Genomic DNA, 288,358 nt, shown 5'->3' with positions numbered 1-288,358 from the left:
ACATACCATGTGTGGCCAAAAATGAATGACCACAAAATATCGAAAATGAATTTATCGTTGTGAGAGTTTATTCAAGGAGGTATGTATTGTAATATATAAGACGAGGAGTTCGATATTTTCAGTTTCCTTTGTTCTTTTCACTTTCCTACAACTTTCTGAGACCATTTTAAACATGACTTGGTTTTGGCTATTTACAGCAAAGCTGTTAATTACAACCATGCAGGGAAAAGGCCTCTGGGATACCATCATGAAAGCTAGAGGTTTCAAACTCCAAACACTGAACCAGCACAATTTATTATGCTCTATAAAATATATAGACAATGTTATTGTTGACATAATAGACCTTTATGCAAAGCTCTCTGAGATAATGTCACTCTTAGGCTTGTGGTTGCATCAAAATAGTCTGAAACAGAATGCAAACAGCTGTAAATCTGCTTATGTGGGTGCTTGTGCAACAAGGAGATTCCAAAAAAAAGCATCAGTTTGGGTTTTATTGATATCCAACCACAATTCAAATATTCCATATTGCTCTATTTATGGAAAAAAACAAAGCGTCATGCTGCTGATATCATTAACAGGGGCTAAAAATCCTGTGAAACTGAGATATACACCTTCATTAGTGAGCAGTGTTAAGATAAGTTATTTAGCATAACTTTCAAGACTAAATAAAAATACAGATTGAGCTTTGAAAATTCACTTTTATTCATTTCAGATACAGCTTATTTTTGCATTACATAGAGCCTCTGCAGGTCTTGAATGAAACATTATCACAAAAACAACACCTTAACAGCCTACTCGTGTTTATTTCATTTTTATCTTTGCCCCGATGCAGATAGAGAAACACATCCCTTGGGCATCGCAACATCGATTCCTGAATACAGTGGCTTTAAGAGAGTGCAGTGACATCCATGTAGCTTTGTAAAAGTTACTGTAAACAAACATGTCTATGCAAATTTGCTGCACATGTGTTTCATTGTACTGGGGAGACATGCATTTGGCATGGGTAGTGCTGGAGTGCTTGTACAGTAAAAAGTTAAATCTGGGTCCATGAAGTTTGTGAAGTTCATTCTCCACTGCAGCATCACTTCTTCATCCTTTGAAAAAGGGATGTTCGCTTCTTGATGAAAGACTCCGGCTCGGCTGCCCAGCTTCATAAACATGCCATTTTTGTCTCCTTTGATCAACACACTCTGTTTATTTTGTTCTTTCTGTGAGTACAGTAGATAGTCAAACAGCTTAAATTTAAATTCCTGAAAAAACAAAATTATATATACATATATATATATAAACATTTTTATGTGACTTTGTGTGGCAATGGTTAAATACATCTATTTTACATATTACAAGTTACAACAATAAGTCAGCTAGTGACTTGATGACATTCACAAGCATTCAATACAGTTATAATAGTTTAAACTGACTTTGAAAGGTTTAGCTAATTTTTCCACTCACATGCTTAATAGGCATAAGACAAACGCACGGCCCAGAAATATGTACAAAAATGATCAAGTATAGTGTGAAACAAACATCTATTACCTTTACACTGTATCACAAGAGTCCACAAGCATGCTTTTTGACCTTTTGCAGCTAACGATACATCTTTAAAATCATGTCCTCAGCCCTGCACTGACAATAATTCAAATACAGAACATGTTACAATATGAATTAAATATCACTGTTAAATATGATAATCATACAACCATACTATTTAGTGCAGGTATATGGATAGCCTACTCTCATCTAAATGTCACAGGTGGGAAAGTATTTGCTGGAGTCTCAGTATTTGGGGGCAAGCTGTTCATGCTGGGGAAACTAAGCCAAGCAGCTTTCCTCTCAGCTTGGTGCTGACACGGAATGGAAGGGGCTTCAGTGCGAGCCCATAAGAGCAGTCGAGAGTGACGGGCTCAGAGGGGTTGCTCTCAAAACTGCACTGGTGTAGCAGGACTGCTGTAAATATAAATACCTCTACCTTTGCGATCTGGTTACCGATGCAGCGTCTTTTTCCTGTTGAAAAAATCATCACGCTGTTGGCTTTGTCTTTGTCGAGGGCCCCGCTTTCGTCGAGGAAGCGTGAGGGGTCGAACATGTGATGGTCCTTCCACTTCAGAGGGTCGTGGTTGACGGACCACTGATTGACGAACACCACCGTGTCTTTGGGGATGTGGAGCCCTTCGATGGTGACGTCTGAGGTTGTGGAGTGTGGGATGGTGAGGGGGACGAAGCTGATGAAGCGCATGGTCTCATAGATGAAGGCGTCCAGGTACGCCAGGCTGCTTCTGTCTTCAATCGATGGGAGTCTGTCTCGGCCGACTACTTTGTCTATGAGCTCCTGCAGTTTGGCTTGTATGTCTGGGTATTTGACCAGGAGAAGGACAATCCACTGCATGAAAGTTGAAACTGTGTCTTGACCTGCTCCAATCAGATCTGTGACTGTTGCCTCAACAAACTCTTTGGTCAGCCTGCTGTCTTCTCCGTGCTCAATCACACTGATGATGGCATCGCTCATGTCCCTCGTCACCTGAGGATTGAAGGACTCTCTGTGTTGCATCACTTTGTCTTTCACAAAACCAAAAAACTCTTCATTGATGTTCTTGAAGTTTTCATAGACACTACGGACTGGGTTAGGGAAGGACTGAAGCCAGGGCATGACATCTACCAAGCTACCAGCACCCACTGTCTCCCCAAACTTGTCCATTCTTTTTAGCAAGGTCCTGAACTCTAGGTCATCGTGTCCATACCTCCTCCCAAAGCAGAGAGCACACATGATGTTAGCAGAAGCTACTGTAAATTCATGAACAAGATCAGAATACCGTCCATCAGTGCTCTGACGCAATAATGCCTGCACCAGCTCCATGGCCTCGGCTGTAACGTGCTGCTCAAAGGCTTTTTTGGTCTGACTGTTTGCAGAGGAAAATGCTCTGAGGCTGGACTGTGCAACTTTCTTGTGTGCTTTCCACTGTTTGCTGTAATTAGTAAATGTCAAACTCCTGCCTCCCGAGATCATCTGGAAAGAGAGAAAGTTCGGTCTGCCTGCAAACTCGGTGCTGTGCTGTATCAGAGCCTGGCGGATTGCTCTCTCTCCATTCAAAACCACAACATCACTGCAGCCCAGCCGGATCTGGTACACGTTGCCATATTTTTTGGCCAGCCTGGCGAAGGTGATGTGAGGCATCTGGCCCAGCTGCATTGCATTGCCGACCACGGGCCAGGCGAAAGGTCCCGGCAGTCTTCTCTTCAGCCTGAGGTTCCTGACCCAGAGGCAGGCTTCCACACAGAAGAGGAAAACAAAGGTGGCAACCAGAGCAGGATGGACCTGTCCGCTCCATTCTCTGATGATGCTGCTGCTCTTCACACCAAACTCAGGGTCCAGTGCCATTGTGACAAGCTTCCTGCACACTTGCTTCTCAAAAATGATTTAAAAAATAGTTTCAAAGTTAGTAGAGCTGCTGACTATGTGGGGAAAATATAAATCACTTATATATCCATAGCATCTAAAAAAAATAATATTTTAGATGTTACTGAAATGACAGTGAGGTCATTTTGATAATGAACAAAGTTTTTTTTCTCCCTCAGAGTCTTTTCATCAAGATCAGGCTTAAGTGCCTGATTTTTTGCTTCACTCCAGTGTCTTATATGTTTTGCAGTTGGTGGGCAGGGCTCGGGATAACTTTCATACTCCTCCCATTGTGGTAGCCCCGCAGACCCCGCTATATTTTCTCTCCGCTTGCCGGTCGCTGTTGGAGGCGCGCACTTGAGAGAGCCGAGGGACACCGTGAGCGAGCAGCGTGAACGACCGCCTACGGAGGAGAGGGGAAAAAAAGACGTAGCAACTGGTGACCGATTAACTAGGACAGTTTGTTTAACTGTCCTAGTTAGTGGGAGAACTTGCATAGTTTGCACATTTTGAAGTGCGTCTTTTGTGTGTGTGCGCTTTTTTCTTTCTTTCTTTTCTTCTTTTTTTTTTTTTACATTATTTCTTTTTTTAAGGCTCAGCGGGGAAAATTTGGCTTTTAAAAAGGTGTTTGCATTCGGTTTACGAATTATGCAAAAATATATTCGGGGGAAAATGATTTTCATACTTTCACGTGTATCTATTTTCATGCTTGAGAATTTGCGAGAAACAAGCGCAGCTTTTTGGGAAAGTTGCAGCTGCTGAGTTCAACCTGATGTAATCTCTGTGCACTAACTTGTATTTAATGTAAGGCTCAGCCTAACTGTAAGAACCAATGTTGTGACTTTAATAGTTTATTCTTTTTTCCGGGAAGTCCTTTGAGTTTTTTGTATAACAAAGAAACGTTGTGCACCACTCTGAAGCGCATCTTTCACAGCTTCTTTTTTTTCAAGTCTTTATACAGCTTTATTGCAGAAATGTGTGTCTGTTTTTTTTACAGTGACTCTTAACATTATAAAAACTTGCATTAAAATACTCATCATATATGTCATTTGCATTGTGTTAATTAGTGAGAAAGAAAGAAATATCACACAGGATATTAGATAAAACATTACAAGGTTTCTTATTTCTTCCATTATTCGTCTTAGCACCGCAAAGAGGTAGATTAGTTAGACTGAATCTTTACACAACAATCTTGCACAATAATTCAGCGTGGACAAAGCCATGAAATATTCATACTTGGGTTTCCTACAACAGCTTGTTTTCTCCAACACACAAACTGCGCTTCTGCATGAGACAGCGGGTTACATCATAGCACAGGAAACTTCAGGTGCCCCCCCCCCCCCAGTGATTGCAAAAGCAAATGCGAGGCTACTTCATTGTCGCAGTCCACCTTTATTCTCTTCTCTCCCTTTTAAGTAGGAAAGAGAAGCTCCGCACTTTCCCGTGGGTTTTCTCTTTAGATCGAGTTGCATTATTGGACAATCATATTCCCGTTAATTATTTTATTATAGCATCATGTGGTTATTTCCCAAAGCAAAACATTTTCCTCAAGCTGTGTGGAAGATAAAAAAAAAAAGTGTTTCTTGTTTTCCCACCAGCTGTTAAGTTTATTTTTGCAGGAGGTAATGACCCTCATTAAAGGTACTAAAACATTTCCAAAGTAAGTCACTAAGTGAGAGGGACAGAAACTTTGCTACCCCACAGGCGCACTCTGTCTTTATCAACAGGACAGGAGCAGAGGAGTGTGGGTGGTAGAGAATGACAGCAGATGCTGAAAATATTTTTTAAGAGGGAAAAGATAATATGTTACTCTACAGATAGATCATACAAGAAACATTTCTTATTGGTCAAATTTATTATTATTATTATTATTAAAAACATTTTTTAAAAAGTTCATTTCACCACAAAGTTTATCTCACAGATTATGTGACAGCACCTACAAAGTAAACCAGTCACTGCTCTGACCCATACACATTATTTTTATTGTCACCCATTTCCATACTAACCATATCTCCACAGACTGTAGTGCATAACACTCTGATTACATAAACACATAAAAACAGAAGTTCTTATGTGCACAGCATATTTAAATTATGAGTGCAAACACAAAGGTAACAATAAAAGTCAGTGAAGTGTTTCATGCGTCGTTCTTTCATGATAATGGACCTTTGAGAGCCTTTTGCAGATGTCGAGCGTTTTTGGAGCTCTGCCTGAGAGCTGTTTGTCTTGAGAAATGTGGTGTGGCTGAGCACCAAATCCTCTAGAATGATTTCTTGGTTAACCAGAGACATTGCAATGTCTTCAAAATACTGCCTGCATTGGGGGATGACTGTTTCTTCTCTGTTCCTATAAGGGCGGAATCCCCCCTCACCTCCACCAACACCACCGACACCCCTACCTCCTCCTCCTCCTCCACCTCCCTGAGCCTGGTCCTCATATGTGGCCACTCGCATCCCCATAATGCTAATTAGAGCCAGGTTTGTGGCTGACGAAGGGGAGGGGGTGCTTGGGTGGCAGGATGGTGGAGGGGGGGTCTAGTTTGCGTGCATGTGTACGGGAGGTGCAGATGACTGGGTCTGCGGGAGAGGGGTGTCATGTGTGCATTTTGCGTGTGGTTGCCGTGTTTGCTTGTGATTGCTCCTTGTAACCTGGCTGTGAAAGGTTGGCCCTGACCCTGTGTTGACTCTGGCTGAGGGGGTGGATTAGTCGGAGGGAGGTTTGGGGTGGAGGCAGGGATGGGGTCTATGTGCCGCTGCATGTCATGTGCTGGCGGGTGGGTGCTTTCTGTGTGGAGACAGGACCAATGGTAGGCCAGGCTGCCTCGTCTCTGGAGCTAATCATTGTTTACTAGTCTCATTTCCACTTTTCAGTGAGCTACTGTCACGCACAGCACCGACAGGGAGGAAGGAAGAGGGAAGGGGGTAGGGGGCTTGGTGAGGTGGTGAGGCAGGGAGGAGAGGAAAGTCAGCGGTCCAACAGGCAGTTGGGGAGCTGGTGGAACTTAGGAAAAGGGAAGGGGAGAGTGAATACAGCACTTGAGAGAACAAAAGTGAGCCAAGACTAAAAAAAAAAAGTGGTTAGAAGCAACCAAGACAAATCAGCAAACAAACCAACAAAAACATCTTCTGGGCTAGCTCCATCTCCGGGAGCCGCGAGGTAACCACCGGACGTTGCTAGTTGGGATGGTGAAGTTTGAAATGACAGTGTTTTCTGCTGCCAGACCACAATATGAGGAAAGAGACACTGGGAAAAATTGTCACTGTCTGACCCAATTGCTGTCTTAGTGAAAAGACCTGACGAATGACAAGCACCCCTTTTTTGTCCATACCAGACAAACAGAGATAGCCTGTTTCAGACTCATTTTCTCTTCTGGAAAGACTGTTTGGATCAGATGAAGGTGCTGTTTGTTCAGAGTGTCTAGGGAGCAGGAGACAATTACCTGTGGTATTCTCGCATGGGTAAAAAATATCATTATTTGAACTCTGTTCCAGACAGCTGACGGGGTAAAGACTGTTTAATGGCTTATTGTGTTGTCACATATCTCCACTGGGTAGTGTGTATTTATTGATTCTCAGTGCTACCCAATTCTTGTTCATGTATACCAGTCAGGCATAATATTATGACCACCTGCCTAACATTATGTTGGTCCCTCTTTTGTTGCCAGTCCTGACTCACTGAGGCATGGACTCCACTAGACCCCTGAAGGTGTGCTGTGGTATCTGGCACCAAGATGTTTGCAAAAGATCCTTTAAATCCTGTAATGTGCAAGGTGGAGCCACTGTGGATTGGATTTGTTTTTACACCACATCCCACAGATGCTCAATTGTATTGAGATCTGGGGATTTGGTGGTCAAATCAACACCTCAAACTTGTTGTGCCCTTCAAACCTTTCCTGAACCCGTTTTGTTTTGTGGCGGGGTGCATTATCCCGCCGAAAGAGGCCACAGCCATCAGGAAATATCATTTCCATCAAAGAGTGTTCATGGTCTGCAATAATGCTTAGCAACAAAGCATCACACTGCCACCACTGGCTGGCCTTCTTCCTATAGTACATCCTGGTGCCAGGTGTTCCACAGGTAAGCGATGCACGTCCATCCGGACATCCACATGATGTGAAAGAAAAGGAGAATCATCCGACCAGGTCACCTGCTTCCATTACCCCATGGTTCAGTTCTGATGGTCACATGCACATTGTTGGCACCTTTGGCAGTGAACAGGGCATGGGCACCCTGACTAGTCTTTGCCTATGCAGCCCCATAAGAAAATAAATTGCGATGCAATGTGTATTCTAAAAATGTTCTGTTGGGACCAGCATCAACTTTTCCATTAACTTTTTCTGAGCTACAGTAGCTGGTCAGTTTGATTAGACCAGCCTTCACTCCCTATGTGTCTCTGGTTCACAACAATCCCTTCCTTGGATCCTTTTGATAGATGCTCGTCTAGCCATCTCAGTTTGGTCCTTGCCAAACTCGCTCAGATCCTCACACTTACCCATTTCTTCTGCTTCTAACACTTCCTGCTTCTTTGAGAACAAAATGTTCACTTGCTCCCTAATCTATCCCACCCACCACACTGATTTGCACTTTCACTTCATGTATATTGTACATTACTAATTTATGTTTCTTATGTAAAAAATAATTGTCTTTTTTACTTTTCACATTTCTGAAACAATGAATGAAACAAAGGTGTTGTCACCAGAAGCCCCGCCCCCTGGGAAGGGATGCTGGAGGGATGCTATTTTTTCCCTCTGGAAAGTTTCTGTGGTCTGGAGTTCTACACTTTACATGTGTAGATGTTTTTTGTTTGTATTTTTATATAGGATGGTTGTCCAGCTGGTTATGTAAGGCAAATGTAAGGCTTCAGTTAGCTAACATTAACTGTCTGCAAATGATAAGACAACAAAATCAGCAGTAATGAAGTATAGTGTGAGCTAAGTTTGATTTAATGTTTTATTTTTCTGTGTACATTAGCAAGGTAACAAAGTTGTATCACTGTCTGTAGTAAGCGGAGTAGTAAGATTTAGTTCACATGTTTTTTTGTTGCAAATCTTTACTGTTGGTTTGGCTGCTCTGTTAGAAGTGTGTGACCAGTTACATTACCAGCACAAAGCCATAGCCACTGTAAAAGTGCATACTAACACATTGATGTAGCTACTATAATATGCCATGCACGCACTGAGCTGCAGTGATTAAGAAAGTCATCGTGGTTTGGTGCATGGATTTAACCTTCCTTTTATTTTGTGGGCTTGTAAAAGACACATAACAAAAACATTTGGAAAGCTGTTATACTAAAATTTTGACCTGTTCAAATGGCAGGCAGTTCACAGGGGCTGTGGCTATGTGCTGGAAACGTTACTTCTCTCACAAGAGAAAGTCACTCACTTCTTACAAAAATGTGATAGTAACTATGCTGTAAGTCAGTTTCACAAATACAAATATGTAACATATGCATGTGTTTAATTGAAAATTTAGTTAACCATTATTTTAAGAGAAATCTGTGTAAATATAAGTACCATTAAAAGGTCAAAGGTTTGATGAGTGCTTTCCTTTGACTGATCTGCGTAGGATCTTCGTATTTGGTGAGTATACCTCAGACGTCTTCACACTTTTCTTTAAAGTCATTGCATTTACATTAAAACATTTTGATGAGCTGCCTGAATAAAAGAATTTTGGTCAAAAACTGAATTTTATGCAAACGCTTAATCTATTAATTCATAACTATCTGTAGTTCTAGTATCTGTATTAGTTCCCTTTGCTGATGCTTTTTTTTTTTAATGTAATAGCATCTATACACGTGCATAAGTGTGCACGTGAGCCTGAAAGTCACATCCAAGTATGCCAGTGTATTTAATTCTAATGAAGAATTCAGCTCTAAACTACACCAATAAGCATTTTCGACTCCACCCCCCCCCCCCCCCCCCTAAATATAATACAAGAAAAAGGAAAATAATGCGTCAAAGGAAAGTTCAAGAAAGTTTTCTAGCGTGTTGCCAAAAGTCCCAGAGTTGATCTATTATTAATAAAATAACTTATTAGGATAACGGGCATGTTGTAATTCACCTTACCTCTAATTTTTTTGTTCTATAAATCTCCTCTCTTAACTGTGAGCAGGCTGCGTGATAGATTTTCTCCTAATGTGGCACCCACCGACAGGAGCCATGTATTATGTACAGTATAAGGATTTTTGTTTCTAATCCTGTTGAGTTTTTGCGTGCTAGGAGAGCGGAGCGGGGATGAGCTTGCGTGCCATGCCGACCTGGCATGCGCGGAGCTAGTTCACTGAACTACGGCTTCCCCGGGGAGCGGGGAGAGGAGGGGAGGGTGATGCGAGGCTGCGCTGGGGGATTAAAATGAGACGAGGGAGAAAGCACCGGTAGAAATGGCTTCCAGATGACCCCGACTCGGCGTAGATAGCCAGCAGACAGTTTGTTATGCAAGTCTTAAAGAAAGGGGCATGCCACTGTCCAGAAATAATTTTTTTCGAATAGTATAGACTACAGAAAGATTAAATGGAACAAGAAAATTGGAATGTGGCAAGGTAGGGATATTAGTCCAATTTGGCCTATACAGCTTAAAATAATTGCCAGTCGGAAGCTGTGGTACTGTCTTTTGCACCTTTGTCTCAGTCATCAGTTTAGCTTTGTACAGTGAAAATTAAGGGAGACATAATTGTTAAGCTCAAGAAAACTTTTGCAAAATCTTGCTCAACTACAATTTAATTTTATACTAAGATCCCATCCCTTAGGCCAGCGGTCCCCAACCTTTTTTGCGCCACGGACCGGTTTTGTGTCCGACAATATTTTCACGGACCGGCCTTTTACGGTGTCGCGGATTAATATAACAAAACAAAACCAGTACCAAAAAAGAAGATTTATTGATAACACACAGGAAAAGACCAACGGGAACCGAGTTAATGATAAAAACGATAAAAAACCCCGAAAAATAATTTTCACACCCGAGCCTCAACTGTCTCGGCCCGCGGTACCAAACGACTCACGGCAAGGGTGTTTAGGACGCTGCCTTAGGCTATGTGCTGACTTTATAATTATGGTATTTATCACAGGATTTAAATTTAAATCTAAAATGAAGGATTTCCATGTATTTTAAAAAATGACTTTAATCATAAGATAAGATAACCGGGTTTTATCTGTCATCCAGGAAACATTAAAATTAATCTCAACATGAATAAAAGATGGGCAGCATTACTATTAATACAAAAATCTGACATTTTATTCACTGGGACTGTACCAGTGAAACACCCCCTCCCCTTCTCCCCTTTATATTTTATATATTTTTAATATAAAATCTAAGATTTTATATACACTTAAGATTATTTATCATGTTTTAAGTGCTGGGATAATACCCAAAGCATTAGTATAACACATAACAGAACTGCCTTTACCACAGCTTCAGTGAAATACTGCTCATTGAATGACAATCATTACTTGCCAGAATTTTATTTTATTTTTTTCACATTTTTGTTCTTTTTACTGACTCTGCAGCACATGGAAGGCTTTAAAATATCATCTTTGGGGTCCTTCCAAAGACAGTCTGAGCAGAAATCCACCTTGAAAAATAAATTACTTGCACATGGAGAAATTCCTTGAAACGCTTGAAAACTACAAGACAACACCTGCTGATTGTTTTCTAAAGATGGCTCAGGGATGTGAGGAGAATCCTGCTGAAGTTAATTTGGCAGAGTAAATATTTATTTTAAAAAAAAGAATCAGAAGTATGTTTTCCTTTTTTATTTCGTAATTAGGCGGAAAACAAAAGAAGATGTTCTTAACAAAGACGGACAGATTTTGGCATTCCTCGGACGTATATAGAACTTACCAGAGGTTTGGACAAATTGGCTGATGGGTTAAAAGTAGCAGGAGACAGACTGAGACCTCAAGCTTCAGCTCGTGTAGGTGTGATTATGTTTTCCCAGGTTGAAAATCCAAGCCAACATATTTGGAAGCTACTGGGTTTATTTTTCCAGATCTTTTACAGTCTCCTAAAGACAAAGAACTCCAATTGATTTTCCAGAGTTTTGGTTAGCTTCACTCTCCTTTCACATTGTTCTAGCTGACATTCCTCATTCAGAATTGTTTGAACTTCAGTAATGATCATGCAACTTTTACCAACTGGATTATTACAGCATTTTACTAACAAAACCCAGTGTATATTGTATCTATGTTATACTGTATATTCTCTGTACAAAGTACTTATTGTTGTTTGTCTAGAGAGGTTCTTATGAAAATTATTGGCATGTTCTCTTCTTTCACCGTTAGATGCCAAAACATTTCACCATGACAGCATTTTGTCTTTTGAAATAATCTCTGCTCTGTTTTGCAGTTTAATAAAAAAAGTAACTTTTTTCTCTTAGGATATGAAACAGAATGTTCCTGGGTTTTTTCTCTATTCTTTTTACTGGCTCACATATTTATGAGCTGCTTTGTCTCTGGCTCTCTTTGAGACAGCCTGTCCCAGGCTGGGATCACTGCAGGTGGGGAGGTTGAACTGGTCAGATTGCGGCTGAGGCAGCCAATGGCTCATCCACAGGCTCACTGAACATTATGTGCAGTATGGATCTTACCAGTGAGTTGCTCTTCTCATTGTGTAATTGGGCGGATAATGTTCCGTGATTCCCTCTTTTTTGCACCTCATATGTTCCGCCTGAGTAGCTCGGTTCATTTTAGTATCCTGAAAATGGAGCCGGGTCAGCAAGCGGTCAGGTTACCCCCTTCAGTGCTCCAGTTCTGCTGATGAGCCGGTCGGTATTACTGCAGCAGTGGGACAGATTCCTCTGAGGTTATTATTCATCAACTGTTTTAGACCCAGAAGAGCCCGGCTCTAGTGACGCTGGTGCACATGCAACTTACTCTCTGTCAAATTTTGCTTATACTCCAATTGTTTAGCATTAGGAGAGTGAGAATGTAACTATGAAACTAATCTTTGCAATGAAATCAGATATATATTAGAAGCAAATCAAGTCTTTTTATTGTGCTGAAGTGGGAACAAATGCAGCTCTGGTAGAACAAAATAGGTTTGTGTGGATGGGCTTTTGTGCTTTATGTACCACATGCCCACTTGCATGCCATTGCTTTGTGTTTCTGGAGCTGTAAACTGTGACGCAATTACCATGGAGAAACTTTACTATGACTTTACTTGACTTAATTTTAATTATGTTCCACTTTGGTCACTTACCTGTGAAAACCTCTCTCTCTTCACTGTTGGGGTGCATGGTGTATTAACGTTTTGTATGAAGCCTTAAAAAGCTTCTTTTTTGGGTATTTTTTCATATTTTTGAATACTGGTTGGGATGGGTTTAGTAAGGAAAGTCGTTTTGACTTTTAATGCGTATCTTTAAATTATTAGCAACTCAATGATAAGAGGTCAGGGACAATAGTTTGGGATTTTTTTTGCCCACTTACTGAAAAGAATAGGGAAAACAGGGAACTTGTGTGGCTGAATTGTTTATAATAGTGTTGATGAGCACAGACAGAGTGATTACAGCTCTTAGTGCAAACTGATCAAAAGCAAAACTGTGATAATTGGAGATGATAAAACTCCAGCTGGCTCTTACCCTGTGGTGTCCCTCAGAAAGGAGAGTCGTCATATTGGGTGACAGATGGCTCATGGCTGCGTTTCATTTCTAGGGGCTTAGCTCTAGTCTGTGTCAGAGAATGTCTTTATGCTTCAGAGAAAATAATAGTGCGGTTACCAGATGAATGAATGACATTTATCAGCAGTTTAAACCCTCTGTTCTGACAACATCCTCTAATTTACACGTAGCAAATTAATCCCAGATATTTAATGTGTTCTGACTTTTCTGTGTGATGTCGTTAATGTTGTTACTTCTCTCTCTTGACTTCTCTGCCTTTTCTCTACTTGAGAAAAATAACCCAGAATTAAAGCTGACATCGCAGCTTCAGTCTCAATGACCCAGCACAGACATTTTTATACCTCTTAGTCTGATAATATTTTGGAATTCATGCAAATTTGAGATACTCGAAGAGTGAGCCAGCAGCTCCATTTACTTACTAAATGCAGTGCTGCTAACAGGTGGATCCTGTAGCATAGTTTCATGTAAATCACCTCACAGCTTCTCGGATTTAGCTCATTCTGGCACGTTCGGCAGTCCCAGCTGCAATCGTCCTCTCTGTCAAGACTGCAGCACGCTGGAACTGCTGACCTGCTCAGCTGTTTGACTGAAACAAGCTGCACAGACATGCATGTTCACTGTTTTTGCAATCTGTTTGCATAAGGAACATTTACCAGATTCACCTATGTGTTTGTGTAGCAAGATCTGCTGTCATGATCAAGCACATTTTGAATTTTATAATTCCGTTCTGCGCATATATATATATATGTATATATATATATATATATATATATATATATATATATATATATATATATATATATATATATATATATATATATATATATATATATATATATATATATATATATATATATATATATATATATATATATGCACTGCTTTTATCTTGGTGGTATTTAGGATTGAGACAACATCAAATGGATTTTGTCTATATAGGGCATGATCTTTTCAGTGCTGCAGTCATTTGTGGGGGAATGTAAACACATAGCTGTCAGCAGGGTAATGACCATTAGCAGTGATATCGTTCAGAGAGAGTGTTTAAATGGTGTCCATCGTTGGGTTTGATAGAGTAATGCTGATTTTTGCACCAGATGAATAGAAGCACTGTTGGTTTATTCTCATATTTGGTCTACAGGTAAAAAAAAATAAAAGCCAATTTATCATTTTACTCTTTTTTTATTGGAGTAGTCAAGCTTAGAGTGTTTTTTAGCCTTTTAAAACTGTTGTTGTGAGAAGCTTTTGCAGCCATGCACAGCGACACTGACCTCGTGTTTTATGTTGGATGATATGTCTTTTCCTCCCATTCGACATGCTTCGTCAATTCATTATTATGTAGAGCTCAGTGAGAAACAATGCTTGAGTCAGATGTGAGGATATCACATGTCACATTATTCTTGAGCAATGCAGTTCCTTTAGCTCTTGGCTACACGCAAGATACGTTTTCTTTCTTTAAGTAGCACTCCTCACATGACTTTATGAATGGTGTAATTTGAGACACGAGCTCTACCAGGCTTCCCATGGTGGCTGACTTAGACACAAACAGTGGCACGTTTCTCAATCACGCAGTTTCTGCAGGGGGGAAAAAAGCTAAGGTTGCCTCACAAACTAATGAGCTCAAGAGAGAACAGTGTCAAAGTAGTCCCTTATGGACGATATATTCCATATGCTTACTCGGAGGCCAAGAGGCACCCTATACCTCACATCTGGCACAGACCACCAATAGCTGACATATTCTTCCTCTGACCATCGAACCTCTAAGACAGAGGCTGCTCCTTTCTTTTTTTCCCTTAATGTTTCTAATCTTGTTCTGCACTATCTATAATCTGGGACACGGATGTGATTATTTTATTACCAAAGCCATTAGCTCGATCATTTAATATAAATACATGGAAATTGTGGATTTCTTGTTCCTGCCAAATATGAGTATCACGGTCTTTGACTACCTGCAATTCTGTGTAGGGCAGGCTGTATTTAACAGCGTTTTAAACTTGAACCTTTATCTGACAACATAGAAAGACAGCTTTTAGTATTTTTTTGTGTTTGGGCAAACCTGAATATTAGAATCAGAGCTGCTAAAATTCTTCCTTTCCGCAGTAACTTTTGGTAAAATCAATGGGAAGAGATGCTGCCATATTTCTCAATATGTCTTTCATGGAAGGTTAACTGAGGACATGTGTGTGTGGCTGACTGCAGACAGCCTTTCCACTGTGGGGTGTAGTGAGGCTACCAGAGTTGTTTTGTAAGACTTTTCTAAAAGGTGAGCAACATATCCTCCCTCTCACTTTTATACACTCTGAGGACAAGGAGGGGATTGCTTCGCTCCTCTCATTCTCCTTCTCTGCTCCTTCGCTTTATTACTTCCGTCAGCCCTAATTTGGGTTGATGGGGTGGCTGTTGCATGACAAGACACATGTCTGGGCCCCTGCGTGAGAAGGCTGGCTGGCTCTTGCTGAGCTTGTTTTCTTTGCGTGACCATGTCCCTCCCTCTGTCACTCCTGGAACCTCCCAGCAAGGCCCCCCCTGACCCTGTTCATGCCCTCGTTAGCTGGCATGTGGCTGGTTTATTTGCTTTGGCCAGCTGCCCGTGTGAAAGGCAAATTTTGACTATGCTCCGGGAGGGGCTATCTTTAGAGCGGAGCAATGGTAGAGGTGTTTGGTGGAGGTGGTGTGTGTATGTGTGTGCAGATAATGCAGGTGGGGTGTCAGGATGAGCAGCAGGAAGAACTCAGCGCTTTGTTTGTGCATAGCAATGTGCAGTTGGTATATTTTAATGTGTGACCTGCGTGCCTGGTCAAAGAGAAATTTGCCCCACTGTAACTGCTTTTGAAGAATGACATGCAAAGACAGGTCACCCAGAGTTTACCGTCCCAGTTGCAGTCCACAGAGGGTGCTGGAGAAAAAAGGAGCATGAGGATCAGGGCAGTGTATGCAAAGTTCACTTGTTCCCACTGATGTAATGTATCGAAATGCTCACGCTAACATGCATGTTTCTGCATATACTCTCTCCTGCCAAACTTCCCCTATAGTTTTCTAACTGGGTGTACAGATTTACATATTGAGCCAGAGAGACAGAAGGATGCAATGAAACCCTTTCAAAGGGTTTCCAAAGCACCGTGTGATCATACAGCTGGGAGTAAAACTTGTGTGAACACTAAAAACAACTTTAACTTTGAGGTCACTTCATCACACTGCAAACACCTGCAAAAGTGGGTCATTTTGGGTATGCTGCTATGAGCAGAACAGCAGCTTTACTTTGAACATCAGCCAGATACAAAACTTTTGTTTTAGAAAGTCTTGTATCATGCAGTCTTTTTGTTGTTTCCTTCTTCCACTTTCAACACGAGGGTAGTGAAATTAATCAAACAAAGCTGAATAATTTGAAATAGTTGGTGTCCGATCTATTTGGAAGTGAGAGAAAAATGACACTGAACCAACCAGTTTTTTGGCTTCTACTAATCTATCTTATTGTGGATTAATTAAATTAGGTTAATTTTATCTTTAGTCATATAGTGCCAAATTACAACAACAGTTGTGTCAAAACACTTGTAGGGTAAAAACCCCTATAAGAATACAGAGGAAACCCCAACAAAGCAAAGTAAAAGTACATCAAAAATTTGACTTCAACCACTTGTTACGCTACCAAAACCCACCCAGCCTCCAAATGCAAGCTTCCACACCTCCGAATTTAAGCAGTTAAGCTACAGTAGCCAAAGAATGACTAGTGTGTACCTTTGTGACCTTTGAATTTTGCACTATCTATAGATAAAGATAAGATCCTCGCTGCCTGAATGCATTTCCACTGGTTGTGTTGATTGTACCATTTGTCTATTATAATTTGACAGAGGTTACAGGTTAAAGCACATGTACCCCTATGCAGCTGACATCACTTCCTCCTAATCCTGTAATTCAGTGAAGTGATAGAGTGAACAGCAGCAAGATGACGGACCGTAAATCAGAATACAATGTCAGAAAAGCAGGATAGTACAACCCCACAGAGTCACAAGTATGTTCCAGATTAACCTCTGCCGCCCCGTCACTCAATACCTCTGCTGGGATGGAATCACTTGAAGCCGTCTAGGTCTGCACGCTGGAAGTTATGCTTTGGCTGTAAACACAATACAATAGGAAGGAGACATCACAGCTCCCTATAACTTGCAGAGAGTTGTGAAATTTTCATTTGAAGATTTTTAAACATGTTATTAGTAATTACTGCATCAAATATATTTAATAGACAAAATCAAAGTGGTGTGGGAAGAAAATTTATTTGCTCCAAATGAACGTTCATCAAGCCTACATTTTGTGGTTTGTCCAATACCATTTTGTGCAAGAGCTGGACCACATACTGGGGCAATACACAAATTACTTTGAAGACCCACATCCTTATGTTCTGAGACTCATAAATGACAAACAAGACACATTAAGAATGCGCCATGGAGAAAATGAAGAAAAAAAAGCTTCCACTGCTGTTCCAGGAAACAAACTTTTCTGGTGGTCCTTCACATTAAACTGCCACTAACCCAAATGCAAACACACAGATACAAACAACATTTGATTAGGACTGGCACAAAAGTGGATGCTTTCCGAATTTGTCTCCTCATGTGATCTTAGCTCATTTATTTACACAGAAGAATATATACTTACTCTTGGATGTCTTGTGGGTAAGATGATTAGGAGCTCCCTACGGAATTAGACACAGGAAGTAGAATTTATAATGCTAAAGCAAGAATGTGGCTAAGCTAAAATCAGATCCACATTTACCAAGATACATATGTACATATTGATAGCAAAAGTATTTACTGCATGCTGTGTAATACTAGAGGGCAGTACATAGGAAGTACATGCAAATCTGTGAACTTTGAAAGAAGGTAGAATTTCCAGCTTTAAGCATGATTTAGAGTTCTTTGGGAAAGCTGTCTTAAGTTATGATGTAATCTTTAACTCTATGCCGTAACTTTCCACTTAACCTGATGTGTACTAAGGTTGGGCGATTTGTAAACATTTTCCAACCAACAATCATCAGTACAATAACCGATGATGGCAATATATTTGCACATGTGCAGACTTTTTGATGGGCGGAGCAATGTAATCATGCACGGATTGATTTGCGCGTTTACAACACAGAAGTCCGAACATGGATGAACTAGTTGCCAAAAAAATATAAAGTCGCCAATTTGGGATTTCTTTGGCTTTAAACCGGATGAAAAAGGTAAACCTAAGGATGTAACCAAAGCAGTGTGCCGCTTGTGCAGACGTAGAAGTGCGAGCAAAAGACTCAAACATGACTAACTTGCATGAGCATCCAAATGTCTTTTCCTGAACATAAGCTACTGGCTTTCTTTCTTTCTTTCTGTCATGAGTTTGAGTAAATGAATCGCTGCATTTGGGCACACACTGAGGAGGTGCATTTGTTCACAGATGAAAGAGGGTGTTGTTAAAACTGCTAAGACTGCTTCTATTCGCTGCATCATTATTAACAAACTTACTCATAGGCTGAGCCTGTTGTCTATTCGCCCAACCCTAATGTGTACTACATGTCAGGTCAACACAGCCTGGAACAGTTGCGTTGAGTCCACTTGGAGGATGTGTCCACACTTGGTGCATTGCATTGTACAGGGAGTGCAGAATTATTAGGCAAATGAGTATTTTGTCCACATCATCCTCTTCATGCATGTTGTCTTACTCCAAGCTGTATAGGCTCGAAAGCCTACTACCAATTAAGCATATTAGGTGATGTGCATCTCTGTAATGAGAAGGGGTGTGGTCTAATGACATCAACACCCTATATCAGGTGTGCATAATTATTAGGCAACGTCCTTTCCTTTGGCAAAATGGGTCAAAAGAAGGACTTGACAGGCTCAGAAAAGTCAAAAATAGTGAGATATCTTGCAGAGGGATGCAGCAGTCTCAAAATTGCAAAGCTTCTGAAGCGTGATCATCGAACAATCAAGCCTTTCATTCAAAATAGTCAACAGAGTCGCAAGAAGCGTGTGGAAAAACCAAGACGCAAAATAACTGCCCATGAACTGAGAAAAGTCAAGCGTGCAGCTGCCAAGATGCCACTTGCCACCAGTTTGGCCATATTTCAGAGCTGCAACATCACTGGAGTGCCCAAAAGCACAAGGTGTGCAATACTCAGAGACATGGCCAAGGTAAGAAAGGCTGAAAGACGACCACCACTGAACAAGACACACAAGCTGAAACGTCAAGACTGGGCCAAGAAATATCTCAAGACTGGTTTTTCTAAGGTTTTATGGACTGATGAAATGAGAGTGAGTCTTGATGGGCCAGATGGATGGGCCCGTGGCTGGATTGGTAAAGGGCAGAGAGCTCCAGTCCCACTCAGACGCCAGCAAGGTGGAGGTGGAGTACTGGTTTGGGCTGGTATCATCAAAGATGAGCTTGTGGGGCCTTTTCGGGTTGAGGATGGAGTCAAGCTCAACTCCCAGTCCTACTGCCAGTTTCTGGAAGACACCTTCTTCAAGCAGTGGTACAGGAAGAAGTCTGCATCCTTCAAGAAAAACATGATTTTCATGCAGGACAATGCTCCATCACACGCGTCCAAGTACTCCACAGCGTGGCTGGCAAGAAAGGGTATAAAAGAAGAAAAACTAATGACATGGCCTCCTTGTTCACCTGATCTGAACCCCATTGAGAACCTGTGGTCCATCATCAAATGTGAGATTTACAAGGAGGGAAAACAGTACACCTCTCTGAACAGTGTCTGGGAGGCTGTGATTGCTGCTGCACGCAATGTTGATGGTGAACAGATCAAAACACTGACAGAACCCATGGATGGCAGGCTTTTGAGTGTCCTTGCAAAGAAAGGTGGCTATATTGGTCGCTGATTTGTTTTTGTTTTGTTTTTGAATGTCAGAAATGTATATTTGTTGTGTATTTTGGGTTATAACAGGATCCGTAGTGGGCATGCCCCGATGCATTATGGGAAATGATGCTTTTCGGCTGTTGCTCGGGCTAGCTCCATGTTAAGTTGCTCCGTTATAATAAATACCGCAAGTTACGTTGCGGTCCGAGTATCATTGTTATACTAGTAACCCGGAGTGAAGATATAACAAAAGTGGAGACGAGGACGTCTGGACCGACGCTGCAGTCCGCTTTGGAGTTTTACATTTTTTTTTCCTGCTGATGCCTCGCGCTAACCTGTTGTTAGACAGCGCCGGAGGTAGGACGACACTACCGGTGTGCGAAGGTGGATGCCGTTTTTTTTTCTCAGCGAAACGGGGAGGAATGTACAGCGGACAGGACGACGAAGGCAGACTCCGTAAGTGACGTTAACCAAAACATAAACGGATAAAAGAGACGTTACGAAAAGGAACAGTTGTGAGGGGAAGAGTGCCATTCAACCAGGAGCCGAGTAATGGCTGGAGTTACTGGCCCTATCGGTCCCTTCGACGAAAGCACGGAGCAATGGAGCTCATATACGGAGCGTTTTGGATATTTCGTTGCGGCTAACGACATACAGGATGCTAAACTGGTGCCCATTTTTTTGAGTGTGATAGGCCCAAAGACTTTTACCCTGCTAAGGAGCCTGCTACAGCCAGCAAAGCCAGGCAGTAAAAGTTTCACAGAGATCGTGGACACACTGACCAAACACTTCTCGCCCAAGCCCCTCGTGATCGCTGAACGGTTCAAGTTTCACAAGCGAAACCAAGAAGAGGGTGAGTCTGTCACAATGTTCGTTGCATCGTTACGCAAATTAGCTGAACACTGTGAGTTTAAAGATGTTTTAAATGACACATTAAGAGACAGACTCGTGTGTGGTTTAAGAAATGAAGCTGCACAGACGAAATTGCTCACGGAAAGTGATTTGACTCTTGAGAAGGCAATTAATATCAGTGTGACCATGGAAATGGCATCAAAAGAAGCCCATGCGCTACATGCTACAGACAGAGTACACAAACTAGACAATGGTAAAGCAAATGCACAGGGACCATGCTTCCGCTGTGGCAAGTTAGGACACCTTGCTAGTGATTGCTGGTGCAAAGAAATGGATTGCAACAACTGTGGAAAAAAAGGTCATGTAGCACGGGCATGCAGGAACAAAAGGTGCAAGGATAAGGGCTCAAAGCCTGGGAATAAAAGAGGCACTGCAAGATTCAAAAAAGAAAGACATGTTCACACAGTTAAGCTTCATGAGGATAGAGCAAATGACTCCTCAGATGAAGAAGTGTTGTCTGCAATAAATACTGTGCGAATACTGAAGGTGGACGAAACCTCAGACGGCTTTTGGGTCACGCCCAAACTGGAGGGACATGTTGTAAAAATGCAGATTGACACTGGGTCAAAAGCATCACTAGTGTCATATAATGTCTATAGGACATGTCTGAAGCACCTTCCACTCAAACCCTCCGACACAGTATTTAAAGGATATACTGGACATCGAGTGCCTATGAAAGGAATGGCAGAGGTGACTGTTCAATACAATGGCCAAACTGCTAAGCTGCCTGTGTATGTTACGCAGAAGAACTGCCCTGCTATAATGGGACGTGTGTGGCTCAAAACAATCAGACTCAACTGGCAAGAGGTGAGAAAGCTGTCGCATGGTTCCTCTCAGCTACAGGCCATACTGGGAAAACACCAGGAGGTTTTTCGTGAGGAACTGGGCAGCATGAAAAAAATTACAGTGAAGCTGCATCTCAAGCCTGACTCCAAGCCAGTCTTTATGAAGGCTAGACCTGTGCCGTACGCCGTTCGGCCCAAGGTGGAGTCTAACTTAGACGCATTGGTCAAGAATGGTGTTCTGGAGCCGGTTACGACCAGCGAGTGGGCCACGCCCATCGTTCCAGTTCCCAAAAAGGACGGCGGAATCCGGATCTGCGGAGACTTCAAGGTATCCGTGAATCCTGTATTAACAGCAGAGCAGTATCCCCTTCCACTGATTGATGACTTATTTGCTGGTCTGAGTGGAGGACAAAAGTTCAGCAAAATAGATCTCAACCAAGCTTACCTGCAAATGCACGTTGAAGAGCAGTCACGTGACATGTTGACTATTAACACACATAAGGGACTTTTCAGATTTTGCAGGTTGCCTTTTGGCATCACATCAGCTCCAGCATTGTTTCAACGAGCGATTGATCAAATCCTGAGCGGATTACCTGGTGTGCAATGCTATCTGGATGATATCCTGTGTACAGGAGCAGATGATGAAGAGCATCTGCGCAACTTGGATGCGACCCTTCAGAGGCTGAAGGAATACGGATTGAGAGTCCATAAGGAGAAATGTGACTTTTTCCAGTCATCTGTGGAATATCTAGGGCACGTGATTGATGCAAATGGACTTCACACTGCACCTTCGAAGATCACAGCAATCGTGGATGCACCCCCACCACGTAATGTCAGTCAGTTAAAGTCTTTCTTAGGGCTGTTGAACTACTACGGACGGTTCATACCCAACTTGGCATCACTCCTGAAACCACTGCACAACCTGCTACGCAAGGAAGAAGCATGGGAGTGGACAGCAAGCTGCCAAGACGCCTTTCAAAAGGCAAAGGATTCACTGACTGCATCTGAGGTGCTAACCCACTTCAATCCCAAGTTCCCAATTCAGCTTGCTTGTGATGCTTCTCCCTATGGGGTGGGGGCAGTGATTTCCCACATTCTCCCAAATGGCGAAGAAAGGCCAATTGCATTCGCATCAAGGACATTAAACACAGCAGAGTCCAACTATGCTCAGCTGGAACGAGAGGCGCTGAGCATTGTATTCGGTGTTCGGAAATTCCACCAGTACCTGTACGGTAGGAAGTTTACACTGTTTACTGACCATAGGCCTCTCACAACCATCCTGGGACCCTATACAGGGATTCCATCTCTTGCTGCTTCACGTCTCCAGAGGTGGGCGTTGATATTGTCAGGACATTCTTATGACATCAAGTATCGCAAATCGGAGTCTCATTGCAATGCAGATGGGTTGTCCAGGTTACTCCTTCCTGTTAAAAAACCCCGTCTCTGACACAGTTGAGATCCTCTACTTCAGGGAGGTAGAGACAGCACCTGTTTCGGCTGTGCAGGTGAAAAAGGCGTCCAGAAATGACCCTGTTTTGGCAGCAGTGCTGGACTGGATCATTAAGGGTCTGCCTGCAAGTAAGGGTGTAGACCTGAAGGCTTTCCTGGGAAAGCGGGTGGAGCTTTCTGTTCAGGCGGGATGTTTGCTGTGGGGGAGGAGAGTCATCATTCCCATGTCACTGCGACCAAAACTGTTGAAGCAACTGCATGCAGGACATAGTGGAATAGTGAGAATGAAGGAAATAGCGAGAAGCTATTTTTGGTGGCCAAATATGGACAAACAGATCGAGGAGATTGCTAAGAACTGCTCTTCGTGTCAGATGGTCCGGAACAACCCACCACTTGCTCCTCTTCATCCCTGGGAGTTCCCACAGGAGCCATGGCATCGGGTACACATTGACTTTGCAAGTCCATACGAGGACAAAATGTTTCTTGTAGCTGTTGATGCACACAGTAAATGGCCTGAAGTGACCATCATGAAATCAGCCACCACTGAAAAGACCATAGAAGCTCTAGGAGAAATGTGCAGTAGGTTTGGATCTCCTACTCAGATAGTCTCTGACAATGGACCTCAACTGGTTTCACAGGAAATGGAGGCTTTCCTACAGGCTAATGGAGTGCAGCACATTACGTCAGCTCCATACCATCCTGCAACGAATGGTCTTGCAGAAAGGTTTGTTCAGACAATGAAACATGCACTGAAAACATCACAAGGCCAAGGAACACTGCATCAGAGACTGCACAAGTTTCTGCTTAACTACCGGAATAGTCCACATGCGACCACAAGGACATCTCCTGCCAACGCAATGTTCAAAAGAGATCTGCGCACTACCTTTGATCTTTTGAAACCCTCAACTGTGAAGGACACTGTACAAAAACAACAAGAGAAACAAATCATGTACAGGGGGTCAAAAGGTCAAGGTCAAGGTCAAGACCCAAATGAACGGGGCAGAATAATCCCCATGGGTCATGGGGGAGGTTGAGGTAGTCCACCCTCACTCCCCAAGATAGCAATTAAAAGAGTTGGTGTTGTAACCTTACAGTTAATAAGAGGTGAAATGTTTGTGAGGCTATTACTGTCATGTGCCAGTGAAGACTGAAGTTTGTGAGTAGATCACCTGTTTATTTCATAGTACATCCTTTGTAAGAGGGGAGGAGATGTTGTGTATTTTGGGTTATAACAGGATCCGTAGTGGGCATGCCCCGATGCATTATGGGAAATGATGCTTTTCGGCTGTTGCTCGGGCTAGCTCCATGTTAAGTTGCTCCGTTATAATAAATACCGCAAGTTACGGCGTGGTCCGAGTATCATTGTTATACTAGTAACCCGGAGTGAAGATATAACAATATTTGTGAATGTGGAGATGTTATATTGGTTTCACTGGTAAAAATAAATAATTGAAATGGGTATATATTTGTTTTTTGTTAAGTTGCCTAATAATTATGCACAGTAATAGTCACCTGCACACACAGATATCCCCCTAAAATAGCTAAAACTACAAACAAACTAAAAACTACTTCCAAAAACATTCAGCTTTGATATTAATGAGTTTTTTGGGTTCATTGAGAACATGGTTGTTGTTCAATAATAACATTATTCCTCAAAAATACAACTTGCCTAATAATTCTGCACTCCCTGTATGTCTTTTTGGTGAATAAGAAGAAAGGCTGCTCAGTACTTAACACTGTGTGGTAAGGTTTTACTCCACTAGCCCCATTGAGCTCAAGCCTTTCTTCTTCTTTATGAAAAAATAAATAAAATCTTGTCCCTCCCAAGTTGAAGGAAGTTGTTTTTTGTAAAAAGAAGTGGTGTCATCTGCATAGATGTTTATAACTAAGTTTGCATGAACTTGTGCAAATAAGCTGAAACCAAAACCTTTTTACCCCCAACTTTGCAAAACATTACTCATTTGCATTCACAGCATTATCATGGGGTCATTTTTCTGTGTTCATCTGGCAGCAGGGTTTTTTTGTTTGTTTGTGGGTACAGTAAGTGTGTACATAATATGCTATAAAGCTTAGTGATGCAGGGAAATACTTGTGAGAATCCTATGCAAATTCTTTTCTATTTGTAATACAAGCATACTGGGGAACTCAGCTAAAAAGTAATTTCTTATCTGCAGCTGCAATAGTCTGCAATAGTGTCCTTAAAAACGTAGAACCTGTTTAGCAACTAAAGTCTGCCTTTTATAAAGGTTTTTAAGTGTGCAGCATTAAACCAGGAAGTTAGTCCCTGTAGTAAAGGATTTGTGTGAAGCAAAATACCACAACTTCAACAAGTGTGAATTTTAAAGGCCCAAGCAGCAGCCAAGTCAATAGCAAGCAAACCAGGCATGAGCGAACCCAGAAGACTTTAGAGTCTTAACCATAGTTTTTTATGTTGGTAAAATGTGGTACCCAACTGGTGCTTATGAGGTCTGTTAAAACCCTGGTTTAATGAGGGAATTCTTCAGAGTGAGATGCTGGAAGCTGCTTTTAATGAAGGATGATAAGGGTCAAAAAGTGGAAATCTAATGCAAGAATTATTATGGAATTATTAATGATTAATCGCATTTTCTATGCTGTCCCCCGTTATTTAACCTGCTTTAAAGTTTCTACAAGAACTGAAACACAACTTTTACAGCTGCCACTTTAACTTCCTTTGCTTGGAGTTTCACTCAAACATTCTATGTACGGTAGTAAGAAACAATACATTTCCACCTGTTTTCAGTTATTATTTGTCTGCTTTCATAGCTCACAAAAACATATCACAAAATTCCTTTTGCACTTTTTCATGCAAAATGTGCACAAAAAAACCTCAGACTTCAAGTGTCAACTGAATGATTGAGTAATTTTGATGAAGAGTGACATTTGATAGACAGATCAGAACATTCGAGGGTTTTTCAGTTCTCCAACTTTTCAGGCCTTGTGCATCACTAAGCTGTGAGTGATTGAAGAGACTGATGAGGAGTTGCTAAGGTCGTGGGGGGATAGGGGGAACCACGTTACGTGACATTAAAGGCAATGAACCTTCCTGGTGTTGCACATAACGTGAGAAGAGTGGACAGGAAAATATAGGGAGGAGAACCTTCAAATTTAGAGGTCAAGCATTCAATCTGAATGTTTCAAAAGGTTGCGCCCCTTAGACACCCCCTCCCTTTTTTCTTCTCCTCTTTCATGACCCCTCCACTTTCTCCATTCTCCCCGCAGCTGATGAAAGACGCTGATGAACAGCAAAGACAGCACTTAAACTGATTTCCAGGACTCGGGAAAGGCAGTTCATCTCAGTCAAATCCTCTGTGTGTGCGTGCGTCTGAAGCCATCTGGCCACCCCACCTGAATTATGGAAGGCAGTGTTCTATTTGGAAAGTTTTCCAAGTCATGGTCAGTAACCTGAAAGCACCTTTAATATTCCCCCTGCTCTCTCCCTGTTTTCCTGTAGGAAGAGGCCTCATTTTGTGCTCCCTGCAAAAAGTAACACAAATTCTCTGACACACCCATAATAAATCTGTACACTTAACTATGGGCATAAGTGCTTAGAGTCACACAGAAGTGGGGGTGCTCACAGGTGCCCCTCCACTAAGACTTATGGCTAGTCCTCCCCCACTCTGCAGTCACGCAAGCGCTGCCCTGCTCCTGGACCTCAGCCTGATTTTACTGCAGCCTGCGTAGAAACCAGACACTACAAAGGCCCTGGGTCCACATCAATTTCATGAGCAAAGTTACCAGGAAATAAATCATTTTCAGGATTCTTTTAAAAAGCAAGGAAAGGAGAAAGGGTCCTAGCTAGCGCGCTACCCAGACCCATTGAAAACAACATAGCAGGGTATGGGGCGCCGTTTGTAAAGTGAAACATGCTGAAATTAACGGCAACATTTTTCCACATTTAGCTCAAAACCTTACAAAAACATGTTTTTTCGAGTAATTTTTTACAACATTTAGTAAAATATTTGTAACTTTTCATCAAATGTTAAATATTAAATCTAAATGTTAAATCTAAATGTTAAATATTAAATCTAAATGTTAAATGTTAAATATTAAACCAAAATAAAAGCTTCCCGAAAACCTCCGGTGCAAAATTGTGTCTGTTCTCCTCACTTCTCCCCGCCATGTGCTGCTTCACTTCTTGCCTACGAGCGTGCTGCAGCGATTGTGAAGTGGAGACTGCAGCTGCTAAGAGTGCACTACTGCTGAACCTTTGGATGGCCGACAAAACGGATCTTCCGACCGATGTTTTCAGCTAAATCTCCTAAAACAGTCAGTGATCCCTGTTGACCTGCCTCGGCTTTTATTACCGCTAATCATTTATTTAAGCTCAGTTTTTAAAACCTTAGGATGTAACTGCAGCCCAGCCCATGCAGCAGTATATGAATGACTAACCTCGTATTGTGGATGGATTATCTCAGTTGTTCTCCTGGCTGAAGTTTGGTCCTTTTACAGCATCCTGCCATGCGATTACATTTGTTCCTGACCACCGAGAACACTCACGTTAACTTTTATCGAGTGGAAAAAAGTTAGCTTGTTTATATTATGCTAACATAGCTGTGTCGCTAGCGGTCACGTAGCACATCATTATATACCAGCTAGCCCAACTTCAGTAACCCTACAAACGTCACTGCTGTTTAGTTTTCTGTCTTCATTTATGCTGGAAGTGATAACAGAGCTGTACGTTTTAATTTGTTTCCAAAACCCCGCAGTCAGGACATGCTATATTGTATTTAGATAGAAGCTAGCGAGCTAACTCCCTGCTAACTTCTAACTCCGTTAAATGTCATAAATTCCGTTTTCATGGATGCCTGGATGTTAAACTCAATTGTTACACCTGGTAGAGCAGAACGCTGATCATTTTATTAAAGATGAAAGACTTTAGACAGTTTTTAACTCTCAGTAATGCCATAGCGATCGTTTGATATATGGACCTGCAGCGGCGTTTAGGCCCAGACACGGCTAGTGACGTCAGACTGAACAATCGGATAGACGTTCCAGCCCTAAACCTAACCTTATCCCTAACTATAACCTTATTCTTAACCTTTACTAGCAGTTAAATGACGTAAAACAGTGTTTTCCAAAGTAGAAAATGAAAGAACATGTGTAGATTGAGTCCAAACGGTTCTCATGTGCTCTCCTTTTCCCGATGCCGTCATTTATTTATTTATTTTGTGCCTGTCCAGTTTGGCTCTTTTGCATCAGAATTGTTGTCTAAAGGCGAAGAAAGATGCCCAACGGATTTACTTTACCAAATTGACCATCCCAGTCTTGCCGTAATGGTCCATTTGATTCACCTTTTATTGTTTATTTTATTTTCACTTACTGAATACGGGACAGACTTGACTGGAGGAAAGAAGGGGAGAAAGAAAGAGGGAAAGAGAAACAGCTGAGAAGAGGGACGGGGGAGAAGGGCAAAAAACAAAAACCAACAGAACGGGCAGAGAAAAAAAAACATCTACCTGTTGAGAAAGAAAAAAGAAAACAAGCAGAAGAGAACAAGAGTAATAGAATAAACAACATCACAATGATATATGGGAATATAACAGTAAATACTAAATATTAAACATTATTGTGCAGCACATAAGATCAACAGAACACAGTGTGCTTTGAGGTAGGAGCCAAAAAGGGTGTAGTTTGTGGGTATGATCACCCGTGTGTACACCTGTGAGCATGGACGCGCTTGTTTTTAAAAGGTTCCTTCATGTAATGATCTGCTAGAGGGTGTGGGGGGGCCGCAGCCCCGTCCTCCAGGGCATGAAGCAGGTATGGAGGACATCAAAACTCCAGACATCCAGAGGCCCCCAGAACACAAGAGACCAAGGAAGACCAACAGAGGGGCAGCTGCGCCACTGTCCCAGAAAGAGCTGAGGAGAGTCCCAGATGAGGGCTCACTCAGCAGCCGCGGAGCAGAAGCCAGGGGGGGTTGCAGTGACGCGCCCGTGAGCTCCGCCGGCAGCCAGCCGTGCCTGAGTGACCGAGCCCCAGGCCGAGAGGCCGGGGGCACCCCACCTCCGAAGTGGCCCGAGCGAGCCCCAGGCTCCAGGCCCCGATAAGCGGCCGCCAAGGAGTGAGCCGGTGTGTACCTGGACGCCCATCCCCGGACACAAAGAACCACCAACGCACCGATGTCTGAGGGAGTCCGCCACTGGCAGGGGAAGTGGTGGTGCCGTCATTTAGGAACGTGTTGGGTACCCAAAAGCATAAAATGTTGACAATTTGTCACCTAGTGAAAATTATTACGCTTAGGGAGTGAGAACGTGTCTGACCACTACCGGCACACTTTTGCACCGGAGGTTTTCGGAAAGCTTTTATTTTGGTATTTCCGCTGATCCGTGCAATAAATTTGCATGTTAGCCTAAACATTTAGATTTAACATTTAGATTTAACATTTAGATTTAAATATAATATTTAGATTTAACATTTAGATTTAACATTTAGATTTAAATATAATATTTAGATTTAACATTTAAAATTCTGTTTTAAATATCAAAAGTTACAAATATTTTACTAAATGTTGTAAAAAATGACTTGTTTTGAGCTAAATGTGGAAAAATGTTGCCGTTAATTTCAGCACGTTTCACTTTACAAACGGCGCCCCATAGCAGGGGAGCAGAAAATGAAGTCGACCGTACGTTTCTAAGAGTCAACTTTGCTTTGTCACACATTTGCTAGCAAATAGAATTGATGTTGTGTCATCTCAAATTTGATAAAAGCCAGTGTTAACCAGTAACCGGGCAAATAAAAGATAATAATTTTTCCCTCTTTACACGCAAGTCTCCGGGAACAAGACCTCGGGTTTTATAGGTCATTTGAGATTGAAAATTTTGCTTTTACAGGCCAGGATTCAGTCTAGACTCCCTATAATAAAATGCATAAAAGCTCCTGCACACAGATTGTGGTAATAATGCATCCAGTCAGTCTGATGATTGGAAACTTTAACTATTCTTATTCCACAGAAACTGAGGTTAGGACGACCTTTCTGGAGCAGATTTTGTATTTTATGCACTTTTTTCTGCCTATATTTCGATATAGAACCAAAATGTTTTCCAACTTTAACGTGCATGTTGATGCTAATGTCTTTCTCTGAGCCACTACTGTACATGTGGTATGACACTGAGAGCAATTAAAAAGCACTTTCTTAGTTCCCATCTACTAAGTGAAACACATTAACACGTGTTAAAATTTTATTTGGTTTTTCACTCTGGTAAGGGTTTTGTTGAATAGCGTGAAAATGTAACATTCCCTGTCATTTTCATTATGAAATCATCTAGACTGACGCACAAAACAACAATCTTCCCAGAACATTTCTCAGAGATGCCTTGATTTATGTTTTTAGGAAAGCAGTAAAACTCTGCTCCAAATCTGTGCGGGGACTTTTACATACTTTTGATTTAGTAAGTTAATGAATCAAAAGCAGTTGTTTTTTTCACCCTCACATTCTGGCCTATCAAATCTTTTGCTATTGAGATTAATGTTCACAACTGCTTACCACAGAGCTATGAGTTGTGATCCTGCATCTTAGCCTCTGCTTTTTAATTTTGCATGTTCTAAGATAAGGACACACACAGGTATACCACAGAAGCCTGCTGTGCTTTGCGTAAAAGCCCTTCTTTTGGAGCAACACAAATCAGACATGCATGGCAGTAATTACCCCAGTTTTTGTCTGGCACGCTGTGGTCATTTAGGAGATTAATCAGTCGTAGATAAATAAACAGTCCTTCCTTTCTCAATGTCACTCATCGAGGCTCAAGTTCTGAATAAGGAAAAACTTTATTATTCATTTAAACAGCTCAGACTTTTATTTCAAGACTATGTTGTGTACATACAACAGTTTCTTTCACAAGACAATTTGCTTCTATGTATGAAAATCATATTTTGTCCTGATAAAATACAAAAAAGTTATTACGACATTTTAGTCAAATCATTTATTTTGTCAAATAAAAGCTTGACAAACTTCATATGATATAGAGTACATGCAAAGATTTGACTTTAAGGCTACTTTAATAAAACTGAGAAAAGCAAATCAGGTTCCCTCTAAATGAAAAAATAATATGATATTTTTTAAGGTAGTATAATAAAAATAAGTACTAACGAAATCCACAATTCCCAAAAACCACTAAACAAACAAAACAGTTTGCCAAGATACACTGCACTTATATATATGCTAGTGAAATACAGTAAACTTTAGAGAATAGTTTCAACATTCAAATACCCTCAGGGAGCTTATCACTATAGGTAGTCATGAGCTCATTTCTTGTTTGCCAGTTAAGCTTCCCGCACAGTGGATACTGGTCTCTCTGGACTCAGAGTAATTATCTGAAGGCACGCAACACACTAACTGGCGAGTTCAGCCCCGACACTGTGTAGGATATGTGAGACAAGCCTTCCTTTCACCTTGATTCTGCTATTTTTAATCACATTGAGAAGCACATCAGTCAAAAAAAATAAATGTTTAATTTCTTAAACGTTTAAACTCTGCATTCCACTCTATGACTGATTCAAGAGGTCTGTAATACAACCTTAGTCAATGATTTACAAAACCCATATTTTATTTACAATAGACCACAGAAAACATTTTTAAGTTTACTGGTAAACGTGAAAAATCTGCTTTTTAGCAACAAACTAAACAAATGACAGATTTGTCATAGAACCATTTAATGTGACAGTTACAGTGTCAGGATTGTTTTTGCTATGGGAGAAGCATGAAGCAAATTTCAATGGATAATATATACATATTTTTAAATGTTTAAATTCAGACTTTCTACTGTTTCATGAAAAATAACACTCGTTTTGAATTTGATGGCAGCAACATTGCTCAAAAGAAGTTGGAGGCGAGAAAAGGCTAGAGAAGTAAGTAGTACTGAAAAGAAACAGCTGCGGGAACATTTTTTAAATAGTTAGGTTAACTAGCAACAGTTCAATAACGGGACTGGATATTAAAGATAGGCAGAGGTTCACCAATCTGTCATTGTGTTCACACAGTTCACAGTGCCATCCAAAAATGGAGGTTAATGCTTTATCATGCAAAGAAGAAGCCATATGTGAGAATTATCTAGAAAAGTTGCTGTCTTCTATGGACCAAAGCCCATTTAAAATGAACACAGCCAAAGGGGAAACTGTTATTTGGTCAGACAATTCAAAATTTTAAGATTCTGCCTGGAAAAAATGGATGAGGATGGAAGAGAAGGAAAATCCAGCTTACCAAAATTCAATGACTATACATCTCTGATGGTATTGGGCTGTGGAATTGGAAGCCTGGGCATCTGGAAAGGCACCATCATTGCTCAGAGGTATATGCAGGTTTTGGATCAACATATTTTCCCATGCAGATAAAGTCTTGTTCAAGGAGTTGCTTGGATTTTTCAACAAGAGAATGCTGAACTGCACAGTGCATTCATTACAGCAGCTTGGCTTAATAGTGGAAGAGTCAGGTGCTGAAATGGCCAACCATATCACCAAATAAAAACGTTTGATGCATCATGATAATAACTCGGAAGACAACCCAGCTAGGATCCTATATCCAACAAGATGGAATGTTCTTCTACCAAACGTCCAGCAGCTCATCCCAGCAGATGTTTATGGATTTCTGTTTAAAGGAAGACAGGTGCTACACAGTTGTCAACATGTCCCTGTCCCAACTTTTTGAGAGGTGTTACTGCCATCAAATTGAAAATGTCCTTATGTCTTTGACATGTTTCACTTTCCCACTTTAACATTTTACACCTTAACATCCTGACATGTTTACAATTGTGGTTGCGTATTCTGACTGAATCACAGCCTTCTATGAATTATTTGGCGTGAGTAAGACAAGTTTGTCTGTTAAAATATAAAAGCATGGGAACAAACATAGAGTCGTGCTCTGAAATGACTTCCAGAGTACTGACTCGAGCTCTAGTCCACATGAGTATTTGCGTCAAAGAAGGTAATCTGGGTTAGTGCTTTCATGTCAGAAAAGCCATTCAGCGGAGAGCACATGGGAAGAATGACCAAGTTGTTTCTACACAGAGCAACCTGCTGGAACTATATGAAATAAAATGCTGCCCTCTTGTGTCAAAATATGGTAAAACAGCAAGCCTTATGCATAAGGAGACGTTACAGCTGTGTTTGATGTAGCTGTGCTGCTACTTTGTGTGTGGATTTTGCCGTCTCCAATAATCTTGCTGGATTTATAATAGTAGATGAACAGGAAGAAACCTATACAAATAAAGAAGAAGGTTAAGGACTTTTAATCCAATAAAGAATGAAGTCAGCTCACTGTGACAGTTTTAGATTTACCTTGAAAGGAGTTGAGGATGGTAAAGATGTAGTAGGAAGCGATGAGCAAAGGTCCGTAGCTGAAGAAAGCAAAAGCCCAGGTGATGCCAAGAAGGAGGAACAGGCTCAGAATGGTGGAAGTGTTGCTCTTAATGGAACTATTGTCTTGGGCCTTTCCTGCTTTTGGCATTAGAACGATTTGCCTTACAGTTAGAATGAATACACTCAGAGTGAAGACGAACACTACAGCATAATAACCAATGTTGACCCCCTGGTGGATACCAGCATCAGAGATCCAGCACCTGAAAAAGGGAGTACAACGTGATCCTCTGATGAAGATGTTTGTGTTTTATCCAAGAAATCTATTATCAGATTTACAGACTTACATTGTTGCTGCTTTCCCCTCATTTGTATTAATATTAATAGAATTATATTTCTGGGAGGCAAGAAGAGCGATCACCACCACAGCCGGTATGACTAAAGAGAAGATTAGGAATATAAATTCTCCTGTGATTATTATTCATAATATGAGAGCATAAGTATCATTTTTGGCTCAGGTCTCTTACCCCATCCTGTGATGCAAATCTTCAGCATGTAATGTTTCACTTCAGTGCAGATTCGACGTAGACTGAGGTACAAGTGTAAAGCCTGCATGAAGAACCAGGTAAAAGTGGCCAACATCCCGTAGTGCAGAACTGCTGCTATTGCCACACATGCACCTTCGATACCCAGATTTGAAATGCTCTCATTGGTCAAGAAGGACAAGTTCAGGATCAACATGGCGACAAAGAGGTTCATCAGAATCTTTGTTGCTTCGCTTGCTTTCCCCTTTCTGTGGAGCAAATTAGTGTGCGTAAGAAAAAGGACTTTACTGAGGTAAAAATCCAAACTGCCTCGGATCTCTTACCTGACGAGAACGTGCATGAAGAGACCGACGATCAAGAAAAACAGCGACAGTCCACAACCGATTGAAGTGATGTAGGTCAGAGTATTAACATCAGAAGTGCTAATGTTTGCAGGTGTAGGTGACTAGGTTCAAATAGTTATGTGTCAGTATGTGCTGTAAAAAAAATAATTTCTTATTTCCTATACAGCTGTCTTACCATGAGTATGGCAAAAAAGGTTAGATGTGTGCACTGGCAGGTGATGCTGTTATTGGTCTCCACTGTTTGACAGCCATCTGTGATCCAGAGTGATTTCCCTGTTGGACAGCAGTAATACAAAGAAGTAACTGTTAAAGACAGACTTTATCACAGTAATCAGCGTGTGTGCAAAATGTGAGTGAACACTTCAAAGGTCTTTAATTCCTGTGGTTTTCATATTAAAATTAGATATATATATAGAGAGATCTATTTGGGGTTTTTTACCATTTGCATCTGTGCTGTTTCCATCCCAAGACATGCAAGAAGCATTCGCTCCTTTCTTTATCAAAATAGAAAATGAAAATCAGAATAAGTTTTCCTCTGAACTTAAATTGATCATTATTTCTGTTATGACATCACACTTACCTTGTCCACATTACTGTACTGAATCTCGATGGGTTGTGAAAGGTTTTGTATTTTTGCCCCCATTTCTATTCCCACTATCTCACTGTTTAAATAGTATTTACTGCTGTCATCCTGTTAAGATTAAAAGATTGTTAATAGATCAGGTTTGGTCAATATGTTTATACATATGAAAAGTAAGTTTTTAGTTGAGCTGTACTATTACCACATGCTGTTGTGGAAACAACAGAATTCCAAGAAATGATCCATTTCCCTCCACCGCCATTTTACTGGCCTCTTTAGGAATTTTCATTAAACGAAATGGGCCCGTAAAATTGCTGTTTCCTCCTTTAACAATCTTTCAAAATGAGAAATGTTTATCAGCAAAAACAATTATAAAATAATGATGTCATGCATATGTATTATACAAATTAAAACTAATATATGCAAATGAGCATTAAAGTATCTTTTGTATTTCATCAGAATGTTCAATAACCAGAGTAATTTTCACTGAACTCAGAAATATGATTTTTCTGGCAATTATTCCATGCCTCAGACATTAGAGAGTTAGTAATCCACAGTCTTAAAATTGTGTCACGCTCTTTTATCAAACACCTTACCTTCACGCCAGCGTTTTCTGTGAAGGCAAAGTTCATGTTGGTTTGATTTTTCTGGGAGAGTTTGGCAATCACTCCTGTGATGTTGCCCATCTTGATTGTTGCTGTGCCAAAATTACCCATCATTTCAAGGACAAAGGATAGATTTTTCATGACGTCTCTGTAACACGGAGACACAGTTAGTTTCTTAAAGTAGATTTCAAAAGTGCACAATATTGCAAAAATATTTCTATGAAAACTGAGATATCTACACTGGGTTAGGAATGGTATGGTTGATGGAAATGTCAATAGTGTCATTGTCATTGCTGGTGGTTGTTGTGGAAGATTTGCTGGAAGAACTGATGCTGGTGGTTGTTGTGGAAGATTCGCTGGAAGAACTGATGCTGGTGGTTGTTGTGGAAGATTCGCTGGAAGAACTGATGCTGGTGGTTGTTGTGGAAGATTCGCTGGAAGAATTGATGCTGGTGGTTGTTGTGGATGGGTTGCATGACACAGTCCATGTGTCATTATCACTCACGACATATTCTGTTTTATGGAAATGTACACAAAGTATGCAAACACACAAACACAAGCGGGCTGTTGTTACACTTGCTAACATTAAATATTTGTTTTTAACTGATTTGATAAACAAATAATTATACCTGTGAGGTTTTCACGAAAGCTCCCTTTGCTCAGTTTCATATTCATACTCATATTCTTCATACCTTGAACACATAAAAGTATGAAATTAGAACTTGTGCACTGTCACTGCTGTCACATTGTTTCATGTAGAAATTAAGAGGAAAAGGTTTGTGAATTTACTTTCACTCAAGCAGCGGTTGATGTTACAAAAAAAACCTGCAACAAGATGGAAAGTGCATCAGATCATTGGTTGGAAACCTTTTCAAACTGATCAAATAAACTTAAAATTTGACCACTGTGCACTAACTCACTTCTTAGAGGCTTACCAGGGCTGCTTTTGTTGTAGAGCTGGGATGGCATACATGAATAATTATGCTCTGGATCCTTCATCACCACAATATCTTGCTTGGATAAAATCTCTTCAGTTAAATTTAGCCTGTATTTACCTTGACTATCTATTTTTACTTCAATATTGCAGTTGAAATCCGTGTCGTTACAACACTCTAAGAAAAATTTAAAGCACAAACACATTTAGCAAATAACCAAGACAAATGTTTTTCCCCAACAGCTTGAAAGCAAAAAAAAAAGAAAAGCTAAAAATTAGATAACTGTACCTGCACGTGTATTATTTGGTTGGATGTTGAAACAGAGTTTAGTTCCATTGTCCTCTTGGTAGATAGTTTCTAAATTAAAATATAAAACCCCAGATTACTAAGTTTGTCCTTTAACCTAATGATGATTTTTTCCTGTATTGTTTTTAACTTACTTGATGGAAAATATGAATCAGCTAGTGTTTTGGGACTGATAAAGAGGGTATTATTGGGTTTACTGTCTCCATTTGTGCCTAAAAAATTTCAACGTAAAAATATGAGAAAAATATTTTGAGAAATACTGGTTTCTTTTAAGCTAGATTTTGTTACTTACCTGTGCTGTACAACAGAAGCATTAGCTCCACGGCAAACATCAGGCAATGGTTTACAGCCAATGGTAACATTATCCTAAGGAGAAAAGGGAGCCTGCAAATGAAAATGGAGCAAGCTTACTTATCACAACCTAAAACTTAATAAGTTCCAGCTTCTATTTCCCAAATGAGAATATGTTCTGCGTTGTTGAGTTTCACAGCAACTTGAACTTACAGTCATTATTTTTGCTGACAAATATACCTTTGATATCTTCCTCTTTACTTTGACTTGCAAATAAACTGGTCCCCCTTTTTAAATTATATGTTTCCTCAGAAAAAACACTGCCAGAATGCTACTCCCCCCCCCATGGGCTGGACTGTAGGTCTGAACATAAATGCTCCAGTAATACTTTATCCCTTGTACTGATATGAAATCTAAAGAATGTGCAGTTTTTAAAATGTATCTGTGCTCATTTCAGGTTGGATGGAAAACAGGAAGTCATCACTCTGATTGTGCTAAAACCTTCTAGGTATCCGCAGGTTTCTAAAGATGTGCAGTGTATAGGATTATTTACAGTTGTAGTCAGATGTTTACATACGTTCATCATGGGCTTGAATGTTTATGCAACAGACATCTTACTTTAAAATATAAGATTTGAGTGCACAAATTATGATTTTATTTTGGATTTTTTTCTAATCCACAAAATGTCAAAAGTATACATACATTCTAATATATGTACGTACGCCCAGTAATATTTGGTTTAATGTGACGTGGCAAGTTGCACCTCAGTGGCATGCTTTTGGTACCCATTAACCAACATTCTTCTTGGCAGTGTTGGCAGAGTTAGTTTAAATCTGTTGGTTCCCTGGCATGGGCCTGGCTTTTAAGCGTACAATGGTGTGAAAAAGTGTTTGCACTTTCCTGATTTCTTAGTTTTTCACATATTTGTCACACTTACATGTTTCAGATAATGAAACAGATTTTAATATTAGACAAAGGTAAATAAATACAAAATGCATTTTTAAAATGATGATTTCATTGATTAAGGGAGAAAAGTTATACAAACCCATCCATCCATCCATCTTCATCCGTTTTATCCGAGGCCGGGTCACGGGGGCAGCAGCCTAAGCAAAGAGGCCCAGACCTCCCTCTCCCCAGCCACCTCCTCCAGCTTATCCGGGGGAATACCAAGGCGTTCCCAGGCCAGCCGAGAGATATAATCTCTCCAGCGTGTCCTGGGTCTGCCCCGGGGCCTCCTCCCGGTGGGACATGCCTGGAACACCTCACCCAGGAGGCGCCCAGGGGGCATCCTTGTCAGGGGTCGCCACTTCAGCACGCAGTCAAGTTCTATACTCTTGCTAATGACCTACTAATTGTATTCAGGTGTGTTGCACCAGGGACACATGGAAAAGTTTCATGACACTGGCCCTTGAGGACTGGAGTTTGAGACCCCTGTCATATGGAATATGACAGGTGTGGTTGAACTGCATGAAGACTCTGAAGTTTCTCTTCTCTTCTGGCAGGACAGGAATGTGGCCTTGTCCTGTGAGCTACAGTAAGGATGTACTTAGAGTAGAACTGGACTGTCACCGGCCTCAGGCTCTTCACCCTTTTCAAAGACAAAGCAGTCATTTAGATAAAATATTAGATATTGTTTACCTGTAAATGCACAAAGAGAATTTAGAAATGTTATTATTGTCAAGAGTGAACAAGCACTGGTAGTGTAATCTACAGCTGTGGCCAAACGTTTAGAGAATGAGAAGTGTTGTTTGCTTATTTACAAAGTTTGCTGTTTCAGTGATAGTTGTATATCACATTATATCACTTCAAACAGAGGTGATCCAGTAATGCTGCACAAATGAATTAGACTAACTATTCACTTTAGCTAAAGTTATTCAGTTAGCTAAAGAGTTGGGATGCTGTGTAAGTTTTGCATGTTTCCCTACTGTAGGGATCTCTGCAAGCATACAGAGGGGCACTCTGAGAGGGTCCAAGATGACAACTTTGGAATTCTACTAGAAACAGTCGATCATATTTGTTGTCAAAGCTGAATTCAGGGCAAACTACGCTAAATTAGCGTTTTAGCTAACAGCTACAATAAGCATAAAAGTTACTTCCCGTCAGTAACACTTTCGGTCCGCTAGTAAAACGTAGTTCTATTAATCTGCACTTGAACCGGAACTGGATGTAAGTTACAAAAAACTGAATTTTGGAACTGAAATTGAATTGTAGAACTGAAACTGAATGGTGAGAAGTGAAACTGAAATTATTCGAGAGCTCAATTTTTAAAGGATAAAATGCAGTTTCAAAGCAAATCAATTCATTTTCAAAATATAAAATTCAATTTCAATTTAGTTATGATCATTTTCAAACCAATAAATTGAATTTCAAATTAGACTAATTCAAATTCAGTTTTTAAAAGCATTTATTCAAGTTACAATTCAGATTCAAGCCTAGCAATTCAAATTCAAATTTAACTTATTCAAATTCAGTTTCAGATGGCACAGATTTCTGCCCATAAATGTCACCGAGCAGTGACTCAGTTTGTGGTCAAAGGCTTGCACCCATTTACCACAGCAGATGCCCCCAATTTTCGGTAAGTGAATGTGTTTAATTGTAGGCAGGGACATTACTGGATATTCTTGTGTAATTGCTACAGAATAGTTTATGTTCCATCCATCCATTCGCTTCCGCTTATCCTTTTCAGGGTCGCGGGGGGGGCGCTGGAGCCTATCCCAGCTGTCATAGGGCAAGAGGCGGGGTACACCCTGGACAGGTCGCCAGTCTGTCGCAGGGCCAACACACAGGGACAGACAACCATTCGCACTCACTTTCATTCACACCTAGTGACAATTTGGATTATTCAATTAACCTATCCCCACAAGCTGCATGTCTTTGGACGGTGGGAGGAAGCCGGAGTACACGGAGGGAACCCACGCAAACACGGGGAGAACATGCAAACTCCACACAGAAAGACCCCGGCCTGATGGTGGAATTGAACTCAGGACCTTCTTGCTGTGCGGCAACAGTGCTAACCACCGTGCCACCGTGCTGCCTATAGTAGTTTATGTTATACTTTGTTATTGCTACAGAAGAATATTTATTTAATTATTATACATTTACAATTTTTTTTCCTGGGGTCCCTGTGACACCCCATTGAAGAGCCGTAGGCTGGATCTCTTAAGATCTCACTGTTGGGTTTGTAAGGCCATGTTACTCCTAAATTTCTATCTTGTTCAAAGAGAAGATATAAAACAAAGTTCTAACAAACAAAGTTAGTGTTCTCCTTTTTAAAAAGAATCGATAAGAGAATCGATAAAGAATTGAATCGTTAAACAGAATCGAAAATGGAATCGGAATCGTGAAAATCTTATCAATACCCATCCCTACATGCATCTATTTGAAAGAGTGAGCGTAAACACAAAAACCTATTTTATTTTATGTGCTGGAATGTGCAGAAAATAGGTTTAAAAGTAAATTAATTCTTCCAGTCAGAGAATGTTGCATATAATAAATTTTTTGCTTGATGCATAAAGTTAAAAGCTTAAAACTAATAAAACAAGTTTTAAAAAGAGACTTTTCCATCTGATTACATTTTGTATGATGGATTATGCAGAAAAAGTAGAATTGGGCTGAAAGATCTATCGCTTTATCACCTATTCAGGTTGTAAATCGTGTTTTTAAAAAGTAACTAAGTAATTAATTACTTTTGAAAATAAGTAATCAGTAAAGTAACGGGATTACTTTTGGGGGGAAGTAATCAGTAATTAGTTACTGATTACTTTTTTCAAGTAACTTGACCAACACTGATTATGACTGAGTTACAGCAACTGCTTGATTGCAGTTGTTGCTGCTAAGAGAGGCCCAACCATTTATTAGGTTTAGGGGCAATCACTTTTTCACGCAGGGCCATGTAGGTTTGGATTTTTTCCCCCTTAATAATAAACACCTTCATTTAGAAACTGCATTTTGTGTTTACTTGTGTTGTCTTTGTCTAATATTTGAATTTGTCTGATGATCTGAAACATTTAAGTGTGACAAACATTAAAAATAACTTTTTCCCACCACCAACTATATGTCGAATAGTGTTGAGGTCAGGGCTTTAGAAAGGCTGTTCCAGAAGCTCAATGTTAGCCTGCTTTATTTATTCCAAAACCAGATTTGATGTGTTTGAGATCATTGTCCGGTTTGAACACCCAGTTGTGTTTAAGTTTTATGCTGCTGAGTTGAGGTGAAGTTGAAGACTTTAGAGGTAGTCCTCCTTCATTATTCTATCCACTTTGCGCAGTCTAACAGTGTTCTGAAGGCAGGACTGTGATGAGGCTTTCTGCCTCGCCACTAGAGGGCGCGGCCGTTTTGTGAGTAATGTTTGACTGGGATGGAAAATGGTGTTCATGAAGGCAGTGTGAATCACAAGTTATGCTCGGGAGCAGTTTATGTGGGTTCAGTGAGAGTGTGCGTCCATAAGACTGGTGAGTTACAGGATATTTCTTGTGTAAGAAGGATAGCCTGTATGTTTTCTTGCTCTGGACGTCCTCTGTTTGTACATTTTCTATAAGCTAAATTATCGCTAAGCTAAGCGGGCTAAGCTAAGCTAAGTTCGCCTAGGCCAAACTGAGTTCAGTTTGAGTTGGTGATTTGTTATGTGTATTTGCCTTCTTTAGTTGGCATCATAAGTGAGTGGGGCACAAGAGTTAAGTGATGGGAAGATGTTTATTATTTAGGTGTGCTGAGAGAAAATGGAAAAAGGACAAGCTGCACATTTCTTTTAATATCCTCAGAGACTCTCTTTTAACCTATCAGAAAGCCGTTAAAGAGGCCAAGTCCTCCTACATATCAAACCTGGTTAGCAGTAGTGTCCATAAACCTCAGACTCTGTTTCGTGTTTTAAATTCCATTGTTAATCCTTGCATATCCACCAGCCTCACACCTTCTGCCACCCTCTGTAATGACTTTCTAAAGTTCTTTGTAAACAAGATTTCCTCCCTGCAGTCTGTCATTCCATCTCCACCTTCCAATCCCTGTGTTTTTTCTTTGTGCCATTCTGCCTTTAATCAGTTCGAACCAATCTCTCTCTCTCAGCTGCATGAAATAGTCTGCAAGGTTAAGACTACCAACTGTTCCACCGATGCTATCCCCTCTCGGCTTCTGAAGCAGGTTCTGGACTCAGTCGGACCTTTCCTTCTGGTCCTGATCAATGCCTGCCTCAGTTCTGGTTGCTTTCCAACACCCTTCAAGCACGCTGTTGTTCAACCTCTCCTTAAAAAGCCTAATCTAGATCCATCCCTACTCTCTAACTATAGGCCCATTTCCAACCTCCCTCTTCTGTCCAAAGTACTGGAACGAGCCGCCCTCACGCAGCTCCAGCTATTTCTTGACAACAACAATCTCTATGAGAAGTTCCAGTCTGGTTTTAGAGCTCGGCATAGCACAGAAACCGCCCTTCTGAGAGTTTTTAATGATTTGCTTTTAACTGTTGACTCTGGTTGTGCTGCTGTCTTAGTAACCTTGGACCTGACAGCAGCCTTCGACACTGTAGATCACAACATACTGCTAGCCCGCCTTCAACATTGTGTCGGTTTAAAGGGCACTGTCTTAAAGTTTTTCCAGTCCTATTTGAATAATAGGAGTTTTTCTGTTCACCTTGGTGAACTGTCATCTCCCAGAGCTCCTTTAACCTGTGGCGTACCTCAGGGGTCCATACTAGGCCCCCTGTTGTTTATTCTGTACTTGCTCCCTCTGGGCGATGTGCTCCGTAAACATAATGTGTCCTTCCACATCTTTGCCGATGATATTCAGATCTACCTCCCTCTGAGGTTGAACTGCAATGTTTCTTTGCAGCCGCTACTCTCCTGCTTGTCTGACATTAAGACTTGGATGACTCTTAACTTCTTACACCTTAATGAAAGCAAAACTGAAGTCATTGTGTTTGGGCTTCCTAAAGATCCCAACTTCTCTCTTGACTTTTTGGGACCCCTAACCTCCGATTGCACTTCTTCCATTAAGAGTCTTGGAGTTATTTTTGACAATGCTTTTAAACTTGATAAACAAATCAGCTCTGTAGTTAAGGGATCTTTTTATCATTTACGGATTTTAGCCAAAGTCAAGTCTTACCTTTGCAGGAACGATCTAGAAAGAGTGGTCCATGCTTTTATTACTTCACGGCTGGACTACTGTAATTCCCTCTATGCTGGCCTAGATCGTTCCTGTCTACATCGCCTTCAACTGGTGCAGAACGCTGCCGCTCGCCTGTTGACCGGTTCAAAAAAAAGAGACCACATCACTCCGGTTCTCTGCTCTCTCCACTGGCTCCCAGTTGCTTTTAGGATTGATTTTAAAATCTTACTGCTGGCTTTTAAGGTTTTAAATGGCACTGCACCTTCTTACCTGTCAGAACTCCTTAGTACTTATCGCCCCAGGAGATCTTTGAGGTCAGCCGACCTGATGCTTTTAGATGTTCCCAGGTATAAATTAAAGACAAAGGGAGAGAGGGCGTTTGCTGTGGCTGCACCCAGACTGTGGAACAGTTTACCTCCTCACGTCAGACTCTCCAAAAGCCTAGAAACTTTTAAAACTGCTCTTAAAACTCACCTCTTTTCATTGGCTTTTAGAAAGGTTTAATTTATTTGTTTATTTGATCAACGAGGTGTTTTACGAAATTGTGTTCTATTGTATTTTTATCTGTATTTACTGTACAGCACTTTGGTCAGCCTTGGTTGTTTTTAAATGTGCTCTATAAATAAACTTGACTTGACTTGACTTATTTTCTTTGTTGCCAAATATGGTTCAGACTATAAGTAAAAGCCGCCAGCTTAGTATTAGGGCCTATAAGACAAGTATGTGGCTGTAATATGTTATATGGTGATTATTGTTGTCTATAATTTGATTGTAATTTGTGTTCTATTTTCCATTCTGTTTGTAGAACCACACACATACCCACACCCACGCTAAATCTGCCATTAAAGAGCTGAACGGTCATCCCCTGTCCTCGTTATTGTCTGGAGGGTCATAGTGGCACTTGACCTGTGCACACCCTGCGATCATCACCGTAGAACTGAACCTCATATCAGAAATCATCATAACAAACAGCACTGTGCCAGAGAATGATGCTCATCCTACAGGATGCATCATCGTGTTTGACAGCTGGTACTCCCCTATACTCCTCTAAATGTGCTTCTCTTCATTGTGACCAAATAGCTCAGTATTTGTCTAGTCTGACCATAAAACCCTTCTCCAGAATGCATTTGGCTTGTCCATGTGCACTGCTGCAACTTTCAGTTATTTTATAAAATCACTCTAGATATGTGCGGTACAATCATTACACACTGTAAAAAGAGTAGTTTGAAGAAATCATTAATAACCAAAATTTAAAGAAAAGCATAATCTTTTATTTTAAGACTTTATTGTGTATACACATCATTTTTTCCCACAATACTTTACTTATATGTATGAAATATTGTGTCCTGATCAAATAGAAAAAAAGTTATTACAACATTTCCATTTACTACTACAATAAAACCACAAAAATGAGAACTAAAAAAGCCAATCAGAAGATTTCTGAATGAAAAATATATTAACATAGTAAAAAGTCATTGAACAAATCAGACCTTAATTTACCTAAATATGGTAAATTTTAAAGAATTGCTATAATTTTTATTTCAAAAAAGCTATTTTATAAATAAATACTAATGATTAACTTGACAAAAAAATCTACCACAAGCAAAGGAGTTTGTCAAAATACACTGAACATATTTAACTCTTTATTGTCATTGCACAGTTGTACTTTGTATATATGGGTACAACAAAATTGTCCCACTGTGATACTAAAATAAGGCAGGCAAAACACAATAAATAAGTAACATATATACAAAATAAAATATGTAGTGCAGAGAAAGAAAAAGGGAGATAATCCTATCCATATGCTCATAAAATGTGGTACATTTTAAAGAATAGTTTCAACATCCGAATAACTTCAGGGATCTTATCACTATAGGTAGTGTTGAGCTCATGTCTTGTTTGCCAGTTGAGCTTTCCCCACCGTGGATGCTGTTGTCTTCAAATTGTGGGACAATTTCAGAATAGTGAATAAAGAATAATGATCCTCACCATAAATTTAATGCCTAGCTTTTACATCTGAAAAGGCACCATCAATCCTGAGAGGTACTGTATGTAAAGGTTTTATATCAACATGTTCTCCCATGCAGACATCTTTTTCGAGGAATTGCTTGGATATTTCAACAAGAGAATGCTAAGATTATTAAATAGCATTTTTCTACTCTCCCGGGGTACTCAAAGCACTCAATGCAACATGCACCATTCACACAAGCACTATCTTCTATGCTTTAATCTCTGCAGGAGTTTGCTTCATTCTTTATGGCCACTGTTTACATTCTGCCAGATGCAGATTTGCATGCAGCTCAGTGTGCCCTCGAGGAGCAGGTACTGCACATGGATCAGGCATACCCGGACACTGTCATTATGGCTCTTGGGGACTTTAACAAAGCCAATCTAAGCCAGGAACTTCCCAAATATAAACCGTATATTAAATGCCCGACCAGAGAGGAGAGGACACTGGACCAGTGTTACCCTGCACTGCACTCGAACTTTCTGACCACGTCATGATCCATCTGATCCCTACGTACAGACAGAGGCTGAAGCTCTCCAAACCTGTCATGAGGACTAAAAAACTGTGGAGCAATGAGGCTGTGGAGGAGCTTCACACGTGTTTGGAGTCTACAGACTGGGACACAATGAAGGCTGTTTCTAACAGCTTGGATGAGTTTATGGACACTGTCACCTCCTATATCCACTTCTGCAAGGACAGCATTGTGCCATCACGCACCAGGGTGAGTTATAACAATGACAAACCCTGTTTTACTCCTAAACCCAAAAAGCTGTGGCTGGAAAAGAGAAAGGCGTTCAGAAGCGGAGACAGGGACTGCTACAGAGAGGCCAAGTACAGGTTCAATAAAGAAGTGGACATTGCCAAACATCAGCACTCTGAGAAGATGCAGCAGCAGATCTCAGAGAATGACTCGGCCCCTGAGTGGAAAAGTTTTAGGAATATCACTTGTAGTGATGGGTCGGCCGCGAACGAAATGGCTCTTAGAGCCGTATCTTTGAAGTGAACAATGCGAGCCGGCTCCTTATTGGGAGCCGTGGGTTTTTTTTTTTTTCTTTCTCTTGGCCTCTCTTTCACTTTATGCTGCAAGTCACCCTTGTGTTTGCGCTGAGCAGAGACGGCAAACAAAGCCTTGTGTTTGCGCCCCTCCCTGAGCTGAGGGGGCGGGGGCGGTAGTTACACTCGCAACAGCAGTAGCACCAGTGTTGCCAACTTAGTGACTTTGTCGCTATATTTAGCGAGTTTTCAGACCCCCTTAGCGACTCTTTTTCTAAAAAGCAACTAGCGACAAATCTGGCGACTTTTTCTGGTGTTATTGGAGACTTATTTATGACGACTTTTTGACTTGAAAGCGGGTTGTCAACATGTCCCTGTCCCAACTTTTTGAGAGGTGTTACTGCCATCAAATTGAAAATGTCCTTATGTCTTTGACATGTTTCACTTTCCCACTTTAACATTTTACACCTTAACATCCTGACATGTTTACAATTGTGGTTGCGTATTCTGACTGAATCACAGCCTTCTATGAATTATTTGGCGTGAGTAAGACAAGTTTGTCTGTTAAAATATAAAAGCATGGGAACAAACATAGAGTCGTGCTCTGAAATGACTTCCAGAGTACTGACTCGAGCTCTAGTCCACATGAGTATTTGCGTCAAAGAAGGTAATCTGGGTTAGTGCTTTCATGTCAGAAAAGCCATTCAGCGGAGAGCACATGGGAAGAATGACCAAGTTGTTTCTACACAGAGCAACCTGCTGGAACTATATGAAATAAAATGCTGCCCTCTTGTGTCAAAATATGGTAAAACAGCAAGCCTTATGCATAAGGAGACGTTACAGCTGTGTTTGATGTAGCTGTGCTGCTACTTTGTGTGTGGATTTTGCCGTCTCCAATAATCTTGCTGGATTTATAATAGTAGATGAACAGGAAGAAACCTATACAAATAAAGAAGAAGGTTAAGGACTTTTAATCCAATAAAGAATGAAGTCAGCTCACTGTGACAGTTTTAGATTTACCTTGAAAGGAGTTGAGGATGGTAAAGATGTAGTAGGAAGCGATGAGCAAAGGTCCGTAGCTGAAGAAAGCAAAAGCCCAGGTGATGCCAAGAAGGAGGAACAGGCTCAGAATGGTGGAAGTGTTGCTCTTAATGGAACTATTGTCTTGGGCCTTTCCTGCTTTTGGCATTAGAACGATTTGCCTTACAGTTAGAATGAATACACTCAGAGTGAAGACGAACACTACAGCATAATAACCAATGTTGACCCCCTGGTGGATACCAGCATCAGAGATCCAGCACCTGAAAAAGGGAGTACAACGTGATCCTCTGATGAAGATGTTTGTGTTTTATCCAAGAAATCTATTATCAGATTTACAGACTTACATTGTTGCTGCTTTCCCCTCATTTGTATTAATATTAATAGAATTATATTTCTGGGAGGCAAGAAGAGCGATCACCACCACAGCCGGTATGACTAAAGAGAAGATTAGGAATATAAATTCTCCTGTGATTATTATTCATAATATGAGAGCATAAGTATCATTTTTGGCTCAGGTCTCTTACCCCATCCTGTGATGCAAATCTTCAGCATGTAATGTTTCACTTCAGTGCAGATTCGACGTAGACTGAGGTACAAGTGTAAAGCCTGCATGAAGAACCAGGTAAAAGTGGCCAACATCCCGTAGTGCAGAACTGCTGCTATTGCCACACATGCACCTTCGATACCCAGATTTGAAATGCTCTCATTGGTCAAGAAGGACAAGTTCAGGATCAACATGGCGACAAAGAGGTTCATCAGAATCTTTGTTGCTTCGCTTGCTTTCCCCTTTCTGTGGAGCAAATTAGTGTGCGTAAGAAAAAGGACTTTACTGAGGTAAAAATCCAAACTGCCTCGGATCTCTTACCTGACGAGAACGTGCATGAAGAGACCGACGATCAAGAAAAACAGCGACAGTCCACAACCGATTGAAGTGATGTAGGTCAGAGTATTAACATCAGAAGTGCTAATGTTTGCAGGTGTAGGTGACTAGGTTCAAATAGTTATGTGTCAGTATGTGCTGTAAAAAAAATAATTTCTTATTTCCTATACAGCTGTCTTACCATGAGTATGGCAAAAAAGGTTAGATGTGTGCACTGGCAGGTGATGCTGTTATTGGTCTCCACTGTTTGACAGCCATCTGTGATCCAGAGTGATTTCCCTGTTGGACAGCAGTAATACAAAGAAGTAACTGTTAAAGACAGACTTTATCACAGTAATCAGCGTGTGTGCAAAATGTGAGTGAACACTTCAAAGGTCTATAATTCCTTGGTTTTCATATTAAAATTAGATATATATATAGAGAGATCTATTTGGGGTTTTTTACCATTTGCATCTGTGCTGTTTCCATCCCAAGACATGCAAGAAGCATTCGCTCCTTTCTTTATCAAAATAGAAAATGAAAATCAGAATAAGTTTTCCTCTGAACTTAAATTGATCATTATTTCTGTTATGACATCACACTTACCTTGTCCACATTACTGTACTGAATCTCGATGGGTTGTGAAAGGTTTTGTATTTTTGCCCCCATTTCTATTCCCACTATCTCACTGTTTAAATAGTATTTACTGCTGTCATCCTGTTAAGATTAAAAGATTGTTAATAGATCAGGTTTGGTCAATATGTTTATACATTTTATAAAGATCATGAGTAATTAGTTCAGCTGTACTATTACCGCATGCATTTCTGGAAAGAGCAGAATCCCAAGAAATGATCCATTTCTCTCCACCGCCATTTTACTGGCCTCTTTAGGAATTTTCATTAAACGAAATGGGCCCGTCAAAGAATTGCTGTTTTCTTCTTCAACAGACTTTTAAAAATATTAGTAAAACAAAAAAAATAACAAAAGAAGAACAAAATAATATTATTAATTGAAGGTCATAAAATTGTGTTGCACAAACACCTTACATTTACTCCAGAGTTTTTTGTGAAGACAAAGTTCATGTTGGTTTGGTTTTCCTGGGGCAGTTTGGCAATCAGTCCTGTAATGTTGCCCATTTTCACTGCTGCTGTGCTGGCGTTACCCAGCTCTTTAAACAAGCATGATAGAACATTCATGGCATCTCTGTAAGACACACCGTTAATGTTTTAGAGCAGATTTCAAAAGCGTGTATTTATTTTTATTTGCTGTTATTGTTCTGTAGAAAACTGAGATATTTACTTTGCTTTGTCTGGGCTGGTAGGAATTTTCTCCAGGGTATAATTAATCTCTTTGTCTAGACTTTTCAAGACTGGTTTCTTACATAACACACATGTTTTATTGTCAAAGATAACGTAGTGTGTTTCTGTTACATCTGCATAGCACAGGCACATACAAACATTCATGGAAAAAAGCAGGAATTAAATTTTCAACCCCGAGCTCTCTTATTATCACAGTACTTACTAAAATGTTGTTTTTTTAATGATCCTGTTAAATAAACAACATAATACCTTTGCAAGCCACTCTGGTATTGGTTTCATTATCTAAACAACTGTCAGCATTCACTCTAATGCTTTTGGAACCTTCAACACATAAAAGTATGAAATTAGAACTTGTGCACTGTCACTGCTGTCGCGTTGTTTCATGTAGAAATTAAGAGGAAAAGGTTTGTGAATTTACTTTCATTCAAGCAGCGGTTGATGTTATAAAGAAAACCTGCAACAAAGTAAGAAGTGCGTCAGATCACTGGTTGGAAACCTTTTCAAATAAACTGAAAATTATGACCATTGTGTGCAAAGTCTCATGTCTTAGAGGCTTACCAGGGCTGCTTTTGTTGTAGACCTGTGATGGCATACACGAATAATCATACTGTGGCTTCTTCATCATCACAATATCTTGCTTAGATAAAATCTCTTCAGTTGCATTTAGGATGTATTTGCCTGGTCTGTCTCCTTTTACTTTAAGGCTACAGGTGAAATTGTTTTCGCTACAACAATCTAAGACAAATACAGAAACAATCAAACACTTTTAGCAAATACCCAAGACGACTTTTTTCACCAACAGTCCGAAATATAAAAAACAAAAATTAGATAACTGTACCTGCAAGGTTATTGTTTGGCTGGATGTTGAAACAGAGTTTAGGTCCGTTGACCTCTCGGTAGATAGTTTCTAAAATATAACAATTATTTATTATATGTATTCTTATTTATTTAATAATCATTTCTAAAAACACAGGGTACTATTGTTTTCTTTGAACCTTTCAAAGACTATTATTTTTTCCTTCATTATTTTTGAACTTACGTGATGGAAAATATTGTTGAGTTAGTGTTTCATTACTGATAAAGAGGGTATTCTTGGGTGTGCAGTCTCCATTTGGACCTGTGAAAACTGACAACATGAAAAATCTGATTATGAGTTGATATTGAGAAATCTTTTAAGCTACATTTTGTTGAACTTACCACCCTCACTTATGTGGTTGCTGAGGAATATCCCATAAAACAGAAGCTTCGCAGCAAGCGTCCGGCGATGATTTACATCCATTGGTAACATTTTCCTAAAGAGAAATGGGAATCTTCAAATGAATCTTAGCTTATCACAGCCTGAGAGTTTAAGTACCTTTCGGCTTCTATTTCCCAAATGAGAATACGTTCTGCATTGTCGAATTTCACAGCAACTCACGTCCAGCTTACAGACATCACATGTTACTGACAAATATACCTTTCATATCTGCTTCCCTGCTTTGACTTGCAAATAAACTGGGCCCACGTCTCAAAGTTTATGTTTCCACAGCTGGCAGAATGGCACCTATTGTCATGGGCTGGAACAAAATGTACACTGTAGGCGTGAACACAGATGCTCCTGTAATGTTATCCTGTATTTTGTCCCCAGTAACTCGTGTATTCATATATTTTAAAAAAGGAATAAAGTGTGTGTGTGTGTGTGTGTGTGTGTGTGTGTGTGTGTGTGTGTGTGTGTGTGTGTGTGTGACTATATGCATTGAATTGAGGTTGAATGAGAAATAGATGGTTGTAATTGTGATAGTGCCTCAGGGATGCATATTAAAACCTTTACTTTATATCCGCTCCTCATGGGCTTGACATGGTAATTTGTGGTTTATAATAATTTCGTCAATACATACATCTTTAATGACTACGAAACAAGAATTGGGTGCTCAAGTTTGAATATTTTTTGTATTTTCTACAGTGTTCTTAAGTTCAAAAGCCTCACCTTTACTCCTCCACAAGGCTACATCTACACTAGCCCAGATAAATTTAAAAACTGCACCTTTCTTGGCTGCTACTTCAAAGCACATTGTGCGCTGTCGGTCCTGCGTGCTGCACAACAACATTGAATATTTAGTATTTACTGCTGTTTACACTTAGCTAGATTAATGCGATGGTTTTGTGTTTAGTATGGTTTTTTTTGCTTGTTTCTCTTCTTTTTCTCTCAACAGGTGATCCAGGAGATATTTTTCTCTTCTTTCTCTTTTTAAGTGCCCTTTCTCAATAAAATAAGATATAAAATAAAATAAAATAAATAATAACAACAAAGGTCAATCAAATGGACCAGTACGGCAATGCCACGATGATCCATTTGGCAAAGTAAATCCATTGGGTATCCTTGTTGGTTTTCAGACAACAATTCTGACGGCTAATGAACCAAATGGGACAGGCAAAAAAAAGAAAATTAAAGAAAGTCATGTATGCTGTACCATCATTCCACTTTAGAAAAAGAACAGTTCAAAGAAACCATTAATATCCCACAATTACCATGACATCCATGCCCATTCTGACCACAAATGCAGTTTGTGTCAAAGATGGGGCTGTAAGTGGGCACCGATTTAGCTTAGAGGCGACCAGGCGACAGGCCACGTGCCGTGTGGGCAGAAAGCAGCGGCAGTAGCCCCCTGCTGTGTTTCTTCCTGTCTATCTTCACTATCGGTATCCAACAGAGGCAAAATGCTAAAAAAAAGGTTTGGCTACATGAAATACCTAATAACGTTCCAGTCATTTTCCTTTACAGTCGCACTGAACATAGATAACAATAACTGTGTAATCTTTTTTAATTTTGACACCTTAAGGCATAACTAAAAAGCTCAAAGCAACCTTTTGGCTTGCATAATGCAGAATGCAAATCCTGACTATTTATTCCCTATCACAAAGCCACGCTTGTGTCCTGAAGGTTGCATGAGGGAAATAAACAAATTACTTTCGCAGCCCGCCAAGCAATGAAAGCAAATTACAAAGGTTACCCAGTTAGGTTTGCATTTCTGTTCTGATACGAACTGAAAGGCTTAATATGTAACTGACCTAACAAACAGCAATACATTTGTGTTGACGTGCAAAACATCATGACATTTCGAAAACCTCATCTAAAAGATTTTCATGAATTCCAATGAATGGCTATAAAGGTATTAGTAAGTACTGTTTTTATACAGTATTTTCTGAATACTGTATTGTACTGCAAATGTGCAAAAAATCTCTCTAACAGTATAAATATATAAAATAAGTTATTCTAATAAACAAACTACTATAAATATGTTAGTTAATCTGCCCGTCTGTCATCCAGTAGGAGCCTGAGCTGTACCACTCGGAGAAGGCAAATAAACAGATGTGAAAATGTTTTGCTTGTGTTTTTTTTTTTAGCACAGTGGAAATCTTTACAGTCATCATCCAAACAGATCCGCTGGCTAAATATGCCGTTGAAGGCATATATTATCATATTTCATGTAGGACTCTCTCGCTTGGAAACTTGTTTATCAAGAAGGTTACCTACTGACTTTTCTAATCCAAAAGTATTATAATTACAATACAGATTCCCCAAATAATTGAATAGATTTAACAATCTTCTGTGGTAGCAACTTGTGTATTGACATTTGATTGTTTTTATTTAAATGTCAGTAAACAAGTTCCACCAAGTCAGTCCGTCTGGTGGGTGCTACATGGAAAGCTGCTGTCAAGATTCAAACGTCTTGATATGATATTCTCTCAAACAATATTAACCATATTCACAGTGCCAAAAAGTTGATTCTGTTCATCTGGACGTCACGTTTTCAGTGGGGGAAAGGTTTTTCACTAATCCAAGCAACAACAGGACCAGTATCAGCAGTATGTTTGCTCTGGAACTGTGTCTTCATTTCGCATATTTCACACACAAGGGTCAGTATTACAGGCAGGAACATGGGTGTGCCATGGGTTCCCCAGTTTCACCCAATGTGGCAACTTGTACATGGAAGAAGGGGAAAAGAGGGCTCTATTATCCTGTGCTGGAACACCAGATATGTGGATAAAAACTGGGTGAAAATGAAATCTCAGATGCACCAAAATTCACTGATCACATTAACTCGGTGGACTGCCGGGTCGCAGGGGCAGCAGACTAAACAGAGAAGCCCAGACCTCCCTCCCCCCAGCCACCTCCTCCAGCTTATCCGGGGGAACACCAATGGATGGATTAACGCGGTGGACCACACATCAAGTTCACTAGGGAGGATATGAAAAATGACACGTTAGCCTTCTTAGATTGAAGGATTTGCACAAATCTGAATAGTTGATTCTGTTCATCTGGACATAGCGTTTTCAGTGGGGAAAGGTTTAAGGGGCATTTAAAAGTTCATGTGTACCGTAAACCAACGCATACGGATCAGTATTTAAGGTTTGACTCTCATCCTCCACTGGAGCACATACTAGGTGTCATCAGGACGCTACAACACAGAGCGAACACCATCCCCACAGACAGAGCAGCTAGGGAAGAAGAAGAACATCATGCCAAGAAGGCCCTGAGTAAATGTGGTCATCCCAGCTGCACATTTGTCAAAGCTGGGAGGACGCCTAAAGAAAGCTACACGCGATCCAGGAGAGAAGTACAACTGCTGCCTAAGCGAAATCCATTAGTGATCCTTTATGTGTCCGGATTAGAACAGCTGAGATGCATTTTCTCGAAACACAGCACCTCTTTAGCTTTCAACACAAACACAGTAATGTAGTGTAGCACTGTGCCAGGAGGATTGCCACCAATACATCGGAGAAATCAAACAACCGGCTAAGCAGATGGCGCAACACAGAAGAGCTAACTCGTCAGGCCAGGACTCCGCAGTCTATTTACACCTACAGACCAGTGGACACTCGTTCAGTGATGATGATGTACACACCCTGGACAGGGAGGAACGCTGGTTTGAGCAGGAAGTCAGAGAGGCCATTTATGAGAAAAGGGAACGACCATCTCTGAATCGAGTAGGGGGCCTAAAGGTACATCTTTCACCATCTGTGACTGCTGCCATTCCCCAACTCTGTGAATGTTACTCACGGTCATTGATTAATTATCACTGATCAATGCTTTGATCAGTGTTTGTTGATCAAAGGTCATGACAGTTTGCATATTAATGATCAGGAAACTGACCTTACAGCCTATTCGTCAGTGATATTAGCTTCAGTCATTATGCAAATGTACTGTTTATAAAGTCCGGGAAACCTGCAGTGAGCTGAAACTGAACAAGTCACTTGGATTAGTGATGAAATGTTTCTCCCATTGAAAACGCTGAAAACATCCAGATGAACAGAATCAACTTTTTGGCATTTCCTTACCTGAATTACTGAGCATGCATCAAGACATATTCAGATTGGATGTATCATATTGGATGTACATCTACATGGTATCACTGGGAATTTTTAACAAAACTGTGTTGCATTTTTTGTTTTATGGACATTTTTGTCTGCATTTTCTCCTTCAAGGCCACTTTACATTAACAACCAGGACTGAATGTGAACTTAAGAACTATAACGTGCGCTGATGCTGCCCTCTGGTGAACATTTGAGAGAAAGCATGTTATACAATTAGGTCCACAAGTTTTTAGACAAAGATGCAATCATTAAAAATTTGTTTCTATGTTGCATTTGAATGAATCACCTAATAAACTCACCTAATTTTAAATATAATGATTGTTTTTATTAACTCAGATGAAAATCCTTTGCTGCCGATGACTTCCTACAGTCTAGAGCCCATCACCAAATGCAACCTGCCTAATGCAACCAAATTATCATAGCATAAATAATCCTATTTTGTTTTGATAATGTTTGGCCTTTATTTCAGAAGGGTTAGTTTTTGTGATAGTTTTTCATTTTCTAAGAATATGAAATGTTTTTTGTTTGGGGGGGGGGGGGGGGGGGGGGTTATAGTCTAATGCTACAGAGCTTTATTTTTGTTTCTTCATTTATTTTTACTTGTATGTTACATTTATGTTTGGGGCAATGTAAACCCGATAATTACAATACAATATATTTATTGGGTTCACCTACAGTAACAAGTACTGTGTTGGACCCTCTCATACCTAAAAAACTGTCTTAATCCTTTATGGCAGAGATTCAACAAGGTGCTGGAAATGTTCCTCTGAGATCCTGGTCCTTATCACATAGCTGTTGCAGATTTGGCAGCTGTACATCCATAAGGTACGCTGTTGGATTGAGAACTCGTTACTGGAGGCTGTTTGAGTAAAATTAACTCATTTTCATGTTTAAGAAACCAGTTTGAGACGATTTGAGTTTTGTGACTTGGTTTGTTGTCCTGAAAGAAGAGGCTTTTCGAAGACCCTTACACTGTGGTCATAAAGAGATTGACAAGGTCAAGAACAATATTCAGGTAGGCTGTGCATCTTGTGTATCACAGCCAGCGTCTAAATAATAAGGGAAATCCCATTCAAAAACATGAAAGACCTAGCCAAACAGCACTCTAGATAAACTCCACTGCAACTCACCGCACACTGATGGATGACAGAGCCTTTAGAGAAACGTCTCGAGCTCCTCTGTGGTTGTTAACGGTCTGATAATGTAATTACAGCCAGCCTGCGAGGATCCTAAGCAAATTAGCGCCCCACCAGCAGCACTAAACACATTTTAAACCCGGTCACAGCTCTGAATAGGCCTGGTTGGATTCATTGATGGAGTTTTTATTGACAGCTTGGAGTCAACTCAAGTTATTGGACCATGTGGTCAGTCTGGTGATGTCATTGTTATGCTCATTGAGTGCTTTATGGACATTAGTTGACATTGCTGCACAATGTGGACCAGGTGAGAAAACAAACGTCCCTTTGAACAGGAACAATTTTATGATTGAAGCTTATTGTGAAGATTAGGCAGCCATTCACTTAATGACGGTGGTAGTTAGTATGTTACAGTATTGCCTTTGTTTCTGCCACTGTTCATCAATAAATAAATAGGTGTTGCCTGGTGAGAAGTCCAAGATAATTAGGGGCTTTCCTTTACGTTCTCTTCACAGCATTGTTGTTGTTTTCAGGACAGGTTTTCCTGGTGGATTTTCACACTGCAGGGTAGAAATAAGGGCTCAGTGCCGTATGGCAGATGAATATTTGATGGCCCTTAATGGAGCCTTTGCCGTCATGGCATAGCTGCACTGTTCCCTCCGCTTACACTCCGCTCCACTGTAGTGGAGCCGTGTGGCCGGCATCCATTTTGGAAAGCTTCCCTGGTGGATTTGGTTGCCTGACTTGCTGCACACAACAGCTGCAGAGATTTCATCATACTGGTTGGTTTGCTAACTATGAAAATCATAAAGCAGACAACTGGCAGCGATGCTGATGCTCTGTAGGATACAGCGTATAAGATATCCACATCCGTGCACGCAGCTGTTACCCTTTGTGCTGCACTGCGTCTATGAGCTCGTCAGTACCAAAGTCAGCAGATCACCTGTCATGTGCGACACAGCGATAGCCTCATGTTACACATCATCCCATATACATCAAGATACGTGTCAATATTTATGCCCTCTGGGTATAAAACATTGTCGGCATCAATCCCGTTTGAGGAGATTAAGATCTTAACTTTGGAGAAATATGACCCCGCTTGTCATTCCAATTAGAAAAGTGACAGTGAGCCAGAGCAGCTATGCATTTGCCTGGTGACCTCATCCTCTATACAGCACAATCCATAACTATCTGACAGAAGAGCTACTCCCACTAATGTTTCACTATTGGCTTGGTGGCATGAGGGGATCAAAGTGTTTGAGAGTCTTAAGAGTTATAGATAGAGGGTGTGAGGGAAAGGACTTGGCCTTGTGTTGGAATGCAGAAGTTCAGATGTTGTGTGTGCATGCTTTAGGCACCTGTTTGTGTTGTTTTTGCATGTCTGAGCCATGCATCCATGCACGTATAAACAAACACGAACAACCATAGGTACCGTTCACATTATCAGTCAGTTATTTCTGCTCAGTAAGTGAGCAGCTTTGGGTGGGTGGAAGGTACAAAGGGTTCAAACAGTGCACTTTCTCTTTTGATAAATTGCAAAAGGAACATTCACAGACATAAGCAGCAGTGACCACAAATCAAAGCTAATCCCTTTGTGGTGTCTTTAAATGTAGAGTGCAGCATCACTGAGTCTTGATTCATCTTACTGGCTGTCTGCCACCACTCACAGCTTTAACCGATGTGGCGGAGCGCTGAGCACTCTGATCGCTCTACAGCCTCAGTCTAAAACCTTATCAGCTTGCAATTAAAATATTTCACAGTGCAGACGTAATTCAGTTTTAATGCAGTTTGGCTGGCTGCAGCTGAAGCTCCACTTTTGTTTCCTTTTTGCACAATAAGTATCATGTAAAAGAATGTGAAAGCAAAATATCGAGTAAATATAATGAATTGCAGACATACTAAATAGAGCAAGAAAAGCAGGCGGCTGAATTTCTCCCATTAATTTTTCATCACTTCTCTTTTACAAGGTCACCAGTGGCGGTGCTCGGCCTCCCTGGACCTCCAACAGCCAACAAAATAAACAAAAACACGGTTGGATGAATACTGCAAATATCAGATGGGAAACATCTTTGTGGTTTACAGACATGTTTGCTAATTCATGATTACCTCGGGTCTGTGTCGGGACTTTTCCGATTTAAGAGCTTCACTGCTTTTGGTTGCCGTGCCAACTATGACAACAGGAACCAAAATGTTGTTTTTTTTAAATAGAAGAGATAAACACAGTGATGGCTGCAGACCAATTGTGAATGACATTCTTTTCATGAAGCGCATCAGATATCATACTGTGCTTGCACTTTTGATCCGATTCATTCGTCCTCCTTCGCCCATCCTCCAGATTTCTAACCGTACTATGACATCACCGGTCTGCAGTCTATTACTGAGGCAATTCGCCATGACATCAACGTCTGCGGCAAGTGTCTCTCTCGTTCCCATGACCCAATAACTTACCTCTTCTGGTGTATCAGCGACCCCAGTACAGTAACCTTATCCTGGACCTCATGCTTGAAACTGAAGCAGTCTAATCAGAGGGGGGTAAGAAGGACCAGTGAGGAGTGAAAAGAACCGCAGACTAAACTAGGGTGGAGGTGGGGAGGTGATGTCCAGCTAATCTGCTTTCAGGTGTGGAGCGAGGAGGCCGCACTGAGGTGTGAAGGGCCCGGGAGGGTGCCAGGGGCACCAAAATGACACATTCTTGTGTCACAATAGAGATGTAAACGAGGAGATGAGTCTTGCAAGAGTGTGAAAAAAGCAGGGAATGAAAAGAAAGGAATGCAGTGGTTCAGTTGATGACCTGGTGATGACAGATCATTGGGTGGTCTAGTGCAATTGGCAGGGAGGTGAGAAAGGGGTAAGATATTGGGTGAGGTAAATGACTATTTATTTACATTTTTGAAAGGGTCAACTGTTTACTTGTTCCTTTAAATATCACCCTGCACAGCATGTTAATATATTTAAAAGAAAAAGACATATCAAAAGTGCACTTAACCACCTTTATTCTGTCTCATTGACAGAATTGTCTGAAGGATATATAAAGAAAGGAATGATCTCATTTTGAGAAACGCCCATGGATCCACTTTCATCATGAATTAATAGTTTCATTACCCAAGGGCAGAGTAATGTGCGGCCGATATTTCTAGGCAGTTCAATTGAAATAAAGAATAGGTCCTTTGTGGTACGCAGATTCTTTACAAACCCTCTATTCTGAGTACTTTGTGGTTTGTTTCCATCTTTAAAATAGGCGATGCTTTTCCATGTTGTTCTGTTAATAGTAGTAATTCTGACTGCAAAGGAAGGAGACAACATGACATCATTGTCTTTGTGCTCAGGTACTGGGTTGGTGACTGTCTGCTCTGTCTGAAACGCCGCCGGCAGCTTGATTTGTCTGTCGGCCCTGTGTTTGCCAGGATTCCCTGCCTGGCACAGAGCCAGTGGGACAGAAAGGAGGGCTGGTTGCGATCAAGAAGGACGGTTAAACAAATAGCTTTTAAACAAATAGCTTCACATTTTGGGGGAATAAAATATGGTGTCTTGTTAAATGTTAAAGCAGAAAATCAATGCATTTCTTAGACTGCAAGCAGTTTGCTTTGCATGAAGACTTAAATCGAGGGCTTACCTGGTTATACACATCTATAAATAATCTAAATAAAAACATTGAAGCACTTCAGACTGCACGGCATAATTGTGAAGATTCTTTTGTCTTTAGAGAGGACTACATGTTAACACAAAGCAGTAAGTCTCACACAGCTGATAACACACCTAAGACTGTGCACTGTTTGAAGACTCTTTGTGTAAGTTATGGTCATCAAAACATCCAAAGTCATTTATGAGACATCACATTTTTATGCTTTTCTTTGTTTGCGGGCATGTTTTCTGGATGTGTGGCTGCTGCAAAGGCTGTTAAAAAAGATCGTTTTTTGTTTGAATGTAACAGAGACGATGATGGAAAGGACTCACATACTCTCACCACTCATCCTCTCAAGATTGCTGTAAACCAGGTTCCCCTGGCTACTGTCCTTTTGCAAGGAAGAAAATGAGAGTTCCCAGATGGACCTAAAAGAGGTCCCTTTGTTAAGGACCACATATTCAACCCTGGACATTCCCTCAACTGCAGGTGGCCAGAAGCTCCCCGCTGAGAGCCGGAGAATCCCAGAGTCAGCACATTAGCCTCTGAAAAGGAGAAGATTGGGGATTCAGTGACAGCTGCAGTGAGAAGCTCTAGCATGCGCGGAAAGCCACCTGATAACTGCTGTAAGGATTTAAGTTAGCTTTAGCATCTAACACTTCCTCAGATATGTTGTTGTGCATTAGTTACACTGTAACTTTTTTTTGCTCTGTTATTTGTCAAAGATTGTAAAACTTTACATTAATACATTCTCAGACTTCGGGGAATGAAGAGGCTACTTTCATTGACCAGCTGGGTAGAAACAGTCACAACCTTGCTCACACAACCTGTGCAATAACAGAGGTGGGAGGTAAAGTTTGAGGTGTGAGCAGAGTGAAAACTTCACAGTTTATTAGGTCTGGGCTGAGAAATCAATAAAACTGCTTTCATGTGAACTTCACGGGGAAGAACAATCCAGACAGGTTCATTAGTGAATTATACTTGATTCTTTTTCCCCTCACTACAGCAGGGAGGAGACAGCAAGCAGCTGCCTCGGGGCAAAATGAAAGACAAAAAGTTTGTACTTAATGCATGCTATATAGTAGATTTCTTTTCCATATGGGAATGCTAACATAAAATATGTATGTTGATCCATATGTTGATTCTTTTCCTATGAATATTTAAAATTGCAGCTACGTTGAGGGTTACACTGCTCTGTTTTGCATTGTGTAATAAAGCCGCAGGGCTCTTAAATGCAGTGCCAACATCTCTTTTTCTTATCAGAGACATGCTGATCAATAAATCATATCACCTGACAAGCCGCATCAAACAATGTGAATTTCAAAGTCAGATGGGATAAAGCCAAACCCCCCTAAAAAAACTTTGTTGGCTATCACAATCAAAACATGAAAGAACAAAGCCACTCTACAGGGAAAAATATTGATCGAGAGCCACAGTGAAGTGTGGAGAGGATCTACGCACCCACAGTTAGGCTGGACAGATGCCGGGGTTACAGGAAGGTGAAGGTTATAAGTTCAAACTGCTGGCAGCTGAGGAATAATGTTGTCCAGAGGTTGCAGAAGGGTTACTTCTTTTGTTGCTGTGCGAATATTGTTTGGAAGCAATCAGGATTTCACGTTTAAACCGCACCAACTGCATGCGATGAAATCTTTGTGTCTGTTAAGTGACTTGAAAGTTATTTTGAATGGATTTAAATGCCTTGAGGATGTTATTTATAGACAATGGATTCTGTTTGATTTCCACTATCTAAATTCTCTTCCACTTGAAAGGGGACCCTTCCCCTCCATTAATAATTGACATTTTATTACTTATCCTCCACATCGTGGCAGGCGTGCGCTTTGATGTAAGCCATATTCTTTTATCAGCACTGTGTAACGTATTGATTGCCAGGCAGATAGGAGTGCTATCAAAGGGATTCCTCGTGGGGCAGTCAACGCTGGGTCGCCTCATACTCCTGGAATTTGGTAAAGCACGGGTCTCTCTCACTTTTCCATCTCTTTGGGTCCTCTTGCTTCTTCTTTGGTTCATCCTGCATGCGTGCCTGCTGCTTATCTGGGTTACATATTCACAAAGAACAACAAAACTGTTGAAATGACATCATCTAAAGAGGATTGGGTTCATTAGGAGGGCAAGTTGCCAAAGAAGGAGGAAGGGTTTCCACCAAAAGAAACTGGTATTGCTGGGTGGACTGGCTCCCCAACCCCCCACTATCTGTTAAGTCTCGTGCTCTGGCTGATGATTACAACGGACGATCTCATTCATAATGCTCATTGTAGTTTGCTGGAGATGCTTATCGTCAGCTGAGTGACAAACAACAGTGTGTAAATACTGTAGACTTCAGTTGGCTGTGGTGCATCAGACAAACACAGTATAAGGGAAAAACGTGAATAGCTCTCACTTGGGATTCACCCAAACAACACCCAGAAGACAAAGTATAGGAATCGCGTGCGAGCAGTGGGGCAAAATACTCAGTAGCATTGTGAGAAAGATAAGCGCCATCGCTTTACACATGAGACGGATTTACAATTTCAGGAGATTTGTATAATCCATCCATATTGGCAAACACAGAAATCCTTTGTTTATTCTATCAGAAGCTCTCCTATTTAAAGATGTTTCATACATCGGAGTCCCGCGTGCAGATGCAGCTGCTTTAACAGCCAAGCATTGATTGTTATTTGACACTGGCAGGCCAACTGTCAAAAGCACTCACAGCAAAACACAGACAGCAGTCGTCACGAGCCTATCGTATTTAACTCAACAGAAAACACATAGTCCATTTTCACTAGTGAACACTTAGAGACCATTAGCATTAGTAGTGTAAAAGCCCGGCTCCTTTCCATCATCAATATCTCATAATTGAAGGGCTGCATGAGGCCCAGACTGGTGAAATTCTCCCACACCGGCGGTTCTGCTGTTGTCGATGACTTGTCCGCTCTGACTGACTGCACTTTTGTTTTCCGCGGATTAGGCAATCTGACTTCATCGAGGTCCGTGAGGGGGTTCGCGTAACGCTGCCTGGAGGTCACTGCACCCATGTGACCCCCTCCTCCTGCCCCGACGACAGCCCGTCGGCTCTCAAGACTCAGACTGTGAACGTGGTGACCCCACCTTCCTCGAGCACGCGCACACATGCAGACCAATGCTGTCCTCTGCGCAACAAAAAACCCCAAGTGCACGCACGCGAACACGTCCGCGCACGTACTCTCAGACTAGAGCGTAAATTTTTAATGGAATATACATTAAGGAGCATTCATGGACTGATACATGATGTTTCCCCACAGCTAATATTTCAGCAGACCTGTATCGGATCAGGATTGAATGATTGATTTTTCTATCAGGCTGCTTTGCTCGAATGAATAATTCAGGATTATAGCTTGTGACACCTTAAGCATATTGTGTTACTTGCTTTTCATCACAAGGTTGTGTTTGATTTTTTATGTGTTGTCTAATAAAAAAGTTTAAAAGAGTATGGCTCAAATCTGATGAAGGTTCATTGGATTTGCTATAAGGTCACTGCATTTGTTGCCATTGTAGTACAATTATGCATACATGTGTCTGTGCACCAGTACATACATACATATATATGTATTTGAAAATACTCTGGGCACATGAGCGTACGTGCTTGCTGATGACTTTCTCTTGGCCTCCTGTCTGTGATGAGAAATGTCTGAGGTCACACGCTGATTACTTGTCTCCACAAGGGGTCAAATGACTCTTAAATGTTTTGTTTACACTTCTAAAACCATGGCTGGGCTCTGAACCAAGTAGAGCGAACTCTCAGAATTCTACATAACTGAAGCTGAACTCTCCAGATTCGGTGCGGGTGCGTATTAGCCAGTAAAATGCAAAAATAATTAGAATTTAAATGAATCCAAAACAAATGTTTGTTTGTATTGGTAATTACATTTCTACAAATGACTTTGAACTGTAACTGTGAACTCGCAGTGATTTATTTACACTTAGTGAACTGCTGATTTCTTAAAAATTGCATAATAGCTACAATTTTCTGCCCCAGATTCAAAGAATCGCAAAGTGAGAAAATACATAGCAGTGTGTGTGTTGATTCACAGCTTAAAGAAAGATGATATTTCAGTGTTTTTTGTTTAAAAGCTCCTGCATCTTTCAGGAGCATCTCCTGTTTCAGCTGGCTACAGTCCTAGACCTTGACAAACAAGTGCTGGATAATTATTCGAACCAGTGTTAAATACAAATTGCGCAGACCTGCACTTGAAAGGACTTGCTGATGCACATCAGATACAGTAACTCGCTGGGCTGCGAGGCTTGCGCCGATAGCCTCGCCGAATGCAGCCGATTGAACCAAACGAACACACGGAGCAAAATCACAAAGAAAACTTGACCCCATCATGAAACGAGTGAATCTCATGACTCACTCTACTCTGTTTCACCCCGATGACAATAACGAGGGCAGGTGGCTCCAGCAGTCATATTTGATGTCCCACATCAGACTACTTACACCTGAGGAGTGTGACATCATGATGACTCTAAGCTGATAACCCGGCAACAAACCAGCGGTTGTTGTGAGGATAAAGGATTAGCCTCCGTTTGCTTTTGCTGCTCTTTGAACCAGAAAAAGGCTGAAAAGGCTCGCACATGAAAGGACCATCTTGCTGAGAAAGCACCGAATTGGGGCGCTACCTCTCATCAAAGAGGTTGACTCACTTCAAGCACAGAGAGCTCTTTTCCATTGACTGGGGAAAGAGGGGGGTGACGGCTAATGTGCTGCTTCTATTTGTCTTTGCAGGTGTCAATACGTGTATGTGTAAGATTTTTGTTTGGTGCGTGTGTTGGCCGTGTCTGTCTGCCATATCAGGTGCGGTCTCTGTCTCCTTCCTACATTGTTAGTGGATAATGAGTTGTGATTAAATATGAATGCTAAGTGTTTGGTGGCTGGAGCCCAAAGCTGAAACCGGATCCAGTCAGGCCCACGGGCAGCATAATTAGTAGCTGATGATAGATGCCATTAATGTTGTTTTTGCACACGCTGTTTGCGGGGCTCTAAGCTGGACCTCCTCAAGCAGTAGGCTGCCTTTGAGCCCATCCATAGTTAATTAAGTGGCAAATAAATAAATCCTAAAACAGCCGCGGTTATTCCGTGTTGCTGTAAAAACAGATTCTAATCAGCTTTATTTCAATTGTTTAATGAACAACAGCGATTAAATAGTATGCCATTTGTGACTTTTATTTGATCTCCTTTATTATCACCTCTGGGGACTTTGTGTTGAAAGCGTGACGAAAATCCTGTGGAAAACAATATCAGCATTTCAAAGATTTGAAGGACCAGTGTGATGTCTTTAATGATGGAGAAAAGCCCTTTGTGCACGCTTGAAGGGCTGTGTTTGGTTTTGAGTGCTCTTTGGATTGTCATATCCCTGGTGTGAGATTGACTCATTCATAGCGAACAGACTCCCTGTCTTCACGGTAAGCTTCTGGGCCACATCGCAGTGGACACCGCCGCGCTGTCTTCTCTTCCGAGGGAGGCAGAGGCATGTCCACGGCTGTAAGGACTCGTCTGGCTTTGAGGTGCCGTGGCTTTAATGTGTGGAGCAGATTAAACAGCATGGTCTTTGTGAAGTTTAGATAGCTGGTCAGCTCTCCCACACAGCTATCCGCTCTTATCTGTCTGTGTGCATGTTTGTGCATGAGCGTTACGGGCTGGGGCCCTCGCCGTGCACTCTCTCAGATTCTCCGAAGGGCTAGCAGAACAACTCGGCACACCAGTCAGTCTCATTAACTGAAGCTCAGACTTTTCAGGAGGATCCTGCCTATGAGTAGCCAGCAGGCAAAATATTAAGAGAAACGTGAGGGACCAGCTCCTGCATTTCAATTAAATCTTCTCGCTTGACATAAAAGCATCACCTGCAGCCAGTTAACTGCTGGACTTCAGTATGTCTCAGCTGTGATATAAAGTACATCACATCGCCCAGTGAAGTTCAGACAGTAGTCGGTTCAACAAAGGGTCAGAGTATGTGAAAATGTTCCCTGTGCCATTACGCGTCAGGTTCCTTCTTCTCCCACAGAGACAAATGAAATAAACGTCTATACGCTTTGGACTGTACAGCCACGTAGTTGCAATAGGTCTGTTGGTTGGTATTATAATTATATCATTTGTTGACAACAAATAGAAATTCATTAGATTAATAAAAATGTTTTAGACGGAAACTTCTTTCAGAGGCAAAGTGATTGTGTCATCATCCTGAGTCTAGACTCACAAAGTGGGACGTTGCACACTCTGATGCTCTTTTAAAGAATCCTTTAAACCAAACCAATGCCACGAGGAGAACTATGGGATTTCTAGATTTCTCTTTAGTGTCTGTAAGTTTATGTGTGCACCCACGAAAACAAAGGCCTTTTGTATCTGGGTCACCCACGAGAGTGTGAGGTTTGGCCGTCAGTGTGCAAGCCAGACGGGGATGTATGATTACCAGACGGCCCTTACAATAGGTGGCCATTTGTGTCAGCGCTCTCAGTTACGGCGGTCAGATCGGATGTCATTGCTTCATAACTAGCTTCACCTTCACAATTTTTGAAAGCGGCCGGGTTCAAGCACAAAACTACCCCACTCCTCCTCTCCACACCTGCTACATTATTCAATGTGTCTTCACCTGAGAGGACCTGTGAGGGGTTGTAGACTGACAGAAAATAGACTTTGGTTTCTAACAGTGGCGCTGCCTACCAGAACAGAAAAACACAGCTCATACATGGGTAAACACATGTAAGGACATAGGCAGTAAACTGTATATCCTATATACTTTGATTATGTTAAAATACCTGCAAAAACAATCACAATTCATTGTATTTAATTTTGCCTTTGACGATACTTAGATAAACAATTAAAGCAGTAAGAGTGAATTACACCATAAAAAAGCAAAGCTCAGCTCAGTTTAAAATGGTATTTTAAAAATCGATCAAATGAAACAAATAGTATACAGCTAACGCCGTCAAAGTGACTAAGCTTAAGAGTCCAGCTCTTGGATGTGAGGGGGTACGGTGTTCCAAAGTTTGGATACAGCTAAGAGAAAACCCTTGCACCCATAGTTCTCAGATTAATGGGAGGTACAGTAAGCAGACATGCTGATGAAGACCACAGGGAGAAGGAGGGAGTGTGAGTCTGGAGAAGATCAGGGAGATTTGCAGTGCAGAGACTATGTCAAGCTTTAAATGTTAATGGCAATATGCAATATAAATGGTTATTCTCATAGGAAATTTACACATTCATATAAATATAAATGCATGTGTGTGTGTGTGTGTGTGTGTGTGTGTGTGTGTGTGTGTGTGTGTGTGTGTGTGTGTGTGTGTGTGTGTGTGTGTGTGTCCAAGGATTATTTATGCCGTGGAGAGCTAAGTTTGTTTACTAAGTCGCAGCATGGTCATGTGTCTTTTTTACGAGTTTTCAAAATCCAAAGTATTCTTAAGCAAAGACGTTTTAAGGTTTGTCTTAGGTCAGTTTTATATATTTAACATTATTTATATGTTTTACCGCTTCCAAGGCCAGTGTTATAACTGAGAAATTACCTAATGTGTAATACGTGTCTAATTAAAATGTAATTATTCCTGAATATTGGTCGAGAATAAGATTCTTAACCAAAACTTATAAGCCAGTAGCAATAACAGACAACTTATAAGCTCAGATGTTTATGGCCACAAGAGACAACTAGTTGACTTGGAGATTTAAGGGAATGTTTCTCAAAATCAAAAACTATTCCCATTTTGTGCATGCAGCCAAAGAGGTGATATGTTTTAGCTTATCCTTATACTACTACTACTTTGGATGGATGTTCATTTAGGTAGTTTCTTGTGTTAAAGTGACATAGTTCATGTATTTATAAACAATAATTATCATAATTACGTTTTCTCTATTGTAATTACATAAAAGGTTTCACAGATTTTGATTTTAGTAAGTATATGTACAAATATTTTCTGCACTTCTGTTAATCAGATATATATGTTAGATATATGGAATTTAGTGATTTGATTTGCTACATGTAATTTTTATATTACATGTTAGATGTCATATTTTGAACAATATGAACATGTAAAATGAAGACTATATTAAAATATATATTATAACATTAACCCTCGAGTGACCCTAGCGAAAAAAAGGGACCATTTTGGGTACGAAGGGCAAAGGATGGGTATAAATTTTAAGGGATGCTCAAGAGTTAAGTATTTTTTGCCTATTAAAAAACATTCAACTGAAGACTCATTTCACTCACTTATATAAAAACAAATTAAGGTGCAATATGGACATTATGGACCATGCTGGGCATCCTCTGCATCCCCTGCACACGGCCATAAACAACCAGAGGAGTCTGTTCAGTGAGAGGTTGCTTCTCCTAAAGTCAAGGACCAGCAGACTTAAAAAGTCCCACACGCCAACAAACTGTTTAACTCCTCGCTGGAGGGGAGAGGGAGGGGAAACGGGGACAAAGGAGGGGGGAACAAGTAAGCTGTAGCGCCTTTTCACTGTGCAATAGTTTTTGTTAATATCCAACAGTGTAATAGACTCACAATACTTGAAATGTGCCGTTCCCTTGTATTCTTATTCCTATTTATTCTATTTATCCCTTTTGTATTCTCTGTATTTATATATGTGTATATGTGGTATATTTCTGCTCACATTCTGCAACTTCTGTCGGTGCTGTGCTACTGGAAACTGAATTTCCCGGAGGAACCCACCCGAGGGATGAATAAAGTTTCATCTAATCTAATGTAATCTACAGGGCAGTGCAGGGCTTTGTATCTACCACTCCGCTGTGATATAACGAGCGGTCACGGTCACGTGGCTTTCCATTGCCCTGGAGCTCCACCCATTTGTAGTTAGAGCAACAGAAGATGCCTGGGACAGTTCAGCCATAACTTTAAAGTTCTCCTGCTCATACATGCTTGGAGCGATCTTGTCACACTGAAGTGGACACTCAACGGGATATCATAGCGTGGCTCAAGCACGTTCATCACAGTTTAAACCGCTTGTTTTGCACAACGGAATACGGCCTCCCGTCTGCAGCTAAACACCCCAATAGCTTTTGTAATAGCTTTAGCCCGGTCGGATTAGGCAGCAAAGGGCTGCTTAAACTCCTCTGCTCCTCCACTTGGACCGCTAGCGCTGGCCATAACTGACCACGCACACCATGCACATACTTTTAATTCTTTTTCGCATCTTCGGATCACGTGCGTACCGAACCGTGGAGTGGGATCGGTCTGGATTTTGGATCAACCGTGATCCGTTGCACCACTACTGAACATACATATACACGGTATAATCGGGGCGACCGTGGCTCAGGGGGTTGGGAATCGTATCTGTAACCGGAAGGTCGCCGGCTCGATCCCCTGGCTCTCTGTCCTGGTCGTTGTGTCCTTGGGCAAGACACTTTACCCTATTTGCCTACTGGTGTTGGCCAGAGGGGCCGATGGCGCGATATGGCAGCCTGGCTTCTGTCAGTCTGCCCCAGGGCAGCTGTGGCTACAACTGTAGCTGCCTCCACCAGTGTATGAATGCGAGAGTGAATGAATAGTGGCATTGTAAAGCGCTTTGGGTGCCTTGAAAAGCGCTATATAAATCCAATCCATTATTATTATTATTTTACTATTATTATTATTACTATTTGGAAATTACATTTTAAAATAGCCAGCAGCACAAAAACTACTTGTTGGCCTGTTTTGAGGAAATTCATATTGAGGTTTGAGTAAATATCAAGGAAATAAATGTAAAACAGTGTAAATCCAAGTCATGAATGATGTGTGTATATGTGTGCGCCTAATATTCCAGCTCCAGATGCTAATTCTATGATCTTGATCGTGTTGTCCAGATAAAATCTTCAGAGGAAAATCTGAAGAATACAAGTCATATTAAACAAACATGAAGGACTACAGGATGAGATTGCTGGGTGTCAAGGAGGCAATCCCTCTTTTGTTTTCAGGTCACCTCTGCCATTGGGTCATGGTCCTGTGCAAGTCTCATCTAACTGGCTTGTAGTCAGGATGTGGTTGCCATGGCACATGTCCAGTTGAAACAAATGAAATCCATCCTTCTTAGTTTCCAGGCAGGATTCACATGCGGAGCATGTTTTGCGAGATGCTCTGTGTGTGTGAGTGTGTGTGTTTGTGATGAATTGCGTGTGCACATTCATATAGAGAATGAGATATCAAGAGGGAGAATGGGCTTTTGAGGTTACAGAGGAAGTAGGGCATGTGATTGTGCAGCCACGTGCATGCTCGTGCGAGAAGGAGTACTACTGTAAGTGTGTGTGGGCGTGCACGCATCGCTCTTCAGAAACAGTTTTCTGATGTAACATGAACCGATGCCCGCCTTCTCTCTCCCAGGCATCTCGGGCGTTTGTGGGAACTTATTTCTGAACACTTGCTTCCACCAACCAAACAGGAGTCAATGACTATCACACCAAAGAGACAATAAGGGCCAAGAGCTGTAGGTGAGCACATCGCTACAGAGCCTTAATCCACATACTGATAGATGCGACTCAGTTAAGTCAACAAGGTCTCCAATTTAAAATGCATGTTTCTAGATGATGGCGAGAGTAGCAGTGAATACATCACTGCGAGTCACTATTTGTGCTTTAGATGCCTGCGTCTGTGTCCCACTGAGAGTTGGCCTATAGCTTCAATGATTGCTGCACTTCTACACTGCACACTAATGTTTATTAATGAATAACTTGGCTTTGTTTTCCAATGATATTTTAATGTCATCAATATGTACTTAGGTTTTTCATTAATAATTAACGCCAGATTCTTTCAAATACTAAACCATTTAAATGCAAGGTTATCTAATATACATGCCTATCTGTTTCTTTTCCCAGCTGACATGAGAATGTATTGTAGCGCTAGCTTTCATACAGCATGTACAACAATGACCTGTACTTAACGGGATTCTATAGTAATTACAGGTGTTTTAAGTGTGTGTGTGGTGGTGGTGGGGTCGTCTTTGTTTGGCAAGAGTACAAAAGCAAGCAGCAAATAATGCTCATCTTTGAGCCTTTTGTTGCCGCTCATGCAAGAGGTGATCGAGTTTCCAATATCACTGTGCATGAGGAAACATATCCCCTTTTCATGCATACCCACCCCTTCGAAGAAACTGCAGGTGGGACAAAGGCCAACCTAGCAGTCTATCCAATTAACGCATAACAGAGGAGGCAGAGACCCGTGGCTTCTCACACAGCTCAGTGGTGGGACATGATCACAGCTGAATGACAGTGAGAGGGAGAAAGAGGAGTTGGGGTGGGGTGTGTTACGTGTGAGAGAATGCAGAGGGTCGGCCCCAGCTCCAGTTGTCCCAGGGTTCATTGATCAGTGATTGGAGACAGCTCTGCTGACAAGAGGGGGCAAATTACCAGTATCTGCCCTGCACTTGACAACAATATGCCTACTGGAGACAATTTAGCATAGACCTGGATACTGTATACGGATAATAGTATATGACAAATTCAAGTGTTTTCAGTCCCATCTGCCACGGATGTGTAATATCAAGCACCTAGCCATGCAGTCTGCCTTTAAAAACAATTGTGAAATTATGGGTTGTTCACTGAATTTGAACGTTAGGACGCCACCAACAGGTCGGTTCCAGGATCAACTTTAAGGCCTGATTTAGACTTCTTGGGGGAGTCTTTATAGAGCCTATACATTGCCTCACATCATTGTCAGGATTTGTGTGCATGGTGTATTATGTGTTAATTACTGTGTAATTGTGCCCCAGGGGTTTATATGCAATGCTGTCCAATAGAAACCGGGGTCATTGCTCTTTGTTGCTTTCAGTTTTATTCAGGGACAAACATATTTGTTAACTCCACTTCTTTGAACATTCCCTCGCATCTATTCCGATAGCTTCAGCATCGTAAGTTAAACATTTTTATGATGTATTTGGATTGCCAATTACTCTGTAATTTGTGCTTTTTCTGAGATGACCTGATTTAAAACCTCTGATAATGTGACAGTTTCAAGAGCTATCATACTGTCCCAGTTAAAGCATCTGTGAAAAGCCTCTGATTGTTGTTTTTGTGATAAAAAACAAAAGCGTGAGTATTCTCTGCAGGTGCCTAATTAAACTGATCAAGATGCAGTCCTCTTCCAGCTGAATCTAGGTCATTTCTACCGACACTGAACAAACACAGGCATAAAAACTTCTGAAATTATAGTCTGTAAATGTAACCTGTACTTTTGTTCAAACACTGCGGCGATCAGAAGTGGAAAACATAATAAATTACACTTGGGCAAAATGTTGACATGAAGCCCACCTTTTGTGGATTTATAGACCCACAATATAGTGTCACATTAACATAGAGGTACATAGACCACAGTTTTAAAGAATACACTTATCAGCAGCATCAACAAAAGCACAAATGACACGGTTTAGATGTCTTCAGCTGCGAGTGTGGTACACAGATCTCTCATAAAGCCTTTCATAGATGTTGACTTGTCTCTTACACTGTTATACAGTTTCACATCCATTACATATTGAAATCATTCTAAAAATGACTTCTTTACTGCAGAGTCTATGACAGGTCAGAGTGACCAGCAGAAATGAATATAATCATCCATCCATCCATTCGCTTCCGCTTATCCTTTTCAGGGTCGCGGGGGGCGCTGGAGCCTATCCCAGCTGTCATAGGGCGAGAGGCAGGGTACACCCTGGACAGGTCGCCAGTCTGTCGCAGGGCCAACACACAAGGACAGACAACCATTCACACTCACATTCACTCGCACATTCACACCTAGTGGCAATTTGGATTATCCAATTAACCTATCCCCACAAGTCTTGCATGTCTTTGGACGGTGGGAGGAAGCCGGAGTACCCGGAGAGAACCCACGCAAACACGGGGAGAACATGCAAACTCCACACAGAAAGACCCCGGCCTGATGGTGGAATTGAACTCAGGACCTTCTTGCTGTGCGGCAACAGTGCTAACCACCGTGCCACCGTGCTGAATATAATCAGTGTCTGACAAAATATTTAACTAGTCTACCTTGGTATATATTTCACTTTTAGCAAAAGTCTGGTTTCTCCACTAAAGTGTACTGCTTTCTAAGGTACAGGATGTGACCTGCCTTTTCAAGTAACTACTGAAACATAGATATCATACTATAGTGACTTGATGCTGTTCAGTATATTATTGTCCCAGTAAGAAACTGAGTCTGTGAATGTGAATACACCTACAGTACTGTGCAAAAGTTTTAAACCAAACCTCATTTCTTTATATTTTGCTTCCAATGAGCCAATAATTCTTGTAATTCTGCTTTTGCTCCAAGCCCTCCATCCTGGACCCCCCTCCACCTGCTCGGGCCTGGTGGTCTGCTGTTTTTGGGACTGTCTGGAGCCAGCCCTTAAGAGGGGGTACTGTCATGGTCCTGAGTCAGGGACCCAGTAATTTGTGGACAGTGTCTGAAAGTCAAGTACTTAAGAAAAAGGGGGAAAAATCTAGCAAAGACCTGACACAGGATCAGAGAGATGCATCTGGACCTTAAATGCATCTACTGTTTGCTAAAGCATCATCGGAAATGGCTTCAGTGGAGTGGTGTCTGTAAAGAAGCCATTCTTAGGGAAGGGAAATGGGGAGAAAAAGGCTGAGGTGTCCCAAATTACGCAAGAACGAGACTGAAAATCAGCGATAACAGGTTTTGTGAGGTGAAAATCCAAATTTAAATCCCTATCAATAATGTACAGACGAGGTCAGGAGGTACAACGGTGAATATCTACAGCTGTCTGTAAAACACAGTGGAGGCTCTATCATGTTTTAAAGCCCCACTTCAGTCAATGATTTTGAATATCGCTGCCATCAGATTTCAAACCTGGCTTAATTTTTCAGTTTCCAAACACAATCTGAAACAGGATTGTGCAGTAAATGTATACCTTGGGTAGAAAAACACATCAGTCATGGCTTTGCTGAGCCTGGACCTCAACATCAGTGAACCAGTGTGGCATCATCTTGACAGAGAACAGAACAACAGGCAGACAGCATCCAAAGAAGAGCTCTGAATGTTCTTCAACAAGCCTGGAGAACTATTCCTGTAGACTACTTTACATAAAGAGAGTTCAGGCTGCGGTCAAGAATAAAGATGGTTACACCAAATATTGACAGTCAAGCTTATTAGGATTACAGAACCTCTGTTCTATAATCATAATAAGCTGTGCTTCCACACATGTGTTTGCGTTGCAGTAGATCACTCTACCTATTTCTCATTTTCCTTGCAAAATATAAACAAATGAAAGACGTTTGCACAGTACTTACCATAGAGAAAAACACAGGATGCAGCATACTGTGATATATGCTTCGAGCTGTAATCAACTTTAATTGTGGGCTGAATTATTTCAGCAAATGTCAGGTAAATATATTAATATACAGCTGTCAGGGCAAAGAACGGCTGAAAAACACCACAAGATGACAGCGATATCTGACCAGAGCAGCCAGATGATCAACAGTTGTAGCGAGAAAGCGGTCTCGTGCTCTGGGGAATTTCCCCTTCCACGTGTCTGATTACACGACCGAGAAGGCCGGGTAACAACAAAGTCGGCTATTGGTTGCAGCACCCATATGTAGCCGGCTCTTAAAGGGATATGCTTTCTTCGCTTGGAAGCAGTGCAAGTGTGCCGGAGGGAAAGCAAGCCTCTTTAAAGAGGGTTTGTTTACTAATTTTTCGCGCCACGCCCCGTTGGCGGAGTCAGCTGACATGCCTGCAAAGACATAGGCTGCTAGCGCTTTTCCTCGCAGAATGGAAGTAGTCGTGGAGGCGATAAGGACTAAAGTCGTTTGACTCAGCGGGATTCTGAACTCTTAGGCTTTTTTCTTTTGTTTTCTTTTTGTTTTCCGGTTATAGGACAGTCGTTACAGCGAAGCCGATCTGTGTGGTAAGTTCACGGGAGACACTTTTAAACGCTGTTAAATGTCCTCGTCCAGGGCACACTCTGTCCACCGGAGCGAGCTGATTACATCAGGTAACAAGCGCGTCCTTAAAAATAAGAACCGACAGCGCAACGTGCCGCTGCCTTCCCTTCGCGTCTGCATTCATTCGCCCTATGTTACTGCACATAACCACCGGGCTTGTCTGCTCATAAACGCGGTTAAATGTGCTGCCTGTCATTCACCCAGCGCAGATTTGAATTACACCGGCTTTCCCGGTTTGCTCAGCCCGGCTTGGTGAATGGACTTCAGACCGCGGGGCGCCGAGTGCGTCCCCGGGTGCTCTGTTAAAACGCAGTAACGACTGTTTTCTTCCTATAATGAAATGAATCAGCGTATTACACATATGCCCACGCTTGTCTTTATTTCACGCCACTCAAGCTGTATTTTTGCATGTCTTTTCGGTCAAATGTCGGTTTAAAACGCGCTCTGCTTTATTTCTATATGTTATAAAAGTGTGGCCGAGCTTGAGCGTGAGAAGGCTTCATTTCTCGGTGTGAGTAATGTTACATAAAGCCGATACTGCGTGGTGGAAGGCTCTTAAAGCCGTTGGATTGAAACTGTGTCAATAACAGAGCTCCCTCGCCACCTCTTTCCCTCCTTCCCCTTTGTTAATTTGTCTGCAGCAGGGGGAGCTACTGTCTGACACAAACATGCAGCTCACTGCCTGGTCAGTAGAGCAGCACAGACAGCAAGCCTGTGTATCTGGAAGTTGAACCTAAGGTTTTCTCTCACACACGCACACGCACATGTTCTTTCGGTGTGTTTGTCAAAACAAAGCATTAAGTGGTTTTACACACAGGGTTTATTGTGAACGCACACAGTATATCGTGAGGTCTGGGCATGCTAGAGCCAGGCCAATCTGCTTATGCTGGGTGAAGAAATGAAAACTCCTTTCTCCGGGAGCTTGGCAGGCTGACAGACCAGGGAAGGGAGAGTGGCGTAGGATTATCCTCAAAGACTGTCATTACCCTTTTGCTGTGGATCCTAATTTGGAAGTGTGGTAGTAGTCTAACCCCGTAATACAACTGCAGTGGTGACTTTGAGTTTTGCCAGTGAGGCCAACTTGAATTTCACCCGTATTTTGATGACTGTTTGACCCACTGTAGAGTTGAGTGCAGTCTAGTATTGACTCTGGAGAGTTTGCCAAGTGCTCCTTGAGATTCTTGCCACACTGCGGTAAATTGGGTATGATGAATCATAATGAGGCATTTTATTATTGGCATCAAATATCTGCTCTAATATCTATATAACTTTCATATTTATATACATACGGTGCAGCAGTACTGTTAAAATACCAACTATTAGCAAAGTTAGTAATTATGGGACTGTTATTGAAACCCCCATCCATGTGCTTAGCACAGACAAAAGATAATCTACCTCTTATTTAATCTAGGCAGCAAAGTCCTTTAAATGTATCTGTGGCTCAACTGACTTGCCTAACCACAGTGAATTATGTGGTTTCATCACTGAGTTGAGCAGAGCTATTTGTCTAAATAAGCACTGAGATCTTTGCCACAAATTAAGGCAGACCGTTTGCTCATTTTCTCTTCCCCAACTTATCCACTGTGGTTTTATTGATTTGAGGGCACTCATTATAGGCCAGACAGGTTGTCTATAATGATAATGAATGCTTTGGAGGAAGGAACGACTAATGAATGTGTCTGAGATCATCTCATCAGCTCTTAGTGTGGATTTCTCCAAGGTTGGATTCATTAGCGAAGGGAACTTGGGACGCCGTGCCCCGCTGGAAGATGAACTACACGTGTTCGGCTTTAACCTTTCCTTTGTTCTTTTCCTGTCACGTTACTTTTAAGGCTGCTCGTTTCAAAGCGCACCCCGTATGGACGATGAGGAGGACGATGTGTTTGAGCCAAAAGCCAACTGTTGGCGCACCACATTCAGGGAGATAAAGTGTGAACATCGAGGCACACAGACACCCGGTCCTGCCCTGGTACCAAACAACGGCATGCTGCCCTGTGGAGTCGCAGAGGAGCCCAGACCACTCTTCTACGGTGAGGCTGACAACATACCATATTTCAAAAGAGGGGAGGAAAAGGGAACACTGCCTTGTGCGTGATAACCGGTGTTATAAAACCGACGCACGAGAGCACAATGCGAGACTCACCGTGAGGGATGGTTAACAGCGTTACTGCGCTGATCTCACCTCTGGCGCCTCATAGTCGTCATCACATTCACTTTTATGGTCTGTATGCAGTGTACCCAGCTGCTTTGCTATTCAAAAGGCGCCAGACTGGCATTGTGACTGAAAGGATGTGACAGAAGTGCTCACCTGTGCAGCAACTCTTCAGAGAGCTGATTATCAGTGACAGCAATAACTCTGGTGCCATAAACAAGTAACCATTCCAGAGGAGCTCTATAACTACTAGTCATGTGGGTTTATTTTGTGAAACTATTAAAGGTCATTAAAAAAGACAAAGGAATAATCACAGCTGGGTAAACTGTGGATATATAGCTGAGCAACCTGTTTGCTGAAAGGCGCGTTCGGCAGTACTTCAGGAGACTGATGGATCTCCTTACCTGTGTGTAAAAGACTGGCACGCTCGGCGTCATTGCTGTATTGAGATTATTTTGCTGAGCACGTGTTGTTTACAAAATAATAAGCATGAGTCCTGACACTCGACAGGTAACGCAGGTTTTCGATTGCACTTCCCGGCACGCTTCGAGCTCGTCGGGGATCACAGAGCGAGTCGACAAGGAAGCACGGAGCAGCAAAACAGCATGGAGCGCCTGCCCCGCCAGCGACCCGCGGCTCGCAGCGTGGAGGCCTGCATTGGACAGAAACTCCAGCTCATAGGAGACCAGTTTCACTGGGAACGCCTGCAACTGGTGAGGAGGATGGATGCGTTCGGCTGATTGTGCAATACTGGGAGACAAACGGTGGTGCCGAATGGTAGTGAAACAAGCATGCTTTTAGTGCCTCACATTAAGTGTGGAGGGCAACCCGATTCTTTTGACAGTTTTCAAATTTGACTAAATTGCAGATTGCTCCCTGTGCCTGATAACAGGCAAATACACCTATATTGTTTTTTTTTTGTTGTTGTTTTTGTCAGATAGTCTCTATGTGTCCTATCTGAGCCAGTGAGATGAGAGCAGTAAAGCCAGGAAGATACGCCAATGTTCTGTCAACAATATAAGAAACAAAAGACTCCATAAAGCGTAAAGTTAAATTTGCTGCCATCAAACTAGAGACGAAACTTGTGTCCGTGTGCGAATAAGCACCACAGGTTAAGTGTTTATAAAGTCGGAGCAGGGAAAAGTTAAGTCCACACATTAGCCACATCATCCACAAACCTTTTTTTTTGCTCTTTTTAAATCAATATTTGGATCTCATTTTGATCTGACAGAGATTAATTGTGGGTCAAAAGTTTCTTCTCTATTACGGTGCTCGCTTTATATTTGTTTTGGAGAGGCTATACACATGCAGAACTTTACCCCAGTACCTAACCCCCCCCCCCTCTGCCCCTCTTTTCCCTCAAGCCAAAGACATTTCAGAACGAGGACAGCCCTTCCCCCCCCCCCCCCCCACACACACTCCCACCCCACCCCCTTCCCCTGCCTCCTCTTCCTGTTTATTTCTCTCTCTTTTCCCCTGTTTCCTTAATGTGCTCTGAAGGCTGTTGGTGTGGAGGATGCCTGCACTCAAACAACACACGGTGGTCACAGCGACAGTGTCCACTGTATCGGCATATCACTGCTGTTTGGGTGTGCTGTAAAACCTGTGACATGCTTTTATTTCTTTGTCTTTAAATATGCACAAAATATGCACAGACCCCCCCCCCCCCCCCCCCTCCAGGGAGATTTCCTGCAAAGTGCAAGTACTTTTGTTGCACAGGTGGTTAACAGTCTTTACACACATATTTATTTCACACATTTATACACGCACACATGCACGCATGCTGATACATCCAGGAAAAAAAGCAGAAGTGGTAGAAGTAGGTAAACATGTTGTAACCCGAAGCTCCCCACGTGAGCCCAGAGGGGAACAGCTGTGGTTCCAGGGAGTCTCAAGGCAGCCCCTTCCCTTTGCGAGGCGCAGCCACAGGAGACACACGCACACACACACCCAAAAAATAAGTTTTCTCAGTCATAGGCAGACTGCGGAGGTGAGATCCATAATAATGATGGTTTAAGGATGTATACGGGGGGGGATGGAGAATGGAAATTGAACTTCACATGATCAAATAACAACTGTCCTAAGCTGTCTTAAAAACTCCCTGTGGGGAAATGGGATGACCCGTGCACATAAAAATATGTACATGTGTATATATATATATAATCTTTTTTTCTTTTTAAATTTAGACTCTAACCTATGAGACAGCTTCTGATTTTTCTCATGCACTTTATCAAGCAGATGTTATTTATACCGCCGCAGCATGACTCATGTATTGTGACACGGGCAGACACACACACAGACGGTCAGACAGGAGGGTTGCTATGTGTGCGACCAGGATCTACTGACGCACATCGGAGGCAGGCCTGGGTCAAGAGATGAGGAAGTGGTTTGTGCTCACTTTGCTGGTTGAGTAAACAGCAGAGAGGACAGTCAGAGTGAAAACCATCCTGTAAAGTCATATCCTGAAGACACATATGCCTAGATAGTGAATATTTGATAAAGGCCAAAAAAAAAAAGTTTTTATTTTCTTTTGTTCTCCGAGCATGGCTGTGCTTCTGCTACTGTGCTAAGTGTCTTCGTGGTTTGCTGTTATTGAGGGATGTTTTTACAACTCAAACACTTAAGTGTGGTTTTGGATGCGTGATTCCACTGAAGCCTCTGTAATTACTATTTCTGGTTCTGGTTGTGCAAGTTATTGTATTGTGCGTGCATGTGTACATGCTCATGCATGAATACACCCATACTTGTTTTTCTGCTTTCTGCTCTTTTGCCGTCTCTCACTTCTCAGTATCGCACGGTCTGGCAGTTAGCACAAAAAAAAAAAGAAAAACTCGCTGGATAATAGCGGTACTGTTTGCCAGGTCTCGTTCCTGTTGCTCCTGTCAGTAGGCGAGTTATTCAGCGCAGACACTTGTCCCAGAGCAATCTAAATGCCTTCGACTGCCATCGTTTTTGATGGATTTTGGTGCAACGTGGCTGCCGGTGCTCTCTCCATGGGAGCCCGTGGCCCCTGGCGAAAGGAGGGATTAGGTGGCGGAGGGAGTGCTGGCAGATGCTGACAGATAAATTGCTCCTCAGTCAGAAAGTGCTGGAGGGGACTCTAAGGTCCCCAGAGGGATGGCTGACATTAGCCGGGCCTGCCATTTGAGACACAGCAATAATGGCATTCACAATGGCAGGAAGACTGCTTCAGCCTGCGCAGGGCAAGGAGCAGAGTTGGGTTTCATCCCCATGTTTTTTTAAGGGAGACGACTCCTGGTGCTTTCGATAGGAGGTGTTGAAAGCAGGGTTGAATATCTCCTCCGTGTGCGCGCCTGCACGCTTACACGCAGCGGTTGTCGCTTTATCTCGTCACTGTTCCAGTGAGGGCACGGCACTCTCTCCTTTCAGCACTTGTGGAAGGGGAGGGAGGAAAGTGGTGCTGGGAGCAATGACAAATGGTATTTACTTTTCTTTCATTGTTCTCTGATTATTTGTGTTGACGGGAACGTCTGTTTGTGCTGTTGCCTATTAACTCATGCAACCGCTATGTTCGCATGATACTCGGCCCTTCTCCGCTCGCCGATATGAACAACGCGGGGATTCTCGCTGCAGAGGCTGGCCTGTTTGCTCAAGCGATAAGGCAGAGCTTGCGAGCAGCTGGCTTGACAGACAGCTTGCACTGATAAAGCACATCAGGCTGGTGTCAGCGTGACGACATAGGGAATCTGGCTCCACTCTGCTTCTCTATCGCTGGCTAAATTTAGAGCCTCATTTTGACAGTTGGTGTCGTGACTCATGACTAACTTGCAGCAGGCCTGCACACCTCCTTTTGTCACTCTTGCTGTTTTTTATTCTCTCACTTTCTTTGTGTCTAGCTTGATGGAATGGAGGGTGAAAGGTCACAGGGGGCATTCTGGTTTGGACTGTAAAGACGAATTCGCTTCTCATGGAACTTGACTCATTTTGAGATTTACGCTCTGACAGAAAAATCCTCTGTCGTTAAATATTGACATACAGTATTGATATAATTGCATACCTGCATCCCCCCCCCCGCCCCCCTTCCTTTCATGGCAGAGCCGGCCTTGTGTAACTTAATAAACTACAAGACTTCAAGCATGGCGGCTTCCAGCGATGCAACATTTTGTGCTTTCTAATAAATACCCCCTTTGTTTATTCGAAGTAGACATTACACTATTATTATATACTTATCAAAATATCTCCAGGGCAAAATTTAGACATGTCATAATGAAACAAACAGCTTCCTGGTTGTGTTTACCGTAGCGTTTTTACCTCTTTTTTCAGGTGAAAGCAAGTAGAATACAAACATGCTGGCTGGAAACTGCTGAAGCTTATGCAACACCCTGCAAAGTTCACCACAGTGTGATAACGGTATGGAAACCCAGAGGCTTATCACAGTGGCAGTTCTTGACTGTTAACTAGGTCAAGGTTTGGACACTAGTCGTGCAAATATGGCGTATCTAATCGCTGCCTTAGGATATTTTGGCTTTTCTAAACAGTAATACAATGTTATCAAGACAACGTAGTACACTTTCATGCATTGTTTTGAAAAAGTAATCTTAACCCCGCCCCCCAGTTGTTTTCAGTTTACGGCCCTCTTGGTCTGAAAATAGCCTCGGAACTATCAGGTGTAGCGGAGTCTGCCTTCCGTCCGGGGCATGAGATCTTCAACTACTGTAGCCCTCTCGTGCAGACACGTGTGTTTTTCCACAGACTCCCTGCCTCTCATCAAGAGCCCTCTAATCCCATTTGGTGCAATTATCTTATCTCAGCTTCTCAATGGCAGAGATAGCATTATCCTCCTAATCGCACACAATCCAATTGGCTCGCAAACCTGAGAGAGTCTCCTCCTGAGCTGCTGGCTGCTAGTCTGTGCCAGGAAGATTAGAATAAAAAAAAGTGTGACCGTGCGATAAATGTGTTTATGGCTAGGAATGTCTGTAGGGAAAGCCCGGCTCGCGTAAAGGATCCTGCACACAAAGGGAATCCTCTCTGCTAAGCATCGCTGGGAAGCGGAGCGGAGTGCCCTGAAAATATCGGCGTCTCGTTACGTTTTATGCTCGCTGTGAATTGGCGTCGGTCGCCGACAACATAAACACGACGCGAACCCCAAATAATGGCTGCGTCTGGTGCTGTGTTTTGAGTTTCTAACTGTTGTGCGTTTTGTCTTGTTTTTGTTTCAGTATCACCGAAACCAAAGGAACCAGGGGCCGATGTGGTGGCGCCTGGCCGCGGCCATTCTCAGCCTTCTGTTTGATAGGGGGTTCATAGCCGGAGGAGGGGGTGGAGGACGGAGGTGAGGCGACCTTGTCCCCCGTTTTTCATTCATCTCTGTGAGGAACTGGACTCCTACTGGCACTGTCTAATCTAACACGGGTCTGTTTGGGGAGAAAACAATTGAGGTCACCGCGGGACGGAGACAACCAACTTTTATACCAGGTTGTGTTTTGGGGGTTTTTTGTTGTTTTTTTTCCTTCAAAGAAGATGCCATGTTGCTCTGAGATTCCACTAATGGGCAATGTTCTTTCTTTTTTTTTGGCATACCTGTGGTGTAGTGGTTTTGTACAGTACATTGTTCTTGTTCACTTTAATGACCTCTCACAGAACCTGGGAATGCCTTATTCAGTGTCTTCTGCCAGAATGAGTATTGAGCAGTTTTGACAGGCAAGAGAAGATGGTTAGGAAGTGAAAGAAAACGCAGAGGAAGTTTCCCAGGTGACCAGTCAAGTCGATTTTTACTAACTTCCAAAGAGGCGACTTCTCAGAACAAAAGCATTTTGCACCTCACCTCAGTGGAACATTTATGTTTTCTTCATTTTTTTTTTTTACTTTCAGTTTGTCTTTTGTCCCTCCTTGGTTTTCTTTGAACACGACCTCTTGGTATTGTTCAGAAATACTGGGAACACCGCGCGTGTGAAAGTGAGCGCACGGTGATATGTCATCTTAATATGCAAAGAGAGTCACGCGATACATGTCAGATGTTTGGGTCTGCTGACTCTCTGGGTGGAGTCTGCGCTTCTTAACGTCACCGTCTGGTCAAACAAGCCAGGTGACTGCATGCAAACTTGCCAGACATCAAAAAGGAAAACAAGGCATGTGCACTTGGACATCTTGTGTTGTTATTGTTAAAATCCTTTCACTTAACCTGGGTTTTTACTGGGTTTACTTGTCATTTTAGCCTTTTTCCTGCAACATATCGGGGGGCAAATGACATCTGACATGTAGCGCACGTCAACGTGCCGACTCTTGCACGCATGTAAACAACTATTAGAGGTCTTGCACTATATTAGAACACAAGTCAATCACGTTGTTGCAGATATCGTAACACCTAAACCAGCTGTTTTATTCATTTCACTTGACCCTTGTTCCCAGTATATTACTCTGATATTCCCTTTTGGGGGGTTTTTCCAATGTTTTTTTTTCATTTGATTGTTTTCAGACCTCCATGCCCTTGAAGTGGAGCTGTGGATCCACTGTTTTTGCACTATACCACCCTTCAAAAGATCCGAATGTTGACAAGCTAACCTCTGTCTCGTATGAAGGTTGATTTTTTTGGTTTGTTTATTTGTTTTTTTCATTTACCACCTGTTTCCTTACCACCGCATTTCACATTTATCCATTCGCATTGTCTTGAGACGTGCCTCAGTGTTGAGGCCTGACTGAACACAATCTGGATGACACTTCTCGAAAGATCGCTCACGCAGTTTTTCAGACCACACTGAAGAGTTGGAGAGAGACACGTTGGCTCGGTTAAAAAGGTTTTGATTTTTTGTTTTGTTTTTTTCACGGCCCCGCTGTATCTTCAGAACATCGAAACAATATGCCGAACCCAGTGCGTAAAACAAAATCTCTCAGGCCACCTTTTATGGGGTATAAATATTGTCGTTGGTGCTGAGATCCAGATTTGGGATGTTTGAGCACATATAATCACCACTGACTCAGCAGTCTCTGAAATGGACAAAAAAAAGAAAAGAAAAAGTGAAAAAGACTGTAATTATTGTTGAAATATGAATATGTTTAAAGACACTGTCAAAGATGCTGTTTGTTGTTTTGTTTTACTCTTCTTTCATTGCTGAACCCAGGCCAACTTTTGGACCCAAGGAGCAGTACATATCAGGGGTCTGTAATTACATGCTCCTTACAATGTGTCAAGTTTATCACTGCATGACGATTAGGTTCTTTCTCTTTTTTGTTGTTGGGCTTTTTTTTGTTTTTTTCTCAAGATGTCTCAGGGACAGACTTTTGTGGGCTACTGGTAACCTTGAGAATCTGTTACATGGTTAGAAGAAGAGCTGTTCTCGCCGATTAATACGTGACGAAACCCCCTCGAGGTGTTGTCGCTTCTCCCATCTCCATTTTAACCTAGATCTCGGCCAACTTTCTCAGCACACGCTTCTTAAAGGTACCGTTCGACTGAGGAGTTTGAGGCTGACTTGCTGGCTGTGGTGGGGACGGAGCTACTGAGCGTAGTAGTCATAGGTGGTGCGAGGTGCACTGAATGTGGTTGTGGTTGTAGTTTCCTGCGGATCGTGAACGCTGAGCCAGTCCGTGTAGCTCCCCGTCTCACCATCAGCTCTTGACTTCCTCTTTGTGCTGCTCCTTCATTACATGGTTGTTGTTCATCGGTTCACTTTCTTTGTAATTTATTTTTCTTTCTTCTTCTTTTATTTATTTCAGTGTATTTGCCCATTTCTACTGTATACACCTGTGTGTGCAATTACTTCATTGTTTTCCTTTTTTCTATTTTGGTCTCCGGACTTGTATACGCTTCGGCTGTTTGGCTCTGTGGAGAGCAGGTTGGCGATCGTTACGCCGCCTTCACCTTTAGAACAACTACTGTAAACGTGTAGTTACGATTACTTTTTAAGTGGCGGCAGGTGTCACTGCTAAGCCAATCATCTAAACCGAGCAAACATAAGTACAGCTGCTGCTCTTCACAAAGAAGAAAACTACAGACTGCAGATGAGTGTTTGATACTCAAAATTCCACCTTCCAAAAATGACGCCTTCCCACACGACCTCTCCCTCATAACAAGTAACGGCAGACATGACATTAGACACAAAAAGGTTGCCTTCTTCCTCAAGTCACAGGGCGTCAGTTTACTCGTATGTGTTCAATTCTTTAATCTTAATCATTGTGTTGTAATCAGTATGCACTGGAAAGTACTTTGTATATGTAAATCCCTTAGGTTTCTTATCTGTTGAGTGTTGATGTATAGTATTTACTCTGATTTGTTCTCCTCAGTTGATCTCGCCACGTGTCAGGCGTGTTCAGTGCAGCGAGCAAGTAGGCTCGGGTGCGATGGCCCGGTTTGATTTATTGGAAAGGGAAACAAGCCACCGTGGTGCCCTGTATAGTTTTGTTAGAATGAGGTTCCCGAGCCTCAAACGGCATACGTGAGTGCAGAAAATCCCAAGAGAGACAGTGAGAAAGAGACATGCGTATTTTATTGAAACCATCAGTGTCTTGAATTTTGTAGTCCACTTTATATAAATTTGAAGTTTTTTTTTCCTTTGAGGAAAGTTTTGAATTTTTATAAGTAATAACATTTCTTCTTCGTGGTTTTTCTTAACGTTCTTTTTTTAAAATTGTATTTTCTTAAGAAAAGGGGTCTGCTTTTATAAGGACACTTCACGCTTGTAAAATGACTTTTAATACCAGTGTGATCCTTTTTGAAGTCAATGAGATCAAGAGCATTTTGGGTTTTTTGTTTGTTTTTTTTAAAGACAAATGAGCTTGCGACATTCCTTGCACATCTTACTGTCCTGTATACACAAAACCAAATGAATTCATGGTTGCGGTTGATTTTGCTCATGAGCTCGTAACCATGAAACTGTCCTTTCTTTTTACAGAACTGATAAAGTGTAAATGTATTTCTAAAAAAGATTTAAAAAACAAGACAAAAAAAGAAAGAAAGAAAAAACCCTGGAATATGCCTTTAACTGCTCAGTTTCAATGAAGTCTTGATTATCACACACTCTCTGTATACCAAGAAATGAGACCCAGCGAACATGTAGCATTTTTGTAACATTGATTGTGTGTTTTCGAGACTCTACTGTGCACTCATTTTTATGTTTATATACATTTTTTTCTTTTTTTGGTTGTTGATATAATAATGGAAGTAAAGACAATTTGTTATGTAGTGCAATATGCTGTACATGCGGAGCTTTGCTCTACAAATCCTTTTTTTTTCTTCTGGATTTCTTGTTGCTTATTGGTACTTTTTTCAATAAAATTTTATTGAAGGTGTCTACTCGAGTCACGTTTATGTTTGCAGGTCACCCGCAGCGTCGGAGGCTTAACATCCGCTTGTTTTAAAGGCGAATGTACGGTGGCCTGTGAGGTCAAACGTTCTGCAGCGTAAGAACAGAAAGCAAACCAAAAAAAAGTACAAAACACAAAGGAAATCGAGAAAACAAAAGTGTTTTGGGGGAGACAATAAAGTGCAGCTGCAGAAGTGACAAGCTAACAGTAAACAGCTAATAGCAGGTACATTAGTTTTATACGAATCATGCGATTATAACATACATTGTTTTGCATGTTTTTCTTACTCCTAACACCCTCCGTGTCTCTGCGCGATCCTTCGCATATTTTCCGCAGCTGTTCCGTCACATTATTGTCTCCTCAAAGACACTTGTTTTGTTCTATGCCTGATTGTCTTTTAACATTGTGTTTTATTCACACGTTGTGTTTTTGCAGCAGTTTTCTATTTATATTTTCTATATATTTCTGCTTTCTTTTGGGTGTCTGTAGCTCAGGATTTAGAGCAGGTTATCTGCTGATCGTGAGGTTGGTGGTTCAATCCCGGGCTCCCCCCACATATCTGTGGGCAAGATGCAAACCTCAAGTTGCTCTCCAGTGGTGGGTGACTGTTAGTTAGAAAGCACTTAAAAGCATAGAAAAAAGTGAATGTTGCATGTTGCAGTTTTCTTGCAGTGCATTTGACCTCTCAGGGCACGTACTAGTGATGTGTCGGTCGGGAACGAAATGGCTCTTTGACGTGAACGACGCGAGCCGGCTCCTTATTGCGAGCAGGGGGGGGCTATATTTCTTTCTCTCACCCTCTCTCTCTCACTTTTTTACCGCGTCACTCCGCACGCGAGCCTTGTGCTTGCGCTGGGCAGAGGGGGGGGGCGGTAGTTACACTCTCAGTAGCTCAGGAACAGAGCGGGAGGGAGAGAGAGAGAGAGCCAGGGACAACAACGTCACATTAGAAAGGTATAGTAATCATCCACAACTATTTTCAGTTGCAGATGATAAAGGATTCAGAAAGTTTATTCATGCAGGTCCATATGACAGAGAATGTGCATCTTCTTTTTGTTTTCATATTATAATTTATATTTAATTGTGTTGTGGTTTGGAGTGTTTTGTGTTGTTTCATTTTTAATTTGTTTAAAAGGAAAAAGCTGAAAATTTGAATAGTTATAAGTTGAACTGGGAATAGTTCGTTTTTGTATTATATGATTTGTTTATTACATTTTATGTGGAGTGAATAAATAAAAGTATATTTACGGTGGCCCCTACAGACAAAGCACGTACAAACTCCAAAACACATAAAAAGACAGCAGACGTGCTCCAGGATGCTGGGCGCAGTGTTGAGCTTTTGTTACCTCGTGGCTACACAAGCCAGCAAGTACCAACGACTGGATTTGGTGTGTGGTAATAACAGGTAAATGAACATTTTTTTAAAATTATTTGAATATATATGAGTGCTTGTGTATAAATACACAAACAATACACACATGCTTTCAATTGTGTACTTTAAGTGATCTAGGTAGCTGTGTTTTGTAGTTTGTACGTGCTTTGTCTCTAGGGGCCACCGTAAATATTTATATATAAACATATATAAATAAAACCACTTTTTTTTACATTAGTAATTCCTTTTGTGCGTAATTTTATATTATTGTTAATAATAAACTAATTAAAGCAACAAAACAACCTGAAGAGCCGGTTCGGAGCCGAAAGAGCCGGCTCTCTAAAAAGAGCCGGAAATCCCATCACTAGCACGTACAATTGCCCATAGCATGTAAAAACTGTGGGAGCATGGTAAGAGAAATCTTATCTCTGAAGGTGAAAGTAAAAGGCTTAGTAAGACTTAACAGAAACTACATTCTTGCGAAATAAGCTGACATTGATTTAAAAAAAAAAAAAAAAAGTCTCTCACATATAAATCTGTTGTTAATATTTTCTCTTCACAGCAGCCAGAATCTGACCTGTGACACACAAAAAAATGGAGAACTGCTATTTTAACCCACTCCCACTCTTTTCTTAAGCTTGAGCTTTAAGTAGTTCTGCGTTGTGAAATAGAAACCACTGATAGATTGGTGAAGTGTCTCAGGCCAGCCAGTATTTTAATCCGCCCAGGCGTTTGGCAGCCTGTGCCCATCATATCCCTCCTGCTGTTAGGTCATTAATTTGGTGGGAGCAGTGGGTCTTCCAAAACACTCTTAATAGAGGCTGTCTGATTCACACACATGCACATATGCAGAAAAGCAAGCACTGCATGACAACTGAAGACAGAAAATGAAAAAGAGTTACAGTCATATCCTAAAAGGTTAAAGCCAATCCTGCAGCTCCTGCAGATTTATTACACCGCAGCATGGATGCCCCGAAGTCATGGAAGAGACTGATTACTCCTGACACATGTAAATATCAAAGTTAATTGTGCATTCCTAGTCTGTGTGCACAGTGTTTAGAAACGGAGCATTCATTTATATTAAAGATCTATATTTTGTCCAAGATAAAGGTTTAAGTACGTGTGAAGTGAGTCACACCGAAACAAAAGGTGCAAGTTTTTTTTCTCCAGCTCTTTCTTTCAGGAGAGCAGACGGCGCACAGTCTGCTCCTCCAGGGCTTCACGCGTGGCACTTCTATTGTCAGGCATGCCAGGTACAGTTTCACAGTTTCCCGACACCTGACTCACCTGTTTAGCTGCTTGTAGCACAGCAACTCCCTTGTCTGTGGCCCCCCTGACGCAAAAAAAACATGCATGCAATGAGTGTGTCAGAGGATGTGGTTTAAAACAGAACAACAGCGCCTATTCCAGTCACAGTTGGTTGAGCATACACAACTGTTCAGCACTCCCCTCTTAATCCTGTGTCTTATGTGCTTTAAGTGGAGGAACTCCATGCCTAAATAAGAATTAATTAACAGTGCAATGTACATGCAGCTGCCAAAGAATAACAGTCATATGACTGCAGGCCTTAATGCCATCTCTGCAGAGGAGGTTGCAGAGGTTGGTTGCTTTTTTTTTTCATGGATATTTTAGTAAATTGGAAGCAGTTTTCCAAGTATATCCCCAGTCTCTCTCTCTCTAGCTGTTTACCTCAGCTCCTCTAGGATCAACACTTAAATGGGGAGAGCATTGGCTTTCCCTGGCCCAAACAATGGCTCCTCTGTTCCTCTAGCTGGACCGCCGGCTGAAAGAGACGCCCATTAGTGAAGCGTCTATCTCTAGGGTCAGGCCCAGTGGTCACACACAAGTACGGCTCTTGTTTATGTCTACAAAGCCAATCAAAACACTCCAGCCTCCGCTGTTAACTCCTGCTTGCCCGGCTCTCTGACTCGACAGACCTAAGAGTAATTTTTTATTTGAGCTAAAGCCACAGCGTGCAGTGAATTCAAACACATCTGTTGTGTTTCACTTCAGTGGCCTGTAACAAGGACAGTAAAATACCTGCATAAGGGAGAACAGCAGATTAGCACTAATGGCACCTGCTCTGTATTATGAGCCACAGATTCAACCCTCAGCCTGAAGCCTGCTATAAATATCTCATCACTACATGGGTAATAACTTAATGGTCACATGTGGGCTTCTTTTACATTGAGTTGTAATTGAATGTGCTGTATGAGTGAGCAGAGAAAATGAAAACAATGGCTAAATTCAAATTACATTAATGAGGTTGCGATTAGCTAGCAAGCTTGCGTTTCTTTGCCCAGTTTTTGTGTCCAGTTGGAAGTGATGGGTAACAGTATCATTTGTCAGTTACTTTTATCTAAAAAAAAAAAAAAAAAGTCATTTGGACAAAAAACAACAGCAGCATGAAATTTTTGCCATATCTCCTGCATGGCGTTGTTAGCCTGTTAGCATCCTAATTGCTGGGAGAATGTTAGCACAGCATTAGCATTAGCATTTCGTTCTGACTGTAAACACTCGAGCCTTATTGATGACAGGTGTCTTCTTTCCAGTAAAACTTTACTGGGAAAGTTTCTCTGTATCATAAGAACAACAGAGACGTTATCTAGTACGTCACAGAGAGCCAGCAATAACAGAAAAACTACACCTACGCCTCTTCTTTCAGCTTCTTTCAGTAGTGACCAAAACCAAAACACTACAGGCACACATCTCCACTTCAGATTAGTAAGTGATACTAAGTGATTACTAAGTGATAAGCGAGTGTGCTTTTCTTTCCTTTCTGCTGCATAAATTTGCTTGGTGTCAAATGAAAAACAACATTTTGGATGATCAGCTGACTAAATACGTGTAGTTAGCAAACAGTATAAAGATGTGAATGCTTAAAAATACACATGTAAAGATTATAGAAAAAGACACCAACTCCTCTCAGAAGAAGCAGATCTGTGCCACTGTCTCAGTTTTACTTTTATTTAAACTCTTTCCACTCTTCTCCACCACCCTCCCTCCACCCCTCCCCTCTTTACACACATCTGGTGCTCAGGCAGGCAGTTGTCATGGGAATAAGCAGGCAAGCCAACAGTGTTGCATGTCACTGTGCTGAGAGGGGGGGTTGGGCGGGGGATCAGGGTTCAGCTGGGCATGCTGTGGGCGCAGCAACTCAGCAACCATTCCCGGCCATCCCCAACCCCCCTCTGTCAGCTGTGACTGAACACAGCTGACCTCTTCTGAAAAAAAGAAAGAAAAAGAAAAAAAATCTATCCCCCCCACACTCCCCCTGCTCCTCGCTCCCTTCTCGGCTGGGCCACCCTATGAAAACTCAGAGGAGAGCGAGTAAAAAATTGATCTATTGACACTTGGTAGCTGAAAATTAAATAAGCAGTCCCGCTTTTTTTGCCATTGCATTTAGCTCATTTTCTCACTTTTTAAAACTCCTGGCTGTTGTGCCGTTTCCAGCTTCCTCCTTAATCCGCCGTGCTCCGCTGGCTCTTTTCTTTCTTTCTCTGTTGAAGGAGAGGTTGGGCAATCGCTATACAAGGCTACGAGTTCCCTTTGTTTACCAAGAGCAACCCAGCAGAGCGCAGTGCTTTGTTGAGCTGCAGTCACTCCCGGCCTCACAGCTGTGACGCACACACACACACGCACAGAAATCTCTGACTCACAAACACTAGCAGTATCCTGTGGTCAAGGGGAGGGATTAAAATCCTCAGAGCACAGCTTATGAACCTGCTGAACTTGTCCTCTCCATCCCCTGCTGGCTATTGTCCCCCCACCTCCCCACCCCTCCTCCTCTGCACTTCCAACTTTATCACTTTTTCAAAAATCTTTATACTTCATCCACCGTCATTTGGACCCAATTAAAAGATACACCCCGTAAAGCCTGCGCGCAGTAGGCAGCTGTCTTTTTCTCTCCATGTTTAAAAAAGCATCAACCCATGCAGCATACTGGCATGCAACTTAGAAAGACACAAGCCCAGCCTAATTAAGATTGAGGTCGGGGGGTGGGATGTCACTCAAAACACAGCACATAACTAGGCAGGGTCATTGTTGGGAACTAAATGGCAGGAAAAAAGCTTCCTGTAGCAGTAACTGTGGTTTTTTGCGGCCTGTGCAGCGGCAAACCCTAAGGTGCGACTGTAATGAGAGTAGAGCTCGCCTCAAGCCTCGTTTCCACATGCAGTGCAGGCAGCAAGTGCAAGGGGCAGGATAAAGCCTCGGAGCTACAGAACCGGGCCAGTTCAGTGGGTGCGTGTTGTGTGTTTTTTTCCTTTACCCAGCAGGTTGGCGGGAAACCAGAGACGTCAGGCAGCCAGCTTGTCTTGTTAGCACGCCTTACCTTGATAACAGGAGTGTGGAGAGAAGGATGAGGCCGGGGAAGAAAAACAACCAGAGCACCAGGGGTGGGGCTCCGGGACAATTGTGTGTACGAGCGCAAGTGTGTGTTTTGCAGGCTTCGGTGAGTGCGTGCGTCGGCTCACGCAATGGACCTCCTCCAAACAGTAACAACTGGAAAAACATTGGGTAGAGTTTTAAACTCTGAGCAGTTTTTCCGAGCTCGAGTTTCACAACAGAGCGCCGGGTCCTCCCTCCCTCTTCTCTCTCTCTCTCTCTCTCTTACTTCTTCATTTGCACCCCCACCACCCTCCTCCCACCCCGCTACTCTTTCCCTCCTTTTCTCGTGCAAATGTTATGCACTATCTCTATGTCTATCAGAACCACAAGCACACACAAAACTTAACAACCCCACATCCTCCCTCCCTCCGTCCTATCTCGGCCCCCTCCCTCTCTTGCTGGCTGTTGTTGCTGACTGACAGTGCTGATTTACTCCAGGTTTGGCAGCCTTCCAGCTCATGTGGCATGAGCCACAGGGCCGAGTTTGGACGGCAATAAACAAAGTCAGCAACCGGCTCCTTTCCTTTCACAGTCCAACCCTAATCTATCAGTCAAAAGTTCAGAAGAAAGAAATCTAGCAGTCATTCTATCTCTAGCTCTTTTTTTATATTACTCATCACAAATGTTTTGAGACACTGGGAAACCTTAAAGAGATTCAATATAGTGACTTATAATTTATTTAAATAGCCAATACTAGTGAGCATAGCAAGTCTTTTTTCATTATTGCTATGATATTACCTTTTTGGTGTCTTTTTGTTTCTTTGTTTCCTCTCTATCATTAAGACAGTCCAGACACTGATAAATGAGCTCACTTTGTGTCTTCACACAGAGCTGTCGCTGCCATGGCCGTGCCACCAGCTAGCTGACTGCTGATATCCCTGCATGGCGATTGGCTAATGCGATTGCCCAGAGGACTGGGGATAAACTCCTGAACCCGTCCTTCTCAAAGAGAGCCTGAGACATCTGGAATTGAGAACCACCTGGGACTAAACATTCCAGTCATCTTATTTCTGGCCGTTCATCATTAACCTGGTGGTCACCTCCACCGTACCACGGGACGACATGAAAACCGTGTTTAAGATAAACAAAACAACAGACGCGTGGAAGCTCGCTAATAAGTTTGGGGAAATGGGACAGTGGGATGTTTTGTAAAGGGATTATTATAATATCTGTAATGAAGCTGTTTTATATTCCCGTCTTGAAAAACAGCTAACTTTTATTTCTGCTGTTTTGGCTCCTTTAGATGAGATGAGAGTCTGACAGGCAGTCCCAAAAGAGCCGCATCAGGGGAGTGTAGCAAAGAAGAAAAAAACAAAACAAGCCATTCCAAATGAACAGATTTGCTCATAAATAATTCTCTTCCAAGACAGCTGAATGAATTTCAAATGCAGACAGACATGAGGGGTGGGCTGGAAAACAAACTAACAGCATAATTTGCAGTTGTGTGCAACATTTGTCTTTGTCCAACCCAACAGTTAGACTGATTTAAAGTACATCCCTGACAATAAAAATAGATTGCCACGCCTGCGTCACGTCTGATGGGCCCCGCAGTAGTTCACCAACAAACAGTATTAAGGCCACAAGCGGTGACCTTCCCTTCCCTGATCTTTCACTTTGGGCTTCACGCAGAGCAGCGAGTCGTCGCGTACCGACTGCACATGATGTGGCTGAGGTGACCCCGTGATGTTTATGTCGACTTCTATTACAGATAACTTCCCAGAAATGACCTTCATGTTCAGAGAAACTAGTGTGTGGTCTGAAGTTAATCCACATGCCTGACACTACACATGCACTAACAATACAGCAACTGCAGGTTGATGTGAAACTGCTGCAAGCTTGTGAAAGCGCCACCGCGGTGTACTTTCGCGGCGTGCACTATGTGCCACTCTGCACAGTGACTGCGTGCTGTGTTGTGGTGTGGTGAGGTTTGCTGAGGATGGGCTCTGCCTAACAAACGGCTGCGCCGCTGGAGAGAGACGGTGGTGAGCCTTGTGGTCGCAGCAGACGAAGTGCGGTCGCAGAAATTCACCGCACCAGGCAAAAGCAGGCAGGGGCCCTCAACTGTAGCCTGACCTCTCTGAAAGCCACCAGCACACTGTGTTATTACAACTTGCCGAGCACTATAACACTGCTTATTGCTTGAGTTTAGCATGCATGTAGCTGCCAGCTTATCACATTCGAAGTTTGAGGATGGGGGCGATGTACGAAAATCGCAAGTCTGCTCTTGCTGTTGGCAAATGTTTATGTAAACCTGGGTTATTTTGGCAGTGAGACTGTCTCGATACTGTTTTTGAAACGTCCTAGAGGAAACAGCAAGCAGGTCAAAGAAGATAGCACAGATGTAAATAACTCCTGTGTGAATGACAACAAAGACCTTAACGCCATTGTTTTTGGCAAAGCCTGACCTATGACATTTATCAGCGTTTGACAAGATCACAGTCAGTACAATAAACCCACAGAAGTTGGCTTATACTCAAAACCACAACGTTTTCTGCAAGTATCTTATCTTCAGGATGTCCCCTAATAGGCTTACAGTGAAAATCAAGCAGATTAACAGCATTAGGGCTTAATAAATCCAGTCATGGACACGATAGAGAAGCAGGAGAGGAATCTAAGTTGTAACTCCCTGCTGGGCTTTAATATGGGAACATTGCTCTAATCTGGTTACCAGCAGAGGGATTTGGGGCAGGGAAAAATGATTTCACCTCCTACCCTCGTACTGATAAAGGTGAAAAATAGTTGCACTAATGGTGAATATTTATAACATTCATAGTATTTGCAGAGAGAGCTGACAGTGAACTCCAAAGATTGGACTATGGCGACTCTGATGTATATATGAGCATAGATTAGCAACCATAATGTTAGTAACTTTATATTTGAAGCATCACTGTTAGCATTTTGGGCTAGGCCAATCCATATTTGGATGAGAAAGGTGGACTGTCAGCTATTGCTAGCAATCTTAGCTGGAAGGTACATCCATAGATCATAAGTGTGTGTCAAACACATCCAACACTTGGAAAGTAATGCTAACAAGTAAACACAAACAAATGATTAAAATTAGCTTCAGTGACAATTGAGCAAAGACTTTTTGGGTGGTCTGTAATTAACCACATGTTTAGTCACATGATTTGTCAGATCATTGTATGAAAAATGCTCCAAAAGGCACCAACACCACAAACACAGTTAAAAGGCCCAGTTCTTGATTAGAAATGGAGCAAATGAACACTGGCAGACAGGTCAGCTACAGCTGAATGTGTAGGTTTGCTCACTTGCAAACAAATGAACAGTCTCTAATTTGTTTATGATCGTTTCATTTTAACGTAGAGAGACAGATTATCAACCAAAAATCCAGGAAAAACAAATTGTATAAAGTTCTGCACATGGATGAGGCCAAAATGCTACCAGTGAGGCTTCACGTATAAAGTTGCTAACGTACTCCTATAGACATCTGAGTTGCTGTAGTGCACAATGTCAACTCTTTATGCAAACACTATGAATGTTATAAATCAATCAATTAAAATACCGATCTCAATTTATTATGTGTATAAATGAGAACCTCCCTCCCTCAACCAGAACACTGAAGATGGGCCTTCCAGTCTTCCAGCATGACAATGACAAAACATGCCACCAATGCAACAAAGGAGTGTCTAAAGAAGAAGCATGTTAAGGTCATAGAGTGACCTGGCCAGTCTCCAGACCTCAATCCTTCAGAAAGTCTGTGTGTGTGTGTTTTGAATTTTGAGTTGCTAAGCGACAGCCAAGAAACCTAGAGGATTTTCTGTGTTTCTGTGAAGAGGAGCGGACCAAAATCCCTCCTGACACATGTGCAAACATGATGACCAACCACAAGAAACATTTTACTGACTTACTCCACCGGACTAAGCCATGTTTTGCTTGGGGATCAAATACTTATGTGACTCAGTGACATGCAAGTCAATTTAAAACATTTATGTAAAGCTTTGTTTTTGCGTAATATTCTATCTTTCTTCATTGAACTGAAAATGCTATAAATATTAGAGACTGTTCATTTCTTTGTGAGCAAACTTGCAAATTCAGCAACAACTATTTCCCCCACTGTATTTGTAAGTGTGCATTCATTTGTCAGTTAGCAGTCATGCTCTAACGGAGAAAGTCCTAATAAATTTTAAATCCGAGTTATTAAAAAATGTCCTCTAAAGTTGCTATCGAAGAGAAAATTTTATATTTTACACTTCCTCTTAGGCTTTAACTGTCAGCCTCAGGGGCTCTCAGTTGGACTAGAGAAGCTACAAAACTAAACATTTATTAAAGCATGATACTGTCACATTAATGCTAAGCTGACTTTTACTTTTAACAACGTTTAGCAACTTTGTAACTACAGCAGTACAGTAACACAGAGCCATTAATCCTTTTCATTTGAGCTGGCTATGCAAAATTGTCACAAGTTATCATTTCATAAACCTTTCTCACTCGCCTCAAAAACAGATTTCTTGCAGAGTCCATTGCACCTCAGTAAATAGAGGGCACCCAGGGATGAATGGTGGCTGGGCTCCCAGACAAAGCTGACTTCGACAATGCCTTTAGCTGGCACACAGATTTCAGTAATTAGACTGTGACTGTTGCTGGCAGGGGGCCATGCAAGGTCAGAGCTGGAGGAAGGGGGTAGATGCAATGTTCCCTTCAGACACATGAATGCATTTTTATACACCCTGTCTACACACATGCACTTTCCAATCTACCAGTGTATCCCCCTCCTACACACACACACACACACATACACACACATTTTCTCGTGTATCTATCTTTATGGCCTGCGTTACGGTCCTGGGGTTTGTTTGGTTTCTTTACCGCTTGGTAGTTTGGTGGTGGTGGGGTAGTGGTGGTGAAGTAATTACAATGATAGGGAAAGCAAACAGGATGGAAAAAAAAAACTGGGACTTAGCCATTGTCACATGGGAGCTATTTTTTTCAATATTGGTCCAATGGGAATCTTTGTTTTCTTTGCTTTAGGATGTTTAGGTGGGGAGGTGCAGATAGCCCCTTGTTTGTGTTATATAAGGTGCACCAGTAAATCTGCTGATTCATTAGTGGCCAATAAAAACCGTGGAATCTTCTTGTCTCGTGATCTAGTTACCGTGAAGTAGTACCACACCAACTTAAAGACAGTCCTCCCCAGATTCCACCAACATGTCTCCTGCCACACCAGAGGAGACAAGACTTTAGACCATGTGTATTCCAACCTGGCTGGAGCCTACAAAGCCACACCCCTCCCCCACATTGGACAATCGGACCATCTCTCCCTGTTCCTCACACCTCGGTATTCACCACTCATCCAACTTGTGAAACCTGCTGTGAGGACAATTAAAGTGTGGCCAGAGGGGACAGACGCAGTGCTCCAGGACAGATTTAAAAACACAGACTGGAATATGTTCACCCACACAGACCTGGACCAGTACGCCTCATCTGTACTGGATTACATCTCCAAAACCACAGACAGTGTCACCACCCAGAAACGGATCACCATGTACCCCAACCAGAAGCCTTGGATGAACCGGGATGTTCGTCTCCTCCTGAAGGCCCGCAACACCGCCTTTAGGTCAGGAGATGCACACGCCTACAGCACAGCCAGGGCTAATCTAAAGAAGGGCATCAAAAAAGCCAAACACCATTACAAAAAGAAGGTAGAAGAACACTTCTCCAACTCCAACCCCCGACGCATGTGGCAAGGACTCCAGACCATCACAGACTACAGGACCACCAAACCCTCCCCCGCATCCTCTGATGTCTCCTTCCTCAACGAGCTCAACAACTTTTATGCTCGTTTTGAGCGAGGGAACCCCACAACCACAACCAAAGCAGACATGACGCCAGACCACCAACCTATGACTCTCTCCCCCACCGATGTAGGAGCGGTGCTGAGCAGGATCAATGTCCACAAGGCTGCAGGCCCTGATGGCATCCCCGGGCGTGTTCTCAGAGCGTGTTCTGAGGAGCTTGCAGGAGTGCTTACAGACATATTCAAGCTGTCCTTGGCCCACGCTGTGGTACCGGCCTGCTTCAAATCCACCTCCATCGTCCCGATACCCAAAAACTCCAACCCATCTAGCCTCAATGACTACCGCCCAGTAGCACTCACCCCCATCATCACTAAGTGCTTAGAGCGACTGGTCCTAGCACACTTCAAATCCTGTCTCCCCCCCACTCTGGACCCCCACCAATTCGCATACCGCCAGAACAGGAGCACAGAGGATGCAGTCTCCATCGCACTCTGTCCTCTCACACCTGGACAACAACAACACCTACGCCAGAATGCTGTTTATAGACTTCAGTTCAGCATTCAATACAATCCACCCCTCACAACTCATCAGGAAACTGACAGACCTGGGCATCAGTTCCCTCATCTGCAAATGGTTACTGGACTTCCTGACCAACCGCCCCCAACATGTCCGGCTGGATAACCGCTGCTCATCTACCATCACAATGAACACCGGTGTACCACAAGGCTGTGTGATGAGCCCTTTCCTCTACTCCCTCTTCACCCACGACTGCAGACCTGCTGATGGTTCCAACACCATCATTAAGTTTGCAGATGACACCACGGTGATTGGCCTCATCAGTGACAACGATGAGGCCGCCTACAGGGAGGAGGTGGATCGTCTGGCTGAGTGGTGCGACAGAAACAACCTGCTGCTTAACACTGAGAAGACCAAGGAGCTCATCGTGGACTACAGGAGGAATGCTGACCCACATCCACCCATCCACATTAAGGGGACGGCTGTGGAGCGTGTGAGCAGCTTCAAGTTCCTGGGAGTCCACATCTCCGAGGATCTCATCTGGACGACCAACTGCTCCAAGCTGGTCAAGAAGGCTCACCAGCGCCTCTTCTTCTTGAGGACTCTGAGGAAGAACCACCTGTCCTCAGACATCCTGGTGAACTTCTATCGCTGCACCATCGAGAGCATCCTGACCAACTGTATAACAGTCTGGTACGGGAACTGCTCTGCCTCGGACCGGAAGGCGTTGCAGAGGGTCGTGAAAACTGCCCAGCGCATCGCCGGAGCACCACTTCCTGCCATAAAAGACATCTACAGGAAGCGGTGTCTGAAAAGGGCTGGGAAAATCATCAAAGACCCCAGTCACCCATCACATGGACTCTTCACCCTCCTGCCCTCTGGGAGGCGCTACAGGAGCCTCCGGACTAAGACCTCCAGCTGTGGGGAAGAACAGCTTCTTCCCCACAGCTGTCAGACTCCTGAACTCTGCCTTCTGACATCTGACCCACGTTAAAACATGGACTGAACATACACACACCCACAATGGACAACTGTACCCTCAAACACACAATAATAACATGGACTGAATCACCACTCACAACCACCAGCACTTTATATAGCCTCTGTAGAAACTATCTACACCCTCACTTATCTTAACTGCACTACTGTATAGCTCTGTGTAAATAATCATTCTGTACATACGATAATTTTTAATCCTACAATTGTTTATAACTTGCACAGTTCCCATTTCTGTATAGCTGTATATCTCAGATTCTGTAAAGTTATTTATTTCATATTCTGTATAGTTTTTCATATTTATATCCTGTTCATATCCTGTACATAGCTTGTACTCACTACAGCCTGTACATACTTATAGTTATAGAATATTCACAACATACTTCATACCGTGTACATTATAACATACCATAATAGACCCATTTCTGTAATATACTCACATATCTATATTATTGCTAATATATATTGTAATAGGCAGCACGGTGGCACGGTGGTTAGCACTGTTGCCGCACAGCAAGAAGGTCCTGAGTTCAATTCCACCATCAGGCCGGGGTCTTTCTGTGTGGAGTTTGCATGTTCTCCCCGTGTTTGCGTGGGTTCTCTCCGGGTACTCCGGCTTCCTCCCACCATCCAAAGACATGCAGCTTGTGGGGATAGGTTAATTGCTTAATCCAAATTGTCACTAGGTGTGAATGTGAATGGTTGTCTGTCCCTTTGTGTTGGCCCTGCGACAGACTGGCGACCTGTCCAGGGTGTACCCCGCCTCTCGCCCTATGACAGCTGGGATAGGCTCCAGCGCCCCCCGCGACCCTGAAAAGGATAAGCGGTAGCGAATGGATGGATGGATGGATATATTGTAATATATCTATATCACTAAAGCACCTCTGGATCAATGCAAACTGCATTTCGTTGCCCTGTACCTGTGCATGTGCAATGACAATAAAGTTGAATTCTATTCTACAGTGTATACTATTCGCTAATTATTTCAATTAAAGAAATCAGATCAATGTGCAGCAGTTGAGTTCGGTGCACTGCAGCTGGCCCTACTTTCTGCTCGCTCGCTATTCCTCTCAGACTCCCGCCATGAACTCAGGCTGAACCATCCCATACTGCCGAGGTTTTATGATGTACATATCATGGTCAGTCACCCCAAACCAGCGCTGGTTGGCAGAGTGGCGTCGAGTGGTTAACAGCACAAGACAAACTATCCAGATACAATCTTGAACTCTTGAACTTATCACAAATACAGAGAGAGAGTGAGCGGGCAATCAGTCTCACTCTGTCTCTTTAAATCTGTCTGTGTCTCTTTATCTCTCTTTCTTGTCTTCGGGCTCACAGCAATTAAACTTGGCAGTGAATTTCCTAGCTAAATCACACAGAAACCTGTATGTCTGTGTTGTTCCAGTGATGTTTCGTTGCAAGCCATTGCTTCGCATGATGGCTTTCTTTTTTTTTATGAGTTTAAGAGAGCGAGAGTCTGGACAGCATCTTACCAGTTCCAGCCTAGCGTAGCTTGGAGTTTTCCCCAGGGGTGCATTTGGACAATGGGGGAAGGGAAGTTGGCAATCCCCTGCTCTCACAAACCCCTTAGATTAGAACATTAGAAATCACAAATAGGGAACAAGACTGAAATACCCTCATAGCCTAAAACCCCTCCTTCACCCTCAGTGACCCCCTCGGGTCATCTGCTTTGTAATAAACTCTGCTCCCACAGCTCGACACATGGATTGGTTTCTCATGTCAGTGGAGTTGTTTGGAAATGAGGGCAACTGGTGCAGCTTTTTAGGAGAAAATATGAGCAAGGGGGAGAAAAAAAGTAGCTATTAATGAGAAGGTAAATTAAGTTAACGGGAAACACTGGAAGCACTGAGCGAGCTCGGGGCTTCTGGCTTTGTGGGGTTTGATCTAATAAAGGAGTTTGAAAGGCAAGATTTTGTTAAGTTATTATCTCAAGCATTCAACGCAGGTTCATGTTTAAACAAGAGCTCCTTAGAACAATACATGTGAAATTAAGATTTAGTTCATTTTTTTAAAGTAACCCAGGTCAGCTGGAAAAACTTAACTGTCTCGTCACATCTTCCAGCGTTTCTTCCCTGTTTTTCTTTCTCAGCAGACTCGTTTTGCTTGCTTATTTGCGTTGGCAGCCTAAGCAGAGGACTGCAATGTTTGTGGCATAGACCGTCGCGCAGCAGTGTTTACCAGCGGCTCTATCAATTCAGAGTCATGCTGCAGTGTCCGAACAATGAAAGCTTGCGGCAGCTGAGGCTCTGAGAGTAAGAGACAAGAGACCTCGTCTCCCTTTTTCTCTGACTCTCTCTTTCTGTTTTTGTCCTCTCAACAGCTTTCCTCACGTGGTTCTCACACCCCGAAACCTCATGCTTTCAATCACGCCCATGAGGTTTAGGCATGTTACAATGGCTTGCACCAATTCCCCACTGTCTACAGAGCCAAGTCATGCTCATGTTGCTGCATGGGACAAGGAGGTTTGTGTCTGAATTAATGCAATAATCACCACAGAGAATCCACATTAGTATTAGCATAGCCTATGGTTTTAAAAAAGGTTTAACACGTCGTTTTTGTATAACTGAAGATTAAAATATTTAATTTGCTATGCTGCTAAACTTTTGGAGTATGGTTCATAAGCACTCATGGATATTTACATGTGACACACGGATGACTTTATCCACTTTATCCACAGCAGTAAGTCTGTTTATCAAAAGTACATTACTGTTTGGCACAGTGTCAATGCCTGAGGGCCAAACTTGTACCAATTATCAATAAAGGGTTAATGACTTGACCTCTGGGTAAACCATGCTTGGAAATCCCCCTCAAAGTGGCACTTCATCTGGACAGCTTAGATAGATGCCCTTCCCCCGGTCACTTTCAGTCAGCCACGACCAATGTCTATCTGACTCCCCGCAGTCAGCTTCGTTATCAGCTGTGGCGCTAGAAACATCCTTATACTAGAAGGTCCATAACTCAACCGCTATTCCAAAACACCCAGAGGCCTTGTTAGGATGTGTCAGCCAGAGTTCAATTACATGCTTAAGCTGTGATGGCTCACTTATCGAAGTAAGAAGCCAACATGTACCTCCTGTACCGTACGTCGCGTTTCAAAACCAGTTTTTCTAAAAACCAATAGCTCCTTCCAAAACAGTCATTTGCGAGGATTGTTTACACCCACAGTGGTGCAGATTGCTAATTTGTCTGTAATTTGAGACGCCAACAGAGATTTTGTGTGCTTATAAATAGGTTGCATTTCTTTTTATTCGTGTAATTCAAGAAATCAGAAGTGGTATTGGAGCCAGTTTGGCCCTGCCAACCAAACAAGACTTTCCAGTGCAACCCTGCTAACTGTCTGCAAGACCCCTAGGTCGATTGTATTGACAGGATGATGCGCAAGAGTGTTATGACAGCCTTTGTAGTTCAAGCCAACGCTCAGTTTAGAAAGTGCACAAGTCATTCATTAGTACTGCAGCTTTGTTAGATAACGTTACATGGTCTTCAGGAGAGAGAAGAATGTACACGTAGGGATTGAGTCCAAGATCAATTTGAGTCAATTAGCAAAAGATGAAAAACAACCAGCTAGTTCTGCTTAGGTCTTTTTGTAATTTTGATTATCGCTGACAAACATGATACAGATTACACAATGCTGTTTATTTGAATTTGGGTCTCCTCAATGCCCACAGCATGCTGTTTGTCCATACTATACCAAACCCCGATCATTTGAGTGTAGATTCGATTCACTCCTGGTTAACAGGTCAATACTCAGATCGGCAGGGTTTGTGGCACAATAACTGCTTTACCATGAACGCTGACCTTTTGCCTACAGCTTTCTCCTCTATATTTAATCAGAGCACTCGCTTAGTGGGATTACAGTCACCCCTTCCCCTTTCTTTCTCCGCCTGCACTTTTTTTCTTCTCTTTTTTTCTCATTTTTATCCTCTGGTGTGTCTCAGCCTGATTTGCAGAGTTAAACTAAACAAGCTGATGTCTTCCTGGCCAGCTATTACTGCTAGAGGAAGCAGTGGAGGCTCCGGTCTGAGGTAATCACGCCACCGGGATAATTGCACTCTGTAAAACACTAACTGGATGTTTATGTCCAGGCCCAGGGGGAAGTCATTAATGCCATCTTAATTAAGGGTAATAAAGCTCTTTTTCTGCCTTTTGGGATGAAACGACCTTGACTTGATCTCTGATGCGATGTTTGGGTCAATTAGGAGACTCTGTCACTTGCCAAGCATGTTTTCACAGCTACACACAGCATTCGTTTTCACCCTCACCTCTCTGTCTTGAATCTCGGTGCTGGGGAAAGAAGACTGTAGATTCTATGCATTTGTTCACAAGTCTACCTCTGCACCGGAACATATGCATGGTTGTGTGTTTTCTTCTGCTAGTTAATCTTTTTCTGCCAAACCATAAAGTCCACCCACCTACTCAGAAAACACACGTGCAGTCAGACATACACAACACGAGTTTTCTTGACTTACTAGTTTCATTCTGACAATGTCTGTAAACACCAAAGCAGAAAGCAACGAAGAAGTCGCCAACAGGCCCTCTGTAACTTTTCAGCCTGCGCAGTTAAAGCTGAAATAATCTCAAGAACATCGCTAGTGGAAAATGATTAAGCTAGACAACTATTTCAAATTAGCTGCCCCAGCCACTGCAGTAGGAAAAACAGCTATGCCAGGGTTAGGCCAACCCAGTGATACAGTGACTGTAACACCAGCGGCTTACAAAGAATAACATTGGGTCAGAGAGGGAGTGAAGGAGTGCACGCTGATATGAGTAATGGCAAACAGCTGCACAGTCCGGCCGCTAAAAATACACACACATGTGGCGTGTGACAGGTGTGTGTGTATATCTGTGCATGTGCTTGTAGTAAACTGCAATTTGCTGCAAGCTTGATTTCATAAATGAAAAGATTAAAGCAAACAGATGATAACGCTTACTGAATTAGCACCGCAGTGTTACCGTGCACAATTTTGTGGCTCTATTCTCCAGAGGTGGGAGAAGTTCTTAGAAGTAAAACTTGCACAGTCATAATGTAACCCAAAAAAACCAAGCTCCACTATGAGTGAATGTACTGCTTCAAAAATGTGACTCAAAGGTGTACTGCGAATTTATGCTTATTTCAGTCTTGCTATCCAAAACACATTCCCCTTAAGGTCAAATAATGATGACTTCAGTGGAGACTGATTCATTAACCCCTAACCCTATGGAAACCCATGCCATGAAACTCCCAGCGCACACTTGTTGTGCTGATGTCAATGCCAGAGGAGGTCACGAACTCTGCAGTAACTGAGTGTTTTGCATATACTTTACGTGGTTGTAACTTTACATGGTTGCCTACTTGATGTTTGGTGCTGCTGTGGTTCTAAAGATTTAGACTTACAGTTGATCATGGAATAAGTAGGAGGGAAGCAATTTCACAGCCTTGTCCCATTGGTGGCATCCAATTACAGTCCCACGCTCGAAATGAGTTAGCCCTTTAGAATGACCCATTCTTACACGAAGAGAGAGACTGCATTTTATGGTACTTCATTTTATGCAACTGTGGCAATGGGACTGAAAACACCTGATGTCCGATTAAGTTTAAGAGGTGTGGCCCAGCAATTTCGTCCATATCTTTGAGGTCGAAAAAATGAAGACCCTTCTTATTTTAGAGATCACAAGGTTCAGTTTATACATTATGGTCCCCATTAATGTTAAAATGGCAATACAGCAGAGTTTGCTTAAGGGGAGGACCCCCTCATAAGTCACTACCATGAATGCAAGCATGCAGTTACACAGTTTCTCAGCCTTCGCTGGTTACGTGCAGTGTGAAAACAAAGCAGCAAGGTGGGTGTACAGAATACTCAGGTCACATCAGAGCGGCTGCATCATTTAAATATATACTGTCTTTGTTTAATCCCAGCAGCTAAAAGCAAATGAAGAGGTAAACTTTTAGTGTAAAAATATGTCCAATGTGAGCAATGGGAAGCATCTAAACACTTCACGAGTACTATAAACAACTGATAACTGGAGAAAATAATCACCAGATTATTCTATAATCAAACAATCATTAGTTTACAGCTGATTCAAAATAAGCTTCACTTCAACCAACTGCACCAGAAGAACTCTTCCTTATCTTAAAAATGCACAACAATAAACTACTGATGCAATATATGATAAATTTAAAATAGTTAGCTTTGACTTGCAGCACATTTATTTTTGCAGTGGTTGGACTACTTGGTCAGGGATGCAGTTTCTTTCTGATTCCTTGTTCTGTGTTCAGTTACGGGCAGAAACCCTGTGGAAAGGTCCAGAGTCCTAGTAACAGGATCTGAAGAGGCAGGGTCTGGACCCCAGGCAGCAAAAACAATCATCTGGCTTCTACTGGGAGTTAGGAGCAGGCCCTTCGCCAATGATAACAACTCTCTCATCAGGCGAGGCAAGGGAGAATGAGCGAGACAGAGAGAGAGACAAAGAGAGAGCACCGAGGGGGAGTAAAAGTGTTTACCTCTTGTGTGTTGTGTAGGTGGCTATCAGCGTTTTTGGCGATGCCTCACTTGTGGGATTGAAACATTGTAGGGACTCATGTGCAACCACAAAGTCAGCTCGTGACCTTTTGTTCTGTCACTCTCTGAAGCACACATACGCAAACTGTCAAACAATAAAAGCAGCAACAGGAGGTATTTTTCACTGCCACTGCCAACATCCTCCATCACACACACACAACCATATCAACGGAAAACAAACACCCTTTATCAAGGACATAGGTTCTTCTCGTAATAGTTAGCTCAGTTTTGATCCTCACAAGCCATCACACAACACTGCACACACCAGACAGCACTGTGCTTATCTGTCTGCTAATACTATAAAAAAAAGGATGATAAGGTCAACACATCAAACAGGCTATAAAAAAGCTATAATTTGACAAATGGCTGCAGTGACATTGCAGATGTTGGACCCCCAACCTGCTCCCGCATTCTGAAATGCAAAAGTGTTTTGGAAATTCTGAAGTGGAACTGAAAAATAAGGATAACAATGCACACGCAGAAAAACAAACACAGATGTAAGCAAGCAAACAAATTTGGTGATATCCTGTTTTCTTTGCCTAAATATAGTGCATGCGCGTGTGTGTGGGTGCGCGCACGCGCATATGTCTGCATGCATGTGTGTGTGATTTCCATCTAACTAAAGGGATTAGGAAGGCCTGTCTTAAATATTCTGTCTGGTTTCCCCTGAGGCCTTCTGTTGAGGACAGATCCCTGCTGGAGACTGACTCTGTTTGCATGAATCACAGCGTGGTTTTGTGTATGTGATCTTGTGTGTTTATATGTACTGGCCCTTGTTTGTATGCCTGCTTGTATGCCTGGCTGTCCAATTTATTCCTATCCCACAGATTACACCCCCTCCCCTCACCCCCACCTTTTCTTGTCTTTCTGTTCCACCAGACAGCTACCCGCCACACAAAACCTCACCTAGTGGCTGTTATTTACATTTATTATCAAACGGCTAGCTCTTGTCTTTACTCCTGATTGTCTGAGTCACAATCAAACCTGCTGCAAAACACCCCATTAGTGCACACCTGTGACCACACAACAGCCACCCCGTAGCAGTACTTATGTGTCATTTGGCTACTGTTCAGGAAGAATTGTATTCAAAGCAGTTTGGCATGATGAATTTCACCAGTGGCACGTTGTTATTCTCCCTAGAAAAGTGGCAAAAAGACAGCTGTTTGGGATTTTAAACACAACATGATTACCCAGAAATCAGCAAAGTCAACACTGCTTGCTCCTAAGTGTCTGAAAGGGGTGGGTGTAGGAAAAGCAGCCGTGTGAACGAGCCCAATATAGCCTGGATGGGGTCCAGTTTTCTGCCCTGACACTACCAAGCTTTGACTGATTGTTGCAAACTCACCACCATTATCAGTACTGTTAAAGGCAATTAGTTCAAAGTGGCACTTGGAAGTTTACAGTAGGCCAAAGAGAGGGGCAAATTTTTAAATAAACACGCAGCGAACATTAGCTTTGAGTCTCGGGCTTGCGTTTCTTAATGCAGTAAGCCTTTCTTCCCTGTGAATTATAGCGATTGCAGAGCAGCCACAAGTGGATTTTCTTTCACTTTGTGTCACTTAATCGCCCTCCATTGTGTACAGGTGAGTGTAAAATACAACCTCTAATGGTTCAAGAACAGAAAGACTAAAGAAATTCTCATGCTGCTCCTCATATGGAAAAGTGTGATTACTCATGAAAGTGGCCACTTTCTCATTACTTTCATATATTGTTTTAGTAAGTATCCAAAACATACACGTTTCATTATATAATTTTTCAAGGGGTCTTATATCTGTTTTCACTCTTGTATGCTTTTCATACAAGTTTCACACAAGACAGATACAAACTTTATAAGATTTATATATATCTTTTTCATATGGGTCTTGTTGAAAGAAAAAAGGAAAGGTTGTTAAAAGTTCAGCAGCCAGACAGATAGCGGTTGAACAAGGTGGTGCTGCAACAAAAAAAAACCTCTGTGGCCAAAAAAGTTGTGACAGCGTTCCTGAATATGCGTGTGTGTGTGTGCAAGCTGCACGCAAAGGCAAAGTGCAACCTAGTTAAACTCGCAGCAGACATCTTTCTTGTGGATCTTCAAGAGAGACGTTTCCCCCTCTGTCATGGATTGAAGTTTTGTGGTTGCGTCTCTCTTTTTTTTGACACCACTGAGGCGCTGACCTGAGGTCGGCTTCCAAGTCTCAATTACGAAGATAACTTGTTTGTTGTGACACTTTGCTCTGTGAATCTATAATGTGAGGGGAAATGGCTGGTGGTTTCTAATCAGCAGTGCTTATGTAACCAACTTTAAGGTATAAAGGTGAATTACAGCACAATAATTACTTGGGCTCGTAATAAGACCCTGGCCAGAATCAGAAGACACCAAATTCGTATGGAGCCAAAGTATTGAGCAGCAATAATGACCTGGACACAATGTTAACTTTTGAGTAGCCACTCTTGTATTGTTACAAAGTATAACAGGTATTTGTCCAATTTGTACAGATAAAGTATAAAATAAAATAAATAGTGTGCACACTCAACAAAATAAAAGTACTCGTTGGGGCCCTTTAAGAATTTAGAGTTAAGCTGGCGATAGCCAACTTCAAAGGTCCTTGTGAATGTAACTGGAATGTATGAGTGTGTGGTGTGTATCTTCTTTGGGGTAGATCGTCCTCAAAGTGGTTGGCTCGCCATCTATCACAACCAGAATATCGTCCTGGTCCTTGGACTTTTCCGTCCTCTCCAAAAAACCTGACCTATAATCCAGGTCATAAAATGTACATTCTAATCAGTCTGTTTCAGATGCATTGTTTAAGGTTAAAATACAAAATCAAAATATTGCATCACCTCATATTCATTGCATCAACATCTTAAATCTTATCAAATCTCACAGTTCTGTTGTACAACATTCAATTTTCAAGCATATCAAATATGAGAACTAAACATCTAAGTTGCTCAAATATTTCTCTATTCATGTAAACATTAATTAAACAATACTTATGGTAAGTAACCATTGACACTCAAAATACAATACACCATAACAAATTCAGAACTATGTGCAAATAAGCAACAAAATATACATATGAGTTCAGTTCAGAGGCATTAAAGCAGTGTGCTCAATTTCTCCACACTATAGGCCTATTCGTGAGAGAGAAATGCACTAAAAATTACCCTCTAGATTACTTTAAACTCACAGTGAACTGACAAAATTTAGCTTTAGAGCAGCTAAGAACATGTTGCTCACCGTTGCTCTGTTTCACAAAAGCCCAACACACACTGGCGTTGGAATTGCAGCAGCTCTCCGGATGAAAGGTGAGTGGTTAGCCTGTGAGACACCGAGCTAGCATTAGCATGATCGCGACGGTAAGTCTCTACAAGTTTTTTCCATCAGAATAACACTCGTCTTACCGACGTTGCCTCTCTCCTTTATCCAGCCACTCGACTCCGGACTTCCAGCAGGTAAGTACGCTGGCTTTCCTTCCTCTCAATCCTGAGTTTTCCTCTCTTTTGTCCGTGGATTTCTCGGTTTGAGTAGCAGATGCCTCCACTCCTCTGGCTGAGATAAGAAAAACCCGGGAGCACCATGCACCTCCACCTCACTTCCTGGCTGACAGGGTCAATGCGGCCTGGGTAGGCTCTGATTGGTTGCTGAGCTAGGTGCCCTCACGTGGGGTGAACTGAGAGGTGCATTCAATGGTCATAGGAAATACGACGCTTGTTGATGTGGACAGTTAATATAAAGAGAATAAGTATGATATTTTTCGTCTGGGCTACACCCTCCCCTCCTGAACTCATGCACGTCCCTGTGCATGGTAGACAGTTAAATGATGATTATTTGACGGGTCAAGGAAGAGGGCGAAGCAGGCTCTTCACCATCACTGATGACATCGGCCCAAGCTGAAGACAGTCCTTGCAAGAATGATTTTGCTGCAGTGATCAGAGGATTGCCTAGCTCCGTATAGTCAAGCCGTCGTGGCGGACGACGGTTTCTCTCAGATCTCCTTACAGAATCATTTGTATCCATGTTTTCCCTTGTATCCACTGGGACTATCTCCTCCACTCTCTCCTCAGAATTCGCACCTCTGGTGCCAGCCTCCTGAAATGGAAGTTGCTTTTCTTGGACGTCTGGGTCATCAACAGGTGAGTCAGTTTCAGTTAAGGTTATTTCATCCACTTGTTCGGTCGGTGTGACTCCATTGGTAGATAAGTACTCAGTATCATCTGTAGTACTGTTAGGCATATCAGGTATGTTGCCAAAATCAGATTGGCTGTCAAAAACAGGTCGGTTGTCAATATCAGGAACATTTACAGGACTCTCACTCACTGTGTGGACAGGGGAACTCAACCAAACAGGAATGAGCAAATCATCTTCTTCGTCTGAGGAGTTCTCTTCCTCTAGCGCTGGATTTGCACGGGTTCTTGGCCTGCGTGACACTGGCTTCTGTACATGCTCACTGCTTTCCTCCACAGGTAGGTAGCCACATGGTAGCAACAGATCCCGGTGTAGTGTTCTTAGGGGACCATCTCTGTTTTCAGGCTTAACTGTATATACTGGGAGGTTGCCTGCCCTTCTCACCACTACATGCACAGTGTGTTCCCACTTGTCTGAAATCTTATGTTTGCCCCGGATACGGACATTCCTGACCAATACCCGATCTCCAGCTTCCAAGTCTGATGCAGTTACATGTCTGTCAAACCTCATTTTGTTCTTGTGAGCCATCTTTGCAGCCTTGTCCATAGCTAACTTGTAGCTTTCTTTGAGACGTGACTTGAGTTTTTGCACATATTCAGAGTGAGATGAGTGTTGTTCCTCTTGCACTGGCAGGTTGAATGCAAGGTCAACTGGCAACCGAGGTTGGCGTCCGAACATCAGTTCGTACGGGGAGAAACCAGTCACTTCATTCCTGGTGCAGTTATAAGCGTGGACCAGGGGTCTTACATGGTCACGCCAACAGGACTTATCTTGATCACGGAGAGTTCCCAGCATATCAAGCAAGGTACGATTAAATCGTTCCACAGGATTGCCCCTAGGATGGTATGGGGTTGTCCTCACCTTGTGGATACCAGCCACCTGACAGAGCTCCTTGATTGTGCGGGACTCGAAATCTGGACCCTGGTCACTATGCAATTTTTCTGGGATGCCATAGTGTACCATAAAGTTCTCCCACAGACACCTTGCCACTGTGCGGGCCTTTTGATTAGGTGTTGGGATAGCAACTGCAAATTTAGTGAAGTGGTCCGTGATCACCAATATATCTTTGGTTCCACTCCTGTCAGCTTCCAGGGACAAGAAGTCCATGCACAAGAGTTCAAGAGGTCGTGTCGTATTAATGTTGACCAAGGGGGCCGCTCTTTCAGGCCGTGCCTTCCTCCGCACGCACCTGCCACACGTCTTCACTTTCCTTTCCACGTCCAAACCATCCTTGGCCAATAAAATCTTGACCTTACAAGGTCCAGTGTACGGTCGACTCCCATGTGACCCATATGGTCATGCAGGCTGGTGAGAACTGTGTTGCGAAGCTCAGCTGGAAGTACAAGCTGGTAGGTTTTCTGGGACCTCTCTTGGCGTCGCCGGTACAAGACATTGTTGCGGAGCTCAAGACGGTTAAGCTCTCGGAGGAGCAGTGGAAGCTCAGGGAACTGTGTGCGCACGGTTGGAGGTGGTGTGTCCCCATATTCGATCTGAGAAATAACATGCTTTATACACTGATCGGCTCTTTGCTCGTCTGCCAGCTCTGCCTCAGTTAGATGGGGAATGGTTGGCAGACCTCCAAACTGTTCCTCTTGCCCATAGCTATCAGGTACAGCACTAGGAGACACAGCAAGCACCTCCACCAAGGCAACACAATCTGCATCTGCCTCTCTTTCATTGTCAGGACTGACGCTGTAGGTGAACTGCCTCTCACAGATTGCTTTCACCACAGACTGATTTACAGCATTGATGTTGTCTGGATCACAAAGGTGATCTTGAGTGAACTGTTGTATGCGTTCAATCTCTTTTTGTGATTTCAGGTCGTCCGCTAGCCCTCCGTGTGGTCTCCGTGATAATCCATCCGCATCTCCATTCTGCTTCCCTGGACGATAGAGGAGTTTGAAAGAGAATGTGGACAGTGCTGCTAGCCACCTATAGCTAGTTGCGTCAAGTTTTGCTGAAGTCAGAATGTAAGTCAGCGGATTACTATCCGTTACAACAGTGAAGTGGTTGCCGTAGAGATAGTCGCTGAACTTTTCTGTAACTGACCACTTGAGCGCCAGAAACTCCAACTTGTGCGCTGGATAGCGATTTTCGCTCCGTGACAGCCCTCTACTTGCATAGCCTATGACTCTAAGTTGTCCCTCTTGCTCCTGATACAATACAGCACCAAGCCCGGTGGTACTGGCGTCGGTGTGCAGTATATAGGGTTTCTGGGGGTCAGCGAAGGCAAGTACAGGGGCAGTGGTGAGACTTTGGATGACTGACTCGAAGGCTTCCTGGCAAGCTGGCGTCCAGCGACCTCCGAAAGGGTCTTTTGGGTCATGGTACTGATGTGCACTTTGTCTTGCGTTTACTTTTGATTTCTTGTGGCTAGGTGGGTACCCCGAAGTTAAGTTGTGGAGAGGTTTCACAATGCTGGAATACCCCTTAACGAACCTTCTATAATACCCAGCAAAACCAAGGAACGACTTTAACTCTCGCAGGGTCTGTGGGACAGGCCATGTTTTAAGGGCCGAAATCTTCTCAGGGTCAGTCCGAACTCCATTTCTGGAGACCACATGTCCCAGATAACGGACTGAAGTCTGGAAGAAGACACATTTCTCTGGTGACAGCTTTAACCCAAACTCTTTTAGACGAGTGAGCACTTTCATGAGTCTTTCTTCGTGTTCCTCAAGGGTTCGGGAGAATACTATCACGTCATCAAGAAAGACCAATGCATCCTTCAAATGCATATCCCCCATGCACCGCTCCATTAACCGCTGGAACGTGCTGGGGGCGTTCGTTACACCCTGAGGCATTCTGTTGAACTCCCAGAAGCCGAGAGGGCACACAAAGGCCGTCTTCGGTTTGTCTGCTTCTTCGACCTCGATCTGGTAGTACCCTGATTTTAGATCAAGAACAGAGAACCACTGTGAACCATTGAGGGCTGAGAATGTGTCCTCTAGCTTCGGAAGGCTGTACGCATCTTTTATAGTCTGAAGGTTTAGAGGCCTATAATCGATGCACAACCGGACTTGGCCGTTCTTTTTCCGGACTACCACTATGGGTGACGCAAATGGGGACTCTGACTCTCTAATAACTCCTGCATCAAGGAGTTCCTGAATGTGCTTCCGGACAGCCTCAATGTCCCGTGGGTGGATTGGCCGGGCACGTAGTTTGAAAGGCGTGCCATCCGAAAGTTTTATATGATGTCGCACCTGGTCCGTCCGGCCAAAATCCAGGTCATGCTGTGCAAACACCTCAGGCATGCCGCTGAGCTGCTGAGTGATGCGCTGTTTCCATTCCAATGGAACTGGGGAGTCACCAAAATTGAAGGTTATGGTGGGCTCTTGGAAAGACGGAGTCTCTGGAGTTCTCTGGGATAGTTCTGACTGTTTGGTCTTGTTGTGTTCCTTTAATAGGATGGTCTGATAAGCACTAACCTCTGCAATAGTACACTTGGCAGGGATGACAATGTCGTGGTCAGACTCGTTGCTTATAACAACTGGCAACTTGTGGGGCCGCCGCTGGGGAAAGTCCACCAGACCGGCTTTAAGTAGCAGGCCACCGGGCAAGGGGGACGATGATGGGTACTCAATTACAACTGACTTTTCATCCTGAAGGCCCTCGCCAAGGGCGACTCCCTCCACCACTACAGTTGAACCAGCTGGAATGACTTGAGGCATCTTGCCAAGTAGCTTCACTACCCCCTGATGGGTGTCACTTGTCTGCTTCCGTCTCAACTCAATGATTTTGAAGACTACTTTGTAGCCATGTGGGAGGGGTTGACGATTGGCTAAGTCAGTCTCTGAGTAGATGTCGAACAGTACATCTAGGGTGTTTGTGCCTATGAGCATGAGGGATTGTGAAGTGTCAGGGACGATTAAAGCAAGTGTGTTTACATCTACTGGAACACCTATAAAGTCCTTTGGAAAAGTTATGGTCATTTCTATATAGCCAAAGTAAGGCACTAGCTGGCCATTAGCACCTTCCACTTCTAAGAGGTCATGTAGTGGCTTGATCTTTTGCTCTGAAAGGTGCTGCTGGTAAAATGACTCAGGAACAGTGGTAACTTGGGAGCCTGAGTCAAGAAGACAGTTGACTTCTTCACCTCTCACAGTCACTTGAGCTGTACTTCTGGTACCAATCAACTGTTTAGGGAGTTGGAAAGATTGGTTCTGCTCTGAATGGTTTAAGCCAGAACATGTTTGTGCTTTGACAGTCTTTGCTGGGGTACTTACTTTGTTAACCTCAGCTGTGATTTTGTCACCATTGTTTACGTCTGAGGGACGTTGTTGACTCTCCTCAGCTCCTGTTTGTCCCACAACAGGAACTGTTAGATGTTTAAAGGTGAATCTGTACAATCTCGCGCTTCCCACTGGCGTTGTTTCTCCTCCAACTGCTTCTTTTTTTCTGCTACTAGGTTGGGGTTAGCGGGGTCAACACAGCATGGAGCGATATGTCCATCTTCACCGCAGTTGAAACAATACCAGGGCTTGGGTCTGCCCCTTTGCCTCTTTGAAGTCTGTCTTTGCATACGTCCATCTACACCATGTGGCTTTGACATCTTACTCTGCGGCTTCCCTGCAGGGTCCTTGCTGTTTGCAAACTTTGTTTTTTTCTGTGACATGAATGTAGTTAGTTGACTTTGCAGACTCGCCACCTGCTTTCGCAGATCCTCAATAGCAGCAATGCTACTCCCATGTTTCTCCTCTGGTTCACAAACATGTGCACCCTGGAACTGTAACTGAGTTCTCTGCTTTGTGGTGCCAATGTGTTTTCTCATACGGTTAGTTTTTGCTTGCTGTCGATCTTCCTCAGAGCGAATCATTAACAACAGGTCTGAGAATTGGGGTGGGCTGCTCTTCTTTTGCTCAAGTTGCAGGGCGCTGAGTAGGTCGTTGTCCCAACATCCCCTGCAGAACTGTTTAAGTAGATGTTTGTCCACTTCTTCACATGCGACTCCCCCCCTCTTCGTGGCTCTGTTTAATGCTAGCTGTAGCCGGTGAAGGTAAGTGGATGACTTCTCACCTGGATCTTGAAGGGTGTTCAGGAATTGAGCGAAAAGTTCCTCACCATCTTCTACAGTGCCAAAGGCTGAATCTAGAAGCTGCAAATAAGTCACAGGTGGTGACTCAGGCCGCAAACTCTTAACTATATCAGCTGCTGGTGGGAGCAGGCTCTCATGGATCTTTCTGGATATTTGCAGGGGGGACATGCTGGGATCATTTTGGAGCAGTTCAATTTGTGTGCGCCATGTGTCATAATCAGTTTCATTGTTAGGTCTGGGAACCTTACCGGAGAAGGAACGGAGTCTCACCTGGGACTGGATGTGTGGGACAACATCTTGCCTTCGTACGATATGCTCTACCACAACCTTCTGAATGTCAGGTGGGTTCAAGTCACTTACTGAGAGGGACGCTGCTCTCCTTCCATTAGTGAGGGGAACATCATCAGTGGCACCAGTATCACTTGGTGTAACATCTGAATGTGAGGTGTGACACTGTCGCTCTTTAGAAGCGGGCGGAGATACAACAGTGGTCTCGACATACGTGGGAGAAGGTTCTTCAGTGGTAGGTCGCATGGCTTCAACATCCTCCCCAATCTGACACATCATCTCCTTCAGCACCTCACCGTAGTCTTTGCCACTCAGCTTGGCTAGTTCCTTGAGTTCCGCCAAGTAGGTTTTTGTAACATTACTCCCAACCGTGGTAGTGTACATGCTACTGAGTGTTTTAATTTCATAGACAACGCTGGGATCAGCTTGTGCTGTGTATGTGTATGGTAAACGAGGTTCTAAACCTTCTAAGGCTGAACTGCTAGAGTATTCTACGATCAGGTTTTGGTAGAAGTTGGACAGTGAATCATCAACAAAAAGGACTCTTGTGATTTTACCATACTGTTTCAGAAAGTCAATGACCTGTTCATCTTTCTCAGATACCTGTGTTATCCCAGCGACAACAACCGCATTAGGTATTTTGACACCAGACTTTTGTATGAAATCCATGCTGGTCATTGCCTCAATATTGATGCTCAAATCAATTGGCTCCTGGCTGGCACGCCACTTCTGTAACCAACTTTAAGGTATAAAGGTGAATTACAGCGCAATAATTACTTGGGCTCGTAATAAGACCCTGGCCAGAATCAGAAGACACCAAATTCGTATGGAGCCAAAGTATTGAGCAGCAATAATGACCTGGACACAATGTTAACTTTTGAGTAGCCACTCTTGTATTGTTACAAAGTATAACAGGTATTTGTCCAATTTGTACAGATAAAGTATAAAATAAAATAAATAGTGTGCACACTCAACAAAATAAAAGTACTCGTTGGGGCCCTTTAAGAATTTAGAGTTAAGCTGGCGATAGCCAACTTCAAAGGTCCTTGTGAATGTAACTGGAATGTATGAGTGTGTGGTGTGTATCTTCTTTGGGGTAGATCGTCCTCAAAGTGGTTGGCTCGCCATCTATCACAACCAGAATATCGTCCTGGTCCTTGGACTTTTCCGTCCTCTCCAAAAAACCTGACCTATAATCCAGGTCATAAAATGTACATTCTAATCAGTCTGTTTCAGATGCATTGTTTAAGGTTAAAATACAAAATCAAAATATTGCATCACCTCATATTCATTGCATCAACATCTTAAATCTTATCAAATCTCACAGTTCTGTTGTACAACATTCAATTTTCAAGCATATCAAATATGAGAACTAAACATCTAAGTTGCTCAAATATTTCTCTATTCATGTAAACATTAATTAAACAATACTTATGGTAAGTAACCATTGACACTCAAAATACAATACACCATAACAAATTCAGAACTATGTGCAAATAAGCAACAAAATATACATATGAGTTCAGTTCAGAGGCATTAAAGCAGTGTGCTCAATTTCTCCACACTATAGGCCTATTCGTGAGAGAGAAATGCACTAAAAATTACCCTCTAGATTACTTTAAACTCACAGTGAACTGACAAAATTTAGCTTTAGAGCAGCTAAGAACATGTTGCTCACCGTTGCTCTGTTTCACAAAAGCCCAACACACACTGGCGTTGGAATTGCAGCAGCTCTCCGGATGAAAGGTGAGTGGTTAGCCTGTGAGACACCGAGCTAGCATTAGCATGATCGCGACGGTAAGTCTCTACAAGTTTTTTCCATCAGAATAACACTCGTCTTACCGACGTTGCCTCTCTCCTTTATCCAGCCACTCGACTCCGGACTTCCAGCAGGTAAGTACGCTGGCTTTCCTTCCTCTCAATCCTGAGTTTTCCTCTCTTTTGTCCGTGGATTTCTCGGTTTGAGTAGCAGATGCCTCCACTCCTCTGGCTGAGATAAGAAAAACCCGGGAGCACCATGCACCTCCACCTCACTTCCTGGCTGACAGGGTCAATGCGGCCTGGGTAGGCTCTGATTGGTTGCTGAGCTAGGTGCCCTCACGTGGGGTGAACTGAGAGGTGCATTCAATGGTCATAGGAAATACGACGCTTGTTGATGTGGACAGTTAATATAAAGAGAATAAGTATGATATTTTTCATCTGGGCTACACTTATCCTGATTCAGCCTGCCTTACCCCCCTTACTTCACAGAAACACCACAGACTTACGATCCAGAAGCAATCATCTTTATTTGCAAGTTTAAGAGGTCCTACAGTGAAAATTTTAAAACTGCAAAATGTTTTGTAGTAGGAGTAGCATAGCAGCCTGGCTGAAAACCAGGAGGTTGTAAAGGCATTTTTGGAGCTTGCTCAGATTTGCAGCGATACAGACCTTTCCTGAACAACACCTGCGGTCTGTTTCTGGTTATTTCATGAGTGTCAGGTCACAGTGTTCCACTCAGGGTCACGATTGCTGAAAGGATTTGTCACCACAGCAGGGATACATCCTGCTGACTGACTGACTCAGGGCTCGGGAGGGAAGTGTAGTATTTGAATTTCACTGTGTCTCTCAATGAAATCTGTACTGTGTCACTCTGTGCCTTTTGAAATAATTGCACGGATTTAATCATTTGCGCGTTTTAGTTAAATAATCGCCCAAAGTTTGACTGAAATGTTGTTCGGATACCTTTAATTTAAACATCACAATCAATGAGACTGGGTATTGGTAAGTTTAATGTGTAAGTCATTTGCTGCAGGAGCTTAGACAACATCCATTTTTGTTTAACCTCCTTTCTTTTCATCATTTTCCAGGCAGGAAAAATCCTGTGTGTAAAATCTGTTTAGAAAGTGTTCATCTGGTTGATTTTTTCTCCTTCCCTTCTTCTCTTCTTCCTCCTCTGGAGCCTGCAGGGTCTGCCCAGGCTGTTTTGATTTCACAGCGGGTGAGTGGCAGCCTCGACCCCACCTGACCCCCCAAACTCAGCTTCTGCTGATGTCAGCATCTTGCAGCAGATTGGAGCGTGCAGTTTTTAAACAAAGCTCCAGTCTCTGCCCTCAGGGGGGCTCATCCACTTTATTTCTTAAAGGGGCCGTGCACCAGTTGAGCTGCTGGTTGTTTGGAGTTTTTTAAGTGAGCTTTTTGGATTTTGCTCTCATTTTCTCACAACTTTGAGACTGTTTTCTGATCGATGTCATCAACCCTGCGCGGCTAACAGTTTTAACCGCTGTAAGTTGTGATTAGGATATTCTGCACAGTTTGTGGCAGCGTATTGCTGGATGCCGTGCCTGGTCAGGATATCCTGCCATGCCCTCTTCTTGTCTGAATGAGCTCTCTGTGGAGGAGGAACAGACAGCATTATGAAACCTACTCATAACTTGTCCTCTTATCACCACTGTCTTTCTTCTCTCCCATCTTAGACACACTTACTCACACTCAGTGCATTCATCAGATTTATTGGCTTTTTATACTTCAAAGCCAGAGTTAGTCAACAACTTCTTGGTTTTTTTTTGGTTTTTTTTCCTGCTTTCCTGTCTTGGCCCAAATTCTCACAGTCTCACTCAATAAACGTTTAATCGCAGTGAAGCTTTACCAATTAATTTCAGTTTGACAAAGCCTTCTCTGAATTTCGGTTAATTTTCTGGCCTAAACGACAGGCTCCATGAGGCAGGTTGATGGCACGCTGTGACTGAAATGAAAGCAGTTGCGATTTGCGGCCTTGCACGCGTCGTTTGGCGTCTGTGTTCAGCCTCCAGCTGGAAAAGACGCACTGGTGGCGCTGGTAGAACAGATATCAGTGCATCGGATTTTGCAGTAAAAGGCACAAGAAACAGTCTGCACGGGAGCAGGGCAGGATGAGACGGCGCACAATGAAGGGAGTCGGCTTTGTTAACTCAATGTAAACATCCCATGCAAAACGTTCTATACACTCCCGCGTGCACGCACACACACTCGCACACAGACTGAAGTCATAGTGCTCGCACGCTGCCTGCACCTGACCTAACTTTATTGCCCCTGTGTGCCCTCACCAGCCGACTCCGCTGTGCGAGGAGGTTTTGTGTGAACAGCTGGCTTGAAGACTCCAGGCTCCAGACCCAGATCATCTAATATCTCCTGGCTTGCCCTGAGGTCTCAGCTCCTGAGGCAACAACATCTAAAAAGAACTTCTTATCTAGACTAGGCCCCTTTACATTATCCTGCTTATAAAACACTGCAGAGACTCTATGGCTGTATTCTAAATCCCAGCTGTATTTTAGATAACAACGCCACATCAAAGAGTGAATCATCAGGGGGTTTTGCCGTCTTAATTTGAATTTGTTTGGTTCAGGCTAATAAGAAAGAAAGAATAATATAAAGTCAAATTGCACATGATAAATCAGTTCTGTCACCGGCAAACGTCCTCTTCGATTACCCAGGCAAAACAGCAGGGTCTTCATCGCTTTGGTGGCGTTAGAGTTTCAAGCTTTGGTACGTAGAATGAAACACATCGGTCAAATTAACTTTGACGCACTTTACAACCTTTCAAATCCAATTAGTCACACGGGATGATTTAAGGAGTCACCGCTTAAGTGTAATGGTAGTAGTACACAGATCTATGTGAATCACATAAGAAGCCATTATCCCACACTGGCGCCACTGTCTGTGAAAACCACACAACTCTGCTGACCATCTTATCATGCGATTCACATTAGGTTTTGATTAGAGCACTTAAGATTAGGGCACATGTATCGTAAATGAGGAGAGTAAGGCAGCAGCAGTGGCAGAGATTTGAGGGAGGAATTTCGTGGTATCAAAACTCTGTTTGACGATATTTATACATGTTTGATATACTTGAATTCCTTCATCCACGGGCTGTCTACGTTTCTGCAAGTTGTGCTCTCATGCACTGAGAAATGATGAAACCACATGACATGATCGTTAGCTGCTGTCCTTCACTTCACTGGAGAACTCCGAACAGATGTTCTTCTTATGAACAAGGGGGTTCAAGCACCGTCCTTCTGACAAGCCATCAAGTCATTATCACAAGCTGCTCAATAAAGCAACGTTTAGATTTGGAAAAAGAGCAGATCTGTCTTCTTTACTGGACCACCCAAGCCAACCAAAGATCGACAGTGTGTCTAGGCAAGATTCTGACACACCAGTCATAATCGCGGGGGTGGCAGTTTCACATCATCGGCTCCTCAGCCGAGCACATACATCAAATGGCTGAACCTGCTGTTCCTCTTGTACTGAGCAGAGTTTCTATTGCAACAGCACATCATCAGTAGGGTAAAACTAACCCGTCTCACAACGGTCTAAACCCAGCTCACGTTCCCTATTAGTGGGTGAACAATCCAACGCTTGACAGGAAGAGCCGACATGGAAGGATCAAAAAGCGACGTTGCTATGAACTTTTGGCCGCCACAAGCCAGTTACCCCTGTGGCAACTTTTTAAACACCTCCAGCTTAAAACCAAAAAAAGTCAGAAGCTATCATTCTGAAAATATCAAAATCCCAACAGACAACAAATGGAGCTCAGACTGCTAACCGTGCAACCTGCAGACAAGCTACTCTACCCCCTCAGCCCCGTTATCTACTCAAGAGCTGCACAATGTATTGAACAAGATATTGAGCTTATACGTACCATTTTGGGTTTGTTTTTTTGGGGGGGTTTTTTTATATATGCTTCTGTGTTAGCATGCCTGAAACAGGGAACTTGCTACTAGCAGAAAGAGATAATATGTCATTTTTGTGGTTGCATTTTGTTTCTGCTGCCCCCAAGTGGCAAAACAGTTATTGCAAGTCACAATAGTGAGATAACCCAATCAATGCAGCCACTGTTTTATTGACCACTAACTTTGGGGCTGATGTGCTTTGCTGTAGTTACAGAGCAAGAGAAGTGACACTTGAACTTGTGGTCACAGCCTTGTTTTCCTAGCCTTCAGGCTACTGCTTCCTCATATACAATACATAACTCTTTCATGTCTAGTCTGCCTTTCTTCCTCCTGGCTTCTCTCCAGTCCCTAAAGCTATCTGAATAGTCACAGGAGATGACTCTGTCATCCAGACTAATCTCTAAGGAGGCTGGACGATTGTTTTATATCCTAATGAGCTAGCTTGTAAAACTTACGCTTCCTGTCTTTTCTTGGCGTGTTTTCCCCATCACAACTCTTTTAAAAGTGAATTCCCCCCGACTCCAAAAACATTCTTTGGGAGTGCTGCTGGAGCGTCAGATGAACAAAGAGACGATGACAGAAGAAGTGAGCTGAGGTAAGGGCAAGTCACCGGGAAAGGGTTGCTGCTTGTGTCAAAAGTTAGAGATACTGGCCTAAAATGTCCATAGTTGGGCAATAAGCCATTTTTGAACAAAGGGCCAGTTAAATATCTTCAAGCTGTGAAAATACAAATGGGTAGAGACACTGTTTAGCCCAACACTTGTGAACACAGACAGCCTTTGCATTTGGATTGACTTTAGAGTATTATTTAGCAGTTATATATAACTGCCATATTTAAGCTCTGGACTACTTTCTCATATTTTTGTCCTGGTATTTATATTGCTGCTGTGATGTTTTATTGTCCCTAAAAGCTTGGCTTAAAACAGCTTGTCACCATTTGAGCACAATTAACATAATAAGCATCTAATATTGAGAGCCATTACAAAGGGGGCTATTAAATGACAGAGGTGGTAACCACAAAATGACTCAGCAGACACAGATGGAGTATGCACACACACTGGAGTAATTAAATCTTTCAGTACAGTGAGCAGTAATATAGCTAGAATCATGTCCTGACATGTACCCTGACCTCAGCAGGGAGGGAAGCAGCCTGAGGCATTGATCCAGATTTTAATAAGCTGTAACTGTATTGCGCTGCACTGCCTACAACCTGCTTCTGAGAACCATTATTTTAGTTAGCGAGAAAGATACTCGGAAATCCTTCACTTTTCAAAGGTAGCCACCTATAACGAAGGTACAAACACACACACGTCTCCTCACAGATTGGTGTGTGACTAGCACCCGCTGCATTTGAAATAAGCTGTCTTTTGGACTGCCTCCTCCAGCTCCAGCACAATGTGCAACATAAAAGGCAGCCACTTCAGAGAGCGTGTTGAGCTTTCAACTTCGGCATGCGCCTTCTGAGACCTCCACTCACTGTCAGAGCACTCAGAACAAAGCACAGCATCCACACAGCAGCCGCTGGAAACATTAAGTTTCAATGTGAGTGTGTGAGTGTGTGTGTGTGTGTGTGCTCGCACGAGTGTGCAAAAAAGGCAGTGGGGTTGGCACACTGCATAAATGCTGAGAGATATTGTTTCATAAGGCTGCTGGCACTGACTTGGCTTACTCGTATTTGTGTCCAAGTGCCATTAGACACATTGTGTTAGAGCAGCCATACAATGATGAATAACTTTGCAACAATCACATACAGATGTGCTATCTCTATGCTGCAGCGATTCTTCAAGCACGGCAAAACTGATGAAAGACTGTTCTGTAAAAAATAAATAAATAATAGTACAGCCCCCACGCTGAAATGCTCTTTGTTTCCCTATGGTCAGTTGAAGTACAAAATTGCCATGGCAAAGCCTGAAAGCAAAAATGACTAAGAATACTACAAACACACCTAACTAAACTGCAGTCCATGCTCACTCAATCTAATTTGTCTCTTTTGCTTTTATGTCGTCCTTGGACAGAATGCAAACACTTCTTCAAAGCAAGCATTTGACCCATGTTCTAGCTTTCTCTACCACACACACACACACACACACTCTGTACCCTGAGCCAACACACTCTGCTTTTTAAATCTCCTTGAAGATGGACACATCAAAGACATCCGTTGGCAGCAGTGACCTGGTCTGACCACTATGACTGGAACCTAGTTTCTTTAAACAAGCACTTCTCCAAGCTGTGATTCTGCAGGTCACCTGCTTCATCGCAGCCTGGGGGGAAAGAGAGGATGAAGAGAACGAGGGAAAGGGGTGGGGGCGGGTGTGAGTGCGTTTTTTTCCCCTCTTCTCGCACCTGGAGCGATGCAGTTTCCTTTGCGCTGCTCATGTTTCTCTACTCACATCTTTTTTAGACGCCCCTTCTCCTCTGTTCACCCTCTCTTCGCCTCATCTGGGCAGCATTAGCGGGGCGACTGACTCATGTGACGCTGATAGGCGATCAGCATCAGAAGTGTGCCAATGGAAAATTCTACTCTGAACCCCTTAAACAAGGTTACAGCAATACTGCCACCTGGCCTCATAGCAGTTTCTTGGAGACGGAGGTGGTTGAAGGGATGCCTCGAAGGATAGGGGAAGCTAAAGAAGAGTTAAAGATGCAGCACTTTCTCCAAACACAGTGTTCAGAGAGTGGTGGAGTGAGCAGACACGAGGTGCGTCCTAACCTGTCACTCAGGTTGATGCATTAATCTGTTGACAAGCCCAGCTGCTTCCACAGCTCAAGCCTCCCCCCTCCCCAGTGCAAACGAGCCTTCCTGGCTCAGAGCAAATTAGCCGTCCTCTCCAGTCAGAGCTGCTTGACTCAGATCTATGGGCTTAGCTGTTACCTGAGGCAAGTCAGGCCAAGAGGCCGCCTCCCTCCCAGACTGCTCCCCTAAATTACAGCCTTGCTTGGTTCATAGTGCCTGAGGCCATGTTTGTGTGTACAAATGCAGTGGCCTACTTGTTGCTTTACACATCATAACACACACACAGAAAAACACAGGAAGATACACGGGGCAGATTTTTGTCCACTTATCTTCGAGCAGGCTGTTGCAAGATTAACAGTTTCAGTGGCCTTTGACGTCCTCCGCCTGCAGACAAAACTGTATGCTGTAATTATCCTGTAATATGCCTGCAAACATTAAACGAGCTTAGCTCTGATATATGTTCCTAAAGAAGCCTTAGGCCAAAGCTTCCAAGACTAGACGTGTGTAAGTGCATCACATTGTAAACTGTTTATATTTATCCTCAGTTAGGGGCCTGTAATGTTGGAAATCTGCAGCTTCAGTGGAAAAGAAATTTGATTTTGTGCAGATGTTCTGCCAATTCTGTGTTCAAATGTTAGTTTGTTTTAACAGTTTTCTACAGCGAAGACATAGTGGTTAATTTCTGGCACAGCACTTGTGACAGTTGAGCAAATGGCATGTTTAGTTCCTCTTGAGTCATTCGGCCATTCTAGCTATCACTTGGTGATGATAAATGCTGTCACTATTAGTAAGCCACGTATGAAATGTTTGTGTTTCACTTCAGATAATGCTGTTGTAGTTACCACAGGAGCAGGAGCCACATGGATTTCAGTGCATATCGCATGATTTATTATAGATCACTGATAATCACAGCAAATAACACATCAGCAAATATTTAATGACTCCACCTACTTGATATATCATGTTCACTAGTACTTTGCACCAACAGTATGACACATAATGATACATAATGACTCCAGCAGTATTCTTATCTCTCACTGTACACCAGTGATTAGCATGCAATATAAGACAAATTATGTTATGTTAAACAAGAATCAAACCATATATACTGTAAACTTTGCAATTTCTTCTTCTCTGCTTTTTCCTTGCTGCCATAAGTGTAGGTGTGATGGGTTTTTTTGGGGGGGGGGGGGGGGGGTTATTTCTATGTCTAAACCACAGTAGGAAATGAAACTTGCATATAGTGCATGACAATTGATTGGAAGGAAAACGTCACATTAGACTCAAAATTGTGAAAGATGACTGTGTCTACTGTGATGTCACTCATTTAGTTTTTTGAATTTCATATTATATAGCAGGGGTGGGGGAACTCCAAGCCTCAAAGGCCGGAGGTCTGCAGGTTTTAGATGTGTCCTTGATCCAACACAGCTGATTTAAATGGCTAAATTTGCTCCTCAACATGTCTTGAAGTTCTCCAGAGGCCTGGTAATGAACTAATCATTTGATTCAGGTGTGTTGACCCAGGGTGAGATCTAAAACCTGCAGGACACCAGCACTTGAGGCCTGGAGTTCCCCACCCCTGTGTTATAGATTTGGCATTTTGGTCATCAGTACCATTTATATAGCTTTTTTAAAAAGTCAGATGTGGTTGTATTTAGAAAAGAAAAGTGATGTATCAGCTAATACTAGCACTGGCTAGCTAGCTTGATTAACAAGGTGTCTGATGGTCAGGCTTTTTTCTTTCTTTAGTCATTCATAAATAATTTATAATCATACAGGAATATGTACATGCATACACACAGAAAGGATCTAAAGTGAAATGAAAAGTAACCACCACAGCACAGCTTAACTAAAAAAAAGCTTTTTCATATTTTGCTTGCTAATGCTGTGTTTAATGCATTCGCACACACACGCGTTGTTGTCTTCTTCCTCTATAATTCTCTGTCTCCCTGAAGATTTCCCCCTTTTCCTCCTTTCACCACTTCTTGCCAGTAACTCTACTCTCCCTCTGTTTGTTGCAATTGTTTTAGTCCCACTCCCAGATGAGTGCTGAGAGATTAATTAATGCAAGCAGAGCTCAGAGAGCTTTTCTCAGGAAAGGCACACTTTGGGGATGTATCCGCTTAGAATAAGAACAAACAAATTTGTCTTCCCTTTGTTGAAAAAAATCATAAAAATGCAGGCAAAGCAGAAATAATAACTCGCTTCTTTGGTTGTGGAGGGCAGCGGGCCCTCCACTGATGGGGCCAACTTGGCTGCTTCATTTAGGCCCAACCACAGTTTCACTGAACGTTTTCTTAGCAACTTTAAAGTTAACCTCAATGTTTTCACCTTCAGTTGGGGGAAGTCCCAATTTGAAGCCTTTTAGATTAATTCTTTTTTTTTAGCCTTGCTATCCTGGCTGCAGAAAGCGCATTTGCTGACAAAGGAAGGATCTAACATTAAACCACATGTGAACAGATATCTTCCTTTCTGACACATAACATGACCAAGTTTTACAAAATAGGCTTCGTTTTTTATTCAGTGTGACCCAAAGGGAGTGACTGATCGCATAAACTGAGCAGAAAAGTGTTTACAGAGGTCAAAACAGAAAGCAGTGCTGCCATAGACTTATATAGGACTAGAAGTCTTTTTGCAACCATAGCTACTGCCATCCAGTGGCCTTCAGATAGGTTTATGACACTTTTGCATTGGTTTCTTTTTCCCAGCCCACAAGCTACTTCCATGTTTTACACTGTCTACGAGACTGACTCCCATTGCCTGCACAGAAAAGGTCCGAGGCATGGAAATACATACCGGATGACTGTGGCTGACGCTTTCAAAACAGCAAGTACTCCCTATTATTAAAGTTAGCCTCTTGAATAGACCAGCTTATAAAGCCACATAACATCAGGTAAAACTCCACCTGCAGTAGCTGCTATAATGCTAGAAAATTGTTTGACTAAGATGATAATAAATATATAAGATAATGAATATATAACAAGGAACCACGCTAAAAACCATTAAGTCTGTATAGGTCACATGTCATCATTATTTATAGCAATAAACAAAAGTATTAGTCAACACATATATAGTCAGAGCTAATTTGTTTCACGATGACAGTGATTAACCATCCACTCAAAAGCGATTGCCCATGACCCTTAACCAAATACAGTATGTTGACAAGTCCAGCATAGATACGACTTGTTGTTATAGCAACACATTTTGCTATCTCGACTGACTGAGTGACTCACAGTGAGGTCAAAGTTGTCTTAAAGCCTATATTCAAAACAAAATGTCATCACTTGACTTAGTAAGAGCCTCTATATGGTTTACAATGACAGGAAAATAAACCTACAAAAGACACAGCTTCAGCAAAAAGAAAGTGAAATGGCAAAAGAAACCTTGACTTGAAAAAAGAAACCCGTACCAATAGTTTCACTACACTGAAACTCATTTCAGTTTATCTCACTTTCTGTCTTATTTTCCATTCCGCACCTTCATTTGCTTATAGAGGCTGCTGTCAGTGCTGGCACAAAAGTGCCAGATCTTGCAATTTAACTGGAAATGTCAGCAAATTGAAAAAGAAAAGGAGGGGGGTAACAACGATATAAGAAAGAGGGAAAAATGAGACAGATACGAGTAGAAAGATGTCACAAAAAGAGACAGAAAGAGTGCATCTGTATAGTCAGTGTTCTTGAGCTCTGGTGTCTTTGATGTCGGCCGAGTAGTGCCCACATGTCCAGCCCCTCTTTGCCAGGAAATTACAACTACGTCCCCCCGGAGCCCTGCTGACTGGCGGGAAAAAAACACTCTGTTTGATGTTCTAAAGAGAGATCTCCAATGCAATTTAGCCTTTCATCTCTTCTCGTCTCTTTTGTCTGTGATTCATCCAGACTTTAAAAGATACCAACATTTTCACAAGTCAGAAGTGATGTTATATTGCTTCATAGAAAACACGTATTTGTGATAAAAAGAGGGAACAGAAAAACAGAAGACATGTGGAACCCGCCACAATCATCAGACCGTAAGTGATGATAATTTGAAAAATTATTTCATCTCTATTGAATTATAATGTTTTTGCTGATAAAAAAAATCCTATGAAAGTTTATTTAGCAGTAGTTGTGCAGCTTTGAATCTTGATTCAATATTGGTAAGACTATTTATAAGAGAAAGTGATTTGCTGACTGTACTTCCTCTAAACTCAAGAGCAGGGACAGTTGGAAGAAAAAAATGGACGTAGCTGGCTTGTGAAGTCAAGTTTTGAAACCGTGATTGCAAAAATAGCCGAATGTGATGAGAAGAGGCGGGTCTGACTGTTAAATCACTCACCCATTGGCTAACAACTCCTTGATAATACCTTAGTCGATACCTTGTTATTCAATATGACCTAAAACGAGTGACTGAGCTTAGCAGGAAAGTATTTACAGAGGTTACGACTGGAAGTCTTTTTTGTAACCACAGCTATCGCCACCTGGTGGCCTTCACAGAATGTAAATTTAATAAATAATAATAATGGATTGGATTTATATAGCGCTTTTCAAGGCACCCAAAGCGCTTTACGATACCACTATTCATTCACTCTCACATCCACACACTGGTGGAGGCAGCTACGGTTGTAGCCACAACTGCCCTGGGGCAGACTGACAGAAGCCAGGCTGCCATATCGCGCCATCGGCCCCTCTGGCCAACACCAGTAGGCGATAGGTGAAGTGTCTTGCCCAAGGACACAACGACCAGGACAGAGAGCCCGGGGATCAAACCGGCGACCTTCTGGTTACAGATGCGATTCCCAACCCCCTGAGCCACGGTCGCCTAATTTAAAGCACTTTCGCATTGGCTTCATGTTTACCAGCCATCTCTATATTTTATAACTGTTCAGTCTATCAGTGCTCATTACCCATAGATGGCTCCTTAGGCAATGTAACATCACCCACTGGTTTTTGGACCACAAAAGCCAAAAGCAAGCTGGCCCTGAGAGGTCAAACATACTGCATCTTAAGAAGATGCCAACAAACAGAAAGGACAAAAAATCCTAGCTAGCCAGAAAGGAGAAAAAAGCCACAAAATCTCAGAGAAAACCCTCATAAAACACAACAGTAGTGTTTTGGGGGAGAGAATAACGTGCCAGAGCAGCTCTGACGCGACAAGTACACAGTAACAGTATTATATGAAGTGAATCCTCTCCTTCTTTTAAGCACATTTCAATGCAGTGCAGCACAAAATTCATCATCTAGGACAGTTTCTCAGTTCTGCTGAGCTCAGCGAACCATATTATTTGTCACACAGGCCAAAGTTCACCTCCAATCAACTGCCATGAAGGTGGAAAACAGCCCCAGACTTTTTAAGGGAGAATAAAAATAGAAGAAAAGTATTTGACTTAAACCTGAAAACCAATCAGAAACACAGCTCAAGTAAATGATGACGTTGCTTTTATATCTTTATATTAGTCACAGGAGAAATGGATCTTCATCAGCTGGTGTTTCTCAGGTCAAACTCAAACATTGATATTGACACATGGTGCTAGATTTTTTAAGAGCCACTGAAAATCAGCTGAATCCTGCAGATTTATTGTCAAACTTAAGATTGTATATGCGGCTCTAAATGTTCTGCCTTCACTGTAATGAGCTGACCCTGGTAATTGTGAGACAGCCATTAAGTTAAAAATACAGCTCTCCTTTTCCCTTCCACCCTTTCAACATGTACAGTTGTTTTTTTCCACAGAGCCTATGTTTGGACCATCACTCAGCTGATCTGCCAGGATACTCAGTATCCAACATCTGTCTTATTTCTGTTGGCACTGGGACTCTGGACAGGGCTTCATTTCAGATTTTATACCCAAACCAAAAACAGAAACTGGCTCCTTGAGATTCATAAGCCATCAAGGATGGATTCAGGCAGGCACAAACAGCTGTTTTGCGTTGCCCTTCATTTGCTCTGACTTTTATTAATCAGCTCTTGGTGATTTATGATACAGTATCAGTCCTGAATGAGAAAGGAATACTTATAGACGGCAGACGCAGCTGGGGGTGTTTTTCCTAGCACCAGGTCAGATTAATGTTTAACAGGCTGTCGTTTGGCTTTTTTACTGTAGCACCAACCTGATCACTTGGTATTACCACCACATCCCACTGCTCTTTCTCTGCAAATAAAGACTGCTACATTCATTGCAAGACAAGCCAACGTGATAAAAGCAACAGTGAACTTTCATTTATATAGCAACAAGCACTGTTTAACCATCTTTTCTTTCAGTTTGGTTTGGTTTGGTTTATTTCTTTTTGCAGTCAAGTAAAATAAATAAATGTGACCAAAGCAGATGATCTGATTCTTTTGAAGAAAAGGGAACTTTTCATGACATGACCACAATGTCACCACCACAGCTAACAATGCTTTATTCTGAGACCCAAGTTTTTCTTTTCCCACTGGACCCTGAGCTGGCCTCACAAGAGTTAAGTGAATGTGAGCCAGGCTCTGGTTGACCCTGGAAGGCATTAAACCCATCCCCTCTGACTTTCCAAAGAGGAGCCTAAACAAACCCTAACCATAAAGCAGAATCCATCAACTAATAGTGGCCTTAGAGGTGAGACAGCTGCCTTTGACCTCAGCTGCTAAGAAGTCTCAAAACCCATGCACATATGAAAACAAACAGTACCTGCAAGCCCAAAAAAACCACCTCGAGAGCATAAGCCATGCTGTCACACCAGCATGGGGCTTTTGATGACTGTAAGCTTGACCCACAACACTGCACTCTGAAATTTTAGAGACAGCGACAGTGGTGTCTCAGCCCCTTTGATTTGTGACTTTGACGCCCACGAGCTTACCTAGCATGTTTTGGGGTGGCGGTGAGAGGGGGTTAGACTAATTAAAATGATGAATTACTTGTCATAAGATGCATTACAGTTGGATAAAGATACAGCTTGTACAACCTGAAAATCTGGGTGGTTTGTTACTCAGAACCTAAGTCATCCTTGGAAACTCTTTGGAAAACCACATCAATGAACCACAGGACAGGCGAAGTGCAGAAGAGCAAAGGCTGAGGAGCCTTAGAAGGAGTTAGTGTAGCTAGCAACTGTAACAGAAGGAATATTTTAATATTGCACTGTTGATCACCAGTTAGTGGCCAATCTGATTATATTGGGCTACTAGAAATAGTAGCTGCCATCTGAGCCTCACTCCTTCACCTGTTGCCGCACGAATCCGGGCCTTTGGTCACCTGACTTCCCTAGCTGTTACAGAGATCACCTGTAGATCATTTCCTCTGAAGTCTTCCATCGATTAGCTGCAGAAGCCTCCTATAGAGAATCACATGACGGCGTTTCATCAGAAATCCCGGGCCTGGGTGAGCAGCTGATACCTTTATAGTGTTTTTACGGGCTACATTTACATTTTACTTTGTTTTCTCTGCTTTGTTGTTTTTGCTTTGCTTTACCTGCTGCCCTCTTTGGTTCATTCTTTGGTTTCATTTCAGCCGGCTGGGCAGTAATATTAGTTTGAGAGTCGGCACAGCCGTCTTGGATTTTTGCAGTGACCCAGAACGTTTGATCTTTGTGCATTGCTCTGGCTTTTTAAGTTTCCTGTTAATGTTCATTTGATGTATTAAATTATTTTATTAGAGCAGTTTGTGTGTCTGACAACCTCACAGAGCTTTTAGTTATCTGCTCTAAGCTGGAGATTTAATTTGTTTTGTGTTTGTACATTTGGTTTCTGAATGATTGTTTCATCTGTAAATTTTCGTTTTTGCGTTACACCACTGGAAGCTGCAGAACCCCACTGTGTTTCTGCAGCATGGTTAACCACAGAGGGTGTATTTGATATTTGTTTTGCATACATTAATAACTTGTGTTCCTTTGTATTCTAAAGCTGAAAGCCTAAAGTGGAGGTGACTGTGTGCCTTGGTAGTGGGACCTTCCCTGTGCCGTGATTATTTATGCACCCCTGGTTTGAGTGAGTGAGTGTGTAAAGGTGAGTTGCATGTGTGTACAGCAACAGGTGAGCGAGTCAGGGATGGCAGCTACTGTTTATAGCAGCCCAACATAATGTGATCAGTGATTAACAATGCAATATTAAAATATTTTTTATGCTATACTACGCTAACTTGTCAGACAAGACGAAGCATGTGTGAGACACCCATAGCTTCAGCCATTTAGGCCAGGAGTTTATTGAGGAGCTAGATTTAGTGTAAACCAACTGCAGACTGCTTGAAGGTGGACTGAAGATAAAAGTGGATTCCCTTGTAATCTCACAAGAATCCTGTGCCTTGCAAATTTAGCTTGTGTGAGATTTCACAACAAACAAAGTAAATAGCAGGTCTTTGAGAGTACTGATGACTGATGATCAAGCTTACAATATTTGACAAAGTGCATGTATATCATTATTACCTAAGCGGAAAAAACACCAGTCCATCCATAAATGAGTTGTATTTCTTCTAATTGTATATGATAGCACTGTGCGGTCAGGGGATTTGTTTTGACTTAGGCTCAACCTGAAACATATGGAACGCCATAATTTCTTGGCAGGCATAAGCCTGCCAAGAAATTATGCCTGACCTCTTCCTGTGGTTCTTTTGTTCACAGAGGGCCTGACAGGTATCAGGGGATTGCTTATCACTCTGACACAGGATGCCAGCAGGGGTTCATGGTTCAAGAGGGGAAGTGACAGTGTGGCACTTGTTTGTTTTCACATGGAATGAGGCGATATTGTGACACTCGGCTGTGCACTTCAGTGAAAACAGGAACAGCAGTGCTGTCCCCAAAGATTGTCAACTGTAATAAGTGGTACAATTGTCTTCTGCATATTTGTTAAGCTAGAACGTTTAGTTAAAGTTAGAGCTTTTTTGTTTCTGCTTTGTCTGCTAAGTACTTAACAGTGGGGAATGGGGGAGACAGGGTGATGTGTTGGTTTTGGGTGTACGAATGTGTATGGTGAGGGGATGTGGTTCTCGGGTCAGGCTTAGACACTTGCACAGGGGGGTTGATAATCTTACTCAGTCACAGGTGCATTTCCCTCGAGTATCTGTGGTTTTACACACAACTCTCACAGCTGTGCATGTTTGCGTTCACTCTGTACGACAAATACGGCAGCTGGCGGGGTTTCAGTAAGAGCAGTTGTGCAGTTATCGTGACCAAACTGATTTCTAGAGTTTGCGTTGAGATGCACAACTGGCTGCACAGAGCTGCTACTGTGCACTGGAGATATGGCCTTGAGTCGAATATTGTTATTCGGTTCTGAATGACCAGAATCAAAAATCTTCTTAACAAAATGTTTAGTGTCAGCATAATGTATCAAACACACTACAAGAAGCTGAAAAGAAGCTAAAAAAATCTATTTGATTTCATTTAGTAATGATTATTAAACTTTACTTATCCATAAAATAATGCAAAATGGATTCATTTAAAAAGCCTTTCAGACTGTCAGCCATTTAAGTGATTCAGTATAGTAGCAGGCACTGCAGGGGTGAGAGTCAACAATAAATACATAACCTACCAATAGCATGAAATGACAATAATCATTGTCATAAATATAAGAGTAAACGAATTAGTCATCCTTGAGGTAGTTTCAGTTCACATGCAGAAAATAAAAAAGGTGGAAGTCAGATCAAAAGCTAACCAAAACTGTCACATTATCTGTAGTAAAAAATTCAAATTAAAAAAGGCCCTTAGCTCATAAATCATAGTTGACTATGTTTGTCTTGTGACTGGTCTATGCAGAAACGAGAACAGAGTTTAAAATCTGGTCAAATGCCTCCACCCCTGTGAACTCTTGACTCTTGCAATCCATGTCCCCTCCAGACGTCAAGACTTGGAGGTCAGCTGTTTGACCTCACCCGCTTTAGGCTCAACGGGTTGATGGCCTGCCAGTGTCTCTGCCTGCTGCAAACTGACAGCTCTATCACGCCGAAGCTCACGAGCCAACAAGCAAGCAGAGGGGTTTCTCTCTGCGTTTCACAAGTCTGGATGAATTCGTGTCACAAAACGCTGACTGCTGTTGTGCCAGAAACATACATGCACACAGAAGCTCATAGTTGAAGACACGTTCACAGAGGGTTTGTGTGTTTGTGTGTGTCAGTGGAAGCATGTAACCCACAGAATATTAAAACAAGGCTGACTCTGGTGGTTCCACGAAAGGCTGTGCAGAAGGAGAATTGTGTGTGTCTGTGTCAAGAGGTCCTGTGATGCTGAACAATGGTTCCTCTTCATCTGGTCATGTGGTGTTTGTGTGCGTGTATGTGTGTGTCTGTGTGTGCACGTGGGATTTTGTATGCAACTGTCTGAAAGTGTGTGTGGTGTGTGGTGTATGTGTGTGGAGTGGGACGGGGGGGGGGGGGTGTGGTCCTTGCGGTACAGCTTAGTCACATGAAAATAGTGCTAATGAGCAAGTACTGTTCACAGTTGGCACGAGTGGTCAAACCTCTGCACACACACACACATTAGAAACTGGCATAAATAATGACAGTGTGCAAGATTTAAATCAGGCCTCATGGAGTAGGTTCATCCTGTTAACGTGACAGAGATTACAACTTTCGTGAAGTTTTCTGCACACAGAGAAATTGAATGTGCAGCAAGTATCTGATCATTTAAAGGTGTAATTAGCAATTATTGTGGAGAACTAGGGCGGTACAGTGGCTAGCACTGTCACCTCTGTGCAAGAAAGGTCCGAGCCTGACGGGCAGCTGGGGCACGTCTAGTGGAGTCTGCATGGTCTGCTTGTGGCAGCGTGGGTACTCTGGCTTCCTCCCACAGTCCAAAAATATGCAACGTCCATACGGCTTTCGCTTTCCCACCCCCCCCCCGAATGCCTTGGCTCCAATACTGCCTGCCTAATCCTAACCCAAATTTAACAGGAATCTGTAAATCAACTCTATCTCAAGAATTGAGAAAAGCATCATGAGTTATTGACATATATTCATGAGCACACCAACTTAGTGTGGCGCAAGAGGGGGACAAAGTCAACTTAACACCAGTGTTGGGGAATAACTGAATACATGTACCGGCGTTATGTATTTAAAATACAAAATATGAGTAACTGTATTCTGTTACAGTTACCATTTAAAAAGGGGATAATTAGAATACAGTTACTTTGTTGAAATAAACAGATTACACAGCGGTCTTTTCCAGTTTCATATGTTAAGCTATCCCCTCTCTAATTTTGGTAATTCCACACATTGCTGGAAACCCAAACAAAACACGAAATTAGAGGCTCTAATGTAAGCGTCATGTTAATGTTAGTGGCGTCAGTTACACAAAGGACCTGAAGCCATCACAACAGAGCCAGCAGTGCACGAGCAGGAGTGCATTTCTTACTTGGAAATTCCAATACCACTTCACATTCAAAGAAGAAAGGGATGGGAGAAATCTGACCGTCCAATGCAAACTCTGTTTACCAGCAAACAAGCTGCTCTCAGCGTCAAAAGACTCCACCTCCAACCTAAACAAACATCTGGAAGTGAGTTCTTTTTTTAAAACTAACATTAGCCTACTGCTACTACCTTGTTTTAGTTTGGGTAGCTACCTAGGTTATGTGCCACTTAAGTATTTTCAGTATTTAGTGATTTATTACTATTACTGAAGGCTACTTGCCACCGAGCTAACATTGTTAGCTAGTGTTAGCTGAGGTTGGTAAATAGATTGCAGACTGTTAGGCTACGTTGACACTGCAGGCAAAAGCGCATCAAGTCCAACTTTTCTGTCCCTATGCGACTCATATCCGATCATGGTATGACAGTGAGAACAGCACAAATCCGATACATATGAAGCGACCTGGGTCACTTTATCAGCGCCGGAGAAGCGCCTGAGAAGACATCGCGAACGCTTCCTGGCCATCCAGTGTGGATGTTGGGAAGACAACGTTGGAGAAACTTTAACATTTTATTTGTACTGTATAATCTGCAGATTCTGACAGAAATCGGCAACTATCCTTTGAAGCGCCGCTCCTCTAAAACAGCAATAAGGATCATTATTAGGCCATATGTAAATAACTAAATAACTTAAAGCAAAATTGGAAAACGTAAAGTTTGAAACAAGTCTTTATATTAAGGGCCATCAGTCAAACAATACTGTTGTTCTGGGTCTAAACAGAGCGCGTTGTGTGTGACGTCTTCTTTTGTGCATGCGGCCACTTTGAGGGTTCACGCTAGAGCGCGTTTGCTGTCGCATTTTATTTGTAGTGTGAACAAGCAGACAAAAAAAATCGGATTTGATCAAAAAATCAGAATTGAGCATTAAGACCTGCAGTGTGAACGTAGCCTTAGACTTGATGGATAGCATTAACAACCTGCTAGCTGCAAATAATGAACTATGAACTAACCTCAGCTAACGCTAGCTAACAATGTTAGCTCGGTGGCAAGTGGCCTTCAGTAATTGTAATAAATGACGTAGCAATAGTACATTCATGAAGTTGCAAAAAGCATGACAATATATTCAGTAATCCAAAGTATTCAGAATACGTTACTCACATTGAGTAACTTAACAGAATATGTTACAAGCCACATTTTGGGCCCTGTATTCTGCAAACTGTAGTCGAATACTTTTTTTAAATAACCTTTGCAACACTGCATAACACACAATGGTGGTGGTGGTGACCAAGAACTTGAAAGCTTTAATGTTAAAAAGGAAAACCCAACAACGGAAAACTGGGAATTGTACTCAGGGAATATTTACTTCAAAACTGTACCAATCACCAAGAAGGCATTCAAGTCTTACTGCTTCACAGAGATGCGGTTCAGATCATTAAGGAGTTGTTTTATTGAAAATGATTAAAAACACCAAATAAAAGAGCTGTTAGTCCATTCACACATATGCTTTTAAACATCAGCTCAGAGCTGTGGCCTACCAGTGAGCGTAGGGGTTGCCAAGAGAAGAGCAGTCCAAAGAACCACCCGATTCACACTTGCATTTCACCTCCTACACACATTCACATTTAGGTGCAGCTCAGACAAGAGTGAATAAATAACCACAGCACACAGAAGTGCAGTGCTGTGAGAAGTATTTTTTCCATCTTGATTTCTTAGTTTTTTTATATTTTTGTTACAGATCAAGGTTTCAGATCATCAAACATGTTTTAATCTTAGTCAATGACAAACAAAGTAAATATAAAATGCAGTTTTTCAATGATTTTGATATTTATTTACTGCCAGACGTGTTGAATCAAGATATCACTTAAAAAGCCTGTCTGACAAAGTGAAGTAGGCTGAATGATCTCAACACATCAGACCACGATCTTAAAAAAAACAGCTGAGAAACAAAATCATTGACATTTAGTCAGTCTGCAAAGGGTTACAACGTCAATTTTAAGACTCTGGGACTCTAGTGAACCCCGCTGAGACCTATTAACCACAAATGGAGAGAACTTGGAACAGTGGCAAACACTTACTCCTTCATAACTCCAAGAGCGTATCAACAACCCACCCAGGAGGTCCCAAAAAACACCAGAACAACATCTAACAAAAACTGAAGGCCTCACTTGCCTCAGTTAAGTTCAGTGTTCATGATTCAAAAATAAGAAAGAGATGGGGCATAAATGGCATCCATGGTTAAGTTACAAGGAGAAAACCACTGCTGACCAAAAAGGCTTGTCTCAAGTTACTCTTACTCAGGTTATCTTTGTCAAACTTTAAAGTTATTTAATGATCTGAAGCATGTAAGTGTGACAAATATGCACCTAAAACCAGAAATCAGGAACGGGAACCCACCACCAAAGGTATCAGAATCAGAATCAGAATCAGAATACTTTATTGATCCCTGGGGGAAATTATTTTTTGTTACAGTGCTCCATTATAAACCAACATTAAGACAAGACAGACAATATGCTAACTAAGAATAGTACAATATATACATATATATACATACATACATACATAAGTCACTTATAAATAAATATTTGGAAAAGAAACATGTGTAGTTGTAGCAGCAAACAGTGTGTTAAGTGGATGCGTTGTACAGGGAGCCACAGGCAGGAATGATTTCCTGTGTCGTTCAGTGGTGCTTTTCGGTAATCTCAGTCTCTCACTGAACGAGCTCCTGTGACTGACCAACATGTCATGGAGTGGGTGGGAGGTGTTATCCAACATTGTCTTTATCTTGGACAGGTACCCAACCACTTTAGCGTCTCGGCTTCTGAATGAGATAAGACACAAGTTATTAATATGTCCCGAACAAAAGGAAACTCATCAAATACACTTTTTCTGTTGTTAACCCTACTGCTGAAACACACTGGTGATCTGCAGCTGTAAAAAGGAGCCTCCTGTCATGGTCCTGGGTCGTGCGACCCAGTGTTTTGTGTTTTAGCCTATTTTGATGTTTATTCTTTGTTTAGGGTCACTAAGGCAGTCCAGCCATTTGTACATATTACCCGTGTATTAAGTCTCCCTTGCCCTTCGTGTGTTTATGTCTGCGTGTCTTATATTGTCAAGTCCATGCTGTCGGTTATGTCATCTCCCCTGTACTACGTCTCCCCGGTTCATGTGTCTTGTCTAATCTCCATGTTTCCTGTTTTACTTTGAAAGTCTGTATTCACGGTCAGTGTATTCAGTTTCACTCCTTCTGTCCTGTCGTTAAGTTCATGTGTGTCAGCTGTGTTCCCATGTGTGGCCACTTCCCCTGATCATCCCTCATGTGTATTTAGTCTCTGTGTTTCTTACAGTCTGTCTCGCGTCGTCTGTGTTACCACCTCCTGTGTTCTGTACCTCCAGCCATAGTCTTTCCTTAGTTTTGTCCAGTTTAGGTTTTCTGTTGAGTACTACACGTTTTCATCAGCCATAATAAAAGGCTCGTTTTGGTTGGAATCCACTCCTGCATCCTCGTTTGTGTTCGCACCTGGGTCCACCACACACCTTTCCGCACGGTCTGCCTCCGCAGACCTTGACACCTCCTTCCAGTGGTGTAGGACAAATTAAAAGGCAGTTGCATAAGTCAAAACAACCACTCAAAAACAAAGTACAGGAACTAAATTTGAACTAAATTGGCTTCAGTTTAGAGCAAAACAAACCAAATATTAGTAGTGCGAGATGATTAACCATACACCATTTACTCTAAAGTCAACAACAGTTTAATATGTTGAAATTGAAGCAAACTTTCATGTACAATATGCATACATATGGCCCATATGTAATTCTAAAAGAGGACTCAAAGACCCGACAAATTACACCAAGTCTAAGAAAACATTTAGGGTCACCAATTAAATGGAAGCCCGCTGTGACTGAAGCAAAAAGCTGACTATAAAGCTAGCTGGTGCCCAGACCGTTAGGAAAATGGTAAAGGATTGTTTTCAAGGACACAAACCAAATGATGGGAGATGAACAATAAAATTAACCAACAGCGCAAAAGAACCAGTATGCCAACAATATGTGAATCTGTGGCTTCCAAGAGTATAAAAATCCACAGTGAACTTCTACAAGACCATGAGCAGCAACAATGTAACCACTGTAACCAGCGGATGCATAAACGAGACTCTTACCTGCAACAGCTATGCAAATCAGGTGAGTAGACACCTCAGCATCAGGAGAGCTAGAGAGAGCTAGAAGCTCTAATGGCAGCTGCCATTTATAATGTGACCACACTGGCAACCCATCAAGCAAATCAGCAGTGTAACACTAAACTAAATATTCATTCTTCTCACATTAACAACTTGTTTGCTCATGTAGACCACAGTGTCCTAAGAGTAAGGCTTCAGGCACATAGGCCTTAGAGACCTGCTGACAACCAGCTGAGGGAAAAATGTGTATCCCCCAATCAGCTGCAAGTGGTTGCTGCCAGTTCCTGTGGAGTTGATTGCTAAAGACCCATTCATGCAAGCCAGAGACTGGTCAGTGAACCCCTAGTAATCACTTGCCGACTGGTCATAGTGTATTCTATGACCAGTCAGCAAGATTTTGCTGTCAGTCGGTAGGTGAAATCGGTCACAAAGATGTATAAGGTTGTGCTCCAGAAACCCTGCAATTGCTTTGGTCACTAGCAGATTGAGACACTCATTTGTGGTTTGCATGGAAGATGCAAACTTGTCTGCAAACACTTGCAAATTACTTTCCAAGTTATAATGAAATGTGTGTGTGAAATATGCACAAACAGAAACAGTTTACCTTCAAAGTTAAAATTAAGCCTTTTTTAAATGTGTTGGTTGCAGGATGCTAACAACCAAAGCAATCCCAAGGTTCAGCATCCTCTTTGCACCCGATTTTACCTGTTGGTAGCCAGCAAACTCATGCTGTCACTTGTGAACTGGTTGGGAATACACACAAGTGGAGGTCACCAAGGGTCACCAGTGGGCTTCTAGTGCAGTTTGACCAAGACCTAAAGATAGAAGTACCACACCTGACTTGTTCATCATGTTTGTTTTTAGTGACTGGATCATACTGGTTCCAGGTTTTGCGAGATATTTTAATATTCCACAATACATGGATTTCTACAGAAAGCATTTGGGTTTTTATTCATGCATTGGAAGAAATGGCAAACTAATTTCCAACAGGTCTTCAGTAATAAATTTAAATGATTTACTGCTTTTGTAGACATAAGGTCCAAGAAGATTACACAGCTAGAACAAAGTTAGTACTCGAACACTGCAGATAAATCTCTTGACTTGTCTTCTTCCACTGCTTTAAAAACTTTCCTTTCTCATAGGCTTTTTATTGTCTTTTTTTTTTTTCTGGTGCCATTTTTATTGTTTGACCTTTCTTAGGAAGGTTGCAGATGCATTAAAAAAAACAGAAACAGTCACACACATGCACTTACACAACCACTAATTTGGACATAAAGGTGTTGAGATATATTCACATGTGAATCGCAGTACACTTACACACATACAGAGAGTTGAGGGCCTTTAGTGCCAGCCAGTAATCACAGTCTCATTAGGACTTTTGACAATAAGGAGGTGGTTTAAACTCTTAATCCTCTGTCACAGAGGGGAGCTTTTGCTGGCCACTGCCCAGCATCCAGGTGATGCATTATGAGAGTGCACTGGATGCTATGTGCTGTGCTGTATGACTGTATCTGGCATACAGAGTTTCTCATTGGAAACTAGCCAGCTGAGAGCATTTGGCAGAGCCCGCTGAGTCTTTGTGTGAAAACTTTCCTCAGCTAGAGAACTAAACACACTGTGTAATTGTTGTTCATGTCAGACACAATCTACTACGCTGTACGTTTATTGCAGCCAGATGAAGATGGATATCCATGTCTGAGTTTTTTGTTTTTTGGAAAACAAAGCATTTTATTTTGGCTCTTTTTTTTTTCTTTCTTCATTTGCTCTTCTTCTGCCTAATTAGAGAGTTAGATAAAAGCAGCCAGCATGACTCAAGGACCGCCATCTCATCCTGGCTTCTTTTGGTGGAGGGGATCCGCTTCTTTAATTACCGGTCTTCATCCATTCGTGTTTCACTCAAACTGCTCCATGGTCACATGATGGGGATTAGCCGCAACTTGTGGTCACGGTTGGTTGTTTGAAGATTACACAGCTTCTGAAGCACTGATCACACAAACACACCAACTAAAAAAACACTCCCCCCCCCATCAGCTCTCATCAGCGCGTTCTGTCTGATGCAACACCGTTACATTTAAGAAATCAAGTTCATCAAAGTCTCGCTTTGTTTATGTTATCTATGTTTCAGTTATCAAAGATCATATTTAGGAATCTCACGCTGGTGCAAGATTAAAGAGTGGAAACTGTACCTAAAGCATCTTCCTATCAATATATGTTTCTGATTTTATGTATGCAAACTTAAATGCAGCACTCTGGTCACTACTATAAGAATGATTGGTCTTTGGCAACATTTTTTTGATAATGAAAACCATGCAAATTTCCTACTGCCAGAGGGAGGACGTGCAGTGGAAACAGTAGATGAGCCCGAGGCAGCGAGTGATACATTACTGCCTGACCTTGAAGGACTGCTTCGTTGATATTGGGATAAAAAATAGTGCAATCAGTGCCACATGCTGCGAGGAGGGGAATGCATGCGGAGTGCAAATACATCACATTTCTGTGACACGATTGCCTAGAAGTTATGTTTCCGTTAAGAAATGGCGTGGTGTGGAGTTACTGCGTGTGAACGTACACATGTGCACTGAAACAGAAATGCAAAACAAGTGGATCAAAAACAAGAGTGAGTGAGGAAGGGGTATTAAAACCATATGTTTGGGGCAGTGCCATGTAGCTATTGGTGCCTCGAAGAGAAGGCAGAGTGTTTTTTTTGGGGGGGGGGGGGTTTGCAAGCCTGTGCGTTGGCTCAAGGTTTCAATTGGGCAGAGCAGTGACAAAGACTTAAAGGAGCAGAGATGCATGGGGGAGGATGGAGGCTTCGCAATCTGTGGGCATGGGGATGTGGAAATAAAAGTTTTACATCCCCAGCTATGTTTATAGCGGCATTTACTAGAGAGCAGGTGCGAGGCTTTTAAAATCTCCCTTCACTAGTAAAGTCGCATCAAAATGAATTGCAAAGTCAGTCTGGAGTTGAAGCGAGGGCAGTAGCAAGGGAAGACGAGGAGCGGGGAGCGGATGAGTAGTCGAGGAAGGGTAAGAGGCGATTGGAAGTAGAGCTGAGTTCACAAACCTGGCTGTTATTCTGCAAAAACTCTGGTTGTTTCTTTTTCTTTTTTTTTAATCTGACTTTACTGCACGGAGAACACATGCATGTGTATCTCTTCGCACACAAATCACTGAGGCGCGGAGAGAAAGGCACTCCCTCTCACGCAAAGAGCTGTGATTGTGTCAGTGCATCAGGCATTCTGCCAAAGGGAGGGGAGCCGGGGGTGGGGTGAAAAAAAAGTTTAGTGTGGAGGGGGAGGGGCACACAGGTGCTGAGCCTTAAGCCTGGGGGAGGAGTGGGGAGGGGGAAATTAGGGAGAGGCAAGTGGATGCATTAGGAAAGAGAATAAAAGAAGGAACCTTGTCCTTTGGGCTGTTATTGTCCTCCAAGGACGAGTAAGTTAGGGCAAGCGCACATTTTAACGACCCTATGCCAGACAGTGGCTTCAAACAGGACAAGAAGGAAAAAGAGCATGCAGAGGCCAGTGGCAGAAAAAGCTCAACGAGAATAGCGTGCCATCCGAATGTGTCAACAAAAGGAGCCTAAAAATGGTTTCTAAAGATATCCGAGCCATGCCATGACATATATTGGCTTCCATGAGCTGTTTCATAAAGTGAATCTGTGAGAGAAGCAGGGCTAACTTTTTTTTTCACACTGGTGCTCTCCTTCTTCTCTGTCTCCCACTCAAGAGCGCACAAACTAAATGAGCTTCTTTCAAAAGAGAGAGAAAAAAGAGTGTGTGTGGGGGGGGGGGGCATGCTGGTAGGTTGTATTTGCTCAGCAGAATTTAATATGAGCGAGTTGGAGGCGCTTTTCTTCGGGGGCCAATTCCCTGAAGACACATCCATCTCTGGGAGATGGTTGGGAGGACAAAGGAGGGCTGCCCCCAAGGCTCTCTCCCACTCACTCACACACACTCACACACGTACAGAGCGCTGTCACGCACACAGATATCAACAGTTGCAAACGCACACATAGACACGCACATATTCACACAAGTGCAGTCAGACAGAGTCCGCCTTGTCTGACAACAACAGAAGAAGGAGGAGGGAGCTGGGCTGAGGAAGAGTTGAAAGGGACTGAGAGGTATAAGTAAATGGATGGACTAAAAGAGACGGCATTTATCAAAAAAAAAGGTAACATGCTAGATGCTGGAACCTGAAAGCAAAAAAAGAGTTGATTTGGTGCAAATGGGTGAAGCAAAGAATGGAAGAAACCGAGCAGGAGAAAAAAACAAAGCCAGGGTGTAGTGTAATGCCCCGTGACAGCCCTGTCAGACTGAGGAAACAGCATGGAGACATGTTTATAAGTTAGAGTTGTGGCAGGCTCTCCAGGCACCTTCTGCTGAATCGGCTTATCCTCAGTAGCTGTCAGTCATCTCTGGCTTATGTCTGACAGCCCAGTTAACATGGTTACGTATTCCCTAAATTAACAGCAAACCTGCTATTTTTAAAAGCAGACTTTGATAATGAGTAAGCGAAAAAGTCCAAACACACGCTCCATCAAATGGACCCGAGAAACCTACCTCGCTCTGCGTCTTAAAGCCAACTACAACCTATTATATAAATGTAATATGTAGTTTAGGGAATTGGATAATTGTGTTTTGGTTAGTTGGTATAAAAAGTCGCTTAATCACTCTAGTGTGAACCCCCCCCCCCCCCCCCCCCCCCCCCCAGCCCTGTTTAGTTCATTTCCTGTTCCTGGCGAAGGCAATGAGGGATAATAAGCTCTACGCTACGCTGACTGCTCTCGATGATGTTGTCATGCAGTTTCTCTAATTCGCCAAACAGAGGAGAGCCATAGAGAAATGACAAGATACATGGCTGTCTCATGTAATCCCTCCAAGTTGTATGATGGATGAGATGGATGCAGAGTTCCTCCAGAGAAAACTAGGAAGAATGTGCTGAAAACATGTCATCAAAACCACAATGTGTGATGCAACCGAAAGGAGATTGCTCATCTTCTTGTCTGAAGTGATGGGTAGAGTGAAACACTAATCTGATGTGGTGTAGTGTAGTAAAAGCAGCAGTCCCCTTGAGGGATACTGGCAAGACAGGCTGTTCTCAGCGGAAACTTAAAAGAATCATATTCCCGGCCAGCGGGGTTTTACGACGGTGTCAGACAATTGGGACTGGTTGTGAAGGGAGATGAGTAGGAGTAAGTGCTGTCAGTCAATAAACCCTATATCCTACCAAGTCACATGTTCTCATTTTTGGTTCTTCATAAACAATGACAACAACCCGTAGCACACAAAGTGCTGCTGAGGTTGTTAAATGTAAAAAAGAAAAACTCCAACAAAGCGTGATTACACAGAAACCAATAAAATGGTGGATGTGAGTGATTCATATTACAGTCGCGCTGCTTGAACCAAACTAAATGCGATTGCTACCGCAACTCTGCTGCGTCCTTCCGCCCTCCCCCCGCACCGCTCCCCTGAAATCATAAACAGATCCTCGGTTATTTCCCAAACTGTGCCGCTGCCTGGGTCACATTTACCCGGTCGCAGATAGCCATGACCAACCATATTACACACTTACCCAATTACCTAGTGAAACTGAGCAGGTGGTGGAGAAGGTGCACAATTCACATATACACATATATGTGACTCTACATGGGGTTAACATGAGGGTACAGGGGTCGTCAAGTGCGCAGAGAGAATTCGAATGGATAGCGCACGGATAGCTGTGGCCTCTTCCCAGCTGGCTTTCAGCCATAGTACAGGTGCCTCACTGGATCACTACCCAGTCCTCTTTTACCCTACACACACATTACATATAGCTCTCCAGCTAGTGTAAGCTTCCACAACAGGTGCACTAAGTTAGCCTGCAGGCCCCAACACGCAAGGAAACAGATTGTTATTGTGGACCTTCTTTCCATCAGCTCCACTTTTTTTTGGCTTTGCTTTTTCTCCCTTCTACCTCTTCCCAACATCCCCAGGGAGCAATCGAGAGGTCCAACCTGAATGTGTAACCTAATCCCAACTCTTATGTATTGTGCAAGGATGTTGAAAAGAAGAGTGGCAGGGGAGGAGGGAGGGGGGGGAGAGATGGAGTATATGTTGCACATGCAGAGGATTTGAACAGTGTGTGTGTGTGTGTGTGTGTGTGTGTGTGTGTGTGTGTGTGTGTGTGTGTGTGTGTGTGTGTGTGTGTGTGTGTGTGCTTCAGCGCATGTGGTGTATTTTGGAAGCAGTTGACACATAATAAGTCCATGAAATGATTTGTTCCTAACCTGGGGCAGGCCCTGGCACAATCTGTCACAGGATTGGAAACTGTTCTTTCACTCAATAAGGTTGCAGTTCCTTCAAATGCCAGAAAAATGCCAATAAATGCCATCTGTGCATACAGTTTGTATGCATACGCATGTGCGTGGAGTTAAAGCTCTAGTGCCAAGTTTTTAAAAAAAGACCCACACACACTTAACACTGACATTCGCTGACTGCTCTCTCTACTGTTTTGCACAGGAAAACTTTGCAGCCTACTGCATTTCATTATGAGAAACCCAGATGTGCGTTTTGGCTGCCAGTGAATGTCTTCAGCTGTGTATGACACTGTTGTTGGCCTCCCTACACTGAGTGCAGACAGAGAAATTATGCCTCAGGGCAATACTTTCTGCTCTCTCCCTCTCACTCTCTGTGGCTCTCTTTCTCTGCCATTGCTGCCTCTTTAGCTGATCTCTCTCTCCTTTGTCTCCTTCTGTCACCGCTGTCTACTGACTCACATCGTTACCACCCTCTCACCTGGTTCATTTCTTATCTTTTTTTTTTTGTCCTCACCCTTTATCCTCATCTCATTTTTTCCTTCTTCCTTTTTTTGTTGCTCTGTCTCTCTCTGCCACTCTTATCATCATCGCCTGCTTGGAGAGATGAGGTTGGTCTGACCACTGATAGGTAGTCAGAGGGCATGTGGGAGCTGGCTCCAGAAAGTCTGCCCCTATACCTACTTTGACACTGTCTCTCTCTCTCTCTTCCCGTCATTCACACACACACACATATGCACAAACACACACGCTCATTTACAGCTTGCATGGTGAACCATGAAGCATGTCAAATGTCATCTTACAAATTACTCAAAGGAATAACGAGGCTTCAAAGACAGCGAGGTACTGCTAGCATCTGTCAAGTCAAAAGCTTTATCAACTTAGTCACTGTTTTGCATGAGTAACACTTTACAAGCTCTCCAGTGTTGACACACGCAGTTAGAACATGACATGAGTAAGATCAGTACTTCTTGGTGTTTGTGCTGAGACATCACTAAACTGCCCAAAGCATAGTCACACAGTTCGATTCGTGGCTGGTGGAGGTGATGGGGGGCAGCTGTTGTAAGCCATTCACTCTCTTTCTCTTAGCCAATGTTTAATGTATCTCAGTGGGTAAGATGCAAAATTAAAAATGACTTCTGTTTTCTTTCTAATGCTCTTACTGATAATGGTAGTTATCAAGTAGTGCCATGAAATGCTCTGCTTGCTTCTTATAGTTCATTGTGACCTTAAAAACCCCTTAAAGTTGGATAGTTGTGTCACTCTGCCCTCTATCGATCAAAGTATGTCATTACGTAATGATTTTAACTTTAAACTTTCACTGATGTATTTTAAGCAAGACTTAAAATACACAGTTTTTGCAGAATAAAACACTCCTGAGCTGCAGCCAAAGGTTGTTTGCCTTTTACATTTATAAATGCTCACATTCACATATCCTCAACAGGTAGGATCATTTTGCACAAGCGCAACATGCAAAGGGTGAAATGCACCCGAATTCACCTAAGCCAAGCAGTGCTCTAGTAGTCTAATTGACCTCACTCAGACAGGTCACTTGTCATAGATCCTTTCGGGCTGCACACTGAATCGGTTTATACGCAGCTGACAGACCATCGTCTAGACAAAGAGCAGAACCCCTTCCTAGTATTGTTTGTTGGTTGTTAGCGGTGGGAGAAAAACAGGAAGAGAGCGTGACTAAGCCAGTGAAAGCCTCTGCCCAGGAGGGATAGAGGCTTCCTGCCTTTAGATGTTTCTTTTCACATGAGCTGACTGGCAGCCAGAGTGATTGTCTTACAGGTTGATGGTTTGTGTGATAAAACTGTGTGAGCTCAGAGCGCTCTCCACATTGTACTGCCGCTATTCAACCACATGGTGGCAGCACTGCTTTAAGAAACTTATATTTTTGCATTCAAGTACTATTTTTCAGTCCTTTCTCTCAAAAATGGTAAATAAATGGTAAATGGCCTGTATTTATATAGCGCTTTACTAGTCCCTAAGGACCCCAAAGCGCTTTACATATCCAGTCATCCACACATTCACGCACACATTCACACACTGGTGATGGCAGCTACATGTAGCCACAGCTGCCCTGGGGCGCACTGACAGAATGACAGACAAAAATGTTTAATTCCAATAATCACTTCTATACTGTGCACACTGTGGCTGCCCCACCCAGAGCCTGATTCTGCTGGAGGTTTCTTCCTGTTAAAAGGGAGTTTTTCCTCCACACTGTCACCAAGTGCTTGGTCATAAGGGGGTCATGAGAAAGTTTAGGTTTTCTGTCTACTATTGTAGGGTTTTTACCTTATTTTGCACTGTTGTTGTGATTTGGTGCTGTATAAATACAACTGAATTGAACTAAAACTAAACTTAACAAGGAGAAACAATGGCGAGAGCTTTGAAATGATGAGCCACAAGTCTGAAAGTTAGCAACATTTGTACTGACAAAGGAGTCAGTACACTTATTTGTGTTCTTTATGGGAGTTATTATATAGATGCACAGACTGATATGTCCCTGCCTCTTCAGAGTAAAAGGCTTTTGCCTTTCTTTAGCCTGGAAACATGGAAAACCAATTAGCTCCTGACAATCTGCTAACCGGTACCTCTAAAGGTCATTAATTAGCATGCAATAAACTCAATCCAGAAAGGAGTAAGCTTCGGTTTTACCCCATATCTAATGTTCCATCCTGCTTCATATTAGCCTGGTTCATGATGATGAACTGCAGGTAGTCAGCTAGTGAGTTTTCAAGGTGTGCGTGGGTGGATTTTACTGCCTGTGGACAGAGCCAAGGTAGTTGTTTCCCCTTCCTGTGTCATGTTAATTCAAACCATCTGAATGCTGTAGCATCATACTAAAAAAAGCACATGAGAGCAGTTTAGTTTGTTGATTTAAAGTGAGTGAACATATCCAAATGGAATTTCAATGTCCCCAGTCCCAGGATGTTACAGTTAAAACAATTTATACTGCTCACTCATGTTATATTTGTCAAGTATACAAAAAAGTTTATGAATTAACATAAGTATTTATACAGCACATACCTTTCACTCTCCCCTTCATCTGACCTGTGTCTATACTGTTCTTTGGCCCGTGTTGCTTCAGGTTTGCACATGTTGGCTGTGGTAATGATGTCAGTTTGTTGCCTCACCTTCATAAAGGTCAGAGAACTCACATATTTCTCACATTCCTGCTCCTGCTGCCCGTCCTTCCCCTGACAAAGACGGGAGTAAATCTGTGTCCCAGACACGACATTAAGCAGTGATCATCCCCCTCCCCCCCGCAAGGCGGTTGTTTTGCCCCAGTGTTTGAGTTATTGGCACTGTAATTATGATCATTTACAGCTGAAACACAGGTTGTGACATTCCTCTGCCAGCTGGAGGTCTGCCTGTGAAACTGGCACCTTTAGCTGAGGATCCTCCCCCACAGATCGCACAGGAACTGCGCCATGTATAGTAGCAGGTGTATATTTTTTATGTTAGAATGCTTTTAATCAAGCATATGACTCTGTTTTACTTGATGAAACTGTAGATTTATTGTGGATAGTGTGTTAAGATTTAATTGCTGTAGAATACTCATTTCCTTTCATTTATTTATTTTGTGTTTCATATTTATAGTTATCATCAGCAGCTAGGTAAAACACTACATGAGGTTTGAAGTTTTAGGAATCTAAAAACAATGTTAATATATTCTCATTCCCGTTCACAGAGTTAAGATTGCCCATTATATGTATAGAAACAGCAGACAAATGTGTAGTCGCTGATATGTACTGAAAACCTGCAAATTACAATGTAATATTCTAACAAGCCAAGCACTCTAAGGTGACTTAGAGTGCTTGGCAGATATGATACATCAGATTTTTAGGGTTTTGGTAGTACCCAAGTTAAATATGGGGGGGAGAAAGAATATTGAGGCTTTCAGGACACACAGCCATTAAAATGTGACCACTAACACAAGTATGACATTATATGGCCAAGTGTTTTGAATGTGGGATAATCATGGTGATAGTGTGGGTTCAAGTGAGTACGACCCCAGTCACACAGGCCTAGAAATTGGTCAGCAACCAACAGGCAACAACTGGTTCTGAGGTCAAAATGTGTGCTCCCTGCACTCCTGGCAAGTGGTTGCTGGAGGTTGGTTGCAGTTGTTGAGAAATCGGTTTCTGGAGCATCAGTTGCACAAAGTTAGAGCCCAGTCAGCAAACTCCTGGCAACCACTGGTCACTAGCAAAATAATGTGTCTTGCCAACCAATCAGGGAATGCATATTTTCCCCTCATAAACAATGGATGTATCATTTTCAATATGGTGGGCACTATTAAGAAATGAGTGACTGATGCCATGTGAGAAACGTCTAGCATCATGTGACCAGAAACCATTGATTCTGCATGTATATAAAGATAGATGTAGCTACCAGGACATCACCCTTTGGTTTCTGAACGCATTTTGTTTTCTATCTGTACACATTTTACAAGAATTGCAACTCCCCCTCGATTATTTGAAAGATTTTAATCATTATTGCGCACAATGTCCTCAAAAAGGTCCTCACCCAAACTGTGCTCTGTGTCGAGGTCACATTTGTCAAGCTAGGTGCCGCTAGGTGAAATCAGTCGTAGGCTTTAAAATGTATTAATAGGTTTTACAGGCAGTCCCCTATGAATTGTTAAGGTTTGTCAGGTGGATAAGGTACTACTGCTCACTGATGTTCGGGTTTAGAGTTCCAACCATCTTTCAATGACAGGATGAAGTGCTCAGTTATCAGCTAACACTAGCACACTTGGTTAGCACACTTGGTTAGCACAGTTGGTTAGCCAGCTGTACCAGTAAACTGTATGGATGAAACACAAAGATGCCAATATCTGTCGATTTCAAAATGCCCTCTCCTTTTTTTTTTGCTTCACATCTGCTGAATATTTGAATAAGAAACTTTTTGCCAACATTTTTCTTGCAACAACTTTATCATCTAATAATATATTGGTGTCTGTGTACATTTTTTGCTGTGCTTCTGCAGGTGGAGGTGCAATAATGCAACAAAACACAGCAAGACAACTTAAATGGTCTGTAAGAAGCATTTTTACATGCACGTGTACAAGAATACAATCATGCAGCATCAAAGTAGTATATGACTTTGCTTTGCCTTCTACTCATTTGCTGTAACCATAGACCTCTCGAGGCATGCTAGTTCAATTGTCTCAATGATCTCATGTGTAAAAGGGAAGATTACACTGGGCAGGTGTCATGGGTTCTGGACACAAGGGTTCTTTCAGGCTTCAATCCACTGAGGAATTCACCATCATCGCATAGATTTGAAGATTAAAACTTCTGAGAGGTCCACTTAACGTTCCACTGGAGCACAACAGGGGTGAGCAAGTATGCCACTTGTAATTGTCAAACAAGCAAGTGGCCGTCTGCTCTGCAAGGTCACAGGATCTCCTGGTAAAAGGGTTGAAGGGAAAGTGAGAGGCCCAGAGCTGGGCACAGTCTGGAGCCAAAGGATTTGAGCCATGAATGTAGGAAGGGTCTGGGGCTGAGTCATAATGACTCCTGATGCCAATCGAACCCAAAAACCTTATGTGTCATTGCAGCTCTTGCAGAAAGTGTTGATCTAGCTGGTAACAGAAAGGGGCTTTTCAGACTGTGTGTATGTTGTTGGGTTTAGAGATAATCTGTTAGCAATTTAGCAATTATTCTTTGTTATTTAGTCCACAGCTGATATGTGCATTTCTGTGAAACTAAACTTTAGCTTAGAGATGCTTTGAGTTAAGGATCAGTGTGCTAACAGACTAGTGTTTAGCTTTACCATTAAACATGCTTGTTTAGAATATAAGCATGATAAGGCTGGTGGGAATGCCGTCACTGTCATGAATAAAAGTACTGGTTGTAGCAAGGCTTTATAAAAACTTTAACTATATGGAAAAGAGGATCACAAGTTATTAATGTATATTATCTGAGAAAAAAAAGAATTAGTATTGGTAATAGTAAGCTGTCTATTGTAAAGCATAAGATGTAGCGTTTTCTTTGCCGGGAGAGAAAAGGTCAGAGGAAGTCTACTATCCGTAGACCCATCCCAGTAGAAGGGCTGAAAAAGGTTGATTTATCCCAATGATTTAAGTCGGGTAAAGGTTTCATGTCTTTCATTTGTATCTCCTCATGAAAATATGCAAAAATAAGTGAGAAGAAGCTTTTGTCAGTTTACACAACAGTGATTTACATGTCAGTATTTATGATGTACCAGTCATTAGATGATCAAGCATCGGCTAAAATGTATTTCCTCTTAACAGAAAACAGCCATTTCACAGACTACAAACCAAAGTGGCGTACCTGAAGCCTCAACTATCCTCGAGGCTATTTGAACCCACTGAACCTTTAAAAAGTTCAAGCAGGACTTTTTAGAGCCAGAAGAAGAAGAAAGAGGAGGGGACTTGCAGTTTTGTGTATCACTATGTTGCCACTCTGCTGGTGGTGTGATGACTCTAGGGGTTTTTTTGCAAGACAGAGACAAGAGGACTGCAGGAGACCCGACAGTGTCAAAACACATTATTGTAGTCCCCACAAGAAAAACAGCAACTGGACCAGACCTCACAGGGAGGGAAAACGGACAGAGGGAGCAGAGAGGTGAAAGAGTAAGAGAAAGCAAGAGAGGAAAATAGAGCACATAGATACTATGGATGAGAGAATATGTTAAATGATGTTAAACTGTTCAGTGTTTTCCTGAACTTGATCTACCACAAGAAAAAGAGCTTCTCTTTTTTTGTGGGACTGGCTGTTTCCAAACTCTGCCTGTCTGGTCCAAGCAAATTAGGAGCCCAAAACAAGAAACAAAAGCACTTGTGAGTCCTTCTGGATGGCAGTAATGGAAAAGAGATGCAATCATAATTGCTGAATATTACCTCAATATGTTGTTTCTTTCTTTTTCCCTTTTTTTCACTTTTGTTTTGGATATGTTAACCTTGTTTCGGTTCATTTTCTAAAAGGTTTTTGTTTGTTAACGCCTCTTTCTCATGTATTGCAAGGTTTTTCTTCCTGCTTGTTTAAAGAAGCAGATGACCTCATCTGTCCTGAGTTGAAAACAGGCCATTCATTGGAATATATGCTGCTTAGCCTCCAGACTAAATGCTCCATTTTTCTGTTATTAGTCGCAGAAATACGGCGCAATGAATTGCTTCAAAACTGTTTAAGCGGTGAGTACACATTGCTATTATGCTCCACATGCCCCACTCCACCCCCACCCAAAGGATGCATGGTCCAGTCTATCACTCTGAGCTCAGAGATAAGTCAAATGAGAGTGATACTCAGCAATGAACAGTGACACTTGGGTAAAAATCTCCCAGCGCTTCCTGGGGACTTGTAATCAGGTGTGCCGCATGCTGTCCACTCGACGTGCATTCAACACTCCATGTCATGCGCTACGTTTAGCCCGGTGTCACCACCAGCCTTTTACTGCTGCCAGCAGTTCACTTCCAAAGCATCATTCACACCCATCTCCTGAAACACCTCCTCACCACCAGCCTGACGCCTCCACAGCAGCAGTATGTAATTCAGTCGTCTGAGCAAGCAAGAAGAGACAGGGGCAGTGGAGGCTGGTAGTCATCTAAATCTGTTAAGCCCTCCCCAAGGATGATTAAGTCTCCAGAAAAGGTGCATCGCAGCCTTGTCTTCGAATGAGCGAGGGAATCTTTTTGAACCTCTGTTGTGTTTTCTTGGAGATCCGTGACTCAGAGCATTATTAGTACACACACGCTACAGTTATTCAGCCCCTGCAGCCGCCCTTCACTGCCCCACCTTTTCCTCCCATTTGCTCCATGCAGAGACTCACATACAAAGCTACCAACACTGAGAGTCCTGGAACTACAGAATGAGCTCTGGTTTTAGAGAACACGCTGCTCAACAGAATCTGTATTTACACCAAATCGTGGCTCAGTGGATACAATAGCCAAAGAGATGGATAATCTTAACATGGTGCTCGAGTCCAGACTTAATCATGGGAACATTTTCAATTCAACACATTTATGCAGCATTTAAACCAGGGCACATGCTCACAGTGAGTTTAAATGGGGAGTATTCTAGTTTGGTGCAGTCATTGTACTGTTGATTTTTACCCTTCTTTGATTGCTAAGAGTATGTGGAAATGTAATACAGGAAGTAAAAGAACCTGGAGGCAAAGCTGTGACCATATGAAAACCCCTTACTTGTCTATTATAAGAGAATGAGGGTCCTGTGAGATCTTAAAGGCTGTCACCCAGGCAAATAGGTCAGTGCAACTGGGCCAAAATCTGTGTAAGTGCATGGAAACTGAAGCTCAGTGTGATGGTCTGTGTCATCAGACAGCATGGGTGTCCGGCCAGCGGTCAGTGGGTCTCATTTGAAGAGAGCTCTAAGTGTGGGTGAGGGAGGGTGGAGGGAGAGGCAGAGGACAAGAGCTGAGTTGTGTTGCAAGAGCTGATTATGCGTGCCGCAGGGCTGGTTTCCTGGATGTTGTGTTTGTGTTGGAGTGGGTGGCTCCAGGCAGATGTTGCAAATGAAGGAGGCGCTGTTGTGTGTTGACGTTATGGAGGGAAATCATACCGGAACACACCTGATTGATGTTTTTAGAGGTAAATATTTCCAATGAGAGCAACAAAATCCACTTGCCGCTGAGGCAGTAATATTCACAAGTTGTTACATGATCTGATGACCCCAGTGTGTTTCACCTTTTGGAAAAAATGACTACTTTGTGCCTGCAGCAGATAATAGGAGGGCAACAGATTTGGTTTTCTCTCACAATCATCCTTCCAGCTGTGCTCACTGCCCACACACAAACACACATCCATCTGGCCATGAGCGCAGAAACACTGCTTCAGCAGACATCAAATTACTTTTTTACCTTCCCAAAGCCATCTGCATACACAATCAGACACCTACAGACACAGGTAAGCTTCACACAAACACACAAAGCAAAGCATGGGAATGAAAATGAAAAGATGAAGACAGCTTATTATGAGATAAGAGTCGGCCATCGCCCCCAGCTATGTTTCAAATATAAATTTAATAAGACTGCCTCATATTATGAAAATGCTCACTCGCTTTTTTTACCCATATAACTTAATATCTTAATTCTTATATTATGATGTAAGATCCAAATGCAAAAAAGCCGCTACCGTTATTTTATATGACAGGACCATTTATTATAACGCTGCTTCCATATGAGAACGCCTGGTTTGTTTGACGATGAGGCTCTAACAGACTTCGGATGTATCATTAAACAGAACCGATAATGCTGCGCTTTATAATAATTAGAAATTCATAAACATTTAGATACTGATTATTAGTTATTAATGACTAGACTCATAGCGCATTACAGAATTAACTACAGCAGGGAGACTGACTCCTTCATGCTGATCTCACTTTGAACACAGACGACTGTTGCTCAGCTAAAGTGTTTTAAGAACCGCTTTTTTAAAAGTAGAAAATGGTACATGAATTCTTTAGATGCGACCACAGTGAAGCAGAAAAAGAAACTCGCACTGAAGACATTCAAACTTGTGTCATTGCGCAACACACAGAGTCGGGTTGTCGAGCAAGCGTAAATCAGTTCAAATCCTCCCTCCTTTCGTTCCTTGTGACTGGTCGCTGCCTGTGTCAGTCAGGGGGAGGGGTACACCGCTAATTTCTATATGCTTGTATGTCAATTTAGGACTCAGACTGCCCTTTTTTCTGTGTGGCTGACAGCAGCAGGAAACCTCAGTGGACCTCCACTACCTCGGTTCTTGGATTTCTGCGTGTGTTTAACCAGATGAGACGCTTGGGACGCGCAACTGCTTGCTTAGATTGAATCATTGTCTCTGGATACTGGTGCCCCTTAAGACGCGTCCGCACACTTCTGTCTCGTGGTGTGTGTGTGTGTGTGTGTGTGTGTGTGTGTGTGCTTTTGAAGAGAGCTGCTGGGTAATAAATCGCACGCCCGAGGGAAAGCTCGTCACAAAACTTTTAAAGAGGGCTTGACAACTTTGGAGATACGAGTTCATGTGGCTGATCGCCTGACAGAAGCGGACAGTTTCTCTGGAAAACTTATAAACGGGGGGGTTTCTCTTAAAACATGTTCTACAAATGCTCCGTGGTGTTACTGAATGTCCTCTTTCTCGTGCGTGCGCTCTCGGCTCACGAATGCACGGCGTGTAACCTCCGGACTTGTCCCTTTAAACCCCCGCTTGTCTGCGAAGGTGGTCGGACAGTGGCCAAGGATCCGTGCGGATGCTGTGATCAATGCACCCGGCTGGAGTGGGAGCCCTGCGGCAGCCAGGACTGGGCGCACGGCTACTGCGCCCTGGGACTGACCTGCGCCTCTGTAAACAAAACGGGAGCCGCCACTATCCCCGAAACTGGAGTATGTAAAGGTAAGTGAGACTCGGTCGTGTGAAGTCAGTTTAAACAAATGGCATTTTATTCAAGAAGTAACTTAATAGGAAAAGAGAGAAAATCTATTAGTGAGTGTGCAACCTTTCCCTTTTTTTAGGCACTTGAAGCCATCACTTAAAAAAAACGTCATTGAGGGCCCGACTGCAGTGACAGTGTCACTGTTTACTTACTTCTGGCTGCCTGGAGCGCACATGGTGGCTGTTGCCAGACATTCGTGGTTAACGTCACTGAATGTTTTGTTTAGGCGTTTAAAACAAACTATGATCTTTTCCCGAACCTGATTTTTTTTTTTTTTTTTTTTTGCCTAAATGTAACCAAACCCTAACAAAAAACGTCATGTAATAAGAATAAAGCTTTCAGACAGAGAGCTTGAAGGCAACATTCTCCCACCAACACCTGGAGAAACCCCCCAGGTCAGAGTCGCTGTTGATTACATGTAGAGTAGTCCTGTTCAGCTGCTTTTTCTTCCCCCCCAGAGCTTCATTTCACTCTCATCTAAGAACCAACAGTGATTTGGCACTACAATAGAAGAAGGTCCTGCTCGCTTTAGATTGATGAAAGGTGCATTTAGAAGTGATTTAATATACAATAAGAGATGTGACTATGTCCATGTGTGTGAGGGCAAAATTGAGGTTTACTAATGTCTTGACAAGAAATTGATTGTGTTTTAAAACCTGGAGTACATTTGAATGCAATAAATAAGCTGCCATTTTCCTGTCTCTTCTGTTTACACCACTGGCTTCATTGTGTTCCTCAGAGGTTTAATAGATTGACAGCGTGATTGCAAAAGTCCCCAGAAGATTTTCATTTGCAATTCTGTGAATTTCACAGTGCAGCACCGTACTATTCTTTCCAGGCAGAGCTGGACCTGGGTAACAGTGCATGTGCTCGTTTTGCGCACAGTTTGAGCAACAGTCTGAACTTCAAACATATGTATAGGGTATCAAGTTCCCCAGTAAGAACTGAGTTGGTAGCAGTGGCTTTATCCTGAGAAACAAATAACCAGTGGATGGGACCCCCTTTTACCTGCACTGTGTCTAGGATGATTGAAAAGGACTGAAAGGATTGTAGGAGAGAGCAAGCAGCTCTCAGTGGGGGTCTGGATGTCCTGACCCTGCTCTTCCATCATCCCTCTGTGGGGTGGTCCAAGTCAGAGCTCCACAAGAGTTTTAGAGGGGTCTCCCGCCTTACCATTGGGCCTCATGTACAGGTTAGACTGGTGTCTGGAGGGCATTTCCTCTTAAGCTTTGGAATGAGCTGGAGACCTAGTGGCTCCTTCATTTGAGTCATGCCTCAGCTCCAGGGACCTCAGAGCATGCTGCTGACTCCAAATACAGACACATGTACACAGCCTAAATATCCCAAAGGATCTTGGCTGGGCTAAAGCAACACCTCCCAGTGTGTTTTCAGGGGCCACAGTAGGCAGGCTGCTGGAGGCTGATCCCAGATTTCCTTCAACCTGCAGCACTCTTAAAGTGATTAGACCTGCAATCAGGAGTTGGGGGTAAAATGTTTCCGCTTTTCTGATCCCCTGCTTGTCTACTGATAGTCTGGATTTTCTGGGTGGTCAAAATCTGTTGGTGTGGAGACTCAGCAGCATTATAACACAGGTGACATGTTGCATGTTGTGACAGATGGTTACCATGGTTATCAATCAGTTGTTAATGTGTTATATTTGGTGTCCGGTTCCTAAACGAAAGCTGACACAGGCGCTGCACTACTGCTTTCCAGAAGTGGTATTGTTACAGAGACACTGAGATCCAAAAAGAAGTGGAATTTGCTGGTATTACAAATTTAATTTTCTTCAAAGCAGGGGACGTGTTTCATATCATTCTTTGTTGCCAACAAATTTAACAGTTTTTTAAGGTACAATAACCAAAAGTAATTGCATGAACCCAGAAAAGTGTGAAGCTTGCCAAAAACAATAGTAGTTATTACAATAAATTATTCTCATGACAGATTTTGGTATTTAAGCATTGAACCTGGCAGTTAGCACATAAAAGGTTGAACGCTTTGTGGATATACAGGTTCCATTTCTGACAAAACAAAACAACAATCCTCTTGGCCATTCGCCTTGTCCTATCTGCTTCGGTGGTCAGCCAGGTGAACTCAGCCATTCCTACCTAAATGAATTCTGTCAATGTTCTCATTTTATTCCCGTGTCTGTTCTTCCACACCGAGCTTCCTCATCCTTCAGAGACACTTAACATACCATGTAACGGAATGCCGGTCTTACAAGGACGCTATGTCCACTGCACCGCTTCACATACCTTCTACTTCTCCCTTTCTCTGGTATTATCTAACGTTTCAAAGACTTCCTTTATAGCTCGCTATCAGCCACAGGGCCTCTAGATGTCAGCTTTTCTATCCTGGCTCTGGACGCCAAGCCAAGCAGTCTCAGTGACCAAGTCAGGAATCCCCCTGGGATGAAGCCATAGGCTTTGGTTAGAGTCACGCCAGGCCAGATAACAGATGACCAGAACACATTAGTGTTAGGCTAAAGGAAACTGAGGCAGCCTTGCATTAATTGTTTTGAGTAGCTCCTTTTCCACATTTCAGATCTACCATTGCATGCAGACAGGAGCTACTACCATCTTAAATGAAAATACACTTGCAGGTACAGGAAAGCCTCAGGATGGAAAAAATTCTTCGACTCAGGATCGTTTTAGGGTGAAAGGAAGTCAGAGAACGTTTGCTGTATTGAAAAGGCCATTTGTGCTCTGCCAGTTCAGTGGGCGTGTGAGAGAGCTATTAACAGTGCTGGCTGGCTCAGGTTGAAGGTGCCTTCACTGCTTCCACTGGCCGAGGTTTACCCTAGCGCTCGAGAGCATCAGCCATTGCCAAGCAGCGATCGGCATAGCCCGCTCTAACACGGGGAAAGCATTTACTAGGATGCTTTCTTCTGCAGCCACATTGATTCACTTCAGCGGTAAATTGTTTTATCACAGTAAGAGATTTTTCTTTTTCCCATTGTGGAATATCTGTTTCACATTAATATGGATCAGCACATGTGTGCTATTATCATCTGCGGCATCTAAAAGCACAGTCGCGGAGTTCGGTTTCTTTCTAGTCACTTTGAGTCATCCTGTTATTGTTTCTCCTACCCCCAACTGAGCGTTACCACGACTCTCATTTACAGGCTTGATTCCAGGTAGGATCACTGCAGTAGTCAGGTAAACTATGAAGTGCTTATGTTTATGTTGGATAGTTGAACCTTTAACACCTTTTCCTCTGGCGCATTGTTCTGGTATGTAGCTGTTTGGAGAAGAAAGCCAGAGTATTTTGATAAGCTCCAGTCACACATCCACACTGCTAATTTGAGGTCTTTCAGTGCAATCTTGGGAAGGGGCCGCTCTGTGTTGGAGTTTATCTCTTCCTGTTTTCTGAGCAACCAATTCCTACTGCTTTTAAACTACTATGAGGGGAAGGTATTTTGAGATGTAGATGTGGGTTTTCTGAAAGGAACGCTATGTGTAATGTGTAGATTGGCACTCACTCTCAGTTATAAGTCGCTTTTATAATGTTTGATCCAAATTGAGGCCAAGTCTCGAGGTGCCATGTCAGGAGTGGGGGGTAAAGCTCCCTAGTAGAAGTAACAATGCGTGGGTATGGTGGCCTTAGTTCAGAAAGGCGTTGCAGCAGCCAGCAGAGATGGAAACCCTGGGAGGGCCCCATGCTGTGGAACAAAAGCAAACAAATGGGCTCAGTAGCTGAAGCAGCGTGGCACAATGAGGAGGGAGGAGGGATGGCAGCCCAGCAAACACACTGGTCAGTTCAGTATCTGTGGTGCCCACATAATGTGTCGCAACAGATGCTGCAAGCTGGCTAACCCTTAAGCAGTTCTGGGAAATATGGCTTGGTTTCTGGCACATTTTGGCCTGATAAAGTTTCACCTATAAATCTGTCCAGTATTTATTTATCCATTTTATATGGGACTAAATGGAGTCATAAGCTGATTACCACATGAACTACAGACTTCATCTTGGGAGAATACAAATTTAAGATCGGATATGAGACCTGTATTAATTCTGTGTGAGGGGCCGTTGTGTTGATTTGAGCCAATGTGAAAATAGCCGAGGTAATGGTCTAGCAGATTCATGCATAGTGGGTAGTCACACTTGTACACTCTGGTTAAGCAGCTTCCTAAACCATGCAAGGTATTTCCAGGAGTAAGAAAGCAGCCGAGGCAGACATCTGCTGTAATGACATTTTTCAGAGTTGTGTGAAAACAGCTAATTCAAGTTTTTTCCCTTTGTCTTACTTATATTTTTTTACTGTCACTGTTATTTCCCACAGTACTGCCTGACAATCCAGATGCAGGTCTTGAGGATGAGCGCTGCCCACTGATGACAGGCTGCGACAGAGCAGGAGGTCAATGTGTCTGTGATGCCCGTCACTCCTGCTTGGGCTCTTTTACCTACCCAGACCAAGAAACCTGCATGAAGGCCAGTAAGTCAGGTAAGCCCTCTCTCTTCATCCCTTTCCATGTTAAAAGGCAGATGTGTGTTGCACACGCACGAGCACAGAAACCCTTCAGAGGGGATAATGCTATCTATTGAGAGGAGTTAATCCATAACAGATGTGGCTCTGAGGTGGCTAATGCTACTTGGATGTCATAGTGATGACACACATGCTAAGGCTTTGTGTTGCGGTTCCCCACTCACCCTTGAGTGGTGCCATTGTCTGTGACTCATTGATGAATGCGGTTTATGCGTGTTCACGGCCGGATTTCAGATGGTCGGAGGCACGAGCACCGGGAAAAGCACAGAGAGAAGTATGTGGGACCATCCAACCCAGCCTGTATGTTCTCTGGCTGTAACCTGACCGCCGAGGGCTGCGTGTGTGAGTCTCAGAGCTGCCACCACCACTTCGCCTACGTCAACCGCAGCCAGTGCCAGGAAGCTGCAGGTAACCTTCAGATGACCTGCAAACAGAACCCACAATCACACAGTAGCACTGCTCAGCTCGGGTTACTTGGGGTTTTTAAAATAGCGTCTAAAACAGTCGAGTTACATTTGGATTGCAGTATTTAATAATTATCTATTTTTAATGAACATATTTATAAACTATAGGCTTATTCTGGGTGAAACACAACCGCATCATTCTTCATGTTCCGGCTCGTTATTATGGCTAAAATAATGAACTGTAAACATTCAAAATTCTGTCTTCCAAAGATTAAATGCACTTTCTGTTACAGTATTTGCATATTAGTTACATATTTGGTGTCAGCTTTCATTTCACAGTCTTCTTGTGCAGTTTCAATAGGCACAGCAAAACTCCACTGATTATGAGAGCAGGAAAAGTAGAGGAGTGATGAGGGAATGTATCAGATTAGCCTCAGATGCCGTGGAAAATGATGTGGAGAGTGAAACAAAGAAGGTGCAAATCTGAGAGAAGGAAATACAGGGACTGTTAATAGAAATGTGGTGTGCAGGAGATCCTCAGGTGCAAGGCAGAGTGCATAAAGTGTAAGTGAACTGAGTATGATTGGTTCCCCAGTGCTCTGAGGTGAAGAAAGGGGATCCTAAGAATATACAAAAACGTGCCTCTCTCTGTGATTGACACTTTACTAAGTGGAAAACGTTCTTGGCAGAGTGAGTGCAGTTTTCTCGTTTGGATTGTAAGGTGTGCGGCAGATAGGCAGGCGCTAAGTGTCGGCTGCCTCCTGAGTGACATTTGCGAAAACAGGATGAGAACTGTTTGTGTTGGGTAGAACGTGTCCTCCGTAATCTGCTTTTCAAAGACAGAAAGCAAGAAAACATGAATGACACCTGAAGAAAAATAGTCTTGATGGTTAATGGACTGGTACTTTTCTACTCAAAGCACTTTGTTACCGCAATCCTTACTCGCCCATTCATACAAGTGCTTTATTTTCTATGCTGAAGCACTTTTAACTGAACATGTACACAATCAAATTCACATGGATTGATCAGGGGGCAACTTAAGGGTCAGTATATTCCCCAAGAATATTTCAGGGTTGAATCACCAACCTCCCAGTAAGTCAGGGGTGGGGGACCTCCAGGCCTCAAAGGCCGGAGTCCTGCAGGTTTTAGATGTTTTCTTGATCCAACACAGCCGATTTAAATGGCTAAATTACCTCCTCAACATGTCTGTAAGTTCTCCAGAGGCCTGGTAATGAACTAATCATTTGACCCAGGGTGATACCTAAAACCTGCAGGACACCGGCCCTTAAGGCCTGGAGTTCCCCACCACTGCAATAAGTAGACAACTTGCTCTAACAGTTATGGCCTGTGACTGTGTTACGAGTGACTGTGCTTTTTTTTATGTTGCTCTGCTCTGGTTCTCACTCAATCTCTTTGCAACTTGCTGATATTTTTGGTGAGGAATGGCTCTTAGGATAGACAGTACCGCGGTTGGCAACACGCCATGCAGACATATTTAAGTTTATTTAGTCTCCGGATAACATTAAGGTTACTGTCGAGCATCTACAGTACAGCTGCGTGGATGTTTGTCTTGAGCTATTTATGCAGCAGATTCCACAGGAAGTGTGTTCACCAAATATCAGATTGTTTAGACGTATCATCAAGTCTAGTGTTTCAATGAAAGACTGGCTGCTGCGCTCCTATGTTTGCAACTCGCTCATCAAAGTATGAGCCCAGCGGATGACGGTTTAAACTCGCACTAGTGAAAACTGTAAACAACATTTTTCAGCAGCTTATGACTTCAGCACCGCAACACACACCCACCCGTCTAATGGCCCCTCATTAAGTAAGCGAGCAGAATACGTGCTTCTACTATGACTTAAAGAATACATGTGCATGTAGAGCGATGCACACACGTCGACGTGTCCTTCAAGCGCACAGTGAGCCTTCGAATGGGAGCAAGTAAGCCTGCGTGCTTGCATCTGTGTTTGCGCATGTGTCTGTGTGTGATAATTATCTTGTTTGTCTAGATGTCGCGGCAGAGATTTTCCTTTGTCTGTCATCAGCAGGAGCTTCCTCTACGACCAGACCGGGACTCTGTGGTTAAGATCCTGTTTGCTTTGTCCCGTTGGGCTCCATGGAGACTGTGTCTATCAACCCCTCGTTGCTTTAGACACAAGCAGCTATTAAGATCTGTGTAAGCATGCCCCTCTGGAGTGTGACAAAAACTGTATTCTGTAAACTTAATCTCAGGGTACAAGAGCACCACTGATCGCTCCAGTCGCCACAGCGCCAACAATAATACTTATGATGGTGCTAAACATAGAATATCCACCTCTAGGGGTCACTGTTGCTATGCAGTAGCAACGCAATGGCCATTCCGAATCCCAAAGTAGTTGCACTTTTGTTTCTGCGTCCGACTTTCTTTCATTTCCGCCACATGTGGAGCGACAGGTGCTCGTGTCTGCCTTCGGGATGATCTGCTGGAGAAACTGCATGATCTCGATCCCCGGACCTCCAGTTCTGGGTGCGACTTGATGCCAGGAGTCAGAGGAGAGGACGTCAAAGCAAATGTGCAAAGCGGTGTTTGGTTGAAAACAAACCGCAGCTGCTTGACTTGCATGTTAATCTTGCTCTTCAGTGGTCAAATGCCCAGAGTTTCACTTCTTGTTTTTAATCCTTCAACACAAATGACAAGAAAGAATCACAGATCGTACGGAAGAATAATAAGATCTCTGGGCAGCTCTGCCTTCGCTTCTAGTCACATTGAACGGAGGACAGACTTGATGCTAGAGTACCTCTCTGTCCTATCCTGAGCTGCAAAGTGTTATTGTGTGAGGTTAAAAGGATACATAAATGTCAGGGTTTTTTTTAATGTTAACTGTTTTTAAAAGAATATTCTCACACATTCCATCTTTAAAGCAGACCTCATGTCTCAGCACTTAAAGAAACACTCTTTGCCTTTCCTCAGAATTTATGTTCTCGTCTCAGGACCTGTACACTCACACATGGTAATAGTTTGTCCCGTCCTTCTTTTGCTTTCTGCTGCTCTCTGACTCATACTGTGGTCTCGTCTGTGACTCATCATGATCTGTTGAAATTCAACATCTTTCTTGTTTCACGGCTGTTGATGTTCCATTTCCTAATCGCACCTCTTGTAGATTTGCTCTCCTGCTGGACTACAAAACACTGATGTAATTTGGCTGAATATGATCAATTAGAAGCAACGCGGTGTGTCAGACTTATTTCCCCACGTGGGAGGAAAGGCGATGCGACGTGTGATAGAGAGGAAATGCAGACGCAGAATAGGAAGTCACAACTTAGTCCAACTGCTTTTCTGAGATATTTGTGTCCCTGCCCCAAGGATCTTGGTCATGTGATGTTTAGCAAATTTAAACTTTAGGATGGTTTACATAGTTCTTTCACGATAAGGTTCCTGAGTGGTTTTTTTAGAAGAAGAAGCAAGATTCCTCTGCACTTGTTTACTGATAGAAACTAGCACCAGCAATCTCTGCATTCTGTAAGTCAAAAGCCAAAACCAGTCTGTGCTGTAGCAGTCAAGCCATATAGAGCTGCTTTCACCGACGAATTCCCAACAATTTTTGGAGAACTGTGCAGGGACAGCGACCTTGTCCTTTCTGACAAGCAGCGCTCACTGGAGATAGTTTATATCAGCTGCATTCTTTCTACTGAAAATAGTTTGGCTAAGTTGAGAATACTGCCTGGGAATGGTGCAGAGATGGCGTGACATAGGATGACCACTTGTGAATCACACATGGACTTTGTAGTAGGGAGCTGGCTGCTAAATGATGTCCGATCCAGCTACACTGGGCATTAGTTTTCTCACACGGGCGTTTGTGGGATTGTGAGGAAAAACGAGAATGTGTGTAGTAGTTCACAAGCGGTTAACCAAATTGGCAGCATCCAATCTAATGCCATGGCACAAACTGGCCTCACTCTCGCAAATCTGCTTGTCCACCTGTGCCACCTCCATCCTGCCTCTCTCTACACTTGTAGAAAGAATGGTGGTTCTGCTTGGCTGCAGCTTCTTTGTGGCAGGGCTATTACTGGCTGAGCCAGACCGCCATCGGCTGGCAGGGGCCACGAGACGTCTCAGTGCTGAGTGTTTGTGCACCGTCTGCGGAAGCTGTGGCCCGGTTGTACCCTGCAAGCTGCTAGTTTCCCAGCGAGTGCTTATTTCTGTGTGCGGAGACTGATTTCAGAGAGGAAATAAAACTCCTGTGTAGCTGGAGAGACAAAGAACTTCCCTTAAAGGCATGTTGGGATTGCTGTCAACCCACTCACTATTCTTGGTCAGCCACTAACCAAACCAGGCACATTAAGCCAGCATGAAAGCCAAAGCCAAAATACATGCACGCACACAAAGAGCCTTTCTGCATGTCCAGCTCTAAACCTCAACCCATTAATGAAATCAAGGCCTAAAACCTCAGCTTATTGACTCAACCATAACTATTAACAAATCAAACACGCCCCGACCCAAGCCTCAGTCAAATCCTGATGTTCCCAGGCCCGTTTCTTTCATCAACACTATTTTGCTTTTTCCCCCTGAAAGAGAAGATCTCTAAGGCAATAGTCCATAAGTAACCCTCATGTCTCTGTCACAGTTTATTTAACAAATGTGTACAACCCAGATCTCCCACAGACTTCTTTTCAACAAGACTAAGACTGACGGCTAGAACACATAACATGATAACATGATCCTTTCCACTGCTTTATGTTCAGTACCCAGCATAGGCTTTGTACGTACAAACATGCAGTATATGAAAATACAGATGTGCAAACGTTGGACACAGGTGGACATTCTCTTTACCTCACCCAAGCACACTCATTTGAGGTTTTTCATCTGCAAATATTTAGCCAATGATTGAGAGAACAAAGCAAGCAGGCAGCACATGGCGGCTGCGTGCCTATACCCAGCCACCTCAAGCCTCTGATCATGGTGTCAATTTCCTGACCCCGTCTATGTCTTTTGGCTTGGACATCCTCCTAGAGCTGCTCGTCGATCCTTACACATGCACTGACACACACAGCGAACAATGCCGACTTTCTCAGTAACTGCTGGTGGGCACCGGGCCAGGCCCCCACAACTTTACGTGAGAGACGGCCCTGATGTGTCCCTTTGCGGAGCAACTTTATAAAACCTGAGGACAGACCAGAAACCCACGGAGGGCAGCTGGACTGAGACAGCTTTGTTCTCAGCTGACTTGTTTCCAAAGTCAGTCAGCGAACAGAACTCACATTGTGTGCTTTTTTCCATGAGTAAACTCAGGCTGTCAACACAGCCTCCTCTGCCTGCTCGAGCCTCTCGGGTTTGGGTAAAGACTGCGCTCCTTGTACCCCGCACTTGAAAGGAAGAGAAAAAAAACAACATTTAGAATGAAAGATTTTTCTTTCTTCAATGAGCTGCACCAGAATGCATTGTTTACAAAAGGCACCCTTCAGTAGTAATGAGGTAATTTCCGCATTTTCTTTTCTAGATCAACATCAGGTGTGGTGTGAGCCTGCATGAAGGTGTGTGTGTGTGCATGAGAGAGTGAGAAAAATCGCATATTGTTGCAGGCTGTTCATATGGGTCAGACATTGTCCAATCTTTGTTATCTTACAGTTGTAAAAGAGCATATGTTACCTAATCTGCAGAGAGAATTTATCAAGCCTACCAAATCAGTGCTTTTGTGTATGTGCAAGCTGGAGTATGGCCACCATTATGATACAAATACTGGTTTTGCGGTCGCTGACTCGCTAATTACAGCCATTTATGCAAAGAGATAGAACACAAACAACGCTGGATAAAATCCATTTACTGCTGACTTTTTCCATCCGCCCTGTCTGTCTATTGTGTTTATAATTGTGCCAGCTAAAAATTGTATTAATTGGACCTGCAAGAGTTGGACCATTTCCACTGATGGATACAATTCCATTCATTTAAATTACAATGGTATGTCTGCCAGCTGCTTTTCCCAGCGCACTCTAACCCCAGCCATTATCACGACCGAAAGAGTAATCACCCTTCTCTGGGGCACATACAATGCATAGAAAGTGTTTTTCAGTGCAGAACTATGTGCAAAATTGTCCCAGTGCATTTTTTTTTTACAGCTTTAAAAAGCTTGAGGCTTTCATATGCAAAACTGGTCTTTAACTGAGCAGCCTGCGTTAGACTTTATTGTAAGTAAAACATTTGCCAATCAGCACTTCCAACTGAAGTTTATTTAACTCCAGTATAGGAATTAAGCCAAAAACCGTTAAATGGGTTGTAGCCTCCCTTAATTCAGGGGTTTTCCCTCATTTTCTATGACACTATTCAGCTACAAAGTTTATCAATGAGAGCTTTGTGGCACTCCTCACTGTTCCCAGGTTGCTTGAGTAAACACTACAGTACAGATACCTAACACTCCTGCTCTATTTATCCGGAGCCAGAAAAATTCAATGTTCCCCTTATCCTCAATTTCATGTGTCAGTTATGTTACCCCCACACACCAAAATAGAGCTCTCACAGTCTTAGAGGGCCTCTCCTCCATGTTTATTCTTGGTCAGGCAGACATCAAACAGTTACTTAACGGCACTGCCGTCAGAGCATCATGCACGCTTGTTTTCTTGATTTGAGGACCGGCAAAGTCAAACCACTATCAGAGCATGAGCAGACTGGAAAGTAACCAATCAGTTTCCCCATCTGGTGGCAAAACTCAGAGGGAGTTTTCAAATGTCAGTGATGAAGCACATCCTCTCAGAGACTCGTGTTGCGCTTTGGAGTCAGCACCCGTCTGGGAAGACCATCAACAGAACTGTCTCTCTGGAAACATTACCAAACCCCAAGCATTGTTATGCAACCTCAGCCAGTATCATTCCCTCTCCTCAAAAACCAGATGTATGCAAAGATTGCAAAGCATTTCTCATAAATAAATCATAGTCCTTCATTTTAACGTTCTTATAAGGCACTTATTTATTTACACGTTTTCTCCTGCACTTGTTAATACTGCGTTTACACACTTTTCCCCAGGAGATCTGGGAAAATAACTTCTGGGACCCAACATGAGTCTGCTTTTCACAAAATATCTCTTCCACCCTATGTGTAAACATTACAGGGACACTGAGGACCAAAATAAACATATCCATTTGGCCTCAGTCATCCACGTCTTGAAAGGTAGATACTGTTCTCCTAAAATGCAGTATCTGTTAAGAGGGGCACTTTTCTTTTCCTGAACAGGTTCCAGAATACACTCCTCCCCCAGTTTACCAGTAACCCTGCACCTCTTTCCCCTCTAACAAGGGGTATCAAATCTATTACACTGACTCTGGCTGATGAGTTAAAAACTGCATCCTGGTATTCTAAATGAAGGAGAGATTCAAAACTGGAAAAAAAAATCTCTGGTAAAGATTGGCTGCTATTAATAACTGGTTTTAGAATGCAAGGTTCTGTTTGGATTGTAAGCCATTTAAACCAGGCAAGGTGGAATCTGAAGCCCATAGGCAAGATGTGCAGACCCACCAAACATATCCATGTGGGCCCTCCGGAGGTAGTTGTGGGACTGTGTGAACAGGACAAACCCACACATGGTCCATATGGGCCCCAAGTGGGTGGGCTCGTGTAGACTAGTACATGTGAGTAGCCCACTGTCAGCTGCCTGTACAATTCAATTTCAATTCAATTTTATTTATACAGCGCCAAATCACAAAAACAGTCCCCTCAAGGTGCTTTATATTGTAAGGTAGACCCTACAATAATACATACAGAGAAAGATCCAACAACAGTGGATTGGCGACAGTGGGAAGGAAAAACTCCCTTTTAAGAGGAAGAAACCTCCAGCAGAACCAGGCTCAGGGAGGGGCCATCTGCTGTGATTGGTTGGGGTGAGAGAAGGCAGACAGGATAAAAGACATGCTGTGGAAGCATACAAACCAATGTGGTGCCCATAGCAGTTTTGCAGGTAGGTCACTGTAGGTGAGGAAATTCTGTTGGTAGCCCACTGTGGGCTGCCCGTAGCATACCCATGTGGGGGCCACAGCAGTTTTGCCTTTTACCCATTGCTTTGTGGTGTAGTAGCTATAAATTTCCCTGGAAAGAAGATTCCCAGCTCAAACTTGAGTAGGTTATGTCAGGAATGGGGTAAAAATCTAGTGTGAAAATCAGCAAAAGTCAAATATGTGACAGTAACTGCTTTGGCTACTCCTTGTTATTAATGGACGTTTTAGTCCACAACTAAGACCAATTGGTGGCAGCAACGTAGCAAGGGGGACATGTGGGCAGTGCACCCCATGATCACAGAGGACAGCCAACAACTACTGTATGTGCATACTGTGGGTACATTACAAGCCTACACTGTGGGCCTTGTGGATTTGCCTAAAGTGGCGTCAAATGTACCCCAAGGTGGCATGTTTTGGGGAGAGCCTTGTCATGTGTAGAGAGGGGCCTTTGCTTCTCTGACAGGATGCTATAGAGCTGTCGTGGACTAAAGTGGGGCTCTGACTGCACAGTTTATGTTGGATGGCTATGTGAGCTCAGCCATTAGTCTGCCACACTAGCATAGTGGCTCATGTTGGTAGCAATCACACATAATTGCAGCTAAACCTTCCACCTTAGCCTAGCAAAAAAGTGCTGACAGAGTCAAATGGTTGAAGGTGCTAACAATGTTAAACCTGTGTCCATTTCACTGTGTTAACTCATATGCAATAGAGTCACCAGTGTCTAAACATGAATGCGAGTCCATGTTTGTGTGTGTGTTTTTGTTTTTTACAGAAGAGCTGAGGTGTGCTGGGGTGACGTGCCCCAATCTGCAGGTGCCTTCCTGCCCCGAGGGTTCAGTCCTCACCAAGAGCTACAAGCCTCCTGCTGAATGCTGCCCCTCCGTACCACCCCAGTGCACTTGCGACTTCAGTGCCTGCCACAAGCCCCAGTGCCCGAGCGAACAGCACCCCGTTTCACTTGGTCAAGCCAGCGGTCAGCCAGGAGACTGCTGTGATGTCTACGAGTGTCAGAAAGGTAATTTCACTGATGAGCAAGCTACACACTGCTCTTGCTCCAACAATAGCAATTTCACAGTTGATGTGCAAATTATTTTGTTCAATATTTTGCTTTCTTTTTGTTTTTTTGTTGGGTTTTTTTGTAGACGCAGTCATTTCCTCCTCCTCTGTGAGCTAATTTTTTAAGGGAAAATGAAAACTCTTAATTGGATAACTGCTGTCGGGCTGTTTATCAGGCTGGAGCAATGCTTCCAACTGGTTTTCCAAGACATTTTTAGGGGTGTACATACAAAAACGTTTAGTTTAATTCCTAAAGGGTTATTAGATATAACGGCTTCTTCGTCCATTTCCTCACTTGGGTATTAAAAAGAGAGAGTGACGTGGTAGCAGGCGAGCAGATGCTGAATGCGCGTGAGAGTATAACACGTCTCTGTCGTGAGGCAGAGGCAGCCAGGAGCGCTAGGAAGGCAGGGAGGGGACCTGCGGTATTGGTCTGTTTACTCTGCACGCCCAACAAATATTCACTGTTTTACCAACAGAACAAATTCACATTCTGGCCCCTGCACATGTATAAATGAGTGCTGTGTCCCAGAATTAATGGTCTTAACAAGCCCGGTGACCAGAAAAGTGCTTAGGCTATGAATTTGCTCAACAGAAGTGCAGTGTCAAAGGGTTCCTGTCTGGTCACACGTCCAAAGGGAAAAGGTTCATAAGTTCATTGATGGGAATGCTTTTTATGTGCTCCAGTCTGCCAGTGGGGAGGGTAATCGAGTCCGGCAGGCCAGCGGGGGCTGAATGGCAGCCTTGGGGGCCATGGGATCAGTGTTTTGATAACAAGTGTCTGCTGTTCTTTGGGTCAGGGGCTTGATGCCTTTTGTGCTGCTCCTACTGTCCGTTAGGCTTGCATGACTGCATGCCGTGTCAGAAAGCTCCACCGGCAGGGACAAGGACACGCACCAGAGCCCTCGTCAGTTCCACAGTCCTGCATAGGCCTTCGTAGCACTCACTACAAATGCAGAATCTTAAAAAAGTCTTAGGTAATGTCAAGTACAAAGCCTATCGTCTAATGGAACACATTTCAGCATGCCCTTGCAGTGTCTCTGTGTGAGGCTTGGACTGATTATCTTGTTTCCATTGCCCACTTGGCTGAGGACTGATGTTTAGTCAGGGTTAGTGTGTGCAGTGACAATAAGCTCCACCTGTGTGTTTTGGCCTCGTCAGCAACGGACTCTGCTTCTTCATTGGCTACAAAACAGCAAACCTGGCAGTAACATCCTGACCTGATGTCATCTGATATTATAGAGGACCCTGTTTGATCCTGTTTGGCTGTGGTCTGCTGTTTATCAACACTTTGCCTGGCACATATTTTGCATATGTCCCCAGCGGTGGATCCGGAGTAGGTTTAGTGCTGTTGAGATTTCTGGAGATGTTGAGCAATAAGGCTGAGATCACCGCACTAATCGTTCTTTGGAAACTTAGCTTGACTTTGTTGTAAACACACAGCCAAAAGCATCCGTGTCCTCACAGCTTGACAACTGTTTGTGTTGGTGACATGAGATATACTCATATTTCTGCTTTGCAATTTGAGTTTTCAAAGCTGATGACTGTAAAGTTGATTTTAATAACTCCCATAATTGTTTGTTTCTTGGAAGTTGAGTTTTTGCCTTCATATGCCTGTAAACCACAAGAGAATGACAGTCCATTATGAATGATTTAGAAAGGCTTACTAGCCAATGGATTCATCTCTGCATCCAGTCCTCACCTCAATTTAGAAAAGACTGAACATCACCAAGCATGACTGGAATTTAGACTCTCTGTGCCCCAAGTTGTTTTAGGGATTACCATTAACAAACATTGCGGAAATCACATGTGAGCATCTCCTCATGTGACTTCCTATTGCTTCTGTAAGCGTTAAAAACTCGTTGCCTGCCTTTTGATTTTGGGCAGCTAAAAGCCCTTAGTGCATTTTCTTCACTTAGTTCTGCTGCACGCAAAGGAGGACAGCGGGAATACTGAGCGATAGGGGAAGGGGGGCTGAAAAATGGCAAGGAAGAGAATAAAAGTTCACCAAATCCCTGCTCCACTTTCAACTCAGCTGGCACACCTGATTTGTATTAGAGTGCAGTGCTGGTTGTCAGGAGGCATGGGGTCATTGGCACAGACACTTTGACTCAAAGGTATGGCGTACAGATGCTGCCGTAACCTCTGCTCTCATTTATAGAAACCACTGCCCCCACATCTGCTTGCATTTGTCCAATACATTTATTCACATAACTAATCCACCTACTCCTCTATACAGACTTTCTTACATAACCACATTGTTTCACTTCCCTCATGTTGGCTTGTGTTAGATTAAAAGCTTGTGGCTAGATGAGATCTTTGAATGTTGAGTGACCCAAGCGACTGTGATACATATAAATGTGTAATATTACCATTGAGATGTCATACCTCAAAAATTCTTAAATTGAGTATTATTATCTATATTTGCTATTTCTTCAGAATTGTGGTTATTTTTCAGCATTTCTTGTTACATGTTATTTCATAGCAAAAATTGCAGAGATTCCCAGCCATGTTCTGGGTGTACTTCCGCAGTAGCGCTCAGGTTTATGTCGAACTCTGTTTGGGTAGAAAAGTTAAAATTACTAAAATAATAGCTAAGCAGTTGGAAACACCCAAAAGTGATACAAAATTTTAAACAAAAATGGATAATTAATGGGGGAAATGTTTAAAAAAGTTAGCTAAACCTATGGTTAATAGCTAGCCACTAGCCAGGCTAGTGGCTAAATTTTAAGCTAATATATATAATATTATGAGTCAAAATAGCTAGGTAAAATTATAAACAGCACAAATTCACCTTAACCTAAACATAACAGATGAGCAGTTAAACTGGTCAGTAAGGGTCATGATATAATTAGCTGTTAAATACTAGAGTAGTAGGCTAAAAATATATGCTAAATAGCTGACATATATGGGTCATTGATAATTGTGGGATGAAAGGAGTCTGGATTCAATTTAAAATTACTTCAGTTCAACACATTTGAAGATTAGACATGTTGGTAATGAGAACGTTGCTCTTTCAGGGGAAAAAACACTGAAGACCACTGACCAGTTAGCATGTGAACAGTATTCAGAGCTAGTTGACTGTGCACAGGATCAGAGTGCAGTTTTCCAATGTTGCTGCAACTAAGCTAATTCTTTTCAAGGTTTGGCTAAATCCAGCCAACAGAGTCTAAATGCTTGGATGCTTTGTGGGAATGGCAGGCCAAATCATTGATTCACTCCACCTGCCACCAGCACGCTGCGCCCAGCTTCTGCCAAAACGTCAGACCCACCACTGCTTTCTTTTAGTCTGCATGGCAAGAGTCCAGAGCCATCTCAAGACTGGATAGGTCCCTGTGAAATTCCTCCTCCAGTTTCATTGTCTGATAAATACCATTTTTGCCCCATGGGGCTTATCTCACCCATCAGTCTACCGCAGCACCATTTGGTTCAGATAAATATTACTATCAGTAGTAGACAATGAACAAATGTTTACGAATTTGTAATTAATTGTATAAACTTGTGATAACCTCTCACTAATCAAGCTTGACGTGTCTATTTTTTTTAAAGGCATTGTTCTCTGGTGGATCTGATGAAATTATTCTGGTGTTAATCTTAGCCAAATGTAGGACAGCTGACACAGCGTAGTGCACTCGTTTATTAGAGTGTATTGTCTTACTCAGATGGAGTCCAGCTTAAGGTTGACAGCCTGTGTCTGATTTTTCTTTCCCTTAGTCACTCCCAAGTGTGTCCACAGTGGGAAAGAGTACTCTGAGGGAGAGGTGTACCGCATGGACCCGTGCTGGCTGTGTCAGTGCCGGGGAGGAATCTCCTTCTGCTCCAAGGCAGAGTGTGCTGAGCTTAACTGTGAAAACTTCTACATTCCTGAGGGAGAATGTTGCCCCGTCTGCATAGGTACACACATTTGCTTTATTATTCAGTTAAACTGTGTCACCTTTCGCTGATTATTACACTGTTAAAACTGGTAGCCGTAGACATGGTTGTGCCAGAGGTTTCTTCCTGTTAAGAGGGAGTTTTTCCTTCCCACTGTTGCCAAAGTGCTTGCTCATAGGGGGTCATATGATTGTTGGGTTTTTCTCTGTATGTATTATTGTAGGATCTACCTTACAATATAAAGCACCTTGAGGCAACTGTTGTGATGATTTGGCGTTGTATAAATAAAATGGAACTGAATTGAATGGTGGCATCGACTAAAACGCCTATATGCCCAAATGATGGGAAGAAAAGATGATTCAGCAGCAGTGAAGGCGATATTAAGACCTACTTTAATGTCTTTCTCACATAACCAGCTTTCAGAGTCGTTAACATACCTGACGAAAAGCGGTGCAACAAAGAGTCATCCCCCAGTCTTTTCCGCTGGGGAGATTTAAAAACACAAAAACCTTTTTTCACTGTGTGCGCCGCAGCCCTGTGAGATCTGGATCGTGGTTAATGTTTAAAAGAAAAATGGCCTCGTATGGCAACCACATTAGTCTGCCAGAAGCCTGTGGATGGAGACGGTAGCCTTTGGCCTCTGACTGCGTGGCTACAGTCGATCAGATGCATAAAAGGAGGAGTGGGGGGGAAGACGAAGAGAAGGAGTGCAGAGGAGAAATCATGTTAGGTCAGTGTTAGAGGTACAGCTGGAATGTGCAAGCATTTAGATGGCATGGAATGCTTTCATCTTTTGTTTATGGAAATCTGTACTTTCTTACTGCACTGGATGCAATACTTAATCTAGGTGAAAAGGTAAGATTTTCTGTGTGTGATGATTCTCAATCAATGTTTCTTTATAAACAAAGGATAAAAGGACCCATTTGAAATGGAAAGCTATGCTACATAATGTTTGGTTCTCAAATCTGTTGATATTTAAAGGGAACCGTGACAAAATTATAAAATTGGCTGTGGCGCGAGCACAGGGACTATGTCAGTGGAAAAGGAAAGAAAAAGTCCTGTTCAGGGTCATTACATCCGACCTCAAACACTCAACCTCTCAAACTCAACTGGGACAACAACATTAACGTTTTCATACTTTCACCCCGTTTTAAGGCTAATGGGAATGGATCCCAAATTTCCAAAAGTGCTTTCTTTGCTTTGGAGTGAAATTTACATGATGAAATGATTTCTCAGCTATTGAACGAAGGAATGCTTTTACCCCATTATAATGCACAATCTGGACACTGTGGACTGTCTTTCTGATGTGAACCTAAACCCCTACGCAACGCTTGTCACAACGCCAGGAGCCTTTCTCCATTTATAAATGTAAACGAGTCATTGACATTCATCAGTGTTTTCTTCATATCTCTTGTTTAACTCCTTCATTAAGTATCCAATTTACCACAGTTAGGCTCTCACTTGTTGTTAATACAAACCCAGTACAGGATCTGAGAACCTGAGCTAAAAATGATGTCAGCCTTTCTTTCCTTCGTACCTAAACCCACACTGTAAACATCTCTTTCTTTCCTCTCAGATGTGTCAATGGCTAGCACCGAGGCCAGCTGCTGGGTGAATAATAAGCTGCGAGCCCACGAGGAGCAGTGGAAAGAGGATGACTGCACCTTCTGCCAGTGTGTGGATGGCGAGCCGCACTGCACAGCCATGGCCTGCAAACAGAGTTGCCACAACCCGGTGAAGATCCCCGGAGAGTGCTGTCCCTTCTGTGAAGGTACGGTATGCAGAGTTGTGTTGTCCTTCAAATGAGTTACGCATTAGCACACATACCAAATGCAGGGCACTCCTGCGTCCCTGCAGCTTTTCTACAGAGCCCACTCAACATGGGCTCATTAAAGGGGGAGGCCACAGTTGTCCTGGTTCAATCTCTGTCTGCCTCTGGCTCCTGGGGGGCGTTATTGTGGCTTCCCACCCTCATTATCAAGAACATTTGTGACACACGCTCTCTCGCTCTCTCTCACACTCACACTACAAAAACATTTGTTGATTTATGTATCTGTGCATTGTCTAATTTATGTGTTCCTGGGGCTGTATGTTTGTTTTTTTCTTACAGGAGCAACAATGTGCATTTTAAATTTGTAGTCTGTCCTTTTATTTTGTTTCCCACCACCCTCTTGTCCTGAATTTGACATCCTCATAATAAACCACATATAACTGTAATAATAACTGAAACAAACAGAAATAGAACAAATTTTAATTGCAAAAGGTGCCAGAAAGGGCAGGATTTAAAAAAAAAAAAAAGTTCAGCAGCACAGAGCATTTTTCTAGCCATGGGGTTCTTTCTGTTCTTTTTATTACCTTTGCCCACCAAAATGAGACCCACCTGTCTGTGTGTGTGTTTGTGTGTATGACATTACAGCATCCTTTTAACACAGGAGGCTGTATAATTGAGGTAGAGGCTTTTTTTTTTTACTTTAAGCATACTTAGTTACAGCTCATTGGGTGCTGTTCCTCCCACCGAACGTGGCAAAAAGCGTGCAATGGGAACAGTGGTGTTACGGGTCCGTGCTCGTCTTGTTCCATCCTCATTTATTGTGGCACCACAGTGGAGTTGGCTCAAAATCAAGGGGCAAAGGATGCTTTTTAGACCCATTCAGCTTATTAATAGGAGACAGTTCAGCACAATAAGACAGAGAGGTACAATCCCCCTTAAGGTGCAACCCACCCCGGTGTAATTGCTCTGCATTTATCCGTAATTACTGTTTATAAGTAGGGCAGCGTAAATAGGTAGCTATTAGACTTGGCACAAAAAGCTCACATGGAGTAGAACAACTAAAGGGATTCAAGCACACAAACATAAAAAAACAGGAATACATTCATAACAGTACCTTAAAAGTTCTCACTCTCTATTATCTCACTTTTTTTTAACAGAGCCTTCTTATGAAACTGTAAGCCCTTTGCTATGTCCTCCCCTGGACAACTGCTCCCTGTCAGTGAATGACTGCCCCTATGGTTTCCAACAAGACAAAAATGGATGTCTTCTTTGCCAATGTCTCAACAGTAAGTCTTGATTTTTTTTTAGCTCACCGTAGAGGGTTAAAGTTACTGGGAATGACTTTTAAACGCGTGACGAGATGATACATTTCTTCTCACGTGCCGCGTCTTGCAGTCCCACATTAAAGCTGTGGACAGTGCTGTGTTTACCCGTTGCAGCCACTTGGTTTTGACAGCAGCGTAGACATGTTGATGTTCATCACAGCTTATTGGTGTTTTACTTTGTGAGCAGGAATGTTGCTGCGAGCGGCTCCATGGCAACTCGTGCCTTTTGCCTTTAATGGATTGCTGTGGTCGTGATCAGATGACCTCCTTCTCAACTCTTTCAGATGACTCCTGCCCTGACCTGGGAACGTACTGTTCCCTGCAATGCCCAATGGGTTACGAGAGGGATGATTTTGGATGCGAGGTGTGCGAGTGCAGCGTGCCCGTGCCAAAGTGCCGACCTTTGAGCTGCACTAAGACCTGCCCCTACGGATATGTGTGAGTACACCCACTGAGTCCAGCTGTATGTTAATTTTTTCATTCGTGTTTTTGAGTCTGATTTAAACACATGTGTCTGTCAGTGCTGCGCTTAAAGTTTCAATGGCTTTGAATCTTTCAAATATTTTAAAATTACGTCAGCGTCTTAATGATCACTTCACAGTCCGTAGCTGCGTTTACTCCAGGAAAAATGGCTTTTAAAGAGTTTTAGTTTTCATAAAAACTACAAATCATTTTCTCCCAGCCATCCCTCCACTGCATATTTGTATGGTTAAATAAGATTTTCAGTACTTAATAATATTAAGTGATGCCCTTCCAAAGAAAGTATACCAGGCAATTGCAACAGTAGTCATCAAAGTGCCTACTTTGGTGGCCAATCCCGGGTCTCTGTGTTAGCTTGTGTGTATATTTGTGTGTGAGTCATTTGCTGTGGGGTCCGCACTAGCCGCTCGGCCCTCTACAACTCCTCTCCTCCTAATCCCATTTAACCCAATCAAACATCTGGAAGTGCTCTGTACTGGGACGCTTGGTCCCCAGGCACCATTCTCATTTCATTAATCATCATCCTGTCTCAAAACAACGATCAAAAACACATCAGGACAAAAGCAGACTTTAGGAAATATATACAGTTGGGATCCTTCTGATATCGCCACCGTTCTTTCTGGAGCCACAGCTCAAGAGGGGCACAACAGGAGAGGAGGATGAGTTGGATCCTGCAGGGAGGAGAAGAGCAGGAGGTCCTGGCTTTATCCTTCATAAGCAGCTGTTTTGGTCTAGCCTTAGAAGTCTGAAATCCTCTGAGAGCTTGCCAGTCTTACAATGCAAATCTTTCTTCTCACACACAACCCTGAATGCAGCCACCGCAGAGAGATGAAAAAGCACAAAGGATCTCTGTGTTTATACTGGGTGTATTGATGACATCCTGTGAGCATTGTAATGTACAGTATGTGTTCAAAAACAAATGGCGCTGGCCTGTGAAGCGAGAGGAATGTAAACCGTGTGTTAAACATTCCTAAATGAAGGACTCTGCGGATACTTCTCATATCTGAAGTTTTTGTTTGTGCCGTCAGGATTGGGTTTTTTTTCCACCTTTCATAGCTCAAACTCACAACTGGGACCACACAGGTTATGAATGGCATTCTTCTGGCCATTAAGGTTGCGGCCTGCTGGAAATGATCCCCCCTGGAGCCCAAAGTGCTGCTTGGCATTCAGCATACTATCTTTAAACAAAGCCTTACTCTAAGAGTGCAGCGCTCTCTGCCTCTGTGTTTGTACAGTGAGGCTGTAGCCAACCCTTCACAGTGTTGTTTCAATAGCTGTTATTGCTGTTTCAGCATAGATGGGGTCCCCTGTTTGCTGAGCCTGAAATCCTGTGTCCTCTTTATGGGACACGGCTCTGCATCACAGGGTCGAAGGCTTCTTTAATTTTTCACCCTGGCAGACGAAGATTAATAGAGTAATTATCCGGGTATAATGAGGCCACCGTGTGAGGTAGGAATCATCACGCACCTGGAGGGTAAGACAGAGAGGAAGTGGCTGGGCGAAGATGGATGAGACAAGGTTAAACAGGACTAGTGTCTAGAAGGAGACAAGTGCAGACACACAGGTTGTACTTTCACTTGGGTTTTTGCCAGTTTATCAGCGTGCAGCTCATTCGTGTTTTATTAGGTGGAATAATTGGATCCAAGTGGTCTATTTCCAGACACTGGAAGCAGATCAGATCAACAAAATGTATGTTTGTGAAGAAGTCCCTGTCCCTTCCTCTAATTATTGGACCATAATGTCCTGGTGGGAGCAGTAATTTGTAAATCAACCAGAAGTTTACAGTGACAAGGACCCAGTTCTTATTTTTTTCCATCTTTTTCGATGAGATCGATAAGATTTTATTATTCACAGTAATGCTAATCTAGCCACTCTTCTTATATGTCTTATACGAGGCTTTCAGAGCAATAAGAAAGGCAGGAAAGTGAATTGTGCTCTTTTTTTCCCAGAGGCTTCGGGCTGGTATGATGTGCAAACCACAGGGATCTCACATGTTGGCCCTTTATTTGCTCTTCTTCAAAGCCAGCTAATATAGAGAGGGGAAAAGCAAGTCCAGATGTTGATTATTCATGACTGAAACATCTGCGTTTCGCTCTATCACAACACCATGTTTTCCTCTATGTGAAGCAATTTGAAACCACGTTTGAGCTACACAGGAGTGGCATTGTTTAGTCCTGACACTTTGTTTACTTCCTCACACACTCTTGCAGTAATTAAGGCTTTTTCGTGTGCACTTCATCACGCGTATGTTTGTTCCCCTGCAGCAGGAACAAGCATGGCTGCGAGATGTGTCGCTGCGTCAAGTGTCCTCCCTTCACCTGTGACAAGCACTGCGTCAATGGCTACCGACAGAACAGGAAGGGCTGCTCCATCTGCATGTGTAAAGGTAACCGAGCTCTCTTATTAATCAGGTGTGCGTCGTGATTAAAGGGATGCTTCGCTGGCTGTGTTACTTAAGCAAAAGACACAAAAGAGTCTGTCGTTTCATGCAGAAGTTTGTAACTTTATTTGTCTAAACATTTAGCCAGAAATGAGATGAGACACTAAAAAGCACTAACTGGAAATTCATGTAAAAAATTTTTGAAATGACCTGATGAAGCTTAATCATCCAGGTAAGGTAAGCAAACACTACGTCCAGGTGAACAGGATCAACTGTCTGTGATTTTGTAATGACCTTTAAACAATCGAAGAGCTTTATGAGCCAATATTTATTACTGAATAAACATTTGAAATTAATGATATGATGATAGATTCAAGATGGATACAAGTGGTGACACAAAACTGTGAGATATTACTAATAATTGTACTGTGAAAAAGTCTTGAACCACTCTTTATTTCTTTATATTTTGCTTCTAAGGAGCAAGCCTTCATTGTAATTAAAGTGGTCTTTGGTCAGAGTTTTTCTTTTGGCACTTTCTGCTTTTTCAAACTGGAAGAATTAAGCTAGAGATGCTAGAAGACACAGAGGGAAGATGACTTGATGATCTGACAAGAGACAGGGGAAGACCGAGACAGTATATACACATGAGGGTGATTAGAAGTGGAGACACTTGGGAACACAGTTGGAGCAAACTAGACATAACGAGAGAGGGGAAGGAAAACTAAACGTAACACGCATGGGACAAGAGACTATCACAATAAAACAGGAAACAGACAGACACCAGCCGCAGGAAAACATGGGGAACGCAATGAGACTCAGACTGACTACATACAGAAACACAGAACAAGAGAGTGCGAGCGGGGAACAGATAGAGAGAGGGCGAGAAAGAAAGAGTTACACCGGATTTGACATTCATAAGCAGACATGGTAGACTAGCGGTCCCCAACCCCCCGGCCTACCGGTCCGTGAGTCATTCGACGCTCAAGTGTGAAATTTATGGTTTTCGGGTTTTTACCGTTAACTCGGTTTCCCTGGGTCTTTTCCCGTGTTGTAGTTGTGTGTTTGAAAGAAATATTTACACGTTACCATAGCGACCAGAGAGCATTGAGGGGCAGAGAGGAGGATGTTACTCTCAGTGTTGTTGCTGCATTTCACGAGGACGCTGCTAATAAAGTTGCACAGTTACACAGTGAATTCACGTTTGTTAATACCAGATTTTGTCTTGGTCGTATCATTAATTTTGTTGTATTTATCCGCGACACCTTAAAGCCGGTCCGTGAAAATATTGTCTCCGATGCGCAGGGGAAGACACAGCAAGGAGACAAGACAGGGAAGACAGACTGGACACGAAAGAGCACAAAACAAACAATAACAAAGAACTAGAAACATAACAAACGGTTCTCCAAACTGAACGTTAACATTTCATTAACCTGCAAGAAATGAACAAAAGACTCAAAAGCCTGGGTCAAAGACAGAGGACTATGACAGATTGATCCACAGCTCTCTAAAGCCTCAGAAAGGGTCTCAGTGGAAGGGCGTCTGCCAAGAAGCCATTATTGAGGAAGGGAAGTAGAGAGAAAAGGCTGAGGTGAGCCAGATTACACAAGAACTGGACTGAAAATCTGTGGCAGCAGGTTGCATAGAGCGATAAATCAAAAATGTACAATTTTTTGTTTAAATCATCGTCAGGAGATAGGAGGAGATCAGGATAGAGGTAGGAACAGCGAGTGTCTACAGCATCTGTGAAACAGCCAGTGGACCTCGACATTAATGAAGCTCTGGGATCCTCACAACAGAGATGAAGACAAAATACATCAAAAGAATAGCTATGAATGTCCTTCAAAAAGCCCGGAGAACTATTCATGATAGCTACTTAAAGATAGGACCTAAAAGCTGGACTACGAGACTTTAGTGGTTAGTAAAAACATTGACTTTCCATCTCATTAGAATTGCACAAACTCAGTTTTTGCTTCATATCCTGTATTTCTATCTATGTTTGCACGTTTCAATCAATGGCTGGACCTAATTAGCATTTCCGTAGCAAAATATAAAGAAGTATAGAGAAAGAAGAAGGGTGAGTCAAGTAGTACAAGATGAATAAAACAGTTGCCTTTCAGGTTGAAGCCAACATAGTTTCTAATTTTAATACAACAGGCCACTGTAATATTGCAGTAGTTTAAAACAAGTTGTAGAAAGGACATTCAGGGTACTCTCAACAGCCAGTCGATGTAAAAAACAGAATTGTTCATTTTAATCTCTAAATTCACTGATCATGATCACCTTCTTCTTTTTTATGAGTCAGAGGATAAGCCCTGCCTATTTTATGCAACCTCTTGACCTTTAATGTTCAACCGATCAACCTTCATATCATAAGTTCAAAGATTATTGAGACTTTTGCTTGTGTGCTTGCTTGTATATGTTTCACCCATCTCTAAATTGTTACATAGAGCTACATCCTCACGTTTAACTGCAGTTTCCCCACATGGCCTGAAGTGTAAGGGGGAGAACACAGGAGAGCTTAGTTTCTGATTTTAACCTGAGCTTTGATTTCCTGTGACCTTTTGCTTTACTGCCGTGAGACTGATGCTTTTATGCGTGCTTCTTGTTGATGTTAGCTTTATCCTGGGGATGTGTATGCAACTCTAATTAGATTCCCTCAAATTCCTGCTTTAAAAGTTAGTATGCAGAAGCCACTTTTATGCCTGCAGCTGTGTTTATTTTGCCATTTTAGAACTAGTATAAATATCTCATCCTCAAATATACTTAACCTTTTCTTTGGTTTACGAGGTAATCTGTGCACCTACTGCACAAACACAGTAACACACACACAGAGATGTTCCTACTGCAAATAATCCACTGTTTGCCTGATTTGAAAGTCCTGAAAGACTCTCTTTGTAGACTAATAAAATATTTAGTGGTAAAAACACTTTTTTGGGAAGTCAGTAAAAAAGAAAAGAGATTTGGAAATTTCCTATAGCTCTTAGGCATCCCAGTAATGCCTGCACCTTGTGTCTCCAGAAAGTGGTCACGTCCCGAGCACCACTGCCCCGGCCCCAGTGTCCAGCTATTGCCTCACATCCAATGGACAGAAATATGAGGAAGGTGAGGGCTGGCATGATGGCTGTCGCGACTGCTACTGCCATTCCGGACGGGAGATGTGCGTGCTCATATCCTGCTCAGTGCCCAGCTGTCTTCATCCTGTTGTCAAGCCTGACCAGTGTTGCCCTACCTGTGAGGGTATGTTTCTGTGCTGTTTATAGCAAGTGTTTTCTTATTTTCATAGTTTGGGCTCATCAGTAATAATCTATGACATCAGTGACATTGCTCAGAGGAAGTCTGGTGAGTCAAGAAAAAACAAGCAGACAGATTTAAAACATCCCTTCCACCCACCCTCCTTATTAGTTGCACATATTTGCAAAGCCAAACAAGGGAGAATAGTGCAGTTATTCCCAAAGCTATTCATATAAAACAATTATCCCTATTTACACAAAGACTTTCAAGTCTCTCAATCATGCTGTAGTTGCCCGCATCTAGTTTTCCAGTCCAATAACAGTTTATTACCATCATTATGGGTGCAGCCACGTTCAAGTCTTTTGCTGTCTTGCTAGATCTCAGCATTTACTCCTGGTGTTGTTGTGATCACTAAAATTAATGTACAAAACTAAGAAAATAAGACTAAAGATTGGTTTAAATGAAACACTTTAGAGATCAGAAATAGTTCCAGTGACGTTATATAGTCACACACAGCAGGCAGAGAGCTTTGACTCAGAATCTAGCTCTTAAATCTCGCACTTTCTGGCCCCTTAAACATGCAAACACCGTCTCTGTTTCTCTAAAAATGGAAAGGATGCGTTTTTTTCTTTTTTTGGCCTCGAATCTCCAAGTGTAGGGATATTTATGGAGGAGTGATTCAGTTTGCTCTTCAAATATTTAAAGGGGAATGTCTACAACTTTCAGAAGCTATGCACACTTTAAAGTCAGGGGGACAAAAAGTCTAATATCTTGCAGATGTCTGCTGCTCTGTTGGACAGGAAGATGTTTTCATTAGATCAGTTAGTTGACAGTGGTTAATAGACAACGGTCTCCATAGCATCTTTGTTTTTGCAACTTCTGTTCATATATATATATATATATATATATATATATATATATATATATATATATATATATATATATATATATATATATATATATATATATATATATATATATATATATATATATATATATATATGAACAGAAGTTGCAAAAACAAAGATGCTATGGATATATATATATATATATATATATATATATATATATATATATATATATATATATATATATATATATATATATATATATATATGGGAACCATGAAGAGGCCGCTAGAAAAGCTGCAACCACCAAGTACCTGCAGAGGGTCAGGCAAGTCCTGAGGAGTCAGCTGAACGGTAAGAACAAGATCCGGGCCATCAACACGTACGCCCTGCCCGTGATCAGGTACCCTGCTGGGGTAATAGGCTGGCCAAAGGAGGAGATAGAAGCCACTGACATAAAGACAAGAAAGCTCCTTAGCATGCATGGAGGGTTTCACCCCAAGTCCAGCACCCTGAGGCTGTACGCTAAGCGGAAGGAAGGGGGCCGGGGACTGGTGAGTGTCAGCACCACAGTCCAGGATGAGACAACGAACATCCAAGAATACATTGGGAAGATGGCCCCAACTGACCGAGTGCTCAGTGAATACCTCAGGCAGCAGAAACCCAAGAAAGAGGAGGGAGATGAAGAACCATCATGGCAGGACAGAGCCCTGCACGGTATGTACCACCGGCAGATAGAGGAGGTGGCTGATATCCAGAAATCCTACCAGTGGCTGGACAAAGCTGGACTGAAAGACAGCACAGAGGCACTAATCATGGCAGCACAAGAACAAGCTCTGAGTACAAGATCCATAGAGGCTGGGGTCTATCACACCAGGCAAGACCCCAGGTGCAGGCTGTGTAAAGATGCCCCAGAGACAATCCAGCACATAACAGCAGGGTGCAAGATGCTAGCAGGCAAGGCATACATGGAACGCCATAACCAAGTGGCCGGCATAGTGTACAGGAACATCTGTGCCGAGTATAACCTGGAAGTCCCGAGGTCAAAATGGGAGATGCCCCCAAGGGTGGTGGAGAATGACCGAGCTAAGATCCTGTGGGACTTCCAGATACAGACGGACAAAATGGTGGTGGCTAACCAACCGGACATAGTGGTGGTAGACAAACAGAAGAAGACGGCCGTAGTGATCGATGTAGCGGTTCCGAATGACAGCAATATCAGGAAGAAGGAACACGAGAAGCTGGAGAAATACCAAGGGCTCAGAGAAGAGCTCGAGAGGATGTGGAGGGTGAAGGTAACGGTGGTCCCCGTGGTAATCGGAGCACTAGGTGCGGTGACTCCCAAGCTAGGCGAGTGGCTCCAGCAGATCCCGGGAAAAACATCGGAGATCTCTGTCCAGAAGAGCGCAGTCCTGGGAACAGCTAAGATACTGCGCAGGACCCTCAAGCTCCCAGGCCTCTGGTAGAGGACCCGAGCTTGAAGGATAAACCGCCCGCAGGGGCGTGCTGGGTGTTTAAAAAAAAATATATATATATATATATAAGATAATTGTTTCACTGTGTCATGTAGCAGCTGTTGTTAAAGGCCGAATGAATGAATGTTTCGTCTTCTCCTGCTGTAGACGACTCTGGCAGTGGTCAGCCTGAGGGGATGGACATGGTGGTGTGCAGAGCACCTGGGGGAGAGTTTTATGTGGAGGGGGAGACCTGGAACCTGGACGAATGCACGCGCTGCACCTGCAGGAAGGGACGCGTCCTGTGTGACACCGAACTGTGTCCCCCAGCTCTTTGCCAAGCGCCGATCAGGAACAAGGACACCTGCTGCCATGTATGCGCAGGTAATTCAAATTAAATAAGTTCTATATAATTAAAATATTTTAGAATATTTTCAAATGTGTCATCACAGGTTTGGATGGTAGGCAGGGAGCTGTAAAGCTGTTTTCAGTGTTCTACCAGCATGTGGTTTTGGAAGGTCTTGCACGTTGCACTCTGTTGGGCAGTTTTATGTCAGGCACACAGGCTCATAAAGAAACCAGCCAAGACCGGTAGGGTTTACGCAGAGATCCTCGAGGCCAGCGGCAGCACATGTGTTCTGCTTTTTACCCTTCGGCCCACACTGGAGGCGCTTCTAACTCTATTATTGGACGGGCAAGAATGCAACTGATCTCGCCAAATCTATGCTAGCTCTCCGGTCACGAGAACGTCTACAAAATGCATAACCGCACGCATATTTTATTTACAAGTGCACCCAAACAATTCCCTCACAAACTCATAAACAATGTGTCCCGAGCGCTCCCCAGCATGAGGCTCACAAATCAGCAATGCATGACTGCAGCCTGAGAGCTGCTCCTTGAGAATGCCGGTCTGCCTTATCACTGCATCTGCCTGCAACAAAAGCAGATTGTCAAGGCCAGGCTTTGATATATGTATGGGTCTGGTCACCAGGAATGTGGGAATAATACAAATCTCACAACAAGCCCTGTGATGTATGTGTACATTAGAGTAGCGCTGTGTGGACAAGCTAACTCAGGATCATGAAAAAGCCATAGATCTCTTTTTCAGCAGGGTTTAGGTTGAACATCTGTTATAGATATTCATATGCACACGTTCTACATCTGAACACAACTCTGAAGACCTAACAACTTGTTGACTGATCTGTTCAATAGCAGGGTTAAATACAGTCGTCATTTAGGAGCAGAGCATATTAGAAACGTGTAGAAGCACGCTGTAACCCGACATTACCAAGTCCAGTTAAGAGAGGAAAGAGCTATAATGCAGTGTAACTTTCTGCTTTTTCATTAACTTATTCCCCTGTGTGCAGAAGAGACGCCCCTCCTGCCAGTGAACAACAGCCAGCAGGAGTACTGCATAACCAGCGATGGAGACGTGCTGCTAGCTGGAGACTCCTGGAAGGCCAACGTCTGCACCAGCTGCACCTGCAACAACGGCACTATTCAGTGTTTCTCTCAGCACTGTCCAGCTGCCAAATGCAGGGTGCCTGTTTTACGCAAGGGCCAGTGCTGCCCACACTGTCTCGGTGAGTGGTTAGAGCGGTTAGAGTTTTAAAACGTTGGTGCCAAATTTGTCTTTAGACCCAGCTTTGATTGTTTTTTATTATACTACCTAAAACATGAGCTTATATTCTATTCTAAAATTAAAGTTTACATAACACTTCTAGTCAAAGTGAAAAGCTTGTTGATGGGGGAAAAGAGTAATTCATAACCCTGCACGTCAAAAAGGAGGGAGGAACTGAGGGAATGCCAGCGTCTGGACCGTTTGTGTGTTTGTTCATTAGTCGTAGCCACTCTGGCGCTACATAGGCAAACACCGTCACTTGCAAAATATTCCATGTGACACATGCGCACACACACATACTCTGCCTGCTCCGAGCATAAACATTCCTCGAGCATCTGCACATTCACGTTTCCTCTGCAGTGGCACAGGAAGGCAAAGTTCCATGTCAGCTTTTCCTATAGAGGAAACCCTCAGCATAGGCTTCCATTGTTCACCTCCATATTTTACCAGGGCCTTTGTTTTCGTGATATGCCCAGAGGAAAAATGCTCTGTCTTTTTTTTAAAGCAGACACAGCGTATAAACACAGCTGAAACACAAGGGAGTCTATACACTTACTCATGGTTAGACATATTTATGCCTTTTTTATTGCGTTACACCATTCATATTTGTAATGGATCTCATTTCTTGTTCCTGTCTGAAAAGAAATGACGACATCAGTGCCGGTGATAGTGTCGACAAGCCGCCCCAAGGCGAGAGTTACCACGACAGCGGAGAGTGCGGTGTGGCTCACCACTGTCACTGTGCCGCCCATCATTGCTGTTACAGGTACCTGCTTTTACAGACTTCTCCCCCCCACAGCCGTCTCCACTGACGTCCACTCCCCAGTTCCTTTAGTGCACTACAGTAGTAACCATACATGAGTAATTTGGCATATTTGCTATACTCTGCTGCCAATCCCAGTGAGTGTTTATACTAATAGAGTGTGTTAGGAACAACTTGATAAATGAATGAAATATATACTAACTCATGTTGAAGTAAACAGTAATGATGAATGGGCATAAGCAAAACATGATCTCCATGGAACAGGAGTTAATTCTTCAGCGTTAGCGTTTGAGGGGCGATACAATGAAGTCAACAACAACAGAAAAAAAAAGACCTGTTTTCAATTTAGAGTTGGTACATAGTGCTGGCTCCATAACGAGCACGCTGTCATTGGGATAAATATTCAAAATAAATGTTGTCTTTGTTCCACAGATGAGCCACGTTCGGGTGAGAATTACCCCAGCCAAACAGAGATGGCTCTCATCTACCAATCAGCCGCCTGGATCCTGGCAGGTCTCCTCTTAGCCATCGTGATCTTTCTCATCGTGGCGCTACTCATCAATAAGAAGAAGAAGTGGGTGCAGATGTCTTGCTACAGTGCGCCAAAGAAGGTGAGAAGTCTCTTGCTGAGGTCGACACGACTTTAGGATTCTTTCAAATGAAACACGATCAGGTCGTTCATAAAGTCTCTACCATGAAATGTGACTGTGGCAGCTGATTCTACACTGCAAGAAATGAAAACATCAGAACTCAATGGTAAAAAAAAATCATGTTGATATTTGCACTAATATGGACTGGCTAACGTGTTGGGAACAAAAGGATGCCACATTGTTTGGTGGAAATGAAAATTAACAATCTACACTGAGATGAATTCAAAGACACCCAGAAGAAATGATTCACCAGGCTAGTCCACTTTGATGAAATCTCACTGCAGCAACTCCACCAGTTGTGGGACTTGCCAATTCTGGTATTCTATGGCAAGTGCCAGTCAGGGCCGACGCTGTTGGGCAGTGATCCTACTAGAGGATGTCAGACCTGCAAGCCACTCTCATGAAGTCTGTTTCTGATTGTTTAGCCAGAGACCTTCACACCAGTGGTCTGCTGGAGGTCATTTTGTAGCTCTGGCAGTGCTCGTCCCGTTCCTCCTTGCACAAAGGAGCAGATACCGGTCGTGCTAGTGGGTTGAAGGCCTTCTATGGCCTTATCCAGCTCTCCTAGAGTAACTGTCTGTCTCTGAAGCTCTTCCATGTTCATGAGACTGTGCTGGGAGACACAGCAAACCTTCTGGCAATGGCAAGTACTGCTGTCCCATCCTGGAGGAGTTGGAGTACCTGTGCAACCTCTGTAGGGTTCAGGTATCTCCTGCCAGCAGAGACACTGACTCAGCCAAAGTGCAAAACAGGCGAAAAAAGAAAACCGTAGGAAAAGTTGAGGAGGGAAAATGTCGGTGGCATCCAGCCTGTTTGGGGACACTACAGTGCACCTGTTGTGAATTTCATTAACACCAAAGCAGCTGGAAGCAATTAACAACCCCCTCTGCTACATAACTGACCAGATCAATGTCACAGAAGTGGAACTGAGTGTTCCTTTCATTTTTTTCTTTTTAGCAGTGTATTATTTTTAGTGCAAACAGGTGCAACATGGCAACCTGTCACTGCTTATTAGCTATGATCTGAACTACAGCAGTAATCTACCAACCAATGATTTTGGTCCTTTTGCACCACAGACAGTGATCCTGAAGAAGCACGTCAACAAGAATTCAGTGGTCTACATGGAGCCTTCGAAAGACAACAAATTTCACAACGTGAAGAACGACTGCGGCATCATTCACTTCTCTCCAGAAATGAGCTCCCCCTGTACGGAAAAGTTGACCATCCCCAGGGCCAAACTGAGCATGGGCAATGACTGGACGCCATGCTAAAAAACGAACAAAAAAACACCCCTCAGACTCTGCAGATCAGAGCTGTCTGGCACATCCCTCTTGTTTCTGTTGCATCCAAGGTGGTTAATGTAACAGCACACACACCTTGGGCGCTGCCTTCTTCCCACCATTCTCTGTGTGACAGTAAAAACAAGGATGCTCTTCAAGACTAAGCAAGTTACCACTGACTCTTACATTTTATGCCCTCATTCTTCTGTATTTGAACGCTCGGGCGAAGGGACTTTCTGTGAGGTAGATGGACGGGTGGACATATAAAAGCACGGAAGAATGCGGCAACCAGACAGATTTCTCTGTGAAAACCAGACTTTGACTGTGAACACTGTAATATACTTGCTTATTATTGCCTCCTTTGGAACTGGAACTTTGGGGCAATAAGAGGAGCATAAAAAGCTTTAGGACAGGGGTTTGGGCAGTAGTTTAAAGGGAGCATAGGTGCTGCCCTCTTAAGCAGTGCTTCATTGTGGTTGTAATCATTGTCATTAGCAGGGAGGCCAAAGGAACTTTTAATCCAGCTGGATCGAAATTGGTTTCTGCATCCAAATCAAAACAAGTCCGTAGGCTTCATATTGACCTCCAGATCCAAACCCCTGCTTTTCAATGTGTGATTTCCATGTTTTTTTTTTAACTTCTAAAGCCTTTTTACTAGATATTGTGTTTTCCTTGCCCACTCTTTGCTTTTAGAGTGGGTGTCTATGTGTGGCCAGAGTGGAACATTTTAAAAATAGTAGTCTAAACACCCACCTGCCAAAATCAATGACAGGAAGGACACATATCCCAGCATTATTTCTTTCATTCCAGTCAAGTCTGATAACAAACTGCTTTTATGCAAAAAAAACACCCGGTTTGGGAATTGTGTGAAATGTGTCTAGACTTGTCTTCGTTATATTAGCCAAGAGTCATAATCTTCGGACCCAGCCTCATCTGATTTTGGCTCTTTCCACGGGAATCTGCCACTCCAACTCCCAAATCTCAGAGTGATCTTCATCCAGCTAGAATGTTATTTTATTGATAGCAGGTGAGACAAAAGGGTGCCAGACACTTCATCTGGGCCTGTAAGGAATGTCTTTGATACCATGCCTCACTTCACATCTTCATTCACAGCTGTGTGTGTTTGTGTGTGTGTGTAGGGAGCTACTGTTCTTACTTGCAAGTGATTGTTAGTAGTAATTCTTTTAAAAGCCTTAATTTTATAGCCTTAACTAATTTCTCTGTTGATGTCTTGCAGTTGGTTAACAACCATAAGCCCGTATCAGGAAAAAAAGAAAAATCCCTCATTGTTACTGAGATCGTGTTGTGCCGTTCTCATTAGCTCTTCAAATAAGAGAAAATTACGTGATTTGTAAGAGTAGCTTGCTAGCATCTGTACACAGTGGTACATGTTGCAACATCAGAGCATATTAGAAACGTAGCACTTTCTTTAGAGCCAGTGTTTTAGAAAGCCCACTGCGGGATTCTTGGTGGGATAAAGGCCCTAATCAGGGATTTGATAGGCGTATTAAGGACACAGAGATGTTAAACCACTCAAGCGAACATGCTGTTGCAGCTAGATTCTCCATATCAGTCTGATCGGTATGTGGTCGGACAGCATCTGAGAAGCGTTATGAAATATGTTGGGGTTTCAAAGCAACGTGTTTCGGATCAGAGTCCATTGCCAATATCTCGATACAAAGATATATTTGATGCCAAAATTGGTCGGAGACCAATTCATAATGTGTTTTAGCAACTGAGTAGATCTGTGTATCTGTTTTAATCAAGAGTATGTGCTTTAAAATGAAGCGGTGACTGTAAAAGCTTACGCAATTCTTTGTTCTTCTACGTGTAAAAAAAAAACAAAGTAGCTTAAAAAAAGTAGAGAAGAGTACCTTATTTATTTTTTCACATAGCTTTATTTATTAATACTTAACTCTAGTTTGAGATTTTTTTGGAAAATGAATTTTTAGTAGCCAAAGCTGCTGTACATTGTAGACCATTTACCGTTTCTTTCTACTATATTCTGTACAAGCTTATTTATTTGTGTTCAAAATCCTGTAAATATGTTTCTTAGGTGATGAACTGTAACATTTACACTTATTTTGAAAAATAAATGTGTGAACCAAAGTGGCACTGAGAAAAAATTCAACTGCGCTGGAGGAACAATTCTCCAAGGTGCAGTGATGTCATCCGTTAAGTGGTTTCTGCTTCTCTTGCAGGCACGTTTACATCCGCTCCTGGACTTTAAATTGAGTCTTTGGTACGGGTCACAAGCACAAAGCAAAAAGACCTGGGATAATAAAACACCAGAAGACATGCAGGCCAGACCAGAAACTCTGGGACTGTGCTGTTGTTTTGACTCGTCTGATAGAGCTTGCTGATAAACTGCAAGGTGCTGAAGCTTCTCCAGAAAGATTACTTGGAGGAAAAGTCAGAGTCCCATGCCAAAAATATGTCAAACAATGCATCTAACAAGTTGTGTTACTTCACTTAATGTTTTGAGCATTACAAAAATATCTAATCTCTTAGGCATTTTAGTGAGGGTTAGAAATGCAGTCCTGTGCAAAAGCCTTGTGCTATGTGGAAAGGGTTTGATTGGCAATGTATTCTTTTGGCAAAAAAATCAAAATCCTAAAAAGTGCCAGTGCAGGAAAACCATACGTGGGTAGGCCTCCCCAGAGCCTGGACCTCAACGTTATTGAAGCAGTGTGGGATCATCTTGATAAAAAGAGAAGGTAGTCAACATTTAAAGAAGAGCTTTGAATGTCCTTCAAGAAGCCTGGAGAACTATTCCTGTAGACTACTTACAATTACAAGAAAGCTGTGTAAGAGTTCAGGCTGTGCTGAAGAAAAAAAGGCGTCACGTCAAATATCGTCTTTCAACCTTATTGTGTTTTTGCCTTGGATACTGCATTGCCTTGCATATTTCCCTCCATTTTTAAATGAAGCCACATAACTGGGATGTGGCTCAAGAGTTTTGCACAGTATTATACATTTCAAATAATTATTCATCAGCATCCTTTGGCGTTAGATTCCCATCGGGTTGAAATAAACACACACAGGTCACAGCATGTGGGGAAAAATATTTATTCACACTTTGCATCCTGTACCTAAGAAGAAATGTATCTGTACTCATGACACATTCAGTAAAAAGCCCTTCCTCTTAAATTCTACAGTTCTATTAAGGCAATAAAGTCCAGTGAACCTCTTGTCAACCTTTGTTGAGGACCACGAAACACTGAAGGGTTTTGGGAACGTTGGGAGAGATTGGATCAGATAGCTGGTTTACCATTCACCACAGTAAAGAAGTTCATTTGTATCTTTGGGACTCACACCTTCCAAATGGAAAGCCTCAATGTTCTAAGCAGATTTTGTTGGTCCAAGGATAAAAACTGTCTCTGGGAGTCTGCTGCCAGAAGCAAAGTGGAATATCTCCCAGGCAATCCCTTGGCTTTCACAGAAGAATCTTGTAGTAGTCGTATTTATAGCTGTACAAGATCACCATAGCCACCCTGTAACAGAAGATTTGTTTGCAGATTTCAAAAAACATTAACAGAAGTATGCTTCAGCTAAGTATCCAACCAACCAAACATGAAATATGCTCCCAGGCTTCCATCCCTTCTGGTCCCAGGTTATGGTGTTCAATAACGGCCTTTGACCTTTTCTGGATGAAATCCCATAAACATTTTGTGAAATGTCAGAATTGGCATCTGAATTCGACAGTTATGGTCAAAAACAGTCCTCGACCATCGAATCAGGTCACCTGTTAGTCACTGTGAATGTTTGTACCAAATTCAAAGCAATGCCCATAAGGACATAAGGTCACTGGAAACTTGACCTTTGACCATTAAATTCTAATCAGCACATCCTTTAACGTACATGTTAGTGTGTAATTTTAAGTAATTCCCTTAAGGCCTACAGGTAGCATGGACATCGTCACTCTTGACCACGGCTGTTTTGGGTTTGGAAGAAATTTGAACTGGAATGTCTCCAAATCCAGACAACGTGATTCACCCAGGATGTTTTCTAGAAACGTCCAAATTTATCCCACTCCTTTGAATTCATCAGTGCACTCCATACAGACTCAAATTACCTGTACTGTAAAGCCACTAGAGGGCGACTGTGATGTTTTAGGCTTCATATTTGTAAGGCTGTCAAGCTATCCATGCAGTAGTGTTGAAGTGTATGGAGTCCATGGCAGGAGAAATGTTTCTGAATATATTTCAAACATGAAAAAGTTCCAGTCTCGAAGAGCCTTAAGCGGAGAGTTGAGGCAGAAAACCGCAGCTTTAATGAACAGTAGACAGGTATGTATTAAGTGGCTCATTTGCAACAATTCATTTGCTCTGAAAGCTCAACACTCCCAGGCTATTCCTGAATTCAGTAATATTCTGGAGGCCAAATGGAAACCTCTGGCAGGCCGGATGTGGCCCTCGGGTTGACATCCACTGATGTGCATGCTTCCTCTATGTCAAATCTTTCATTGATACAAGGCTTATCAGACCAGGAACAAGACTGAGACTGTCCTATTAGGAAACGAAGACACGCAGTGTTAAGGTGAGAGGGCTACATCACTAATTCTCAGTTCCCCGACTGGCTTCCAGTAAAATCTAGAATTGAATTGAAAGTATTACTTATAGTTTTCAAGTTAATAAATGGTTTGGGGCTATAACATATGTAAGAGAAGCCTGATAAAGTCTTCTTCTAGATCTGGTCAACTCCAGATCCTCCAGAAGTATTTAGAGTGACTGTGGCTTTAAAAGAAATGAAGCTGCCATTCAGCTCGCTCTTGGGATAACACTACCAAAAGATCGACTCAGCTTTGAGATGAGGGAATGGCCTCAAAAACCTGAGTCGAACTTGACACAAGCTATCACAAGGACTAAAGACAGACCCATAATGATGAAGTTCAGTGCATCTATTTGGTTTATTGAAATATACCTGAAGCAGACTCAGCTGCGCTTTGTGTTTAACAATAATTAGCCGATGTTGGCATTTTAAAAGCCTCAGATGGGGAACAGGGTAAAAATACACAGTGGTGGGAAAAAGCTTTGTTTGATCTCCATCTAACTCACAAATATATACAAACACAACGAGACTAAACTAGTAAACTGTAAGTAGATGAATGTCTCATGTTGCTTAAAGTGCTGATTAAAAAAAAGTAAGTGAGCGTCTAACCTCAAGATTTCTCTGGATTCAGTTGAATAAAGAAGGAATAACTAATAATAAGGTGTAACTTCAGGTCCTGCTACAGCTACGTAGCTGCTGCATGAGCCCTTCATCCTACTCATCTTGACTTGGTTGCATGTGCCCCACATTCAATGAAAACCACTAGACAAAAGAATAAAAACACATGCCGACTCCATCCATTGCTGCCTCTGCGACGCTCATTTATCAGGAAAGCCTTTTCCCCCCCTTAATGGCGACTCACACAGCACAGACAGGAAATTAAAACCAACTGTTCTGGAGAGACGAAGAGGAAGCCAGAATGAGAGGTTTTGATTTTTCTTGCTGCCATCTCATTCATGAAAGAGAAAATCTGCTGGATCCCATCACAGGCTTTGGGCACTCACAACACTAGAAGCTCAAACACAGGATTTACCCTGGAACTTGGGCGGGACATTACGTTTGGGAGTATGGGAATTTAAACTTTTCCATCTACACTAGAGAAATGGATGGAGCTGACTCGCCCCTTGTCAGTCTATTGGGGTGCCAAGAGCCAGACGTAAGACCAAATATAGCAAATCCTTCTCCAAATTCTATGTCAGGAAATGGGATCAGCTGAGGATTTAACGTTCTTCTAGGCGGTAGTTATCTGTCTGAAGACTCCTTTTGTTGTACTGGCAGGCACTGATACACCTGGAGTGTGTGGGCTTGGTTGAACTATTGCAAAGCAGCTTCCCGAAAATGTGTTTCACTGTCTGCATCAGGTTTCAGTTAAGAAAAATGGCTGGACTAAAAATAACTAGCAAGAGGTTTTAGTTAGGAGAGACTTTAAAAAACTCAGAGAGCTACTGAGTAAAGCCTGGATTATGCTCCTGTGAGGGCACGGACACATGGAGACCTGACGGCAGAAAACGTATTCAGGTTATACTTCTTTGAAGTTCGCTGCCTGGGGCACATACGCAGGATGGTGCATTGTACTATAAATTTTCAACAGACAAAAGAAGGGAAAGCACGCTCATGCTAACCGTGCGATGATAAAAATTTAAGTCACTCGCACCATGGCGGACTAGAAGAGGCGCAAATACAGTGCCGACTTAAGGAAGTGAAACAAATGTCTATTATTCATGAATTATATCAACAAAACCAGAGAAGCGATGTCGATGACTGCCAACCTTTGAGGCTACAATGTATGGGCATCCAGTACTGCCACCAGAGTGGATGCAGCTTAATGTCAAAAGGTTTTAAATCCCAGTTTATATCACATGTGATATAAACTGGGATTTGTTAACACGATATGGCATGGAAAAAAGTGATCTGTGAACTGGCCTCTGTATGTCTACATAGACTGTATATGAAGGATGGACATGGCCAAAGAGACTTCACTCCGACTGTCAAGTCTTGAGCTGAGTCACATCTCGGCGTTTTAAAACCAGACGTAACAAGTAATGGGCTGGATCTGGCAAACCAGGGAACACTGCGTGCTCATATGGTAGCAATAAAACTAAATACAGCATTCGATAAAACCTAAAACATGAGAACGTAACCTCATGAGGAAAGTGTGTTAACTCAGGCCACACAGGAGGAACTGAAGGATCATTTCCCTACAATGAACAAACACAGGAGGGCTGCTTCCATCTTTTATATACAGTCTAGACTTAAGAATCACAAATAAAGGATTTTGTCGTGTTTCTGATCAATTCAATGTTACATTATATTGATCAAATGTGCTTTTCTTTAAACAACAAGCACATTTCAAAGTGAGCCCAAATGTCTGAGCAAGAGTTTAGCAAGCTGTGAATGCTAACACACTGAACCAATATGATGCACAATTTAACACCACTGCACCTTTTTGTAATCTTGAAGTGGTGGATCTCATCACAGATGGCCTTCAGGTAGCGCTGCTTGGGCAGACGAGACAGCAACGTCTTCACGCTGTTGTTGAACTGCTCTTCGCTATCAAACTGGACGGAAAGGAAAAAAAATGTTTCATTCAAGCAAACAAAACCATCAACAGATGAGATTTAATATCCGAAGCTTTAAACAAAGACCAGCCAAATGGCTCACAGGCCTCATGTCTGTTAACAGACTTCCGAGTCAAAAAACAGACAGCATATCAGAGGAATCAAAGGCTTTATTTTTCCTCTTTCCCCATCTTCAGTGTTGAAGAACATACCTGCTTGTCAAGTGTTTGGTTTCTTGTGTGCCTTGAGGCAATTTCACCTGTTTAAAACAGGCCCTTTCTGCCAGCGTGGCTGTTACATACTATGCATTGTTTTATAAGTTTTATAAACTCAATGCGCTGTCAGTGACACATGTGTGCTGCAAAAGGACAACTACATAGGTGGCCCGTTCATTTATGGAGTGGAGGCTTTAGCATTTTCCAGCTTTCTTCACAATATAATTAGTCTTTTTTTCACTTTCCTTAAAGGGAAGCTGGGATTTTATAGCAAGGTCTTGGTAAGAAGTTTGGAATGTGAATATTAACACCACCTCAGAGTGCGTTTTGGTACGTCTGTCACATGTGTGAGCCTCGTAAAAGGCCTGCCAAGTTCGAGTCTCACAGGTCTCCCCTGCTTTGGAAAACTGTAGCGTTCCTCATCAGACTGTAAGGAAGGCAACGGGATCCTGTCTTCCTGTCTAGGAACTTGACCTTTATTGGCCGTTCTTTCCACTCCCCCCACCCTTTCAGTGCGATGTTGCCTTTTATTAACTCGGCCGTGCTCTTGATGAAGCTATAGTAGGGAACCAACCTCCAGAGACAGGAAGTTGATCAGCGTTTCCTTCTGAAGGTCCACCTGCGGGATACAAAAACAAGTACGGTTACACAATAAAGCCTTGCCTCACAGTCGAAAAATTCTACACCACAGCTTTTTACACATTTTTAAGCAATTTTGTAGCAAAACACAGAACTGTTGCACATTTCATCCAGAACGTTATGTAATTCCCTTCCCCCAACATCAGCAGTCCAGTCAGCACTAACATCATAAAATTACATTTTCACAGTGATATCAGCAGAAATGAAAGCACCACAGTTTCTAGTTTACAGCAGGAGGCTAATCACTCTCCAGGTTCATCTGTAGCATCAGCTTTGCATATCAGTCTGAGTGACAGAAAGCAGGCTGCTGACACGCAACACCCGAGACTCACAGGCCTGTGTAACTGCTTACTGGCATCGAGATGATTGTTGTTACGTTTCAGTGACACTGCAGTGTTTATAGAGTCCAGATTCCAACAAGGATGATAAATACATTTGGACCATGCAGCGAGATGGTAAATAAGACAAGAGGGGTGAGTGCACTTTGAGAACGTGGCCACAAATGGACAGCGCAACTGGAAACAAACACCAGCGACCATTTATGTCCCCTAGAAATGCCACGTTAGCTGCTTTCTGTTTAGCGTTTGTTGTTCGATAGGCAACTGGAATTTATTCGCAGTGATCTTACTTCCAGCAGGGGATCTAAAAAGCAGCTATAAAAGGGCAGATCCTTAGATGTTTGTTGTTTTAGCTATCAAAACTATTTCCTTCCCCTACGATTTCACACATGAATTCAACAGATAAGGTGGGACGGGGGGGCAAGTAGGTTAGAAATAGGGGATGGAGGGACATAAACACACAAATGACTTACAGCAAGAACCTCAATGTCATTGCTCTTGTTCTGCAAATTGCTACCCAGGTTCTGTAATCTGGTTTGGATCTGAAATGAGAGGAGACGGAGAGAGACCCGTTTAAAAATGACATGGTTACAAATATAAATCATCTTCACAAGCGAAAACTTGTCTTGGTGTCACGTTACAAATTCTTCAGGATAACCACAGGAACGTTTAAGGCAGATGGATACAAGAAAAATAGGAAACAGAAACAGCAGCAAATTTCCTGGAAACCCATTTTAGAGGTTTGAAGTTACTAATACTGAGAAACGCAGCTCTGGAGAAAAGCCGGAGACGCGGTTACAAAGATCGCAAACCTGAGTCTCGTAGCGTCGTCTGGCGCTGGCAGAAACTTTCTCCGGGCTGATGAGGCTCACATTCATGTTTATGGAGGTGCTGCTTCCATGCTGCTCTGAAGACCCTGGAATCAGAGGACAGTAAACGGGACAAATGAATCGTTTTATCCGACTGTAAATGTTTTTAAAATGTCCAAAATTGAGTGTTTAATCGCACACATACAAAAAAAGCTCTGGTTTCAACTGCTGTTCAGTTTAATTAGAGCGTGTTTGTGCCAGAAGGGTGTGAATCTTAATAACTTTGTGTAAATCAGGGAAATAGCAAAAAGGAAATCCAACATCATAAGAAATACTTTGAAATTATGTCTAAATTACACGTTTGTTAGAGTCAAATCAGTGTGTGAAACACGAGTGTGATGCTTTCATGCCGTGTGATGTTACAGCCTATGAGAGGATCATCAGAATAAGCTGAGCGTGGTACCTGTGCTGGTGAGCAGTGATCCTTTGGGGTTCTGTAGAGTCGTGCTTTCAGAGATTTCTCTGCTGAGGAACAAGGAAGACATTTTTTAACCCCTTCTGCATCCTTCACACACATCTGAGCGACTCGTTAAACCAAAACCTTTTTTTTTTTTACCTGATGTTTCTCTCATCGAGGAATTTGTACCGACATTTCTGAATGACGTGATCCACCAAGTCAGACTCAAGAATCCGTTTCTCCAACTGTCTGTCTTTCTCAAAGCATTTTACCTGGAGGACAGAAAAAGCGACAATCTGCAATGCTACCGGCAGGTTTCTACAGCATTTCATTTCACTCAAATCCTGAGTGTGTTGCTGGGAAGTGGATGTGCTTGGATGGTGCACAGATGGTGCTTACCTTCACATAGGATCCCTCTTTGTCAGAGACGAGGGCCATGCATGTGATGCCGCCTAGCTTGCAGTGTTCCAGCAGTGTGTCCTGAGACTACAAACACACAGAGAGGCAATAATCATCATTCTCAACACACAAGCTGAAATTTAAATGCATAGCTAAGCTATACTCCATTAAACCTTTATGATGATAATGGTCAAACATAATCAAACACATATGTTGACCAATGAAGTAGCATGCTGAAGATGTTGGCTTGTTTGAGGCCAAATTCTCTGAGAACAAGCTTTTCTTTCATTAATTACTTAAGAATCACAAATTAGGCTTGGAAACATACAGTAATTACATAATTACAGCGTCACGGTTGCCAATTTCAACCCTGACTGATCTAGTTTCTGAAACAAAGGGAGAAAAGCATGCTTGAGTTACCGCTGAACACCAAGCTGAGGCTTTAAAATTCTCCTATTGTGGCACTGGTTCATTTGAGTTTCACTTAGAACTAGAAGAGTGATCATTAGCTTTGATGTACATCCAGGTAATCCATTCAACCGTAACAGTGAACATGTATGTTTGCGATTCGTGTCGGCCTAATTCATTCTGATTAACTTTAGTTTTGGCTAAACGAACTGTTGGCGGTGCGGAACAAAGCCCCAGAACAGCAAGTGTATGTTTATGCGCGTCACTTTTGCTTGTCATCACACGAGCGTTTACACTTCCATTTTTCTTACAACTTTCACACCGACAGATCAAATCATGTCAAAGGTAAGTTATTGGCTGGAGCCAGATGGGCAGCTCCACTACTTGGCTGCCTGCCTGCGCAAGGGGTTTGCCATATTTGTCTAATAAAAACTAAAAGAGTGGAACCGTCTCCAGGGGATGAATTAAGGGCTGTTAAGAGGCCGGCATGGGAACAGTGCTAACAAAAGCCTAGTGAGCGGCAATGACAGCCGAGCGGGTTTGGACGAGGTCTCCTCTGGTAAAAACCTGCGTGCTGTGCTCAAGTCTAAGCCACGTCTAACTCTTTATACTGGTGCAGTGATTAATTAAAGCATACATGGAAATACGACATATAAAAAGGTAAAAACAGAGTTTGTACAATTCTGATGAGCTAGAAAGTTCTAATATTTGGTGTGAGCACCTTTATTCATCGACACAGCCTGAACTCTCTTAGAAAAGTTTCTCATCATTTCTTTAAGTAGTCTTCAAAAATACTTCTCCAGGCTTCTTGAAGGACATTCAAAGCTCTTCTTTGAAAGTCGGCTGCCTTTTATTTCATTCTCTTTTAAGATGATCACACACTGCTTCAGTAATGTTGAGGTCCGGGTTCTGGGGAAGCCAATCCATGACTCCGTGTTCCTTGGTGTGTTTTTCTCTCCATGTATGCTTTTACTGCAGTGGGTTTGGGATAACTGTCATTATTGAAAAACTGAAGCTGTTACCAATTAGATGCTTTCCAGATGGAACTGCAATAGTGGATCAAAATGTGACAGTACTGTTCTGCAAAATCCCCAAAATTCAGCCGCGAGCCATGACAGAGCCTCTGCTGTGCTTGCTGTTGTACCGCTCTCCTGATCTCCTCCATACAAGCACATGGCTTTGAGATACTGTTCATCTGCTGCAGAGAGATGCGGGGGCCCTAAAAACTATTGTCCCCCACTTGGTGAGTTTCCTCAAATCTGTGTTAAAGACACACTCGCACATGTCATGTTTTCAGCTAACAGCTCTGAATGATTCACCTTTTTGGTAAAAAATGACCATTTAATGCCGGTTTTTCATAGATTTAGCTACAGAAAACAAAGAAATGATGTGTTTCGTCTAAAGATACAATTTCAAATTGGTTCTTTGCTAAATTACATGTTATGTGTGTAGACAACACCGGTTCATCCCTTTAGTTAGGCGTCTTTTTCTGCTTGAACGATTCATAGATCACTGCGAACACAGAAACGGGTAACACAGATCGACGTGGCTCGAAACTTTTGCTCAAACTTTTACATAATCTACAAAAACACACTTGATAATTTGGCTTTCATCCAAACTCAACTTTTCCTAATTGCTTGTAAGAAAACAGAGGGGCCAATCGCTCGTGTCCTGTGCCGGTACATAAGACAATGAAAGCCGCTATAAAGCAAACACTCACTCACCACAGCAGTGGAAAGTTAAGACAACAATAGGTTATAAAGAGCAGAGCAGGAAAAAACAGGAGGGGCATTAAAATGTGGGCACACAGCTATGCCGGAGAGGCCGTTCATGCAAACGTGCACAAAGGGGACTGAGATCAGTTGGTCACATTATCGTGAAGAATGTGACGGAGCCGTGGCATCGCGAAGTTTTGGACGGCTTGATGTCAGCTCGGCTATCATCCAATCACAGCTCTCAAACTGCTAACAAGATCTCATCAAAAGACTTTATAAGAAGTGTGTTTAACATATGTTGTCTTTGTTTGTAGAAATTGCCCCATTATATTGCCCCAGTATGGCCAGTAATGCTCTTTGAAAAGCAGCCACAGAGCTCATTCTGTGGCGCATTTACCATTTTTACTATTTGCTGTCACACTAAGGCTGCTGGCAACAAGTGAGGGTTTTTCCTTTAAAATAGAAGTCAAGTGTTGCCCTCTATAGGAGGGATGAGATTACTACACTCCATGAGGGGGTCTCAGGGTTCACCTTTAAATCAAAACTGGTTTGTTCTGGTTTTATGAGTGGAACCAGTTAAAGACGACTAACCTGTGAAACATCGTAGTTGATGTCTGCAGCGATGCCGGTGCTCCACAATTTCTGAACAACCCTGATGGCTTTGGACATCGAAGAATGGCCCACAGGGACCACCAGCACATCATAGGAGCTCACTGTTGGCTGATACGAACACAAACAAATACGGTCGCGCAAAGCAACTACGTGCAAATGCATTTAGTCTAATATTATAGAAGCAGGGAGCTGCAGTTAAAGCATTATGTGTTCAGCAAAGGAGTCATTCCAGGTATTTATATGTGCACGAAGCTTTCAGGGCACATCATTTCACAATCTCCATCTAAAATATAGAAAATGATGCACCTCCAAAAATAACTCCGTGGAGTCGGGAGCAGCGGTGATCATAGTTATTAACAGGTTTCTAAAAGTAGCTGTGTGGCAGCCCGACTGCTCTATGAAGCCATCATTAAATATGAAACCATCTGCTGCTCCTTCATTATAATAATTAGCAACGTCAGATTCAAGCGTGTGTCTGTGTCTCTCACTGGCTCCTCCATGCTGACTATAGCAGCGCAGACTTTGTCCACGGCGACACTGGCCCCCACTGCGCTGGGGACGGGTCCTGTGGAAACCGGTCCACGAAACTCCAGGATCTAGAAAGGCAGGGAGCAAACTGCATGATATAGGCCCATGTTTTTCAAATAAACAGCTACAGGTGATTAGTATTAGTGGTGGCCTGGCTTTACTTTGTGGAATGACTGTAAAGCCTACCAAGTGGTCGTAGCGTCCTCCGGCTGCCAGAATATCTGGTACGGTTCGTCTGCGCTTCCTGATGAAAGCCACAAACTGGAAGATGACTCCTGAGTGGTGTTGCACTTTGTACACTAAGCCTAAGTTGATCACCACCTATAAAGGAGATACAGCTTTATTAAAAAAAAAAGCTAAACAAAGTAAAGCAGATACAGCAGGTGTTTCCTTATCCTCCAGAATCTGTATCACCATCAGTTTAACTCCAAGTTTGGGCAGAAGCACAGTCAGCTCCTCCAGGTCCTTGAGACCCTGCTTGGCCAGCTGGGTAACGGCAGTTTTTTGCTTGGTAAGTGATGACAGCAGCGGCACCAGGTCCTGCAGATTCCCCTTCTGTTCTATGTACTTGTACAGAGTCTGCAACTGAAAGCGAGAGGTGAGGAGAGATGTCAGTGCGACTGAGCATGAGCTTCCCTCCATGACTTTCTGCCAGAAAGCTCTCTTAAGATAAGTTCTATCTTATCTTATCTTTTCAGTTTTCAGTAGCAGTTTTGTAGACAGCAAAACTACAAGCTCAGGTTCAGGACAGGATCACCGTGTGAGTTCAAATACAGCTGCTGAAAGGCTGCAACCATACCTTAGAGAGCCAGTCTGGCACAAAGCCTTGAATGCAAACTTCTCACATGTGCTACAAGTGTGCTGAATATTTTTTACAGAAGGTTCATACACCAGGTGGACACTCACACAGTTGGCTGACAATGAAAAGTTGCAGAACTTTGCCTCCGCTTCACGTTTGCTGAGTTTCTCACTCTGGAGCAGATGCAGACAAAAAGGAAAACAAAAGAAAAAAGGTGATAAAAATGTCACGACTGCATCTGCTCAAAGAAGCATATCAATAACAGACGTGCAATGTGTAACCCGGACTGACCATAAGGTCACACAGTATGTTAGAGGCCTGGCTCAGTTTGTCCTCCGGGACGCCGCTGTGCAGCAGGACGGCCTTAAACAAGCTGGTGTGGTTTAGGTAGATGTTGTAGTTCCTTTCCTGCAGTCACAAACACACCTTCAACATTCTCAGACACAATTACAGTCAAAATTTAAAAGCACTGCTTCACAATGAGCACTGCGATGAATAATGACCCGCTCGTCCGGCTGCCCTTTCATTCTTTCTGACTCACAGATTCCTAAAAGCTTTTACACAAAGAGCCGAGCGATGGAGAGGATCAGAAACAAGACCTACGAGGCCAGACACAAAGTTGGACTGGCTTCATGAAGCATGCGAAGAGTAGCGCCACTGACGGGGCAATGGAATGAATCGGGACAGGAAATGGACTGTACTGGAAGGGAGGGAAGGAAGTTGACAGAGCGGTGCATAACAGATTTACTAGATAAACAATAAATAGAGTGTAAATCTGTCAGGCTTACACATACTTTGGAACGTTAGGAATGTGAGTGGGAAGTAAGGGGGGACCAAAAAAAAATCCCCAACTGGTTAGGTGTTGCTAACGGCATCTGTCAGAAAAATAATTAAGAATCGTGGATCTGACCCAACAGTCTGATTAAAAACATAAAAATATAACAACAACACGAGCAGCTTGTGTGTAACCTGCAGCACGGGGAACTCCTGGATTATTTCAGAGATGGTGTAAATGATCTCGGCCTCAGGGAGCAGGCTGTTGCTAACAGGAGTGATGATGTCAAAGGCGCACTCGAGGAGCTCCCTCGGGTGTGCGCGGTCCAGCTTCTTGGGCCGGAACACTCGTTCAATGCTGTACCTTAAGAGAGACGAAGAGAAACACACGTCCAGCATGAAAACAGGCTTCATCAACAGATACACAAAAACCTACTTGGTACACGCTTCAGGTGTTAGCACGACCCGTGAGCACAGCACTTTCAGCTATAAAGTGGAGAGGTTAAAGGTTTACCGAGGTAATGAAAAATAACATAACTCGACAAATAAAAAGGAACACTGTGCGTTCTTGTACCTGACTGTTTTCAGAGGAATATTTTGTTTAACCCTAAGATACAATTTCTTCCCATTTCTTTAGCTGAATCTATCAAAAATACTAAAGATAACAGTTTGACGGGCATAAAACATTTTTTGCACCAATAATAGCTCTTTGAAAATCACCTGATACCAAAACTCGCCATGTCTGCATGATGTACAGTGTGTCCTTAAAACGATGAGGAACAAAAAGCCAAAAAAAGAAAAATCTACAGCAGATGAACTGTATCTTAGAATCATGTCAAATAAAATATAATAAAGACTTGACACAGGACTTGGTAGAAATGCTCATTCTTAAAGAAGGGAAACATGGAGAGATGCCTGAGGTAAACCAAATGACACGAACAGAACTGAAAATCTTTGGCAGGTTTTATAGAGTTATGGATACAAAATGAGAAACTTTTAGTTCAAATCAAAGCCAATATGTACAGAGGAGGTTAAGACAAATGTGAGTGTCTACAGCCATCTGTAAAACCAACAAGAAGAGGTTTGAATGTCCTTAGAAATGAATGGAGAACTATTCCTGACAACTATGTAAAGAAAGAATAAGAAAGCTTACCTACGAGAGTTCAGGCTGTGTTCAACAATAACTTTCTAGCTCATTGGAAGTGAACAAATTGAGTCTTTTCATAAACATGTTGCCATGTTTCAATAAACCGCTGCACCCATTTCTCATTTTCCAAGCAAAACATAAAGAGTAAGGGGCGGCGCAAGACTTTTGCACAGTCCGGTATGTTTAAAGAAGGGGGGGGGGACTTGATAAAGTATTGATTGCAGACACAAAAGCATATAACTTTCTTTAAACACATTAAAACACAAATTACGTTTGTTTTTTCTTTCACATTTTCTATTAAATATTTTTAAGAACATTTTAAATGAAAAGATTTACCTCATAAACGAGCATCATTATAATTACTTGTGTGCACACAAATGGTCAAAATGACTTCTCAATATAAACTTTACCGTTTCAGATGTGTTACATTGTTGCGAGCGACGAATCTTGCAAACGCGATCTAAAGCGGAAGAAGGAAAAAAAAACAAGAGTTGAGACATTGGGTGCACTTGTATAAAGACAGTGAAGTCTGTGCATACCAGGCTGTAATCAATCAATGTGTGGAAACAAGCATTTGGTCCTCGGGGTTCCTGAGGCAGCGGGATCTTAAGGCGGCTGCTGATTGCAGCCTCACACTGTGTGTGTGTTTGCATGTTCCTATGTAAATAGTTTTATGATTGGCGCTCTGTGTGCATGTGTGGACACGTAAACCAGACTCCGTGTGTGTGTTAAACTCACGCGAAGGTCATAGGGCAGCGTAACCAGCATTCCACTATGGTCCATGAAGCAGGCCAGCTCAATGCCATCGTACAACTTCCTGTTCCTGGGGAGGAACAGCGGGGTCTGGACACGCACGGCACCTGAAATCAACACACATTGCTGCTCCATCTTCATAAACCACAATGACCCTGTGATAACTGATGCATGTGAACAGACTACCTGCGCATAAACAAACAAGTACAGCTGGACATCATCAGCAACGTGCCCAAAAACAACACTCGCACATGCACAGAATCTGTGCTGCCCAACAGTACGCTTATTGTTTAGCTGCCTCTCACTGCTGCAGATGTTGGGGTCTTTAAAAAGGAGTCCACGTAGTGTCAACAAAGGTCGCGTTCACATGCACGCACTCGACAGACACGTGCACTCACCGTGCTTCTTGAAGATCCTGGTGATGCTTTCGTACACATGCTGCTGCAATTTGGCATTGTTGAAGCTGAAGCTGCCCTGAAGGGAGAGCAAACAAACAGCCTCTGTCAGGGATCAGGAGACATCGACTAAGCACTAACAGGCTCATCTGTGATAGACCAGATGAGAGCGCCAGCTTAGAAAGAAAGAGTGCAGCTATTCCTTTGCCTACAGTGCCATCTAGAGGTAGAGAAGGGAAGAAGTGGATTTTCTTCCATGTAACCCTCCTGTTATGTCCGATTGACCCAGAACAGAAGAGATGTCACATGTCATCTGCATCACTACAGAAAACGAAAAAAATCACAATTATAAAAGAAAATTGTAAAATAATCAATGCCAGTGTTTCTGACACTTTTGGATGAGTAAATTTGCCCGGGGTCAAATTAACCCAGGAGCATAATTGGTGTTCCTGGAAACCAACATAACAGGAGGGTTAAGCATTCCTTACAACAGATAGTATGAATTGTGACCTGAAAAAGCACAGGTTTGCAATCATGTTATTTAATCCATACTCTTGGACTTGTATGTATATATATCTTATAAACACGAATCCAAAAATTAAAGGAACACTTTAAAAACACAACAAATCTCAATGGGAAAAACATGCTAGCTGTGTACACTGATACGGACCGGGTAAGAAATAAATATGATCAACTTGCAGTGGGCTGAATTCAACGACACGCCTAAAATCAAAGTGAAAAGTGATGCAGCAGGCTAGCCCATTTTTGCTGAAATTTAACTGCAGCAATTCAAAATGGCACTTAGCATGCATGGACCATGTGTGCTTATGCCTGACAACACTGGGGCGTGCTCCTAATGAAATGACATATGGGCATAACTGAGCTCTAGGCCTGAGGTCCAACTTGGTGGCGCTGGTTAGACTGAAACCAACGTCCCAGGGATGCGTTATTGCATTTAGATTATATGAGCATGTTATCAATTCCTTCATCCGCTGGGAAATGCCTGCATCCTCTCGACATATGATGCTGGGTATTGTTGTGTACTAGGAAGAACCCAGGAGCCACTGCACCAGCGCAGGATCTGACAATGGTCCATCGACTTCATCCAGATAACATTTTTATGGTGATGAGTTAAGGACCTTCTACGGCCCTGTCCTGCTCTCCTAGAGTAACTGTCCGTCTCCTGGAACCTCCTCCATGCTCTTGAGACTGTGCTGAGAGACACACCAAACCTGGCAACGCCACATATTGATGTGCCGTTCTGGACGAGTTGGAGCACCTGTACAACCTCTGTAGGGTCCAGACATCACCTCATGCTACTAGTGACACTGATCCTACCCTAGGCATCGGCAACCTTCAACATGAAAAGAGTCACTTTAGCACCTCCTACCTTCTGGTGGACAGAAGGGCAGATGACTGGGAGAGGATAAGTTATTGCAGGGGACACAGTATATGTAATAAAAGGGTAAGGGCTAACCACAGGTTTGCTGACCTTGCCCTAGCTAAATGCAAAACTAGTCAAAAAAAAGTCAGTGGCCTCTGCCTGTAAAACCATTCCTGTTTTGGGGTTTGTCTCACTGCTGTCCCTGTAGTGCACCTGCTGTTAATAAACACTGAAGCAGCTGAAAGTGATTAACAACCCCTCTGCTAATACTGCTTACTCTAAAAAAAAAAAAAAGTTTACTTTACCTTCCCACTCCCTTTAATCCATCTTTCTGATTGGGCACTCTTTACCAATAGAGCACTTGACTTTGTTTACACCACCCAGAGAGGAGCTTACAAAGCTTTTCCCCTCCCCCACCTCGGCGCCTCAGACCATATCACTGTCATGCTAATGCCTGCCTACAGACCGCTCGTTAAAGTGACCAAACCGGTTCGTAAGCGGATACAAGTGTGGCCAGAGGGGTCTTCAGAGGCTCTACAGGACTGCTTTAATACTACAGACTGGAACATGTTTAAGCAGGCTGCCACCTATAACAACACCACTGACCTCCAGGAGTACGCAGAGACTGTTACTGCCTACATCAACAAGTGTATTGAGGATGTAACAGTCACGAAAACCATAACTGTCCGGGCCAATCAAAAACCATGGATGACAGGAGAGGTCTACAGGCTGCTGAAAGCTCGGAATGTTGCCTTCAGAGATGGAGACGAGGCGAGCCTGAGGACAGCTAGGGCCAACCTTTCCCGTGGCATCAGAGAGGCTAAGAGACAGTACTCCAGGAAAATATCGCATCACTTCAAAGACAGCAGAGACTCACGGAGCCTGTGGCGGGGCATTCAGACCATCACAGATTACAAGCCCCCACCACAGACCTGTGATAGCACTATCCCCCTGCTGAACGAGCTGAACACTTTCTTTGCTCGCTTTGAAGTCCAAAACAGCACCACTGCACAGAAGACCCCACCCCCTCCTGGTGACCAGGTGATGACTCTGTCCCCGGACAGCGTGAGGAGATCCCTCAGCAGGATCAATGCACGTAAAGCTCCGGGTCCTGACAACATTCCTGGTCGTGCACTGAGAGACTGTGCAGTGGAACTCACTGATGTCTTCACAGACATCTTCAACATATCACTCATCCAGGCTGTCGTCCCCACATGTTTTAAAGCCACCACAATCATTCCGGTTCCAAAAAAGTCATCTCCCTCCTGCTTTAATGACTACCGTCCTGTTGCACTTACTCCCATCCTGATGAAGTGCTTCGAACGACTAGTCATGCAACACATCAAGACTGTCCTGCCCCCCTCCCTGGATCCCTTCCAGTTTGCGTATCGGCCCAACCGCTCAACCGATGATGCCATCTCCACTGCACTCCACTCAGCACTCACACACCTGGACAAAAATGACTCATATGTTCGAATGCTGTTCATAGACTTCAGTTCAGCATTCAACACTATAATCCCCCAACAGCTCACTCAAAAACTGGTCCAGCTGGGGCTCAACACCTCACTGTGCAACTGGCTGTTGGATTTCCTCACCGGAAGACCTCAAGCAGTACGGGTTGGCAGTAATACATCCAGCACCATCATTTTAAACACGGGGGCCCCGCAGGGATGTGTGCTGAGCCCCCTCCTCTTCACTCTGCTGACCCATGACTGCACTCCATCACACAGCTCCAACCTCTTCATCAAGTTTGCGGACGACACAACGGTGGTGGGTCTCATTAGCAACAGGGATGAGACCGACTACAGAAGTGAGGTGAGACGCCTGGCCACGTGGTGTGCTGACAACAATCTCTCTCTGAATGTGGAGAAGACGAAGGAGATTGTCGTGGACTTCAGGAGAGTGCACACCCAACATGCTCCTCTGACCATTGACTGTGGAGAGAGTGAGCAGCACCAAGTTCTTGGGTGTGCACATCACAGAGGATCTCTCCTGGACGTACAACACCACAGCACTGGCCAAGAAATCACAGCAGCGTCTCTTCTTTCTCCGCAAACTAAGAAGAGCAGGAGCACCAGCCCCCATCATGTACACTTTCTACAGAGGCACCATCGAGAGCATCCTGTCGAGCTGCATCACTGTGTGGTTTGGAGCCTGCAATGCGTCCTGCCATAGAACCCTCCAACGCATAGTGAGAGCTGCAGAGAGGATCATTGGTGTCTCTCTCCCCTCCCTCCAGGACATTTACAGCACCCGTCTCACTAAAAAAGCCCTTTGCATAGCGGCTGATCCCACGCACCCAATGCAAAGCTTCTTCAAGCTGCTGCCGTCGGGGAGGAGACTGCGGAGTCTCCAGGCCAGGACCAGCAGGCTGAAGGACAGCTTCATCCATCAGGCTGTCAGGAAGCTTAACTCCCTCCCGATTCTGCCCCCCTCTCCCCTCTCTCCCCCCCGGTCTCACTGAACTCTGTCACACACACACACACACACACACACACACACACACACACACACACACACACACAGGCCTGCACCAGTTACCAGTCACTTTGTGGAGCATTGGACTGCCATTACCTCATAAGACTTTGTTGTTACACTTTCTCTTACCGTACATTACCAAATCTCCATTTGCACTATTTGCACTACTCTGCCTGGTTTACACTCATTGTCACTTACCCATTATATTGTATATTGTATAGCTTTCTTGTTATATGTAAAATTGTATTTATTTAAATTTTTACTTTTTAATTATTTTACTTGCATTTTTAATCACTTTTATATTTAAATATATTTAAATGTTCATTTGCTATTTATCTAGGGATTGAGAGTAACGCAATTTCTATTCTCTGTATGTCCTGTACATGTGGCAGAATCGACAAATAAAGTTGACTTTGACTTTGAACAGCAGGTGAGTGACCTCCGATTTGCCAAATATCAACTTTCAACTCAGCTGGGCTTTGAATAGGAATTATCTGTTACACCATCTGAGCACATTATTTGAAAATCTCACATGAATCACAGCTGTTAAAAACAGTATATTAAAAAAATCTTCCAGCATAGTTTTAATCTGACATCCAGCAAAGATGAAGAACGGCTACAGTAAAATAAAATCCACTGGCAAACGCTTGGTCAGCTCAATCAGCTCCTCACCTTGTAGAGGTCTATATCATAAGCATAATCCATGACTGGTGAGGTGTTCTGGGCGAACAGCTGGGCCACCATGGTGCGGTAGGATTTGCCGTTGATATTGGCCATGGTATGCTGCAGCACTTCGTGCAACTCCGACTCCTCCATCTGGGGAGGAGGCAGAAGTTCGCTCTTTAGCAGCTCCAGGGCAGTCGGCCGAAGAGCCGGGTCGTGCTTCAGCAGCCACTCGATCACCCTCTTCTGGTAGACATAAAGAAAAAGGCAGAGAGAGAAACAGACCGCTGTTAGACTGAGATTTATACAAGGAGAAGAAAGCGCTGTGCAACAGTCATCCTCACCTGTGTTCCTTGCTCACGTAAAGTAAAGTCCTCTGGGAAGATGATGGGTTCCTGTAAATATGAAGGGAAAAAAGAAAATCGTGTAAGTAAGGCACCAGGTGCAAAACCCCCCCCACCCAGCTTGTTCTCAGTCTCTGTCACAAACACACCCCACGCAGCTGACTCAGGACAGCGATGCGCTCGGCCCCCGTGGTCATCGGCCGGTAGGACATCTCAAAGAGGATTATGCCCAAGCTAAACAGGTCAACCTTCTGCAGACAAGAACATGAATAAAAAGTTCTTTAAAACTCGAGACGTTCTCAAATATAAAGTTTTAGCAACTTCTAATTCTCATGCATCCAGACAAATAAGTGAATCTTTAAATTCCTACTTGGTTGTATGTGGCTTTTGTATTTCCCTGAACCTCCGGACTGACATACAGGGCAGTACCGACCATCCCTGTCATGTTACCTGGAGACAGTGATGCAAAATCAATATAGAGCGCCAGTTCAACAGGAATATTATTGCACGGCTATCAAAGGTGTTATGAGTGTTTTCAAACTCTCTTGCACCTGTTGGGTCCGGTTTGGCCATCACCGCAGAGCCGCTCTCCTCCACCTCAAATTTCCCAGCAGCCTTTGAGAGATAAACAGTTGCTTTAACAAGTTATAAGAGCTTCACGAGGAGTTTTACACGTTAATCAAAACAATGAGGCAAAAATCAGTGCCGCCTGTCAGCAGAGCGAAACTGAAAGCTGCACGCCACACTGTAATAATGCGTACCACGTTAGCGGGATGATCTGTAGCCAGGCCGAAGTCGCCAATTTTCACGTGGTCCAGTGAGTCGAGGAAGATGTTGACAGGCTTCAGGTCCCTGTGAATCATGCCCTAGAACGAAGGGGGAACATAAGATATTCAAATCTTGGCTTTAGTCACAGTTATACTCCGTCCAATCAGTGCAGCCGCTCCATACCTGCTCGTGGATGTAAGCAAGGCCGTCCAGTATCTCCCTGAAAAGCCTCCATAACCGATTCTGATCCTGATGCAGGCCTTGATCTATTGTGTCTCGTAAAGTGCTCTTTTCACAGTATTCCATCTGTCAGGAACGGAAACCTCGGATTAGACGTAAAACAGGTCTTTGTTGGTAAAAGTGAAGCACGTGGGGGAAGCTTACTTGTATGTACAGGTAATGTGCCGTAATGAGGTGTCGATCTGACTCTGTGCTCTCCGTTGTGTCGGACGCTGGCCTTTTGCTTGGCTCTACCTGTGGGAGGAAACACCAGCTGGTTGGTGCACCACGCCAAACGCTAACAGACATAACAAAACTAATAAATGAAGTGAAAATATTGGAACCTTTGACATCTCGTCCATGCTTTCATCTCCATTATCAAAAATGATGTCACTCCTTGAGTCATTGTTTGATGGCCTGAGTGGGAAAAAAAGAAAAAGAATGTGATGCATGAGCAGTTGGAGGAGTAAGTCGTCCTTTGGAGGAAAAATAAAAAACGTACAAAAAAGAGGCACCAAAGACATCTTCTTCATCATCGTCGTCATCATCATCATCATCACTGGACTGGCGTCCGCTGCACCTTGCGCTGGAGGACCTCTCAATGGAGGTGGACCACTCGACTGAGCTGGACAGGGCGGGAGGCGGAGCGATGTCCTCCACGTCGTCAGGCAGGCCGAGCTCGTTGAGGCGCTCCGGTGCATTTTTGCGCTGTGGCGCCTTGTCGGCTGAGCTCAGCGGCTCGGAGCTGTCGGTGTTGCTCAGCACACCTGTGGCAGGCAATTCGTGCCTCTCGATCCACGCGTTGTAATAACGGACGATATTCTCGTGGTTCAGCCGCGACAGCAGCGTCACCTCGCCTTTGATCCGTCGGAACTGCTTACTGGCTGGGTTCACCTGGATGCGTTTCACCGCGTAGTAACAACCGTCTAGTTTGTTCTGAACCTGGATGCGGGCAAAACACAAAAGACAAAAACTTTACTGCCAGATAAAACGAGCGAGAAAGTTCACACAGGGTAAGTAAACTATTTCAACCCACTTTAATTACAGCACCGAAAGCTCCTTTTCCCAGAAGCTGCAGCTCCTCAAACTCGGAGACAAACCGAGAAATCTGCCTGTGCTGCAAGACCGAACTGAAAGGAGCATTGAGGATGTGACTCCGGGGGATGACTGATGACGCAAAGTCCACAGCTAGATCTGAGAGGCAAACAAATCAACATCTTGAGCAATTTTAAGAAGAGAAATATAAAACTGTTAACGGCTCCTTAAATGCAAGCACTCCCTCAGTATAAAAAATAAAAAAATAATCCAAAAAAGGAAAAAAAGAGTTAAAATTAAACGTTGTTCATTTTTATTTATCTTTATTATTCGAACATTTTCGACCCCAACTTTTATACTGTAACCAATTTAAATAACGATTTCACTGCATTTTTTGTCATCTGTGTTTCCATTTGTGTCACTGTCACCTTCTGGGCTGTTGTCCTGGTACTGTGAAAGGTGCTTAGGCGAGGAAGGCTTGAGGAAAGAATGGTCCAAGAGCTGCTGAGCTGTCCAGCGCTCAGTATCATTCAGACATAAACACCTACAACGCAAAGACACATAAAACCCACTATTAAGCAATATCTGGCACATGCAAAAGAACAGGAACACAAATATACTGCACTGTGTAAAAGTGGGCCACCCCTCATTTCTTCAGAATTTATTCCAAGGAGCCAGACTTTTTTTTCTTTTTTAAATGGTCTTGAGAAATAGTTCTCTTGATTTTCTGATGATCTTTAAAAGTTTTAGAAGTCCAGTCCATGTGCCTCCCTTTTCCTAAAGCATTTTTTTGTTAAGTTGCTCAACACTGACCTATGAATCACTCAAGCATAAGGCATCTAAGTCGAGCGACGGCCCAGTGTTAACACCATAAGAAAACTGTATCTTTAGCCACTTTGTTACTTCCAAATCTTCCCATTTCTCTGGCAAAGAAAAAAAAGGAAACTTTTTCCAGGCATAAAATATAAAATAAATATAAAACTGTATTTTTGCATCAACAAGTTGATTCTCAAAGATCAATTAGTTAAAAAAAACAACAACTTTGTATCTCAGCATCGGTCCTTAAAAAACTAATGTTAGGAAACAAGTGGAGGGGAAAAGAAAAAGAATTGGCATGCCTAAAAACCCCAACATTATTGCAGCAGTGTGGGATCATGTTGCCAGAGAATGGGGGGAAAAGCAGATAATATTCAAAGAAGAGCGCTGAACGTCCTTGAAGCCTGGAGAACTATTCCTGAAGGCTAGAAACAACAAGAAAGCTGCCTAAGAGAGTTCAGACTGTGTTGAAGAATAAACGTGGTCACACCAAATATTGATTTTCCAGCTCATTAGAATTGGAAACTGCATTTCCATGTACGTTTCCTTGCAAAATATAAAGCAATGACAGGTGAGCTCAAGACTTTTGCACAGCAATGCATCTTATTCTACAGGCTGCAATGCAAGCAGACAGCAAAACACCAAGACCCAAAGGAACAAATCAGGGTCTCTGCATGTTTGAGCCCATTTACAACAAATCACATCTGTTTATCATTACTGAAAATCAGACCACAGCAAACTGCGTGGAAGAGCCCGTCCTCCGCCTCTCCTCGCAGGCAGTCGCTGTTTTTTGTTCATTTTGTTTTTTAGCAACACAAGATTTGAGCTCCCATGATTTAAACAGTTGATTGATTAGTCAGTCAAAGCATCTGGTAACCATTTTTATGATCGAAAAATTTAATTAAGCAATCTTTCGTGCCAAACATCTGATTGCCCCGAGATATTAAATCCAAGAACTGTTCAACTTTTCTACTCGTTTTATATTCTAACAAATTGGAGGCTTGTCGCAGCAAAACAAGACATTTTAGTGTAGTCACATTGTATTCTGGGATATTATAAGAGACCGATTTATACGCTTTTATTAAGTTAATACTTTCAAATCAACACACACTCACCGATTACCTTTTAGGTATACCGCATGTTAACTGCATGTTAGCTCAAATATACAACCCTATGACAGTAACATAATGCATTTCAGCATGCAAATGTGGTCAAAATAACACGCTTACGTTTAAACTGAACAGCAGATTTGTGATTTAAGTGACTCTGAATTGGCTTCTTGTGCCAGAAGTGCTGATTATTCTGAATATTTCAGAATCTGCTGTTCTACTGGGAACTCTAGGTTTTACAGAAAATGGTCCAAAAGGCAGAAAATTTCCAAAGAGCAGCTGTTCTCTGTGTGAAAATGCCTCGATGACGTCAGTGCAGAATGATCAGACTGTTTCGAGCTGACAGGAAGGCAAAAGTGATTCAAATAACCACAGATTACAACCAACTTATGCAGAAGAGCAGCTCTGAAAGGGGTCACAGCAGCAGAAGACCACACTGGGTGTCACACCTGTCAGCTAAGACAGGTTGTTCATTTGCATTATAAGTTGGTGACAACAATATAAATAGAAATTGTTTGTTATGTAGTGAGATTAACAGTAAAACTGCAAAAATATACAAACATTATGAGGAATTATTCATCGATACATACTTCTGAAGGAAATCCTGAAAATCAGCAGGCAGGCTACTCGGCACTGTCACCGGATACTCCTTCACTTCCTTGCCTTGACTCAGAGCCAGCAGCATCAGTCCCAGGTTCCACACGTCGCCTTTCTTGCCCGTTCTCGTTGGCATCGCCGTTTCCTCGGAGAAACGCACGCGAGCTTGTTCGAAAATGTCTTCTTTGCAGATGTCAGCAAACCTCTTTGATAAACTGTAATCGGTCACTCGAATGTTCCCCTCGGAGTCCACCAGCACACTGGAGGGCCCCAGCTGTTTGTGGACCACGGAGTTGGAGTGCAGATAGTCGAGAGCGGTCAGCAGCTGGGCCGTGTAGTGGCAGAGCTTATCCAGAGGGACCGGGCCGTGGGCGGTCAGGCTTTGGTTCAAGCTGTTCCCGGCCACGTGCTCCACCAGCATGTAAACCACAATGCATTCCTCCTTCTCGACCACGCTCAGCCCCAAGTATTGCACCAAGTTTGGGTGCTCCAGCCGCAGCAGGGAGTGAAACTCATTTTCTGCTGCATGGATCTGCACAACGCAAGTTGAAATGTGCCAAGCTTTAAGCATGCATGTTCGTAAAGGCTTTATAAGTTAAAATGCAAGATTTAATCAGCAAATTCTTAATAAAAAGCCCCCCTTCCTCTCTACTTGCCTGTTTTTTACAGTTTTCAATCCTTCCTCTCTCCTGGGTGGTGAAGAACTTGCTCATCTTTTTGTTCCACTGCAACGACCACTCATAGATCACAGCAAAATCGCCAGAGTTCACCTCAAACCCGCAATAAATGTTACGACCGAACCGTTCACTTACACCTGTCGGAAACGCACCAAAAAAGAAATACATTTAAAGAGACATATTACGTTTTTCGCCACGTGGCTGGCAGCGCCAGTCTGATGGCCCTCACCTAAGCTTTTCCCTTGGTGCACAGCAAGCTCTCCAAAAACATTGCTGCTGAAGTGAAGAACCTCCTGCGGGCGACTGTTGTCCTCATTAACCGTGTCCCGTCTGGTGAAGGAGACATATCGAAGCATTATTACTGCACTTTGTTAAACACGAGAAGCTTTTTCTGTATGTAGGACGTGTACCTGTGGCGGGAATTTGAGGTAGTCCGACGGCGATTGCCAGCTGCTTTCTTGGCTTCAAACACTTCGGGAGCTGCGCCTCCTGGGCTGGGTGGACTCTTCCCCATCACAGACATCGAATGCTCCATGCTCCCGAGTCGCTCCTGCAAATAGAAAGCCATTTAAAGAGTCACTTACAATACTGATGGCTTAGTTATACGGGTTGCTCTGACTGCGATCTGTAACATCCCTGTGATTTTACTGATGATTAACGAAATCAAGTGAATCAAATCAAATAGAAATCAAACAGCGAGAACACCTGTTTAGCCATTTCCTTTCTTCTCTTTTCCTCTCGCTTTTCCTCTTCTCTCCTTTGGATTTCAGCCATGATTTCTTTTTCCTAAAGGAATAAGAAAATTCCATCACAATACACCTTTTGCAGCTTACTTAAACTGTCAGTGTTAAAGATTTTGCTCCAATTAAGAATTTAATTTAAGATACTTTGCATTTTTTGTGGTAAAACTCCCATGACAGGAACCTAAAAATGATGTTTTCCACATCAGCTGATAAATGCTATATTCCTATTATAGTCCTAAAGTCATAATAGCCGATATCTGGCCTAAAAAAATTGAAGGACACAGCATGAATAGTACCCCTATCATCATCACAAAAATATTTATTCATAACCAACTAACAACAGTAGAAAGCTGGAATTTGCCAGTTTTCCTAGTAAAAGAGTGAATCATCAGCCTGAACTGTTTCTAGAAATCACAGACGGTCAGGCTGTGAATGAATAACATGAAATGATCCTGTTTGTGACCGGACCACACAAATCACTTGGGCATTACACTGCAACCTAATCAGCGTTTCTTCCTCCTGTCCTAACCATCTCCTCCTCCTGCTTGCGTCGTTGGTCCAGTCTCTGCTGCTCCTCCAGCGCTAGTTTCTCCTGCTGCCTCCGCTGGTTCTTCAGCATCTCCTCGTGGAAGGAGCGCGACGGAGGCTTGTTGTGTTCGCTCAGGAAACCCTGAATGTGATCCGCTAGCTGGTAAATCATCACCTAAGTTCACAGGTAAATAAGTTAATGAAAATCTCAACACACATGGGACTGCACGTGCGTCTGCGAGTGTATGCTCACCTCTCCGCATCGTTCCGCCGCCAGCTTGTTGAGTTCAGCTTGGAGACTTTTGAGGTTGTCGTTTGAAAGGCCTTTGGCATTCTTCAGCTCCAGTTCTGGAGGCCTGTTAGTGCCCAATAATGTCAAGTTAGTCAGACATAATAATTAAAAATACATCCCTGCTTGCCTGTGGTAGTCATGGCATTAAGGTGACCTACTCGTTGTATTTTTACTCAGTTGTATATAGTATTTGTATTTGTATTCTATTTTTATCTTATTGTATATTTATTTTATTTTATTCTACTGTATATAGTATTTTATTTTATTCTATTCTGTACAGCTGTGTACTGTATTTATTCTTATTGTATTCTAATTTTTGCCTCATAACTTTTGCACTGTCCACTTCCTGCTGTGACAAAACAAATTTCCCACGTGTGGGACTAATAAAGGTTATCTTATCTTATCTTATCTTACTCATGAGATGAACTACTGTTATGTTTTTCATAACTCTCAGCTGTTCCGCTATATTTATATTCGTGTACGATTTCTTTTAAACAGATACTTGTGCTTTTTAATGCCTCTTAATGCATTTTAAATGCAACCTGACCCATAAGGCTCTCCCAGGATAATGTGCAATAATGTTAAAAAGTACTGCACGTGTTTTATTTAGCATTATTTGGACTTTCAAAGATTGTCACTAGTCTTTTGCAATGTGATAATTATTTTTATTAGTGTGTGCTAAAATATGTGACTTTACAGGACTGCTTGAATGGTATTTAATTTCGATATTTTATCTATTTAGTCACTATTCTAGCCATTTTTGATCCATACGTCCCAAATTACAGATCCTGAGTCCCTTTTATGGAAAGAAAGACTTCAAGTATATAAATAAGGGTGAGCATGGTGGCAACAATAGCGTTGCCTTGTAAACAGGTGTTACTCAGTGGGAGTTGCACAGAGACCGTTAAAATAAAAGCGAGCTGTCTTCAAAGCTTTGCCAGCTTCATTCTTTCGTCTGCAAACTTTATCAAATAATATTCCAAAATCTGTGCATTCCTTCACATTTTCCAAAGCTGCCCAGTGGGCCAGACTGGAGTCTTTGCCAGGCCCAACTCTGGCCCGTGCACCTTATGTTTGAGCTGCCCTGTAGTAGATGGTCAGTATGTGAATGGACACCTTGCAGTGCAGCGACAATGATGGAGAATTGGCAAAGAAAGGGAGCCAGTACTCACACGTCCGGATACGTGGGAGGACATTTGACATGCAGGTCCACGGTCACGTAACACTCCTGTCCGTTGTTTAGCCCATTGGGCCGCAGACAGAGGTACACCTCTGGTGGCCTTTTAACCTGAAAACCAAATCAAAAGGAGCCTCGTTGATTTGCACTGCAGTTTACTCCAGTTAACACTCGTATATGCAAACACTTGGCAGTCCTCTGCATTCCGCTAACATGAAGATGGCACACAGATAGAAGGTGGATCTACCTTCCAGGGGTCGTTGCTCCGCAGATCCTTGAAATCATCTTCAAAAATAGACGCGAGGGCTTCTAGTTCGTTTTCCTGCTGAACCGCGCAGTCGTCTGTCCCGTCCGCTGAAGTGCGCTGACTGCTCATTCTTCTGCCTCAGCTACATGGCAGTCTCCCCGTCCGCACGCCCACAGCCGTCAAACAGAAGGAGGAAGCGGATCCGCTCAGCGCGCAGCTCCAGCCCCGGACTCACCGCACTCAGCTCCCCCGACTCTGTAAGCTCGAAACTCCGCAGATACTCAGCTTGCCTGACATGAAGTACCGTCACATAGTGAACGCCAACTTACCACGCAGTCGACGGACGACCACAACAACGTTGTATCTGGCGCATGCCTGTTGTAAGTTGCGCGTCGCATGTGAAACGTCATCACGTAGCCGTGTCGAAGAGGGCCTCCAGAGAGCAGTAATCATCACGGTCTCGGTGTGAAGCCTGTTGAGAGTGGAATTTCCCCTTGTGGGACGATAAAGAATTTGAATTGAATTGGTGGAAAATGTTGGTTAGTTTTAATAAACATTTTTTTAAATATGTAGTTTAATATGTGATTTATCAGTTTAAGTTACAGTCTTCAAAAAAAGGAAATACACCATATTTCAATGCTAAGGTTTAATGAGGACGTATCAGTCATCAGTAGGTCTTAAAATGAGGGGAATGCAGTGAAATGAACGGTTCATGCCGGAATGCATAAGAAGTGTGGAAAACTGAGTACAGCCCACGAGTCATAACAAATGCAGAGGGTAAACTGTAGCTATGTGCTGCTAATCAAATGCACTCGCCTGAGTGTGAGCACCTCTTTCCTTATAAAGGCGTCATCTGCATGGAGGTATATGTTGATCTAAAACCCGTATATGCATGTTTTTAATTAAATGGTAAAATGTCTCAGGTTAAACAAATTATATGTTTTCAAGGATTTATTGTGAATAAAACATTGGTTTCCAGAGTTTGCTAATCATTGCATACTGTTTTTATTTGAATTTCACACAGTTTTCCAAGTTTGGGGGTTTTGGGTTGTAAATAAATAAAAATCCCAGGTTCAGCACAGGATATATTTCCACAGTCCGAATTAAGGATTTCATTAATGTGCACCTCACTCAGTTGTTTGTTTTTTATTTTATTTTACACAGCGCTCCACGTTTTCTGAAAAGGGATTTGTAGTTTTTTGCTGAGCGGGGAACCTTGGCTTCTTCCCAAAGCACAGACACATGTACATTAGTTTAACTTGTGATCCTAAACTGGGCGTGAGACTGATGAATGGATGGAGTGATAGTTATCCCATAATGTCCCTCTCCACCCATAAATACACCTGAGGTATTCTTTATTTAGTTTTTTATAATCCTCACAGTTCAAGACTGAATTCTGTTTCCTAATTTTGCTCTGTAACTGTCGCCCTTTGTTATATTTTTACTGTGAATCACACCCCTTACTTTCTTGTATCTAAACAATATAAATCCAGTCTTCTATTAAAAGTCCTCTTTGTCATGCAGATAACTATGTGATGCTTCGTCTGCATCCAGCTCCTATCTGTGGAGTACAGCTATAAATAGGAGGCACTTGTGTCTGCTGGGGCAGTGTGGAGCAGAAGAATGCTCTCACATTCCTTTGCCTATCATATACTGCACATATTTCTCTTTTAGATCAGAGTTATTCTTCCTCATATTTACTTAATTATTGTTGTAATCATTACAAATAAATGAGTGACATTTCCTGAGATACAGAAAAATCCCAAAGGGAACATTCTTGTGCTACACCAACGATTATGCCAAATGTTTGTATCATTCATTCACAGATGTGAAAATATTACATCACGAGGTTCAGTGGACATAAAGGAAAATGCACCTTAAGCAGTGAGTGGCGCTTATATGGAATTCCTCATTGCAAGCTGTGAAACCTCAGTGGCTGCTCATTAATGACTCTGTTCCTCACCATCACCCTATAAGGAGACATCTGAGCCAATCATGATGGAGCGCTGACACAGAGAGCCAGATCAGATAGAGCCCTTCTGGCAATACCATCAGCTGTTCCACACACTGAGGAGGCTCAGTGCACATACCAGCAGAGTGGTTGTTTTCATCTCCTTAGCGAGACACCAGTCACGCTGTCTTGACTGGATGGATCAGCAAAACCTGCGAGGGATGAGTTGCATTTGTTCCGCATTGGGAGACACATCATTTCAAATATTATACAGACACTTTATCAAGACTTTGACATTATTTGAGAGCTATTAAGAGATTGCACTGTAACTAAAATGCAGATGATGCCTTATGTTCCTTTCTTCCTTTCCTTTATTAATCTTGTTCTACAGTATAGTTATATAAAGAAAGACATCCGATGTAGTTTTAGTAACAATATAGAAAAATGCTTAATTATCTTAAAAAGCTTTTTTAAAGACCTACATATAACAACCATCTACACCAGTTTTTGAAAAAAACTTTCAGTAGTTCATATCAATAGTCATCTGTGGGTGCATCCGAAAAGCAAGAATAACTCAACTAACATGTCATGTTTAAACTGTGAGCGAGTAGGAGTGCACTGTAGAGAAGTCTCTTCCATGTATGTGAAACACACATTTCCAAGGGCATGAGGATTTTTGCTGGCAGCTCTTATTTGGACTCGCGTGAACTCTCAGCCCCGCCCCTTGTCCTTCGACCCATTGTGGGGCATATTTAAGGGGATCCTCTGACTGTGACCCTGCATCCCAGTGGAAGCATCTGTGTTCCAGCTTGCTTAGGTGAGTACATTTCAAAGTGTGTCTCTTTGAATCACTGAAGAGGTATCTGCTTGTGCAACTGCCTTCTTTTTACCTTCAGGAAAGTTACTACCTGTTATTTGAAATGAAGGATTTTATTTTTTTTACTTTTATGAGAGAATAGATTAGGTTATTTCAGCGTCCTCAGAAGTTAGAATCACTGACTGGATTTGTGGAGCACAGTGAAAGCTGGTGTTATTTCTACCTGTTTTTTGCTTAAAATGGTTTGATTGCATGTGATGCCACAAACGACTGACAGTGGGGTGATGTGTTTTCCTGTGATCGGTACACTTTGTAGTGTGCAAAGTCTCACAAAGTATACCGATACACTACAAAGTCACACTAGAGTAGTACTTGGAAAGTGCAACTCTGAGAGGATGTTGGTTAAATTTACCAGTGACTCAGTGGCTTAGGTTTAGAGGCAGCTGGGTCACAGAAGCAAGTAGTAAAACCCGAGTGTCACAGCGTACAGACAGATGGGTGCTGGCCAGGCACTTCTCTCTGACCTGAAATAGCAAGAGATCAATGTGTCACTTGTTTAACCCTGTTAACGGCTGTGGGGGTGCTGAGCTTAAAATAGCTCACAGGTCTCCCGGTTCTGGCCCTTTTTGGTGCTACCTCAGCAGCTCTTAGATACCCCAGGAACAATCGTGGCTGTGGAGATATGGTATCAGGGGTTTCTGACAAGGGTTGGACAAAAATAGCATCCATCCACATCGAATTAGCTCTGTAGCACCCACTGAATTGAGTTGTGTTAGTATTCACAAGTGATAATACCATAAGAGCAGCTATCAGATAGTGCTGGCTGCTCTTCAAAGGACTGTTAAATCACAGCTAATACGTATCTATTAACCACACGAGTGACTGACTCTATCTCTAAAGGGTCTCATTTAATCAGCTGCTCCAACAATAAAGTCAGTGATTGTTCAACAATAACACATCCTTAGTTTACATGACGGAGAATTTAGGCAGATGGTCCTAACAACCAGCCTAAACCTTCTCATCAAATTTTAGATCACCCCAGTAAAGCCTCATCATGTGTGACGACGATGAGACTACCGCCCTTGTGTGCGACAATGGCTCTGGCTTGGTCAAGGCTGGATTTGCTGGAGATGACGCTCCCCGTGCTGTCTTCCCTTCCATCGTTGGAAGGCCCCGCCACCAGGTATGCTCCAAGCAAAAAACTATCTTAGTGCAATGTTAAAAAGATGTTTAGGGTAACTGTTTTCATGTGTTTTATACTCCAGCTCATGTGTCTTTTTTCAGGGTGTGATGGTGGGTATGGGTCAGAAAGACAGCTATGTAGGCGATGAGGCCCAGAGCAAGAGGGGTATCCTGACACTGAAGTACCCCATTGAGCATGGCATCATCACCAACTGGGATGATATGGAGAAGGTTTGTGCAATTTCACCTACACCCCACTTTATCTTTACAGCCATTATAAGAGCATTTGGTGCCTCGTTAGTAAGATCAGGTTGTTGCTTATTCAGTTATTTCAGATTTCTTCTCTTTCCTCGGTCAGATCTGGCACCACACCTTCTACAATGAGCTGCGTGTAGCTCCTGAGGAACACCCCACCCTGCTGACTGAAGCTCCCCTGAACCCCAAAGCCAACAGGGAGAAGATGACTCAGGTATTTAAAGCAACTAATCAATTGTTTTAGACCCCATTTATACGTAAGTTGTGTGTTTCTTCTCCCTCTGATTCTGCTTGCTTTCTCTTGTAGATTATGTTCGAGACCTTCAACGTTCCTGCCATGTATGTGGCCATCCAGGCTGTGCTGTCTCTGTATGCCTCTGGCCGTACCACTGGTCAGTAAACTTCAATCATTTTTCCAGGTGTTTATTTGAGTCTGAGATCAGTTATTCCAGAATGTAAAATACAGATCCAGTACTTAAGCAAGAGATGTGTATGATGTGTGTGTTTACACTATTATTGTGTCTGTCATCTGTCTCCTTGTCAAGTGGAGGTGCTAATCCCCCTACAGCAGCATGTGTTCTCAGTGATGTCAGCAACATTGTATAGTGAGTGATGTGTGACATAGCTGAACTGCTGCTCTTATTTGCTCGTTAAAGGTATTGTGCTGGACTCTGGCGATGGTGTAACACACAATGTTCCCATCTATGAGGGTTATGCTCTCCCACATGCCATCATGCGTCTGGATTTGGCCGGTCGTGATCTTACTGACTACCTGATGAAGATCCTGACTGAGCGTGGCTACTCCTTTGTCACAACTGGTAGGACTATGCCATCTTGATTAATTATTTTGCGTATTAAAAATGTATGAATTGGATTTTCCTAAATAGCTAAACGTTCTGGTCCTTAGCTGAGCGTGAGATTGTGCGTGACATCAAGGAGAAGTTATGTTACGTGGCTCTTGACTTTGAAAATGAGATGGCCACTGCTGCCTCCTCTTCCTCCCTGGAAAAAAGCTACGAGCTGCCCGATGGTCAGGTCATCACCATTGGTAATGAGCGTTTTCGTTGCCCAGAGACCCTCTTCCAGCCTTCTTTCATTGGTGAGTTCAGTCTCGATGCTTGAGTTACACTGTTTCTGTCTATGTTACAAAACGCCTTTTTAATCTTTTTACTTGTTTTCCACCAGGTATGGAGTCTGCTGGTATCCATGAGACTGCCTATAACAGCATAATGAAATGTGACATTGACATCCGTAAGGACCTGTATGCCAACAATGTGCTCTCTGGTGGCACCACCATGTACCCTGGTATTGCTGACCGTATGCAGAAGGAAATCACAGCCCTGGCACCAAGCACCATGAAGATCAAGGTGAGAGAATTGCAGACGTTTTAAGTAAATACACTCATGGATGAAGTCAATTAACACATCATGAACATTTATTTCGTAAACTTTGTAATATATTGAATTATTTAATTAGTTCAGTCTGTTACTGTTATTGACCTTGAGCAACTGTAACCCAGATAATTTCCTTAGGGATTAAAGTATTCTGATTAAATGGTGTTTAACATTTCCTTAGATCATTGCTCCACCTGAGAGGAAGTACTCCGTCTGGATTGGTGGTTCCATCTTGGCTTCCCTCTCCACCTTCCAACAGATGTGGATCAGCAAGCAGGAGTACGATGAGGCCGGCCCTTCCATTGTTCACAGGAAATGCTTCTGAGCACACCTCCTTTCATCCATGCATTTTCACGTTGCTGTCTCATGTATATAAGTGTATGTTCTATTGTAATAAAGACAAACCTTTGTGAGAGAACCTCCTATGATATTGTTGTGTGAAACAAATATGGATCATTTAAGAAATAGTCTAACTGAGAAAATTAACTAGGTCATTTCTCTGGTATAAAAACTTTTACAATTCCCAGTCCTTAAAGTCCTTAAAGACTCAGGTGGTGTCAGTAAACATGTTGGTTATTTAAAAGTCAGGTTATATTTAACTTTACTTATTACTAGACATGTTAGACACAGCATAAAAGAGGGACTGTCTGTGTACAGGCACGAAAAAGCGGAAATTTCCTTTTCAAATGGTTGACTCATTTAAACTACATGACCTACCGGTTGATCGCAGCGTCTGCTTGAGTTTTGCTCTGCCTTAACAGAAACTGCACCGCCCAGCGAGGCTGCTCTGGGTGTTAAAACAAACAAAAAAGCAAGCACGTTATTCAAAAGGATTTCAGCCAATCACAGCGGAGAGAGCAGGGAGCGCTGCTGTTTGAATGCATTGCGGAAACAGTGGGCAACCGATGTGAGGAGCGAACCTTATTACAATGCAGTTAGCTAGCTAACGAGTTAAACTTATTTAATTTATAGAGTTTGTTGTTTTACAGGCGGTAGGCCGTTTTAGACCGCGTGCAACTTAGATGCTGTGTCGGTTATTTCAGAGTAGGGGAAAGTCAATGTGTTAACCTAGCTGGCTAATGTTAGCTAGCTAACTGCATCGCAACGTATGCATGAAGTTAACCTTTAGATAAGTGCTCCATAATGTAACTTTAGTCGAGTTGTCTATTCATTAGGACTAAGTAAGGTTATTCTCCATACAGCTGATCAACGGTTGTGTTGCTACAGAGCTTTATGGACGCTTAATATTCACGCTGAGCATGAGTTATCGTCCGGAGGTCTTGGGAAATTAACAAAGTCAAAGAGGCTGCGGTCAGGCCTGAACTGTTAGAGCTGTGAGTGCGAGTTTGCTGTGGCAGAGATAAGTGATCAGTGCAAAATTTCGAGGTACGTTTGCAAAAATGAGAGTCATGGAGAAAAATGTGATGCGTCTAGTGGCCGTGCAGCACCTCCGCTCAGCGTACGGGATTAAAACAAAGAACTGGAACAAAAACAAAGCGGCCAGCTGCAAGTCAGCAGCCAGCAACTCGGTAAGTTTAAATAAAACGTTTTTACTAATCTTCAACACCACTCACTTGAATTATTTGCAGCGATTCTGAAATGTAGGACTTCATCATAATCGTTGTGTTGGTGTAGTTAGACGACAAATCAGCAAGTTCACACTATTAACCTTGGGCATTGTGTTGGTTAGACTCTTGAATCAGATTAGCATATTATTGAAAGCTGACGAGTCCCATTTGTTCGCAGACTGTTGTCACCCAAGCACTGAAGGTGTTTTGTTTGGGTCTTGCCGTCATTGTTCACAGCATAGATTTTGTTAGTCTAAAGGCCAGCGTTTTCTTATATAGCTTCATATTTGTGTGGGTTTTAAAATATTTCTTTAATACACACTTTGACATTGTGACGGCACAGATGATTAGATGTAAGTTGCTAAAGTGAATGTCAGTTAATGTGGAAATGAGTGGAAATAACTACTGAAGCCCTCCCTTCTACTTATAAATGGGTTACAGGAGTCACAAGGTTAGTTGCAACACACTTTGACTTTTCAAATGAAGGCTGAACTTCTGCATTTGCACGAATAGTCCCTCTTGTGGATAGAGAATTAATAGAAACAGTCCAACCTTTAGGTCAGAAGGAAGAAGGCAAGTACTAAAGTTCTGCTCTGCTGAAAAAGGCTGGACAGTTTTAAACCAACAAAGTGCCTCTGTGTTGCTCTTAAACTTAGGAATGCTTGGCATCCAGTCAGTCAACTGGTCAAAAGTAATGGCAATTTTGGCAGTGGTTTTGGTCTGTAAGGAAGACCACACTAACTGTATAACCACAGTGTTGCAATGGATGAATATGTGAGTGGCTTGATGCAGCCTATAGATTGTTAGTTTTATTACAGCAGTATAGCTCCGTTTCTGTTCCTCCCCAACTTTCAAGCCTTGTTGTTAAAAGTTGTAAAACTGAGCAAACATAATGTTTTATTGTTTATTTTTTCCCCAGACAAAGGTTTTTGGTATGTCCCTGGAGAATTTGCCATATTACAATATGGAATGTGGGAGTGTTCCAAGGTAGGTAATAATGCATATTTTAGGCTATTCAAACTTGCAGCTGGCAAGTTGTTTCATGTCCCATCTTGTGCATTTGATACTAATGATTTTTTTGTTTTTGTTTAACTGCCCTTAGTTTTCTGGTTGACGCGTGCATGAGGCTGCTAGCACAGATTGACACAGAGGGCCTGTTCAGAAAATCAGGCTCTGTTGTTCGTCTGAAAGCACTCAGGGTGAGTGATGGCTGAAGCTGACCTCGCTTTCACCGAGTGACCTTGACACTGGGGACTGTCTAACACAACAGAGCTGTGTTTTGTCTGTCCAGGCAAAATTGGATGCGGGTGAAGAGTGCCTATCTACTGCTCTTCCCTGCGATGTGGCGGGTCTGGTGAAGCAGTTTTTCCGTGAGTTACCGGAGCCCGTGCTTCCCACAGAGCTGCAGGAAGCCTTCTTCAAGGCTCAGCAGCTCCCAAATGAGGAGGAGAGGACCTCTGCCACCATGTTGCTGTCTTGTGTTTTGCCAGACAGGAACTTATGTGTGCTGCGTTATTTTTTTGACTTTCTTTACAATGTATCTAAACGGTAAGTTAACGTAAAACCACCTTTTTTCAAATTCTCTTTATGCTATTTATTACATAATACTTTTATATTTAAAGAATTGATATTTTACTTTTACTGCTTTATCACAGGAGTGCAGAGAATAAGATGGATAGCAGTAACTTGTCTGTAATCTTGGCACCCAACCTCCTCCACTCTGGTGATGGCACAGAGAAGATGAATGCCAACACTGAGAAACGCCTCAAACTGCAGGCCGCTGTAGTCCAGTGTTTCATAGAGAATGCTCACAGCTTTGGTATGACCTGAGGCGCTGATCTTAAAAGCATTTCTTCTATATGTCAGGTTTCACTCTTCTGTTTTACCTCTAAATATTTGACTGTCTGTGCATTGAAGGTGTGTTACCAAAGTTTCTTCAAGACAAAGTTCCTGCCATGATGGGCTGTGAGGCAGGGGTTCTGTCTCCTGCTCATGATGAACTAGAAGAGCCGGAGCTGAACTCGGGAATGAAGAGGAAAAGCAGGCGCAGCTTGGGTGGTAAGGCTATATCAGATTTACAGTAATTCTTTGCTTATTGGTACAATATGTGAATATTTGTAGTTTCAGTTCAACTAGAATATGTCACTCAAGACATCAGACAAATGCAAGTGAAAGTAAGCACTGCATTGCAGTGCATGTTATTCAATAATGTTATTTTTAAACTGCTGTAGTCAGTAAATGTGTATTTGGCTCATATTTCAGATGTGGTCAATGGTGCACTGAATAAGATAAAAACTAATAGAACACCCACAAATGTCCCCCACACAGACAGTCTTGGTATGTACCGTGTTGCCTGCCATGTAGCATGATAAAACTGTAGTAATCCATCTGCTATACAAAAGAAACGACAAGCTAAAATTTCCTTAATAAAATAAATCAATCTGGGAACATATTTGATTTCGTGCTTAAATCTTCTTTTGCACTTGGATTAAAGCAGTTTGCATCTACCGTGATAATGAATGAATAATGCACAGGCTTGCTTGATTGGCTTTTCACTCTTCTGCCTTTTTTTTTTTTTTGATTTTTGATTTTATTTACAAGCTTCTGCCAATATTTCTGAGTCCGTTTGGCATGTTTTCAAATGGAAATGATCAAATCCTGCATGTGTGAAGACATTAATTCTTCTGTGATTTTTGCCAGTCTTTTCTTCTGCAACTCCTGTGATTTCAACACCAGCCTCCAAGCGAAAACTTCCTCTGGAGTCTGGCAGCTCTTTTGGCTTTTCAAACAAGAAACGTAGATCTGTCAAAAAGAACCTTGGGATAGAATTGCTTCCTGATATTTTGTTCAACGGGCCCTCCACACCTGGATCAGGTAGTAAAGAATGTTTAATTACTGGGCATAAACTGCTATGGTATCTCTTGATCTTAATACAGCTTTAATTTTCCTCCTTAAATATTGTAGCCTGCAGTACTTTGGGGATGCTGGATTCTTCCCAAAATGTCCTGTCGTCAGCAGGGAGGTCTAGAAGGCAACCGACCACATCTGCAAGGAAGAAGAGCCGACGACTCAGCAGCAGACACCTTATCAACAGGTACAGATGTGATCATTCATTTCTCACTTTTGTTGCTTTTTCTATTTAAAATCATGTAAAGTAGAGGCGGGCAATTCATTTTCTAAGTGGCAACATGAGAAACTGGGACTGTTGTGAAGGGCAGCACCAATAAGCTGAACTATGTATTCATTTTCTCTTTGATTATCGGTGTAGCCCTCCACAACAGTCCCAATTTCAAATGTTGCCATTTGGGAAAATGAATTTCCCACCCCTCATCCAAAGGAAGATATACTTGTAAAGCCTTAGCCTTTAATCTAAACTATCCCCAGCTTATCTTGCTAATAATTGTTTTATTTATTTATCCTTTTCAGAGTTGAGTCTGGAAAGGCTGGTTGCTTTTCTCCTAAAACAAGCAAAAAAGAAGCTCCACACAAGTCCCTGCGCTTGCGTTTTAGCCTCGGGGGGAAGAGCAGCAAAGACGCTGTAAGTGTGTTGGCCTGATGGAAATCAACCACTTCTCTGGTTTTCCCATAAACACTGAAAGATTAGTCAAGTGCATTCATGCATAATCTGCAATTAATACATTTGCACATGAGGAGTAATGTGGCATGTATTTGTGCACAGTAGCACTTTTTTTATTGTTGTTTTTAATGTACTAAGTTTACTTAAAGTGACTAACTCTAAAACAAGTAATCCATGCAGGACTTTACAGGTAATCGTAATTGTAATATGATGTAATATTACTGACCAAATTGTGATATTTGCATGGTACCAAACAATAGAATGGTGTTTGTTATGCTTAGATTTCAGTGATTTTACTACACTAAGCACTCAGGTGGACGAATGTTAATAAATGTGTGTGTGTGTGTGTGTGTGTGTGTGTGTATATCTATCTATATCTCTATCTAGATATAGATAGATAGTAACCAGTGTTTGAGTACATTGTGTAGGCTGTTTAAGGCTCTATACTAATGCTTTATAGTCATTTGTGTATTCTTGATTTAATAAAAACTTTAAAAAAAAATCAAATGGATTGTTTCTTCTGAGTGATTTTTATCATCCTCTGAAGAACTAACCGCAAAAGTCATGATATTAACATCTTAATGTTACTTTTTGGGTTTTTTCTGTGGGATCCTTTTTAACAAAATACTACTCTGACATTTCACCCTCTTTCATTTCTCATTTCATGCTGCTCATAAAGGCTTCTGAGTCCATTGGTTTGCGACTTGCCAAACAGGAGAGCACCACCAGTTTCCATTTCACCAAAGAGACAGAGTTCATTCCATCAGTTCAGCCTGGAAAAACTGAATCCAAGAGTAAGTACCAGACAGCTGAACTTTATGCTTAAAATAAAATATTAAATCTTCTTGTCATGTAATGCATATCAAAAATGTACCTTTCCAGGCTCCAAGTTCATTAGTAAGTCTGAAGACAACTTGCTGACGCCCAGATGTGACTTAAATGCCCACCGAAGCTTGTGGTGTGCGGAGACGCCCGTAAGAGCCCAGGCCTTGAGCGGCGGGTCTTTCACGGATACGCCAATGAACCTGTGCCTTAAAAGCAGCTACATGTCTGAGCCCGCCATCGTCGTGTCCAAGCCCCCAGCAGTAAGCAGCCTTCCCATGAAGTTGTGTTGTGCTTCCAGTGCAGAGAGCCTCGAGAGCGAGAGCTCAATCCCTGAAGCCCAGAGACAAACCGGTCCCACCCTGCTGAAAATCAAGAAGGCCTTCTCAGAGTCTGGAAGTGATCTCCAGGCTGTCATACAGGAGTCCCGCAAAGCCTCAGGAGCAAGTATTTCAAAACCATCCAACATGATCACAGACCCTCCTCCAGAGACTTCAACAGCCAAATCTCTGTCTGTGCCAAGTGAAGCCCCCAGCTTCTGTATGCAGCAGAGCCTTCTGGCTAATGAACAGAACATTACTTTTGGCCAGATTGAAATTGCTGCTTTGTCTCCTTTGCATATTGATAGTGTAGTTCTTGAGGCTGCTGAATCCCACAGCCCAGTCATCCAGGATGAGAAAGGTTCTCTCTGTGCTGCTCCTGCTGGTGGGAATAACAGCTTCACAGTAGGAGCAGGAGAAAGGGAGATGGAGGAGATGAACTGCAGCAAGTTGATTGATGCTCTGGATATCCAAAGTCCTGCTCACTTCAGACTAGGTGTCTCTTCTGGACGGCAGTCAACTCCATACAAACCAGGTCTTGAACTCCGAAATGAGTTTGTTACACCACCTAAAACTGACGCTGTAGTCAGTGTGTTACATGACAAGAGGGAACTTTCTCCAGAGATTGGTACCAAAGTCCAAAAACAACCAACGTTTTCATCACACAGTCAGGAGGCTGAAAGGCGTCGTGTGGCAGACCACATTCAGCACTTCAACAAGCTCACCATTTATTCTCCCACAGGCTCAAAGAGCAATCAGATCAAGTCGCCGCTTAAATTCCACCGCACCCCTGTGCGTCAGACTGTTCGCAGGATTAACTCTCTCATGGGAGAGAGCAGGAAACCTGTTAGAACTGCAGGTACCATCACCAACCAGCGTGGACAAGTAGCAAAGGCTGTGAGTCTAGAGAGTGGCCTTTCCCCTCACCCAAAACTTCAACCTCACCACGGAGAACACGAGGTGCCATCCAGCCACACGTGCCCTTTACAGAAGCCCCCTCCAGTGCCTCCAAAAAAGTCACGCACCAAGTCCTGTGCGCTGGGCGACATGACCAACAAGGTCCAATCAAAGACCCAAGTGGACTGCTCAACCAATGAGCCATCAGGAGCTCAGAAGCCTCTGCAGCAGCTAGCTGGGAAGGACATGAACTATTACAGAGGTTCACCCAGAAACCCTCTCAACCAAGGAAGGCTGCTGTCTGCTACGAAGCCTGTCGATTTATAGTGAATATCCATTTGGCCTCTTCTCTCCTTTAACTATGCAGGTGTCTGCTGAGAGTGATGTTAAACGTCCTAACCTATTCATGTTTTCAGGGTCTTAAATTATTGTCAGCTGTCTAGATGCTGTTTGTGTTATTTTAGGGCCTTATTGGGAGATGTTTGTATGCCTTACATTTGTTTTACTTCAGTAAAACCAATTTAGAAGTTAAGATGTCGACACATATCAGCCTATAAGATTACGTTTAGTTAGTAGTGTGCAGGCTAAATTGTGTAAAATGTGATTGGTGTGACTGGGATGTTTTGATTGAGTCATTATATTTATGCCCTTTTAATGTTAGGTAGATGTTTGGGGGGGGGGGGACTTGACTGAAGTGAAAGGGTTTTTATTCCATATTATTATTGTCATGTCTTGAACAGGGGAAGAAAACATGCACCTTTGTTGGATTTTGTGGGGAGGAAAAAAGCAAACAGTGTTCATGAAATCACGTCTATTGCAGGCCATTGTTTTTCAAGTCTTCAGCTATTTTTCTTTTCTTTTTTTGTGCTAACTGCATCAGACGAATAAAGTCAAACAACATGATTTGTTTTGTGGTTGAATAATTTTTGGACTCCGTGCAACCACCAGGGGGAGTGCTACAGCTACTGCAGACAGCTGCAAAGTGAGATACGGCTGCACTGGGATGTTAGCGCAGGCCTCCAGAATGTGTCAGCTGGAAGTTTAGAGTGTTTACACTAACTTGTTGAAGGTCTATCCAGATTTAAAATATATTACTTGAGAAATATATGACGTTATTTACAACATTTATTTAAACGTACTTGAGTTTATATAAAGATTTAAAAAACCGGTTACTATTTTTATTTTATTTTTTTGTCCAACATTTTATTTTTTGAGTCAGCAATCTGACTCAAACTGAGAACTAAAGCCCCAGATACTATTAAAAATGTAACATTATGTACTTGACTAACCCGGCATGAAGAAAGCAAATTGACATTGTATCCCCCCTGCAGTTTCGGAAGCCTTTCCCGATCGGGTGAGGGTTAAAATCATTCCTGGAGATTTATTCCTCAGCCCATTTGGAAGCTTGCCATCCTTCATGTGTGTGAGGTATGACTGGACCTGGGGCAGAATGCCACGCTTTAATCTCATGTTGCACTGACCGGAGCGCATGGTCTTTTGGGGGGTTGTTGACTCATGACGTTGTCATGACCCCTAAATACGTCAGATTGGGCAATGTAATAAGCGGATGGGTTTATGCTGGGGGAAGGTGGTGCGGCTACTTCTCAGCTTCCTTAAAGTTCCCTTTCACAGGGCTGGAATGGTTAAGAAAACTTTAGGGATGCCAGGTTTTTGACAATAAATAAATAAAAATCCGTCAACTGGGTCATTTTAGAGTCACGTCAGCAATTTCTAAAACCATTTACTTTTTTTAAAAAATAATAAATTGAAAAGGCAAACGTTTATGCCTTCAATAATGCCAAACATGAAGGATACAACATCATCTATGAGACTAATCCCAAACTTCCTCTTGAAGATGACTGATTTAAAAAAAACACACAAAACAATTGAGCTGATAAAATATGGACTAAGCCGAGATCACGTGACTCGTTTGGGTCATAAATGAACAGGTATTAGTGAAATGATTAAACATATACTCTGGCTTAGGCTACACCACTGCGCTTTTTCTGCGTTTGTACGAAGCAATGCAATTTTTAAAAAAATGCCTTTAATGATTTTTGTTTTTCTCAGGTCTGTGATACATGAAGAGCTACCCTTGTTTCAGGCTGGACGTCTATCACCCTGCTGAATGGATGGAAATGGAGTTCGACTAACTGGTGTCAGAGGTGCTGCATTTTGGCTCATCTTTTAAAGTTTGTCTGTAACTGCATTTGTTTGCTTTTGCAGCTCGAGCTCCGCTTTTCATTTATAGTTGCACATTTACATATAATGCACCGTATTATGGTCATGTCTTCTTGAAACATGTAAACAAAAACAAACAAACAAAAATCACACTTTTACTTTTTCCCCCAGTACGCACTCAGCTCCCTCTCCCTCCCTGCCTGCCTTCTTTCACTGTTTCTCGGTTGTCTGTGGGCTAAAGGAAACTGTTGAGGGGGCGGATAGTCTTGATTTTCTCTACATCGTGCTTAGCCAATAACTGCTGTGCACATCTCAGCTGGCAGACATTTAAAAGGGAGACAGTCCGGCGCTGTAGCAATTTGTATTAAACCCCCTGGCCCCTGTCTATGGAGCGCTTAGTCTCCCACCCATCCACAGTCCCACCAGTGCACAGTCGACACCAGTAGGTACCTATCATCTCGAAAGGTGCCGCAGTGAAGCTCGAGGACCAGATCATCGCACTTGTAGCAGCAGTGTTGCATAGCAGGTATTTCTATTTGTTTTTTAAACATCATGATATATAACTTATAGAAATGGTAAAACTGCATGCTTTTCTATCTCTTGCTGCGCAAGTGTGGAGCCACTAACGGTTTACAGGACATGTGACATGGTTTATTACTGTTTTTAGATAAATTCGGCAGGAATATTTTGGAGAATGGATAATTATGGGAACATAATTATATTATTCTGTCATTTATTTGGACTGAGGTGACTCAAATGAATGACTGCTTTTAAACGTCAGCCTCCTTTTCATGTTGTTTCAACAAAGAAGAAATGATGGGGAAAAAGTTCCCTCGGTGCGTTTTTACGCAGCGTAAAAACTATGACAGCTGTGCGTAACCCATGCAGAGCCGAAAACTGTGTGAGTGACGAACCATTTTCTTTTTCTCTACAAGGATGGCCAACTCCACGCATATCTTCTACAGTATGGTTTTCATCATTGGGCTGCTCTCCTCTCCGGTGGATTCAAAAAGAAACAGAGGTTCACAAGGCGCCATTCCTCATCCTGACAAAAGCAACCCAAACGAATCGGAGCAGCAACCGCAGACTCCGCAGGCGGGCTCGGGCTCTCGCCAGAGGCCGGGCTCATCCTCACCCGCCGACGAAGTGCTGGAGTCCAGCCAGGAAGCTCTACATGTGACGGAGCGCCAGTATTTGAAACGGGACTGGTGCAAAACACAACCTCTCAAACAGACCATCCACGAGGAGGGCTGCGTCAGCCGCACCATCATCAACCGCTTCTGTTACGGACAGTGCAACTCCTTCTACATCCCCAGGCACATCCGGAGGGAGGAGGGCGCCTTCCAGTCCTGTTCGTTTTGTAAACCGAAGCGTTTTACCACCATGACTTTCACATTGAACTGTCCGGACCAGCAGCCGCCCACCAAGAAGAAGCGCATCCAGCGCGTCAAACAGTGTCGCTGCATATCCATAGACCTGGACTAAAACACAGCGATTATGTGTGTGTGTTTCATGTCTTCTTTTTCTTCTTCTTCTTCTTAGTGGACTTGATAGCTGTCTCACAGCCAAGAAATTGTGCTCGTCTCCATCTGGAGATAAGCACCGCACACGCTGATACTTACGTCTCTCCTGTACAGCACGTGAGCCAATATGGACATGCAACTTAAAACAAAATAATAAAAAAAAACGTCAAAAGCAACTTGTTACACATCACCAGACTAAAAAAAAGATCACTGCACGGAAACTCTTACTTGGAATGGGCATGCTTTACGCACGGCTTCCTCGCCCCCACAGGACTGCAGAACACCGGTTTTATTTAACTGCTCCAAAACAGTCCTTGTGACTGTTAAACGTCTCCGTCCATCCTGCATTTTACGCATATATGTTTGCTAAACTGGATGTTTCCACTGTGTGGAATTTGATAGGCGAACGACTTTATTTGTAAAAGGAGAAAAATGATTTTATTTCGATATTTCAAGAATCGTTCAAGGTTAACCTAATTGATTTCTGTGAATTTCGAAGTCCATTAGTGAAGTTTTCTTTCTATTTTATTTTTTATTTTTTTTGAAGTTGTGAGCTTAGTCAAATATAGAAACTATGGCTTCTGAAGTTAGTTTAAATGGAAGTGTACAGTGGTGGCTTATACATTACCGAGGTGAAATAGTTGTAAAATGTTAAGCCATTTTTGATGTAACCCATTTGTTTATTCATTTGATTAAATTATCCACGAAAACTAAATAAATGGATGCTGGAATACTGCGAAAATTATCTGCTGTGTTTAAAAAAAAAACACAAACAAAAAAGCTGAATCCCTCCATTCACCGTTTCCTGCTCCCCTCCTGCACCGAGCCAGGATCTTACCGAGTTACTCGCATTCAGACCCTGGAATATATTTTAAAGTCCGTTTTGGGAAAAAAGCTGCAAGTCAGCTATTCCAGCGATCTGCTGAAATGATGGGATTCAATTTCACCGCATCTGGTTACAAGGCTCGCAAATCTGTCAGGTTCTTAAGGGAATTCTCAAGTGTAAATGAAAAGATGTTCTACTAAATGAACATATTTATAAATAAGTGGGTGATGGGGGGAAAATTTTAGAACTAGAGGCTTTGTTCTTTAGCCAGTCTACAATAAATACGACTGATGTATTCAGTCACAGTTTGCATTACTTTGGTTCACATAGATGTCAGTTACAGTTGAGGGAGGTCCCAACATTTCATTATAAAAGGAAAAAAAAAAAATCATTTGGAAATTTTCTGATTCTTATTTGATCAACAAAGTTTTTTTTAATGAATATGTAATAACAGTTTTAAATCTCATTCAAATTATTAAAATACCAACCTCATCCAATTTTACATCCATTAAACCGATGTTATGAGAATTTCCTCCCAATTATTTTATTTCAGGAGATTTCCAGGAACTGGCACAACTTCTGACTCAGTTTATTGAACAGTCTGGCTGAATTATGAATCATCGAATGACTCAGGTTCCTTACATAAATATCATATTTTCACAGCGCGGGCCTAAATCGAGGCGTTGACAGCAGAAAACTGAAAGAAGCCGCATTAACATATCTTTCAAAGTCCACGTCTTCGTCCAAAATAAGCCCCACTTATTCAGCATCCCACAGTTTATTTCTTGAAATTTAAAACAATTCCATAAAATTACAAAGCATTCACATGAGAGCTACTGAAGGTCACATGAACCAACATACATACAGTAGAGGCTACAGCAATTCCTTGGTCAGCATCTGCTCATTTTCTTTATTTTTTATGTTTCTGGTTTTGTTTTTCCAACTCCTCTGGAGTAAAATATAGCAGTTTTAAAGTTTCGACTTATATAGATTTGTATACAAAATAAATGGCACAAGTGAAAGACTTTGGAGGGTAAAAACAAGTAATCGATCGAAGGGGCAGTTTATGGATAGTGTGACGATGAAATCTGAGGTATAACATCTCGCATGGCTCCAGGTGATCATCTTAAATGTTCACAGTACCCAAAATACAGTCATCATTACTCCAAAATATAAACATTAAACTTTCTGTCTTTATTCTGTGCAAAGCACTCGACTTCCATGAGCACGCTGGAAATCTTTACAACATACATTAAAAAAAAAAAAATACCCATGAATCAACTGACCTATCAAGCAACTTCTTAGTCAATTCAGTTACCAATCAAAATATACAAAACAAAGCTGTTTTTTTTTTCTTTTTGGGAGGGGGGGGGGCATAAAATAATTATTTTGTTACATAAATACAATTTTCTTTAGTGATACAGGAGCATAGCTACATCTTACATTAGTGAAAATAAAGCATGATTTTATTACACTTTTTCTATTTGTTCAAAAATAAAATAAGATTTCATCATGAAGAAATATAATTTATACATTTTCTAACGGGAAACGTTACTCTTGCATAGGAAAAAGGAGGTGCAAAACAGTGAAAGACAGCTGCAAAAACAACGCATGCGGTCAGCATGGGGGGTAAAACGACGTGCAGCAACATACAGCTAAAGCAAGCAGCTTAAAACTGTGTTGGGACAACGTCATGTACAGCATTCACTGAAGGATTAATAAGTTCTCTTTAAAACTGCAGGTGAGCCCAAAACCTGTTGTGTCATTCAAAACTATTACTATTATTTTTTCTTAGTCCAATTTTGTGTGAGCCGAGGCTCCGGGCCACATTTGTTGCCAGCTTCTGCTCTCCTCTGGCCGTCACCCAGGAGAGGTCAGTCTGGTGCAGTACAGCAAAACCTCACATTCTTACACATAGGCCCCCCCGCCCCTTTTAAACACGCACTCAACTTCTAGACGACGTGTCTTCGTCCGCACTTAAAGCCCAGCATAGATAATCTATCATATTTCCCAAAGCTGTACAGTCCCTGCCAGTTCTACTACATGACATATTTACAAGAGTTTTAATGAGCCGTGGTGAATGAAAAGCTACCCGCTACAGCGAAAGACACAGGAAAGTTCTTTCTCCCTGCTCCAAGTGAGAGATCTGTTTTGTCAACAGTGATTTTTTTTCTTTCCCAGCAGACACTTGCAGTAAAGCCATATCTGTTTGTAGGTCGACAACAACGTCTAAGAAACACAGCCCGCGCTGGGGCATCGTTTTAACACATACGCCATCTGATACAGTTTGGAAAAGAAACTGTTTCTCGTGCTTCGGAAGAGGTCCAGAAGGACGTTTGTGGATGTGTCAGCTGGCTCTGCTGTGCATCCCGCTGAACCCTGGAGACCTTTCACAAGCTGGGCACTCAGGGGTCACGCCATGCTGCATGAATGAGGTCAACCCTTTGGCCTTTATGACTCCCCTCGCTGCGGCTGCGGCGGCCAATCGTCTTCGCTAACTGGGGTTGTGCCAAAAAAGCCTCGAAGCGAAGGCGGTGGAGAACAGGGGAAGGGGAGGGGATGTCCAGTGCTGTTAGTGGGGCACAGATACGGTAGTGGGAGTAGTAAAAGTCTGACCATGTTTTATTGTGGGTCCGTACGGTGAACAGAGGGTAGGGTCCAGTGCTGCTGAGGCAGGTGGTAACTGCAGGATGGATGGGCCCCTGCACCCTTCCTGGCGCACCACCGCCGGTCCGTGCTTCTTCTGCTCTGCCACTTATCATTCTGCTCAGCTGGAGGACACGCTGGCTTCCTTCTGTCGCAGCCTCTCCTTCTGTTGGCAAGAACCACAAAAAGATTCAGCGCATCGATTTCAGCTGCGACACAAGAAAGAGCGGCTTTTGGGAAATTCCATTTGGTCTCTGAATACAGATCAGCTCTCACCAGACTGTTGGCATTGATCTTCTTGGTTTCGACTCTCTTCTCTGCTGTGATCTTCTTGATGTTTTCTTGGGCTTCCTTCAACCTATGGAAAGAAGAAAGAGACCAGCAAGGCTCAACATTATCAGACAGTTAAAAGAAGTACACAATGAAACTTCTGCAAATCAATTGGGAACCAAGTGTAACCAGATCAAATACAAAGCCTCTCATCCTTGCACTCTTGTGAATTTGTTTATAAGAGCAAGACATTTAAATATCTTCCTGGGGCACCACAGAGCCATGCAGTCCCCCCCAGCCACACAAACACACACTCTCTCTGATCCACTCTGGAGTTTGCGGTCAGTGAAAGCCCTTTAAGTGGGAATGAGCAGAGAATGACAGCAGCTTGATGAGATAATGAGGCAACCTTAAAAAAACAAAACACTTGGCTTTTTAATGGGATCACAAACAGTATTTAAAATAAAGTTAAATGTACATAAGCACAATCAGCTGCGAGCAACAAGCGGCACGATTACCTAGTAAACAGGGAAACCATGTGATACTTAATGTGGCATAAAAATGACCACACAGTCTCTCTGGACAGCGAGAGCTCACCGCCTCCTTCGAGCTTAGCATCGCTACGGTGTTTATCAGTTCTCTAATAACACGCAGCCTTTAAACCACCACAGGCCACTGTCCGCTTGCCGGTCCTTTTTCTGGAACCCCCCAGCCCACTACCAATTACGCCTCAGGTCAGAGGAAACATAAATTCAGGCCCCTGTTGCAGGACCAAGGCCTCAGCTACTCCCCCATTCACCTCCTCTTTGATGGCCTCCCTCCTTGCTTTAATTACAACCCGGCATCTGCACATCACCCTTGTACAATTAGTGCTAATTTGACATGATGTCCAGAGGTGTTAAGCACCAATCCAAAGGTGACAGAAACAAAGAAGTCTAATCTGAAATGATTATGTTTTGAGTCTTGCAAAGTTTTACATTCCCTTCCTGACATTAGTTTTTTTTAGAATGATTATTTCTAGCATACTCACAGAAAACAGGGAAAATTCAGTCATTGTTTTTGTTGTTTTTTTAAAGATTGTTGGATTATTCAGTAACCCTAATAACGCCCTTCCTGACTCCTTTCTCCTGATTTCTTCTGAGACTTAACCCAGTAGTGGTACCAGCTCACCTCTCCTTGGAGATGTTCTTGCTTTGTCGTATCCAAGTGTTCTTGAAATCGTTGCAGAATTCGTACCAAAGCATAAAGATGTAACTCGGAGCTACTTCTTTCTCCCCGGACTTTGGCTTAACACCAAAGTAGTTCACCACGTCCTGGAAACTGTAGGGAGGGGTGGAAACACAGCAAAGGCTCAAACAGTGTTGTCTTATCACACATAAATAATCTCAGATTTTGACTGAAAGTATGTTTTTGTGAACTAATCTGGATTTTAAACAACATTAGAAAGTACAAGGCAGTTACGGTATGTAAACCCGTGAAACCAGAGAGAGCGAGAGAGGAAAAGAGTTTAAAATAGTAAAATGTAGAGAGAAAAATGATGGATTTAGAGTCAGCAGGAGAGGTGAGAAACAGAGCTGGAAGGAGAGCGTCCACCCTGCTGGGCCACAGGGGAGAGCCAGTAGCGGCGGCTCCATTATCACATTGACCTCCACAGCCTGCATGGGAAGACTGCCAGAAGAGATGAAGACAGCCAAGAACAGGCTCCTATTCCTCCAAACACACCTTCTGTCTCTCTCACAAACACGTACGTTTTCACATATTAGTGAGGACTTTAAATTCACATATGCTTTTCCCAGCCTCCTACCTTAACCACCAGAAATGAATGCCTAACTCTAACCATAACTTAAATGTAACTTCAGCTGTAAAACCATATTTTGAGCCTCAAACATGCCTTCAAATTTGTGAGCTCAGCATTTTGTCCCGACAAGTGACTGTTGGTCCCTACAAGTATAGTGGTCCTAGAAACACATTTAAACAAGTATACACACGACACACACACACACACACACACACGCTACTATGGAACTCACAACCACAAAAACATGTTCACTGGCAGACAAATCAAAGACGGGAATGCACGCATAAAAACACAAAGACAAATCAGAGGAATAAATGTAGTCTGGATTTTTGAGGGTGTTTCTACTCACTGAGCTACAACACTGTTTAAGGCCAGCTCCTCAGCTTAATTCAATTGTAACCAAATCTGAAGTCTTCGCAAGGCTCTCAGCGGCACACACGAGGCAAGAAAAGCAGCCTGCTGCTTCAGATTCCCCCTTCTCTAACCCAAACATGAAAGACATTTTCTGGCCTGTGCCTGTCCAAAAAAGGGGGGTTGATAAAAGGGAGCCATGATTCAAGGGATGCTCTCCTGTCCCACTGACGCCCAAATACGCTCTGACCTCCAGATGCTAGGTGGCTTTTGTGCGACACTAATCTGAGACAAGTTCACTTGGAGTCAAATGGTGCACAATATGGTGACCAGACGGCCAGCTACAAGTTTGGAAAAAAAGAAAGAAAAGTTTTTGCATGAGTCTGCTTCCCATTTCCAAGTGATGCGTCATTTTTGCTGGGATGCACAAAAACAGGAGAGCGCTGTAGATCATCCTGTAATCTAAAGAAGCAGCTAGAAGAAGAAAATGTTCCAAGATGTTTAGATTGACCAAAACAGACGTGCTGTCACAGGCAGCTTTGTTGTCTGCTCTGGCATGACGAACTGGGTCTCTTCTCCACCGGCTCGTCTCTTGACCCTGGGTCATCATGTCAAAAGCATGCACTTAATCAGAGCAACAAGCTTTTCTTTTTAGCCTCATGAGCAAGCAGAAACAAGCCGATACACAAAGCCTCACTCAAAACAGATGCAAACACTCTCGCACATACCTAGAAAACAAACAAAATCAAGCGGACCTTTGTTCATTTTGCCATCGCAGGCTGATTTCACTTTTGCACATATGACGACATGTCAGTAATCCACGCTATGATGCCATTGCCGTGAGAGGGTTTTACTGCAGCGCCCACAGCTCAGCATTCCTCACTGACAGCTATAAAAAAAGACCCATTACAAAACCATGAACAGACGTGAGAATCAGCAAAGTATTTAGACAGGCAACTCTGCATTCCTATGTTTTGGCAGCAAAAAGATTACAGGCGTAAACCCCCGTGTTGTTGGCTGATTCAGCAGAGGCACAAAGCGGAGGCCATCTTTTCATATGTAATGACGGAGTAGAGTAATATACCAACTAACAGCAGCAAAACCATAACTGCACAATGACTATAGAGTTGGCACTTGGGCCAAATGAAATTGAGCATGATGGGGAAGAAGGAGGCTTAATGAGACGGAACTGAGGACAGAACCAGAAAACCTCAGTGGAGCCCAAACACGAAGCAGACAAATTAGGAGTGCATGTTGAGGAAAAGGCTTCAGCGCTCACTATGGACAGATGAGAGGGAAAAAAAACAAAAACATTTTTGCTAAATTCGTTTTAAGTTACTTCATTAAAAACTCACAAGCCATTGCATCTTTTTGTGTGTGCTATTTTAACTGTTAAGCTGCTCAAATGTTGCAACTTTTTGCTGTGCTCCAATCACATTTCAGGCGTCTAGGCTGTCTAGCATACATGATTGTTTACTCTATAAGTGGTTTTATTGGGTCTTCATTAAGTCTGTTGACTTTTTTTAAATGTATAAAAGGCATACTAGGGAGCAAATGCAGTATATAGGGCAAAAACAGTTGCTGTACAATTCCAATGAGCTTGAAAGTCAGTGTTTATTCAACCCACAGCCTCTGTCAGGAAGCTTCCTTGTCATTTCTTTAAGCAGTCTTCAGGCTTCTTGAAGGACATTCAAAGTGCTTCTTTGGATATCGTCTACCTTTTCTTTCATTCTCTATCAAAATGATCCCACGCTGTCTCAATAATGTGGCGGTCTGGGTCAAACCATTACTGATAGAGTTCCTTTGTTTCTTCTATGTAGGCATGCTTGTAATGCCGAGAGTTTCCTCAAAATTTTTTTAACGACACACTTAACTCATTCACTGCCATTGACGTCTATAGATGTCAATTACGTTTTTCAATGGGAGGGGCTAGAATACAACCTCGGGCAGCTTGTCAGTGAACATCAGACTGCTTGAAATGTATTTTTCACAAAAAGCTCGTTTTCTCCCTTTTTGTGGTCAAAACAGGCATTTTTGGTGGAACCCACCTCTCTTCTACAGCTGATTACTAAAGAATGGAAAATGGTAGAAACAAGCTTTTTTTTTTGGATGGAAGAAGAGAGTCTGTTCTTCATTTTGGTAGGTTCAGCGTTTATATGATCATAACACACAGTTTTCTGTGGCTCTTCAAAAATGAGTAAAAATGCTCAAAAACCCTGGCAGTGAATGAGTTAAGCTAACAGCTCTTTGCTAATGACCATGTTGGTGGTGCACAAATACTATTTTATGTTGGTGGTGCACAAATACTATTTTATGTCTGTCAAACTGTTTTATCTTTTTGACAAATTAAAGAAATAAAAGCAAATGATGTGTTTTTGCAACAGGCTGCTGTTTACAAAGTGCCTAAAGATGGAATTCCAAGTCTGCTTCCTTGAAAGCAAAAAGAAATGAAGGGTGGCCAAAGTTTCTGCACAGAACTGCATGTGTGTCGATGATACATTTGGTTTATAATTTTATATGTGCGAATTCTCAAAACCATCTTGTTTAAATAAAGGTTACATTAAAAAAAGAAACTCAAACTAAAACCTCATAACTGATGACAGCTGTTATGCAGCTGCATCGCTGTTAATAAAATGTATGTATATGCAAGTATGACAATGATTATGTGCATCAAACATGGTTATATTATATTGAAAGATATCTCTTTTTCCCCCTTTAACAAAAAGCGACAAGAAGCAATAAAGTCCAAATAACAGATGAACCATCATCACCAATGAATGTGAGCTGTGACTCATCTCAGGAGACGGTCTAAGGAGAGGGGACAGATTGTGATGTGCGATCTAACAAAATGTACAAAGTAATTGATCTGACTGCTCTCCGATGAGGGTTGTTTGTTCTTGTTCTGCTGTATGTCTACTGTATCGACACATTAGGTCACTGAGAGAAACAAATAACATGTGTTCACAAGCCTGGTTAATAAAAGCTCAACGTTGTAGCCATGACAGAAGATTCTACACATCTTAAGCCACGAAACATAGAAGATCTGTCAGCCACCTGAGCCGTGAACTGGGTGAAAAACTTCCACCAATTACGTATCAGGCCAAACATGAAATATGGACACAATCCAGCCCTCTGCTGAGTTATAGCGGTCAGTATTGGCCACTTGACTAAAATGTCATGGCATCATCACTTCATCCAACTGGACATTTGCTTGAAATTGTTTCATAATTGCTGCAAGAGTTCTTGCATTACAGCCAAAAATGTGTTTTTTTCTGAGGTCACAGTGACTTTGATTAACAAAATGCACTCGGTTCACATTTGAGGCCAAGTGGTGTGCCAAATTTGAAGAAATGTACTTGTACTCATGACGCTTCCGAAAGGTTGCGCTCTCGAGGACGGGAGAGGGCAAAGGACAAGCCGGAAACGTACGAGGCCGACATGGAGGCTCGGTGACCGTTAACAGTAACATCTTCTGTGAAATCATGCTCAGGTTTGACATCTATCCCCAATTCTTGTCAAAATCCTAATTCACATTTCCCAGTCGATGCCTGCTGTGTGTGTGTGCGTGCGAGCTTCAACTCCGAGGCGTTTAAACTCTGAATCCTCATGAGGTCTAGACTGAGGTATTAGGTAGCACTAAGGATGTGTTGTCTATTTCTTTTATTAACACAAGCCATAATCTCAACACTGCTGCTGTTATGCCTTTGTGTGAGGATCCCTCATCCAGCACAGATGTGAGAGCCCACCCAGGGCCCAGAGAGCCCTCTGACGCCCATATTCATCAACGGCGTGTCACTTTTACGAGGTGGCTCTGTGGGAACCCGAGAAAGACCCCTGCCTCCCTCTCGCTCTACCTAGCACCAGTCAGCCAGCCCCCTCTTTAGATGAAATTAAAGGAAAACTTCATTAAAGCTAAAGGTGCTGTCAGCTGCAGGGCCCTTTTGATCAATATTCCCCTCCAAGTTCAACACCTTCATTACAGTGGTGTCACTCATTCACAAGGGGGGTGCAGACAAAGGCACGCGCGCCTGGTTCAACAGAAACATCGCTATATGGCGAGGGTGGGGCCGGGGAGGAGGAGAGGTGTAGCCATTCTCTCGGTGATTATCTTGGCTCAAAGCAGCAACATGAAACAGAACAGCTCGGGGCCATTTGCTGAGTTAGTGTTGTCCAAAGCAATCAACTTTCTAATTGTTTATAGTTTACATTTACTCGCGTCCGGAGCCTTTCGCTTTCTCCTTTATGCACTTTTCTTGATTTATTTTGGAAGCGGGCGAGTTACGATATAAAGCAAACAATCCCGCTCGCTATCCAAACACGGTAAAAAATAATCTATTTGCTTTGTTTGTCTGCTCCACCATCTTTTTCCAATATGATACGTTCCAGATATGATTTCTCTCGGACGGTGAGCTCAGCAGCTGCCGGTGGGTCTCGCGCCTATAAATCAGATGCCTCTCAGAAAACTCTCAGGAGTCTTCTGCACAAAACATGGCAGATAAGAATGATTGGAACTGCAAGGGAGGAAGCACAGAGGATCCAGTGAAAGTACGTGGGTGATAAGCCCAAGACATGTTGCTTAACTGTCTTAAAGATAAATAACTCAAATAATCTCTCCTTGTGCACGTATGAATGTGTGCCCAATCTTCAACAATAAATGTGAAATATGCATCATCTTATACCTGTCCAACGAATGGCCGCCTCACTCATCAAAGTGCTTACATGCCGAGACTGGTGCATCTTTGCAGAATCCTTAATATGTGCATACAGCTATATGCATAGAAAGCATTAGTTATCAGATACCACAAACTTTATCTCCTCATATTGAGGCTTGCTACATTACTCACAGCTGTGTGGCGCCTGCAATCACTAACACTTGGCAAACTTCCCTGTGTTGATGGGAAAATATGATTTTTTGTTTGTTCCAGTGTAACTTTTCCTCCAACATTTATTAGCTTGTAGCTGTTACAGTGCATTTCCCACCTCTTCTGTGCTGCATTAAGTTGGTCCTCTTCAGCAGAATGCTCCTTTTGAGCTGCAAAAAACACAGAAAGAAAACATTCAGACAGGTCATGGGGCAAAATATGAGGCTTGTGTAGACACTGCTAACCAAATGTTTCATTAAAAGCGGACTCCAGAGGGGGGCGCTGTGTTCATTAATCATCCTCAAAGCTGAGGGGAGAAGAAGAAGGGCTGTGGGGGTTGAGATGTCACTGACGGTGAGCATGTTATCCAAGCAACTGTTAAGCACTTTGTAAAGTCTGACATTACTTCTGTGTGTTTGTGCACGCGAGTCCCCACGAGAGCGAATCCTCACCTCAGCCTCAGGATGGTGGTCCGTTTGCTGAGGTGTGCGTGTCTGTGTGTGTGTTGTCGATGCAGTGCTGAAGCCGGGGTGGAGGGCTGAGCGGAGAGGCTTGGGAACTGGAGGCTCCTGTGGACTCCTGCCATGTAAAAGTGTCTAAATGCAAGGCAGATGTGTGCGGCGGGCCAGGCCGAGGTGCAAGAATTTATCTAGGGCCAGAGAGTGCCTGTGATCTCAGATTTATAGCATTTTTCCAGATTCATCCTTTTTACAATGATGGGGGACCTTTCCTACTTGAAGATTTAAGAGGGGGAAGTCTCCAAAAAATTGTTCAAAGGCAGGTTTGGGGGTCTTCTGGGAGAAGGTGAACTAAAGCCTTCGATCAACCACCCGGTTTACTTTTCATCTCTCTCTCTTTTTTTTTTTTTTAAACATGTATGTGGGCAAGAGGGTTAAGGTAAACCTAATGAAGGGGGGGTGGCAATGTCTGGGATAAAGGGAGGTGGTGGGGGGGGGGGGGGGGGGGGGGGGGGGGCCGTGACCAATGGCGTTAGTCTCAGTGGGGGTCAGGCTGGCGCCTGAGGTACCCCTCTGGTGCGACTTTGCAGAGGTGGCATAGGAGTCGGGAGGGAGGGTTCAGGGAGAGCGAGAGAGAGATTGGCTCAGAGAGGGAGAGGATGTGTGAAGTTTCTCTTCCTCCGCTCCCCCGTGCAAACATGAAACCACTAGTCGCTAACTAGAAAGTTATGAGACGCGCATGCTGAGAAGGACAATAAAGCGAGGCTTTAAAACTCTGACACACTTTTCCAAACTGCCGCTTTACCTCGCAGCCAGATGACAAAGAGATGTAGAGCAGTCTGAGAGGGGATGCTGGAGATATAAAAACAAACCAAACACCCCTTTTCACCCCTGAACAACTCCACTAACAGAACAGAGACACATCTCAAAGACTTTAGATTAGAAGTGGCTCCTTGGACAGTTGTTAAGCGCAAATTTCACTTCATCTACGTAATTCACAGGCAGTCTGAGCGAGTGGAGTTTTGGTTACTGACTCACTAACAACAAAGGAAGCGCGAGGAGGTGATGATACGCACGCATTTTCCGAGGAGAGACGGTGAAACGAGATTTACGCAAGCCGAGATAAAAAAAATGAAAAAAGGCGCAGGAATTTGTTTTCAATTAGTCACGGTGTATATTCAACATGAAAAATATGCCAGTGTCAGTATCCCCAGAGGTTTCAGAGCGTCCAATAAAACGGCAAAGAAAAAAAAGTGGTTGATTAGATGTGTTTAAAAAGAAAAAGCGTAACCTGGATTTTTATTTTAAGATTAAACAAAGGAAACAAACCGAGGCATATTCCAGAAAATCAGTATACAGGATGAAATAAATATAAAATTTAAGGTTGGACATATGACGGAGAAATTAAAATAAAAGAACAAGCAAATTCCAGAGGATAAAGGTTACAGGATAAGAGCAATGGAGAATTGTTTATTTTTAATGGAAGTCTCGTAATTATGGTTACATACTGCCGTTCAGGTAGAAAGCCTTTGAGACAAGAGGGCTCAGCTGGCTCACTGCTCAGTTTCTAGAACCACAGTATCCATTTATGCAGGCACCACCAGGCCTAAGGATGTGATCACAATATTAAAGCTACCACTGTTGCCTCACTTCAGTTAGCGAAAGTGGTTTAAATCAGATGTGGTGGATTTCCCTACACTCTTCCTTTTGGGTCATTTCCAGGAATTCTCATCACCCTAAAGCAGGGATATCAAACATTAGGTCCACTCCAATCCACTGGATAGCCTCGGAAAATGTGGAGGGGGGTATACATTTTGGACTTTTTAGTTTTACATCTTTTTCTACTGATAAAGACCTCCCACACAGACATTTATACTATGCCAAAGTAATTAAGTAATGATTAATGAACCACTTAATGACAAAAGTTTCAGTTTTTTCACCATCTACTGTAGAAACGTATGTTTTTTTTTAAGTGGATCCACAGTGAATACCATAATAAATTTTCTGGAAATTAATACAATTCCAGCATAGTTTGTGCAATAATATACCAGAACTATTTCTGCAGTTTTACACATTAATTTTGTCATTTCTAAGCTTGAAGAGTCGTGCTGAGAGATTTATTTTATTTACAGCAGAATTTGGTTTATCACATAGACGGAGATGAAATTGCACAGCTTATTCTTATATTAAGAAATCTGAAGCATTAAAATGTGCAGTTAAACTCTTTACACCGTCAAAAAGTGGAGTTTTACTGCTTCGGCCCACTTAAGTGAGCTATATGTGGCCCATTGTGTAAAATGAGTTTGACAAGCGAACACTAGAGGACTTTGCTAATGCGTGGGTCAGAAAGGAGACAAGATGGTCCGAGTTTGTCAGTGCAGATCTGCTCCTGGTCCCTAAGAGTGATCCACCGAGGCGAGTCGGCTTTATTAGGCCACAGCTAAGGATGTCCTGCCAGCTTTATGGAACCCACGAGTACATAGGACCCATGTTAAACGCAACGTGATCTCTTCTACAGGCCTGTAGACTCCTGTCCTCATGCTGTCTTACAGGGCACCGAGACGCCCCTTCTCAGCAAGAACAAAAACACCCACGTTCACCAGGAGACGGGTTCTCTACCAACGAGCTGACTGTCTGACGTAGCAAAAAACCCCAAAAAACAAAACATAATTACAGCTCCCCGTTTTAAAAAGGACTCATGCTGTGTGTCAGGGTGAAAACGGGGCCTTTCTGTCTCCCGGAGCTCGGTTTTGCAGCCATCTCACTGGTTGTAAATCATCTCTCCAAATGATTGTTTTATTTTTTAAAACACCTTCACATGAGCCAGGCCCACTCATGAGCACGAGTGAGGGCAAACATCCATTATGGCTATTGGAGGGAAAGGACTTCAGTGTCATTTAAAGGGAGCGGGAAAGATTAAACAACGTATCCCTCATCTTAATTTAACAGCAGCAGGAAATGGTTACTGCTGAACATTTGGAAAGGAAAGCCAAGGTTTACACGCACATCACAATAGTAATTGTACTAATTTAAATAGTAATCTTTGTGTTATGTTTTGGCAAATATTTAGTGTTGATAATGAAGACTGTGGACATTATTTTTGGAGGATTCTTATAGGTAAAAGCAGCCATGTGAAATGAGACATTCCTCAGAAAAAACATCAAATCCACACGTATTTACATGATCATGGCACTTAAGAGTAAAACTACAAAGAAGAAAAATAAGGAACATTTCTTTCCTTGTTTTAGATAAACAGGAACATGTTAACTTCACCCACCAGCACAGACGAATCCCTCCATCTTGTCCTTGAAAGGCTGCAGGTGTTCTTCTGATGAGTTAGCGCAGACTTTCTGCACATCCTTCTCACACGCTAGAAGAAGGAAAGAACAAAGAAAGAAAAAAGAGATGAAAGAAGGGCCTAAAGTGAGAGGTACAGATATACGAATGCACCGTTTTTTCATCTTTATAAAATACAAATATTCAGAGTGTAATGCATAGATGTTTTTGCCTGTAATATTTGGCCTTAAACGAGTGCTTACAGTAAGCACAAAGCTGCGCTTTTATTTTGTCCTGTAGTTCCACATTTAAACCAGTTTTCTCACCCATCCTCAGATTTCCCAGATTTACGCATCAGGCACATGCCAGTTTGCATATTGTCGAGGTTTATTTAAAACTAGTTTACACAATGGTGACCATTTCATTTGTATTCTACCTTCAGCGCTGGCCACATGTGTGAGCGGAGCAGATGTGTTTGCTGTTTGTGGATGCCCCCCCCCCTCTGCCGTGCCAAATGATCCAACTCACACAAGTTCAGAGGAAACAGCCGTGAGTGAGCGTGTTCCAGCCGAACCTTTCCCCATTTCCTCTCAACTGTAACTACACACACACAGACGCCTGGCAAAAAGAACTTTGCACAATCCTTCAACCTGTAAGTCATTAATGGCAGCAATAAATACCTAAACTTGCTTATGACAGCATAGCTAAATAGTTCTGCAACAGAACAAGAGCATTAACAGGTCTGGCCGCAGTCTAACTTCACTGTGTCGCCGCTTTAACATCTCAGTTTGGCTCTCGTGCGTTTGCATGCGGAGCTGCCGCACCTGTAGTCCGGTAAACCCGCTCTATTGCTTGGTTTTATTTACTGGGTGTCTTATTAAACGAGACAGGAAGCACGACATCCCAGCATTAAAACTGAGACGCAACTACGTCAACAGCCGCTCGTTCTGGAATCCAGGGCTCTATTTAAAAGTGGGAGCCAGCAGTTATTCAAATAAAAAGACAGAACTCAGCAAGCACACAAACATGACAACCAAAATATCCTGTTTGGACAAACCACGTTTCCTTAACAAAAATCCCCCGACTCAAAAAGACCCATTAAAAAAAAAGTGTTCAAAACAGCAAGTCTACAATTTAGAGGCGGCTCGCTTCCAAATGTGGTCCAGACAGCAAAGGCCGCAAGGAGGAAGCCCACAAAAACACAACAGCTGTAAAGAATAAAAGCCCAGGGCTCGGGTTTGAGACATTGTCTTGGAGTGATAATACATTTTTTGGAAAAAAGTGCATTCAGGAGGAGGACTCTCCTGCAAGCAAATGACTGACGCCATCAGGCCAGAAAAATAAAGCCAAACTTCCGTTAATGGTAACGTGAGTGTAAGTGAGCTAATCGCAAATACGTACAAAAATTAAGCTTAAGTAAAAAAACTAATCTTAATGTTTGCATGCAAGTTTTTTTTTAAAGATAATGGAGTAATAGACGACTTAATCAGCTCTGTAAATTAATGTAAATTAATAGTCTTCTTGCATTACAAATGCATTTTTTAATCTTTAGTAAAAAAGTATAATGAAAGAAATTTATTTTAAAGTACGCACTGAAATTTACAGCACCTATTTAATGTACTTTAAATGGTTTCTTATAGGTGTACCTAATAATATCTTCTTAAATAAGACTTCTCATTTAAAAGGACGCTGAATAAACTAATTAAATTTAAATAATAATAATGTGAATTACCATCAGAGGTACTGCATATATACATGCGCACCATACACAATTTACAGAGCCAACATTGGGAGGATGTAGTAGAACATAAAAACAGGATTTTTACTCTTTGCTTTGTTGGGCTCTCTGTCCAGACAACAACAGCTCTGCCCTTTAAATCCCAGTTCCCACATCACTGATCAGAGAGCACTGGTTTTATGCATTGCTGTATTTTTTTTATTGTGATTTGCTTCTAAGACTTTGGTGGACAATGTTTAAGCAGCAAAAAGTAGTAAAAAAAAAAAAGCAGCAATATTTTAAGAACATGCATGAACAAAGCCAAAGAGTCATAGGTACAGCAACGAGGAGGATGAACAGAGTTAACTCGAGCAACACTTACAAAAACATGCATTTCTAAGGAGACACTGTTGAATCCATTATATGCAAATGTGAGACTTGCATAATATGAGGTAATGGGCCAACAATTGTGCGTTTAAAAAACAGAAATATTGAAAAAAAAAAAATTTGGGTGGTGGTGATGGGGTTAAGTGGGAAGAAAAACAAACAGAAAGACAGACTTTTGCTCCATTTTCCAACCCTGTGTGGTTTGGAAAATGGGAGCTTTTGATGTTAACATGTACTTATGATTTTTACTGTTGTAAGCAAGAGCCCCCGCTGAAGCTACCAGGAAATCGCAGCCAGCCAGGACAATTCACAACTACGGAAAGTCGACTTAAAGACAAAGCCTACGAGTGGACGGAGACTCTGCGGAACACCACAAGATCTCAACCATGGCTGTTTGATGGATGGCTCGGTCTCACAAATGTGCCCATTACACTCCACTACCTCCCATTTGTGAAGCTCTGGTTCATGAGGAAGCAAAATCCACCGAAGAAGCAAACAAATGAGACGAGGAGACGCACAGTAAACGAGAGAAAAGATAAAAATCCTCCTCAGAACATTTTAACTCATTTGATAATTAATTTTTTTAAATATTTTAATGTAAGTTATATTCAGAATGTAACAGTGAACTTCATAAACTTTGCTGCACTCTTTTTTCCCCCCAGGAGGTTAAACCAGTCCAGTGCTCCAGCCGTGGCACATTCTAGTTATTTATACCTGGAAAGTGAATTCTCTCACTGATCTCCAATTATCTTTAGTTCCAGTGGTCTGTCAGTATCCAGCTCTCCTTTCTATGGGATGAAAAATGCTATCACCTCTCAGCAAGGCCAGCCAGGAGACTGCCGTAGGGTAAGGCGTTCTCTCTCCTTTCCATCCCTCATAAATCAACTCATATCCACCTAACTACAACTCTTCTCCCTTTTTTGCTGGAAATACAGCACTGACAGGTAGAAGCTTCAGGCAGGACTTTGAATATCAGCAGCAGCACTGAAATATGGCTTCAAGATGCATTAAAAGGAAAAGGTGCTTTTGTCTATATCTTTACAGATATAGACAAACTTTACATTTCAAATGCATCCATCCATTTTTTAGCTCTTTGGGTATGTGACATATGGACCTGGGGTTATCCGGGTCTATGCAGCCATTCTGCAATGTGCTGACAAATTTATTCGTATTCAAAAAGCTAGAAAATCGCACGATTACTTGCAACAAATCAACCAACATAAAAAAGGATCCGATTTTAGAGTAATTTTTGCCTTGTTTGGTCAACAGAATTCACTCATTCTGTTCCAAGCTGAGGCTCCATCGTAAAACAGGCCTCAGGCTAAAGGCCCAGCCTGAACCTGACATTAAAAGGCCATTTAAAATCGGGACACTGTCTGATTTGCCACAGTGATGAATGCCTAACCTAGGCCGGGACTTCTGTGAAACACTAAACTCCCCTGAGCAGCAAATGAGCTCTGACTGTTTCTTTTTATTTGATCCCATTTCATTTGGTTGCATCCCTTCCCATCTGTCTGGTTCAATTATGTGGCTGTTAAAGAGATCTTTTAGTAGGTAGCCGCTGGTCGAGAAGGGAAAAGGAATTCTGGGAAGACTTAAGAACTTTGAGTTGTGCCAAATTTTAATGATAAACTTAATCTTTAGTGCCGAGTTCTAAAGACTGACGCACAAATTAACCACAGCATGGTTTGTCTCACTGGGAGCTCCGAGTCCTACAGTAGGTTTAAGTCCTTATGGCCTCTCACTCATCCCTCTCCCTCTGAGAGCAGCACAGAAAAGGTCATCACCCTCTTCCCAAACAGGAAGCCCCATCAAAAGAGGATCACGTTTCTGCACAAGCCAGTGAAGAAGAGGGCAGCCAAGTGGACGGCAAGCCCTCTCCGGAGCAACTCAGCTCAAAGCTCAGAAACATACAGTATCCTAAATGTGCCCATGGCCCACGGAGGTGGACTAAGCTCAGCAGGGATGAAGTTCTCACTCTCAGCATCACAACTCCTTGCCTCTGACCCAAGGCTGCAGGGCAAGACACCGGCGACCACTGCAGTCACCACCTGAGGGGTGGGCTGCTCTGCTCGCCAAAGTCAAACAGTGCGAGTAAACCAAAGCGTGATCCGATGTTAGCTTCTCAGTGTCAGGCAGTGCTCTCGATGTGGATGGAAGTGATCTGTGTTAGCTTTATAATTAAGACCAGTTGCTTTCTTTTGGCTGGTTTATAATAGCCTGGCATAAATATTTATTCCTGGCGGCTGGAGAGGATAAAAATGGTGGGAGTCATAGGTGGAGCTCAGCAAACATCCAGAATCCAGGGCTTGCCCTGTGATGCAAATACCCCTAAGGACTACTGTGCCAGACTGCGTTGCAGCAGAGATCAAATACGAAGGCCCTCGTGTTGCATTTATTGTCTTCAGGTCTTCCATTTTTCCTAATAAATGAGTGACAGCTTGAGGTGGGTCTGGGTACTTTAGTAGACTCTTTGTATTTTTCCCTCGGGTCAGAGAGGAGAGGGCTTTAACAGCAATCTGAAAGACGCAGGGGAGAGCTGTGGAGCATATCTAATTGCTTTCATATGCCGTATTATTGGTTGATTTAAATAACGACAGACACAAGGGGCACCGGGGGGCATCGCCTTTAACCTCCGTGTGGCCCTGGCCAAGACTAACTGGCTGCTTGGCTGGGTTACTGAGTGGCTCGGCGCCCAGGACACTACCAGCACAGAACATCAAAAGTGTATTTAATTTTTAATCCCCCTATTGTCCCTCTGATGTATCCTCAGTGACCTGGAATTTGTTTTTTGGGTTTTACTCTAGCTTTAAATGCTGCACAGACAAAGATATAAAGATGCCAAATGTCTTGCCACTAGTCCTGTAACAGGAAAGCCTGTCGTGTTATGATGACACGGTTGTTAAGATACAATATCTGGGAATTGGGAAAGGCTCCCTCGGGCCATTCGAGGTCCTGAATAAACCCAGAAACCTCCCTGCAGAGGGAGGGGAGAGTCCACGGGATGTGCATTTACATTTAAACTGCTCTGGTGAAAGATGGTAATGTATACAATTACGCTGACTGATTTACTGGGGAACAAAGATAACCTAAGCAATAAATTCAATGTGGTAGAAATGAACCCGCTTATACGAGTGGGGCACGTCGTACCGGTCAGATCTTTCTTGAGTTTTCGGAGGTCTTTGGCGAGGTCATCAAACTTAACCTGAGAAGCCTGGAAGACGTTCTGTGGCTCTGGCAGAGGGAACGCACTCTTTTCCGTACCAGCATGCTGCAATAATGAAGCAACGTGTTACTTAGGAGACATTTAAAAGCTGTTAAACTTTATTTTTTTAAAAATGATTAATTTACCTCATCAAAATTACGCAAGTAGTATAAAACCACGTAATCCACCAAGTTCATGCGATTGTCCTGAAGAAAGAAAACAGCAAAACAGACAATTAAGATAAAGGGCATGAATCAGCTCACTAGGATATTACTCTACTTTTATAAGACTTTAGAGCCTTTAACGGTTTTACCCGGCTCTTGACGTCCTTTAGCTTGGGGAGGATCTCCAGCCCAAAGCCATCAGCCTGCCCTCTCGTCCTGTTCCCTCCATTCATATAGTTCCCAAAGGCCAGAACGAGACCTATTATATCCCGCAAACTGTTGCAATCAAGCAACTCCTGACATTGACAAACACAGTTTGTTTGGGGTTAGTTCTTGTAGGCGGACACTTTTTAAGCAGTTTGTTGTCGTGACGTTCTTACTTTGCTGACGTTGGAGATGATCTCCACCTTGCGACGTATAGAAGAGACGGTGTCGAGGAATACCGACTGGAAGATGATGCATCGGGCTCGGCTCGCAAAGTCCGGAATTTGAGAGAGTTCATAGAGAAACCTGAAAAACAAAAGGGGAGGAGGGGCAGAGAGAGGATGAGAAGGAGGTGGAAGAGTATGGGATGTGTTATGACAGAATTAAACAAAACGTCTAACAGGAAGAACTATTTTGGGTCCTTGGCAGGCCCAGCTTCCCCACGCAGGCTGACTGAGTCAACGTTGCTGTTCGCAGGCAGGCAGCTGCTAGTCATGAGCCGCGCTGCTCGGCTGGGTTTGAAAGGTCCGCGGGGTCGGGTGGAGGAAAGCGGCGAGCGGCGCACGGAGACTGATCAAAGGTAGCTCTGGCCTGATGCGGGACGACTTATGTAAACAGTGCCGTGTCGGAGGGGAGCGGAGTGGAGTGGTAACATCCTGTGTGATTAGACCCTGCTGATGGAGGTAGACACTGAGTAGGGATGACTCAGGAGGCTATAGTGACAGCTCTGGTCAAACATGGAAATAGGAAGGCCAGGCTGAATGGCACCGCTGGATCCAGGCCTCGTTAACTGGCTGGACTGCTTAACCCTGACAAAAACTACTGAAGCAGTGTCCATTAATGCACATTTTTGCACGTACGCAAAGGCTATGTAAAAATGCACACTTTGTGCAGAAACTAATGACGAAGCCCTGAGATAGATATCCATAGCTCTATATCTCTGTATCCTTTCACACATAATCAAATTGGTGAGACCTGATTCAAAACAAAATCTTACTGTTCAGGTTTGTCCAGCAGTTTCACTTCGTCTTCTTTGGATGTCTCATAATGTCTCGTTATCTTTTCCATCTCGTCACTGGTGGCCCTCTATGGAGAGACAATGCAAAGGTCATTACAAAGATGTGGCTCAATACTGTGATGAAATATACGTGATTCAACTTTTTGTTAGAGAAGATTTTAAGATGCATCTGTATAGAAACCTTATTTGCTTCGGTAACACCATATATAGTGGGGGAAATATTGATATTCTGTATCTCGCCATTAAAATGAAGCTAACAGAAAAAAAAAATTAGAGAAAACGTACAAATTCAGCAGGGAGTCGAATGATAATTTCCCCTGATGTAGATGTTATCTAGTTTTATTTTAAACTTGTGAAAACTTTAGAAACTTTTGTTTAGACATTTAAATGTCACACACACGCTACTTACGTTTTCATATAAAGCCTCAATTGTCTCCAAATCCACCACAGAATTGTCCACATTAAGAACAGCTGGAAAAGATAACAGAAGCAGTCGGTGTTATAAAGAACAGACCCACAACAGCCCTTTAATTTACTTACAGGCTGAATAATGGAACATTACATTTGTGGCAGCTTTATAGAGCCTATATTCATATTTGACAGAAAAAGATTTCCCAAACCAGTAAAACAAAGAATGACATTAAAAAAACAAACAAAACAAGTGAAGTGCATAACTCAGTTGCCATTTAACTGAATTATACACCTAATTTACAATATTAGCTTGAGGTAGTAAAGCTGGGAGTGTGGCCAGGCTGAGCACACTTGAGTCTGAGACCGCAGATGCTGAGTGTACGCCGAAGCTCCTTTCCCCCCTCTTGTCGTGGACAAGCGAACTGGGGGACGAAGCCCGTCAGCACGGCAAAGAAAGGAAAGCCTGAAACTGCTTAACCTCAGAGCTCACAGCTAGAACCACCAACAGCCAACTAATGAGTTTGAGGTGGGCAGTAGATGGTGCACTAAGGAAAAACAAAGGATGCCGGAGCAGATAGGAAGTGAATGCAACAGGCAATCGTTTAAAAGGTTTTTGTACGTTCGAGTGTGTAAACAGAAGGCAAAATGAAACGATCACAGAAAGAGACCGTGTCGTAGGTTTATAGCTTAGTGATGCACGTAGAAGTGGGTACGGTCAACACTGCTTTTGGATCAGCTCATGGTTGTCTGGTCGCTGTCAGCCGAGAAGGTCTGTGCACGACCTGCTCCTCTGAAATGCGCTACTCAGTTGCCGTGGCCACAGAGGAGACGCGTCAATCAGTCGAAAACTAATATCAGCAATTTATGCTGCAAATTTAAGCTAAAGTTTGCAAACATTTGCCATCATAAACTACACAACATACCACATCAGCTAAACCTGCTGAAATTTACAAAACTTATGACACTTATTTGACCCAAAAGAAGAAAGCTGAACATCATAAAATCTAGTTTACATGTGTTTCTGCTGGACTACACGGCTGCTTATTCATCCTGATTGTTTTGGTGTGAGCTGCTCAGTGCAGGAGAATCTGGTGCTTTGTCCTTGTCTTAATTATACTGAAACCAATGGAAGTAAAAAGGCACTTCTGATTATCAAAACACATTAAAAACCAAACAAAAAAAGGTCTGCAAAAATGTCTTTAGAACAGATTTCTTTCTTTTTTTATCAGTTGAATGTCTCGTGTATTAAACTTGCACAGGTAATGTTAACAATTTTGGCCAGCGACTACTTCCACCTAACAAGGTAACAATTTGCGTTCTGGTTCCCAGCTGTTCTGTTGCAGAGAAGCTGTCAATGTGGTCCCGACGTCTGGATCAGAGAAAACGCTGGAGGTCCATTTCCTACATCTTATTAGAGTGGATTATTCAGTCCCTCAGCCACGCAGCCGTCAATCACCCACCAAAGGGGGCCTGCTTCAGTGTGCACAGGAGCACTCTGATCCGAGGGGAGCCGGATATCTCTCCACACCCACAGATCAAAGCGTGCCTGCCAACGGCTTCACACCCTCTCCTTCCACTTTTCACTCGTGTGTGTGTGTGTGTGTGTGTGTGTGTGGTGTGTGTGTGTGGGGTGTGGTGTGTGGTGTGTGTGGGGTGTGGTGTGTGTGTGTGTGTGGTGTGTGTGGTGTGTGTGTTGTGTGTGGTGTGTGTGTGGTGTGTGTGTGGTGTGTGGTGTGTGTGTGGTGTGTGTGTGGTGTGTGTGTGTGTGTGTGTGTGTGTGTGTGTGTGGTGTGTGTGTGTGTGTGGTGTGTGTGTGGTGTGTGTGTGGTGTGTGTGTGTGTGTGTGTGGTGTGTGTGTGTGGTGTGTGTGTGGTGTGTGTGTGGTGTGTGGTGTGTGTGTGGTGTGTGGTGTGTGTGTGGTGTGTGTGTGTGTGTGTGTGGTGTGTGTGGTGTGTGTGGTGTGTGTGTGGTGTGTGGTGTGTGGTGTGTGGTGTGTGGTGTGTGGTGTGGTGTGTGGTGTGTGTGTGGTGTGTGTGTGGTGTGTGTGTGGTGTGTGTGTGTGTGTGTGTGTGTGTGTGTGTGTGTGTGTGTGGTGTTTGTGTGTGGTGTGTGTGTGTGTGGTGTGTGTGGTGTGTGTGGGGGGGGAGAGCCTCCCTTTGCCCTTGAACCATGGTGGCCCTTGAGGTCGCCCAGTCACTTCCACGGGTGCATTTGACCCCCCCTTGCTCTTAACCCGAGTACTGCCTTCTCTAGTTCCCTGCTTCCCACTCTCTCCCTCCCTAGTAGCTGTAATTACATTACATGTACCATGTCCTTTTAATTTGGCAACAAAGGGGAGGCAAGCAGGCGAAGCAAGGGACTAGCGCCCTCAGAAGTGCTTATTAAGGTGCTGTCCTTCATTGTCAAATTCAAATTGTCCATTTCGCATACACCTCCCATTAAAGCACAAGGAAGCAGCCTCACGCTGGGTGTGAGCCGGCCTTTTTTTTACCAAACTGACACTGGAACAGAAGAGAAACTGAACTGAAAGGGGGGAGAAAAAAAGAAATCGAAACAGGATGGTTGTCCTGGTGTATCCGCTTTTCTGGCTTGTGTTTTGAGTTGGTTTTATGTGGTAGCGCAGTGTCTGCTAACTGTGGAACGTGGTTTTGTACATGCTTAGATCATTAGTGGGGTGTCAGTCCCATTAGGCTTGTGGAAACCGTCACTGGCTACAATAAACAGATCTGCTGGCCGCATGCTCAGACAAGCAGGCGGCAGCCATTCTCCGCCACAGTCCCAGGGCCGGACTAATTCCTGGCCCACCTATGATGTCCCCAACACACATACTATGCGTTTACTCACCCATGCAGGGACTTTAGACATGCACATGTATGCGTGCATTTTCCACAGAACCGTCAAGAATGCAATCAATCTATTCAGCTCTTAAAATGAAGGAGATGGCAATTTGACTTTAACCAGCACAGGAGGCCTGTCAGAAAAAGCGAAAGGCTGCTTTCATCGCGACGTGGCCGTCTCACATTTTGACAAATTGAGGATTTTTCTTTCCCACAGTGGTAACTGGAAAAATCATCCACTTTCCACTTGAAACAAATTAATCCAGAAAAAAAGTGTCTGGAGTTACAAATTAGTAGCTGTCAAGACACTGGAAATTCTCCTCTGCTGCAGAGTTCACTATCTCATCTCTAAAAATAACTCCATCTGCATCTCCTCAGGAGTCCTGCTCACTTTAATGGTGAAGAGGAGAGTAAATTTAGTTTATCGCAGCTGAATCGGAATACGAGTTTGTTCTGTGAAAGGCAGGAAAATAATGTAGTGTTTGCAAGCTTCTAGATGACGCTGGAAAAGATTTTTTCACCTTGCTGAATGTCCTTCATCTCCAGATGCAGGCTTGATATCAGGATGCCAACTGCCTGGGAACGCTTCCCGTCCAGCAGCTTGATAATCTGGAGAGAAAGAAAAAAACCAAACAAACCACAAAATAATTTACATTATAAAGTATCGAGAGAGTTGGGGGTGGGGTGGGGGGATTCAAATATGAAATATGGGTTATAGAAAAATGCAGTTTTTTAGCTTAACATGACATTTACTCTTTACGCAAATCATCCCTCATTATTCAAAATGTGACATCAAATAACCTGAGGAACAGACGGTGAATAAAAAGTTCATTCGAGCAGCGAGAGGGTGGGTTAAATTCACCAGTTCCCCTCCGTGGCAGGTGACGGACGACCAGCGAGACAGAGCGCCCAAAGCCCCAGTTAGTCCCAGCAGTCGGCGAATCACCCGGGATTGACCCAAATGACCGAACTAATCAGCACTAATTGTGATAACCCATCATCGTGACGCAAACTACCGGGAAATGTGGCGCGCGCACACACATAGCCGGGACCCTCTTTATCAAGTTACATTAATGAGAAAGCGAACGTTAGGAAAAGCACCTCCTCCAAAGTTTACCAGAAAACACGTGCGAGATATAATCAAAAAATATCAAGTCGCAGTGAAAGTACAAAGGCAAAAAGTGGCACCATAAAAGGACAGTCTTGAAGAGCACGGCAAAGAGAAGCAGTAACTATAAATTCACAGGATTTTTATTTGTGCCTACACATGGTCACAATTACTTATGACTGAATTAGCCGTAAAACCAGAGAACGTTTTGGCAAGGTAAAGCCCCGCTCTAAAAGTTAATGTGTCAGGCTTCTTCATTAGGTATTATGGTGTTGTCGGCTACTGGGCTGTCCAGTGGGAGCTGGAGAGCAGAAGCCTTAGAAGTTGGTATTGCATTACAGGGCGTTAGTGGGTGCCATGCTGCTTCCAGCTCTATTACCTGGATCACTAGGGATCTCCTACACTGGGGACTATGAGACGGCTGAGTACCAGGCTTTCCCAACACCTCTAATTAACCACTCTGGATGGGCCGCACTAAAAGCGGCGAGGAACCTTTGCAGAAGTCGCCAATTAGCCTAAACAGTTAAGTTAATGAGAAAAGACAAGTGATGTTGGATGCTTGCCTCGAGACACGCAAACAGCTCGGGGTAGGTGGAGAGAGCCGGGAGATGCTGATGCTGAGACAGGTAGACACCAATAGCTAATGGCTCCCTCCGGTGGAGAACAAGAGAACTGACCCGACACGGCTGAGGACGCTCGAGTAACGGAGACGAGTCAAGAGAAAGAGGAAGAAAGGGGGGGGAAAGCGAGCAGTCTAAGAAAATAAACAAAATCATGGAAGGAGACACTGAGATGTCAGAGCCTTGAGCTGAAGCAGGTGGCCGGTGTTAGGCGATGCGGCCTGGGTGATGCAGAATCCGAGCCGAACGGATAGTTTACACAGCCACGCCTGAGCGAGCGGCCTGCTCCGCAGTGATGTCTCTCTGACTATCTGTCTGAAATCACCCAGGCAAATGTTACAATAACAACTGGTTCGAGACTTCCCATCAATAACCAGTTGCGATACACTCAGCAACCCCAGTCTCGCCCAGAAGTGTTAATCTTACGCCCACTCTCCCACGTCATAGCCACGACTTCAAATATGTCTTTAATAAACGTAGTACGATTGCTCATAAGTTATTCCCATAAACCCGTAAAGCTGCTGTTTGTTAACTTGCCATGTATAAACTTGATAGAGCTCTGATTTATGTGCATAAAAGAGACCTCAGTTTTTGTGTTTACTAATGTGCATATTTGTACACGCACACGCCGGCATATTTAACCGGAATATTCCCTCATCATCATCATCATCCCTCCCTCCCCTCCTCGATCCTCAAAAATGCACCGACGTGCCCATCGCCTGCTCCCCCGCTCACATAGGTGCCCATACTTTATCGCCTCCACCAGCCATCGGGGTGAAGCCACATGCGTGCAATTATACCCCCGGTCCCGTCTTCCCCGGTGAGAGAGCTCCCCTCAGCTTTGATATGCTAATCGGCGCAGAGAGACGAGCTCCAGAGTAAACAAGAGCTTTGATTTTTCTATGGCACACATGATAAAGATTAACTCACTCATGTAGGCATCGCCTGCATCCCCCGAGTTTCAACTCTTGGCGTGTGCAGTTGCTGGAAAACGGGGAAGTGGCTCATATGCATAATGTACACACACATTCCTTTCCCACCCACTCATCTCCTCTCGCCGTCCACAGCCCCCGGGGCTGTGGTGTTAGCATGTTCTGGCAACACTTTCTGAGCAAGTGCATAATGACTTGCGGGGGACGTGCCGTCACCACACAGGTGTGTTCAAGCAAGCGGGCACACGCAGACGCGCAAATAAAAACAGACGCAGAAACACACAAATGGAGACAAACAAAGACTCCTTAATACAGATACGTAACCAGATTCGCTGGCAACGTTGACTGAAAATGAGTGTGCTGACAGATGGGAGGCAGGTAGCCCACATGTGTGTCAGCCGGTATTGCGCAGAGGAAGACGTCACGCCAAACTGAGAAGCTATCACCTACATCCCTGTCCAATCAGAACCTCCAGAATAAAAGAGTCTTTTCAACAGTCGTGCTTAAATCTCTGTTCTGGGCAGACATTTATAAAGCTTCCGAGTGTGTTTAAAGAACCACATGGGGAGAATGATTTTTGCGAAAACTACAGAACAAGACAGATTTATTAACAAACCTCCTACAACTTAGAGGGAGGTGAAGGTGCAGCGCTGCCAGAAGCTTACAGGAAGACAGACAATCAAAAAAGGGAAGCATGTCCCACTGCGCATGAAGTTTCTTGATCTCTTCTACAGAAGTCTGTTTATTTTACTTATTTTATTAAGAAACAACTATTACAATTTGAAACAAGTAGATGAAGAAAGAACAGGTCAGTTATGGGAAATACAGTACAGTGAAAAACTCTTTATATTTTACGTCTAAGGAGCCAAACACTGTTGTATTTTTGAAAGAAGCCCTGCAGAATATTTCGTCCTGGCTTCTTCGCGGCCTTTCAAAACGTTTCTTAGCTGTGGCTGTGAAGCCACTCAACACTGACTTATGAATCCTTCAAGCATAAAAAAAAAAAACAATGTGTCTGCACATAACAGACAATTTGGCAAAGAAAGAACTTTAAATTGAATCTTCAGACACTTTTCGCTTGTATTTTAGGGAATATTTAAAAAATGCCAATGAAAATACAGTTTGAGAGCCATAAAAATAGTATTTATGCATCAACAGTGATTCCGATTGGTGTGAATTGTGAAGAAAAGAAATTGGACAAGTGGAGGATAAAAGAAGAAGTGCTCGACTCAAAAGCACCGACAACAGGTTTCATGGAGTGATGAATCCATATTTGAAAATTCTGGTTCAAATCACTGTCGATACAGTAACAGCGTTACAACAGTGAGTATCTAAAGCCATCTGTAAAACACAGTTGAGGCTCTGTCAGGATTTGGGGCTGAATTTTAGCCAGTGGATCTCAACGTTACTGAAGCAGGGTGGGATCATGTTGACAGAATGGAACAAAAGGCAGCCAACATCCACAGAAGAGCCCTGAATGTCCTTCAAGAAGCCTGGAGAACTACTCCTGAAGACTACTTACAGAAATGATAAGAAAGCTGAAAGAGTTCAGCCTCTGTTAAAGAATAAAGGTGGTCACACCAAAAATATTGACTTTAAAGTATAAACTGTTTTTGCCTTATAAATTGTATTTCCATGCATGTTTGCACAGTTTAATAATTGCTGCACCCATTTCCCATTTTTTCCGATAACTGAATAATGGCTCAAGACTTTTGCACAGCAGGTCAAGTAGTAGCTTAGCTTCTCATATGAATTTTCTTAGCAAGTTATTCGAATACTTTATTTCTGTTCTGTGATTCAAACGCATCACTACATTTGCATAGATTATTTAGCCACTTCCTGACATTTATTAAGCTTCAGAATAACTGATAAAATCAAACCGCTTGCAACCAGGACTATGACGGTGCGCTCACAAAACTAGGTGGAAAGATGACGCAATGAAAATTGTGGAAGCCCTATTCCTTTGCACCCCGAAGGAATTTAAACAGTGTGACATCCTCTCATAGAAGTCTAAGCAGATGCAACTCATGAGCCAAAAATACTTGCCTGTGAATCACATGTATCACTTAATGTAACATGACTAATGCTACAATGTCATCCAAATATCCTGGAGGTCGTGAGCCTGCCTCTGTTTCAGTACTGCAGGACTCTGTCAGACAACAAGTAAACAACGTGTACTTTTATACTCTGCAGTTGCTGGGGGGCCTATAGCGTTCTCTTTTGCACCATCTAAGATATCCTTATCCATTTTCTTTCCTCCTTCCGCTCAGAAGCAGCTAATCTTCTGTTATACTGTTTCCCCTTACTCCCCAGCTTCCCAAAAAGATGTGGCCCGCTTTCCTTTCTTTCCTGTACTTTAACCAGCTGAACTTCTTGGAAACCATCATCTGCTGGTTATTATTTAGATGATCTCCCTCGCAAATTATTTCCCCTCCAGTCACTCAGAGTATAAACTTTCAGGGATAGAAAATTATTAAGTAAACAAGTTTCTATTATTCCGATGACCTTTCCAGTGAGCTGAACGTCAAGGCAGCCGGAAACAATTCCCCCTTTAACCCCAGAAATAACTGCATAAAATTAAATTAAATAAAACCACAGTACTGAGAACAAAAAGTCTAAACACAGATAACAAACCCAGCCGGTGTAGCACAAACGTCCTTCTTTCAAATACCGGGGGGAGGGGACAAGTGTTATGTTGGACATGGGATTTTTTTGATTGTTATGAATTTGCTTCAACATGTTGTTATTAATGGGGGCCAAACCTCCTTTAGAATGATGTAAGCCCAGACAGGACACAGTTGGCGAGATCTGTGTCTGGATGTGGCTGTCTGTGTTGGATCAAATGTTGGACAGTCTGAGTGACCCGACTGAATCGGGAGATCTTGGGATGGACACACACATATACACGTTCTGGCCCTCTGGAGCCGAGTGGAGCCTTAACAAATTGATCAGAAAAGGGGACGCGTATGGATTTAGAGGTTAAAGTCTGGGGCAGCGGCTGATTTTTAACTGCTCGGACGCCTTGGCAGGGACCGCGAGGCAGCCGGGACGCTGACGCAGCGCTGGCTGCGAGAGAGAGAGAGGTGCAGAGTTGCAGGATTTAACACGACGGCATCGAGGAGTCTTTGGTGGGGTAGAGGGAATAGTGGATCAATTGGGCAGAAAGCACATCTGTGTTGATTTTTTGTTCTTGATTTGAAAAATTTACCTTGCACAAAAGGGAAAAAGCATAATCCTGAAGCCCTGGTTACACCACACTGCAGAACTCGATCATAGGGGGGGGAGAAAAGCACACACCAACACACACATAAGGGAGTGAACTTGATAGCCAGTGTAGGACCTGGCAACTACAGACAACAATCTGGAGGAGGGCTTGATGAGGCTCGCAATCAATTTTTTTTCCCTCCTTTTGTTTCACCTTTTGTTATTTCTTCCTTGGATTTACGAGTGAAGATGACGGCAGACAGAAAGCCTCTATTAAACAAAGCTCGATGAAAGAAATGAAAGAAAAAGCCTGCCCTCAGCTGGCAAAACGTGCAAGATAACCACATGCAAAAGAATACAGTGATGAATTAAGCTTTCAACACAGCGCCCAAAGTCAATACAACCCAAGCCGGGGAGTGAGTGGAGCCCAATGATGCTACCTTCTTAGTTTTGGCTTTCTTCTCATACGTGTCCGACAGCGGCTTCTTCTTCGGTTGCAGCGTGGCCTTGGAAAAAAGGTCCTCAAACTCTTTGGCGTTGACGATGTTTGGCTCCTCCAGAGAACACCATAAAGTGTTGTTGCTACAAAAAAAACAAAACAAAAACGGATCATAAATTTTTTAAATATAAACAGACCATGAAAAACTGAGGTTATAGCGTGTAAAACATTCGATCACAGTCAAGGCTTCTCATAGAACGGCTAGCAACATGGAGGCTACTTGAATCAAACAAAATTGAGTGTTCTCCATGTTTGGAAGCTCATTTGATGTTGTCCATTTTGCTGTTTGGACAAAAACCTGGCAGCCACGGTCGCAATCTTGACTTTTAAGAGCGCCGTTTATAACCCGGGTGATAGAAATAAAAGTTTAAAGACAAGCCTGTCTCTGTAATAAACCACCATTTCCAGGCAAAGGACAAAATGCTGTGTTGCAGAAGTTGCCGAGTAACGTGGAAAAAGAAACAAACGGAGGTGCAAAGTGAGAACGAGAGGTGTCTAAGAGTCAAGAGGGCGTTCAGCAGTTTGCTGTTAAAAACACATCTACTGTTTAATTCAACTCAACCTGCCTCACTCTGCTTCCCCCCCACCCCCATCACGTCTGGTCGTCAAAATGACATTAACGCCACAATCAGCAGGCTCCTCCCACCCGAAATGTATTCTATTATCTCCTCACACGTCACAGTTCTTCTTGCAGGTCACCATTGAACGATATTACAGCCGGCAGGCCACCTGAGAGAGCCTGGATGTAACCGCACTGGGTGCAAGTGCTTGGAGGCTTATCGTGGCTTAAATACCAGAGCAATCAACTGCCTTTCAACAGTGACTAGATTAGGGTCAGGCAAGTTCAGCTGCGTCTCCAAAGCATGCATTTGCAGAGGTGAGCATATTTATCTAGGGCAGCCAAGAGGCTTTATAATGATACCGCCTTAAAAACAAACTAACAAATCCTTGGATTTTGTTCTCTCCCACCTCGAGTCCAACAAACATCTGATGGCTCTGATGCAGGAACGTAGCTTACTAAAGAAACTCAGACCCGACTCCCCCTCCTAGCAAAAAGAAAAAAACCCACAAGACAACTTTCTAATTGGACTACGGCTATAAGTGAATTCTTTAAATCCCCCCCCCCCCGTCGTACACGCTGCCCACTGTACTCCACATCTCAGGTTACATTCAGACACTGGGCACCATTTCAAACCTCACACTGCATCCCCCCCTACAGCCCCCCCCCAAACCTCATAACTCAGACCTTCACACCATTAACACAGATCACACAGCTGATCCAGCTACAGTTAAACATCTGACCCATTTAATGCCCCTTAACAGTTAAATTTATAGCTGACACGAAACTACTGCAGTGCAGACACTTAGTCCTCGAGCGCTGGCCACAACCGGCGAGAGAACACGAACCGCAGCTCAGCTTCTCCCCACTAATCCAGCCATGGAAATACAAGGCCATAAAGCTGAAAGGCTGGCACTCAAAGGCAACAACCACAGCCACAGTAAATGGTCTGGATAATCCACTTACTATTACAGAGCATCTCAATAGGGCCTTTAGATGAGGGAGTGCGGTGCAGCAACCATATCGCTGAAATCTCTTTGAATAGGAGCATTCAAGCCTTAGACTGAGAGCCCATTAGCCCAGAGCCAATAATGCCTACAGCTTCATTTGCACTGGGATGACAGGGCTACTCCTTTGACTGCAGGATATTTGTGTATCTAACCCATGCAGTCCTTAACAGTAGCATGTTTACATCAGTAACAAAGGAAACAGCAAAAGCATCTTTAAAATCATCATACTGAAGTTTGATTTTGAAGTATTAGCTTAAAGTTTAACATAAAAAAACAAAACACCCCCCACAATTTACAATATAATGGCTAAATCTATGGTTATAGATTTTTTGGGGACCATGACACACAGTGTGGGACATTTTAAGAGGCAGTAAATTCTGTAGTGTGGTGTGGTGGACAAACCCTGTAAGTGCACCACAGATTTTCAATGACATCAAACCTAGTTTGGCATTTTTTTTGCTTCACTTTCACTTGTTAGAGTTTGCAGATCTATAAAAAAACCTAAGCTGTAAACTGAAGTCCAGTGGAGCCCCAGTGGAGTGGATCCTGTCTTATACGTACTTGTTGTCCTGTATCTGGATCCGGGTCCAGTACAGAGGCTTCATGGGACACGCAGGCTCGACGGCAGGTTTCCGTGGGGCCATGTCTGCTTTCTGGCCGAGACCGAATCCCCCCATAGGTGGAGGAGGCGGGGGGCCCATTCCTGGAGGAGGGGGAGGAGGAGGTGGGCCACTGCCAGGTAAGCCGGGAGGGGGAGGTGGTGGAGGAGGTGGGGGCGGTGGGCCACCCCCAGGGGGAGGAGGAGGTGGTGGAGGGGGTGGCGGCGGGGCTCCAGTGTTGCCCGGCAAAGGAGGAGGAGGAGGGGGTACTGGTGGCCCTGAGAAACCTGGTAGAGGAGGAGGAGGTGGCGGCGGCGGCGGCGGCGGTGCAGAAGGCCCTTGGTCCATTTCAGCCTTTAGATTCAGTCCGATCGAGTCCAAGTTGAGTTTTTTCGGTAGGTTCTGACTGGGGCTTTGAGCGAGCCCGCCTCCATCGCCCTCGGGGCTCTTAATGAACGTCTCCCGGTCCGTCTGGATACCCACAGTGCGGCAGGTCTTGGTTATGGGGTCATCTCCGGTGAACACAGCAACATCGCGGACCTCACGGCGTTCCCGTCCTGCGTTGTACGGCTTGTCTCCTTCCAAACTGGCAATGACTCCCTCCAGGTGTGATATGGAGACCGCGTGCTCACCACGCAGCTGGAACATCTTAAACTCAAACTCTGACTGTAAGAAGAAAATTGCCATGAGAACAAATCCAGAGTATCAGCAACTTTAGTCATTTCCCACCATCCAACAGAACCGTATCAGGCGGTAGACGGCGTTTTCCCTGAGATGAATTTGGACTAGAGTGCCTACTTATTCTTCCAAGTACACGCTTCTTTATTTAAAGAGGGTATTATATCGCTTCATCTTTGTTCCAATTAAATGTTTCCCTCAGGTTAGTTTCCAATTCTTACAGTAAAATCCCCAAAGTCCAATTTTTATTTGACATTTCAAACAAGGAGAACCAAACAAAGCAAAGCACTGATTTTAAAGATAAACTGTTTTGCAATAAATCTTACACATGTTCCTTATTAACTCATGTCAGTTTAGAAATAGAATTAGCCCAGCCTTTGTTGTGGTTCGACTACGGTACATGTTTCTCTGTGTCAGCAGTGGATTTGAAAGATTACAACAAAATTAATGTCTTTCACCAGAAATTCAGGAGGTCAGACTTTTTCGTGGGAGTGGCCCAGAGAGCAAATTATCATCAGTGGCACAAATTCTATAACACAGCCAGAACTTTAGTCTGTCTCTTTCATTTTTCTAAGAGCAAATTTGTTTAAATAGGCAGATAAAACATATTTCAAATTCTTCCAAATCACCGTTTTTGAAAAATGATAAACTAAAAATTTTAAGGGACATTTGATGGGAGCCATCTGTGTGTGCTTGTGTGTGTGAAAGGACTGAACAGCTGGAAGTTGTAATAGCACACATTAAGTAACCCAAGTTTGCCTCAAGACTTATATTATAGCAAGCGCTTTTAAATTGGTTTGTTCATTTATAATTGCTTCATTTTTCCCACCATCTGAGATCTCTGTTCTCTGCATAATGTCAGGATTGTAAAACTCCAATTACATTTCATATATCATATGAACATACGTTTGTCCATCGAAGTTTGACAGGCTTGATGTTAGTTCATCACCTGAATAGCTCAAAGGTTCCAGCCTTTTAGTTTGCATACTGAAGCTCCTCCAGCTGAGTATTTCATGCTTACTTAGTGCCATCTTGTGGTCATAACCGTCATCTGCTATGAGAACCCAAATTCCTACAGCTGAACTTGTGATTCATTTACATATCTTGCACAAATGTACAGCTAAAGCTCGAACCACACTGAAGTTTAATTCCCTAACTGTGTGCTATAACACGCCTGTCATGACTCAGATGTAAGACCACACTGTCTCTGTTGCCTGCATCAGTATTAGTTTAGTTCTTTTTTGTCCCTTGACCTTTTTTGCTCATTTTTCCCTGTGTCTGGTTTACTGCAGTCATGAGAAAACTTACATGCATCTTTTCCAGCTCTTCCTTGCACTCTCTCTTCAGCTGCAAGAGGGCAGCCTGGTGCTCTGGAAGAATGCAGAACAAAGGCACATTAATGAAGCATATTCTACATATACTGTGGGGAAAATAAGTAATGAACGCGTCACCAATTAGACCACTAAAAGTGCTCTTGACATGAAATTTTCCATAGACGTCGGTAACAACCCGTCCAATGCACACAGGCAAAGAAATCAATCCATAGATGTCCAGAAATTAAGCTGTGTGTCAACATCACCAAATTGGTGATGTCTTTAGTACTTTACTTTTACAAGACTCAGTAATCACTGCTCACTGTTTTCCAATTATTTTTATAAAAGGGTGTTGAATTATGAATTGATTCAACATATGAATATTTCAACATCAACTTCATCTGTGAAACAGAGCCAGCTCAACAACGTGTACAGCAGCCTTTAAACATGATAAAAATACTAGAGAAGGGCGGATCGCTTTCACTAAACAACTCAACCAACCAGTTTCATACCATGCTGCCGGCTAATAGAAAACATTTAGATAAAAGATGCTGGTCTGGTTTCACTGACAGAATGAAAAACAAACAAAACTTGCTTGAGATTCATAATGTTATAATAATGTAGCTTATGTGCAAGCTCATTAAGGCAGACTGGTATTCACTCATCCAACCGCCTGCATTCTGGGGCACTTGTGCCGCTAGTTTATTCTTTACATCACTTCCACTTTCCCACACTGTTACACTGGGTTCTGTCATCTCTCTGGCTGGATCAATTTTCCTGCCTTCAATGAGCTAATCAGTCTCTGTTCCACGTGCCTGAAATCTAAGAACTCATCTGTGACGCTGCCTTTTCAGACATTCATTTGTGCAATTCGCCTCCTTCCCATCTATATTTTCCCATCTAATGCTGCCCAGTTTTGAATCCTGGGTCTCCACCTGCTTCTTCTCTGCCATCACCTGCATCCTAGCAGGGCTTTAAAACCTAAGGGCCAGTTTGTCCTGACAAACAGTCTAATCCGGCCTTGTGGACTGCTTTGAAAAACATAAAGGAGTACAAAACTTTGCACTTTTACCCATATTTTCTGAATTTTTACAGCTTTTTCTACCCTCATGGCCATTTATACCACACCAACATAATTAACTAACATATAAATAATTAAAAAGACAGAAAAGAAAATAGTTGAAACTGTGCTTCTTTTTTTATATCAACACATCTGTGGGATTAAAGGTGTAGCTGAACTTCTGTACAGTGACAGAAAAAGGGTGTTTCACTGCTCTGGTCCACTTAAGATTAAAGTGGGCTGACATCCCTGATCTGGGATCTCCAGAGTCTAATCGCCAAAGAATATATCACTCCAACTATGTCCGTCAATAAATCAATTCTTTCAACTGATCTCTTCTCACTGACATATTTATGGCCACATGTTTATTTTCAGATTATAACAGAATCCAAATACAATATTAATGTTAACTTTCAACGCTACTTGATCTCACTGTCACGCGCACACACACTTGTTTATTAACTACAGCTATAACTGTTCTGTTGAACGCTTCTGCTGACGAGTCAAGTCTTAGTTTAAACTAATTTCTGTCCAATTTGAAGTTAGTTGTAGTGACTAACAAACAACAAACGCTAACCCTAAACACTACATGCCAAAAAAAAGAAGAAGATTGATTTGTGGCTCTCATCAGCGACATAAAGACTTCATTTCCAGAGTCTGTAATCTGTAAATTAACAAATACTTTAAAGATATGATTGCATGCACGGTTTATACAGTCTATATGGCTTATAGCCTGGACTTTGCTCTGCTTCTTAAATTCCACACACACTACTGTATTTGACAAGAGCAAAGCTGGAACACGGGACCCAGATCACTGCACTGGAATAATCCATTTTAGCTCGTCTTTCTCTGGGATGAAGCTACACCACAGAGAACAGCCAACATCTGTTGCACTGCTGCTGTGATTTAATGCTAGGCTGTAATTTAATCACCTTTAACTTGTGTGTGTCATTGCACCTTTTAAAGAACACATCAGGCTAAACATGGCAAGTTGCCAGGACAATCCTCATTTTCCCCCTCTCCACTTTGAGCCACACATGGTGCCCTGTGGTGCAATAACAACAAAAAAATGGCATCATTAAGGTGCAGACACAGCCTCATAGTGCTCTTAGATGAAAGGTCTTACACACCGACACTGAAGCTTTTATCTCAGACACGTAAAGCGTGAGCATTCGAGGGTTAGATGATAGGGGTGCTGTCTTTGTTTCTGGGTTTTAAAGTTGAACATTGACATCATTTACAAGGCTAATCAGCGCGAGGCCTGTTGGTGTAGGCTTAGCTGGTGTGACTCTTAGTCAGCATTCCTGGTTTTAAGTGTAAATACAGGCAGCACCGCCTGAGGCGACGTCCACACTACATAGATTTGAAAACAGCGTTTTCAGACAAAAACGCTCCGCGTCCACACCATCCTTTTCAGTCATTTTCACAGAGTTGCGCGTCCACATTGTAACGGCCAAAAACTCTCACGTTCCAGTCCTGTGCATGCATGAAACGCAAGAAGATTCATTTCTGTCTGCCGCTTATTTACTTTCTGTCTCTTTGAAATATCGCAGCAAAATGTTGAGGAAAAGCAGCGAGTTTTTTTAAATGGACTAACAATGAGGTGGAGTTGTTGCTGCGAGAAACACAGAAGTACAAAGGTGCAAAAGCGAGCGAGAATTAAAGAATTTGAAGAAAAGCTCTCTGGAGCGCGTGCAGACTGTCAAAATTGAGAGCAAACAAAACAAGTGCTGTATAACGCCCTCCGCTATCTAGGTTTAATTGGTCACATGACTGCATCTTATGACTGAAATGCGTCGTCGTTTTAGGAAGTCTCCGTTTTTGCTGTCCACACTGCAACGTGAAAGCACCGTTTTCAAATGTACGCGTTTTCGAAAGCGTTTTCAAAACGCTGCGTTTTCCATCAGCGAAAACGCCGCCTCAGTGTGGACGGGAGGCCAAAACGGATGCGCTTTCAAATGAAAACACATTAGTGTGGACGTAGCCTAAGCCTACAAGCTTGTGGTTCTTACCTGCTTCGGTGTACTTGAGCCCCACCTTCTCTTCTTCATCCTTGGGTTTGGGTGGTGGCCACACAGCCTGAAGACGCCCTGGAGTCCGGTCCTCACTGTCTGTAGGAGACGTGACTTCTGTCTATGAGAAGAAAACAAAGAAACAAAAATCTTTAAGCTATGTATTTATTATAAAGACATGAAATAAAGTCTTAAGACTTAAATTCAACAGTACATGTGACTTAAAATATAATAATTGTGTAACTACATACAATAGCTTCTTTGGGACTTTTGACCTCCTTGCCAGGAGATTTGGTGGTTCTCTCAAATATCGACCTCAGGTTTTCCTTATCGTTTTTTATTTTCTTTTTCACCGCCTCCAGATCTACAGCTTCTGTCTTCTCCTTTTTGGTGGTCCTGGGCCCGAGGAGGTTTTTGAAGGTTTCGTAGGCCACGTCTGAGGTCGTCTTTCTCTCAAGAGTGGAAGCTGGAGTTTCTGGAGTTTTCGCTCCTGAAACAACTTCTCCTTCTGCAGACTCTTTTTTGCTTCCTAAAGAATCTCCCTCCTGCCCATTGACTGAGTTTTTTGGGTCATCATTGTCCAGCTTAAGCAGATGACTGAGTTGTCCCACTATGGTGCTTTTAGTTTCTGTAATAGATTTAGGTTCAGTGTACTTTTTCATAGGAGAGCCTGTCTTCTGTTCAGGGAAGAGCTTGGCTTTGTTCACAGACTTCTTGAGGTTAAGCAGAGCCAGCTCAGAATCCTTCTCCCTCTGCTTGATCTCTGACACAACCTCCCTATCTTCCCCTGCCCCTCCTTTCTTCAGCACCCGCAAACCACTGAATAGAGCAGGCATTTGAAAGGACAGTGGTGAAGAGATTTCTGCACCTCTGGATGGAGATGAGGTGGACGAAGCCGATGATGTGCTTGTCTTAGGAGTTTTTGTTAGCTTAGCATCTGGACCAGAAACTGCCTGGCTGTCACTTTTAGTCTTTTTAGATGGAGAAGATGGCGACAAGGGTTTTTTAAAGCCAGTGTCTGACTGTTCCTCTGGAGAGGATGTTGGGACCGAGGCTTTATGAGTCTCAGGGCTGGAGGGAACAGAGGAGGATATCTGGCTGGAACGAAGTTCAACCGTTTGCTCAGCTGGTTCTTCCTCTTGTGTACCGTCCGTCTGTTTTGTAGGAGAAGCCACATTAGCATCACTGTCTGCAGATTCCAAAGACTGATTTCCAGAGATTATTGAGGGAACTGGTTCAGAGCAATCTATTCCATCATACTCCTCACTCTCACCTGTTCCCACATCTCCAGCAACCAATGGTTCTGCACTCTCAGACACTGTGGGAGCACTTTCCTTGGGAGTGTAGCCTGTTCTCTGTTTGGAAAGTGAAGAAAGCTGAACTGTCTTAGAGATACTTCTGCCAGCAAACCTGCTGGAATATAACATAGCCTCTACGCGGGATCTCTCTGTACGTTTGTGTGTTCTAAACATGGGCACTTGTAGCGCTGCTTCATTGGCATCTCCGTCCTCTTGGTCTACTTTTTTACCGTCCTCCTCCGATAGAGTAGACTTCTTGGCCTCATGAGCCGCTTCGTCGTCCTCATTTTCATTGTCACTATGCGTTTCCACCCTAGTGACCTGGACCAGATCTGGGTCAAGCGGGGCTTCAGCTGCTGCTTTAACCTGCTCGCCAGAGTCGCTGATTGATGATTCGACCTTTTGCACTGTACGACCGGTAGCAGTCACATCACCCTGAGCCGAATCCTTCCTCCTTTGGAGTTTGTTCTCAGCGTTAACAGATTGACTGTCCTCAGCGTCATACGTCTCCCCATCTGGAAGCTCTTTAAATGAGACCAGCACAGCACACTCTACATCCGAAGAGGGAGAGCGATCCCGCGTGAAGAAATTGCTCAAGACACCTCGGAGACTGGGCTGTTTGCCCTGTTCAAATAAGTCACTACTTGCACTGTCCATTTTTGTTACTCCAACTAAGAGCAGATGCAAACCAGCACAAGTAGACGCTCCAGCAAACTGTCCGTTTAAAATGTCACACAAAAAGTTTGTCACCCCACCTCTAGTTAGCCAAGCTGCTCCTATTCCACCTCTGGCGTTGGCTGGGAACAAAAGGGCTTTGTGTGGACAAAACTCCACAGCTCCTCTTACCTTCTCCTGGAGGGTGCCAATAACAAAAACTATCCTGTAATCCTGTTTAGTGACACACTCACAGGTTCCATGTGGTGGACTTTACTATTTTCACATAAAGACGTCTACTGCCTTTGTTTTCAGAGGTACAGCCAAGTCTCCCCCTTGCGAGCGAGATTCCCATGACGCTGCAAGTGAAGTCAATCTGTTCAGTGGCTGGAAGCATGTCCTGCTGTAATCTCCCTGGGACAGCAGGAGAAAACCGTTCACCTGCCTTTCACAATAGCATTTCCTAGTGTTCAGCGAGTCGGGAGGTATTTTCCCATAAAACTGCAGGACACAAGTCTCTGCTGTGCTGGTGTACAATCCCAAACCTGTGACTTGAACAATGTTTCCAAGCTGAGACTCTTCTTTTGCGTCGATCTGTCTTGGTTCACAAACAAAACAAAACCTTGTGTGTGCTGCTGTGTGAGAAAACGCTGTCAGACTTCACTGCTCTACCCAGTCTGGGAATGCCTTCCTTCAGGCCCCTCCCTTACTGGGAGGAGTGCCTTGCTCTACAGGTGTCTGATTACCCATGCTCACTTCCTTATGGGTAGTGAGATAAGGCAGAAAACAGTCACTGTGTGGTCAGGTACAGAGAAGCAGAGGTCCAGCTAGGATTACACTATTAAGCAGTGAACTACAGCAGCAAAGTGCTAAAGATGAGATTAGTCAGCATGACCACTGCCAGCTCTAATATGCTAATATGCTAACATGATTAGCAGCTTATAAATGGGACCGAATTTGGCAAGAAAGCAATGCGATTTTATTCACCTACCTTAAGTGCGAGCATGACACACTGTGTGTACTGAGCGCTGACAATTTAGACCCAAACTGGAATATTAGCTTTGTTAACAGTTTCTAAAGAGGTTTTTAAAAACTGTAAAGTGCTAGCTGCAAGGTAATGCTAGCATTCTATTAATAATATGTGATAAGGTAGAAATAGTTGAAAACAGGACAAATGAACAACTTTCTGGGCTTTGAACCGTCTATGTTGGTCAGCCTAAAACTGGTTAGAAACGCTCTATAGGGTTTGGATCAAGGTCAGCAGGTGGTGGGGTAGAAAGTTCAAATTGCTGTTTCCTTAGCAACCACAGGTCCCCCTTCCTGCATTCCTTCAGACTGCTGGACTTTCTCTCTCTTGTTTATCTATATGTGCAAAAAACTGTTTGTACACATACAGTAACATTGTAAAGTGTCGAGCACTGCGCTATGAAAACTACAAACAGTGACCGTTTCTGTGGTTGTGGCATTATTTTATGTAAGAGTAGTGGCATTTCACCCCACAGTAGGCTGCTCGGGTTGGCTGTGCTAGAAAGAGCCCCACTGACAGACACTGTGACATGAACTGATATGCGATTACAGGCCGAATATCATGTAAACGCTACAGATAAAAATACTTTTCCCCATTCACATAACTGGGTGGTGTCCCTGCCTCCCTGCCTTTGTTTTCACCTGTACACACACTAAAAGCCATAATGCACAGCTGAGGTGCGTTTTTCTAATACCATAAACCAAACCGAATGACAATGAAGCCACGCCACACATAATGCTGTCACTCAAAACAACACACAGGACCTAATTATATGCAACGTGCCCTTATGCTGGTATGCCATCTGATTATGCCCACAGGCAGATCTGTTATGGTGTATTAGTAAACAATGCATGTCTTGAGCTGATACACTACCCACCTAAAACCGCACCCAGATAATCTCCCACAGGAATGTCTCTGCTCTGGAGCACTTCAAGTACTCCAGAGGTTTTACATATAATGTTCTGACGCACACTGTTCAACAGGATTACATATTTCACATACTCAGGAAAATAATTTGTGTTGCCATTTCTCTTTAATGGGAAAATGTCACCAATTACCTTAAAAAACAAACAAAAAAACATGAACATATAAGAGCATACCAAGGCTGAAATTGAAAGTCACTTTCATTTCTCTTAATGTGAGAGTTTCAAGTGGAAGGCTTCCCACTCAGCTTTGGTTTAGAACTGTAGTCTACAGATTAGGATTCATGACCTATTTCTAAGGATTCATGATCAGGTGGTTAGATGCCAGAGTAGACACAAATCCCCATGAGTCCCCGGTGGGTGGGGTGGGGGGGTAACTGCTGGAGAACATTGTTCTGGATGTGGAAACAGTCAAGTGTGAAACTGGATTTTTCTGAGTTGCCAAGTATATCAGAGCTCTACTGAAGGCTGGAAACGATAGGCTCATCAGAGATGTTTTTTTCATAATAAAACATAAATTAACAATTTTCAACTTTTCAGCCGCTGACACTGATAAATGCCACAATACACTAACAGCAGCCAAAAAGCCCAACATCACCTCATACGGATATTTGGCTGCATTTTACAAAAAAAAGGAATTTGTTTAACTTTACAGCAATGCGTTTGCAAAACTGGTTTGTGAAAGCACTGCTACACTCTGCATGGATGTGCTGCAAACATAATGCTGGGAGTATTTTAGATGATGGAGCAGCTCTGCGGGACAAACTGTGCAATGTAACCATTTCTAAATGACTTCAAGCACCTTTTTCTTTGTTAGCTTCTGTAAGAAACGAATAAAGAAATGTACCAATACAAATTTGGATCCATGACCCATTTGTAAGGATTCATGATCCGGATGTTAGATAACAATATCGATATCATCTGTACTGAAATATTACACCAATACTGGCACATATTTGATAACATATACATATTTGACTATCACTCATAAATTGGCATCTATGTGCAAATGCTTATAAAATAATAATAAAAAAAAAAAGAAATCTCACCGTGCATTCCAGCTTGGGATAATATGGAGTATCCCCAATAATGTCATCCTCGGGAGGTGTGATGCGTAGGAAATCCAGGTGATCAGGCCGTGGAACATGTGAAATCTCCTGAGGGTCATCGCCATCCAGCGTCCAAATATCATCCTGACGCAAGAGGGACTCTTCTACGAAGACACAAAGAAGCATGCAGCCACAGGGCTTCGTTAATGGTCGCAGCTGTGTAAGACATCGTGCCGCAAATTAATTGGAAAAACAGGCGCAGTCGCATGTGTGATGGGTAAATAAGCAGCTCTGACTGTTTTCCTGTGTAACCTTCAGGGAAACAGCAGTGATGAGAGGTAGGAAGCAGACATCGAAATCTCTTAGCATCAAAGAAACAACAAGTGAGACCCTCTAATGTGCAGACTGGAGGGTACACAGCTATTTTAAATCAACTCTTGGCCCAGTCTCCACCAACAACACCACCAGAAAACTACATTGATCCAATTATGAGAAAGGCTAGAGAAATCGAGTAGCCTATACTAATATTAATGTGCATTCACAGCATATTCCCTGCAGCAGACAACATTAGATCAGTCAGCATTCCTACTGTACTGCAGCAGTGAAGTCAGTTGTGGGTAGGTGTGATTAGTGTAAAACCAGTGTTCAGTCATCCTAAGGACCTGATGGAGCGAGAATAAAAGACCTGGGGAAGACTGCCCTCTGCTGGCTGTGCAGTGCAATGAGATCATGGAGAAACAGATCTACAAAGAGACAACGTATATTTTAAAATGCAGGCAGGAACTCAGCATCTCTGTGCAGTGTTGTGTGCATTTCAAACCAGCTGACAATATTTGCTTCTCAGAGGCGCACTGCACACACAGAATCAGCAGCAGCCTGCAGAACTCGGTACTGACTACAGGAACCATGCAGAGAGTGCCAACACAGAACAAAAAAACCCCCCAGTGTCACGTTCTTACCAAGTGCACAGAAACATGATATATCATGCCTTGATGCATGAATTCACTACCTCAAGGGAGTTGATCAAGCAAGCTAAAAGAGGAAAATAACACACACACACACACACACACACACACACACACACACAAAAGGCAGGACAAGAATAAAAGAGAGAAGGAGAGAACACAGAGAGGAGGAGGGTATAGATCTTGGCGACCTCAATTTCCTTCAGCTGTAAGACAACACCTTGACCTGCATGGGCAGAATTATGAGATCGACAGTGAGAAATATATGTGAATTCCTATCCAGCAGGAAGCAATACATCCCCTATCTTGTGTATGTGATAAGTAACCTTGAAGAGAACATGCAGCACTCATTTCCAAGAACTTGGAAGTCCCCTGGAAAAGATCCCCGAAGTTTTTAAATTTAGTTATTCGAGCGCACACATAAAAACTAAATGGGAGGCCTCGTTGAAATATGAAAGAGCTGACACACAATCATTCATTATGAGACAGCAGCGATGCCTGCAGTCCACCAACTGGACTGAGAGCAGTGTGTGTGTGTGGTAGTAGGATTAGATTAATAACTTTTCATTATGATAATGCTGCACTGCATGGTCCCGCAGTAGGAACTGCTGACTGTGGGCTGGTATGGTTCCAAATGCAGACTTAAGTCCAGTCTGAGCCAAGGAAAGAGACTACTGACGAAAACCAGCTCTCCCCATAATTACTGCTTCATAGACGAGGGTTTAACGGACAGAACACTATCCACCTGCAACACACACAAACATCATCACTTTTTTTTTGCTACATTCCTCCACGTCTCCAAAAATACTTTTTACCATAAAACAACATTGAACACTTTCATGTTTACTGTTACACTTCACCTGGTTGACAACCAACAAGTGTTTGATTGCAATATTTGTAAAGGTGGCCGACACTGCTACCATCTGTACAGGAAGAGGAAAGAACACATCTGTCTCCCTGCCAGCAGACACACTACAGTGCAGCTCCAATGCCACTGATGTATGCTATAAATGCAATATGAATAAATGCACAGACACTGCAAAGAAATAAACAACACAAATACTGATGCAGGACTCTTAGATGCATTAGGTAATAAGGCATTTAATAATTGGGGAGTTGATATACTACTAGCATGCATGCACACAGTTTACCATCCCTGAGGAAAGCTGCCCACTTATTACATTTAATCTCCTTCCCTGCTGCTCTAAAAGCCAAGACTGAATCAGTGTCCATAACTGAGTGAACACAGGCTGCAGATGTGTGTGTGTTGTGTCTGCTGGCTCACATGAAATGTGACATAAATAATGCACTAAACTGGATAATCCCAAGCCTAAGACAACATAAGTGCACCAAATATACACACAGCACAAAGTCTGAATGCAAAGACTTGAATTGACACCACCTTTTGGACACCATCAGAGGTTTCTGAAGAAAAAGCAAAAAGGTGCGGACGACCAACCTGCTGAGAGCAGCAATTTGAAGATGATGTGGTTATGTAAGCATTCTGATTTTAACAATAAGTGTGTGCTCGGTGTGGCTCAGAGACAATCTTATGTCCGAACCTGACAGGTGGATGCTGTTGTCAGGGTTGATGGATTTATCTGCCAGTCACTCCGCCAACTGTTCATCCGGTGGTCAGAGATAGCACTGTGAAAGCTGTATTGAGCACTCCAGAACAGACAAAAAAAGCCCTAAAACCACATTTTAAAAAGCCTTAAACGAATGACATTAGATCAGCCAGATACTCCATCTGCCCACAACAGCTTAAATTCACATTCTGATTTAAGGCTCAAAACAGATTTGGTCAGTGTGCCCTATTTTATCCACTAAAGTCTAACCTTATCATTCATAGTAAAAAGAACGCGGCCATATGGCATGGTGAGTACATCTGGCAGCCTCCACCCCCATCAATCACTTTTAGCCAAGAAGGAGAATCATTGGCTTTTATATAAATCATGAAAAATTCACGATTCTTAAATCACCCGGTCTCTTTTCTGCCCATCGCGGCCATTTTTCTCCCCTCTACACGGGCTATTGGCGGGACATGGCCATCAGGATGTCCGATTGATTGGTTTGGCAGCATTAGAGACCATAAAGACGGCCACAAGCAGAAAACTCTGGGAGGACTACTGCAGTGTCCTGGCTTAGAGCTGAAGCAGAAATGTAGCATGACACAATGCTCAGAGACATGCACTGCACAACTGAAATGCAGTAATTGCTCTGCTGAAGCTGGGTGCTTTTCATTGTGCCTGGCAAGCCACTAATTGGGAGATGGGGAATTTGGTCAACTCCCACCAGCGAGTGTTGGTTTTAAAATAGCAGAAACACTGAGGAGGAAGCCAGTTAGAGCTTCACATGGTAAGAAGCAACAAGAAGCATTAAGATGGAACATGGCTAACGCTTGTTAGCGTGGGCTTGTCATTTATTAAAGCAGACAAGTTATAATTTATAAGACAGACCTTTGTGCCCAGATTCCCTGTATGTGGTATGCAGCTTAAAGTAACTATGCAAGGAAGACTTCATTATCTGAAAACAGCTGGCCCTTGTCCTCATTGGGTGTAACAATGCTGCATGGTCATGCATGCCCAGTTGAATGACAGCTAGGAGCAGTGATACGCGCTCAGTTTCATATGACCTTGGTAAAACATATTGGGTAATCAGATTATGGTATTGGCTGCCATATGTCACAGGAATTGAGGAAGGGAACTGAAGATGGGAGTGGGGTATAGAGAAAGATTAATCCCCAAACAGGCTGAAAGCTGCATAATCATGTATTAGCAATACTGCCATAACAAGAACTGGATCACAAAAATATCTGAGATGTGACTGGAAGTGTAGTTATACTCAGCTCTATGCAGACTTAAATCATTGTCCGAGCTCAGCTCATCATTTCTGCCCAGATGCAGTGCAGAAGCTCTACAAACCACCTCAGCAACCAATCACAGACAGCTAAGCTAGCTAAAGTCTACTTTCTTCTGAATCAGGGCTGATTGTACTTTTTAAAATATTAAGAGGTGAAAGTCAACACCAAGATAACACAGAGAAAAGCAAATTTGCACCTTAGTAAATGCATTAGGCATTACATTAGCCAAACTGCAGGGCATGAGCATTGGCACATGAAGTAAACAATAGAATGTGTCACTTTAAAATTACCACCCGCATGATCACACTCATTAATAAGAACAAAAGCATCAATAAGAGGGGCCAGATTAAAGAGCCCAGATCATAATTAGTTCGACATTTGCAAACCATGAAGGTCCAGGCTCCACACTGACCCACTTAGCGCCTTTTGGCTGTTCCCTGTGATGTTCATTTATCTGCGTTAACATCTAAAGTGTATTCAGTTATCAAAAGGGCAATCGAGTAAACAGCAGAGGGAATTCATTTAAAATTAAAGCCTTCGCTTTGGGACTTGTGGAGCACGTGGACAGTATGATGCAAGGTCTTGGTTTCAATATTACTTTGGAAACCTGCTTGAAATATAAAAACCGATGAGGAAAAAAAGAAAAATAACGGCAGTCAAATTTCATACATTTTATATTGTGGCTACGTAGGGAAGCACATAAAACAACTTCCTTTCACTGGGTGTTGATCCTAATCACTTCCACATGAGCTATTCTGGACTATTTATTTCTCTATCTGCCCCTTAGTTTGGCTCCAGCTCATCTCTTTTCTCCCATCAGCCACCGAGCTGAGCATTGTTGGCCTGTATGTGATGTAACTCAAAGACCCCAAGTTCCTTAAAAAAAAAAATTCAGCACTGTCGCTGAAGTGTGGGCAAAGTAGCTGCATAGACCGACATAAAAATAGCTAAATATTGCCTGCAGTCCACGAGTGCATTAAATAATCAATGGAAGGCCATCTGTTTGCTTTTGGAGATTAGAGTGAGGATTTTCAATGGGCTCTTTAACCATGTTACAGAGATACTAAATTTAATAAGATGGAATCACTGAAAGCAGCATAAACTTGGGTCGTGCAGACTGGAGCAGGTAAAGCTGAAACCCACACTGAGGGTAAACGGTGACAGAATAGCATGACCACAGAGCTAAACACAGGCTGGAGGAAGAGAGAGAAATCGTCAGTCACACTGACATCACTGAACTCAGCTTATACCACGTACGGCTTTGCAAAGATTACACAGGGAACGCCGTGGGTTTTCAATCCCATTATTTCCGTCATTGTCAGAATCTCATACAAGAAGACAGATTATTACAAGAGGAAATGAGATGTACAAATAAGGAAATCCGAATCCATTCTGTTTTCTGTAGCCCTTCCTGCCTACTGAGTCCCTGATCCAAATTGGCAATGCTCGAGTTACTACTACACTCATGAGAACTCTGCTCAGGTTGAACTCTGTGTCAACTTTATGCCTTTGATCCAGGACACTCTTACTAATCTTCCCCACAGTGCTGAGAGAGTTAAAATAGATCATTAGTGAAACTATTCTCGAGCCCAGCTTGCCCCTTGTACAACTCTGTTGGGGAGGTTTTAATTTGTGGCCACACATCAAATCCCGAAGCAGAACCCAGCAGTCACAAACTAAGAGGACTAAGAGAGCCTGGCCTGTTTATTAGATAACAGCCTGAATGGCAAATACATCTCTCTGTGTGGAAGATGTTTGTCAGTTACAATGCTGCAGATTGACTCAGCCTACATCTCAGGCACTGCATGTGCCGCTACAAATGCACAAAGAATGCCTTTCAAGGTGTCTTTTTGTTGTTCTGCTCTTTGAAATTAGCGTCTGCAGCGCCAGTCGAAGGGCATCTTCTAACAAAAAATGGTTTTACACTACTGAGCGAGTAAAAGCATTTGCATCAAGGCAGGGTGTCTGAGCATGAATCGCTGCGTTAAATGCTTGATTTCTGACAGCTCACCTGTTGTTGTGGAATTGCTGGAGGAGTTCCACTTGCAGTTGCTCGGCGGCCTGCTGAGGTTCAAATCCAGCCGAGTGACGGCCCGTTTATTGCCATTTTTGTCTATGATCTCAGAGAAGATTTTGGGTTCATCTGTGTTACTGGAGCTGTCTTGATCAGGGTCAGTGTCCTTATCTGAAAGGAGTACAATGCGGTGATTGAGTTGCGGGCTTTCCTGTTTGGAAGACAGAGGGGACAGGACTGGGGACATGCTCTGGAGGCTGTTGGAGGCTGGGAAGGAGGTGCTGAACACCCCAGCGAGGGAAGGGGAAGAGGGGCTATTTTTGTGGGATTTGGGCAAGGGCTCAGTGGTATTGTACAGGGGCAGTCGCAGCCCCTCAGAGAGTTTGTTACATGACTTTTCCCCCCTGACCCTGTTTGGCCCTCTCCACTCTTTATAGCCTTGTTGGCCTTTGCTAGATTCAGGGTGTGGCACAGCCCCGTCTGGACTTGTGTGACTAACATGTTGCACCCTCCCTTCTACATCCTGCACTCTGGCAACAACCCTGACTCCAACATTCCTCTGGTTGATTTCACTATAAAGCTGTTGAGCTGACTTGATTGCTGATGCATCCTCAACTACCATGTCAACCGGAGAATCAAATCTTTTAAGCGGCCTAAGGTTACTCCCACTTTCTCGCCGGGTCAGACCCTCCATTAGGCTGCAAGAAGATGACTGGTAACCCAGTTCTCCGTCACACTCTGAGAAACAAAAATCCATGTCGGGGTCAAATGTGCGATTGTCCTCCATGAAGTCCCAGCCCTCACGGGTGATCTGGAAGGGTTCCTCCACTGGCAGGATGGGGTTACTGATCGGACAGACACAAGAGCCAACGATTGGGCTCTCAGACACATGGCCAGAGGCCTTGGTACCTGGCATCTGCTCCACTTCCAAATCGGCACATATAGACAAACTTTTCTCAGCTGGAAGCTCAAGACACGGCTCTCCACCTGGAGTTTTCTTCTTCATCTTACTGTGCAGGAAATTCTCTGCGCTGTCAAGCTTCTTCCCCCCTAACTTCTTCATCTTTTTACTTTTAGGCACACCTCGCGTCTGCTCTGGAGACTGATTAAGGGAGTAGATGCTGCCGCTGAGAACCTGACTGCCAAGATGAACGTCTTGACCCTCCATGTACTCCTGGAGTTTCCCCTCCTGGTTACCCATCCTGACTTTGTTCCTGCAATCCTTACACAGTGATAACAACTGCGCCAGCAACTGGTGGTGCTCCGCCACCAGCCAGCAGAGCTCTGCAACTGCTTTCTTTGTTGCCTGCTGGGAGGTGAGCAGTTCGCCTGGAAAGTCAGAAGACTGGCCTCTTTGTTTGGACACTGCAAGATCCTCCTTTCCTCGGTCACAGTCATTACCAGCCTTGTCTGAACGAGGGGCGCGGCTCTTGTACTCGAAACTTGGGGCCCGCCTCTTGGGGAAATAACGGCTGATGTTGCTTAGCTCATGGATGGGTGCATACAGAAGCAATATAGTGTGGGTGCCCTGCATGATGGGTGCCATATTAATCACTCAAGCACTGTGAGTATGCGGACGGACTCAGCTCGGACTGCAGAGGAGGATCTCTGGCTATTCATCACTTGGTCTGTCCAGATTCTGTCAGAAAGAAAGTAGCACAGAGTGATAAATCTGCTTTTGGATGGACACTTTATGTTCAAGTAACATACCTGTCCTGCTAAAGACACACATTACCTCCACATACCACACTTTATTTTCTTCTTTAGGATAAAGCTTTAACTAAATGAAAGCCTTTAATCTGAGACAGGGCACTGCTAGGGTAGGCTACATCACAACAGTCCTTTCACAAACAGGAAGCTTCCATATTTCAATGTCACATTAAAAGCTGGACACAATCCAGCAATCATGCATTTAAGAAGAAAGCTCCTAACCCCAGCTCCACCTCCATCCTCCTGTCCATTGTTGTGTAAGTGGATGAAACATTTTTAAACCGCAGTTCATCAACATTTCACAAGCTGCCGCATTTAAAAAAAAAAAAGAAAAAGAAAAAGCCTTGCTAGTGTCACACAAGGTGACGACACACGCCGAGCCCCGAGCAGGCGGCCCGCAAAGATGTTTACAAGCAAAACAGGCTTCCACACGCTCGCCCCCGCATGTCGCCTCATGTCTCAGCAGTTTATATGATATTATAATCCGATGGGTTACTGTCACCTTGCAGGAAAACACGAGTGTTAAGATGGCAGCGTAACTACACTGCCCTGAAGGCTTTCGGGTTACAGCTGCCCACTTACAAGTGAAAACCAGCGAACATTTAGTTAAATTAGAATTTTAATTATCTTGAATTACATTTTTTTAAAGCGAATCTTCTTCATAAGAGCTTCGGTGACGTTTAATTATCGTTAACCAGAAGCTGAAAGTGCGCTACAACCAACAGCACCTGCTGAGGGTTGAAGCAGATGCTAAAAGATAAATACTTACTTACCCGTTTTAGTGGCATGGCAAATATTTCTTCACATCTTCTGCGGTGCAGCCAGCCAGTGCCGAGTGCTCACCGCTGCTTCTCCGGGCTCGACAGTCCTGATGGACTTCCGTTTAGTCCAATAGGGAGAGCCGCCGCTGGCTCTCTGCTCTGTGATTGGTGCCTTAGTGTTTATCCACAGCCCACATTTTGAGTCAGTGCAGCTGCGGCTTGCAGGTAGGCCATGTGATGGGTTCGGTGTGTACTTCGGACAGGGAATAAATAAAGTGTGGCTGTGCTTCAGCTATGGCAACGTTGGCAACAAATGCTACTGTTTTCTCGGATAACTTTGAAGAAAAATAAGCGAAAGCGTCGCAATTGGCCTTTGAATGACTTAACTAATATTTACAAAACAGTGACACCGGGTGGCCAACTGTGAAAAAAATTAATGAAATTTTATATATATGACAAAAGTGTGTGTATAAAATTAGATAGAATATTCAAAATTTATATTAAATTAAATTCTAAGCGGCATGTCCAGGGTGCCTTCTTTAACCTATTACAACTGGGATAGAGCAAGACAAGTGTTTTCAGCGTAAATAGTCTGGGACCTACGCAAATAAATGGCCACGGAAGTCCATGCATGCACGGGGAAAGCCATTTCGTAAAATTTCTATTCAAACACCAAAACAAGCCAAGATTCTGATAATAAACACATAATTAGAACAAGTGTCATAGCCTCGGTCGAACATGTTTAGAGTCGGACTTATGTCCAATAACTACCGTTTTGAAAGCTGCCATCCTTCTGGATAAAGTAATGTGCTCTCTCACATTTCCTGTGTCGTCTAAATGGGTTGTCGCGGTGAGTGAGGTTTCGGAGAAACAGGCGCGTTTGGACATTTGCATTTGTTGCGAGTTAGATTTGCATTGTTGGGAAACTGGAGAACTGCAGAATGGCTGTTTCTACAACGGTTTGTATCCAACGATTTTAAGGTTTATCATTAAAAACTTAAATGGGCGTTAATATGATCATGATTGATTATATTAATGCTAATACAAATACTTCTGCATAACTTTGAAATATTACTTAATCCTTCGGATGTACTTTTTAAAACATCACAGGAAGAATAAGATGAAGAATAAAGTAACTAAGTATATATGGTGCAATGAATGGTGGAAGGACGCCATGTAGAGCTGGTCTTAGCAGTTTGGCGCACTGACGCTAGAGGGCAGCATCTCATCGTGTTGGGGCGCCTGCGTGTTTATTCGCTGTAGTTAAGGAGATGAGCGAGCTTCATTATGCTTATGACCAACCTTTGGGTCACCAGAACGACCGCTGTCGCACATTATAAGTGAAAAGTCTTACTTTGCATTCATTAATATGTAATTGAGTTAATCAAATATCTGATAAATAATTTACAAGTGAGGTAGTAGTTGTGCAAGAACCCCCCCCCCCCCCTTTTTTTTGTAATAATAAAAAAAGAGCTCTGTTAAGACATCATAGCAAATGAGGGAACGTTGTTCTAGATTCAGGCTGATTTGGAAGACGTTT

At 42.8% G+C, this 288,358-nt stretch overlaps 10 protein-coding genes across 13 annotated transcripts; 5 read left to right on the top strand and 5 right to left on the bottom strand.

The window, feature by feature from the left end:
* Positions 1-678: 678 nt before the first annotated feature.
* LOC113012578 (cytochrome P450 1B1) lies at positions 679-3,588 on the bottom strand. Its single transcript, XM_075410363.1, has one exon. It carries the CDS (start codon positions 3,374-3,376, stop codon positions 1,799-1,801), a length of 1,578 nt encoding a protein of 525 aa, XP_075266478.1. The 5' UTR covers positions 3,377-3,588; the 3' UTR covers positions 679-1,798.
* A 28,151-nt stretch (positions 3,589-31,739) lies between these two features.
* On the bottom strand, positions 31,740-36,971 carry LOC113012741 (adhesion G-protein coupled receptor G5-like). Its single transcript, XM_026153052.1, has 17 exons — positions 36,894-36,971; positions 36,736-36,813; positions 36,584-36,652; positions 36,281-36,472; positions 36,150-36,185; positions 35,990-36,052; positions 35,600-35,873; positions 35,352-35,508; positions 34,958-35,089; positions 34,756-34,866; positions 34,615-34,669; positions 34,351-34,448; positions 34,155-34,276; positions 33,814-34,079; positions 33,634-33,724; positions 33,269-33,549; positions 31,740-33,187 (listed from the first exon to the last, which is right to left on the bottom strand). The coding sequence occupies exons 1-17, from the start codon at positions 36,961-36,963 to the stop codon at positions 33,069-33,071; spliced, it is 2,214 nt and encodes a 737-aa protein (XP_026008837.1). The 5' UTR covers positions 36,964-36,971; the 3' UTR covers positions 31,740-33,068.
* Positions 36,972-46,288: 9,317 nt separating this feature from the next.
* Positions 46,289-50,801, bottom strand: LOC113012728 (adhesion G-protein coupled receptor G2-like). Its single transcript, XM_026153030.1, has 18 exons — positions 50,665-50,801; positions 50,406-50,500; positions 50,248-50,334; positions 50,047-50,115; positions 49,767-49,943; positions 49,627-49,662; positions 49,458-49,529; positions 49,189-49,321; positions 48,936-49,092; positions 48,703-48,837; positions 48,496-48,606; positions 48,355-48,409; positions 48,092-48,189; positions 47,896-48,017; positions 47,555-47,820; positions 47,375-47,465; positions 47,010-47,290; positions 46,289-46,928 (listed from the first exon to the last, which is right to left on the bottom strand). The coding sequence occupies exons 2-18, from the start codon at positions 50,494-50,496 to the stop codon at positions 46,810-46,812; spliced, it is 2,100 nt and encodes a 699-aa protein (XP_026008815.1). The 5' UTR covers positions 50,497-50,500; positions 50,665-50,801; the 3' UTR covers positions 46,289-46,809.
* Positions 50,802-73,965: 23,164 nt separating this feature from the next.
* On the top strand, positions 73,966-85,631 carry bmf1 (BCL2 modifying factor 1). Its single transcript, XM_026152482.1, has 4 exons — positions 73,966-74,193; positions 76,063-76,260; positions 76,893-77,095; positions 81,566-85,631. Exons 2-4 carry the CDS (start codon positions 76,089-76,091, stop codon positions 81,680-81,682), a joined length of 492 nt encoding a protein of 163 aa, XP_026008267.1. The 5' UTR covers positions 73,966-74,193; positions 76,063-76,088; the 3' UTR covers positions 81,683-85,631.
* Positions 85,632-154,534: 68,903 nt separating this feature from the next.
* On the top strand, positions 154,535-190,738 carry LOC113011977 (cysteine-rich motor neuron 1 protein). Its single transcript, XM_026151892.1, has 15 exons — positions 154,535-155,252; positions 159,571-159,732; positions 160,009-160,182; positions 168,910-169,152; positions 172,908-173,087; positions 174,643-174,837; positions 175,995-176,123; positions 176,447-176,600; positions 178,907-179,028; positions 182,041-182,259; positions 184,724-184,939; positions 185,923-186,138; positions 186,820-186,942; positions 187,372-187,550; positions 188,666-190,738. Exons 1-15 carry the CDS (start codon positions 154,955-154,957, stop codon positions 188,858-188,860), a joined length of 2,805 nt encoding a protein of 934 aa, XP_026007677.1. The 5' UTR covers positions 154,535-154,954; the 3' UTR covers positions 188,861-190,738.
* Positions 190,739-191,922: 1,184 nt separating this feature from the next.
* Positions 191,923-219,451, bottom strand: eif2ak4 (eukaryotic translation initiation factor 2 alpha kinase 4). The gene is made up of 39 exons (XM_026151735.1): positions 219,044-219,451; positions 218,792-218,907; positions 217,581-217,683; positions 217,329-217,502; positions 216,762-216,842; positions 216,467-216,606; positions 216,286-216,386; positions 216,036-216,193; positions 215,373-215,911; positions 213,286-213,401; positions 212,859-213,016; positions 212,325-212,764; positions 212,167-212,239; positions 211,988-212,077; positions 211,787-211,909; positions 211,597-211,701; positions 211,387-211,450; positions 211,206-211,285; positions 210,985-211,086; positions 210,836-210,886; positions 210,501-210,737; positions 205,970-206,045; positions 205,557-205,678; positions 205,229-205,278; positions 203,867-204,035; positions 203,189-203,305; positions 203,005-203,070; positions 202,513-202,683; positions 202,285-202,419; positions 202,059-202,166; positions 201,550-201,678; positions 198,836-198,922; positions 198,596-198,708; positions 198,443-198,501; positions 197,983-198,086; positions 197,644-197,712; positions 196,768-196,812; positions 195,863-195,978; positions 191,923-192,363 (listed from the first exon to the last, which is right to left on the bottom strand). The coding sequence occupies exons 1-39, from the start codon at positions 219,170-219,172 to the stop codon at positions 192,306-192,308; spliced, it is 4,974 nt and encodes a 1,657-aa protein (XP_026007520.1). The 5' UTR covers positions 219,173-219,451; the 3' UTR covers positions 191,923-192,305.
* A 2,285-nt stretch (positions 219,452-221,736) lies between these two features.
* On the top strand, positions 221,737-225,065 carry actc1b (actin alpha cardiac muscle 1b). The gene is made up of 9 exons (XM_026152983.1): positions 221,737-221,811; positions 222,844-222,994; positions 223,096-223,224; positions 223,352-223,462; positions 223,556-223,640; positions 223,905-224,066; positions 224,156-224,347; positions 224,434-224,615; positions 224,824-225,065. Exons 2-9 carry the CDS (start codon positions 222,866-222,868, stop codon positions 224,965-224,967), a joined length of 1,134 nt encoding a protein of 377 aa, XP_026008768.1. The 5' UTR covers positions 221,737-221,811; positions 222,844-222,865; the 3' UTR covers positions 224,968-225,065.
* Positions 225,066-225,500: 435 nt separating this feature from the next.
* On the top strand, positions 225,501-232,729 carry arhgap11a (Rho GTPase activating protein 11A). Of its 3 annotated transcripts, none has more exons than XM_026152981.1 (12): positions 225,501-226,171; positions 227,130-227,197; positions 227,313-227,409; positions 227,502-227,758; positions 227,866-228,029; positions 228,128-228,268; positions 228,473-228,547; positions 228,911-229,084; positions 229,229-229,304; positions 229,637-229,748; positions 230,467-230,581; positions 230,670-232,729. In XM_026152981.1, exons 1-12 carry the CDS (start codon positions 226,043-226,045, stop codon positions 232,151-232,153), a joined length of 2,892 nt encoding a protein of 963 aa, XP_026008766.1. In that variant the 5' UTR covers positions 225,501-226,042; the 3' UTR covers positions 232,154-232,729. The 3 variants fall into 3 exon arrangements, with proteins under 3 accessions (XP_026008766.1, XP_026008764.1, XP_026008767.1); XM_026152979.1 differs by having other exon boundaries at positions 229,175-229,304; XM_026152982.1 differs by lacking the exon at positions 228,473-228,547 and having other exon boundaries at positions 229,175-229,304.
* Positions 232,730-234,104: 1,375 nt separating this feature from the next.
* On the top strand, positions 234,105-236,261 carry grem1b (gremlin 1b). Its single transcript, XM_026152984.1, has 2 exons — positions 234,105-234,533; positions 234,943-236,261. Exon 2 carries the CDS (start codon positions 234,944-234,946, stop codon positions 235,490-235,492), a length of 549 nt encoding a protein of 182 aa, XP_026008769.1. The 5' UTR covers positions 234,105-234,533; position 234,943; the 3' UTR covers positions 235,493-236,261.
* An 857-nt stretch (positions 236,262-237,118) lies between these two features.
* LOC113012682 (formin-1) lies at positions 237,119-287,025 on the bottom strand. Of its 2 annotated transcripts, XM_026152977.1 has the most exons (19): positions 286,831-287,025; positions 284,345-285,986; positions 278,506-278,669; positions 273,555-273,675; positions 270,478-270,539; positions 268,454-269,157; positions 266,265-266,406; positions 260,482-260,569; positions 257,122-257,183; positions 256,692-256,780; positions 255,871-256,000; positions 255,640-255,786; positions 255,473-255,532; positions 255,272-255,392; positions 250,019-250,111; positions 246,402-246,453; positions 240,443-240,592; positions 239,279-239,360; positions 237,119-239,168 (listed from the first exon to the last, which is right to left on the bottom strand). In XM_026152977.1, the coding sequence occupies exons 2-19, from the start codon at positions 285,891-285,893 to the stop codon at positions 239,124-239,126; spliced, it is 3,861 nt and encodes a 1,286-aa protein (XP_026008762.1). In that variant the 5' UTR covers positions 285,894-285,986; positions 286,831-287,025; the 3' UTR covers positions 237,119-239,123. The 2 variants fall into 2 exon arrangements, with proteins under 2 accessions (XP_026008762.1, XP_026008763.1); XM_026152978.1 differs by lacking the exons at positions 278,506-278,669; positions 284,345-285,986; positions 286,831-287,025 and adding an exon at positions 273,806-276,484.
* Positions 287,026-288,358: the final 1,333 nt, after the last annotated feature.

The sequence above is a fragment of the Astatotilapia calliptera genome, chromosome 19 (assembly GCF_900246225.1).
Source record: "Astatotilapia calliptera chromosome 19, fAstCal1.2, whole genome shotgun sequence".
NCBI classification, from domain to species: domain Eukaryota; kingdom Metazoa; phylum Chordata; class Actinopteri; order Cichliformes; family Cichlidae; genus Astatotilapia; species Astatotilapia calliptera.
The sequence above is the reverse complement of the archived record's forward strand: the minus strand, read 5'-3'. Positions and strand labels throughout refer to the sequence as shown.

Bases quoted from the DNA above. Each gene is read 5' to 3' on its own strand.
- LOC113012578 (XM_075410363.1), bottom strand. From the start codon at position 3,376: ATGGCACTGGACCCTGAGTTTGGTGTGAAGAGCAGCAGCATCATCAGA.
- LOC113012741 (XM_026153052.1), bottom strand. From the start codon at position 36,963: ATGTTACCATTGGCTGTAAACCATTGCCTGATGTTTGCCGTGGAGCTA. The intron at 34,080-34,154 runs GTAAGAGATCCG...TTTGCTCCACAG, and splicing joins TTCATGCACGTTCTCGTCAG to AAAGGGGAAAGCAAGCGAAG. The intron at 33,550-33,633 runs GTAAGTCTGTAA...TCCCTTTTTCAG, and splicing joins GAGGGGAAAGCAGCAACAAT to GTGCTGGATCTCTGATGCTG.
- LOC113012728 (XM_026153030.1), bottom strand. From the start codon at position 50,496: ATGTTACCAATGGATGTAAATCATCGCCGGACGCTTGCTGCGAAGCTT. The intron at 49,322-49,457 runs GTATTATGTTGT...TGTGCTATGCAG, and splicing joins TACCAGAGTGGCTTGCAAAG to ATGTAACAGAAACACACTAC. The intron at 47,466-47,554 runs GTAAGAGACCTG...TCTTCTCTTTAG, and splicing joins GATTTGCATCACAGGATGGG to TCATACCGGCTGTGGTGGTG.
- bmf1 (XM_026152482.1), top strand. From the start codon at position 76,089: ATGGACGATGAGGAGGACGATGTGTTTGAGCCAAAAGCCAACTGTTGG. The intron at 76,261-76,892 runs GTGAGGCTGACA...GACACTCGACAG, and splicing joins GCCCAGACCACTCTTCTACG to GTAACGCAGGTTTTCGATTG. The intron at 77,096-81,565 runs GTGAGGAGGATG...TTTTTGTTTCAG, and splicing joins ACTGGGAACGCCTGCAACTG to TATCACCGAAACCAAAGGAA.
- LOC113011977 (XM_026151892.1), top strand. From the start codon at position 154,955: ATGTTCTACAAATGCTCCGTGGTGTTACTGAATGTCCTCTTTCTCGTG. The intron at 160,183-168,909 runs GTAACCTTCAGA...TGTTTTTTACAG, and splicing joins CCAGTGCCAGGAAGCTGCAG to AAGAGCTGAGGTGTGCTGGG. The intron at 186,943-187,371 runs GTACCTGCTTTT...TTTGTTCCACAG, and splicing joins GCCCATCATTGCTGTTACAG to ATGAGCCACGTTCGGGTGAG.
- eif2ak4 (XM_026151735.1), bottom strand. From the start codon at position 219,172: ATGAGCAGTCAGCGCACTTCAGCGGACGGGACAGACGACTGCGCGGTT. The intron at 216,194-216,285 runs GTGAGGGCCATC...CGTTTCCGACAG, and splicing joins GCACCAAGGGAAAAGCTTAG to GTGTAAGTGAACGGTTCGGT. The intron at 211,910-211,987 runs GTAAGCTTCCCC...CGTTCCTGACAG, and splicing joins CACATTACCTGTACATACAA to ATGGAATACTGTGAAAAGAG.
- actc1b (XM_026152983.1), top strand. From the start codon at position 222,866: ATGTGTGACGACGATGAGACTACCGCCCTTGTGTGCGACAATGGCTCT. The intron at 223,225-223,351 runs GTTTGTGCAATT...TTCCTCGGTCAG, and splicing joins ACTGGGATGATATGGAGAAG to ATCTGGCACCACACCTTCTA. The intron at 224,348-224,433 runs GTGAGTTCAGTC...GTTTTCCACCAG, and splicing joins CTTCCAGCCTTCTTTCATTG to GTATGGAGTCTGCTGGTATC.
- arhgap11a (XM_026152979.1), top strand. From the start codon at position 226,043: ATGAGAGTCATGGAGAAAAATGTGATGCGTCTAGTGGCCGTGCAGCAC. The intron at 228,269-228,472 runs GTAAGGCTATAT...CTCATATTTCAG, and splicing joins AAGCAGGCGCAGCTTGGGTG to ATGTGGTCAATGGTGCACTG. The intron at 229,305-229,636 runs GTACAGATGTGA...TATCCTTTTCAG, and splicing joins AGCAGACACCTTATCAACAG to AGTTGAGTCTGGAAAGGCTG.
- grem1b (XM_026152984.1), top strand. From the start codon at position 234,944: ATGGCCAACTCCACGCATATCTTCTACAGTATGGTTTTCATCATTGGG.
- LOC113012682 (XM_026152977.1), bottom strand. From the start codon at position 285,893: ATGGCACCCATCATGCAGGGCACCCACACTATATTGCTTCTGTATGCA. The intron at 255,393-255,472 runs GTAAATTAATCA...TCATTATTGCAG, and splicing joins ACTTGCGTAATTTTGATGAG to CATGCTGGTACGGAAAAGAG. The intron at 250,112-255,271 runs GTACGACGTGCC...TCCTTCTTCTAG, and splicing joins ACTCAAGAAAGATCTGACCG to CGTGTGAGAAGGATGTGCAG.